Source organism: Rissa tridactyla, chromosome 4, assembly GCF_028500815.1.
Source record: "Rissa tridactyla isolate bRisTri1 chromosome 4, bRisTri1.patW.cur.20221130, whole genome shotgun sequence".
In the NCBI taxonomy this organism is placed as follows: Eukaryota; Metazoa; Chordata; class Aves; order Charadriiformes; family Laridae; genus Rissa; species Rissa tridactyla.
Window position 1 is genome coordinate 11,131,342 of NC_071469.1, and position 274,973 is coordinate 11,406,314.

General features: G+C 42.0%; 2 protein-coding genes across 11 annotated transcripts; both read right to left on the reverse strand.

Annotated features, from left to right (window-relative positions):
- Positions 1–33,451: 33,451 nt before the first annotated feature.
- RASSF10 (Ras association domain family member 10) lies at positions 33,452–36,752 on the reverse strand. The gene has a single exon (XM_054201343.1). It carries the CDS (start codon positions 36,573–36,575, stop codon positions 35,220–35,222), a length of 1,356 nt encoding a protein of 451 aa, XP_054057318.1. The 5' UTR covers positions 36,576–36,752; the 3' UTR covers positions 33,452–35,219.
- A 43,283-nt stretch (positions 36,753–80,035) lies between these two features.
- TEAD1 (TEA domain transcription factor 1) lies at positions 80,036–243,540 on the reverse strand. 10 transcript variants are annotated; one of them, XM_054198059.1, is made up of 15 exons: positions 243,240–243,540; positions 242,493–242,627; positions 187,547–187,800; positions 128,512–128,576; positions 125,690–125,752; positions 125,539–125,601; positions 117,269–117,280; positions 115,939–116,073; positions 115,701–115,747; positions 114,743–114,804; positions 112,589–112,713; positions 100,314–100,487; positions 88,831–88,971; positions 86,890–87,042; positions 80,036–85,903 (listed from the first exon to the last, which is right to left on the reverse strand). In XM_054198059.1, the coding sequence occupies exons 3-15, from the start codon at positions 187,692–187,694 to the stop codon at positions 85,790–85,792; spliced, it is 1,302 nt and encodes a 433-aa protein (XP_054054034.1). In that variant the 5' UTR covers positions 187,695–187,800; positions 242,493–242,627; positions 243,240–243,540; the 3' UTR covers positions 80,036–85,789. The 10 variants fall into 10 exon arrangements, with proteins under 10 accessions (XP_054054034.1, XP_054054035.1, XP_054054036.1 ...); XM_054198060.1 differs by lacking the exon at positions 117,269–117,280; XM_054198061.1 differs by lacking the exon at positions 125,690–125,752 and having other exon boundaries at positions 243,240–243,539.
- Positions 243,541–274,973: the final 31,433 nt, after the last annotated feature.

Genomic DNA, 274,973 nt, shown 5'->3' on the forward strand with positions numbered 1-274,973 from the left:
GTTATGATACACCAAGTTCACTTATAGGTTCTATTAAATCCAATAACTTGCTAAGGGGATCCTCCATGGCTCGAGTCCACTGACAATCACAGCTTTGCCAGAGTGTGATGTTTGTTCAGGAGAAGTTGGAAGGGAACCAAAATCAAGTCTAAAGTTGGGATTTTCTTGATATGGTGAAATATATTCCAGATAAACTAAGATCTACTACATTTTGAGGAGGGGGATAGTTTTGTCTCTAATTCCTGTGGAACAGGAAAAGAAGTTCTCATACCCTTTTGCAATCTGAAGTGTAAATTTCCAGGTATTTGAACACATGCAGTCAAATAAATAGTAACTTTAAACTGTAATTTCATGCATCCTGGATCATCTAGATCATCCTGGAAAAGGGATATAATTTCAAAGACCTACTTAAACAGTGGCAAGCTTTTGAGATACTTTCATGTAATATCTCTAATGTCAACCAAGAAACTCAAGCAAAAATCTTCGTAGAGAAAGAATACAAGGAAGGCCAAAATGTGAAAAACTGGTTGGATGGTAACTGACCTGTGTCTCTAGAGCTCTGTCTTGTGCCAGTGAAAGGCAACTACTAGGAAACTGTGTTTAACAAGAAGCCAAAAATTCTTCTCTAGTTGTGTGTCAGGTTTTTAGGTGGAGTTACACGAACCAGTTTGTCGCTGGCTCCCTACTGTATTCTTCCAACCTTCTCTATAATCCAGGCTATGAATTATAGATTATTTTATAGCCATTGTTTCAAAGAACTGCTTATCCCCAATAACTACCTGCAAGCATGCTGATACTAATTGACTTCTAAAAAAAAAAAGTGCATAGATATGACCTGAAGAAAGCAGACCTTTTGGACTGCTGTCAATCAGGTTACATTAGGTAATATTTCATTGCATTACATCAATTGTTAGGAAGCTTAGGATGACACCATTTCCTAGGGCTTAAATGATTAATTAGAAGCTTGGGTTGAGATATAAAATTAAATATTTGTACTAGTATGGTCAGCTTTAATTTTGCTAACTGAAATGGTAATGGACTGCTGTGTAAGGCCAGACATTCCCACCTCTGGCAAAAGTGGAAAAGCAACTGGTATGCAGCTCTTCAGCAAGAGATAAAACAAAACCTAATTGCTTAAATAATGCTGCAGTTATATTTGCAAAATATTTATAAACCACCAGACTGTTTCCCTTTTCATTTGCATTACAAGATTTAAAGATTTTTGAGTGGACTTTTTGTTCTTCTTATCCCTTTACTTTTATATCTAATACATATTTAAAATGTATTTAATCATCTTTATCACCATTGAAACTTTGATAGAACTGAGTAAATGAAGATGCTGTGAACAAAGCTGCTTTTGACCAGAGTTGTCATTAGCTGTGTTCCCTGGATGTTAACAAAAATAAACTAAATTCGCAGCTAGGCTAAGTATTCCTTTCCAGTTCAGAATTTGAAGACTTTCCTATTGTTGCACAAAAATTTGTAGATAAAAGCACCTCCAAGCTGATTTCTCCCTCCTTTAGTCCTGGGTCTAGCCTGAGTTGGGCCATGGGATCCTGTGGTTATACTCAGTACAGTGTGGCAGTAGCCTCGATTTTTCCAGTATGGAAAGGCAAAGAAAAGCCAAGCAGGGGAAAATCAATGAAGAAACCTTTCATGTTTTATTGAGGCCTATTAAAGGGTGCAAAACACAGGAGCCTTATGTCATTTCCTGGGCGGTTAATTTCTAATGGAAAAAAAAAAAATAATGAAAGTTGGCAGACATGATATTTGAGTTACTTTTACCTATTTTTCATTTGGCCAGCAAGAACTTCTAGATCAAGGAATGTAACTTTCAAAGCAAGTATGTTACTGATTATTTTTTTTTAATATACAAAATGTGATGGTCCTAGTCACAGGTTTTACAGGTGACATATCCAAGCAAAACTTTGGACAAGTTTATAAGCACACTTTTTATGACTACGTAGGGGGAGAGTGGCAGCGAGGAGCTGGACAAAAGAAACAGTTTTTTTTAGAATAAGCAAGTCTGAAGCCACAAAAGTCACAGCTATGCTGGTGAAGTAATAGTTTACCCCCCTGAGGGCATTACCTTATACTGAGTGAGGATTGTGTGCTGCTAATGACTGCTGTAAGAGGAACGTCCTTTATGAGAGGTGGGGCTTGGCAGAGCTCTGAGGCAAAGTCTCTTGTGTTGGGGCCTCTGTTAGACCATTTGCTCTGCATCTCCGGTGGGCTTGCTTTTTCACCCTGCCTAGAGCCCTGATGTTGATAGTGTAATTTGGATGTTGTGTGTCCCACCTCTATGCTTTTGATGCTTGGGGCATTAGAACAAGAAGTTTCTCCCCTACCAATGTGGGCACTGGTGGTGGTGGCGAGTCTTCCAAAATAGCTTTCTATGACACAAACAAAGTTCCTTTTCCCTGCCTAATATTTTAAGTGAAAAACAGCACTAGGTGGGGGTCGGCAGGTATTCTCCCTGTCATACTGAGGAAGGACAGCTTATTCCATTCAGTCTTCCCTCCCCCACAATATCTTTTTTCACAATTACTAGTATTTTTTAGTGCTAAAAGCTACCTTGAGATTCCAGGCAGGTGTAATTCAAATACAATGTTAAATCATGCTAGATTACTTGTTCCATAGTGCACCACTGCACAGTTTAAATAACCACTGAGGTAACATACCAGAAAGTCCACGCTGCAGAAACACTGGTGATTTTTTTCAACTAGTAGTAGTTAATTTGGCTGAACAGTTTTTGCCAGACTGCCCCAGAGAAATTATCATTAACAATTAAAATAACAATACTCATGCTACAAAGACATTTTCAAATATCAAGAAGTTACTTAACTATCAATTATGCTTCATTAAGTGATTCTTGATGAATTCATCAGCTAAATTAAGCTTCATTAAGTGATCCTTGCAGTATCCTTCAGAAATGCTATAATTATTTCTCTTTTAAATACGGGGAAACTGAGGTAGACAATTCAGGTGGTTTGCTAATGGCCGTGTACAGCACTTACTCTATAACCAAAATTGAAGGCTAAGTTCCCAGGGCTTCTCTTCTGGTATTAAAACCACTAGCCCTGATTTGATACCCGTTTTAAAAAATAAATAAATAAATAAAAAATGCAGGTAGGGTGGGGACGGGGACAACAAACTGAGAAAACCCAAACACACACATCCCCCAGGAAAAGCACCCTTCCATCCTGTTTTACAAAATCTTCAATTTGACTGTGCTGGCTACCCAAACAATGCCTGAAAATGATTCCATTTAAATAAATATATTTTAGAAAGAGCTTTGATACCTGATAGAAGCTAAAACAAACTTTAGTTTTTCAGACCAAGTTTTATTAGTGATAGTTTTGCCATGTGTAGGCTCTATGGTATAAGTATGTTTTACAACTGTTTCTTAGGCTGGAAATGCAACATCTTTTCTGTCAGGAACATTTCTGTAAAGTATGCATTTTGCCTGTCCACAATTCAGCACAGTAATGCATCCAATTTATTTAAAGACTTCTAAAACGCCAGTGGCTAGATAAAAGCACCCACCGCAGAACTTGCCTCCACTTTAGTTGAATGACCTGCAGAACTGGTAGTATAAAATAGCTGAGAAATAGCATCCTAAACTTGATTTCCCCTACCACCCCTTTCAGATCCTCAACTCACTGTAAAAAGGTGGCAGGACTGAACTTGTGCAAACAGGCTGATGTCTTTCCGAGTGTGGCTGAGAAGCACAGGGAAAAGGATGAACAGAGTTTCTCTAGCTCTTGCATAACTGCATCAGGCCCATCAGTACATGCTTCCCCCTGTCCCTGGGCAAACTGGGGCAGAGGAGCAAGGCCGTGACTCTCATGGCTCAGCCAACAGTGTTAGTATTGCCTTCTGTACGTGCCTTTGTCTGTCTTCAAGCACAAAGAAAGGTACCCCTTGCTGAGAATGTATTTTAAGAGCATAATTTAACCCATAAATGAAAGCTGATTGTGTCCTTATATAGTGATTAATACTGTTCTCTGGAGCAGGGGGAGGAAGCAGCCCTTCAAAGCCAAGTCATTTCATCTCAAACTTTATTGAAAGTGTATAGGAACGCGATTCTTACTGTCACCTAGTTGTGGTGTCCTCTAAGACGTGACAATTGTAAGCAAGCAGTGCTAGCTCATGGTATGTTGGTGGGTTTCACTGCTGCTGTTTAGTTGGACTCTGTGACAGGCCGCAGTGAGTGCAGAGAACAGGTACCTCAGTACATGTAACAAACTATTATGCATACAACTCTTATACATAAGACAAAACAATACTGTTTAGAAAATAATAATCTATAGGATTATATTATGGCACAGGGCAAGCGGATGAATATGTTAGTTGGAGTTTACTTTACTTTTTGAGTAAGCAAAGACTGTGCTGGTGTTCTTGTTCAGCTAATACGTAACCGACAGTCATGGCTTTGTTTTGAAGAGCAGAAAAACAGTAGTTGATTATTTACTTAAAGCAAACTTTCTTAAACTCTTAATCTGTTGCATATCCGATAATGTAACACATTGCCCTTCTGTAATACATAGGTAGGTTAAACACTGCAACTATCTATAGGTTGTGTCCCTTCCTTTCCTGAGGTAACTCAAATTCTCTTTTGATAGAGTAATAGCTTCCTCTCTAGCATGTCACAAATTAGTTAGCTTTCTTTGCGAACAGTCCACCTCTGAGTATTCTTGCACATGTATATTCCACTGCTTGATGTGACAGGTTTTGTGCCAAATGCCTTGAAACTGGTGATTTATGGAGTAGCCCTTGCAGGGCCAACACGTACAGCCCTCTCTGCCTCCCTGTGAAGGGGCAATGGTGCTCCACCCTTCCCTTTCTCCTCGTGACCAGTGTTGCCTGTTGCTGAAGTTGTTCTTGCTCCAATTGTTTACATGTAAATAACTTGTGCACTTTGTTAATTAATGCAGTTGGTGTAAGGCGGGGGGGGACACCAAAACTCGTTTTCTTCTAAGTGTGAAGGAATTTTATTTTCCTTGGAGCCCTAGGGTGTTTTATTTGATACTCTACAGTGTTAACATCTCCAGATTTCGAACATTGCCCTTCTTGCCAGGGTGTTTTCTTTCAATACTGATGAAGGTAAAGTATATCTAGAAAAGCGTATCACTTAGAAAGAAGCTGTCTGAAAGACAATGAAATATTTGTAGGCTTATAGGCAGGTTGCTGGATTGGTGGAAGGTCTTGATTGCTGAGGCCCTCACAGCAAGATACATGCCCCGTATTTGAAAGATGGCAGATTTGAAAGATAAGGAGAGTCTCATGTGTGCTTACTTGGAGAAGAAGTTTGAAGCCCCTTTCTAATGGGGTGCTTAGGCTGTTAGGTACTGTAGCTCCTAAACAGGCTTTGAGTATAAAAGTTGGTAGTTCCTATGGCTGGTAGATGGAGGGGTGGGAAATCCAATAAATCAACCTACAGGCTCTTAAATGCTGAATCAACAGCTAAGCTTCACACAGCCCCCTCCGCTGTCAGTAGCAGTAAGTTCTTCAAGTACACCTCATGGTGGGGTGATTGGTGTCAATGCAGGACAAGACTGCAGCCACCCCAATGTCTCTCTGTCCCCAGGCCGTGGTCCCTGTGGCCACCCCTACAGCTGTGCCTCCTGTCTTTGGATCCCACCAGGCACATGTATTCTGTTAAGTCATGTGTCTTGAGACTTTTCATCTTCTGTTTCATTCTGTGCTCAAACAGAATCAGTATGGCTGTAAGTTGAGGGAGTTGGATCCTAGGCCTAAGCATCTGTGTAGGGCTTGATGGCCTCAGGTCCGAATAGGTACCTGCTATGGTTCTAACTCTTTTCACTTCTCACTCTATCACATGTCTTTGTTAGTGCTTGATTTCAATGAAGGGAAGGACAAGCTGAAGTACTACAGAAAAACACAGAAATTACTAGTATCCTTCTGCGTGAAGATACTCCAGATGTAACACTTGTACATCAATATTGCCCCTTTGGACCTTGTAAAAAGGCATTTAGCAGACCTCAGGTCCTCTGACTTGTATAGCTAAGAATGAAAACAGTGAATACTAAAGATCTGAGGTGTTTCCTCACATCTGACATCATGCAGTATAATTATTACTGCAGCAAGTAAAAAAGCCAAGATGGATGCAGCTTTCCTATTTGAAAGGAGCAAAATGTTTCCAGACACAAGTAGTAAGGCTTTACACTTTCTTAAGGATTCTGGGATAATGCTCTATGCCCTAGGAAGCATAATGTGCTCCTGGAAAGGCAATGCAAACTTCATCAACAGCCATCAGGACTAAGACAGGAATGCTGAAATCTACAAGGGATGTCAGAATTCTGAAGAAAAAAAAATAGCAAATGGCACTTGTTCAGCCACACTGCTGCATTAGTTGTCTACTATTTTGAAGTAGCTTGAACTGCAGTTTATTAATTGTCTGTATTTCTTTGCTCACTGTGGTTCCACAGCATCTGACACTTGATCTTCAAAGGCTGTTGGATGTCAAACTCTCTGATGTTAGGTGAAATCATACTGCTTTCATCTTTTATATTTCCACCATATACAGGGATCCAAAGATGGTATGGTTTAAATGACATGAGTATGCTTCAACTAGAAGCTGTGGAAGATGTTTCATAAGCTTCAAGAAGAGGATGCTTTGCCTCCAAGAGAAAAAATGAGATTGGTTTGCTTGACCTTTCCGTGTTATCAGAAACCAGACATCTGAATGCTAAAATGAAGTTTCAGTTGGTTTCCCTACCATCCTTTGCTTGAGTCAAGGATGTATCAAATCGATGACGTTGAGCTATATAGCTGTGAACAAATAAGCTGCTAGAGGACTGTGGAGAAAACTTGGCAGAAGTCCTAGTTTCTTTCCACTGTCTATTTCCATTTCTATTTTAGAAGGAATTAAGCAGCTGGTGTTTTCCATCTAACTAAAACTAGGCTTTTACACGTACCTCTACAGTGTAATTTTGACTTTATGAAAAGGGAATAAGTTATGTTGGCATGATTCTGGTTTCTGCTGTTTAAAGCCAGGCTTGCGGGACTAAACTGAATCAAAACAACTTTTATTTAAAATAGCTGCTTGAAAGTCCAGATTATGAAGAGGTATGTGGTGTTATTTAAATGTCTCATAAATACTTGGAGATGTTGCAAGAGCTGGTACAAATGCCCTCAACTCTGACAGGTTGAGTTTGCTCTGTTGGGGACCTTGAAGAGCTGTCAGTCCTTTAAGTCTGACTGGATTGACCTGGGAGTCTGTGAAGATCACCCTTAAAAGAGAAATAAGCAAAAATATATTGTGGTTGAACTCTAAGGATTAATTGTTTCAACAGATCTAGTTACAAACGCAGGTTCCTTCTTCCCCTATTACTTGTGAAGATTGTAGGTCTGAGCAGTTGGAGACTAAGAGTAAAGCCTATATTTTTCTCCTGGATGGGCTGTGGGCATTTTCCATGGCTCATGTATTACAGCTGAGCTGTATTTCTTCCATAATGATTTAAGAAAAAGGTTGGAGGATGTGATGTCGCTTGCACAGAACTGTAACTTACCTAGTCGTCATTGTGTGTTTACGGAAAGGAATTCTTTCAATGCCTTAATTCCTAAGGAGCCGCAAGTAGTAAAGACAGTAATAAATTATGTTTGCTCAAAGTTTACTTTTAGTTGAATGTTTATTGAAAGAAGTAAACTGAAGAGGGATTATCAAGTACTGACTGTTGTGGTCTTAAAAAATGCTAAAAGCAGAAGTGTGTGACCCTTAAAAACCGTGATTGAGAAGAAGAGGAAGGCTTTGCAGCTGGTTACACAGTGAGATGTTGCTCTGTGCCCTCCATTTAAGCATTAGGTGGCCACTTACAAAATAATGTCACTAAGCTTCTGCCCCTGTGATCGTGGAGGCTTTGTTATCTTATTACATGACTTTTAAGGAAACAAAATGCAAAAGAATGTGTGAAAGCCTCCTCAGTGCATCTCTAATGATCTTTTGTAGCTTCACAACTTTTCAAGGACAGGCAGACAAAGGCGTCCCCTCCTGCCATTGTGCCTGCTCTCAGTCAGGAAGCACTGGCCGGGCTGCCACCCTCCGAGAGAGACCTGGGGGTCCCAGCAGGCAAGGGGATGGAGAGGTAACACTCTGGAAAAACTGATTGCCATCCTCTCTGCAGATAGGTGTGCACACCTATGAGTGTGTTGGACACTACCTGTTGTAAACTAGGCTTTGACATCACTGAATCTATTAATTACCTTTAAAAAAACAAACCCCAAACCTATAAAAACTATCTACATGTCTATACTTTAGAATTAAAGGTGTATTGCATATTTGGGGGAGTGGTGTGTGTGTTTATTTATTCCCCCCATAGGCATAGTGTTGATAATATTTTTCACTAGTTTTTAATGAAGGCAGAAAAGTTTTGGTGTCCGTAAAATATCTCACAAAAGCTAGCACTCTGTAGCTTTTGGTCGAGTAGATGGGAGCAGGAAAACGAAAGTGCTTGTCTCGTTGTCTAAACTGAATGAAGTAAAAAAAGTAAGCAGTGAGAGTATGGAAAATGGAAGAGTCTCTAAGCATTTTCATTTTAATAAACCCATGTTAATGATATTAGAAAACATTGAAAATGTTATTATACAGCTAAGGTTACGATTTGATTCTATTAACAGAATAACATGTGCCGAGTAAGAAGACTCAGAACATAATTTTCATCACCTTGTTTGCTTCTTTTTCTTGGAAAATAATTGCCGTTAATTTCAGGAAGGAGTTACCAACTTCAGTTCGTTCTTTCTCACATAAAAAAAAATGTAAGGATTGTTTTGTGGACTTTTGTGGGAAAATATGGCTCTGTCCAGATCCTGCGTTTCCAGTTAAAGATTTCGGAGGCAGTTTTGTCTGCATAAAGCCTGTAGAATTTTGATTGGTATTTAAAGCACAGCTATAAAAAAGAAAGATTCATTCTCCTACTCATGTACAAAGCTTACGTGCTTTGATTTGTTGTCTTTTCTCCAGAATCTGAGCCTTTTGATATTTAATATGTTATTAATTATACTTCTCCAAGTGCAAATAATTTTTTTATACAACTTTTTAATGCAAAAAAGGTAGAAATTAGTTCTAGATAGGTAGTGATTGTTTTAAGTGCCTTGAGTTAATTCTAGTGAAGATAACGTAATCATTTTTGGGGTGTTTTTAAACTGAGAAGGAAGACCAGACCCTGGCCTTAGCTCTAAAGAGGCAAAAAACTTTTCATAACTGCATTTAATGTGTATAGTTCACATGAACAGTAATTATGGATTGTGTCTATAAAAACTCCACCTGTTTATACCTGAGTAGAGAAGCCCCCTCCATCCAAAGCATTCCCGTTCTTCACCTCTTTGAATTAAGTTAAGAACATGCTGTGAGTTGTATTTGATTAGAGACTTGATGTGTAACCTCTGTAACGACTTTGGATTTTTTTTTAAATTACAGTAGAGAAAACCCAGTATGACCTGAAAAATTTTGTAAACTAGACAATCCTTCTCTGCTTCAGTCAGATAAAATAAATTAATATATCCTTCACATCCTAAGATATGAAAAAATTTAAAATAGTTCCGTTTAAAAAAAAAAAAAAACAAACCACAAAACCAACAAACTTTGGCTGTTACTGTAACTTCAAATCTGGCCATTTTAAAACTAAAATATCCTGCTGTAAAGCTTGGCTTGGAGCTGTTGTTTATTACCTGACAGTACAAGTGCAATGTAGCATCAAGACATCGTTGTTATCAGTAGGAACTGGCATAGTTATGGCAACCCAGGCAGGACCTAGCAAACAAATACGCCTGCATTTCTTGTTTTTCCTTTATAGAAAGGTGCTGTGCTTGTTGACTGGGTGGTGTTCATTGTACTAGGAGTGTCAGATAGTGACTGTGTATATCTTAGAAGAAATCATCTCTTCGAGTAGGTTGTTAGTTCATCACCACCATGGTATTCATGTACTGTTAGAATGATAAAAGCTAACCCATCCTCACTCCTACGTACTGCCTTCAGAGTGTTTTGTCTTGCAGCTTCTTAAAAGTTATTGTAAGTACATGCATCTGAGGGGGAGGGGCCACCAAAGGAAACCCATTTTTGGTCTCTTCCAATTCTTCAGCTGGATTTCAGGCAGTCACTGTCTCCTCAGGAAGTAAATGGGATCTGTTCTTATGGAGCGTCTGCAGTCAGTGCAGCCTGAGATGCTGGGCAAAGGACTCTCACGAATAATGTTAGGTACCTCTCTGTCCTGCTGTTTCCAGTAACAAAAAAATGGAGGAAGCATCTGATACTGGCAGAATCTGTTGTGAGGAGAGGAACAGAGAAGAATGATTAGTCATTGTTTTAATGACCTTTGAGCAGGAATGCATTTGGTGTTCAACTGTGAACTGGACCCAAGATGTACTGAGGACAGTCTTGGAGCAGTATATCCATGTGGCATTGTGGATACTAACATACCATAATTTATTCTGAAACACGAATGGTACTGCTGTGAGGTAACTCTTCTAGGTATGTGAGCATGCAAAGGAATAAATCAGAAATTAATCCCCTTTCTTCCAGCTGTCTGAGTGGTTGATGTCAGCTTTTTTTTCCCCAGGAAGTAGGGGAGCAGATGCTGCTGTACCTGCTGTGGCTCTACCTCCACAAGCAAGCATGGGCAGTGGTGGGGTGATTGCCTTCACAGGTTAGCAATGTTGCACTGAGGCAGGTTAAAAGTAGACACACCATGGAAAGAAAAATACAGATCTACTCTTTCCATTATAAAATTCTGCTCCTCTGAAGTTCACTTCCCTTGCTCTTCCTTCAGTGATAGGGCTGTAGGCCCTTACCTGCTGTAGAGCTGTAGGTAGGACATCATGTAGCTGCTCTTTGCAGTGTTACCAAGAAAACTCTCTAAAACATAAAAGCCTTAAAAGACCTGCATGAGACTTTATCCATTTATCTTCATTCTCATGTGTCACTTAAGATGACTGGCTCTAATACTGGTACATCGAGCTTTAAACATTCTCTTAGATAGACTACATGAGGAAATATAAGTATGATAACACCTATTGGTTTATCTTACTATTAATTCAGTTTTTTCTGTCTGACTGAAGTATTTGTGGCAGAGATTTTTTTTCCATCTCATCTAATCCCCACTGATAAATTATGAAGGCTCCTGCTAGTAATCCTTTGTTAGAATTGGAAGAATCTCTGCCAATTCATTATTGATTTGCATGCAAAGATGTGCAACAGCTTCCCTTCAGCGCTTGATTCTCCGAATTATATAATATATATAGTGTGTGTGTGTATGTATATATATTTGCCACCTAGTTACCTGCAGATATGAAGACAATGTAGTATTCTGCTACAGAAATGTTAATTAGTCTGCAGTATGGTGTGTGTGTTGTTTTGTTTTTTTTTAAACTAATGTTTGCTTGCAGATGATCAATTGTGACATGTTGTGACCTTCCTTAGGTAAAGCCAACAAGTACTTCATACTACTGTTTATAAAATCCTCACTGGTCTGTAACAGAAGTGCCATTCATTCTCTTCAGTTCGTCATGGCTAGCCTGACAGTGGAGGGCTTTCACTCCTGTTTGTATGGCCGTCCCTTGTATACAACTGCTAAACAATGGTGCACCAACTGCAGTAAATGATGTGATCCACTTATAGTCTGAGCCACCAACAAATATATCAATTTTAGTAAATATTACACTTAAAATGCCATTCGTTGTGCTAATGAACTCAACGTGTTAGTGAAGTTGCTGCAAACATCAGGCTTATTTCCTAGCTTTTCTTATATACATTAAAGAAGGTTCTTTAATGTGTAAAGAAATGATGCATAAATTATACAGTTAACATTGTTAGTGTCTAAAGTTAGTTTCCTGTTTCACACTGAGGTTTTGATGCATCTCTGTATTCATGTGTGCCATTTAATGCTCTATTGAGCAATATTAAAATACCAAATCATCCAATAATACAAATCATTCAGCAATAACATCTAAAGCCTATTCATGTTTCATTGAAACCAGGTGTTTTCTGGCTTGTTTTTTGTTACAAGTTGCATGTGATGCTTTTGACTTCTACATTACACCTATTGCCGTTTGTATTTGAGTGATACTGAAGGGAACACCCAATTTAGCAAAAGTGGAAGAACAAATTCAGAACAATAGTAATGAAAACAGTCTTTATCTCATTTTCAGTTCTTGAGGTGTTTGCACATGTTTCTTGGTGTTCTTGCTTATTGCCTTCCTCCATGCTCCTACAGATTCATAGGGTTTATTTCATACAGAACCAGTAATATTAAAATATCAAAATCGGCCACTGTTTCTGGGTTTGTTACTATTTCTCAGGAGTCAATCAATAAACAAATGAAAGCTTTATCAACCTTCTTTACAGTTGTTGAAATTCAAAGAGTATTAATATCTACAGAAAAAACTTGTTCTTTGAATATTTAAGCAAAATGCTTGGGACCAGGCTCTGAAAACATCTCACAGCAATTAATGAGTCATGACCTAATTAAATGATTTCCTACTTCATTTCACACAGCCATGACCCTCATGACATCTCCGACTGTGACATATCCATCACTATTTCCATTTAACTTCAGCCAAGAATTTGGGATATTTGTCATAAGGGAATAGCTAAAGGAGACTTTATCTGTGTGATTCTTACCACCACCAAGTCCACTAGTGTCACGTTCCTGGTATGCCTAGAGGTGCTCAATGTAAAGTGGAGCTTTTATAATAATTAGGGCAGCAGAAGAACAATGTATGTACTGTGGTCTTACAAAGACCTCTTTCATTGGACTGTAATATTGTACATTTTGCGATGTCCAAAGGGTTAAAAGTAGCTGTTTTCTACCCCAATAATAAATGAAAAATTTTAACGAGAAATTTCTTATACATCCATTTTAGTGTGAAAGATCTTAAAAAAAAAAAACAAAACAACCAAAAAACCAACAAAAGAAACACAAACAAACAAAAAAACCAAACCACAAACACCCACAAAAAAAACCCAAACCACCACCCCCTTGAAACACTTTGTCAAGCTGGTTTTTTTTTTTGTTTTTCAAATTGAATATTTTTATCAGACTTGAGAAAATTAGCAGGATGAATGTTCAGAATTTGTGTTCGTGCTTTGCATCATGTAACAGGCTTTTTGTTTCTTTTGCATGTAACTTGGCATTCTCTCCCTTATTCATTCCTCTTGTTTTTCCCAGTTTCTTTCGTTACAGTTACAGCTATTTGTCACATTTGTTTATTTCCAGAATCTGCAGGAATTCTAGGCCAAAATGTTATCTATCACTTTTTTTCTTATTGTCAATGTACAAGCATTTATTCCTATATATCCACTTTTCTTATGCTCAAGTTGAAAAGAGGTTTATTGCTTTCTGCTGGATGCTGTAGCGTTAAAGTGCTGCAGTTGAAGGGTATAGGGTTGAATGTTCTCCTGGTGCTCTGGGCATGCTGTGGGGAGAGGCTATGCAGCACTGAATGGCTTCATCTTGGGAGATTTTAGGAGTCTTATGCTGAAATTTGGGGATGCTCTTGGAAAATATTTCCCTGGGTTCTGGTCAGCTGCCTCTTGAATTTTTTTTTTCTTTTTAGGGGCTGACAAGTAACACACCTTAAAAGTAACATTTTTTTTTTCTTAGGGTGTACTGTGTGTCTGATATTTTTCCTTAAACTATGAAACGTTCTCTTCCTACTCCCCACTGTAGACTGTTCGGGACCTGTTTGACTTTCCCTCCGATCACGCAGTTTGAACACTGTGCTATTGTACCAGACTGTCAGCTTTCTTGCAGTGTTTTTCTAGAAGAAAGCCTAAATTATTCCAGTGAAGCTCGTTTTCTGTTTGCAATGATGTTTTGGGTTTTTTTTCTTAATATAGAGCCCTTTAATTGGGAGACCATTGATTTCACATACCTGTTAGTGCTGCAGATGTAAACACCCAGAAGAAAAGTTTTTTTAACTGGCCTGGGAATGATTTTGTGGGAAGACAGTCAGTTCCTGTGTGTGAAGGGGTTCATTCAGTACAAAGAAGAAACTTCTGTTGTTGCTTTTCTATAACCAGAGACTGAGAAATGAGGGAAAACCTATGGATCCAATAAGGAATCTGGGACGCTGTCTGCTAGTCTTAAACTATCTCAACAGACACTCGTATCTATTCTTCATTCTCTTTTCCCTCTTGACAGCTCCCTGCTCACTCAAGAAACTATATTATGATTGGATTCCATTAACTTGCATCCTCTGCTACTTCTCACAAGGTTTGTCTTTTCTCTGCAAGCATCTTAAATAGATGAAAAATATAATTATAAGCAGGAGATATTGCTTGAAAGTGATCTGATGTGAACGGACTTAAAATACTGCACGTCAGTGTGTTTGTGTCAATGACTTCTGAAGTGTTACAAATAAGCGTTTTTGTGACAACAATGTAAATGCAAATAAATACATCCTTCAGGTTCAGTGGAGACCTTATATGCAGAATGCTTTGGTCTTGTCCCTTCAGGATATCCTGCACCTTTTCCCCTGACCTTTTGGTTACACGGCGTTTGTACGGCAAGGCTTGCAAAAACAGGGAGTTGTGCGATGGGGAGCACGGCCGGCTGTACGCGCACAGGCTGCTCTGCATCTCTACGTGGAGGCGAATTCTTCTCCCCTTCTGAAAGGGAGCCTGGTGCATAGGAGTGATTTGAAAGATTTGCTTTATATCTTGGAAGGCCTCGCCTACGATTTGCCTTGTTTTGGTAAAGTAGGTACGTTAAATCTGGATGTGTAATATCTAAAATGCTTTGTAATTAATGCTTAATGATATAATTATATCAAAGCAGTTTGAAAACAAGATAAAATCAAGAACACTATGACAAAACATTGATTTCTAGATGAGTTATTTCATGCTCCTAGTTTCGTAAGCATTTAAAATGGAGCTGGGGGGGCAATTGTCTGTTAACGCTTCAGATCTCTTCTAGAAGTAATCTTTTCAAGCAGGCCTGAACTTCTCTGCTTTTGAACGCTAACTACTGGAAGTTGATCTTCATTATACTGCTCCTGTATTATACAGGTTGTTCTAGGAATTGAATGTCAACTTAGTGTCCTGTGCAAGACATTTCTGTGTGTCTACCTATTTTATTGTAGTAGTTGAAAGGGTGGTTGTCTGTTTAAAATCCTTTCCACTGCTCTTCTATTCAGAATCATCTTGTCCTTCTGCCATGTCAGATGGTAAGATTACAGTTCCCGGCCATTACCAAATGAAAGGTATTCAGACAAGTTGTGGACAGTCACCAAACAGAGGAACAATGAAATATCTGTTCCCTGGGTGGGAGCACAGGGATTGATCCTCTTTCTTTTGTCAACTGGTGGAACACACTAAGCTCTTACAATTCAGATTTTCTGTTTTCTCCTTTGTTACTAATCTTTTAAGTATAGCAAGAAAGAAGCTTGCTTAGAGACTTCATCTACTGACCATGTCATTCTTAGACTGACTAATAAATCTTTTGAGCCTGTTAACATATTTGCTTATGAGCATTAAGGGGAAAAAAAAAAAGTACTAAAAAGTATTTAAAAAAAAAAAACCCAAACCTTCTAATTTCCAGAGTACAAATCTTTGAAAGGAAAGGCACTGAAGCTACTGCAAGAAATTGGGTTATATTGAGAGAGAGACTTACCTTATTCAAAATGTGGTTATTTTTTGGGGTGTATCTTTTTGCATTCTTATGAGCCTGAACCTGTACTCACTAAAAAAAACTGTTTGTTTTTTTTTTTTGCCATTGACTTTAGTGGGAACAGATTAGTACCAGTTAAATATTAGAGCAGTTATGTAGATTCCATGATGTTACTAAACTAAAAGAAGTTCAGTGAGTGAAATATATTTCTGAAGTTTTCAAAAGCTTAAAAAATTAAAAAATCTCAAAATATGTGTATTTTATTATGGTTGTTAAGCAGAGCTAAAGGATAAGCACTAATGGATAATGAATCCATTAGTGGCACTTAAATCCTTCACCAGAATTTTTCAAAACAAAACAACTTGGAGAAAAGAAATGCCATATATTCAAACGAAAGCTTTTCTGTTTTAAGTGGAACACTTTCTTGTCCTGAGCAGTTTTGGGCTTCCTCCTTGCAGTCGTATCACTTAAATAGATTATGGTTAATGTAACACTGAATTTGCACTAATTAGCTGTCTTAATTTTACGTTCAGCAAAGCCTATTGGCACGGAGAATAATCAGCCTGTGCAGTTCAGTGCCCTCAGAGGTGCTCCCAGCAACCTCTAAGTAACCTGAGAGATGCTTTTCTTTTCCCCCTACAGGACCTATATCAGACTTAATGCAATTAACTCTGTGGGCTTGGGGCCCTTGGAGGAGCAGAGCTCCAAGGCTTCTTTAGTGTGCGGGCAAACTTCTTCTGGCACCTCTGCTCTGAGCAAGACTGTGCTTCAGAGGTGGTGTATGAGGCACTGGGGGCTCTTGTGTCTTTCAGTCTATCAGTCTTTAAAATATTACCTGGTTTCATGCTAGGACATCTTAGTTCTAATGTATTTTTATCATCAGAAACCCTCAGTGAGTTAGTGAAGTGCTGTTTCCTTTCAATACAGGAGAACTGAGGCATGAAGAAGGGGCTGCTGAGGTGAGTTGCAGAATCCCGAGCGCAGCTCCTCATGCGGAGTGGAGTGTGTGAGGGGACCCTGCTGATCAGTTGGTGTGCACAGCCCTCCAGAGAGCCATTAGGAAGCATGGAGCGAGGGGGGTGTGTAAAACCACACCTCAGGGCGTGTGAGTGGGAGAGGAGGAGTAGTCCCAGCTTTGAAGTCTCATCCAGAAAGCAGGTTACCCAGGTTTAGGTCCCTCCTTTGCCTAAGGGGATCCAAACCCACTGCTCCCACCTCCTTTCGGAGCTCCTTAATCTTTGTGCTATGGGCTGCTCTTGGGTGGCAGTTACCTCCACCCTTCCTGCTGAAGCTGTGCCCACCAAAGGTCCTTGCAAAAGATCCCTGACCTTTCCCTTCTCCCGTGCCTTCAGCGAGTACCAGCAACTGCCTTATGTACCCGTTCCTTGTTGTAGGCTGACCACATCCCACTGTAATGGAGGTGGTGGTTAAAGTTGGCCTGAGCAAGCAGGGTGCCAGCCTGTGCTTAAAGGCCTCCATGAGGAGATGTGTCATGGCAGCTTGGCACATACACTTTGGAAAAAAACCAAACCAACCAACCTGTTTACTAGCAGCACAATATTGGATGAGGTCCTTCAAGCATCTTTTTTGTCTTGAAAAGGATATGAAACAAATTTAACACCCCCCACCCCGAGTTTCAAAAGATTAAACATTTGTTGGGAAGCACCTATGCAAGCCTTCTGACTTTTGGCATATTTATACGTGTATAGATGTGGCTTTGATTACTGTGTGTTCCTTATTTTTCAAGTGGAACCCTACACTCTGAGGCTAATTAATGCCAGCGTGAGAAGGAAAGGCATCTAGGACTTTGTTGTTCTGATCACAAAGTTAATGTAGGTCTCAATACTGAACGCTTTGGATGGGTCACTGAATGAAAATTGATGCTATTACAATTTGCTAAACCATGACATTTAACTCAGCATTTATACACAATGTCACAGCTCTTCTGGCTGATATTATACACTTGAGCTTTTCATCTGGAGATCTAAGAATGCTATACAAAGAGTAATTTATTCGAACTTGCCTGTGTCCTGAGAAATTTCAAATTGCAGCTTTTTAAGAAATAAAAGTAATAAAGTGTATTTTCTCTAGCAAGTAGTTCGGACATCTAACTTCTATTTTTGTTTGTATTGAAATAATTAAATACACAAGAGAAATACATAGTTAAGGAAAGGTCTTTTGTTCCTTCACAACCATCCTCTTAAAATCAGAAGTTAGCAGTTAATTGTGAAATATTCTGTCTGATTTGTGTTGGCAAGAGCCAAATGTTTTTCATACAAGTTGCATTTAATTCACAACTGAGCCTATGAACATGTACCCCAGCCTTTTCCCCAAGGTTGTGGGGGTGCAGAGTAACACAATAAATTCCTTAATAAAAGGAGTTGTTGTGCCTTCTTGGGCTCTTCTTGCTGTTACTTCTGTATTAAAACTCAGTGATGTTTTGCATAGTCCTCTGAGCACAGCCTGTTTTCATGACTAGAGCTCCTACGTGTATAGCATGGATGCAAATGTTCAAAATGAAAATACGTTTTGATCATAAGATCAAAGTGTGTCTGGCGTAGAGCAACTAAAGGAGCTGGTATGCAAACTCACTGTCACGAACATCTCGCCTAATGGCCAAAGACTGATCCCCTTCCTATGGTCAGGGAGGGGAAAGGCAGGGCTTGTTTTATAGAAAACTGGGTAGGGAAAGGAGAGGCCGCTGCTTCTTCCTTTTTCCTTGGAGCTGAGTTTATTGACATTCTTAAATGTGAAAAAGGGATTTAAAGATTTCTTGGAATTAATTGCTAAAAATGTATTGTGCTAGACTACTGTGAAGAGACTGTAACCCACACAGCCGGCTTGCGCATCCACCTGTTTTTTCAACTCTGCTTTTCATGGGTTGCAAAATAGTGCACAGCAAAGACACTAATTCAAGCTGTGTTAGGTGAAGGAAGGAACCCAGTTCCAGAGTCCAGGATATATCCAGCCACTAGCCCCTTTTGTTTAAACTACATTAATATTTAATTTTCAGCTAGTGTGTTGAAATTGAACTAAGTAAGAATTATAGATTGGTTTTATGGACCATAAATTCTACGACGGATATATCCTAGAGATTGGCTGGGAGTAGTGCCAGTAACAGCACTTTCTTTTTTTAGGTGAATCTTCATGATTGCTTTAAGAGCTGCCACCTTTGTGTCATGTGTTACAGTAAGCCACCATTGTTCATCATAGAAAGAAACGTTCATAATTTTACAGTATAGAAGGGGAAAAAAAATATTTTTTGGCTAATACCATAATCTGAACATTTGGAATCATTAGAAAAGTCAATGATAGTCCTAAGCCATGCATTTCCCAAGATGGTGAATTTGAGAAATGCTCACTAAGACATAATATATCATCCTCGTAGTTTCCTGTGGTTTCTTTCTCAACCCTTGTGGGAATGAAGTTGTGAGACTAAACTGCAGACAGTGCTACTCCAGGTCTGTAGCTCAACTAAGTGCCTGGTAAATTGCTCAGTTACGTAGTTCTGTTCTTGGTTTAACAGCAACAAAGTGGAGCTAAAAAGCATCTGAATGAATAATTAATGTACTCCTATAAATGTGGAATCTCCTAGGGAGCGTCTCTATTCAGAAGAAGAAATATTGGGCCCGATTATTACTATGGGGCTTGTACTGTTGCACTGTGCTTTTCCAAGGCCTTGAATTCCTGAAGAAACATGGAGTTTTGTGTGAGGAGTTCCCCCTCCTACTGCTTACCTTCTCTCAGGAGCTGGCTGCCTGCTTCCTTCCCCCCTGCTCCCAGTCCCCCGAGGTCACTGGCACATGGTGGAGTTTGAGCAAAAGGCATGCTGAGGGGACTGGTGCCTTGTGCTAAGGCCTGAAAAAGCAGGGGGCAAAGGGAGAAAGCAAATATAAGTAGCAGGGAGAGAGCATGCAGATGAACGCAATTGTGTCGAGAAGATGCAGCCACGTGAAGACAGCAGATGTTATCACTGCTGGCATGGATACTGGATGAGCGGATGGAGTTGTTAAGTATAGATTATATCTTGTAGCAATTCTCACGACTCCTAAAACACGTCAAAATTGCCTGCAACACAGTGGATGATTTATATAAGAGATTAATATATTTCGTTTGCCTAATAAGAGACCTTGCCAAGATGCTGCAGCTCCTCTATGTCTTGTTTTGGCTTCCCTATTGAAACAAGATGAGGAGGAGGGTATCTGTCATTGTAACACACTCATGATGAAATGGTTGGCCCCTTCGGCTGCTCCATGCTGGGAAGGGAGACAAAGTCCTTGGGCAAGCTGTGTTGGATGCTAGTTAGCAACAGCTCTCCTTTGTCAGAAAAGCCAGGACTTTTTTCAAGCACTGGAACAATTAGCTGATGAGGTGCCTAATAAGGAAGGAATATTTTGAAACATGTTAAAACTGATGCTGCTGCAAATCCCACTCTGTAGTGGCCTTTTTCCACATCTCTTTCCTTGAATGCTGTCGTGCAGTTGCTTGGGAAGAGAGTAATAAGTGCCCCAGTCAAGCTGTTGGCTACTCCTTGCTTTGTTGCTGTTCAAACACATTTCTTCCCTCATGGCTTTTCTTCAGAGCAATGGGGCTTCTGCTTGCTTCCCAGAAAAAAAAGTTATTTCTCCACTCAACCTCAGTTCTCCTCTCAGCCAGAGGGAATGAAACACAGTCTGGATTTGGGCATGTCTGCAGTATAGTTTCACCTTGAGTTAATTGTTTGCTGTTTAGAAAGGCTAGTCTGGACACTTCCTGAATGTTTGTTTTCAGGCTATAAATGTTTGCAGGTCATGCTGAAGATGAGGATGTATGAATTTTCTGTATATACAAAATTGACTGGACTCCCATATATGAATATGTAGTGATATGTCCTTACCTTTTGCTGACATAAAGTTTTGGCAGTTTTTTCTTCTGTGAAATATATACTGGGCTAAGAGGGGTTTTTTTTGATGATTCTGGCAATCAGGTTTGGCTAGAAGTCCACTCAACAGTAATGACTAAGATTCTTCTCTTCCCTTTGCCAAATGATAGAAAAAAAAAAGGCATATCAATGCCTTACATTTGTGTATAAGTGGATTTCTTCTCTCTATATTGCTTTACCAGCATAAGATTAATGTTAAGGCTTTCTGTAAACATCTGTTCTCATGCAATTTTGCTCCATAAACATCTCAAAACTCTCAATGTAACATATCTTAGGGATCTGTGTGTGCATCTATCTTTCCCACTTTTATCCACTGTAGTAAAGTCAGGACAGGAAGAATGACAGAGGATAAAATGGCACATTATGTGGCTCAAGTTGCGCCAGGGGAGGTTTAGACTGGATATTAGGAAAATATTTTACGCTGAAAGGGTTATTAAGCATTGGAGCAGGCTGCCCAGGGAAGTGGCTGAGTCACCATCCCTGGAGGTATTTAAAAGACGGATAGACATAGTGCTTAGAGATATGGTGTGGTGATGGTTTTTGTCAGAGTTAGGTTGATGGTTGGACTAGATGATCTGAAAGGTCCCTTCCAACCTAGGCAATTCTATGATTCTCCAAAGTCAGATTACTATTCAAGTTCGCTCTATGTGGATGCATCTTTTTTCACAGTCGTGAATATTAAACCCCTTGAAGTTGGTGGAGTTATGGGTTCTAGCTCTTTTGCAGGGTAGGCTTATAACAGAAAATAAATACATAATAATTATTCACTTCCTTGGCCAGTATTTGAAGTGTGAACCTTAGATATGGGTTTGGTCTAGTTTGTATTACAGTTACTGATATATAATTTTTATTCAGTGAAATCATACTTGATTAGTTTATGCCAGTAGGAAAAGACTGGGCAGGACCACAGAACAAGGGCCTGTATCAGCCTGTTCACTATTCTTGGGTCCACTAGCAGCGAATCTGTGAGGTAGTGTCAGGAGCATAGGAACTCAGGCGGTAGCCCCACTTGCACTCTCTGCCCCTCTGTCTGTCAGCAAAGTGGGGCTGTTGCGGGGATCTGTTAGTGATCTCATTTGTTCAAGGTGCCAAAGCAATTCTGTTATCAGCGCTGACACTCTGTAATGTTAATTACAGTAGGTTAAAACCATTGCAATCCTGAATGCGAGATTGCTGTGCTGAGGTTTTTTCCTTGATCAAGGGCATTGATAGGTTTCCAAAGCGAGGGAACCAGGGATCAAGCATTCACGTGCAGCCTTGTTTCTTCTGGCTACCTTTGGATATATCTCATTCTGAGCATCCTGGTGGAGCAGTAGAGCTAAGCTTATGCCTTTAGTAGCGGCAGCTCTTGACTTGGGTTTAATTCTGTGAAAGTAAATCGGATGCGCGAGCGCTTCTTAGAAGTCAGGAGCTGGAACAATTGGTTGTTGGGTTGTTTTTTTTCTGTAAGTTTGACATCTGCTGAGAATCAGCTAAGTCAGGCAGCTGGATTTGTGGAAATCTAGGCTTTCACAACAAATCTTTGCTTATCTTGCTCAGTTACTCTTTGGACCTGGTCAGATCTGGCACTGAGGTGTGTACGTTCAGCAAGGAGAATACTACAGTGTTACAAATGTGAGCTTTTAAAAAAAAAACAGTTCAGTGGGACAGTGCTGACTTAATTCACTTCCTACCCATATATTACCATGACCTAGAAAAGGTGAGCTTAGGAAAGATCCTAAATATTTCCATGCTTGTCCTCAGCCTGTATTTTAATCAGAACTGGATGCAATTCTTCAAAATTGTGCGAAAGTCACCAGTGGCAACTCCAGACAGGTTTCAATGTATGAAATTGCAAAAATTCTCCATGCAAAATTTTTCTCCTGTTCTAAACCAATATGCTTCTCTTCTTGTTAGTTTACAGCTTTAAGTATCAAAGGCATAATGTTTGAATTATGTAGCATGGTTACAGTTTTCAAAAAGAGTCTAAGCAATTTTGAACTGTTTTCACATGTGATTTTCGAAAGCAACAATCTTTTAGAGGACAGGTCTCACTGGTAGTCCAAGACACTTAAACCTGCACCTCTCCGAAAGCGGGACTTGGGCTCTTAAGTTGAGAGGTGGCTTTCGGTGCCTTATCCACACCCTCTTTCCCCTCAGCCAGTCTCGCAAAGGAAGCCCCTGCGGGCACACTCTGGGGTGGAGGTGATGTTTGATTTGAAGTCAATGACTGTCAGTCCTGCCAGACTGGTTGGCTTGTGCTAATCCTTTTTCAGAAACAGGGCCAAGCTTAGGCATGATACTGCAAATGGCGTGATGTTTGCTTAGCATCAAGAAAGATGTCTGAATGCAGTCGCTTGGGGACTACTGTTCTATTATTTTTTGAAATGACTAATTGCTTCAGAGTGGGGGGTATACAGGATAATGCTATTTGCTGAAAAGAAAATTAGGCGTGGGTGTGCCCAAGTGACAAGTGAGCAACAGACTTCTCAAACAGCATTGGAGAATGTCTTCTTGTAGGCTTATATTTGCTTATGGATAGACTGCATTCAGATGTGAATGTATGACACTCGTGAATGTCATGGAAATTTTAACGTTTGTACCTTGGGCTGGAATTTGACCCTTATTACTCCTACTGAAACATGCAATGGATTGTTCAGCTGCGTTTCATACCCTTAAGGATTAAAAAAAAAAAATCCAACTGGAAAAAAAAAAAAAAACAACCAAAAAAACCCCACACAGACAAAAATACATTTTTGGCCAATGTTAATGTACTAAAAGTTCTTTCTATTAGAATGCTGAATGTAGTTGGATCTTTTAGCTTTTGCACTTGTACATGTTTAGGCTCGATTTGCCAGTGAACATAATAATAGATTATTTAATTAAGAGTCATTTAATCTGAAGACTGATTACACGCTGCTTACAAACATTCCACACTGAAATTAACTTAATTTTTCTCCTTAGTAATTTGAATTTGTACTTGTCCTTCATTGACATACTTTTCATCTACTGATGTCTAAATGATATTCATAATTTAAATATGGGATCAGGAAGAAAAATTAAATCAACCTTAGTCATCTTGTGTTTGACTGAGCAGCTTATGAACATGAGTTATAAATTTTTGCAAATGTTATGCTATTGGACAAATTTTTGGGGAACTGTGAGGTACAAAGTGGTACTTTTGAAGCCTCTTTCTTCAATTTGAAATGTATGTTAATATGCAAAGAATTTCTTTATTCCTAGAGAAGTCTTGACTACCTGTCAGCTTTAAAGCAAAAGATAGAAACAAGGCCTTTTTTCACTATGTGATCTCATCTTCTCATGACTGAGCAGGATTTTAGTTGTTTTGTTCAATAATTGACTACATCATGATTAATATGTATAGTTGTATTAATCATGTTCAGTTAATCAACATCTAAATACACTTATTGTACTTGCAGTGGTTTTTAAGAAAGATTTTGCAAGGCTAATCTGTTTTAGCTAATGTCTCTGACTGCTATAAGAGGAGACACAATCCAAAACACAAAGCAGCAGGAAAGGGCATGTGTATGTCACATACTAAATATATATATAATGCCATATGAAACACTGAAAGCAAGTTCCAATTGCACCATTTTCTCATGACTCCCATTCCACAGCAACCTGATCTAGTTGATCCCCTGCTCATTACAGGGCAGGTTGGACTACGTGACCTTTAAATGTCCCTTCTAACCCAAACTATTCTATGATCTTTTTTTTTTTTTTCCATCTAGGAAGTAAATATTCAGGGCCCATTCTTATTAAAGCTCATAATTCAATATCTAGAATACTTGCAGACCTCACCACTAGGTTTGGTGCTTTCTGTTCTCATCTTTGATATTATTGTTTTCATTAGAGATTTGAATAAAAATGGAAATTTCTCAGGTTAAGTATATACTGTGTATCATGGCTACTTTCCCACATACAGGCTTTTGGTGAGGGACCAAATTGTTTGGAACTTGTAGAGCACTAATCACAGTGGGTTCCTAGACAACAGAGCTAGCCATAATGTTAATTTGTATTATATAATAACTAGGGCTTTCATCTAGACAGATCAAAAGATACATGATAAAATATTTGGAGTTGTTCCTTTTAGGCACTAGCGAAAGATATGATCTTTCTAAGTATTGAATATTTGTCTAATAAAGCCTCTTGTAGCAATACAGATCTCCATAGCAGTGCCCTTCAGTAACTTAAAAATACTCCATTTGTGTTTTTTAAAGTAAAGCTGAGAACCTCAGGACTGAGCTTAGTTCAAATGGCTGTACTGGCAATAGTCTGTGTGAAGGAAATAATCTTCTCTTAGGTGCCATAGCCACCGATACTGATTCTGATACTCCTCGTCACCTGAATTTTCCAGCTGTAGGTGATCATAGACTCATAGGGTTGGAAGGGACCTCTGGAGATCATCTAGTCCAACCCCCTGCCAGAGCGGGGTCACCTAGAGCAGGTTGCACAGAAACGCATCCAGGCGGGTTTTGAATGTCTCCAGAGACGGAGACTCCACCACCTCTCTGGGCAGCCTGTGCCAGTGCTCTGCCACCCTCAGAGTAAAGAAGTTCCTCCTCATGTTTAGGTGGAACTTCCTATGCTCAAGTTTGTGCCCATTACCTCTTGGCCTGTCCCGGGGCACCACTGAAAAGAGTGGTGATGGAAAAGGAGAAACATTCACATTGGCAGCCGTGTCCCAGGCAGAACAGCAATAGCTAGAGAGCTCATGTGAGAGGAACCTGGGTAGACTTTGGAGTGTTCCCCACCCCCTGGGTGAACCACCTTTGGCAGTCAGTCTTCCCAAAGTGTTTTGCTTTTGCTGGATTGGCAAATTAAAATACAACAGCTTTGTCTGAACTTTCCCAACCAACTCTCTTCTCCACTGTAACTCATGTGAAAATTAATTTGCTTTTCATTGAGGCATGTTTTAGTGCACTGATTTGGCTGTTTTGAATGAACAATGTGAGTATCCCAATTTCTGATATCGCGTGACAGGTATCTCAAAAGTTAGGCCAAAATTCTGTTTGTGTTTCCGTGGAGCTACTGAAAATTTGTTGGTGTCACTTGAACCAAATTTGAGAACTCTCCAGACTCATAATTTTGAGTAGCGTATAACACCAATGCGTAACAGTAGTACATAGAGAAAAAGATGAATGGTGGAGTTGAGGCCCTAAGTGAACACAAGCATCGTTTTATTATTTTTTTTACTGAGTTACAAAACTATATATTTTCTAAGTATATCTTGCTAACAACATTGAAAACACTTAGTTGGAAAATTTACACATGGACAGATCTTTATAGTATTTGTGGTTCTCCTTGTTCTGGAAAGAAATACAGATATCCAGGAGATGGTGAATAAAACACAGTTCTAGAAATAGCAGCTATTTATGCCACTAACATGTAAATGATTCAAAAATCTTCCTCAAACCGTAAATTCTTAGAGCACAAAATTATAGGCTTGAGACTATTAAGAAAGGTGGTTATGAAATGTAGTAGTCTAGTACAATGCTATACTAATACTCGTTGACCTCCTGTGTTTCTTCAATAGCTTGAATAAGTCTCCACATGTTACCTGGTATACGGCTCCCGTGGCCGTAAGGGGTGGAGATGAATTTATACCTCGTCTTTTGTCTGTACCACATCACAGGCTGGAAGTGTGGGTCTAGCAGAGAGGAAAATGGATTGGGAATTGGGAGAGTTGGCTTCTGTTCCCGTCTTTGTTACTAACCTGCTGTGCACCCAGTTCAAGTCACTGCAGCTCCTACGGCTGTTAACTCGATGATGTCTGGCTTGTCTGTCTGTGCAGTGATCTCAGCAGAGCAAGGGCTACCTCGTCCTGTGTCTTCTGAAAATACATAATATAATAACTTGCTATCTTGTGTGGTCCTATTGCTATACAAATGCTAATAAGAATGATATTACTTAGCTCTAGCTGAAAACGTTGTACAAATTAATCACTGGGTTAACTGGGTACGTCTTCAGGGTTTCTAACTTGTCTCCTTCTACAAGCAGATTCTGATAACCTGGGCAACACAGCAGAGCTTGTGCCCTTTTGCATAGGCTGGTTGTCTGGTTACCCATCATTGAACTACGAAAACGTCCATTCTTCAGTTTTATAAGTAAAAGAAATCCCAGAATACTGGTGTGAAAGCAACTCGGCTGGAATGACTGTGACTTAGCAGTTATAAGCCTTGAGTTGAAAGTGTGTGGCAGACGAGTTCTGAACAGGCAGGTAGGTATCTCTCACCCTTGTTATTTGCAAAGACGAAGCCCAATTGCTAATGACTGGAGGAAAAGAAAAAGGCTTGGAAATTCTGTGGGGAAAAATATTGGAAGGAGGAGCAACGAGAGAGACGTTAATAATGAAATATATTTTCTATAAAGGTAAACTATTCCTTTAGGCATACTAAAGCCATAGGAGTTGATAATTATGGAGGTGGTTTTGAAGGTGAAATGCAGAAAGGAGTGTAAGTACAGGTCCAATTAATATTGTCAAAACATGGTAATTGTGTTCGTTAACTAGATTAAGTGATCTACATGTGAATCACTTCAGTGACACATGGCAAGAGACTTTAAACAACTGAAACTTGAATCTGGCTCAGTTGGCTTGTTTTACACAAACTAGTTTGCAAAACAGAAATGCCATTGCACATGCTTTGCGAGCTGGCTTGTGTAAACTGGAGTGATAGGTCTGGATTTGCTTTTACCTTAAGCTTGCCTGTTAAATTAAGCTAAATACCCTGTTTACTTTGTGCCACTGTTTTTGGCAAATCATGTAGGTAAACACTTGGAGCAACATGACAAGATCCCAGATCGTAAAACGGCAGCTAAGGCTTCTAGGAACGGACTATACTGGGGAGAAACTCTGATGATGTGAGCTATGGATCATCTAAGGAAATGCTCATTCCTCCATATTTACCATTTATAAGTTAAAACAGAAGGAAAAAAACCAACTTGAGAATGACATTTTATCCTCAAATTCTCAGCACTCTAGCCTATTGCAAATTCTGCAGTCACTGGCCTTTACAGCTGAGCTAACAAAACCTCAGGAAAATCACAAGATTCTCTTGCTCTCTCTTTCCTCCTGCTCGCCTGTCTGCAGTGCTGATCCGCTGTGAAGATCCCGTGGCATGGACTCCTGCCCCTGCCAGGCTGCTGTTTGTTAGATGGTTGTAGTGAAACAGCTTGGAGCACAAGATGCGCGGTGGTTATCACAGGCTCTTGAGTTTTCCCCCTTGTTGATTCCTGCTGCCTGCGACTTCCCCATTGTCCAGGCTTCTTGGTGGTTTTCTGTCCTTCCTTGCTCGTTCCCTTCAGCTGCCTCCTCTCCAGTTTGTGTTTCTTGGGCTCGGTTCCGTTCTCTCCTGACACAGTTCCGTTCTCCACGCTCCTGTCCCTGTCCATCCCCAGTTTGTTTAGGCAGTGCAGAAGCAGGAAAGTTTTCCATCCCCACCAGACCAGAAAGCAGCAAGGTCTGTGCTCGTTACTACCCTGACCGGTTTACAGATCACTCTAAGCCAGAATGCCGTTTTCTTACCTAACTGTACACCTGACAGGTAGGGAGCAGGGGATGCCATTTTTAAAAATCCGCACCCTGAAGTCACTAAATGTGTAAAAATTAATTCAAAATAATCAGATGATCAGGTTTTTCTGTTTCACATTGGAATCATCTGCTGAAGATCATTAGTTACCTGTATCAGGGCTAAGAATAAGTAATTTACAATATGCTGACTTCAAACCTGCCTCTTCCTGTATTGGCCTGGGAAACACATTTCTAATCAGCTCATTTCTGTGGATGGGGCACAGCTGTATGTGGTGTTCTCTGTGTTACAGATACAGGACACCTGGAGCTGTGCGTGCTCTATCTTCCTTTGAAGGATGGCAAAATTTGAGTGCCTGACCCTCTATTACCTGGTCAGAGTAATTTATTTTTTTTTTTTTTTTGAGACAAAGCAGGAAAAGTGGGAGATATAGACGTACAAAATGCGCACGGACAGGATTATAGAAAAAGATGATAATCATGGCTTTAAGCTTTTAACCTACTGGTGATTCATGAGTCATCCGGTCACTTCAAAGAGGAAACTTATAGGAGAATTATGGAGAGACCTTATGGTGAGAAAGTGAAGAGCAACTGTGAAAGAAAGGGAAACAGAAAAAAGCTAGAAGTTTGCAGTTGAAAGCAAATAATTTGCTTCTGTGCTAGTGGTAGGAAGAACAAGCACCAACATTTTCAAAAGGTGATCCACATCTCTCTTAATTTCCAAAATCACTTTTCATCTGTTCTTAAAATACGTCTATCAGTTGGAGATTCAGTGGAAGGCAGGAAAAAACCCAACAACTCAACTATTAGGCTACACTGATAATTAAATGCATAAACTAATAGCCTGATTACACGTAAAAAAAAAAAATACACTGTAAGAGATTAAAACAAGGGGATTACGTTAAATTGAAACAGGGATTAAATATTTTTCCTAAAGGCTTTTAACACATTTTCCAAAGACCTGCTTATGAGCACAATTTGACTGATGAAAAGTATTTCTTTTGGAGATAATAGACTAAATAATCACATAATTAAGCCATGCGAAGTGCAGTGCTTGTAAGCCGATGATAGTATGTTTCAGATATGTAAGAGCTCTCTCTATGAGTCACAGGGTTTTTTTTGGTTGAGTTTTGGGGTTTTTTCCCCAGTAAACTCAATAAAATCCCCAAACTGACTGACCTAGCAGGATTGTATTCTGAGATGACTCTGTAGTGGTTTTACTGAGCTATTAAAGGGGAAAGCTGATTTGAAACCATTCAGAAAAAGGAAGCATACACACTTCAACGTTAGGGGAACTGAAGCACAGATGAGTGAAATTGTTAAATGCTTTCATTATAACAGTACCTAGAAGACCTCAAGTAGATTAGGCCTCTTTCTGCCAGATGGTGTACAATCACACAGTAAATATCTTCATCAAAATCTTATGCTCCAAGGGAAACAAGATCCCACTCATTACTCAAGTTATTCTTCAAACCAGGTATAGAAACTGTATCTCCCTACCCCACTGCTCCACAGTAATGTTCCCCCCAGAATATCAGCTGTGGAGATGTGCTCCCTCCTCCTGTGAGCAGTACTTGCCTCAAATTAGGAGAAGGGGAAAATTCAGAAGGTAACTTGGAAACATGTTTGAAGTTTAAAACAAAAAAAAAAAAAAAAAAAAAAAGAGGCAGGCAAGAAGGGAGTTGAGCAATGGTGGCATAAAACGGCTGGTGAGAGTATGTCCTTAATCCGTATGACATGTTACTACATAAAGAACTACAAAAGTACTGCTGAGATTGCCATGTACTACACAAATAATGAGTTTTTGCCAAGACGTAGAAAGAAACTTACTTTCTTCAGGTTTCTTACTAAGTGGGATCCTAAAACTGAATCCACGGAGTCTCACCAATTTGAATGAGACTATTTATGAGATTCAGAGAGGATGCTGATGAGTAGAGGAGGTTGGCAGGAAGGAAGAAGTAAGCTATTGGGAAGGAAATTATTTTTTCATGGAACACCAGTGGGTTTCTGGAACGCTTTCAGAACTGAGGGAAGGGGATTTTAATAAAACTTCCCAAATAAAGCTTAAAGTGTAAACAAACTAATACGTAGGTAGTGTAGAAAGCCTGCAGAAGTTATATTTTAAGGGTGTCTTCTAATGCCCTGGTAGAGTTAGTATTGTACATTCTAAGAAATCAATGGCCGACTCAGTTGTGTTCTTCAGCGTGTGAAAGGGTGTGACAATCCACCCTGCATGGAAGGTTCTGCTCTGATGCATTTACACAAGTAGTGTATTAAATTATGCAAGCAGTATTTTTTAAAATACTATTTGACAATTCTGCTTGAAGATATTTGGCTAACTTGCATATAGAACCAAATTTTGCTTTGAGTTTATTAAGCTTTCCCTTTCTGTTAAGCTTTCAAGTTCATTTAGCAATGTGAGTTTGTATAAAAGAAGTAACGTCCGTGTAGGCTCCCTGCACTTTGCGATGCTCATTTCTTTAAACTTCGTGTGCTAGCTCAGGAGCAATAATATCAAGTGACTTCAAAGGACAACTGCTTCCAACAATCCGCAATGGCTTGTATTTCAACTCAGTAACCAGCATAGCTCACCAGACCTGTTATTTTATTTCAAGGCCTGTGCTGCTCTTTTCATGTATTGAGCTACCGTCCCAGCTCAGTGCAAATGAAAGGGGAAGGGGGAAGCCCAAAGTTGTTGTAGAATTTGCGAGGAAGGGAGGTCTGCATGCATGTCTCTCCAGACATAGGCACAAAGACTATTTTTAAAGTAAACCTGGAAAATATGTTTCACGCAAGCAGTCAATAATAAAGCTTGATGACATGTTTTCCTTCTCTCACACCCACTTACTGGCTTCCCTCCTTCAACTGTATCTTGTCTGAAACCAAGACTGTAGGTGCTTTGGAAAAGGATCTGTCACTGTAAATCAACCAGACTCTGATTTGGCTGGCTACATGCTGCTTTAGAATAAATGGCAATAATTAATAGGTCATTCATTTTGCATGTCAGTGGTGTTCATTACAGTAAATGTATTTGCCTCCCCTCCTCCCTCCCTGTTTAAGGCATCAAATGATATCCCTACAAAGTGCTTATTCAAACTGGCAGATCTCTTACATGTGTTTCGGACTAGAAATATATTGAATTTGACACAGAGCCTTCATTCTGATAATATTGTTTGAATAGTGGGTTTCTGAAACAAGGTCAAGGCTAAAAGCCTGGACTATCTGTCTCATTTTGGGTTTAATATAGGTGAATGTAATTGATGTCAATGAAGCTTCAGCTCCAGCCTTAGCCTTTCACCGGAAACCTTCTCTTTAGACTGTGAGGGGATGTTTACAGTCTGAACTAAGCTTTTGCCAACAAGCAAGTCAGCATTGCTTTGATTTCTCATTTGTACCACCGTACCTTGTCATTGGCATAAGCGTTTGCGTGACAGTGCATTGAGACACATCAGGGACTAGCCTAAGTTAAAGCGCATCAGTTTTTTTCCTGATCTGGTTCACAATCTGGTCCCACAAACTCTTGTATAGGCATGAAAGAAAGTGCCATGTAGGGTCAGCAAAAATGTGGCTGAGGGCAGCAAATAGACAGGACTTGTGTTAGTAGTGCTTTATAATGCTTGTTTAAAAGGTGCCTGAAACTAAGGCCTGATTCAACTCTGATTTTGTCTCCTGGACAAAACTCCCTTTGATTTCTGTAGGTACTGTGTCTAAGAAAGGCCTGGTGGCCTTTGTTCTTGATGGTTCCTTTGAGAAGCAGACAGGGTGTTGAATAAATAGGGCAATGTGGTACTATACATAGATTTATCTTAAATAGTTCATAATTTTGTTAGGTTTTTATTTAATTCATGGCTACCTCTATCTGATTGTCTGGTTTTAGGATGAGACAAAGATTAGACTGGATTTGACTCTGGAAGATAGAAGAGAAAGGTGTTTAAAAAAAATAATAATAAAACAGGTGTTGGTTAGAGCTTCCACCTCTCTCTTGGCAGTGCTGGAAGGTAGACTTCTGTCATGATGTTGGTCGTGGTTTTTCTGCTGCTCTTTTTCTCTTCCATTCTCTCAGAACTGGAAAGAAGATAAAAATCCTGCCCTTCTACCTGTGATTCTGAATCAGCTTTCCTAATCCGTGGTTATGTGCCCAGCAAAACCCCAGAGCCAAATTCCCTGTCAAAGCCAAGCGTCTTTTGGCTTGTCTCTATTATCTAAGTGAGGATATACAAGTCCAGAAGATGGGAAGGGAGGAATACCTGGTCCAATGCAAACAGTTATTTCCTCTTGTATACTAATGTTTTAATAATGGTTTGAGAGAGATGGGGATTGGTGAAGATGTTTGAATTCAGTCTGCATACAGGAACAAAAACTGAGCCCATTGCAATTGTAACTGTTCAAATATCAAATAAATATACTCAGTTTCACCTGCACAGTATAGGAACACATTCAAATATGTGCTCATAGTAAGTCACTGCAGCACCCACCAAAACCTTGAGACTACGGTGCCACCTGTAGTGTTCTCACCCTTGTCCTTATGGGACAGGGGCCAGCAACTCAGCAGTCATGATCTACTGCAGGACACACATCCTATCTAGGGTACCGAGAGGCCAAGAGCAACATGGTGCCCTACAAGTGTGTCCTTCAACAACCTAGAGCAAAAGTGGTTTTGTCCTGGTTTTAAGGCTTTTCCTAGCTGAGGATGAGCAGACAGACTTTGCTTTGCAACTCTGAATTTCTTGGCTTCCTTCACCTCGTGCTTCACAAAATACCTGACGCCTGTATCAATAGTATAATGGTGTATGGCCTGTTGCAGCTTATTTCTATAATGTGCTTGCTTTTTATTTGCTTGGTGTGGCTGATGGGAGAACTTACGTAAAGCAGTTTCAGGTTTATTGCTTACATCAGTCACCGGAGAAGCTATCAACAGGTACTTGCATCACCCACCCATTGCATCCGCACTGGCTAATATAATGCAGGGCAACAACATGACTCTCCCACCCCTCAACTTAATTCTTCAGCTCTACTTCCATATATTTTTAATTGCAGAATGGGGTGAAATTCCTCAGTCTGGACATGTGCCAACACTTCTAAATGCCACTACACTGCCCTTGCAGTGACTACATCTGAGGAACACACACTCTGTAACTTGTACCTGAGGGAGCCCCTTGTGCCACCAAAGTGAGGGGACAATGCTGTCATGAGACAGACTGGAGAGGTCTGACTTGGTGTATCTTTCTACTCACTTTGCAACAGGGTAAATGACACCACAAGAAAACACAACAGCCCAGACCTGTGAAATATATATATGTATTTTTCAATCACACTCAATTGGGAACACTTATTTAGTTTTATTAAGAGTTTTATTAGCTCTAAAAATAGGTTCTTAAATATTTTCCAAGGTTGACTAAAATATGAAAAACAATCATATAATCAGTGTTTAAAATAAACCAGTTTGTTATAACTGAGACTGATTCAGTGGCATAACGTTTATCAAGAATGATAGCATACAGGGAATTGTACAGCCTCAACAAATCCACAGACAGTATTTCTCTGATTGCTTTCAAACTGACCGGTTGCAGAGTCTAGTTGTCTGTTGCCCAACAGAATTCCTACCAGCAAGAACACTGCAAAAGAGTGGAACCCGGTCTTCGGGTGAGAAAGCTGTAAGGTTTTTACAGAAAATAAAGAACTGGTCTATTGGTGTACCCCTCTTTTATACTTTCTTATCGTTAAATGAAAACTTTCATAAATAGCCTTACATAAATAATAATTTCATAAGCTTTAAAAAGTTCACGACGTCAGTTGGACCTGACTAAACATTCTCTGGTCTCTAACTGCTTAAACTGTTTCTGCAATTATTCTGGAATACAAGAATCCTTAATGTCTCTTATTGTAAGAGCAGATCATATCTTTTTGGTAAGAGTTAAGCTGCAGAGGAAGATTTGGCAGTGAAGTGAAATGCATGTTACAGCTGATGCTGTATTTTTTTTTTATTGGTATAACTGAAAAGATTAAGCTGTAGTGCAGGTAGGGCTTGAGTCATGCTTTTATTGTTGTGTCTCTTGGCCTGATATGAACTATATTATTAAAAACAGTAGCTCAAGCTGATTCTGTACTTTGTTTATCTACAGCCAAGCTCAGCCAAATATCAGCTAGCCTAGTGAAAAAATGTAGTTGAAGGCTGTGTACATACAGGCACTGCTAATTACTTTCAATGACTGTCAAATGAACATTGATACTAATATATTTCTTTAGTATGCCTTTAAACAAAGCACTCTTATCTATGCATAAGAAAAAGCACTACGCTGAGCAGAGTTAATACAACATGTTAATCTGTATTTTGATTTAGTCTGTTCTTTTTAAAAAAAAAAAAAAAGTGATTTATCACCCCTTTTCGTTGCCAAAAGGAACTGCAGTACCTTCCAAAAGCTTTCGCCCTGGGAGATGCCGGTGTCAGTTTCAGTAGTATTTACACCTCTTTTCCTCCATAGCTTTTACGCGACCAGCAGCTTTAGTCTCAGTGACTTTTTGCACGTAAAGGCGCCGGGTGTGTTTGTAAATGACAGGCAATATAACCCACCATCTGAATTTGCAACGCTGAAAAACTGTTAAGGAGATAACTGATTTACCCTCCCGAGCCTGCGTCCCGGCGTTTTACTCGCAAAGAGATTATCCGAAGTAGGCTATGCTACAGCGGGGATACCGTGGGGAATCGTAGGATTAAAAGGCCCGGCAAGAAAACCTTCGGAGGGAAGCAGGCGGCAGGATTTAAAAAGAGAGCAATCCCAGACGCGAATGAAACAAAAACACGCTATGGGTTTCTCTTCCTTAGATAAAAGTACCGGCGAGCCAGCCTAAACGCTGCGCGCGGACGACTAGTTAGAACAAGTTTAAACTCAAGAGCTAAAATGAAAATGTTTCCTCTGTGCGACTGCCTCCTGCCCCGGGAGTTCTCCCGCCTGCCCGCGGTCCTACACCTCCCGCTGCCCCGGCGGGCTCGCTCCTCCCGCACCGGCGGGCGACGGGCCGAGGGCGGGGGGCACCGGGCAGACACCGCGCCGCCCGTAGCGCGCCCCGTTTCGCTGCGAGCCGGGCCGGAGCCCGGCCCTCTCCCCCTGGCGCTGCGGGGCCCGGCTGGGCGGGCGGGCGGGCGCTAGACGAGGGACTCGCAGACGGGCACCGAGTCCGAGTCCTGGCTGTGCATGGAGCTCAGCCCCGTGTCCGAGTCCTCGTCGTTGTCGGCGCGGTCCTTGCGCAGCGCCCGCGCCTGCTCCAGCCACCCGGCCGCGCTGCCCCCCGCCGCCGGCCGCCCCCCGCCCGCCGCCCCGCGCGGCTCCGCCGGCACCTCCGCCACGTCCAGGGTGCCCAGCGTCTCCAGCAGGCGCTGCAGCTCCCGCTCCTTGTCCTCCCACGCCCGCTGCGTGTAGTCCAGGTCGGTTTTGATGGCCTCCAGGTCCGTGCTGAGCTTGAGGCCGATGTAGAGGCTGGTGCTCAGCTGGGTCTTCACCCGCTCGTGCTCCAGGTGCAGCTCGCCCTCGCCGCCGCCGCTCAGCTCCGTGGTGTCGCAGTCCGTCTCGGCCAGGCCGGGCCCCGCCGCCAGCTCCAGCTCCTCCCGACGCCGCTTCATCCAGCGTTCGTTGAGCTCCTCCTGGATCTCGGCGGCCAGGTGCTCCAGCAGCTCCTCCTGCTGCGCCCGCTGCTCCTGCAGCTGCAGCACCTCCTCGCACTTCCTGGCGTAGTCCTCCTCGGGGCGGCCGGCGGCGGACTGGGCCGCCCCGCCCGGCTCCCGGCCCGGCTCCGGCTCCCCGCCGCCGGCCCCCACCAGGTAGGTGTCCTGCACGTAGTTGACGCCGTGCCGCTTCATGCGGTCCAGGTGGATCTTGGCCTCGTACCTGTCGATCTCCCGGTCCAGCTCGCGGAGCCGCTGGATCTGCTGCCGGATGGTGTGGTCCTGCGAGAGCACCAGGTGCACCAGCGTCTCCATCCTCTCCGCCGACGAGGCCTCCCGGGCCAGCGGCTGCTGCCGCTTCTTGTTGATCTTGGCCAGCTTGCGGAAGGCTTTCCTCACCACCCGCCGCTGCCGCTCCTGCGTGAGCGCCAGGCTGGCGCGGGCCGCCCCCAGGCCGTGGCCGGGGCGCTCCTTGCTGAGCACCACCCGCGCCTCGGCGCTGCGCGGCCCCGCGTTGGGCAGCGAAGCCTCGCTGCGCACCAGCACGAAGCGCACGTTCTCCTGCTCGTCCCCCCACGCCACCCAGAGCCGCAGGATCTTCGTCTTGTTGGGCAGGATCCGCTCGAAGCCGCGCCACTTCTCCACGATGCAGTAGGAGTGCGGCGGCCCCGACAGCATCCCGCCGCCGGGCTCGGGCAGCGCCGGCCGCTGCCGCCGGTGGTGGCTGTCCTCCAGCAGCACCCGCACCACGTCCGAGCAGGTGGTCCGCCGGGAGAGCCCGGAGATCAGCTTCTCCTCCTGGCAGATCCACACCGAGATCTTCCGCTCCTCGGGCTCCATCGGGGGCGGCTGCGGGCGGGCGGCCGGGGGCCGCCGGCTCAGGGCTGGCCGGGCAGCCGCTCCATGGGGAGTGCTCCGGGGAGGCGCGGCGTCGCCCGCCCGTCCGGCTTCAGCATGGCCGAGATGCCTCCCCGCCCGCGGCACCCCGCCTGTGCGCTGCGCTCCGCCGGCCGCCCCACCCCTTCCTGCCCGGTGCGGCGGTCCCCCGGGAGGGGCCCGGCCCGGCCCGGTGCGGTGCGGAGCCTCCTGCGGCTCCCGCCCGCCGCCCGCGCTCTGGCGGGTCCCCCCACCGCCGCCGCCGGGTTTTCCTCTCCCACCACGTGGGCGCCCCCCGCGGCTCACGCCCCGGCGGCGGCCGCCGGCCCGGAGGCAGCGCCGCCCCGGCAACTCCGCGCCGAAATCCGCCGGCGCGGAAACTTCAAGGCAGGTCCGCCGTCGTCGCCGCGTCCTGCTCTCTGCCCTGCCTCTGCCGCGAAGAAGCGGCGTCGAGGGATCTTCCAAACTGCCGAGGGACAAGAGCGAATCCTCGAGCTTCAAAGCGAAAGCCAGAACTAGTGAGGAATTTCCAGTTTTAGTAAATCATCCGCCTGTAATTAGGAAGTTCATGTTTGTAAAGCAATTCGCAGATGAAATATGCAAAGGACGGGAATGTCTAAGTGTTATTAAAATACTAGCTGAGCCAGATTTTAATGGGAGCTTGCAGTGTACTTTGATGGGAACAGGATTGGTCTCCGAGCGTGGATTAAAATGAGGAGATGTAAAAAATGGTTGTGGCACTGATTTTCATGGTGCGATTGCATCATGGGGGTTCATGGACCTATGCTTTTCTACATGGTTAAAAGGTATTAAAATGGCTAAACGGGCTAAATGCTCTAAAACCTGAAGGCTGATCTGTACCTTCTCCCGGATTTTTAGAGCCAATAAAATTGGCATGCTGTGTGGAGAGGATTTTTGTGTGAATAAGGTTCGTGTCCCAGTCAGTGGAACAGAACGGAGTTACGGTATTGGAGCCTAACTACTGTAATTCTGCTGTTTGAAACAGTGAAGTTAGGGCACACAAAATAGCGAATTAACAATTCTGCAACCTAATGTCCTCCTTTCCCCTAAAGCGCACAGGCTCAGTGTGGGCAGTGCTGCTTTAGCTTTTCCTGTATTTACCTGGAAGGAATAGTCTTGGGGAAGACAGCCTGCCTTCCGCTCTGGCTACGTAAGGCAGCTAATTACTATGGTGATTTCTGCCGTGCAGCCTCCCGTCCCATGAGGAAGTGGGCTGAGGGACCACCGAATGCCAGCATTCCTGGAGCTGAAGATCACGCAGATCATGTGCCTGCTGCTAACGTCCCTTTCCTGTATTATTGTAGGTTAAATGATTCCAAACCAAGGTGGCCACTGCACATTGCAGTGAGTGCACGCAAGGGAGGGGTGCTGGTAACAGGCTGAATTTTGCTTCCTGACCCCAGTCGCCTTACATTAAAGTTGCATATCCCTGTCCAATGGTAAAGTCTGTCACTGCTCAAGTAATTTTGCTCTCCTGATGTGTCAGAAGTGCTAGATTGCTATGCATTCTTTGTATAGAAGGAAGCGTTTGCTGATGGAAGGTTATTCCTGAGGTGTGCAGGCTTTTTGTTCAGTGTGTCGATTATGCCTAAAAGGATCATTCACTCCAGGGCAGAGGAAGGTGGGCCCAGCAATGGTAGTCCTGTAAGAGAACAAAGTGGGCTTGACAAAGGGGGTTGTAAGGACTCTGGGACAAACCTGACAGCTAACACTGCCCCAGAATGATAGGGTGTTGAACAGGAATGGGATGTGCGATTCAGTCTTTGCCTCTGAAAGGACCAAGATAAAAAAAAACCTCCAGGAAAGTAGGAATAGAAAAGCCTTGTTGCTCTTACCAGGCTGACAGAAACTTGGAAATTCTTTGTTGTCTTCTGCAGAATCAGGTGCAGCAGAAGCGTTAATGAGAGAGTGAGAAATTGTCTGACTCCTTTACTGGTGGTTCTTTGCCTTTCCCGTTTAGTTCTGATCTCATTTTATATGTATTTCCTATGGGAATGTCTGATCCTACTTTGTTCTGGCAAAGAACAATACAGGAAGAGCAGGGTATGATGTGGAGAGACATCTTATGCTTCCCACAGGTCAAGCTGCTCCAACTTGTCTGACTGCCTGTATCTATCCAGCACCCAAGCCTGGCTTTGTGCAATGAAATTGGAAGGTGATCGTTCCATCTTTCCTTGACCACATCTCTGTGTATGGAAAACTGGCTCTGCTGCCCCAGCGAAGCCCCCAAGGCAGCATTGCCAGAGAGAGAATGAAGATGTCGGCACTTTGGTTGGAGGCAGTAAGATTAAGATTAAGGAGACAAACACTTGACTTTGGTAGGGTAAGCCTATCAGATGAGTATGTATATAATCTGTGGTTAAAAAGCTGGCATTAGAAATTTACATTGTTAGATCTCAAGCTTAGCCCTCGGGAATTTTGTTTCAGGCTGTCTGCAGACTCAGGAAACTGCCACCAAAGCTTCAAAAGTTTGAGAGTTTAAGTACATAAGCACCTATCTGAAGCAAAGTTTGGGCCCTGCTGTGCTGAATCCCAGAAGACAACTGAATGCATGCAACCCTTTGCCTTTCCTCCAAGGATCTTAAACCATCCTGCAGAGGAAGATAGTGTTGTTATCTCATTTTTACAGATGCTATGGCATAAAGGAGTCAAGTGCCTCGCCTAAGGTTATATAGCGAGGCAGTAGCAGTGTCACAAAGTAAATCAGGTTCCTTCACTCTGGTGCCATTAGTCACTGAACTTGACTGCCTGGTGCTCTGCCTCCTTCATCTCCTTCTTTTAATTATTCCATGAGAAAGGGAGATGAGGAAGTATGCATTAGTTCAACAACTACAGAGGGTGATAAAATGAAAGTGCAAACTCAGCAGATGATATATTCTGCATCTCCATGAGGCAATAGGAGGCAGTGGCATTACAGCCTACTTCAGACATCTACCTGGCGAAGGCAAATCTCCTCCTTCAGTTGACTGTGCCTGCAGACCTGCAAGCCTCAACAGTGACGGGCAGAGAGGCTGTGTCATTCAAATATCAAATTGGAGGGAAGGACAGTTGTTCCTCTCTTCACTCCCTTCCCCACAGAGCAGTGTATATGAGGTCTTCTGCAATTTCTGAAAAGAGTGTATCGCACAATTTAAAGCTTAAAATGTAATAAACATCATCTTCTGTAATCCAGAGGCTGTTTCTGTACTGCTGGATCAATGCACAGCTGTCAGCAGGCTCTGCTTCTGAAGCGCAAACTTCCTTGACAGAATGCTATCCAGAACATCACTGCGTAGCATCTGTTTCTATGATTTGTTTAATTAATTGCAAAAATACAAAGTTGATGATACTCTTAACAGCCGCCTAACCTCTAAAAGGAGATTTATAAGTTTAACATTTTAGGCTGTGTTGAAAAGTCCAAGCCCAGGTAGAGTCTAGTTTATTTTTGCCCACTGCAGAAGAATTACAAGGCCGAGTGTTGGGAAATAAGCTGTATTCTGGCGTTTCACATGAAGTTCATGAAGTTCTTTCTCTTCTCTTTTTTTTTTTTTTTTTTGAGATGTGCTAGTAAATTACCAAGTCTTTTATGATAAGAACAGCATTTCCCATTATAGGGTTGGATAGTGAGGTGTGTCTGTTTCTTTTTTTTGTTTCTTTTTTTTTTGAGCTGAGCTACCAGAATGAAATTGCAGCCGTGATATTTTTAATAAATAAAATGATGCAAAACTTGTGAATACTTTGAATCTAAAACAAATAAATGAAAATGGATTTTCTGCTTCCATAATTCATATACCAGGAAAGTGGAGGAAGTCTCCAAAAACTGTATTTGAGACACAGAATTAATTCCTTTCAAAAGCATTTAAATGGACAAAGTGTAGGGATTCGGATTCAGGGTATTTTTCTGTTTTTCCACAGTGAAGTTGCTTTTACTTTTCAGATCACTCTCAGGACAATTTAGTTATTTTTCCTGAGGTTACAGTTCAAAAGAATACAGTCTAAGTGAGATGAGTAAAGGCAGGCTGCAACTGGTAATCTATTGAGCCATCGCTGTCTGGAGAAGTTACTCTTTGTTGTGATGCTGAACAGCAACACTGCTTTACCGGCTCCACTTCCTATGTTCCAGTTAATCTTATTTTGTGAGGTTTAGCTGTTGGTCACTTATACTTGCTGCTTTCAAACATTTTGCCTCAAGAAACATTGATGAAGTCAATACACAATTTGACTGCTAGCATTGCAGACTTCCGTAACGCTTGCTTGCCTTTACAGATACATGAATAGTGGAAGGTGCTATTGACCTATGGGTCACTCTCTCACGGATGCTTTTTTCTTTTGTACCTAGTTTTTCCTGAAAGTATAAAGCTGAATAACCAAATCATGTTGTGAATAACCAAATCATCCCTAGTTAGCATGCATAGAATGAAGCGTTTGAAAAACTACCTATTAGCAGGAGTATTCAACTTTAGTCAAAATAGTTCGTAGGCTTAGACTTTTATTTGAAAGAAAGTTGTTTAGGTTGTATCTGAACAGCTTTAGACATAAGAGAAAGCTTCTTGCTTTCAGGTTTTCTGTTGAAGCCACTGAAGGATCTGGCACTTTTGATAAAGATGACTTTTAAGGAGAGTAATGAACTCTTGATCTGCTTCTGTAAGCTACAAGCTCTGTGAACGCTTGATCCGTGTCCTTCCATTTCTTGCATCTGATGTGTACTGTCTTGCTTCTGAATGCCCCCTATGCAACCAGTACAGCTGACATATGCAATCTGGAGTAATTCTTTGCTTCACATTGCTGATGATACTTACATGCTTGTGTGATCCATTTGGGAAGACTGTGGTGTGGTCTGTTTGAATAATAGATGCCAGTGCTGGGTTAAGCTGCTTTGACTACTTTATCCAACTTCTTCTTTTTTAATGTGCACACACCCAAACTACAAATGGGTATGTCAGGAGGAAACTGTCTTCCAGTGAAATCAGTGGGGGCTGCATGGGTAAATCCCTTTGCAGTGCTTTGAAAATGCAGGCATGTCTATAGACTACCATTAAAGAAAATTATGATGACGTATATTTATATTACAGTACAGCCTGGAAGTCTTGATGTGCTAGATGTAATGTAAATGCATGGGAAGAGACTATCCCTGCCTCGAAGGCTTAACCAATGTCATGCAGCACGTTAGGGGCACAGCAAAGATCAGCACTAAGAATTCCGATTTCCAACTTCTCATCTTTGAACCGAGCTTTTAACAGCTTGTTTTTGTTTGTTTGTTTATTATGTGCTTACAACTCTTAGGATGAAAAAGAATCCCTCTCCCTTTACACCCTATGTTTCAGATTTTATTTTCTGACTGAATGCTATTTAGCATAAATGAAAAAGAGCAAAAGTAATTGAACAGAGCAGAAAACAACTTTTTCCCATATAATGTACATAATAGATAAACAAAGCTTTGATTCTAACACTAGTATGCTTTGGGGGAGAATATGAGAAAGATCAGACTCAAATGATGGCTATAACCTTCTTACTCCAAAAACATTAAATGTATTTGAAAATGGTTCAGTATTACTCTAATAACTTAGTTTTGGCTTAAATACTTAGTCTTCATTGATCAAAAAAGGAATCAAGAATTAGGTGTAGTGACATTCCTTTCCTCAGCAAACATCCTTAGTGCAAATATGACAATTTTTATTATTTAGCACTTGTAGATTCTTTGCTTAAACAGTTCTCTTATCCCTCGAGAAAATGCTTGAGGCTCTCACAGTGATTGTTTCTTCAGTTTTGACCATTAAGCTCAAAACAGATATACTAGGTCATTCATTATCTTATTGAGATTATCAGGAAGGCTTTTAACTACTTTGGGGCGAAAATATTCTTGCTGACTTTTTTCCCCTACTAACTTGTGAATATCCATTAGAATATACCTTCTCTTCTTCCCAAGTAAGTATGCGCTGTGGCCTCAGTAACACAGATGATACAGGCTTTCCCATATAGACACTCAGATGACCTCTTTTGCAGGTCAGTCGTATACGTATGGAAGGGGCTTGAGCTTCTCGGCCTTAATGGGGGTGATGATTAGTGAAAGGTTCTCCTGTTGTTTTTTCTGTACAGGTCACGTAGAGGAGCTGCTCTCACTCTGGTGGGATTGATGACAAAACTCGTGAGAGGTTTCACTGGCAGTTGGCCCTAGAGTGCTGGTAGTTGGAAACGTTAGTTAGGCATGAAACAAACATCTGTTTTCATGCTGGCAATGTGAGTAATATGGTTCCTCAACATAACTGCCGTGAAGAAAGAGGCCCCTGATCAACCTTGGCATTGCATTTTGGCAAGCATGTCCGACTCGCATGTGCTCACAGGTATACTGTATGCACTACATTTCTGTAAGGCAATTCTTGCAGGTACAAAGAAAGGATTTGAATTTAATTATATATTATTTGAGCTGGAAAACAGTTAGTGACGTACGTTCCTGTCTGTGACTATGAAATGTGTATTCTCATTACCCTACAAACACATTCACTCAGAAATTTGTAAGAATCAAAAGTTTTGTGTGCAAACATAGGCTTTGTCTGTGTATGTGTGTGGATCTCTTTTGTGTTTGGATTTAGTGACATCCTTTTCTCCAGTGAAATACATTGCAGTGAGCTTTCTAAAAGTGTCAGAAACCACCCTGAAGTGAGAGATGATAAAATCAGAGTGTATTATTGCAGTAAGATGCTTTGTCAGATTAGAATGAGGACAAAGGAATTCTCAGTGTTGGAATGAACAGAACTTTCAGTATTTCCAGTACTACCGTGAAGTTTTTTGGTTTTGAAGTCTGTCCTATAAATGTATTTAGCAGGCTATCTGTTTTACCTGTTCTGTTTGTAGGATCAATAGTTGATTTCAACTTTTATAGTACAGACTTATATTCGGATAAGAGTTTAAATATGTAGCTATGAATCCATGTGTAAGAAGTGCAATTTACTTTTCATATATAATGAAATCCTTACTGGATTAAGACTGTGAGATTATTGCATTCTCCAGCCTCATTCTGTCCAGCTGTGGTCTTTCTAACTCTTTGCAGAAAACATTCCCAAAGCCTTGCTTCTGAACTGTTGTATTATTACCGCAAGACATTTGTATCTTTGACCCATTTCTAAACATTTTTATTTTGTATTCTTGGTAGATCATCATAGTACTAGCCTAAGTTGAACAAAGCCTTTGTGAGTAGTTCAAGTGAGTAAATAAAATTCATAGATGAATAAATAAGGATGCTTTACAAATTATTTCAACAAAAGGTAATGCAAAAGGACTTAAAGAGAATATGAAGCTGGATATAGACTGTGTATATTCATGCGGCCCCCGACCCCATTCTGACATTAACAGTGGCAGCTGGATTAGGTCCAGAGGCCAGAAGTCTCTTTAGAAAGAAAGATGATTTCAATGATGCTTTTCTTTCCCTTGAGCAGATATGTCTTGGATGGGTTCCATCAACAGAAAATAAAATGACATGCAATTTAAGCTGGTGGAAAAATTTGAGTGGTAATACGCAATGTGAGAAAGGAACCTCAGTTAAAGTAATGTGGAAAAAGCCCTGGAGTTGCATGCATGCAGCAGGGAAATAGAGTGTGTTATTCTTTGAAGCATGGCTTTCCTGAGAGTCCCAGGAAGACGGTGTGATCTAAGGAAACACTCAGTTTCTCTCAGGATGGCCCAGCACAGGCCTGAAAAGTAACATTGTAGGAGGCACCTGAATTGTTTAGCACTTGTTACATTGCTATAAATTATTTTTTTCTTTATCATTTTCCTCAGTTTAATAAGATAGCATGATCCCTAGCTAATCCATAAGTATTAAATTGTAATGAAAGCAATGGAGAGATGACAACAAGTGCAGTACAAAGAAAATAAGAAAAGAAAAATTCCAGAGATGTCAAGAAAATCAGTTGTATCTGGCAGTTTCTGGAGTTTTGTTTTAAAGGAAGTGACAGCAACATTGATAAAAACAAGAATTGACACAGCACTGTAAAATATAGTGAATGATCCTGGCAGAAGTGGGGACTATCTGGAGCTGGTGTCCGTGTAGTGGCAACCAAGTTTTTAGAAGGCCTAAATCCTTGCAAAACCATGTAGATATTATGTGCAACAAGTGAAAAGACTTGTTAATAATGTGCCTGCCCTTCTGTATAATGCTGTGCTTTTTGCATAAGAGATGTTTCAGGTTAGCTTACAAATTGACAACTGTATTAAAAGTGAGATTGTATCTGCCTCATTTACTTGTCACTCAGGAAAGAATGATACTCCATCCATCATCAGCTCCTTGTGCTGCAGTGGGCCGCTGCATTGTAATTCTCTTGTTATTGTAAAGAGCCTCCAGTCTTATCCTTTACTTTATAAACAATTCTCAGGGAGCCTCATGGGGCTTCTGAGGTGGGTGTAGGTTCTGCTGGCAGCTGATTACTCTGGATGCCTTGCATGCATTTCTACTGAGTGCTTGTAAAGTCCGTTGTCAAAAGCTGACTATTCATTGGGAAAAATAACACCAGCAGGCCACATTTACAGTGTTTCCTGTTGACTGGCCATTAATGACTGAAGAGTCATAATTTTTTAATGATTTACTGTTTCCCAGCTGAAAAGGCTGCTGTTGTAATGGAGCATATGTATTTTACATCTACTAAGGATTTGATACTTATGTATCACTAATTAGTACATATAAGAGTAAATAAAGTTAATTTGGGTCGTTTTTATATGCAGAAAACAAATGAGTCTCTTACTTCTACTAGGAATATTCATCATAAATCAGATTTTTAGTAGCTTAAAGTAAATTAACTTCTTAAAGCTATGCTGACTTACATCAGCCTAAGATTTGGTTCAGACACCCTTTTGAAGCTGTATTACCTACAGTTTCTTGTTCTTGTAATTCATGGCAACCTTTGAATCCTGTGTACTTTGTTTTAGCAAGGAAGCTTAACTTGATTTATCATGATAAAATGCACTTTTAACTCTAAAACTTTGTCAGCTACTTGTTTTTAAGGAGATGGCACTGTATAAACCAATACTATTTGAACTGAAAAAAATCTTAACTACAGATTTTAAATCCCACATTGTTATGACAAGTCCTCTATTCTTTTCAGTCTTTTGTTCCTCCATTTCCTTTCTATCCTGCTTGTACCAGCATCAGTCATTGGTTTTGGCAGTGTTTCTTAACACAGATACGAGGAACGAAAGACAGCCTTTGAGCATGGAAAGTTAAGTGACTTTTCTCCATCTTAGAGTTTTAGCAGTCTTGACAGCTTGAGGTCTGTTTTTCCTAAGGAACTTGTCAGTATTCAATGTACTGCTCATAGATAGAGCTTCAGAGCTGCTTTCTGCTTATATCCCTGTGCTTTGGGTATCCAGTCTCCTAACACCCTTCTTGACCACTGCTGTGCCTCATCTAGCTTCACTGAACCACTCCTACTCTGGATTATGAAAAGTGCTATATAAAAATAACAAAGAAAACCAATCATTTTAAATAAAAAAAAAAAACAAACCACCACTGTGGGTTTGTTGTTTGGTTTTTTTTTTTAAAGAAAAAAAATGAGAAAAAGAGGATAGGAAAGGAAGCCTCACATATTTGGCAGAAACCCTAACATTAGTAGGATAGAAGCAGTGTCAGGAGTGAAAAATAGACCTTACTGAAAACCCCAGGAGAATTATCTTCTCAATGAGTGAAGGCTTGATCCAGAAAGATCTTGGGTTGCTGCCACAGGCTTCAAGGGAGGCTGGAGGTGCCCAGAGCTATATGCACAATCCTCCAATCTTCATAGCCTAGGAGAAGTTCAGGTCTCATCTTTCCCGTATTAGAATACATGCTTACTCATACTGCAGCCCAACTTAGTGATATGAAGCCTTTTGGCTAACAGTTGAAAGGAAGCTGACATCCTATATTGAGGTGTTTGACAGCGAGATTCTTAAAATACAGCAGGCTAAATCCTGAGAGATGTAGCCCACCTGCAGCTCGGTGCCCTGGTATAACACAATGATTGGTGTGATAGAAATAGAAACGTCTCGGTATCCACAGAGCTTTCACCGTCTTTATGAGAGTGGATTTGTATGAAAAATTTTAATCGAAGAACTGAAATGCATGAAATTTTTTGAGTAATTTTCCCAGACTTTCTGTTATATATGGTTTTCTTTATTCATAGGCCTAATTGTGGTTTCCAAATGACGGGTCAGAGGCCTTCAGGTAAGTAGAGCTCTAGAAAGGTGACAGCCAGGGCCAGGGTCCTGTCAGGCTGATTACTGTATAGGCACATAGTTAGAGATGTATACCCTTCAGGAGTGGGTCTAGCTAAAGGTATGCAGGAGAAAGAGAGCAACTACACTTCTGTTTTACAGAGAGAGAAGGAGGATGCAGAAATAGACCAGGTAAGTTTGAAAATGTACTGGCTCTGGACTTCTAAGTCTAACTTATGCCTTTGAAAGCCAGCTCTTCAGTGGTGGACTTGCCTGAGTTGGAGGGTATTGAGCTGGTGGCCCCAGCCCAGGGCACAGAGGGTCAGCTCTGTGCCCTGAAGCCAGAGATGCCATCACCTTCCCTATTTCTGGCCTCACTGCACCACTACCAGCCGTGACTAGCTGGTGCGGGCCAACTAATGATGAAGCAGTGACTTCCACAACCATTCCTTTGGGGATTACTGCCCTTTAGTGGCCTATTTCTACGATGCTGTAGCATCTCCCATAACTGATGTGCTGCAGTTGTCCATCCCGCACCCAGGTGTTTGAAACCTGAGTTTGTTTGATGAGTGGAGGGTGGTGTGGGCAGGATGAAGGATGAATATGGATGTGTAATGGAATTTACTTGAATTCTCTCTAGCGTTATTTGGCTCCTGCCTCTCTTTTCCTTTTCAATCAGTACAGTAGAAAATTCTTTTGAAGGGAGATAATTTTACAAAGTGCTGAGTTCAGTGTTCCAGAGCCTCTGGCATTCAGCAGGAGACTTGCATGCTTTTAATCTATCTCCTGTGTTCCTATATTAAAGGAAATGTTTTCAAAGTGATTCGAGCAAGTTACTTGTGTGAAACCTGTTAACACATAATAGGATATACGCGTGTAACAGTTATTTCACTTTCAAAGTTTGCCCTTAGGAGCAGAAAAGATTTCTCATTGCTAGAAATACTTTTTTTCTTAAAAAAAAAAGAAAAAGAAAAGAAAGGGGTCCTGTATGTGATTTTTCATTCCTGTCTCTCTTCTGCTGGCTTTAATCATGCGAACCTCCCACCAAGGTCAAGGGGAGTTCTGGCTGATTTACAGACTACAGGAACTGGGAAATTGATGCAGAGTTAGCGACTGTCTCCATAGGACTGAGGGGCACAGTGGAGGCAAGAAGCAAATCTTAAACCCAGGAACCTTCTCAATCATTACCTCTTTGCCAGTGTTTCACTCCTTGAGAAGATCCCCACTATTTGAAGGGAGAATTCTTTAAGAGATCCTGCTCACATGATTGCAACATTCTCCTGTCAAAGAGCTGATCTTGTAACCATACGTTTGGGCGGGTGAACGCTCCCATTTCCCAGTGGGTTGGAGAATGCTGAAGTGAGGAAGTCACACAGACAGTTTTGATAGGTTGCCGTCAAGGTGAAAAGTGTATCTTAAGCATGCATGTATGATGTTGCTTCTTACAATTTCAGTTTTGCTAAGAAATGTGATTTCTTCAACATTTTATCTCTACTGAAAATAGATAAAATTTCAGCTATGACAAATTTTAAAACCAGCTGTGGAATGGTATCTATCCATGTGGTGTGTTGTGGCAAACCCAAGCTTATACCTCTTTCACAGAAAGGTTAGCCACCTCCTATTACTGAAGAGCAGCTGACATGCACTGATCAGTTCCCAGGTGAAGCAGCAGTTCACAGCTTCCATGGTCTGCGGTGTCCAAGACAACGCTAGGACCCGCATTTCCAGGTGGGAATGCAGGGCGTGAGTGGGTCAGGGTATGTGGGGAAAGAGCAAAACAGTCTGGGAGTAATGTGGGCAGTATGAATTTTGGGAGGAAAGGATTCCTGGCTTGTAATTATTAGGTGAAATGAGAGGCATGAAGATCTTGGTATGTAGCATGAGGTAAGAAGTCAGAAAACGGAGCACAAAGGGTTTGTCAGTCATAAGTCATAGAGAGTAGAGGATACCCGATGGGACAGTCATGGAGTAGCAGCCTTATTTGTGTCCATAAAAAGTATGGAACACTAGCAGACAACTGGAATGAAAACATGCCATTGTTTGTTTTCGTTCGTCATTACTTCCCATCAGGAGTAATTGAGCAAAATACGTTTCTTTGTGGTGACTCTACTGCTCAGTCCTGCAAAATCTCAAGAGTCGGTGTCTGTTGAGCCAACATCTGTTGTAGACCACATAACTCCAGCCTGATGCTTGAAACCCTGGTCTTTTCTGCTCATTCAGTGAATTTTTGGGGACCAAGTGCCTGAGAACTTCTTAGGTAGCCCTAGCTTTTAGCTAAGACTTTACTGATACTCAGTGCTTATCAGGATATCATTAGTTCTGTATAGTATAAATATGCAGTACTAGGCCAATCTTGAAGCACTGTAAAGTTTGCATCCTCTTTAGAATCATAGAATCATTCAGGTTGGAAAAGACCTTTAAGATAGAGTCCAACCATAAAGTTTAATTCCCTTAAGCTGGTGGAAACCTCTCTAGAGATACAGTAGCGGGGAGCAACAGTGATCAAGTGGGGCAGAGCATGTTTGCTATTCTGCCTTATTCTTCTGTTCTGAGAAACTCCCTCTGCTTCCCTTTACCTGTCTGTACTTAGCAGCGTGCTCCGCTCTGGGCTTGTTTCATGATGGAGCAGGGGAGGCTGAGGTCCGAGGTTTGGCTGTATCAAGAGCAATGTGACAGAGTTGTGTGTGAGAGATGGCCATTCAGGGAATGAACAGTTTGCTGTCTGCTCAGCACAACGTGACACTGTTGCTGTGATTTTGGTGTAATCATAGGAGAAAAGTGAAAGGTCCACAAACAAAAAGAAAAAACAGAACAAAAGAAAAAAAACAAATGGGAGAGGAAGGGATATTGCTAATAACATTCCTGCTTGGGAAATCAGACTATGATCTTTTGCTGAGTGGGGTGTATGCACCGCCATTTTGCATGACTTATTTGACATTTCCAGTTGGATTTGCCCGAATGTATCTCTAGCGATAAAATGTGGCAATGTAACTTACTCGTCCTCCCTCCTAGAAAGAAAAGCCCACTGCTGATTTTCTTATTTCACATTCCATCAGTACGTCTGCTACTGCCCTGCTTTGTGTAGAAGTAATTTTTCTGCAAGTCTTTTTCATCATTAGAGTTCCTTCTAGTTTGAACAGCTGCTCACACTGGTTGGGCTAAGATTTAGGCCAGTGAAGTAATAGGATCTCCTTCCTAAAAGGATATTGAGGGGAAGGATTTCCCCCCTCCTTCCTTCCATGCTGTTTGACCTGGCACCTACGTCCCACCTTGCTCTGCTCTGCATTGTTCAGCTGCTTCTGCAATACACTGATGCACTTGCTGTTGTTTTATCGATATTTTTTTTCTCATTGGCTTACTATGGGTTAAAAATGGGCAGCGATTTGTTCCATTTCAGGGGTCAAAATGAGTTCATGCAGTGTCAGAGAGAACAATGTCACTCCATGGCTTCTAGATGATATCAGCCTCTTGCCGAGCCTGCTCCAAAGCCCAGTGGAGTCACTGGGAGTCTGGTGGTGGCTTGGTCCGATCCATAATCCTCCTTTCACTATGGAATTAACACATCAATTCTTAGGTCTGTGTTTCAAAGTATATTAAATGTTATGAATTGTATATCACAGACTATACTGGAATGGCTCCAAATGTACCTTACTCCCACTCATTTTATAATTGTCTCCCAGCTGGGCCTTGGGCAAGCTCCGAGCACCACAGCAGTGTGGGTGGCATCAGTATGTCTCCTCCTTGTGGCAGTAGGCACCAGCTCTGGTTGCTGCTGTTCTCCATCCCCTTCTAAGACCACTAGCCAACAGGTACCTTCTGTCTTTCTGCTCAGAGGGAATTTCACTAACTTGGTGAAATTGAGGTTGCTAAACTGCTCTCTGTTATATTCCAAAAGTCATGGCAGTCTGGTGAGGTCCCCACTGGCTGGAAAAGGGGAAACATAATCCCCATTTTCAAAAAGGGAAAGAGGGATGAACCAGGGAACTATAGGCCAGTCAGTCTCACCTCCGTGCCTGGTAAGATCATGGAGCAGATCCTCCTGGAGGCGCTGCTGAGACAGAAGAATAACAAAGAGGTGATTGGGTACAATCAACACGGCTTCACCAAGGACAAATCATGCCTGACAAACCTGGTGGCCTTCTATGAGAAGGTCACAACATCAATAGACAAGGGGAGAGCAACTGACGTCATTTACCTGGACCTGAGCAAAGCCTTTGACACTGTCTCGCATGACATCCTGGTCTCCAAGCTGATAAAATATGGGTTTGATGGACTGACAATTCAGTGGATAAAGAACTGGCTTGACAGCTGCACCCAAAGAGTGGCTGTCAATGGGTCCGTGTCCAAGTGGAGGCCAGTGACAAGTGGAGTCCCTCAAGGATCAGTACTGGGACTGGTCTTGTTTAGCATCTTCGTCAGTGACATGGACAGTGGCATAGAGTGTACCCTCAGCAAGTTTGCCAACGACACCAAGCTGTGTGGGGCGGCTGACATGCTGGAGGGAAGAGATGCCATCCAGAGGGACCTTGACAGGCTGGAGAGGTGGGCCCATGCCAACCTCATGAAGTTCAACAAGACCAAGTGCAAGGTCCTCCATCTGGGTCGGGGCAATCCCAAGCACCGATACAGGCTGGGCAGTGACTGGCTTGAGAGCAGCCCTGAAGAAAAGGACTTGGGGGTGCTGGTAGACGAGAGGCTCAACATGAGCCATCAGTGTGCACTAGCAGCCCAGAAAGCCAATCGTATCCTGGGCTGCATCAGGAGAAGTGTGGCCAGCAGGTTGAGGGAGGTGACTCTCCCCCTCTACTCCACTCTCGTGAGACCCCACCTGGAGTACTGCGTCCAATTCTGGAGCCCCTACTACAAGAGAGGTATGAATGTGCTGGAACATGTCCAGAGAAGGGCCATGAGGAGAGCTGGAGCACCTCTCCCATGAGGACAGACTGAGAGAGTTGGGGTTGTTCAGTCCGGAGAAAAGAAGGCTCCGAGGTGACCTTATAGTGGCCTACCAGTATCTTAAGAGGGCCTACAAGAAAGCTGGTGAGGGACTTTTTAGGATGTCAGGTAATGGTAGGACTAGAGGGAATGGATTAAAACTAGAGATGGGATGATTCAGACTGGACAATAGGAAGAAGTTCTTCACCATGAGGGTGGTGAGGCACTGAACAGGTTGCCCAGAGAGGTGGTGGAAGCCCCATCCCTGGAAGTGTTCAAGGCCAGGCTGGATGGGGCTCTGAGCAACCTGGTCTAGTGGGAGGTGTCCCTGCCCACGGCAGGGGGGTTGGTTTAAGGTCCCTTCCAACCCTAATAATTCTATGAAATATATTCCTTGAAGAGGTGAATGGGAACTGCTTTCCCAGGAGACGTGGTACGTGGTGCCCCACAAAGCCTTAACTCAGTCACTGTCCTTCTGATACTGTTGATTTCCTCAGCAGTGTCCGCTGTAGGTTGTTGGATGCACACAGTATCGCATCTCTAATTTCAGATTCCTGACAGAGTTTTGTGTCTCCAGTCTGCAGCTACGTCCCCAGTCTGCTCACGGTCACTAACTGATCCTGCCTGCCCTCGTGGATGCCAGCAGAGCATGAAAGCTGTGATGCCCTGTCGTCTGTGTGGGTCTGTGCTCTCCCACCCTCAGGGACCCTCCCATTTCCACGCAGCTCCAGCGGGCTCTGTCACGACCTGCCACTTCTCTCACCCGCGCAAAGTCCCAAGCGGCTTAAAACGCGCTTGCCGGTCACTGGGCGGGACGGCTCCCGGCGGCTTCCCGCTCCCGCCAGCCTGCAGCCGTGCCCGGGGCTGGGGATGCCCTGCAGGCCACGGCGGTGGCGACCCTTCGCCGGGCCACCGGCTGCTGCCGACGCGCTTCCTGCGCCGCTTCCTGCGCCGCCGCTCCCCGGTCTCTGCTGCCCCCTGCCGGCGCGCGGCGACGGCCGCTGGGGAGCCGTTGGGTGACGGTTGGGATGTGAGGGGGCGCGTGCCGGCCGGGGTCGCCTCATCGCGGTGTCCGAGGGGTGCTGCCTGCCGGGCGGGCAGCGGGCCGGCAGCCACCCGGCCTTGCCCTGGGCTTTCCTGAAGGAAACGCGGCGCTGCTGAAGTGGCCGGCAAGGGCAGTTTTGCGTTGGTCGGGATCTGGGCTCCAGCCAGGAAGCCCTTGGCCGCCCAAGTGCGAGGGAGCCCTGGTCTTCACCAGTGCTTCTGCGCAGTGCTTGCTTTCACTCAGGTAAAAAGCATTCGGTCTCCTCCTTAAAATCAGAGAGCTCCGTTTCAGCCTGTCCAGCCTTAAAAATCTCCTGCATATCTAAATTCCTGCCTGTGGCACCATGGTTTACCTTAGTGTGCGTTTTTGCCTACTTCTGCGTCACCAGAATGCAGGTTGCCCACTTCGCATTCAGCTGAGCTTGGGTAAATCTGAATCTTTACAACAATTACAGGTTGTTCAAAAACAACAGGAAAAATAGTTTCCTGATGTGACATTTTCCCCCCAGAATGCTTTTCTCTAACAGATTCCTGAGGTCTTCTCAGGACAACGGGTCCTTGGTTTCATTTTCAGAGGTTGAGCAAGGTAGAGAATCAGCCAACACACAGGGAAAGAGAAGAATGGACAAGAACGGCTCCTGCTTGTGCTGTGAGGTCGCGGAAGAGCTCCAGAGCCAGTCTCTCATCACAGGGCCCCAACAGGGATCACGCCAGCTTGGGAGGCTCTTTGTTATGGTGGAGTTTTCCTCTGTAACCCAGCCTGGAGAAAGCTATGCTTTGTCTTCAGTGTATCTTCACATTACTGAAAAGAAACCTTTAGCACAAACCGTATCATCTTCTGGCATCAGATAATAGTTTGGTAAGCTAGTACAAGAGTTAACTAAAAAAGCATAGTCTGCACATTTTGATCTGAACTCTTACCTCTTTACCAAAGAAATTTATTTTGAGACCCTGTAAAGATGGGTGACTGGCTACAGGGCTGCATGTATCAAGGAAAGGTCAAGACAGTCATGACAGTACTGGAGCCCAGCTCTGCCAGATCTCAGCACCAGGGTCCACCCACACGCAGCAAATCAGCTGCAGGTTCCCACCGCTCCATGATACACATATCACACGCTGGCAGTGGATAGATTTGCATACATTTTACTGGTAATGAAATTAAATTAAATTAAATGGAATGTAAAAAGAGGAAAACTAATTAAGTGTTGTAAATATGATTGCAAGAGAGAATTCATTTATTAAAGTACTGAGAAGTGAGGCAAATTCTTATTTACAGTAATTTACCTTGTGTTTTGCTGTGAGGATTATAAATTTAGTTGCAGACTGCTCTGATGGTAAGCTGATTCGTATTTAGCAAGGTGTTACCTTTAAATCAAAGTGGGCTCTTGAAATTAGTGAATTACGTATTTAGAGTTAAGGACGTGATCAAATATTTTGACAGCAAATTTTTCTGGTTTTCTGTTCAGCATCAGTGGGAATTTTCTATGTGTTGAAACTGAACTCTATGCTTCTTATTGCTCATTATGGTTAAAGGAAGTGATTTTACTCTCCTAATCAAATCTCTTACTTCTGAAGGTAGCGTGATCATTTCCCTGCATTAGCCATCAAAACTGTTTGTGCCAGGAGCTGGATGATAAGATCCGTCTTGCAGTCAACACCTCATGTTGTGGAAAGGAGGAGTACCTAAAGAGATATTCCTATGGGATGGGCAAAGGGTCCAGAAAGTGTCTTTCACAGTAAAATTTGGACTTAGTGGTTTTTGCAGAAGCAGCCTCCATCAGTTTGGTTTTCTCCTCTCCATCTGCAACCTTAAATATTGACCATAGTAGCTTATTAAGGCCAGAGACGGACTCTAGCTATGGTAGTAATAAACAGCTCTAACAGCAGAACGTCAAGGAACACTATTGTTCCTATTTCTTAGCCCCTTTGACATCTAGCTTAGGGGCAATCATTTTTATATAGCTCCAAGTTCAGTGTCCCTAGGGAGTCCTACGTAAAAGGATTCAAAAGAAGTTTTACGATTTCTCCCTCATGCAGTATATCTATGTTAAACCTGGGTATAGCAAAGTGCTGTTAGGATGCTTCTTAGAAGTATTTAATGGGGAAGCATTAGAAAAATCTTTCTTTTGTTACAGATTTCCACCATTCCTTACTCATTCTTCAGATCAAATACAACTTTCTAAATAACTTTATTTAGAGTCTTAACTCAGAAAATGACATATATTGAGACCTGCAAAGATGTATCAAATGACTTACTGTCTGCAGTCGAAGACTTGTACTCTAGTACCCCTCCCAAATACTCCCAAATACTCAATTTTTTCTCTCACGTTCATTATATATGGTGTACGTTATTTCCTTCAGGCACATAAACTTTCATCTACCTCCAAATCCATCTTATTTTGTGGCAGTATATAACACTTGCCAGTGGACTTATGGTCAAATAAAATTTACTTCTCATATTTCATATGTTGTTGTGGAGAAACACAGAACTTGGCAACTGTTGTAACTATTTAGGTATAGTACTCCACATGGTCATGGAGTGCCCCTTCCTTTAACTGGCCCTTTTACTGCTTGATACTTAATTTTATTTAGTTTTTCAAAATGAGACAGGAGCTAACCATCCCTGCAGTGCTCCATTAGACTCTCACCTCTTGTAAGACTTTGCTGCTGATCTTTATCCTTTGTTTATAGAGCTTCTGCCAATTTTCCATCCTGTGACTGCTTATGTCTGAGGTAGTTTGAGTACAACAGGGAGCTGCTGTAGCAATTGCCTTAAAATCCCCAAAGCAAATGCCTGTTGTACTCATTGCATCCACTAATTTTGCAATCCAGTAGAAGTGAATTTTGTGCAACAAGATTTCTTTGCAAGTGCACATTGTTTATTGCTTAGAGTTGCAGTCTTTGCTAGATGATTTGTAAATTTTGGCTCTAGGTATTGTTGATATTTTACAGGTGTCTGAAGTAATTGCGAGGATTACTGTTGCAGTACTTGCTTCATTCCTTTGTGGCATATACTGCCGTGCTGGTAATTTCTTTAGTGAATGTTCCAGTAACATTCACAGTGATGTACTTCGGGGCTGGTGGCATTTTTAGGAACTGACATTAATGTGAGGTCAGAATTTCATCCCCTGGTGTGTGAGTGTTTATTTCCTGTGTATTTTACAGTATATTTGACCTGAAATAGCTTTGTATTTGAGGCAGAACTCACACACTGTTGTGCCTATGGTCTTATCAGCAGTTCTGATTCACTGGTTTTCTTGGTTACTCTGTTGGGTGTTTTTTCATGACTATTTCACAAATGGTCAGATATAAGCAAAACAAGCTTAATAGACACACAGACAACAAAAATCTCTGCTGTTATTCATGATCCCCCCACTTGGAGAGCTTCGATTATTTAATAGTATTTAGGCTCATGTACTGCTTTTCATCTCAAAGTGCTTTATAAGCATTAACTAATTAATTCCTATTACTGGTAAGCAATCTATTTTTTTTCCTATTCCCAACCCCATCCTCTCTCCACCCACCAAGACATACAGATCAATCTCTAGACCCTTCGCTAGAATTGGAGCTGGAGTGACTAAGCAGTAAAAATATTTGCATCACAGGTTTAGCGATCTGGTCTGCCAAAAAAGCCACTCACCGTTTCCTCGGTATTCAAGGCACAAAGGTTACCAAGACTGAGTATAAGTTACATTGATTCAGTGTCACTAGAGAAAAGTCTGATAAGCACAGCCCTTGAGGGCTGGTTCTTTAATGACAAAGAAGCAAGAGGTTTCAGCATGAGTTTTGGAAGTTACAGCTGCCATTAAGAATGTGCATATTTTAAAATATTGAAAAATATATCAGTCAAGAACATACACAGGGGCATCTTCTAAAAGTCTGGTAGTCTTCTGTTAGATTGATTCATTTGATTGATTAGAGTGTTTGTTTTGGGAAGACTTTGATACTTTGTATGTATTCTGTCCCCATAGCAAATACACCTGTATGAAATACAGATGTGCATCATCTCTTCAGTTCCCTGCATTAGGTGGTACAAAGGCAGAGCTTCCCCTTTCACAGCAGTCACATCTTTTGTTTCAATTCAGTGGCAATTCAATGCAAGTGGCGTTATGACCAGCAGGAGGAGGAAAACTGACTGAGGGCACAGCCTCCAGGTACCAGCTGGGCGTCTTTGGTCTCAGTGTAGTGTTTGTTCATGGGTTCCCATTAAATATAAACATCACACTAGGTAGGAATACCAGCATATAGAACGTAGCAGGATACTAAGAACTGAACAGTGCTACACAGTGTGTGTGTGTGTTTGTGTCTTAAGGCAGATGCGGTTTCATCATGGCTGAATTGATACCACTGCACATCAATGTAGAATTCCCTTTTCTGTTTTTTGGAGGGTTTTTTTGTTTGTTTTGTTGTTGTTGTTGTTTTGGGGGGGTTTGGTGGTGTTTTTTTTTTTTAAAGTAGAAATTCGGCATTGCCAAATTAAACTTGCATAACAAAAACTTCTCCTTCCTTCAAAAAAAGTCAGTTTTGTCATAAAAGAGCTGACTATCCTAAAGGAAAAATATTTCCTATGGGTTTGTTCTGACATTGTATCTTATCAGAGCTGGAGTTGGGGACGCCTGTTTCCTGCTGTCTCTGTTCTTTGTAAGATGACACCATAGCTAGGGATGCCTGTGATGCAGCTGCTTCTGTGCACTGTGAGGAGTCACCTGGGTAGTGTGGGTTAGGGAAGAGAGTGGGAGCACCATTGCTGTGAGGTGCAATGGAAATGTTTCCTAACTGGAATATTTCAGAATTAATTTTTTTTCATACCGGTGCCAAACAAGCTAACTTCTTCACTGTGCCAACTTTTGCCTTAAAATAAAACATTCTTAATGAGGTCTAAAACCCCTTTGAAAACCTCAATTTCATACCCAGGAATGCAGTGATATTTTTGCATGCTATTTCCTGTATGTGAGGAAGTATTTGGGTGTCTAAAATGTGAGCAGCTGGCTGCTGTATTATAGTTATCACCTCTACTGTGCGAGGCCAGAGGTAACTCAGTGTTAATACTGAAATAAATAGGACACACTCCCCTCTCACCTGCCATGCAGTGCTAATATATTAAGTAAATGTTTGACAGTAGCATGATATTATGTCATTTAACCTTCAGGACAGCAGTGAGCAGCGTTTAACCGGTCTTCATGTAAGTCTTGTTACAAAACCTAGCAGTGGCTAGTGTGGCTTTTCCCACTAGAAAGGAGTCAAACACAGCACTGTCAGTTGTGCTCTAGCCATGCCCTCCTGAGGGGCAGCACTTAGCATCCCTATAACATCCAGAGCAGGGCTAAGGTTGAGAGCCTGCTAAAAGGGAAGGAGGAATTTCAGTTGTTCCTTCAGCAGTTTCCTGTATATAGGTGTGAAAAGCCATGAGGGTTGTGATCCTTTTATCCCTTCATTCAAAACTATCAAAGCAAAAGATGCTGAAGAGGCTGTCCAGATTTCAGCGTCATCAGGACCCTTCCAACCATAGATTTCAGCTTCCCATTTAAGCAGATAATCAGACTTCAATATCTTAATTTATCTGAACTAGAGCATCTCTATTAGAAAATGCAACCAATTTTGAATTTAAAATTTGTAATGAGGTAAAAGCCATCATAGGTCTTGGAATAGGTTAGGGTATAGGTTAGGGGCAGACATGCTGGGAAGCAGCTCTGAGGAGAAGGACCTGGGGGTCCTAGTAGACAGCAAATTATCCATGAGCCAGCAGTGTGCCCTTGTCGCCAAGAAGGCCAATGGCATCCTGGGCTGCATAGGGAAGACTGTGGCCAGTAGGTCGAGGGAGGTCATTCTCCCCCTCTACTCTGCACTGGTGAGGCCACAACTGGAGTATTGTGTCCAGTTCTGGGCTCCCCAGTTCAAGAGGGACAGGGAACTACTGGAGCGAGTCCAGCGAAGGGCAACCAAGATGACTATGGGACTGGAGCATCTCCCTTATGAGGAAAGGCTGAAAGAGCTGGGACTCTTTAGCCTGGAGAAGAGAAGGTTGAGGGGGGACCTGATTAATGTTTACAAGTATCTAAAGGGTGGGTTTAAGGAGGACGGAGCCAGGCTCTTTTCAGTGGTTCCCAGTGACAGGACAAGGGGCAATGGGCACAAGCTAGAACATAGGAAGTTCCGTTCAAATACACGGAAAAACTTCTTTACGGTGAGGGTGACAGAGCACTGGAACAGGCTGCCCAGGGAGGTTGTGGAGTCCCCTTCTCTGGAGATTTTCAAGACCCGCCTGGATGCAGCCCTGAGGGATGTGCTTTAGGCAATCCTGCTCTAGCAGGGGAGTTGGACTAGATGATCTCTAGAGGTCCCTTCCAACTCTGAAGATTCCGTGATTCCGTGAATGCTTTTCCCATACTTGTTTTTGAAAAATGTAACATTTCTAATGTGAATATTGTAGGGTTTTGGTTCTCATCAATGTATCTCTTTGTATTTCTTGTTATCTTCATATAAGAAACTAAAGCATTTCTTCTCAGCCCTTTTAGTCATTCTCACAGCTCTCCACCCTCTTGTCTTCAGTATATCAACTGATCTTTCTTCACTTCTTAGCACTTGAACTAGGTACCATACAGTTGCTACAGTAATACCAAATGTAGTAGTAATGTACTCCTAGGCAAGGTTTCTCCATTGCAACGTCAAGGCATTGCATTCACTCTTTTGCCCCACTGTAACAGCTTGTATTTAACTAAGTGCCCATCACACACCAAGTCATTTTCAATTTCATTGCTTCTTAGAATTAAATCTTTAGTCTGTAGCACCAGGAGTCAACCAGTAGGAGTCTTGGGTGGTACAACCATGTTCCAACACCTAATATTGTTAGGTTTAACCCTGAGCCAAATTTGTCTCTGTAATACCTTAGGCATGCTGACTGTAAAGTTTTTGGAAGCTGTGGGTGCAATGCCTCTACAGTCCCAGGCAGGCAAATCACTCATGAACAGGTTACCTGTGCAGAGATGTTCAGATGAGCCAAAAGCCCAAGACAGACACCATCTGACCAGTCTGTCTCTGCACTTTATCCCTGCATCTGTGTGTTCGCAATAGCCACTTTGCTAGATGCCTGGCAAGCCAGAAAATGGAGTATCTGTAAAAGCAGACAGTTGCTATGAAAATGAAAGAAGAATGTGTCCTGTTTGACATTTCAGGTCAGATTTAGGATTTCACGTTAGAGTAAGATAATACCATATGAGATGTATGGCAAACCATACAGTGGGCCATACAGTCATTTTAAACTGAGGGCCCAGCATGTAGAAGTATGCATGTTGTGCTCACTGCTTTGTGCCATCAACTCTCATCATCACTACCTTAGAAAAAAATAGCACTGCATCACAGTCATTAAGCAAGAACTCCTTCTGACGTGTTTTTTACTGTTAATTCCAGGAAGAGAGGAATGACTTGCTAATACATTCTTTCAACGCCCCCACTCGACAAGCAGGAGTCATTTCCATTTTAGAAACAAAGACACTGAGGTAGATAGGCAGGATGCAGCATGTCAAAGGATGTCACCCACTGAAAACCTGCAGCATCTCAGGTTTAGAAACCAGGAATGTCCTTTTAACCTTTTCTTTTTATGTGCTCCCCCAGACAGTTTGTGGAGGGGACGAGGTATTTTACCATGAGGCCCAAATCTGAGGACTTAATTGCACCTAAGCAGACATATGAAATGAATATGCTTAAGCATGTTGCAGAAGAGGTCTGAGTGGGCAGTAGCAGGAGCAGCCGTGGAGTCACATGGGACTGAACATAGTGTTGCACAGACCTTTTATGGTATTTTGGTAGACTTTCTGTTCCCAACTTGACTGATTCCTGTGTGCATAAATAGTGGGAGGACAGAGAGACCTCAGGCATTTGGAGAGTTTAGTAAAATGAATTATTAACTTTTTTTCTTTTTTTAACTTTAGGCATATCTGTATGTGGGTGTTGGGAGTTCTTCATGACTTCTTAACTCCTCTGAAGTTTTATGTCAGTACATTTTGGTCATCTCAGAGAACTTCCCATCTTTCAGTACAGAGAAAAAGGTGAAAAACTTTTCTCTGAAAAAATGTTAAAACACCATCTTGGGTTGGTGCCTTCCTTCATCAAGTCCTGAAGTAATGACAGGGCTCAGTTGAGTTCCCCTCACTGTCCTCCCCTGTATGGTTCAAGGCTTTTCACTGACTCCACTGTATCAGAAATGTTGCTGGAGGTGGGTGGGGAGAACTCTCAGTTCCAGCACTTTGACTGAAGAGCCTCCAAAGAGTTTTCAGAGGATGACAGCTAATAAGCCAAACTTTGAACCTAAATGCAGACGTTTACCACACGGCTCTTGCTGAGTACAGACTCTGGAATTTGGCATTGCTGCCTTGGGCTCTCCAGGATTTCAACAGATGTAGTGCATTGATTTAATGTTTAAAAGGCAACCCTGCTGTGACTTCCACAGCTTGTTTCATCGCTTTAGAAATCAAGCAGTAACATACAAACAATACAACCAATTTTGTGTTATAAACAACATCCAATGTTTAGGGAATTGGGATTAAAATAAAACGTCTTCAAGACTTTTGGCATTCCCCTGTCCTCCATCTGGAGACAATTTTCTTTTTCCAGACTCTTCCTATTTTTCTCTGTTTCTGAATTTTTAGTATTTTCCTTGTAACTTGAAAATATCTTCAATTTGCACTTTTTTTTTAACCGCACACTTACCTTGACAGGGCTTCTTGCTTGCCCCAAATAATTCAGAGCTAATAAAAAGGGTAACTTCACACATATGACAGTACAGTGCTTGTGCAATGAGCACTCCACAGTGCTCACTGTATTGTACAATACTCATATGCAATAAGGCACAGAGCCAACAATAAGATAATTTCTGTGTTAACATCCATGCTTTTGTTTATACATTCTTGGGACCTGATGCTTATACTAGGCTCTCTCAGTTTGTATGTGGTATGGAGAGGAGGTTATCATGCTTCTGAAAACACTTCTAGAAACACAAAAGTGCAGAGATTTGCTAAATCTTTTACCATTTCCTTTCAAGGAGTTGCTTTCAGAAGCATTCAAAGGAATTAGGAGAAATAAATCCAAGTTCCTTTGCCTCTGCCACCGTGTCATTGACATAATTACACCTCCAAAGAAAAATAGTAGAGCTATAAAAAAAAGAGAAAGGCAGATAGGGTAGTAAAAGATCGGACAACCTTCTGTGTTCAGCATGAGGTTTTGTTGAGCATTACATGAGGTTTTTAGCTTAAGAGAAAGACAACTGAGCGGATACGAGATAGACAAGTATAAAAAATCATGCATGGAGTAGAGAACATGACTAGGAAAGCATCATTTACCATTTCTCATAGTTCAAGAAATAGGTGGCAAATCTGAAAGTAGTTAAGAAATACTTCTTCAAACACAATGTGGGTACTCTGTGAGCTGTACTGCCAGAGGGTGTTGTCGATGCCAGAAATTTACCTGGATTTAGACTAGACCCTTTCACAGAAGTAAACTCCACTAAAAGTTATTAAACACAAATGTTACCATCTCTGGTTCTGGAAATTATTACCCTGTGTATCTCTGAAAGCTGGAAGAGTTTTTCAGGGAAAAAGCACTATATGCTTCTTCCATTCTCTTATTCTTCCAGCTGTCATTTAGCACTGTGGAGACAGTCTGTATCCTGGTGTGAAGTCCGGCAATTCTTGTGTTTCTAGTCTAAAACTTAATTTCCTTCAATTTAGCTTCTTTTCTCTTTGTTTTCTGCGGTTTCTATCACTCTTCAGTTTTTCCACCTGTCAAGCCATGTTTTTTGCCTTCTTCGCTTACCTCTGCTATTTTCTACTTTCTTTAGGTCTCCTTCAGAGATTGACTTGTTTGACCTCCAGCAGATCTTTTACCTTGAGACCTAGAAAAGACCTAGAAGAGAGTTTAGCAGCTTGACACCCACCTGCATTTTCTAGTTACCAGTGTTTTGGGAGTCTAAGAATGAAGTACCTCAAAAAGCAGTTGGAGTATTCACTCCCTGAAAAAGTAGATTCGTTTAAGGAGTCTCTATCCAATTACCAAAGAATTGTAATATGCAAGCATTTGGTTGTCACTACTATTTTACTTGTTCAAGTGTTCGTTAGATTTTTATGTCTTTAGCTGAGGGGTGATTTTTAAAAAGCAAAGTGTTGTGACTGCAATATTGGGCACAGTGGGGATCATGAAAAATGCCAGATGGAACAAAATTATTCTGATTTTTGATCCACAAAGAGCCTAACTGTCAGTCATGCTGAGCATCCAGCAGCTCCCATTGAAATCAGTGGCCCCAGGCCAATCCTGCTAGAACTACTTAGTTTAGTTCACTGGATTGACATTACTGCTGAACCTGCCTCGCACCACAGCTGAGCTTTAAGAATACAGAAAGAGATGATAGTGTCAATAAAATAAGGAGATGCAAAGAAGCCCTGGGGAAAGGCAAGAGATTGATGCCCTACTGTTCCTTCCCTTTTCTTTTGAAGTTCTTTTGCATTTTTCATTCAAGTGCTGAGTGCCTTTTCTGTTTACCGCTGCTCTGCTCTGTCAGCTCTATTTTGATTTGGTAGGACCTGGCAGGAAACATAACTGATTTGGAAATATGAATTTGTATCTCAGGTAGCAGTGTGAAGTCATACTTGCTGAATCCTTTGCCTGTTTTGTAGCACATTCTTATGTCAGATTATGGGGCAAAAAAACATTGTGATCATACCTGGTTGTAGTACACTGGAAAGCATAACTGCAAGCAGCGGAGCAGTTCCTAAAAATACACTTAGATTCACACATGAAGTTTATTCAGGGGATTGTTTAGTCCTCTGTTTTGTTTTAGAGTGTTTTTCCACTGGCAGTTCAGTTTTATTCTGAAGCACATCAAAGCTCCAAATCAAAACACACCTGAAATTGAAATAGCAAACTTCAGACCCAAACGTAAGATTATTTGGATGTTCGTATCCATGTCTGAATTTAGCCCACTCTTGAGAACAGTGGATCTGTGATACAGATTCAAAGTCCAAACCTAACGATTTTATTTTAATCTGTCTCTGTATTAAAATAGCAAGTACTGATATGTTTAGAAGAATAAGCATACATAATCTGTTGATGGTGCTCTGTTCCTCTGTCTGCATGAAGGTAAACAGAAGGATCCTTTAAAAGGTTCACAAGCAATAGAGGATACCTAAACTTCAAAGAATAAGGCTGGGATAATAAAGAAGGAAACAAGAAAAATAATAAGGGACCTTAAGACTTTTGTCACTGCGACTTCTGGACATAATTCTATTTTACAGAGGCACTCCCAAGTATTAACAGATTCAGATCCCTGTTAACAGAAATGTAATCATATGCTCACCTGCGAACAGGGAGGGACATAAATCTATAATTCACTTGAAACACATCACGAACAGAATGCTTCCTTTGAAAAATGATCTTTTAGCATAAGGTGGTTTGAATTCTGCCATCTCCATGGTAAGACCCTTATCTGGGATGATACCATAATTCCATGGAAATCTTGCAAAAGCATTAAAGTGGTGGATTACTTTTTCATAATGTTAGATCATGCCTTTCCATATTTAAATTGCTTACAAACATGTTTGAGCTTCTAGCAACACCTTTCAGTCTGGGCCGCAATGCACTTAGGCTTCTGATGTATTAGTCTCCTGTTCTGTGTTGCACAGAATTATGATAGCTGGGAGAAAAGAAAAATGGTAGCAGAAGTAGGAATGGGAAGCTGGAAGTGAGTGCTAGGAGCATTGCAGGTGTTTTCCCATGTGGAGTTTATCAGTCTGCAGGAAGGGCCAAGGCTGTTAATAATGGCTGTGGGTAGTTATTATTGTCAAAGATATGCAATTAAGCTGCTTGGACTTCCCAGCATCTTGGCCCCGTATCTACACGGTATTTGGAGGTCCAAGAAGTTTAATTGCTGCTTTGTACCATACTCACAAATGTCAATTCCATGCCTCCTGCCGTATGGCAGAGCTGTGTGATAGCACACTGTCTGAAGATTTATAAATGCGCTCCCAGCCCAGGTGCGTGTTTTCTGTGTGGTAGAGATGAGGCGGTTGTGGCAGGAGAAAGCTGGCCACCAAAGCGAGCAGATGGGCTTGTCCTTGGAGCAAATCAAGCAATGAAGCCAGGTGGCTGAGAATCCCCAGCTGGCCACCTGTAGCTAGGGATGTCCCGCATGGAGGAGACAAACTTGATGCTGTACCCCCTAAGTTTTCGGAGGCTCATGTGCAGCTCCATACGAGACAAAAGGGAAAACAAATGGGAATCAGCATGATAGCAGGCTAATGTTGTGCCAGGCTGTTTGCTTTGCTTTTTGATGTCACATAACATCAGGAACAATTTCTCCAGGTGGTTAGGCCTTCTTCCAGCTGTCCTTTGAGGGTGTACTGTAGGAGAATAGGATCTTCTGGCAAGTAGTTGCAGCATTTACTGGAATTTCCTAACTGTCCATTTGCAGTTTTTAACTGCCAAACTTGGACAGACTGCTTTGAGTTTGCTTGTACCAATTTGTAGCTTGGTGGCCAAGTTCAGCTTCGTCTCTAGCCAGTGGTTACCCAAGGATAACTGTTCCTTTACCCTTTTGTCAGCCTTCCTCTCCTCCTGGAAAAAGTAGTCTATGCAAACTGTTATTGTCACAATGCTGTTAATGAGCTTTTACTCCAGTGGGGGGCACTGAGAAGGTGTGTTTTCACCTAGCTTTAATAAGTGTGTCTACAGATGAACCACGGATGAGAGGAGATCTATGAGGTATGGCTGCTTAAGCCAATTTACAATACTGATAGTTGGAAGCAGATAAAGAGATGACGTGTTCAGGACTAGTCTTTGTATTATACCAGATTGGATCTTATTTTTCCAAAGCATACAAGCAATTTATGCTACCAGGTAGTTCCTTTTGTGGGAGACATGATGCAGCCTTTTCACTAGATGGACTGTGTTTTGAACATTCAGAACAATTACTCAGGTTTTTTTTGTGACTCTTAGCAAGCTGAAGGTTTCTATATATAATAACAATCCATCCCTCCAGCCTCCAGGAGTGGCTGTTGAAATAGCCAGGCACAAAACCTGAAGGGAGTAAACAAAGAAAAACAAGCTCGCTATACTGTATGCATATATGAGGCCTGAACTCTGCAAGTATTGTGGACTCTTCACACGGTCAAGTAAATGTGCAATCTCCTTTTAAATGCTCTAGCTGTTTTGGTTGCACTGACATCCTATACTTTGGCTGTTGCTCTGGGATGGTGCTTGCTTTGGCTCTCAGCGCTGAGTCTAGAGCTTGGAAGAGGCACTCGCCAATAACCTGGCTGCTGTCCAGCGAAGAAAGGGGGTTGTTTGTGTCTGCCTGCATAGAGTTATTTGTCTCTGTAAATGTGCGCTCTATTCAGTCCTGACAATTCCCACAGTTTTATGATATGGTTCAATATTTAGCCCTGGCCTAACAGCCAGACCTGGAGCATTGTATGAGATGTGTAGAGGTCCTATGATTATAAATATAAAAAGGGATGTTTTCCATTCTCTTGAGTACAGTGAATTAGAAACACCAAAAGGTAAAAGCAAAATTCCTTGAAATTGTTCTTTTAAAAAATTCTATCGTATTATTTTTGGGTGCATGACATGGTTTCTGGCTGGCTGAAGTTGACAATACTGCATTCATCTGTTTTCAGTGAAACCGTGGTAAAGTCAGTCTGCCTTGGCAATGCCTGCAGCTCTGGGCTCCATTACGCACTGATGCATCACAGATTTAGCAGCACAATGTTACTTCACGGTGCTTTCTGCTTGCTGGCTCAGCAAATGGCTTGCACTAACCCGATCACATATCGGCATACAGCTTATGCTCAACGCAAGTGATGCTACTGGATGTGATGGCTTTTGGGGCAGAAAAGCACTAGTACAGGGAGGTGCCTCATGCCTGTTGACGTGGCTGATAAAGCACAACCGCACTTCTAGGGAGTTTGTTAACTGCCTCTGCTAGCAGTGTAATTTGTACCGGGTGCCAGGCAGATGAGAACTGAGGAAGGTGGCCAGCGGGTATGGTGTCTTGTGTAATAAAGATAGCGAGCACTTAAAAACAGGTCTTTCAGCCATGCAGGGAGGTTTTTACTCTCACAAGGGGAGATGGAGAAGCTATTAACCTGCCAGCAGATTCACAGGTTTAAGCCCTGAAGGATCCACAGTGATAATCTAATCTGATTTTCTGTATAATATAAATTGTGGAATTTCCCTGGCTTAATTCCTGCTTTGTGCTCACCCTGTATGTCAACGAGAGCATGTTTATTAGAGAAGTGTCCGATTGCAATTTAAACATCTCCAGCGATGGCAGCTCCCTTGTAGACCTTGACAAACCGTTGTAGGGCGAGGAGCAGGCAGGGGGCAGACAGCGCAGCGTCCGTAGGAAGGAGCTGGGGACGACCGGCTCCTTGCCTCAGCAGTCCCTCCACAGCATCCCCGGGCCGTTTGCCGGGGTTTGGTGCCCGCCCGCCCCTGCAGCAGTGCGGGGAGCCGCCCGGGTGCCCCCGGCGGCCGCAGCCGGAGCGGGGCCGCTGGGTGTCGCTGCGGGGCCGCGGGGGCTGTGCGGCTGCCGTCGCTCCGCTCCCCTCCCGCGCTGCGGCGCGGCAGCCGCGCCGAGCTCCCCGTCACTGCACCGGAGAAGTGCCTGCCGCAAAGGTGTTTTACCCGCTAGAGGGAACACACATGTGAAGCGCTGCAGACAGTTTACATGGTCCGTTTGTTGGGGACAGATTCTGCTCTCCGTTGTTCCGGGAAATTTGGAAATGATCTCTTTGTTTGCCACCTTATCAGAAGCTTTTGATGTGACATTTCTTGCAGTGACGTAATTTTAAATTGAAAGTCCAACCGCTTTTCAGTCTAGATCAGTGGGGTAGTTATCCACCATCCCTATGATATTGGAAAGCATGAGACAAGCTAATACCGTGATGAGGATAGGGACCACAGATTTCCCAGGCTAACTCCATTCATTCCCAGAAGGCTTTTCCAGCTGTGAGTAGCAGTTAAACAAATATTTCTCTAAAAAGACATGCCATGTTCTGGGTGCTGATAATCAGGCTGCAGAGGGAGCTAGTCTCAAGGTAAAACTCTTCAGTACTCCCTTTCCATGTCAGTTGATGTGATCCTTTCAGATTGTTCTCAATGCCACAGAGATAGGACTATTGAAAATCCACTTTTCCCCCAATATATCTTGTGTTGTTCCCCAACATGACTGCTTTTCAGGCCAAGTTTGAAGATTGAGGCTGTTTGTCTGTCTTGTACAACAGAGTGAGTGAAACAGTAGTTTTGAGTGATGGGCCAGTCTGCCAAAGGTATTGGCAGAGCACCGCAAATGTGTGTACCCACACCACAGTACAGGTCCAGAGGGTCTGATGCAGCCTTGGATATATTGGACAGTTGCTGCACAGATGGTTGGTGCTTGCAGAGTAAATATGATGCAGTCAGAACTAGTCAGACTTGCCACACATGCTCGTATTTCTGCATGGAAATACAGCAACTCAGGGATCCACTAAGGACCACAGTGACAAATTAGTTTGAGGATCGTAGAGCCAGCATAGCTCAGCCCTCTGGTGATCTCTGGGCAGCCTGGGTACAGTGGAGATTTGCAGGTGTAAAGGCAGTTATACTCAGAGTGTTCTCAGCACTCATGGTTGTCGCTTTGCCTCTTGCTCCTGCAAGACGGTAGTAGAAACTCACGTTATGTCCCTTGCCTTAGAGTATGGCTGCTCCACAGACCCAGTTTGAAGCAACAGGTTTCCTTCACTAGCTCCTAAAAAACAAAAGGAGCAAAAAGTGAAGAAAGCTGCTCTGAGCTGGGCAGCAATCAAGCTGCTGTCCTATGGGAGGTGGCGGTGGCTGCCAACTCTATGTCCCAATCTGGTTCTACAACCTGTTGTCTGGTCAAGCAGAAATCTGAGGAGGACAGAGTCTGTAGCAACTCACATCCCATTGCAAGAGGAGGCATTTAGTTATCATCTGCCTTTGGTTGCTTGGCCCCTGACTGTGTGTCTGTATATCAAGTGTTTTAAAACTATGTAGATTTGGATTCCTCTTCACCATGGAAACACATAAAATGGCAAGTGAGCAAAGGACTGATAATGCCAGCAATAGGGAATAAGATGCAAAGATTTTGACCCCTATGTCCTCAGCTCGGTGGATGCTGTTAATGCCTGATCAGTCTTCTGTGGTCTATGTGAAATGATTCAGTGTTGTAAGGTCAGCTCCTACCTTGTCGTCCACTCTGCTGCCAGCAGGCAATCGCAAATTGCAGGCAATGCACTGGGATGAGAAACTTGTCTTTATTTCTGAGGCATGTTGAGCTGAAGTGATTTGCCTGTGGTCACACAGGTGGTCAGTGGTAAATATGAGAGTGGATCTCTGTATCTCAGCCCTAGTCTGGTGCTGGAGTTACCAGATTGCGCTCGTCTTATGGCTCTGCACAGGTGAGCACAGCTACAACCTGTGCCAGGGTTTCAAAATCTTCCTCCATGTTTTTCCTGCATGTGCAAGCTGATAGAACCTCTTTTCCATTTTGTCTCAGTCCCATGGCCAGGAAAACATAATTTTGCTTTGTCCTTTTTAATCTCCATTTAAACTTTTGCTTAATAGTTGAAAAAACAATCTGTCACCATTAATTATAATCCTGGTTATCTGATTCTGTGATTCATAGAAAAAAACTATTGAAAACAAAGGTTCTAATAAAAAAGTAAACACTTTTAGAAATAGTTTGTTTCAGGCTGTGATATTACATATATGTGAATAGAAACCCAAATGCAGAGGGCACAAGGAGTTGAAATGGGAATCCATCTCCGTCATGTTTTGACGTTAAACAATGTCTCAGTATGCCCCAGGCTTTGGCTGATGGGTAGGGTTTCAGTAACAGAAAGTCTGCGCAGCACAGCTAGAAGCACTTACGGCACTAGGAATCTGTGGCACCTGGAGGTGGGGGAGAGTGCTGCTGGCACTCAGACTGCTCCCCACCAAAGGGGGAATGCTGTACTGGATCTGCACCACACACTGTACCGAAACAAAGCCTTTCAGCATCTGTGGCAGGAAAGTCACCAATTGCCATATGTCACTCTGCTGTGCATATGTTAAGTGAGCCCAACCAATCGCATTTGCACATTCTCTGTGTGACTTGTTGTCCCACACAATGAGTGCCCTGTTGTCACCAGTGCTAATGCTATGCAATCTGCTTTGCCGTAGTGCAGCAGGCAGCTCGCCTCTTCATATCATAGCACATTTTGCCACATAAGCGTGGCCCCGGTATCGCCGGATGCTTTGCAATCTGTTGCTCTGCCGAGCACAAGCCCTGCTGTCACGTTTGCTGCAGCCGGTTGGGCCACAAAGGAGCAGGCAGGCTGTGGGCAGGGACACGCTCTGCTCAGCAGCCGTCTTGGAGACGAACGGCCCCTGTACCATGCCTGGGCTGCTCAGCAGGAATCAGTCACATAGCAGGAGTGACGGGTGCTGGTGACAAGCGTCACAGCTCTATTGTCCATAACTAATCATTCCCATTCCTTAATGATTTTTATTTGTATTTGCTTCATGCATAACAAGCACATCCCAAACTAAGTCAGTCTGACTTGCACGAAGGGAAGAAATGGGATACTTTCTTAATCTTGAAGCACTTCTTACACAAACAGCATATAGGCAAGGTAGAGTAGTGGCCCAATACTTTACTAAGAAACAGAGCTCACTGCAAGAGTTTCTTCAGCAACTCTTTGTGTACTACCCTTTAATTCAAGTCTAGGAGAGTAGCAGGCTTTCATGCTGCGAGCTTCACTGAAACAAACCTTTGAGTGGCACAGCCTTGCTGAGGATTGCAGGCTGAACTTCTGCTCAGAGGAGCCCCAGGAAAATACATGCTTCTGAAGTATTCACATACCATAAAGGCCTTCTCCATGATACAGTTAATGATGCTAGGGCCACCTGTTGACCAGTGAAGTTGTAATGAAGTATTGAAAAGCTTGTGCCTTCAGATGTACCACCAAAACCTTTTGGAGAATCCTTTTGGAGATTGTAGAATAATGTGTGTATACATGGAACCTAAATTAGGGCTGGGAGGACAGTTTTAATTTAGGCATGCCCGAAGACATGCTTGGTTCCCAGACTGTAGTTCCTTATTGTAGCTTTTCTCACTGCAGAACAGTTGGCCCTCCTGCCTGCGGTGTCTTCTGACATACAACTTGCATAAAGTCAGAAAGAAGCCCTGATTTAGCAATGTGATTTTATAACATTCGCACATCTGTTTCCACTGAGAGCTTTGAAGCCCAGTAAAATGGATGATAGAAAAGAAAAAAGAGACAAAGATAAAAAAACGTGCCTGTAGAAATATGACTAATGCCCAGACCTGTCTGTACTTGTTAAAATGTGCTAGAATGACAATGTTAGCAGCTTGGCCAAACATCAGAAAATCACTACTTCATCTGATGCTATTAGCTGAGTTATTCAGTAAAGGCAGAGCTGGAAAAATAGTGATGCCTCCCTGGGCCTCAGGGTGGAGGGGCAGAGAGATCTCACACGCGTGACTAAGAGATGCTGCTGAGATTCTGGCCCCTTACGCAAGCTGCCCCACACTGCTGCCACCCTGTCTTGAGTGTCCTGGTACCACTGGGCCTGGAAAGCTTTCTGTATGTAACCAGTCAACAATTTGGAAGGTGTGTAACATGAGGGGCCCTTCCTGGGCAGCACTTCAGAAAGAGACAAAAATGCTGTTTTATGTTTCACTTTGTAAGGTTATGTTCAGGCTGCACAAGAAGTGCACCAGCCACCCCAAGAATGAGCTGTGTGCCTGATAATCACTTTCAAATGTCCCGCTTCCCTGAGGGTGGAATTTTTTAACAGAAAGACAAATCCCCGTCAGATTTTATGGTATGACCTGGACAGGTATATTTCTGCAGCGTCGACACCAACAGCAGGATCTGTCTCTTCCGTGTTTATCTATGCCTGTTCAAAGGCACGCCTTTGGGAGGTGAAGGAGTTGGTCTTTGGATTTGTGCCTCATAATTCTCCTAAAATGCTGTGTGCTGCCTTCAGGTTACAGGCCCCGTCATGCCTGCCTTCCAGTGAGGCACAACTCTCCCCTGCCTGCCTGAGAGAGGGGGAGATCTGATGGGTTGTGTTTGTACTAAATCCTGTCTAGCTAAGTGTCGTCCCCTGAGCAAAAAGTGACGCAGAAGAGGGAGTCTGTGATAAAGCCAGAGGTGCTTTATACCACAGCTTTGCGTTTCCTGGAAATGTCTCTAGGAATAAAGGACAGTGCTTTAAACAGCACTTGCTCTAGGCATCTACTTCATTATGTTCTTCATGCAAGGACACACTGAAATTCAGTTCAAAGAGAGAAGGAAAAGCATTTAGCAGTAACCATAGATCAGATTATTTGGTAAGCACAAAAGCCTTTTGAGTAATAACTTTTCTGTGGAGAGTCAGATGGTTTCTATATGCTTAGTTTCCCTTGAACTGTGTAATTCAGTCGAGGTGCCTCACTCATCTTTTAAACAATCTCATGCCACACTGCTCAGCTCCATTCCCAGACTGGCAAAGCCACTGAGTATCTCCTGCAAGGCCAGTATCTGCAGTGTTTGGCCTTAATCTTCTTTGGAGGGATATCAGGATAGTCTGAGTGACTAAAATCCAAGTCAGTCTCCGACAGTGACCTACCTTCAACAGTAGTTGGAAGCAAGGTAAGGAGGTAAATTGGAGATTTAAATTTCTGTTTGTACAACTCCAGTGGTACACAGAGGTCTCCAGGAGAGACAGGGCCTCCGTTATTTTATGTACCATGTGACATAGAGCGTCACATAGGTCAGGCGATAGAGAATTCAGATCCAAGCCAAGAGAATACCTGGTTTGCTGTATTGGCAGTGGTACAAAGAAATACAGAGAAATAAGCAATTCACCTGAAACAGAACTAAAAATTAGAGTGGGTTTTTTTATGTTAAACTTCACTGTCTCAGCAGAAGCCAAGAAGACAATATGTTACGGTAACTGGTACAGTTTTCCTTCTTTTCAGCAGAGCTGAATGTTTAATTGTTTAGCAACTGAAAGTGACAGGTAGGATGCTGCTGGTACAGGGGAGTGCTTTGGAAGAGAATGGAAAAGACAATCTATTACATTTGCCTATACATTAGTAGTTCCCTAAAAATACATACAGACTGAGGTAGTAGATACAAGCTATTCCCAAGTACCAAACTGTGTTGCTGAACCAGACCATAGTGAGAAAAGGGAGGAGGACAAACAGGTATTTTTTTGTAGTAGTTGTTCAGGTGGATCAAATCTTTCCAACCTTGGTGCCTAACTTACGTTGATGGATAAATTTCTACATTATGTATTTAGACTGTGCTAGAGAAGACCGAGAAAACCAAATATCTTTTCAAATCGTGCTCACCTTGTGCTGAGGGTTCCACTCAATATTCTGTTAATTAGGCAGGAAGGGATCAGCTCATCTCCAAAGGAGACTCAGGAGGAGTTGCTGTTCACAGTTATTCATGACGAATGCTGCAGCTGTTCTTTCTGAACACACATCCAGAAAGTAGAAGGGAGATGACCTTCAAGATTTACAACAGATCAAAGGAAGGTCAGTGGCTGGCAGGAATACGGGAGGGGGGAAGAAAGGTGGAAGTTTCTGTTAAAAAACAACAGTGAACTCCTCTGCCTGCAGGTCACCAGCATTTTTAAATTGGTAGTTCTTTTCGCTTGTGCTAATTAATAGTGGCTACAGTGGAAGTGCATATTCTGTCAGCTTAAATTCAGTTAGTCAGGAAGGTAGACTGTGCCTTTTAGGTATTCTTTTAGGGAAAACTCTTCCTATTAGGCACAACGTATTATCTAGGGATCCATCCTTCACTCACTTGAGATCATGGAAAAATTCCTATGTCCCAGCTGGGATCCCGACTATAGTGCATCCAAAAAGATGAAGAACAGAGGCCTATTGCTTTCCAGGCTATCCTAGCATTGAATGCACACATAAACAGAGCCACACTGGACAGATGGGTCATGATTTGTTTGTACTACCTATGTCCTATATATCTCTATGTTTCTTATTTGTCTTCATATATATTTATTAATTCAAAGACCATTTACAATGATTCCCTTTATTTAAACATCCTCTAGATTCTATCTGCTTGTTTGTGCCTCCAGGAAAATCAATCTGTGTAGGGTACTGAACACAACTGTAATAAAGGAGAAAGAAATAAAATAGACAGTGAAATACGATGTGCTCTCTCCAGAAGGGAAAGTAGGAGCCTCAAGCCAAAGTCCAAAGGTTACCTACCGTGGTAATGGTCTTATCTAACCTGATTATACCTAGTACTTGCAGGTAAACAGATTGAGACATGCTGCAGTCATGAAATGACTACAGCAAAGCCCGATGAGACTCACTGCCACCCCATGCTCTACATTAGAACGTGCTGCAGAAGCAAGCACAAGAATCCTTCAAGATCTAGCTGTCATCTTAGAGCCATATCCTTCTCTTGGGCATCCCCAAAGATTTGGGCCGCTTCAGTGTGGGGTCTGAGGAGAAGATTTGGAACATCCATAAGCCTTCCAGGCTCCTGGCTGAGGGTCTGTGTCAGATGTTCAGATCACGAAGTGATACTTTGTGGAAGCACGAAACCCAACTTCATTATCATGTGGAGGCTTAAATCCAGTTATTGTAGGGATTGATACAATCTTGAAATGAAATGGAGTAAGAGTGAATGTTTCTTTTAAAGACATTTTGGGTTGCATCCTGGTTTGTATCTTGGTCAGACTTTCACGCTGTTTTGTTCACTTGCTGGCAGGGAAGTTTCTACTCTTTTGCCTCTTAGCATGGTCTCTCTGTATGCCTGGCATTTCCTATGTGCTGTGGTGCTGTGCACACTCTCAGTACCAAGGCTGTTTCCTGGTTTTTAGCAGAGCTGAGCAGTGCATACTCTGAGCCCAGAGTCCCAGCATCTCATCAGGTACATTTCTAAAGGCCGAACAGCATCTTTGTGTTTAACCTTTGAACAGAAAGCTTAAATATTGTACCGAATTCCTCTTTTTCTATTTGTTAAAGAAACCAGACACACACACACACACACACACCCCTTACATGATTACATGCCTGTTTTGGGGGAACTATGAGGGTAGCAAACCATTCACACTGCACAAATTTCTAAATTATATAGTGTAGGTATCAGTGTCCATAGATCTCCTTTGTAATCGTGACCATCTCTTACGCATAAATACTTGTCTGTCTTGTCAACAGGGAACCAAAAATGAGCTCCAGATGACGTGTTGTTTTTTCAGCCATAAGTGTGTGTTTGGAGAGCTGTTATTCTCGCCACTTCCCTGTTCACCCTGTTTTGCAAACACAAGCACACCGTGCTGCCTCCTACCCCCACACACTCTTCTAGTAAGGAAGAGCTGGGTGCTGGAGACGACAGACCACTTCACAGGTCTATACTGTGCAGCTCTATCTCCATGGCTTTTAACACCTTGCTCCCCTTGACCTCCCATTTGCATCCCTCACAGGGGACCTGTGGGCAGCCCTGATCTTGAACTCTCTACCCCCTCCCAGGTCTTTCTTATCTGTAAATCTGAATCTGTCTACTGCTGCATCTACAGTATTCCGATGCGTCTCACAGGCACACCCAAGAAAGCCTAATGCGTGCAGTAACTTCTGATGTTGGCAACATCACTTGCAACTATCCAGCCATGTGAACACACACAGCTCTGCACCTGTTCTTTCAGTATTTCATGGATTGTTTGATGTTTTTTTCCCCTTCCACCACTCAGTGGTTCCCTACCAGGTTATTGGCTGTATTAATATGAATTCATATTAATGAGCGCACTGTACACTTTCCTTGGTCCAGTCCTCCAGGGTCATTTCTCTTTCTTGGATACTTTTCCATCTGCTTACAGTTGATTAACACTGATGTTTGTCTCTGCTCTTTTATGTGTCTGACCAGAGGTAGTAGAAAAGCCCTCTCCTTTGCAGATCTCTGAAACAGCCTATCTCCTGCTTCATCAGCTTCATCTTCAAATCATGGCTAATCCCCAGGCTAATGCTTCCTTTCCGTTAGTATTCAGGTATCTTCAAGCTAGCTTCCTCCACCGTGCTTGTACCTATTGACTTGGTGTTACAGTTTGCAGGGGTAGTTGCGGCTCCAGTTGCAGCTCCTCTCGAGCTGAGAAACCACACTGGCATAGAGCAGGGCACATGGAGAGTCTGCCTGACCACCCATGGCTGCCCTGTTTATCTTGTCTCAGTGGTTCTTGAGCCCTTAGACTTGCTCTCTCAGAGTGGCCGTTACCTTTGTACCACTTCCAGCGCTGATGCTCTAAATGGCAAGACATTTTGTTTGCATGGAAAAAACCTGCTAGGCTGATACCATAGTTGCATCTGAGTGCTCTCCATGCCCTGTGGTGCCTCACACAGAGTGAAGAGCAATTGTGAGCCTGGTGATCCTAGTCACAAGTAATAGCCTTTGAGAGAAGGGAGCAGTTGGAAAAAAATTCTGCAAAAATGGGTGATCTCAGATCTTGAGACTCCCCATTCATTTTCACTGCCCGCATGACATTGTGTCCTTTTGTTGTCTGGGAGACAGGTGAAAGTGGGCAGGAAAGCCAAAAGGTTTGGAGTTTGCTTGTTGCTGCACCACATTTACCTGCTCTGTTGCGCTTATCCAGAGCCTGTCACTGGAGAGTCTCGGGGCACCTCCCAAACATTACTCATCACCACCTCCCTCAAAACAGGAGATCGTTGGGGGAGATAAGGGAGCACAAACCGTGCTGAGACTAGTGTTCTGTCTCCCACATTATTGCCATAAACTCTGGAGGTGAACTGCACTGTTGGGTTTCCATCCATCATGGTGTTCTGATGATAAAGCTTAGATTAAAACCTATTAAAAACACAATATTGTCACAGTAAAACCAATACAGATATTTTACAATGAAGCCATCAAATTCCCTGTGCTGTGGAATGGTGTAATATGCACGCAATATGGTTGATTCTGGTACTTCATTGCCTGAATGTGTTATATGTGAGTTCAGTTTAAAACTAATAGAAAGGCCAACCATGACGAAGACACAGGTATTCCCCCTCACGCCCTTTAGTTAATATAGAACTGCATCAAAATACACGTGTTCTCATAGAGTACTGAAGGGAACAGTTATAACCTGAATGCTATTCTTGTACGTTTTGCCAAGTATAATGCTCACTAGGAAGTTCAACATCACAGGTGAAGGGATAAGAAAAGACAAGTATCTTGGAGAAAAATAAATTCTCTGATAACACTGTAAAGAACATATGATCTTAGCAGAAAGGAATTTTTTAAAGTCTGGAAAAAATCTTATTCTCTGCCAACAAAAAATAAATTGAGAAGAATCTTTAAAAATGGCTAATAAACTGACATGCTTAGGGCAGCAAAAAACCATCAGTTTGTAGTTTATTAATCTACTGGCAAAGTCAGCTGCACATACAGCTCAGTGCTCTGTTCAAACAGAGAGTATGTCTGAAGGCCGCTGCCATGTGCTGTCTCTGCTGGAGGTCCAGGAAGCAAAGCGTTAAGGTGCATTGCAAAGTAAGCATGAGAAACGTACTAATAATCCCCTCTTTGAACAGTTTAAGTGAGAGGAATGAAAAGGAACACGTACAAAATAATCATGGCTCCTGCACCATTTGCTCTGGTGGCCCCAACCACCATCCTTAGTGGGGCATTGACTTTACCAGAAGCAGGGAAAAGCTATAATGCCAAGGGCTGCAAAACTGCTCCCTGTGTGTGGACATCTTGTAACGGCTGATAAAGATGTTTGGAAGCAGACTTATGAAAAACTTTTTTTTTTTTTTTGCTTTCTGCTTCAATTTAATAACATCAAGGATACCTGTTTATGCTCTTATGTCTAGGATAGAGTGAGGGGCATGGAAAGCAACATTTTTGAAATTCATCAACCTAAGCCTATAATGGACTCCGTGCACGCACCCAAGCCCACACAGATATGGAAGGAAGATGGCCTGAGAAATCACCTGTGCTGGATAAATCGAGACTATTACTTGCACTCAAGTGTCTTTGCTCAGCTGACTGTTTCAGATATTCTTCTGGCTATTGCTCGTGCTCTCTCTCTCTCTCTGTTTTCCAATCAAAACCAAGCTGACAGCTCTTCATCTATCAGGGAGGCTACAGGGTGCCTTGCTGCTGAGACTTTTGGGCTTTATTGATTCTCCACAATGAGGCACACAAGAATGGAGGCCTACAGCAGCCCTTTCCCTTAAGCTTAAAGAGGATATTGAAAGATCTCAAAAGACAATATAGGAGAAAAAAAAAAAAGCAATTCTATTCACTGACCTAGAAGGTGAATGTTTGTCTGTTCTGTTGTGGCCTTTTTCTTAGTCTTAGTTCTCCTTCCCTCTTCTGACAGACTTTGTTGTTGTTGTTGGTCTTCAAATGATCCTTTTCCTCCTTTCTTCCTATTTTCTCCTGTCCTCAGCTTTTCATATTCTTTGAAAAGCAATACATTGCTACTCATTTTTTCACAGTCCCTTGCACTCTGTGCTTATACAATTTTCCTTTTCCCTCCACTCCTAGTACAGTCTCTCTACCCACTCCCTCCTGCCCTTCCAACCTTCACCAAGTTTCTAGTGTCTCCAGCGCAGCTCTAGCTCTCATAAAACAACAGCACTCATATAACAATTTACAACCATTAACCAATTAAGTGTCACACCTCTCTACAAGGTAGGTAATTATTTATGAACATTGCTAAGCTACCGCTGTTTGGTGTAACAGATTGTTCAGCTGTTTCTGCTCAAAGGGCCCCAGACAACAATAGTGAGGCTGCAAAAGGTCAGGGTTGAGATGAACAGCAAGAGCTGTATGGGACAACTATAGACATCTGCTAACACACTGCTTAGCTCCGAACCCTCCATTTACTCTTGGGTTTGTGAGCATTAAATGTATTCTGTGTTTGTCATGTCAAATAGGCTTCATCTTTAAAAAAAAAAAAATCCACAGAAAAGTCCACGGACCGCATAGAGCTCATCATTCTACACTTCATAAAATGGCATGGAGTAACTTGTCTGGCTTCTTCGGTCCCTGCCCATGCTGCCGTGTTCGCGTAAACCAGCCTGCGCTTAGTCAGGGAGAGACCGTTGCTTCTGCTGAATGCAGCTTGTGAATAAACTAATGGTGTGACGTTACATGGGACCTCCCAACCTGAAATGCTGCATGACGTTTTTCCCAAAGGTGGAAGATTTATGGTTTTTAACCTAAATTAATTAAGAAGCAGAACCTTAATTAAGAAGCAGGTTGCTTCTGAAACAGCTAACCCACTTCAAAGGGCTGAAGGCATATACTTAATGGGGAACAAAGAAGAGAAAACAGGGTCAAAACAGGCGATGTCTGTGTGTTGTTCTCAACCCATTCATCCTGCACATGGGGGGTGCTCCGCTGGCATTTTAAAAATGGCGGTGGAACATCTGCCACCCAAAAGGAGAATTGGGGTGGGGGGGCATGTGGTTTATTCAAAAGCCACTGCTCTCCTTTTGAAGCAGAAGATGAGCCAGATGTACTTTTTTTTTTTTCTCTGCCAAGTCCTAGTTGTGTTCCCATTGATTTCGGTTGATCCAGGATATCCTTCTTATTCTCTTTTTTCTTTTTATTTCCTAGATAGGTGGTTTCACTTTGTGAATGCAGCAGGCAAATTGATCCTGTTTCATCCTCTCAGTCATACCAGGTACAGCTGCTAGCTGAAGGGCAAGTGGTTTAAGAAAAACTAGAAATCAGTCTCTTAAAAATACCACTACTTTAGGACCTCAGTTCCACAGAGCTCAGTGTCCTTCTGTAAGAGACACCACAACCTCAGATCACTACTGTGTTCCTCAGTCAGTTCTAGTTGCCAAGTTAGTGATGCATTTTATACCATTCATTATGTAAGATTTTGAGTAGGTGATTCCTGCTTCTGAAATAAAGCAGGATGGGTGTCTTTTCCCATTAAAACAGTATGGTTTAAATGATGTTTCAAAAAAACCCACCACCACTTCTTTAGGAAGACACGCACAAGCTGGGGGTAGTCACCTTTCTTGCTGATAAAATGCCAGAAAGCATATGGACTCTTTGTTGAATGTTCCAGACGTGCCAGTCTTGAGTGCCATCCCTAAAGGTTTTTGTGAATCCTGCTGGATGTCCATGGCACCTTTAGGGAGGTATATGGATACTGCTGCAAGTCTGGCCTTGTGCTGGTTTGGAAATGGCTTTTGAAAGTCACACCCAACATTAAAAAGAGATTGATGTAAGAGATTAAGATAAATGCACAAAACACTTTCATTTTCTTTATTTTCAATCGATACTGTATGAATACAAAGTTTCTAGAAAGCTACAAAAATTCTACCACTTTATCAAGAAGGCATCAAAATGTGTCACTTTGCAAAGACATGAAAACACCTGCAGTAACCGACACAAAAATAGCATTTTTAGAGTGATGAAATAATTGCACTTAACTGTCATGGATATTAAAGTTATCACACATATGTACCGCGAAAGCTAGAATACATTTTTTTTTTTTTTACAAAGCACTTTATAAAAAAATTCTCTGCACACAAAACCTATAATTTTCATATTACTATCATACTAAAGATAAATTCACTTTAAAGCCAACACTTAAAACATTTTAAACAAAAAAAGGTACCAGTACCTACACACAGACAATAACAAATACAAGAATACTGTACTGCCAAGAGGTTTGACTGAAACTCCTTTTGAAAGCTTCTGCAAATACATTAAGAAAACATTGGAGAACATTCACTTTTTTCAGAGCCTTCCCTCCCTGTCTAACCTAGAGGTACTTTATCATCAAAAGGCAAGTTCTACATCAAAAGTTACCAGCAGCAGTACAATATTAAAGTAACCACTGACCATATATGAATATGCTTAAGTCACAAACCCATTTTATACACATTACACAAATAAACATAAAGTGAGAATTCCATTAAGTCATTTACAAATGTGAACAAATGCACATGGCAAAAAAACCCCAAAACGAAACAAAAACCCAACCTGTTTTACATAAAATGTACTGAAGAATTAAAGGCTATTCAGGCTTTCAATGTTATAAAATTCTTTTGTCTTTTTTTTTTTTCAGGCACATATTGTATTTTTTGTCTGCAGTCATGAGCCTGAATCAGAGGCCCATAAAACAAAACATAACAAAAACAAAAACACATATTCTGTAAGGAGGTAACAGGGATCCATCTCCTTTTAGTCAACTGAGTGCATTTAAGATTTAATTTACACACTAAAACTAATTACATGATCTCAGCAAGAATGACCTGAAAAGTTAAAAGATGAAGATGTCCAAAGTGTTTCTTGTAGTTTGACTTACCCAGCCTCAATCTTTTTTAGGGGGCTAAACATCTTGTTATGAAAGATAAAAGGGGGAAAAGAGATCATCCTGAGAAAAGTACAAAACTGGACTCTGTTACCCACATCTGCTGTGTGACCGGGTACGTGTATCAGTATGGGTCAAGTAAAGGGTAGACAAAAGGTTTCTCAGTATGAGTGATTGCGTGATCTGGGAAAACTATAAGGGGAACTCTTTCAGAAAGCGCATGCCCTAGGACTTGCAGTGGAAAAATAAATAGATATGGATTAGTACGTCAAATGTTGTATCTGCCTTGAACTGGCCAGTTACTTAACATTCAACATTAATGTACACCCTTCATTATTTCAAATAGCCTATACTGTGGAGGTTCTAATGGAAGAAGCTACCGCCAGAATTAATGAGCTGTAGCTGCGGTAGAAAGGGAAGGTGAGAAACAGGCATTATATCTGCAATTCCTTCAAAATAGTGGTGCAGTACCTAAATAAAATCATTTTGGAATTCAAGTAAGTAAAACTACATTTGTTAGTAGTAATTTTTAACAGCCCCAAATGGTACCATTATGCTTATTTTAATATTTTAATGAGACAGAAGTGTAGTCTGTCACAAGTGTTGACTAGTACAGCTGAAACGTTTCGTAATAACTGAAAATATATGCTCTACTTGTGGGGCAAAAGTGTCTTTTCCCTACCTCAGTCTCATTGAGTTCAACAGGATTGCTTGTCTTACAGAGGTAAGTGAGATTTAGACCTTGAAGGAATAACAAAAATAATATTTTAGAGACAGGGAACTTGAATTATCACAATATTTACCACACAGTGTCATGATATTTCTATATATAAAAAGTTAATCTTAGTTTTCATCAAATACTTTAAAAATCAAGTTAAAATTGTATTCACAACTATATTATCCCTCTGACAGCTTTTGGTTTTGCTGATATTTGTTCTTTCGAACATTGTTTTCTTAAAATCTAAATGTTGCTCCTCTTCCCATCAGTTTTAGTTCTAGCGTACAGTACGGCCCCCGTTCACAGAAGGTATCAAATACAGACACATTATTAAGAGGAGCTATTTTTTTTTCCAAGACATCATCCGGGAGATAATCAAAAAACAAAACAACCCTGTGTTTTGAATTGTGCTGGCCAGAGTTTCTCTAACAGCACCTTCATCCACAACGCTCACGCTCAACATTTCAATGCTTAAAAACACACAATTGCATTTACCCTAGCTATTGTCTGTTCTCCATTTTCATCTTGTTTTATGCATCTGACTTTCAGGATGCACAACTTTGTAAACAAAATCTTCTGTCTAAGCAAAAAATCTTCACAGATACCGAAATATTATTAGAGGAGAACCATAAAGTCACAGTTGTCCACTGTCTGAAATTCTGCAGTATATGGATCTCATTATGTAGGTGCACGACTGGATGAAGAGAATATAAATGTGGACCATTTTCATTTTCCTATCACAGAAAAATCAGTTGCTGGTTTGCAGTGCTGTCAGAAATGGCAAACAGTAGATGATCTTCAGCAGGTTGATCATTAGCAAAATTACTTTGCTATAAATGGTGCTCTTTTGTGAATGGAGGCCTGTAGATTCAACTTATTCCAATAAACCAAAGGCATTACGGTGATAACTAAATATTTTTGGTCTCTCTACAAATTGTCATTATTATGGCAGCACTTTTCTAAGCTGGAATTTCAAACCAAAGGCACTTTCATGCTAGAGTGCAGAAGAGTTACAATTAATTATTTGGTCATGAAATTTAAAAAGGCAGCATTTATTAATACAATTCACTTTTCACGGAGAACTAAGAATCTGTAACCTTTTCTTTTGGTATAGACATTTAACTGCGTAGTAATGGGATTGACTTGTACAGAAGGTTGGTTTAGACCAAGCAGTCAAAGAGCGTTTCTGTGGGAAAAAATACAGGTATTTTTAAAAATGGAACCAATTAATAAAACAATATATAAAATTTATGTTAAGAGGCTAAAGGTACTTCTAATATAATGCTAAGGCACTGCATATTGTAATGCTTTGGCAGCTCTCAATTAAAAGGTTCCTACAAAAAAGTAACAGTAACAAGATACGTACTTCCAGCTTACAAAAGAGCTCACAGTTTACAGGCAGCCTGTTGGACTACACACCCCACACTGAACAGTTGAAGGATTAAGGCTTTTAAGAATTAACATATACAGGGTATGGACCATTTACAGAAGTGTAAAGAAAAGACGATGGAAGTAGTTTCCCTAATATTACATATGTGAACACCAATAAACATTGTGACTTTTTATACCCTATAGTTATGGCATATGTAGTGTGCCAGATTCCATAAAAAAAAACATGTACCTGGTTTTGCAAATTGACTTACATACTTTATACGCCTCAAAGAGTTTGCTTGTTATTAAAAAAAAAAATAAAATCACCAAAACCACAATTCAAACCCTAAATAAAAGACAACTTTAGAACAAAATAAAACAAAAAAGTAGTTTTTGACTTGTAACACCAAGTGCTTAGAATAAAGGGCTACCGTTAGGCTGTTACAATGCAGTGCTTTTCCTGATGTGAGTATTAGTGTTAAAAATGAGTGTTAAAAGAGACCTTACCATGGACATATTTCTTTGTTCCGTTCACGGAATATAAACCGAAAGATCATCAGCCCTAATATCCACAAGCAGGTAACAGCTAGACATCACAGCAATCATCCACCTACTAGAGTTAGATCAGAGGCAGGCTAAGGAATTCAAGCAGTCTCCCTTCCCCTCGGTGATGTTTGTGTTGTCCTCTAACCTGAGTCCTCACCCGTGTTAAGGATGAATCTCATCTGATGCAGACAACCCACTACCGCATCTAGGCTATATTCTAGTCTAGATAATTCAACAATGGGCAACTGTAACAGAGGGTACTACGCAGAAATATAATATCAAAAAATTAAGACTGGCTTTTTTGAAGACTACAGCACTGTGCCTGGGAGTAAATTCTAGACTTAACTTGTGCATGGGCACACATCAGCAAAGGGCAGGGAGGAGGAACCTGCTAAATGTTAACTTCTCTGATTCAGGACTGCAATAGACCTTCCCAAGAACTTCATGACTGATCTTTAAGGTGGCTTTGTGCTTGGCCAGGCAGCCCTCAGCCTCTCAGGCAACTGTTCCGCGTGAGAACCCGCTGCTGGGCTCAGCAGCTGCTGAAACAACTGTGCTCGAGCAACTGCGGGGCAGTGCTGGGTGCGCAGCAGAAGGAAAGAAACTGAGCAACGCTCTCCAGCGTAGCCAGGAGGAATGAGACTACTTATCTCACGTGTGCGTACCTCAGACAATCACTCACACCCACATCCATGGTTTGAATCCTTACAGTATTAAAATATCTCCAGCTGTACTTCACTTCCTGGAGTCTTCCCTGAATATATCAGAAGGATGAATGCTACCACATCTGGATGCAAAAGGACATCAGACCCCACGTTGTACGTACGTGTTTGTTTCAGATAAACGTCTTCACCAGTTGGAACTGGAGAGACAACTGGGAGAGATCTAAGAGCACCATGATAAAGAGGAAAAGGAGAAAAAAAAAAATCTCCACTTTCCAATCTTCTTTGCCCGATGTTGGTTGTGATTTTCTAGCGCCTCATAGATATTAAAGCTGTTGATCCTTTCAGAGGTGTACGTATTCTTCTTTCAAACACATTAGTGTTTTGCTATCAGTTTACAAATTACTCAGTGCTGTCACAATGTCAGTTGTTTCCGTTCATCTGTTAATTTCAGAGTTGCAAGTTTTTCGCTCAACTTATTAGAAAACGTAGTTGTCCATATAAAATATAACCGCACACACAAGACTACATATAATGTGAGTCTAAATCTTCAGTATTTACCTACTTATTGCAAAATGAGCCATCTTTTTCATTAAATAATCAAATTTTCATATTAGTACAATACAACTTTATACTCTTTTAAAATACACTAGATATGTTAGGGATAAGGGATGATGTTTTCTTTCTCTGCGATACCTGTTTGAAAATTTAATGGATTAGAAGATTAGTTTTAGCGTTGAGAAAAAAATACAAAATTTGCCTAATTTTAGGACCTGTCTGTTTCTATCAGGCATTTCTTAAGGCTATATTTTTCATTTGGTTTCAAACAGAAAAATGCTTTCATTTTAAAAAATAATTTAGTGAATTACATTCGTCCATATCTTCCACCCTAATTAGTTACAAAGATAATTCTATAAAGATTATTAACTTTGTGTACTCATTTACAGTTATAGCTAAAGGTTCATTTCAATTTCACTTGCATTGTAAAACAAGTATCTCATGTTGGAAAAAAACCCAAAATAAATTCTTATAAATGCTGTCAGTTTTTTCCCATGGCAAATGCTCTGTCATACTTTTTTCTATCAGAATTAAAAATAGGCCTCCACAGACAGAGGCGTTAGGTTCTTAAATACAGTCTTCCCAAAGAACTGTGGTTTACAAATTTGAAGAACACTTAGTTTTAGAAATAATTTTTACAACTGTACCAGAATTTCACAGCTACAATTATATATGAACACATTAAAAATGACTTCACTAAAACAGGATTTAGAAAAATGTGGGTGAAAGTTGGGCCAGAGGCACTGCCACTTAGTGTTGAGGTTTACAGTCTGTGTTTTGATAAAGAAGTGAAATGAAGTGTATATATAAATAACTGCTCAGTCCTTTACAAGCCTGTAGATATGGTGCTGTGCTCCATGTTCGCTGTTCGACACTTCAAATACACAGGCCATGCAGAGGAGGGTTTCTTGTGTATCCCTGTTTGTTACAACCTGTTTGAGCGGAAGGAAGAGGCAGACAGTGTATTACAAACTTGGAAACACCGGGCTGGAACAAGAAACGACTGGCTTAGTTGAAGACAATCTTTAGATGCGGTTGTTCGAAACGTGTGTCCTCTCGCTCCCTCTTTGGCAATTTAAACTGGCCTTGGTGACTGCGCTCACGCGCTGTGCTCTGGGGCTGGGCTGTGGGGCTGCAGCCCCAGCGGAGGGCACTGAGATTCATCCCACCCTGGCTGCTTGGCCATGAGCCGCCATCATGGGGGCTTGGCTCAGCCGTCAGCCTGAGTCCCGCTTCAGCCAAGGGAAACCAGTGCACCCGTGTCACCTTGTGTCCGCTGAGTGAGGCTGGACATGGCTCTGTGCTCACAGCCCCACCTCTTCTGCATGCTGCAGCCCTTGCTCCCGCCCGAACCCTATGGCAGCAGCAGCGCACCGCTCTAAGCGCTTGGCTGAGGTGCCGCTGCAAAGCCACAGTGAAAGCAAGCTGGGAAACTGGATGAAACTGGCTCAAAGGCTACTATGTGGACCATTCTTCATGCTTTAGATCACCTGTTGGGTGTACCCATTACTGCATGCTGTCCTGGCCCAAGAACTAATTAACAGCACTGACATTTGCAGCATTATAACTGGCACCTCAGTAAGAACACATCAGATGAATGGGACTGTTCAAAGTTACTGCCTCGGGCTTGCTACAAACACCAAATAGAGACTTGCATTAAAAAAAAAGAGAGAGGTAAGCTGAATTTTTGGAAAGTAACGAAGTTGTTTGTTCACGTTCTCAGCCAGCTTAGCCTTTTCATCCTTAGCGTCTGTAGTGCACAATTCCAAGAGTATTACTCTGAAGTCAAGGGGATGATTTGTTTAGTAAGCAACATGACTAAGGGATTCGGAAACTGGTTCTAAATATTACAAGTCAAGCAAGCCGCACAAAGCCTGAGAGTATTTTATAAATTGAAAAATAAAAAGTGAGTCCATACCAATAAAATTGTAAAATTTTCCAACACACTGTTCATCATGTATTTCTCCGGTAAATGCTTCAGCTTGTGTATGAAGTTGATCATATATTCACACATTGGAGAGCGATTTATTCTATACACGAATCGGCCATTCTCAAACCTTGCATATTCAGTCTAATTAAAAAAAAAAGAGTATTTAGAATAAGAAGAATAAAAGATAATTCAGAAATAGCAAAAAAGTGAATACTAAACCTGAGATTTTTTTCTTCCTTTGTGTACACAGAAAAAAAGAGAAAGTGGCTCACACACACACACGCGCGCGCCTACTTGCTAAATCCCTGCCTGAGCTATGCAGTGCCTTGCTAAAAATTTGAGGGCCCTTAATTATTAAGTTGTAATATCACTACTCGTTCTCTACCCTGTGAATTAAAAAGATGAACAGATGAGGACTACACAAAGGTAAATCCAAGCCAAATAAAAATGAATTAAGCAGAAAACTTTGTGGTAAGATGATTTTAGTTTTGAGGCAACTGTCTGCAAAGGGAAAAGCAAAAATAAGCTTCTACATTTACGTATAAATATACACGTATAAACATAGCTATATTATTGCATGATTTAATAGGCAATTTATGAATTACAGAAAGAGGCAAGACTACAGTCAGAAGAAAACCAGGCTGATTTAGATTGCAGGCCCCCCCCCGGGGCTGAAGGAGGGTAAGGCTGTGACTCTTGATTCCTGCTGCCCAGCTGCCAACTGCTCAGCTCAGGTACGCTCGGTGGCTTGTGGGGCTTTTGGCTTTCTCTGAGCTTGGAATAATGGAAATGATGGAAAACGTTTTTATGGTCACCATGCACAGAAACCATATTTAGTATAAGAAGGACATGAACAGTGACCAAGACATCTATAAAGGCTCAACTGGCCGCTCTAGGCTAAAATTCCTGTATTGCAGATAACAGATGTGGGAGTGGGGGTTAGTACACAGAAGACAAGATAAACAGCTGCAGTAGAATAAACCAGCCAGCTACCTGACCACGCCATACACTTCCATGCTTAGAAAATGTAAAAAATAACTAAAGGCCCTTGCATGTTAAGAAAATATGCAATTTTGTATTCAAAAGCTGCTGGTGTCTGAGGAAAGCATGCCTTTATGTGCATAAGAGAAGACAAAATAAGCATGGGTACAGATGAAACATAGCACACCATCCATGGCTTTAAAATGTTTTAAAAAATATCTAGATGATAGAGGGTAGCTCGTTACTGTAGTATGGTTCCAAGCAGGCTATGTGGCTGGCCAAGTGTTTGGAAATGGGTGCAAAAGCATTTTGCAGCTCTTTTCTGCCAGGTGATGGAGGAGGCAGCACTGAGGGCAGATGCAGGTTCCCCATCGACAGGTGCCACGGGCAGGGTGGAGGAGGGTCTCCAAAGCAACAGGTAACTAGGATTTTACTGAACTGTAGTGTCACCATTTACATGGTGATTTAAAATGAACCCAAACATGTCCGGGATCTTTCAGGAAGGATTAGAGGAAGGAAGGAAGGAAGGAAGGAAGGAAGGAAGGAAGGAAGGATGGATTAGAGGAAGGAAGGAAGGAAGGAAGGAAGGAAGGAAGGAAGGAAGGAAGGAAGGAAGGAAGGAAGGAAGGATGGATGGATTAGAGGAAGGAAGGAAGGAAGGAAGGAAGGAAGGAAGGAAGGATGGATTAGAGGAAGGAAGGAAGAAGGAAGGAAGGAAGGAAGGAAGGAAGGAAGGAAGGAAGGAAGGAAGGAAGGAAGGAAGGAAGGATGGATTAGAGGAAGGATGGATTAGAGGAAGGAAGGAAGGAAGGAAGGATGGATTAGAGGAAGGAAGGAAGGAAGGAAGGATTAGAGGAAGGAAGGAAGGAAAAGGCAGGAGAAAGAAAAGCCTAATTAAAATGAAAGAGAACCAGAGACTGATCCCACACATCCCATCACAACACCCACCTCTACTTTTTCTACTACTTGCTTTCCAAATGAGCAGACTTTGGTGGAACAAGTGATTGTCATGTTTTCTGAGCTCTCGTACTGACTAGTGACTCCGTAAAACGCTCCTGTATCATCTTGAATGTTGCAGTTTAAGTCAGCCTGTTGGGAAAAGGTAATAGATGTTGAAGATTTTCTTTTTCATTTGACAATGTCAGTAGCACAAGCTGTAATTAGCTCACCGTACTTTTCAGAAATAAGAGAGAGGGGGGAGTTTTATAGTGACAACAGTGACAGTGAAAAATGTCTGTCAGGAAAGTACCTGCCTAGTCGTTGCAGTAAAAACCTTAGGGAAGCGGCAATTTCTTCAAACTTTAAACAATAAAAGACAACCCAGTATTTCTCTGGGCTACAGGTGACGTCCTTGTCTGGCAGATAGCTGATGAAGTCCCTGGAGCAAAGGGAATGATCACCTGTGAGGATCCTGGCTCCAGAGCTGGCTTCTCTGGAGGGAACCTGCCCTGTGGCCTCCAGCGCAACCGAGCCATCCCACTCCCCGGGGGCCTTCGTTCACTCACTTTTCCTTTCTTAAAGCAACGAAATCCTCACGGCAAAGGCAGACAGCTGCGCAACATGGGAATCGATCTCTGATAAGACCCTGTCAAGCCATATGGCCCTGATTCAGCAAAATACCGGACTTGGCGGAGCTGTGTGACGCAACCCACAGGCTGCACGCGCGCCGTGCCGACCCCACCAATTCCCTTCAGTATTTCTTTGCAGCCTGAATAACTATCCAGCTGCCTTTGATATCTAGCAACAGAGACTGAGACTTGCAGGATCGAGTGAGGAGCCATGCTACCTTTAATTATTTATAGCCAAATCCAAGTCCTGTGCACAGCGTGATTAATTTGGCTACACAGCAACAGCGCGGGTCACATGCTGAATCTGGCCTCCCCAGCAGCACTGAAGCTGTTCTGCCACTGTGCTCTTTGTCATCACGAATCCGTTTTCAAAAGCCCTCAAATTAAAAGAGCACTAATATGGACACAGGCAGAGTCTAGGGATATCCACAGCTGGATTTGTTGATTCAGGCATTAGTTCTGCTGACATCGTCGGTGCCCAAGGAGAGAGTGGGCAGGGTTTTCTTTTTATGTGGAAACAGCTGATCAGCTACTGCAGCGTAACATCCGAGTCGTCTGAATTTTTAACTTTGAGATGAGCATTTTAGCAGGGAAATGCGCTTTTGCAGCTGTTTCACTTGCAAATCTCGCTCTGCTTGTTTTTATTGCCAATACAGAAATGTAACAACAAACATTTTGACGGATACTTTCCTGTCTACCTTGAGACTTTTTAAAAACTCAGTTTACAGGTGTGTTTATTTACTAGTTAGCGTGGAACATTTATAATCCTGCCTCCACTATAGTTCAGGTCATTTGTAACTGCTATTTAATTTTTAACTAGGCAACAACTCATTAATTCTAGGTAGTGTCTACAGCCCTTATTTGTGGTACAACATTCTGAGGCAATATGCTGATAATAGCACAGACTGAGCTAGTTTGTGGTAGGGAGAAGACACAGGTCTACGATTACTGCAGGCTGGCTTTGGTAAATTAATCAGTGGAGAAGTCTCCTGAGGTTTACACACAGTAACACAAACAGCCCTATAGTCACGTATTTTGCATAACAGAAAGAAATCCTATCGCTATTACACCTTGTTTCTTGCACATGTTTTGCATGAGGTCAGCAGTTAATGTTTCATGTTCACCTAAAGCAGTGTGTTCACAGTGAGCTGTAAGAAATTGTTCCGAGCTAAAAGTAAATAAGCAATTTGCCATCACAGCTGGCTTGCAATCGAAACACGACAAACAGCTAAACATGACAAACTGTAGCACAGCCATCAGCTGTGCCACAGCTGCTCCGCCGGAATTTCTGAAGAATAGGCATTTCTGATACACCAATTGCATCGTTAATAATAATAATAATATTAATAATAATAATAATAATACTTGTAGTAGTAGTACTAATCTCTTAAAAAGCGGTTCTTCCTGCTGCTACCACAATTACGATTTTACTATCAAGACATTTTCTTTATTTTCCTTTCAGATATGGACAAAATATTTAAGAAATCGTAACTAAAATGCTCCTCACAACTTCTTGTTGTCAAAAGGGTCACCCGCACAGACCTTATATTTCAAGCTGCAATAACAACAGAGTTAAAAAAAAAAAGAATAACTTTTTATCTGCTGCCTTCTGATATTGAAGCCCACTGAAAAAAAAAATCTAATTGTTGTATTTACATGCTGACATTTAACCTGGAAAAGTAACACATGTGGCCATCTGGCACCCTGTTGATCACTCCCACAGCTCTTCCAAATCTTGCTGAAATCACCAGAGTCCTGTGTACACAAAAAAATTACGTGCTGGGGCCCTGATGTCTGAATGAGGAATCCTTGAATTTTTCGCTCAAATGGCATGATTTACTCTTATGCAATCACGACATTGTTGCAAAAGTCTCATGATGATAATATAGATTTGAATGATCTTTATTGGCTTCATGTGCTCTTCGATTTTTTCTTTGAGTCTAGGACACAGCAAATGTGTTTTCAAGGAAAAACAGAGTTTTCCTTTTAAACAACAGTTTTCATGTTCAACTAATACGAACTGCTGAGGGCTGAAGCTTTAAGACTCCTCCAAAAAGTGCAACACCGACATAAATATCGTAAGAGTTGGCAACAGCAAATACCCTTAAATGAAAGCTTCACCAAAACCTCTTTTAATACTGAAAGAATTTTGTCTGGTCTCACATACTAAAACAAATCTTGCTTCTCAGTCTGGGTTCAAATTTTTTCACTAGAGACTCAGTCCACGAACACTAGGAAGCAGCGGGTACCATTGCGGAGAGAGGATTGTCATGTCAAGGAAATATTCTGTACCAAGGGTTGAAAGCTTTGTTCCATGCTGAATACTTTTAGAAAAGAAGGAAAGACGATCACTTCTGGTAAAATACAAAACTTTGGTTAAAAAACTGATAGTAAAGGACTTGCTAATCATATTGTTATGGCTTATTTAGGAAGGGGTTTGTCTGAAAACATACATCTGAAAGCAAAATTGTATTTCTTGAACTGACGAAAGCAGGTTCCAATTAATATTCAGGGGATTGTATTACATAGGGATTGTAACCCCTACAAAAGGTTATGAGACGAAGAAAAAAAAAACAAACCAAAAAAGTGTGCTAAAAATGGGCACTGCTGTGGCTGTAAGAGGTGCAGATGTAGCTTTGAGCAGGAATAAGGTGATGCGTTATGCCAGTATTCAGTTTCAGCAGGATCCTTACTACAATATTGATTAGTTTTTGTGTCTACATTTTACAAAGGATGTTGGAAAATTGGAAAGTATTCAGAAAAGAGTTACAAGAATGATTTCAGGTCTGGAAAACATCCTTTGTAGTGAATGACTAATGAAACTCCATCTACTTACTTTTTCCAAGGGAAGTTTTTCCACGACTTTGTCATAGCCTACAAGTTGCTACATGGGGAAGAGTCTTCCGATAGATTAAATCTCGCAGAAAAGGACATTAAAAGACAGAAAGTAAAGCTATGCAAAAGCTAAATGAGAAACAAAGCAGAGGCTGGCAACCCCGATGGCAACAAAACGCCGGCATAATTTTCCAATGGGTGGAATCACCATTACTTGGGGTCTTTTTTAACCAAGCTAAATATCTAACTAACAGGGATGCTCTGGTTCAAGCAGGCTGTTGTCTGGAGGTAGACATTACTTAGTGAGAGTCACTGCCTATATTACAGAAGAGGCAAGGCTAGATAAATATAATAATAGCAAAATGGAAATATAGGAATTTATCTTATTAACCTCAGTTAACCCTCTACTTATAATTTCCTTTTTCAATGATCCCTGTGAAAAAAACCTCGGCAACAGTCAAGCTTCTGGAGCGCTGTGCTTGCAGCCTCTCCTGCTGCAACCAGCTTTGTCTCATTATTTCCTTGGTGTTCTGGCTCCAACGGTTCTCTTGCATTTCAGACTTCGATTGCAAGTCTTCCTGGGCTGTAAACCAGCTTTCCCTCCTGTACAGCTTCTCGTGCAGCTATGCTCTCACCAGGAATTAGGGTTGATGAGCACTATTGTAGCATATACAGATAAATAAAATTTTGAATGAAGGCATGATCGCATGTGATGAACAGGAGACCATTTACTCATTGAATTTTAAAATACAAGATCAATACAATTTAGGAAAAAAAAAAACAACCCGACTTAAAAACACAAATGCAATTTTCCTTTTTTTTTTTTTTCTTTCAAGAGTAAAACTCTAATTTTGATTTATTTCTAAGAGCTGAGATTTGGATTAGCTGAATGCATTTGGAGGCAGGAGAGGCACTCAGCTTTCTGGCACGCTATCTACAGTGGTTGTGTAAGAGCATGATTAACTCATTAATAAAGCATAGCTTGTCAATGGGTAGCACTGAAAATACAACATATTAAGAGTACCAAGTGTCTGACATGCTGCATGGAGAAGCCTCTGCCAGCATGCCAGTGCAGGCACCAAACCGGAGCTGGTTGAAACCAAAATAAAAAGTAAAAATAAATATAAAAAAATTCTTCACATTCACTTGAGAAGAGCTCTCAGGCTCTGTGTTAAAGGCGGGGGGCAGAGGGTAGAGCGCTTGTGTAATAATAACAGCTTTGGCTAGCAAAAAAGCAACTCCAGCAAAAATTGCTGAGAAGAGTCTAAATCCTTCCTGCTGAGTAGAAGGAAAACAGCACCTACTGGAAACAGTGGGATCTGGGGAGGGCCAGAACAATTTACGCTGGCATTCAGTAGTTAACGTTAAGCACATAAGGTCACTTATTAACAACATATAGGTTTTAACAACTGCTGACTGCAGGGAGGTGTGTTACTCATATGACTGCATCATGCCTCCCCTCCTCCTCTCCAAAGAGTGATCAAAGAGCGGAGATTCCAAATTGTGAAGCAATTTTTTCCAACGGGAGCATCTGGGTCGTTGGCACGTTTCGCTGCGTGTTACACTGCAGCTCAGGAATTGCGTCCAGCTCTGCCACATGGTTGGGCTTGTGAGGGACAGGCCAAGCTGCTCCGGCTTCCCAGCTGCTCGGCCCCTTCCACTCATTATCCAGCCTCAAGCGCTAATGCCCTTGCATCAATTTGCGAAGGGGTCCTCCACAAGCACCGCGTGAGCTCCCTGTGCCGAGAGGGTTGTGATGGGGAAAAGAAAATGGATGTCTGCTTTCTTCCATATCTAATTTGTTTTGCATACATTTGCATGCTGGCCATAGACCCGTTCACATTACGGATCCCATTTGCGAGTTGCAGATCATTTGCCAGTCAAAGCTGGCGAGTGTGTATGTGTGCCTGCGCGTGCGTGGAGGGAAATCCAAGATTCTAGATTATGCAATATAAATTACATGTAAAAATAGAAAGAAAAAAAAAAAAAAGGCAGTAGCCACAATTGTGTGTGTGTGAATGAAGGGCACAAAGAATCTTTGCACCTTTTAAGACGGCTGGAGGCACATGAGGATAAATTCAGGAGGGGGTGGGAGGAGACCACAGGCGCAAGCCATTTCTGAACACTGATTACATGGGTAAATTGTTTGTTCCAGTGTATCACAAAGAGAAGGAGCATTATTTTTCATGCCACAGCTGTTTTGAATAAGAATAGGAATAAACTTAACCATCCTCCTCATGTTACTTACCACTAATTATGGCATATATTTACATCTATAAAACAGTGAAATTTTGGGGGACATAATTTAATGCCCCTTTATTGTGTAGATTCCTTTATTTCCATCCCACATTTGAATTTCAAAATTGTTTAGGACTTCAAAGCATCTTTAAAAGCTTGCCCTAATTACAATATGCATTACTTTCTAAAACTCCTAGTTTGCATTGCAGATTCCTGCAAATAGAAGCATTCATTTTAAACATTAATTAATATCATCCATGCATCTTCAGATGAGTTTGGGTCTTTATTTCAGAGTTGCACTGAGCTCTGACTAAGCTTTCCTCAGTTTGAAGAATAGTTCAAGCTACTGCAAACATTTAAAATTACGGCAGTGGATCAGATCAATTTATATTGGGTGATTTTTCCTGTGCCGCTAGTTAGAAAACATCCCTCCTCCTTTCAGATGTATTTGCTTCCCATAACTGTTCCTGTAGCTGCAGAAGTCAGAGTTCAGGCTTGGCGCAGAGCGTTTGGCAGTGTCAGAGACACAAAGTGGCCCATGGCCACGGTATTGCAAGGTGTGATTACACCAGCGCTGAGGATCCCAACAGAGGCACGCACCCACTGCACAATACTGCAGGTTACCTAGAGAAGTCACGCAAAAAGAGAATCCCTGCCTCAGAATTTGCTAGTGGAGGCTGAGGCAAAACGTGAGAGAGAAATATCTAGCTAAACCAGAATAATTTAGTCGAGGCTGCAGCGGACAGATTCGCTTTGCTGAATTAACGTTAAAGGTGCTCCTAGTAGTGAAAAGCAGTTGCCAGATGAAAGCGCTAGACAGGGGCAAGGTACAGAGCCAGCAAAGCAAGCAGGGGCATGAAGGGAGCCAAAATCTTGTGCCTTCCGAGAGCAATTCCCTAGTTGGAGTCAACGGAGATGTATGTGCTCCTAACAGCAGAGTTAAATGAAGGTATTGGAGATGCGGCTGAGAAATGCTGTATTCAAAAGGGAGGTGGTGCGAGTGGGACAGACGTACCGTCACCTCCCTGCAAGAGAAAGGGGAGAGCCCGGGGAGGTAGAGTGCTGGTCAGTCGGCATCGGGAGCCAAGAAGGCAAGGGCAGCTATAACGTTTTAGACAGACATTTTGGGGTAAAGCTGGCGGTGCAATCTATCATTTAACTTGAACTCTTTCAGGAGGTCTAAGTGTATTATTTAGTATTAGAACATTCAAGAATAGCAGTGAGCAGTCAGTGGGGATAGCATTAGAGATCAACACGAGTAGAACTTCAACCAGTAAAAGAAACCAATAGAGGCAACGTGTTGACTTAGCTTTTAGATAGGCTAATCAGAACTTCAAAGACCAGAAAACTTCGGGGCTTTTCTCAAGTGACAAAAACACGAGAGTTGAAGTACAAACTAACCAACAGGTACGTTGATCGTACTCAGATTAAGATTAGATGGCATGAATCATACCTGATTGTTTTACATAGATTGGGTTTATTTTGTTAGTGACTGAGGTAACGAGCAGGATTGTGCACTCAACCTGCACCCAGGGAAAGGTTTCATCTGCAGATATTCTGCAGCCTTGTCTGAATTCCTCGACACCATTCTAGAAGATAACTTTTACATTTAGTTAAGAACCTTTATTTTTGTTTTCGTTTTATATCCTTATAATCTCTGGTTTCATATCATTGTCACACAAATTTCCTGTGCCTTATCTTTAGTGCGTTGTTCCTTATCTATTCATTGTACTGAGCGCACAACATACCAAGTGAAGCTCCTTCTATCTATTACTGTAAAAGCCTGGCTCTGGGGTCACTTCCCTGAAGTCTCTGGTTCCCAGTGACTACCTGGGTAAGAGTCACTGCATTCAAGGTGCAAGACAAGGGCCTGGAAATTGCTTTGCAGGGCTGTAAGGTTGGTTGTTTGAAGTGGTGTAAAAGGAGAACTCTCTTCCTTTTATACCTCCTGCACTGTGAGGTAGGAAGCAGCCCACAAGTGTGATGTCCAGATGTGTCACCAGGACTGAGGCCAGAAGCTCATCCATTCCCAGCATCAGGCTGTATTTCACAGGAGATACAATCTGTATGAATCAATAAACCTCTGCAAAGCAAAGCAACACGTGGTTTTGTACTCCATACCTCTGACGCTTCGCAAAGTCAACTCCACGATTGCCAAAGGTTTTCTTGCAAGATCTGAGAGCTTTCCCTCCCATACTTTTGTAATCAAACCTTATTACCTTTATCACAAGGTAAACCATGCTGCTGAGAAGCCTCAAACAGAAGTAAATGGGAAAGGGCAAGAGAAGTACGCTTTCTGGTTACCAGAGCTAAGCCGCTTTCTGCCGTAGTCATCCTCAGTGTGAGTGCTTGTCTCTGGTCTTCCCATTTCCCACCTTTCCCTTCCACACTACGTTCAATGTCTAAAAAAAATACCCTTTTTGCTGCCTCCAGCAAGACGCCGACTTCTCTTTAAATCTGTTTACAGGCTCACCATCCCTTCTGGCATCAAATCCTCACCTTCGCTTTCAAGCTTCCACATGCCACGACACCCACCTGCTTTCCTTCTCTGGTTTCCCTCCACTCCTTTCACTCACAGTTCCCGTTTTTCTTTTGTTGATTCTCCTTGCAGGGCTTTCTCACCTGTACTTACTTGCCTAACACAAATTCTTATTCCTCTTTTACTCGTGTTACAATCAAATTCCACCAAAATGTGGACTGTCACTGGACACTGATGCCAGCGTGCACTCAGTAGCTTACAGCACTGAGCAAACTATCGACGGTTAAATGATAATGAAGGGAGAAGATGAGAAAGGACGGGAAGGGAAAATGGTTAAATAAAGGGTGAGAGAGCATTGTGAGTAAGCAATGACCTCACAACGTGAACAGAACCTGGGAGTTCAGAATAGGAGGAGGTAGCAGGTGATAAGGAGACAGTGGATACTGATTCAGACATGGATACTTAATTGAAAAGAAAAGGACAAGAATACAAAATGTAATCTATTTTCGTATTAATAAACCTGAAGTTATTAACAGGGTCAAAAAGACTGTCAGCAACTTTTGCCAGCTTGACGCTGGTAATATGTGACTGTTTAGAGCAGATTCTCAACACTTCACATAAAAATGGGAACAAAGTCCTTTTTTTCTGAAGAAATGTCCTATTGGGGTGAAAGAAATTAAGGACAGCGAGCTGGCAGTTTAGGATCCAATTCTCACAACTAATTACACAGCCATCTTCTGTTTTTTCTATACATATTTCTAGCTGAGGGGCACTGGTGTGAAGCTTGTTACTAGAAGGGCATCCACGGTGACTCTTGGTACAGCCAGACACTGCCCCTGGCACCTTCCCTCTGCCTCACTCACTCCATGAGAGAGAAAATCCACTGGCCTATTTCAAGGTCATGGCTCAGGAAGGCATTCTCAACACATTTTTAATGTATAACTGAGAAGGATGTTAGCACTGTATGTTTTTAATCTCTAAGTTAATACAACACAAAATTGTATTAAAAGACCATTACGTTGGAAGGCACAGTGAGGTTAAGAAATGTTGGATTGAAGTTGCCTGCGCATCCTGACTGCTGAACTGCATCTGTCTTCAGCTGCACGACTGCCCACTTGCCCTCTAAGCATCTACACAATATTTCTTTGTCTTCATTATGCAGTGTGGGCAGTCCCTATTTCCTGAACATTACTCAAAACCTGTGCTGAAGGCAGAATTATTAATTTTATAAAGGTTTTCTTCATGGCATTATCTTGATTTTTTATAAACAGCCATGAGTTTGATTTCTCGATGACCACCTGAGGTGAAGGGATGGTATCACCCCCATATTACAGATGGGGAGCTGAGGCAAGAGAGTTAAAGGTGTGCACTGCCTGCAGGAGATCAAGCAGAGAAGGCTGGCACTTGAATTTTCAAAGTCATGAGTGCAACACAGACCTTAATGATCCAAAGAAGATCTCTACTGGCTTTAGATGCATCTTTGAGCATTCAGCATGCCTGAAAATCAGTTTCCACATGGAAAAAAAGCAGAACATACAATACATCAATGACTGTATCACAGATCTCTGCTGCTTCCATGTCTAATATAACGTCTGAGGCTTGTCAATCTCTGTGAGAACTGAGAACAGGCAAGTGAGGTGACGTCCAGTTTCCCAGTGGGTTTTGCAAGTATCTATTATGCAAAGTGGATTGCTGAGATGACAGTCCTCAGTTCACGCCCAAATTTTGCAAGGAAATGTATTTAGTGGTCACAGACCCTTAACCTCCCAGCCCTATTCCTCTGCAGCCAGGTTTCTTCTGCCCTTATGCTTGTCCTGTTCCCACCTCTCACACACCTGTCTCTGCTCTGTGCTTTCATCCCTACATTTCCCTGCAGGCTCCTTATCCCAAATGCTCCCTCTTTCCACTCCCTCCCTCTTTTTGACCCTACGTTCTCAGCTGCCTTCTCCAGGCTGCTGGTGCCCGCTGTGTTTCAGCTCCCAGTTCTCTGCTGCCTCCTGTTCCTGGCCTCTTTGCTCAGCCTGCCCTCAAATGCCTGGTCTACAGCTCCCACGCCCCGTTGTAAGCCCCATGAATTTCTCAACTGATTCCTTCTGCAGCCCAGCACAGCTCCTGCTCAGCGCTTTATCCCTTCTACACCCAGATTTGTGAAAAGAGAGCCTCCCTCATTCCCAGATTCCTGTTCCAAATCTGGTGCCACACAAACTTTTGGCAAGATATGAAGTCTGGGGTATGTAGAAGGTGGAGAGCATTTCAGGTCACATAGATAAACTTTAACTGAAAGCAATAAACACCAGGAAATCTGATCATAAGTGGTGATTCCAGATCAACCTTTTCTCGTTTCACCATCAACCTGTCCACCCTGTAATTAGACCCTGAATATGCCCATTTCACTGATGTTTTAAAAGACAAATTTAAAACGCTTAGATGATAACTGTTGCTATGAAAAGGAGTATACCAAAAAAAAAAAAATACCCCAACAAATTAATGACTAGAAAAAGCTTTAGTGTAAACATAAGGTCCAGCCCTGGAGATTTGATGATCCTTTTGTATGAACCTATAGCATCGCTACAGGTTTTGTATGAACCTATGGCATTGCTAAGATGAGATTTTGTAAATGCAGTAAGAGACACCTGATGGATCAATAAAATTTATCACAACTAGATCAATATACAACATCTCAAGCTTCTGTTCAAATTCTTTTTTCACTCTTGCTCACAACTGATACGAACTGATACAACTTTCGGAGCAGAGTCCCATGGCTGACCAACAAAAAGGCAAAGGGAAAGCAGATGGGCTCTAGCAACCAAAAAATGTTTAAGAAAACCCCTAGAACGCTCCCAGGCTCACAGTTGTGCTGCTGCACACTTTGTTCAAATCTGCTTGGTCCTAACTGTGTAAGTGTGGACTGATTGCAGGACTGATACTTGTACTATTTGCATTTGGCAAGAGTTCAACCTCTGAAACACTAAAAAGCAGTCCCTATTTCTGCGATTCCCCGTTTTTTCTGGAACCACTAGATGGCAGTTCCCCGTTTCCAAACGAGGGCTCTGGTTACCTGTTTGCTCCTGCCCAGCAGCTGTGTCAAGCACAGTTGAGGCAGCATCTGCCTTTGTATGTCACCTACAACACAGACTTCTTGAGGAGCTGTCAACAAGAGTGGCTCTGGGCCAGCGTCCGACCTGAAGGATATACAGCTTTGCACTTTTAAATGACGACAGAAGAAATTTCCACAAGCACCCCAAAGAGTGCTAAATACTAAACACAGGCCTTATCGACAAGAGAGGTTCTCCACGTCATGTCTTACTCACCCAGAATTTTACGAGGAAGAAAGCATTTTGGGGCCCCTTCCCAAACAGTTCCTTTAGACCGCCCTTCTTTTCAGGAAATTTGTCATAAATCTGACGAATGTCCACCGATTCAAGCAACGGGTCGCTGTAAGAATGGTTAGCGTGTCCAATGTGTACGAAGAGGTGTTTATTGTACTGCAAGAAAGAAACAGGAAAATCAGTGCTGTACAAAAAGAACAGAGGTTTATTACGGCACGTGTCTGCGTGTTCTCCTGCAGAGGGTAGCACGCTTTGATGGATTAAATGACTCGCACATTACTCCTGGGACTATGATTTTCTGCAGTATGATTTCCATGAACAACTTAGTGATTGTGTTGTAGCCCCTTGTGAACAAGGGTCAACATCAAAAAACCTGTGTCCCTACTGCAAACCGCAAAACATGGTCATCTTCAAGGGAGTAATTTACACTGAAAGACCCAGCGGCAGCACGATGATAAAGAGCCCTTCGCAGAGCATAATAAGCTGAATATGCTCACGAGGAAAGCCTATTTCTGCCTCTTTAAACCATGCCTTTTAATGTCCCATGTCCTCAGAGCCTGAATTTCTGCTAGTGCCACAGAACCCACACATATACACCTCCTATACATAAACCCCAAACCTGTATTTATAGCATACGCTACTGCCCCTTAAATAAAAGAGGTGGAAGGGATATTCTTTTAACTCCAGCATGACGAGGCCAGTTACTCTGTGTTGCTGTTACTATAAAAGTGGTCCTAATCGTACGTCCTCCAGTATTTCGACCCATGTAATATTAAAGAGCCAAACTTTTACCACTTCCCTCGGGAGCTAGCTCTATAGATGACCATCTCTGCCAAAACACATTCTGCTTCAATTTCCTATTTCTTAACTTCATCCCATTGCACCTCATTATAATCACGGGAATCACCTCACCAACACCTTTCCTGCCTGCAGGAAATCCTTGGCCCAGTGAAGTCCCCAGCAGCCCCCTACTGAGTCCAATATGGTCTCATTAAAGGAGAGTGCCATTTCTCCAAGGCAAGAGCACCTTCCAGCACCTCAAATGAAAGTGGAAGGACAAACCCCAAAGACCCTCCCGTAGTCAATCAGCAGCTCACGGTGTTGTGTGAGCAGGGTGAAGGAGCTCGAGAGTGGCAGGATTAAACACTGGGGTTTTTAACCATGCAGATCACAAAACATTTTGCTAACTCAATTAAAGGAAAGCTGATATGCAGTCAATGAACACTAGAAAGCCCCGTCATATTGAACAGATGCTGTATATAAGGGACAATTCCCAAAAGCTAAGCACAAATAAAATATTTAAAACCCCAAAGCAGACCTCATTTAAGCTATTTTGTTTACAATATACCTGCCGAATGAACAAATTGAAATGACAAATCTAAATTAATTGGACATCCACTCGGAGCCTTCCTTTGGTGTAAGCAGAGTCTTCCCTAGCAGATGTCCAAAACTCTGGGGAAAAGGAAATGGACTGGCTAGATTTCTGCACTTAGGAAATTAAATGGAAATCTATTTAAAAATCATCTAGCACAGTGAAATCTGAATTTAGAATCACAGAACACTCATCTGTGTATGGGGCTAAAAATTAGATACATTCCATGCTTTTTACAGGGTTGTATTTCTTTTTTAATTTAGTGGAAGGAAAAAGGAAAGTGTAACACTTTATTAAGGTGTTTGCACAAGCAAGTCCAAGTCTGAAAGCACCGGTTCCATGGATTTTCCTTGCAGCCCTCTTTCAAAATAATGCCTTCCCAGCTGCTTCTGCGCACAAGTGGAAAAACTGCCCAGCCTTTACTTAGTGCGTGTGGAGCCCAAAAGGGGCAGAGCTGATCCAAAGAGAGCTGTTTCTACCTTGAAGAGGAAAACAGGCATGGCAGAGAAATAACTGGGGGGTGGGGAGCCGAACGCATGTGTGCAGGAGTGAGCGTGGCCGTGAACGTGTGCCAGCTAGCCCTCACCCGACGCTGGTCTAGCTTGCACACTGGTCATTTATACACGATACAGGAAATCGTACTGGTTGGCAACCATGAGGGACTACTGTAACAGGGCCCGTGGTCAGATTTAGCATGTTACTTCATGCAGTAGTGGCAAAAGTGGACTAAGGAGACATTTTTAACATGACAAAACAAACAAAAAATGCAAAATAATATGAGAAAGCACCATGGCTCCAACTTTTGGTTTTCTGACACAGTTGTCACATATTTAGCTTGCAATACTGTGAGTAAATAACTAAAAGTCATGCTGAAAATTTTTTACTTATCTTGCTGCTGACTGAAAAACTTAGATCTCAGAAAAACGTATCCATGCCCATATACCTGGGAACTGCCAGGAACGCAAGAAAGGGAGTCAAGAAACCCGCTCCTGTTGCTTTCCTAAGCTACCAGGGGTGAAGTGCAGGGGGACAGGGCATGGGCTGGGTCACCGAACATGGCTATTGATGGAAGCCTATCTGCGATCAGGCAAACATCTCTGTTTTTCAAGGGGAATGATGAGAAGTCCCCAGTAGCAGCAAGCACTTCTGACCTCTCTGAAAAATTAAACCAAAACATTTCCCTTCCCCCAGCACCCCATAGCCTGCCCAGGTGTGCCCAGCAGTTGTGCTCTCCCTGGGGATGTGAGATGCTGCAAAGCATCTCTCTACTTTTCCTCGTTCAGAGTAAGGGCTTGAAAAAAACATCCCCACCATTAGTGACCAGGTTATTATTTATTTGGGGATTGTTTCCTCTCAGTCTTCTCTGCTGGAGCTGTTCCAGCTTGTACAAATAACCACATTTTTACAGGAACAGAAGTGAGGGCTCAGGTTCTCCTGCACCCAGGAAAGTGTCTTCCCCAAAAGGGCATCCCTCTCCCAGGCCCAAAGGCGGCTGTGGAGTGACGGGAGGGAGAGCTGTGTTTTACAGTTTGGCAACTGCGAATTCCCAAGACAATTCACACACTGTACCTTATTCTGCAGACCAGGAAAATATACAAATTGCTCAGTATCCAAACTTTAGTAAAAGCAAACACATTTATAGGAACACGGAGCATGAAGTCTTAATACTGTTTAAATATGAAAGTAAAGTTAAAGGCAGCTGTAAAGCTACCACAGTTGTCTGCGGAGCTCGCCAAAGGACCAGATGCTGCTGTAGCAAAATTTCCGAGCAAGTACAGTAGGACAGATGGTATGACATCACCTGACAACATTCTTAGGACAGAAATGTTTATTTTGATATTGCAATGTGTGATTATTTTCTCCTTATGTTGCTGCAATTCCTATGCTAAGTACAATCATTACTAACCTAATTAGATATGGCATATTTCTATGAACTAACAAACGATAATATAATATTAAGAGCAGGGTAAATGGATACTGAAATGATCCCTATCGTTTTTATAGAAACATACTCTATGACAGGAGTTTGTGCATAGATAAAAGCACAGCAGCTAAATTTTATGCCTGTATTTTTGAGCCCATTAGTGTCTGAAAAGCTTAAAAACATCCTCATTATATTGAGAATTCACTGTTCTTTTAAAGTGAGTATTCCAGAGTCACTGAAGTACATTAGGTGCTGAGGAATTTACTCATGCTACAGCATTTAACGGATTTGCATCCAGCGTTGAGGTATTAACGTGCTTTAGATGCTGTAAACCATCACAGGTCAAATCCTGTATTTTCCGAGGATAAAAACTACATAAAAATACAAAGAACGTTTTCAGCTCTGTCTTCAGCATCTGCATTACACGACATGCCCTGGAGATGGCTGCCTCTTACTGAGCTCCTTTCCTTAAAAAAATTCTAAGTATCCAAAGAATCCAGTAAAGCCATGAAATATGACTGTTGTCAAATAATACCACGAGAAAAATTATAATCCACTTAGGAATTTAAAAGAACCAAGACAAATTGCCAATGGCAGGGGATGCAAGCATTTAAGCTGGTGCAGAACAAAGACAAATCACCTACATTTGTTTTATCAGCCAGCAAATATATTTCTAACAGCTCCTCACCAATTTTGCGCTTAAATTCTTTCTGGTCCATGAAATGCAGGTCTGCAAATTGCTACAGCTCTCTCTGCCACCTCCCTGTGCTTCCCCACACCTGTGGAGCTAACGCCAAGCCTTGACTAGCCTGTATAGGACCACGTTTTTTATTAAACAGCGGTGGCCAAGATGCAGATGGCAGCGAAGCTGACCCTTTCACGCTGCTGGGGCAGGTGAGCTGGGCACACAGAGCTGCTGACGCACCCGCTCCGTCACTGCTCCTGTCCGCCGGGGCTGCGCAGCCCTGCATAACCACACTGAGCAGCATGTGGAGGGCGAGTAGCTCCCCGGGCCCTGCCGAGGCTGGGTGACATGGATGTGGAGCAAGGCGGAAGGCAGGTTGCCTGAGAGAGGGTCCTCAGCAGCTGCTTCCGCGAGGATGTCCTTGCTCGTGGGCACAGCACTCTGCAAGGGTGCAGCCAGGGGCGCAGCTGTGAGTTAACCTCCCCGTGAATGGCGCTCGCACGCCTGGGAGTCACCCCCGCACCGGTGCAGCTGGTGTAAGCTCCTCTGCAAAGAGCCCTGGCCCCGCAGCGGGACAGCGAGCGAGCGGTGCCTTGCCGGACCTCGCACACCCACAGGACGGCTGAGCAGGACAGGGAGGAGGCAGCCTTGCTAGCTGGGCTGCTCCATGAGACCTGTAGCTTCCTGCAGATTTCAAGCATAACAACCACGAGGGTGAGGCCGTCTGTATCATTACTTGCAGCAACAAATCCCTACAAGAAAATACCATGGGGAGAGGCTGGCAACTTGAACAGCGCGTAGTCTTGTGTGCCCAAACTCCACCATGCAAAGGAGAAGTACATTAAAAAGGCTCTGCTGCAGATCTTCTCTCTTCCTGACATGGAGGGACAGCCTCTTGGCTCTCTTTGGACCGAATATATTCTGTAGTGGAGGTCACAAGGACTATCGCCGCAGCTCAGAGAGACAGGTGAGTGGAAGGCAGGTGGGACAGCCTGAGCTTTGGCTGAAATGAGAGAGAGAAAACAGCACTGCTCAAGTGCCTGGCACCATGCAGTGGTTCCCTCTGTACCTCCACAGACCGGTCCAACCCATCTTTTAAAAATGTACCGCTGCCTGTGCAGCAACTGCGCTTTTGGAGGAAAAAGGAGCCAGGTGGGTGGATTGATTAAAAAACAATCACTAGTGTATCAGCAGTCTACGCACGGCTCTAACCTGCACCCTACCCAGCCTCAGCTGTGCTGTCTCGCTGTATCTTGTAAATCTGATGCTGTTTAATTTCCTGCTGATGTAAGAAAATCACTTTGTCTGCCAACATTTTTCTTATTTCTACCAAAACACTAGTAACTGAATATTTCATTCCTGTTGCTGTTGTCCTCCACTGAAGCAGATTGGCAGTTATATTTATAACGCTTTAATGCTACAACTGGAGTCTGTACCAACTCCTGTTATTAAGGTTTTTAACACTTTCATGTGACGTTTTAATCGAACTTTCCATGCTGGTATGCTATGATACAACTGCATGGTCAACCTAGCCTTTCAAGGACCTCCACCCGTTCAGACTCCTGCCTGGATCTGCTCAGGGATTGGATCAGGAATGTGAAGCAAAGGAGATCTTTGGCTACTTTATGGTTGCAGAAATGGGGAGGTAAGTGACAAGTGAGAGCGGTCCTCAGCCCTGACACATTAACATTTCCCAGCTACTCCCACAGGAGTCCCAGTGTGAAACTGGGACGTGCTGGTTGGGCAAGGTCCTCACACAACATTTTCATCAGCTTTCCTGCAACACTGAAGATGCATACTTCATTTCTGGCCTGTCTGATTTGAGACCCTGCAGTTCCAATTCCAGAAGTGCTGAGTGCTCAGATGGGAAAATTATGCCTGAATATAGGAAGCTCTCAATAACGCTAAGTATTCTGCAAAATCAGGCTCATGACAAATCAAAGTGGACCCTCAAAATCAGTGGCCCATTCATTCTTGTGCACCTGAACTTCTTGGTTTGTCAAATGTGAGTAATAATGCTCCTTCATCTAAAAAATGACTGCACTAATACATCTGTGAAATGCAAATGGGGGAATTATTAATTCCGTTTGGAGGAGAGGTTAGACAGTGCACAGCGAGCAGGGCACGGGGCCACGCATTTCAAAACAGAAGAAAACAAACTACTGAATAGTTGCTTATCAAAGAAGGGCCATCTACATCTACACTGAATGAAGCAGGAACAAATAAACATGTGAGCGTGTAATTAACCGCTGCGTTGTAGAGCAGACGCACGAGGATATTTCCCAACTTCTGAGAGCCTGACTTTGCAGCCCAGCTAAACAATTTTGGGGTGGGGGAAGCTGCAGTGTAACAAGATAGGAAAACGCGGGGCAGAAGCACAGCCAGGCACGAAGCCCCTCAGGGTGAGCATGAGGGCGGATGCTTGGGGTTCAGCACACCGGCGGCGCGGGGGAGATGCACAGCCATAGCCCACCGCACTGATGCCAGCCCAACCCACGCGTCCCCCCACGCCTCCTCCCCGCAGGAGCAGCCCAGCGCTGCGCAAGGCTGTGGGAGGCAGAGGGGCCCCCCACTGTGATGACCCCCCTGATTTTACGGCTCTCCTGGGCCCATCGCAGGGGCTGTGAGCCTGGGCTCTGCTCCAGCTACCCCACAACCTCCCTCACTCGCTCCTTCCCTCCTCCCCGATTCCACATTTCCCTGGTCGGAGCGGGTGCCCTGCGTAACGTGGGGCCCAACCCTGGCTATTTGCAGCACCCGGCCGGTGCGAGTGCGGGCTGGGACGCGGGCAGGGCCCGGCAGAGGGAGCTGCCGTGGCTGCCAGCGCTCCTCTTCAGTTATGCAAAAGCAGCACTTTTAATTTTGCTGGGAAATTTCCGGCAGCCGTGGTGGGTTTTGAGAAACGGGAGAGAATGTGCGTGACGGCAGCAGCGAGCGAGTACAGTCAGGCCCCGGTGGTCTTTCCACCTGTCCTCAGTGTTAGCGTGGGCCAACTTCGAGGAATAAATTGTGCTCAGTCTCTCTACCCACTCCACCGTGTTTTCACCGCACGACACTCCCTTGAAAAGCCCGTGTCCTGACCCTACCACTGGGCTGGGGGAGTTGGCCCAGGCTGCCCACCACATCTCCATGTGGTCCCCCGGGAACGTCTCCAGCCGGGAGGTCTGCTGTGATGCTGCGGTTTCCAGATTGGAGCCTGTGTCAATACTGGACCCCCTTAAAGTGGTTTCTTGGCACTTCTAACTATGGACACCTGAATATGAACATTTTACAGAGTATGACATTCGCTTCCCAGGGCCAGCACGTAGCTTTCTTGCACTGCAAAATAAATGACCCTTCCATTTAGTTAAACATTTTATAGTGTTTACAGGGAACATGGAAAGGATAAACAATGCTTGTAACAATGGATTTTTTCAAAGATGGAGGTCTTCTTTTGAAAAGATCTCATTTATTTTTCATCACTTAGGTGGTTTGATTAACTTTGGTGAATTTTACTGCATTTGGCTAATGATGGCAGGCTGTTTTTATGGCCCTTGAGCAATTGCTTTCACTTTCTGGTTCTCAGGCACAATTCTCCCTGGGCTCACAAAGCCCTTTTACAACAACAATAAAATCTGAATTAAAACATAAAGAATATTTTATTTCTTCACCACTTTTTAAAATACATTTTGAAATTTGGACCTAACACAATCTGACAGTTTGGATAGGTGGATTAATGCTGAAAATGCCCATCAGCCATGTTCTTTATAGCCCTATATAGATATTTTAGATGTAAAGCTGTCTGAAGTGCTTGTAGTCGAAATGAATGCGGCAGCAAGAGTGAGAAACCTCAAAAAAGAAGAGAAGGAAGGGCTTTTTTTGTTGGGTGGTGGCAGGATTTTTTTCCTGATTGGAAAGCAAGCTTGAACATATACATATATATACATATAAATAACATAATTGGAATTATTATCAATTCAGTGTTATAGTCTTCGCATTTTATACCTGCTTGTGTAACAGTCAATAGCTTAGATCCCTTCTAATCTGCTTGCATACTCAGTTTATATTTGTTAGGGAACACAGGATTACTTGGTTTAAGCATTTGTCCTGAAGCACTACAGTAAAAATGGAAAGCCCCCATTAAGGAAAACCTGTCTTGAAACCAACAGATGGGTACATAAACTTGTTTATCTGTTGAGAATATATTTATAGAGGGTAGGCAATAACTAAAGGTAACTAAAATGCTGATGTTTGGACCTGCGAGGGCAGCTTCTATGCACCGTTTAGGAATTGTACTTCAGCACAAAATGCCACAAAAGGAAAATACAGCTTGACATTTGTAAACTGAATTGATTTTCATGTAAAAGGAGGAGTAATTTTACCTATCCTTAACTGCAGAGTCAGTATGCCAAGCTTTTGCAACTGTGCCATCTTATGTCTCCCAGACTATCTTCTGCCATGCAGAGTTGCAGTGAGGGTTGCTTATTGTTTCCTTTCGATAATTTTTTCTTTTGTAAATGGAACAGTTTTGTAGCTAGGCAAGGGAAAAAAGCCAACAGCCCTCCACAAGTGACAGGACTCTATGGAGCATATTTCCGACCCACCAGAATGCCCACTCTAAATTAACATAACTGCCTGGCATTGAGGGGCTTTTGTACTTTTAAACACCAATTGCCATTGGAAGAACCCCAGAAATGTTTAAGGCCTCGCTCCTACAATGAATTCCCTGTGGGTGGACCTTTGTGTCCATGCACAGCCCCATTGAAGTCGCTGGGAGTCACCATGGGCAGACAGACCTCAATTTCTAATTGCTGTGCAGGAATATAGACTGCAAGGGGCCTCCCAGGATCATCGAGTCCTGGCCCCAGGTGCCATGTCAAATAAGCTTTTTTCAATAAATCGGTCTATTTGACCCCACTACTATGAAGCTTTCTGGCCTACTTTTGGGTTGGGAGGGAGGAAGGGTCCTCTTTTTATTTAAATAAAATGTTGGAAACCCATTTGTCAAAATAATACTTTGTCATTTTCTGTAAAATGTCAGAAGCGTAATGAACGTATACCTATCTTTTTTTGGAAGATACATGAGAACTCTTACACAGCTCTTACGTAGCAGTGTATATGTTTATTATTCTGAGGTCAGCAAAGGCACAAAGGCGTACAGGAGATGCTGCAACCACTGCACATGCCTACGCAACTTCATATGCACAGGGTGCAAAACACACATCTTGCCTGGATTGCTGATTTTGTTGTTTAAAAAGTAGTAAAACCCCGTCCTTTCAATGCTGTGCATTTATCTGCAATAAAATGTTGCACCAACATGAAGATGCAGAAACCACAGGCAGAATTCCTGTTTTCTTCAGCATTGCTAAATGGGGCTGGGGGTTGGCTCTCATCTCCAAGGAGGACTTTTGGTGCTTGCTGGAAAAGTCTGTGTGGTGGGATGGGGAAGGCTGGCAGGAGGCAGGGCCCCTCGGAGCCGTCCCTGCAGGCAGGCAGGCGTGCACCAGCGCCTCTGCCCCGTGCCTCCCCAGCAAGCGCCCTTCTGTGTTGGCCCTGGGAACTGGTCACACTGACTTCGGGTTTTTTTCTATGCCCTTGTTTAAGATCCAAATAATCAAATTCACTTAATTTGACCTAAACACTGCTTCCCTTTCTCCTCAGTCCTGTCTCAGTGGTGACATGCTGCCCACAGGGGCTCATCCCTCAGCTCCCGCCTGGCCAGGCCAGGCTGTCCCCACGCAGCCCTGGCACAGGACTGCCCACTGCGCTTACAGTATGCGTGTAAAGAACGACCTAAATTGGGACTAATACATGACTGGGATTAATGCATGACTGGGAATTGACTTTTCTTCATGCCTCAGTTTTGCAATTTTATAGCATGTGAGTAACTTTTTTTTTAAAAACAAGTCTGGGGAGTTTGATGCTCTTTCTTTTCTTAGTAAATCTCCCGCATAAACATGCTGCATTTAAAAGGCAGGTTTCTCGGCAGTATGCTCACGAGTTGGGACAAGCTCTGGTGGGCCTTGCTGCCCCCTCCGGAATTCCAAATAATACTAGTTTACTCCAAAAAAGGCTTTACAGTATTTACAGGGCCGCCCTGGGTAACCATGTTTCTATTCAGGCCTCCGCTCTTTCTCTGCGATGCGAGTGGATGCATTGCATTCCCCCGAGCCTGCACCTGCCTGAAAAACGAGAGCCCCGACACGTCCCCAAGCCGCTGGCCCTCACACTGCGTGAGCACAACCGGCTCTGAGCCCTGCCACCGCAGCAGAGTGGCACCCTCCCCGGCTCCTTCCCCCCCAAAGCACCATCTTCTCATTTTTGGTCTGTCAGTCATGTTGCAAACATATTCACAGCACTCAGCTGGTTTCATGTCGCAGACACCAGCAGCGTGACAGGCAAGCACATGTTATCTGTTCAGAGCACACTGGGTTTGAGGGAGATTTTTCTTAGACGAAAAGACGTAAAAGTTACTTAGTTGCTGAACTCTCTTTCACTCCCTTTTATGTAAAGCCACACAGATATACAGAGGCCCTACACCATATAAGCCAATGGGTTTTGCAAATAGTTTTGCATTATAAAATCCTACAGAAAAAGGATTACTAGGTGGTATATTGGCAAAACAGTAAATCAAAATACACTGAAATGCCATTTCATTGGCATACAGCACAGTAACGCTGAGCATTACATGGCCACATCCTGTTTTCCCGACGACCTCGAGGCATACACATAACATCCTGGTGTGCAGCAATTTGGATATAGCAGAGCCCATAAATTAGCAGGACATGTTACATGGGGTCAGCAAGCCCAGGACTCAGAAAGCTGCGTATCGATAAGGCTGCCTGAAGAGAAAACCTGGACGTTGTGTTTTTGCATTGGAAATCCAAACCACCGCCTGGATGGATTCAGGGCTGGGGACAGAGAAGGCCTTCCAGTCGCGGATTAGTCTGGAGGACACTAAGATGAAGCTTTAGCCCACCAGATCCAGGATTGCCTGGAGAATGTGGGTATCAGGGCTACGGGAAGGCAGAGGGATCCCAGGGAATCCATTCAGTATCTAATCATCAGGTAAGCGCAGAGATAACTGAGATAACTGTACCTGCTACCAAACATTTCCTCCCTCAAAGTTAGTTCAACCTGGCAAAACGTGACATTTAGCAAACCAACGCACTGCCACATATTTAGTATATGAATAGTTGAGATATGGTACATTTTCACTGGGATGTTTCTCCGCCAGGAGCATTCCTCCGTTGTAAGGTTTCTGGGCTATGTCTCCTATCTCCATTATTCAGGGTAAACACTCCCTGGATAACACCCCTGGCCAGAGCCCATAAATGCTATGGTTTCCAGTGCTGAATTATAAAGAGCAAGTGACAGCTTCTCTCTGCTCCAAGCTACTGTATTTTACCAGGAATCTGAACAAGAATGGCCCATCTATATCACCTATTCATGACAGTATTTGCTTTTCAGAAATTATCTCAGTAAAAATTCTCAGGCTCGAGCTGAAAGCAGCTCTTTTGATTTATTTGTGACGCAGTAGAAACAGTGCTAGGCTACTAAGAAATGTTCACGGTAAATATGTGATGATTAATATCAAGGTTGAAGGCTAACTGTAATAAATGAAACATTACAGCGAACTTCATAAACTACCCTTGCAGGTATAGTATGCAGACTAAATATCAAAACAAAACCAAAACCTTCCTAAAAAAAAAAATTAAAAAAAAAATCCAAACCTCAGATTGGACACTAAGACGCAATTAAAGATCAAGGAAGGCTGAATGATTGGTTATTTAGATGAGTAACCTAAATTAAAAAAAAGAAAAAATACAGTTAAATGGCACATGCTTCGGAGGCTGGAAGGAAAAGGGACAATCCTGATACCCAGAGGCTATCCCAAATGTCAGGTATTTGAAATAATATGCATAGTTTCTGTGCAAGTCAAATTTTGTTTCTGTTAGGAAACAGATTAGGCTTTAGCTTAAAGTTTAAGTACTGAATTATTGCCAAAAAACACGATGCAATTTGGTACAAGTGCTGAACTAGGTCAGCAGTGAGACAGGTGCCACAGCAAACCACACCTGCTTTCAGTGAGGCCTCTCACTTCTGCAAATGGGGGAAAAAGAGGGCAAGAAAGCAAAATACAGCACTACAGTGAAAGGAATATGACACTGAGCAGTAGCGAATGCAGAAACACCAGGTGTATTCCATCCATCAGGCTTAACCCTGGAAAGCATCCTCAGAGGATGGGGAACAACAGAGAAAAGCTGAAAATTAGCGGACACGAGGGCAACACTTACTGATTCGGGATCCCTCTGCTGTTCAAGGAAAGCCGAAAACTCCACCAGCCTGAGCTTGGTCGTACCAATCGATCGGCCCTGCCACGCAGGGACTGAGGGAGCTGGAGCTGACGTGGGCTCAAATCCTAAAATAAAGGAACTTCATGAAGTTGATAATTCCTCAGTTCATATTTTCTGAATTAAATATAATCAGGAATTATGCACATAGCCCTTGGATGTTTATATTAATTTTAGCAAATAATTAATTCAGAATGAGTTAAAATTGGAAAAACACAGAAAAATACGTAGAAAAAGAGGTCCCAACCCAGCAAGCTATTAGTGGTGCAAATAAAAGATCTACTTCTTTGTTTCCTTGGGGCTGTAACTCACTGTAGAATTTTTGTTTAAATTATATACTAGATTATAGAGATTTATAGAGACTTCAAGTACACTTACAGCTGACCCTTCCTTGGAAACTGGCAGCAAGACTCACAGGAGATATTACTGCCTTGGGAGTCAAGAGGACTGGCCTCCATTTCTAGCTCCTAATGTGCCACATGTTACAAGTAAATCACCTCTCTCTTTGCCTATTTCTTCTGCCACTCTCAACTCCCCTCTCCTATTTAGAGTATTAGGTTTCCAAGGCAGGGACTGTCTCTTACTATGTATTTGCACATTGGGTCTTTGACTTCTTTTGGAGCTTTTAGGCAGCATTATATTACAGATAATAATAAATAATTACTGTAGAGAGCTGAATCATACCCTAAAAAGAAAAAGAAGGTTTTAAATTGATAATAAAGAGGGAATGACATGATCTAGAGAGAGAAGGGATGTTAACCACCATCTCTAATTCACCTCAAGAGAAAGAATAAATGCTATCTCTTTGCTACTCATCGTGGAAAATAAGATGAGAAGGAAACAAAACAGTAAAGGAAGAAGGGAAAGGCAGCAGCTCGAAGGCAAAACTGCTCTTGGGAGAGACACAGGCACAAGGAAGGCAGGAGAGAGGCACCAAAGGTTAGAAAACAGAGATAATCCTGAACTAGGTTGAGAACAAGGGAGAGATCACAGGTAGTGTGTGTCCACATCCCGTAATGGGAGTGTGGCACCCGACTCCAGCCCTCAAATTTAGGCAATGAAGGTGTGAGGCTTGTATGAAATAGAGAATTACAAACGTGACAGGTTAGACATGAACACGAATTCTAATGAAGCAAAAAATCATGCATGAGTTTTGACTGATTTAGAAATACTACTAATAATACTAATAATCTCATTCTGAGATAAAACATGGAAGAATAAAAGAAGATGATTTAAAATGTTTGCCTTAGAAAATAATGTTGTAAATTAGGAACATCAAAAAAAGGAAATAATCAGGGATGCAAAAAGATAGCCTTAGTTTTAAGTGTTAAATAGCAGCAAGCTAGAAAATCATAAAAATCTGGGTGAGAGTCAGAAAACTGCAGTTCAAGCAGAGTCAGACGCATGGTGTCATTTGGCAAGGGAGGCATAAAGTTATCATCTGCACAGAAATAATGATCTTTCCTGAAATTAGCCATGAAACCAACTTGGTAAAAGGAGTAGGGAAGTAGCCATGGGAAGGGCTACTTTCTGCTCCGATTTGAGCAATGGAAGTCAGACTAAACATTAGGTACTTATCAAAGTGGCACCAGGCAGAGCAGGACCTTCAGGAGGCGAAGAGTTATCAACAACTAGATACACAGAGATGTTTTACACTTAAGGCTAAACATATATGGTTTTCGAAGAGTTTTTAGCTTCAGGTTAAAATAAATTAAGGTATATTCCCGTTACAGATGGAAGCGAGATTTAGGTATTAAAAAAGAAAAATGCATCCTATTAGTAATTTTTCACAAAACATTTCCTTACAATATGGAATGCTGAGTGGAGATCACATAGGCACTCCTTGCATATGTATTAGTGCTTCCTACCTAAAATGTTAAAAATACCCCAAAACACAACCCCCCCCCCCCCAAAACCCCAAACCCAATGATTTTCCCTCATATATAATCAGGTCATAGGACATTGGGACTGGTGTTTGGTTTGGCTACAGGGAACGTTAGATACGGAGCAGTTGTTCTGTTCATCTCAGCAATTAACGCATTGCATTCAGTACACAATTCAAGTCTTTTGAAAGAAGAGTATAAATGGAAGAATTACCTGAAATGGGAGCTGTGACTGATGGCTGTATAGGATAGGCCTGCTGAACGAATGGCTTTACGCTGGAATAGAGAGTTACACAAAATTCATACATAGTAAATTCCACTAGAGTCACAGACTATAAGAAAATACATGGTTAATCACCTTTACCCAGAAACATATCTCTTCCTTGCATAGCACATTTAACAGACAGACAGTAAAGAGGTAACAGAGAGAGAGGGAGATGAGAATTACACCCAACATCTTAAAGTGAGGAGTCCATCTGCACTCAGTCACCCAGCAGGAAACCTGACCCACCCATTGCAAGTATTGCAGCAGACATGCATGGTGATTGCTTTGACTCCCAATAAATCCAGAGGACACCGAACTACAGCCGCACAAAGACTCCCATGGACCTCCAGGGAATAAAGCGGGGAGAAGCCGAAAAATAAGGCTAGGAAACATTGCTCCAGAGACCATCGCGGGGCTGAAAACGTAACACCTGATGGAGGAGCAATTATGGTGCTGTCGCTACCATGGTGCCAAAAGATAGTAACCCCACTGACCACTAATGGGCCTCACACAGTCGTCTCTTGCCCTGCAGGAAAATACCTCCCCCTTGCCTCCAGTATTGCTCATATATTTAAAAGAGGGTGGAAGTATTTGTGCTGGAAACTTATTCACAGGCCAAACTTTACCAGCTGCTTCCTTGGCATTATCATTGCATTTCACCATGCAGTGGGAGAAAAAGGAGTGTGCCAATTAGGTATTCAGCTTCAGCTTTGAGCACTGGGTTCCCTTATAACTTTTTCGAATGTGAGTTCACATCACTGTAAAGGCTCTTCCTTTCCCTACAACTATCTTTTCCTCCTTTTTAGAAAAATTTGCAAGTTCCTGCCTCATTGATATCCTCTGGTGGCAAAGTGCGCAAGCCATCCCGACACCGCATATAGAAGCATATTTTAATTTTCAGACTTACTCTTGTGAGGATCCAGGCTGCCCCGTTTGAATCATACCCGGCCAAAACTGAAAGAGGAAAAACAAACAAACAGACCCACAATTGTTTTCTTTGTTGAAAGATTTTGGTTATTTCTGAAAAAGCATGATTCCTTTTGCAAACACAAACGAAAGCATTAATCCATTCATTCAGCCTTAGTTTTCCACTGAACATTGTTAGAGAATACAGAGGTTTTTTTGGGACTCGGCTAACAACTTACCCCAGGTGCCCCAGGAAATGTAGGACGGGGAATTCCTGGCAGGCCCAGCTTGTTGTGAATAGCAGTAGCTGAGACTATCTGAGCTGATGACATTGCTGCCATGTGCTGGAGTGCTTTGTCCTTTGCTGTCTGATCCTTTAATATGACAATTACAGGAGTCTTAAAACATTTGGCACAACAAATGATGTTAAGTAACTGCAGCTACAAGCACATAACTAAAAACTTAAAAAAGCCACACAGAAAATGCAAAAATAGCAAACCATGCAGGAAAAAAAAAATACAGCACGGAGGCTAACACTCAAACTACCTCAAGGCAAAACCTCCTCTCAGACATGCATGGTAGACCTGAATTCTCACAGTCTGCTCTGCCAACACGCAGGAAGCTCTGGGAGACCAAACTACTGCCCATTTGTTTATCTGGGCAAATTCTGCTGATTTTAAATCAGGCTGGACTAAACATGGTCTGCTGCTAAGGCTCTGCCTGCAGGACAGGGAGCACTGAGATTTGAGCTCTATCATTTAGATCTAAGAGAAGTTTGCCTTTCGTATTACGCTGTAAAATGAGAACACAGAACTGCGACTGACTCGCAAACAATGACAGATTTTTCTTCATGCTTACAGGTTTAGAAATATTTTGGGTTCTGTTTTACAACAAGTATTTAAATAGTTAGATAACAAAAATGTAAATAACATTTTAAACTTCCAATTATGGTATTTTACTGATTTACAGTGTTCCCAAAGAAAACAATCAATCAGCCCTAAAATTTCCGCTGTTTTCAAGCATATGGGAACAAGTTTAGGAAAAGATGGGTTATTATCGATTACTTGTATTACAGCAGCGCTTGGAGTCCTAGACACTGCCAATCACATACGATGACAGAAAGGAAAAGCCTCTTAATGCAACAGAGTTAACTAAGTGGCTATCTTAGGTCAGGTAAAATAAGTAAACAACAGACTGTTACTATCTGGTAAAGTGAGGTTCCTCATCCAGAAGTACTCTATTAATAAGTGCTAATATTTAGGTACGTGACTTAAAATGAAGGAACACAAGCAGTATTAAGCAAGGATGTTTTGGGGTTTTTTTCTAGTTTTATTTTACAAGCAAAGTAGCAAGCATGCTGGGGAGAGGTGCATGCTCTTATATATGATATATGACTTTGCACATATGCTCCCTCTAAAGCTGGTATGTAGTAGTACTATAGGTGAGCAGTTTCTTCCTTTGAATAGCTCCTTTAGAAACAGCAAAGGCTGAAAGTACAGGAAAAGCTAGCCAAAAATTCTGCCAAGCACAGTTAAGGTACATAATACTTGGTTTAGTTAAAATACTTACCATGCTTGTTACCTGGATACAACAACAAACAGTTTATTAAAATGCTTGTGTAGAATAGCAGATTCTTAGTAAAATATGAACAAAATAGTAAGAGACAAAGGAAGAGCAGTTTGCCCAACATTAAATATCAGATTTAAACAAATGCATTATTTTCACCTAGGGACTGATTCATTAAAAGGGATAAAAAAACTGGATTAAAAACCTAACAACAAAACACCGTGGGGAAATAACCCCCGCCCGTCTGTGTGAAAGCTGCAGACACTGAGTGAAGGGGATTGCTGCTGAGCTTGCTCCCTGAGCTGTGCAAGGAGCCCCAGCGGGTGCCCCGGTGGGATGCAGCCGGGAGAGGGGCAGGTGGAGCAGGGGAGCAGCCGCTCCAGCAGCGTCCCCCTCTGCACCTCGCAGGATGCCACCCCCAAGCGCAACCCGCTGCGGTGCCGCCTGCAGCAGCATCAACGCCTGTGGACTCACCTGCGCGGCCTCCCACACAGCAGCGCCAGGCACGGCCTTCTGACTGTCCAAGCCTTAGGACCACCTTTCTGCAGCCAACAGTGCATCTACAGAGCCGCTTCTGGGGGCGGACGGACATGCTGTCCCTCAGTGCGTGAAGAAAACTTGGTCGTTTCTCCAAGTTGTAACTTTCCTGTATAACTACAACCACTTCGATGGGTAAGAGCTGGAAGTCAGCTCTGGCTCTGCCGGCCGCTGGCACTCACCTCTGCCTGCCCCACGGCAGGAAGGTGTGTACAGGAGGGTTGCGCACAGCATGGCTGCCTTTGGATGTCTGCAGACCACTGAGCTAAAAAATGCTTTGGTGGGTGTTAAGAGGTGGCAGTGTCCTGAGATACGTGCAGCTTTCCAGAAAGCTGACCTCTCTACCCTCCTGCGCAGTAAGAAGGGCCCTCCATCATGGGAACATGAAAGTAAGGAGGTGTCCTTAAGCAATGTGGAGGTGCTAGCCCCACCAGACTTTTCTGTTCCTTTTCCCCCCTTTTTTACTTAGGTGAGTTGGCTTGGAAGTGCCACAGCATGCGAGTCTCACCCGCAGTCAGCTGCATCGTAACAAAAAAAAAACATACAGGAGTTCGATATCCTGTGTGTGAAATGCATGATTCAAGAGACACAGGCAACCTCCAAAACTAAGCGAGTACTACTTTTGTGACTACCTTGTTACTCTCCAGAACTGCTGCAGGACTACAGCCTCTTCTCCTGAACCGCCTCCTGGCTGCAACCGGCCACGCCAGTGCCACCACGTGAAGGTGCAGCCAGTGCCTGTGCTCCTGACAAGTTCCCAAACTCAGACTGTTTTCCGCTGCTATGTGGGCCTTACTATTAGGTGGATCTAAACTAAAGGGGAATTTAAAAGTAAAAGCTTTGTTAGGGATATAAAAGTCCATATCTGGGAGTTGCATGAGCGCAGGACAAATTGTGTATCTATGACATAGTTCATCTCGCCTTGCTTTAGCTGTGTAATATCTCCACTCTACGGCAGACAGCTAACCTCCTGCTATTGTTAGCACAGTAAGCACCTACAATGTATTTCTTCCTTACCAGGCATCAAAACCAATGGGAGTGCATTACCTTCTGTAATGTTATCACTGTCCAAGGACTAGAATAGGAGCCTGGACACCCAACTTCTAGATAGCAACAGTTATGGCGGGTAAATCCCACTACAACAGATGAACTGAAGAAAACTTTTTGAAAATTTACCCTTCCGTGAAGACCTTCTGTTCACAGAAAGAGGAACATTTAGACTGTCCTGTGGAGCTGTTGCCTCCATCAGCCATGAGTCTGATGATCCTTAACTTTAGGAACAGCGATAGGGATTTTTGGAGGAAAAAAATATCTTTTGTTTCATGACGTGAGAGGGGGTGTTCCTTTCTTCTTGCCAATTGCTGCTTTTCACCCCAGAATGTTCTACATTTTGTGGTGGCCATTCATCTCATCCTCTTTGACCAATTACATTTTCAGGAGTATGGAGAGAAAGCAAAAACATATAGGATGACAGCTCAGAAATACAGGCCCTGCGATAGGGCCTTGAGGAATTTCAGTGACTTCACAAAGTTTCCCAAGGACGACAAATCTGCCAGCTCCACTGGACACCAACTGACTCAGGCCAACATACATCAACAGGAAGTTTCACCTTTTGTAGGCTTAGAAACCTCTGCATAGTTGGAAGATCAGTTTTTCTCAAACTAATTGTAACTTCACATTCAAACATGAAAGAAATCAAATTCAAAATCAAATACAAATACATAAGAGGTCCTGACTTCCATTGGCAAAAAAGCACCTTCAGCTCCAGGAACATTTTGGAGAGCTGCAAGGTGGTGGCCTATGCTTCTATAATCAGGCAGACTTCATAGTCTTCAAAATCAAAACAGAAAACCACATTTTAAAGCTGTTTATTTAAATTGAAATATTAGCTTGTCTGCCACTTAAAAAAACAAGTATACGTTGGGGTTTTTTTACGCTGTAATGGAGAGCTCTTGTAACCAAGAGGGAATGAGTCTTTCTACCTATCACTGCAACGTGGCCACTTCTGGGATGAAACTTGGTAACTGATTAATAACACACAATGGTATTACATCACAGTTTAGACAGCAAGAGAAGTAATATATCCAATTAAAACGGCAGGGGTAATTTAAACAGGCAGATTACAGTAATTACCCAGGTTGGAATTTGGCCAGGACAAATGGGTTAACACCCCTACTCTAAACAGGAACGTTGTGGGATTTTTAATGACCGCAAATAGTTAAGACTTTGATTTCCTATCTTGTCCAAGACAGAAAGGGTTTGGTTTTGGTCTCGCTTGCGCTGCTGTGCAAAGCTGGAATAAATCTTTTCGGGTCAATGAGGTTTACGCTTACGCAGGTAAAACGAAAGTTTGGCCCAGAGTGCTGCAGGGTCCTGTGCTGTGGTTCGGCAGAGGCTTGGGGGGACAGTATCTCCTACTGAATCATTAAATCCTGCTGGAGCTTAAGGTATTCCTTAGATAGGTCCCATCTGGCCCTGACCTGGCTTGACCCTACTTAATTTATGAGCTCTGATGGGATTGCTGCTGCCCAGGAATGACACTGTAACAGTAAGTAACAGACTGCACTCCTAGACTGCTGCCTTCCCCTCCCCTTATAAAAGTCTTCTGTGCTGTGGTATGTAATTAGTAATGAATGTTACCGAGGTGGATTTAGAGTACGATCAGTGGAAATCTGGTCTAGTTCCACTAAACCCCTAAAATGTCATCACCGAAATGGAGATCAGGATCTGCCTCATGTTTTAGCTGACTGCTTCTGGCTGCAGTTGCAAACACTGCTTTTGGAAGGTGTAAGCGCTAAGAATCTAACGCAAGGAGACTGTATAACTTTTAATGAATCAGGCCCTTGAGGTTTACTTTTCACGCATTAGTTTTGGAACGCAAAATACATAGTTAAATTAGATAATAATAATTCCCCAGTATCATCCAATTATAAATCTTGGTATCTATAAAAGCCCCACATGAAACAAGAGTTCTACATGACAAGCACAAAAGGATTTGTGCTCGACTTTCTTTTAATCCAACATAAACAGAAGAATAATTCAATCAATCAGTTCAAATGAGTTCTACAGCCAAAAAATAAAAACTGTTATCCTAAAATGATAAATGAGGCTTTGAATACCACGTTATCTATGACTTTGTGAAAAAAAAAATAAAATAAATCTAAGACAGTATGAAGAAAAGTAAGCACAATAGAACACAGTATTAATTCAATAAGCCCTAAAACCGGTACGAATATTTAAAATACAAAACTTTTCTTGTAAGGAAAAAAAAAATTTCATAAGAGAAGAAACAACAATCTGCTCACAAAATGGATATTACAGTAACACTAACATAAAATAGATTCCTAATAAGCAATTTTGCAGATGTTATTTCTGCTCAGATCTCGTATTGATTCAAATAACCTTTGCAATAATTAGCTGTAGCTCAAAAAAGATAAACAAATCATGAAAATATACAATTGTTCTGGACAAAAGACAGAGAGCACTTCAGTGTTTCTAGCCCTGATCTCCAATTTGCTTATTATTAGAGAAGACAGGAGTAAATACAAAAGCTGGCTATTTCAGCCAGGCAATAGCTAATGCCAAGAAGAGAATGCGCATTCAAAGCTGTCCCAACTTGCTGCCTAATGAGTAGCAATTAATCCATCTTATTGTATTTCAAAATGCTGAAGACTCCATTCACATCAAAGGGAATTTTTCAAGGCTTTTATCATTGTTCATTTAAAAACTATAGAGCTATCTTTAGCATTTTATAATTGACAAATATATTTTCTTTTTATCCCTCAATGTGGAATGTAGAATAATGGATTTTAAAACATGTAATACGTGTGAACTGTAGGCATTTTAATGTTTCTTTTTGTCTCTGTCTAATTAATCTTGCACTACGAAAAAATATCTGAAATGAAAGTCTAAGATAGATGTATATCCTGCTGTGAAGACCTTTAATCTCTATTTATGCACAACTTCCAATCCATCTTTTCTTCTGAATGGACAGAGGTGACTTTGGCTCCCTGTCAGTGCAAAGGTGGGAAATGCTGCAACCTAACACTATGGACTGGTGTAATTGACATGTAAATACAACATTAGAGGGTAAAAATTCTGCTTTGCCTCCTGCATGAGAGGAAATGTCATGAAGAGGAGCCGCCTTTCTCCAAGGGTCTGTCTCAAGGAAAGCTTTATCTCAACCTCTCTTTCCATTTACATGAGACGAAAGTTCTCTAACTTCAGAAGGATTTTAATAACCTCAGAAAATTAAGATTAAAAGCTTCAAAATAGGAATATTTTCCTGCTGTAAAAAGAATTAAAATGTACAACATCCCTGGAAAGGCTGATGGGACATCCTCTGCTGGTGGTCTTGAAATGCAGCTATAGCATTTACACACAAAACTTCTCTTTCTTGCAGGCTAAAGATCCATCTGTCCATAATGACTGCAGGAACTTATCATCAAAGAAAAGGGACTTTGCTGGACCAAGCAGACTTTATGGCACACAGGTGAGATTTCGATCTATTAGGTAAGCTTCAGTAATACTCTATCAAATGCCATGGTGTAGGTAGCTCTGATATTCTCCATCCTTTTGGATTTTTGCAGAAGATAAACACAGGAAGATTTGCCCAAGTCCTCTCCTCACCATGAGCAGGGTTCAGACCAAGGCGAGACAGAAAGATCATCTCATATTTCAGCTAAAGCAGTGGTGGCACATAGGGAAGGACCAGCTTCTCTGCAATTCCCTGCCCTGTGTATGCATAGGAGGCGCGCAGAGGGGACGTTTGGTGGCAAGAGGAAGAAACATGGGAGATTGAGATGGCCTCAGGTCAGAGCTGACTGAATGCGTTGCTATGGACTAGCATGAAGGATCTCTGCATTAATCCACAGAGTGCTTGCCCCTCATGCCGCAGGTGGGAAACTTGACATCAGATACATGTGGTGTTTCTTTAAGTAGTAACTGCTCCCTGGATGCCACCGATCACAGGTTTTACAGAGTAATTGCAAGCGCCAGCTCATTGTTAAAATGGCGAGAATGGCCCAGATCAGAAGCAGTGCTTCCCTTGGTTATCTTCTTCTTGATCACCCCTTCACCGGTAAATGTGGGCAGCACCCGCTCCAGGAGAACAAGACTCCATCATCTTCCTGAGGAGGTTGATGGGGAAGTCCAGACTGCTGCCAAAATGGCCCCCGTTGAAACAACAGGCACTCGTAGATGCCAAAATTTGTTCACTTTGTCTTCCTTTCACATCAGTGATATCCTTTTCAGTCAGTTTTTAAAGGACACTGGACCGTACAGATAATTCAATACAGGAATAATAAGAAAAACGGGCAGTAGCACTAACAAAAAGTCTGAAGCAGCAAGGTTCCTTCTCAGGTCCCAAATCAGTGGCTTCTCCCACTTCTATGGAGTAATTGCAGCTCCATGGCAGAAAAAGCAAGGGCTCTCTTTCTCATAAAGGCAGCTCCCTTATGGCACCTTCTTGCATCAGAGATTCACCTCTTCCATGTGGGGAGAAAAAGGTCTGTGGGAGGCTGCAACTTCTCTAGAAGAGGCCTGTGCAAGAGGCATGATGTGCCATGGCACCTCGTTTGCTGAGACCAAGAACGGCAAAAAAAGAGGAGGGAGACGGGGAGAGGCTGGCTCCTCTGCCCTTTCTGGGCACCCCTCCGGCTGGGGGCCGTGAAGAAGTCACCAGAGCTGTGTCGGGGCTCCTGGGCAAGCTAAATCCTGGGGACAGGAGGAGCAGCCTGGGACCCACTGGCCGGGGGCCAGCAAACTGCTGTCACCAGTGCACACTCTGTCCCCACCATGTAGTTGTAAGAGAGTGGAAGTAAATGTCCCTGCAGAGCGTCGGGGCCATGGAGGTGGGAGACTCTTCCTGCAGCAATTAATTCCTTGCACTGAAATGGCGGCTCCCTCACTTTCTTCTCAGCTCTGGGGGAACTGCAACCTACTGAGGGGTGGGAAGGGGCAGCAAGGTCTGAAGCCCTTACAAAATAATTTGTTGCCCTGACAGATCTTCCCTTCTTCAGGCAACTCCTTAAAATGAAAAATCCCTCTGGATCTCTATTTACTGTTAATGGCATCTAGGTCAGAGATCTCAAATATTGCTAGTGTTTAGCTAGCTTCTTTCTTCTTTGGGAAGCTTCAATAAAAATCAGGCAGCAGGTGCAGTACTTAAAAATATTTTTTGCTTCGTAAGTGTCTTCATATTTTAAGCTATTTTGGGCATTGAGAAAGGGAAGTATTTTGGAACAGTAAATCCAATATTTTTGTTAGGCTCCCAGGCGTGCATTTTGGTATCTAAGTGATCTTCCTGATTTTTGTAGCCCTGAGCGCTCACCAGTCCTATAAAACTCCCTGAGAGCTGCTGAGCACCTCTGAAAGTAAGGCCACCTATTTACATTACTTAATTTTAGGCATCAAGGATTGACAATTTAAGCTTAAAATGCTACATATCTCTGTATTATAGCACCCTCGGTTAAAAAGCAGTATGTTTAAGTTGTCTTAGTCGTTCTTTACGAAACCCAACTGCTCAGCCAGTGCAGCTAAAAAGCCAGCCACCAACAGCCATACAAGCTTGCCAGCATGCTGCCCACTGCGGACGAAAAACCCAGTGCTTCTCTCAAGGAGGCCTGTTACAAAGCCAGGCTGTTATTCATACGCTGCAGTTCCAGGATCGTGGTAAGCATCCGCAGCGCTCCCCGCTTAGTATTGTGAAATTACTTTCTGAAACATTTTGCTTTTCAGCTAGAACAAAAACGTGATTTGTTCTCGTCTGGGGGAAAAAAAAAAAATAAAAATCGACAAAAAGAAAAAAAAAAGGAGGGAAGTAAAAGATTTACAAGTTCCTTCGCTTTTTATTAAAAAGAAAAAAATCAACAGCAAAAACTGCAAAAAAAACCCTCTTCTACTTTTAAGTAATGTGAAAACAAAACAAAAAGGGTCCCAAGATCTCCGCTGGAAAACTTGAAAAAACAAGCAATCCAAGAAACCCCTATTAAGCATTTTCAAGAGTTTCTTTTTAGCCTGAGAATATATTTTATGGAAACCAGGGAAAACGGGGACATGTACAATTTATCACGTCAGATTAAGCAAACATACTTAATATTCCCTGAACAGGACTCTGACTGAGGCTCTCCAAAGATTAAATGTCAATATTTTACGTTAAAAAATAAAATTTCAGGGAATCTTGTAAATGGTACGTAACTTGAGGTGATACTAGATTGTACTCTAGAAACACCTTATAGTTAGAGCAATCTTGATAAACTGTGCTCTCTGGCACTTGGAATAAACAATCTATTTTAAGTATTCCTGATAGCATTCCAAAAGTACAGACAAAAAACATTTGGGAATGGAAAACAATTACCCCAATTACCCCTCTGGAAAAAGCAAAAAAGAAAAAGCGTCTACACAACTGCATAAAACCCCCGTGTATTTAAATACACTCCTAGCACTCAACTGTTAAAAAAAAAAAAATAAAATAGACTAACGGGTTAAAAATCAGGTTTAGGTGGTGAGCTGTTAAGAAGAGTAGTTCACTTTGCATTTGGACAGTGTTAAAATAACGTTTTTAATGTGGATGCTAGTGCAGAAACCGGAGATTAAACACAAAGAGACGCAGACAGCTACCACATGCAGGAAAACGAGGTTACAGGCACGGCAGCACCAGGCGCTCGCCCATCACCGCGGGGAGGAGGAAGGGACAGGCATAGCAACCACAAGCCCAAAAGCAGAAAAGCGCATACCTTCAGCTTGGAATGAAAATCACGAGATTTCCTTCTGGCAAGAACCTGAATGTGACTAGACACCTGCAGGGTAGGGGAAGGGAGGAAACAAAGGAAAAGCCTGTAACCATGGAGATGAAAAGCCCCCTACAACTGGGCAAGCCAAACGTACCTTAATGGCGGCTTGAATTTCTCGAACTTTCTTTCTTGCTAAGACCTGTATGTGACTAGACACCTACATTGTTCAGGTTTATAGGAAAAAAAAAAAAACAACAAACAAAAGAAAAACAAAAAGCAAATCAAATTTTAAATGTCTATTTTTTTTCTTTAAAAAAAAAAAAAAACTTTTCCGAGGGGAGGAAGTTATTTGCATCTTCAGTAAGCTCTGCTGTTAAAGATACCACATTCCCAGCCAGATACCAAGCTCTTAGCACCGAGGCTTAACAATACAGGTCATCACTGCAGTGACTTGATTAAGGAAAAAAAAAAGGGGAAAAAAAAGTGTAACCCACCAGGTTGTGCATTCAGCTACAAGACAGAAGACACAGTTCACAGTTGGACGCAGCCCACGTGCTTTGGTACCGATCCCATCCGTGGCCAGGCCCTGCGCTCTCGCGCTGGAAGCCCACAGGATTTCTACCCCATCTGCTGGGGATGCAGATGCCCACTCTGACCATTTGCCACTGGGCTTGAGACATAACTTGGCACCGATAAGTTTTATCCATTATTTATTGTGTTCTGCAGCTCCAATGAGGAGCCTCAGGCTGCATTTTGACCCCACTGAAACACTCTTAAATTCTGGAACAGATGATAAAACACTGGCTCAAACAAAGGTCCCGGAACTTGCGTTGGCTTCCTCGGTAACCTCAGCAGCAAGTCTGCCCGCAAAACACTCACGTAAGTGGGGACCAGTAACTTGGCATCAGCTTGAGTGATGTCTAGGTTTGGCCCATTGTCATTATATTTTGGTAAGAAATTTGTGTAAACCCAGTCCTGCTCTAGACCAGTTATCAGTCAGAAGTTGTTGCCTGTGCAGTAAAGGGTCTGAGCCCAGGTTAACATTCCTGTTTACTCAGGAATGTACTGAAATCCATGCCTTTGATGATGAGGGGTCAATAATGCCGCCCAGCATCGTTTGGTAGTGCTCAGCATCCTACAGCCCTCTGTGTGAAGGTTTAAAACCTGCAGTGATGGTAAAAACCGCTAAAGAAAGGTCTCTCATTCTTATTTGACCCGGGGTATACCGTATCAGGTGTTGCACATTTTTCCTAAGTTAGTTACAATTCCTGTCTGGGAAAGAACAAAGTAAAAGAAAAGGAGAAACAAAGCTTGATTTCCTCCCTCTATAAGACTATTCCATGACAATAGTACCAAAAAGCCTGTATTTTTAGTAGGGAAGCAAACAGTAACACATAAATGAGCATAGCTCCTGAAGGCCACCTTCAGAGACTTCTTTGGGAAGCAGCTAAGGAACCAGTTTGCAGTAATTCAGAGTTACACTATTGCTTACTAAGCAATTTTGTAGTCAAACACATAGACTAAGTTTTCACACATGTTCATTTGTTTTGCTTTCAGTGGGATATTAGTGGTGTTAAAGGTTATACAAGAAGCACAATTGTAACGTTTAATTGCTCAGTTGAAACTCAAAAGTAAGGACAATCAAACTTTTCTAAACGCTCAGTCTAAAGTGATTTATGAATCGCTACAGAGGGATGTGCAAGTACAGAGGCAAGAACTTCGCCATCTGTAAGCCTTCACAGCCCTCTTGGATTCACCACAGCACTACCAGCACACGCTGCCCAAGGAGCTAGCCCCAAGGTCTGCGTTTTGACTCCTGATGCAATTTTAAGATCCCAGCATAACCTCCAACTCCTGGAGCTGGCACGGGCATAGCAGGGATAAACTTGGGACTTTGTCTTTTGTTTTAGGTTTCTTTGCCAATCCTGTGTTTGCTCCTTCTCCATGTGCTGCAGTTTCTATCCTTTCTCATGTCTTTTTTCATGCCTTGTACATATGTTTTCTTCCTAATTGACAAAGGACTCCACCCAGGGCAAAATATCACCCAGTCGAAAGTGCTTTAAATCTGAGTGCTGGCAGCAGGCCATCTTTGTGTGTGCTGACTCAGCATCAACTTTCCCTGCATTACAAAACACACGTAGCATGCAAGTGTACGAGCCTCTGCCTTCCCCTTCCTCACACACACGGATGGGGAATCTCCCACTTGACGTTAGAGAAAGTGAGGGGACCCTGCGATTTGTGAAGCATTTTGAAACAGTGCAAGGGTTTAGTAACCACTGCACAGAGCGTGTGCCTTCTGTGAGGCTGCTGATCTCCGTGGATATTATAAATGAAAGGATTTAGTCATATGAGATAAGTTAATGGTTATGTGATAATCATCTGGAAAAGACTTAAGAGTGGTTAGAGGTTTATTCTGACTCTTTGATGAATGAAATCTTACCGTGGTCACAGACCAGGAGCCTGAAGGCTCTTAGGCAAATTTTTTTATTATTTTCTCATCCCGTAGCAAGTATGGCCTGTGAGCTGAGAGCATGATTAGGATCAGCCCTGCCAGATAGTTTTTATTTATTTACCTCTCGTATCCAAGGATCATAACCTCTATTATATAGGCGAATTGGTTGGACTTTTAGAAGTTCCATTATTCACCATCTCAAAATAATTATTATATTCTGTAATTGTCCTTATAGAGAAATGAGGCACAATGCTTTATGATTCTGCTTCAGCTTTTGAATACAGGGGATAATAGCTTCACGTACACATAGGTTAATAAAAAATGCATCCTCAAACCGCCACTGAAATGATGCACAACACAAAAATAACAGAGTTTTAAATATTTTCTAAACAGCATGTATTTAACCTGAACAGTGAAGTCAATACATCATCTCATCAGAGCTGAAGCACAGACAGCCACTGCAGCCAAAAATGCCATGTTTTGTCATTCACTGACATGCATACTTCCCCACTGGGTTATTTTACCTGCTTCCTGGTCCGTGTCTTCCCTGTTCTAAGTTTGATGTATCTGGCTATCAATTCATTCCTACCTGAAACAAAGAAAAATTCATTATAAGGGACAAGCAGCATCACATCCATAAACACCATCAAAATACCACATTTAAACTTATGAGTTCCATGTGTATGAGGCTTAGATTTTCTTACACCTACTCCACTTTTCCTTTGCAAACTCTTTATCAATATTTTTCATTGTTCATCAATATTTCTCTTCCCTGCTAACAGACACTTCGTGTTCCACATGAACTAAGTGCAGAGGGCTATGGGTTCAGTGTTCCTGCTGAAGTCCTGCTGCTGTTTGCAGGCAGAGAGGCAGCTCCCTGGTCAGCAGTACTGCCCAGGATAATCTCTCGATGGACAACCCCCCATCCCAGGGGCCAACACGAGATCTGGGTTCCTCTGGTTTTACTTTTGACTGTGCCAGGTGGCGTTTGCCCTGCCCGTGGCCCACCTGGACCCCATCCGGGAGGAGCAGCTGCTCTTGAGAAGGTCCTGTACCACCCAAGCGCCAATCACCCAGATGTTACGGTTTCGCATCAGCTTTTCTCCAAGTTTTAATTCTACGAGGAACACAGCAAAATCTATCCTTCCTGCCAGAAAGCACTCTGCCACCTCCACTGACAGAAATCACTGTCCTGGTTCAGCTGGTTATCAATCACACCCTTAACTCTATGCACAAGAGCGCATAGAGTTAGCCACCCTGCAGTGCCTAAGTTCCTGCTGCAGTGAGGCTGGTCAACACGGTGGTTTGTTATTTAGAGCTTTATTTCTCTTGGAAATGTATAGTATTTCTAAGTTTCTAAAATGGCTATTTGACTCTTCTTCAGTCACACATTATGCTACCTAATACAAACTAACATTTTCTTTCCAAATAATTTCCTTCCTAAATATTGCTGACATGGAAGATAACAAGTTTTATGTGGTGCCCTATTTATTTTCACTGCATATTATATTACTTCTCCATGAGTTGTAATAACTTAAATATACTTGTTCAACAAGTCCTAAGTTACGGAGTTATTTGCATTCAGCCCGTGTGTAGAAAATGAGAAAACTGATTTAGCAGCAAGCTGAAAACCGGGAGGTTAAGAAAATAACTTGTCATCCACCAAGTCATTTTAAAGTGGATGAGTACATAGCTGGGGAGTGCGCAGAGTTATTGTATCAGCCAGGGACTCAAACTCTTTCAGTTTGTTGTTGTGGGGGAAAGACGGGGAAGTTTTGAAGTAGTATGCCTGCGTCTGAAGGGTATTTTGTTGACTGGAATATTGAACACAGTTAGTCAAACTGGACCTTCATTTTCCCTTTTCCATCTGTCTTCCCCTCTGAACCCTCTTTTACACCCTTTGCTTGAAATGTCTCATGGCTCCTGTCTCTTCCATGGTTTGTTTGCTAAATGGGTACTAGAATGTGAAATATCAACATGCTTCAGAGTAGAGCTGTGTTCTCCCCGATTCCCTTTTTGTTTTGGTCTGGACTGTGTGCCAGGTTCCCCGCAATGCACCACTGTAAGGGCGACGCAAGGTTTGTAGCTCTTCAGCAGGTCTCTTCAGGACAAATTTCAAGAGGTAAATTTTGTGTGAGCAAACAGTTACACAAATGCAGACAAATAAGGGATTGCCATATGCAAAAGGAGCAGCTAGTTACCTAATTTCACGCAAAGACCTTGTCTTTTGGCTGGACAGTAGTTCTGCAACATGTCATGCCCAGGAGATACTTGCCATTTGCAGTGAACAAGAGCCTTTGTGTTCACTGGATGAAACCAGGGAATGCTCAGTCTCTGTCTCCCTCTATTCTCATGTTCTTTCGCATCATCCAAACAGTTCACTTCAACTATGGAGAATTAGTGTTCATAGTGGTGGCTGTCACCCTATGTCCTTGTGCTGTAACAGCAGTTACCTCACTGTGACAGGACTGCAAATTCACTTGCAGGTGTTGGGCATGGACAGAAATGGAGCTGTTCTACTCTTCATTAATATTAGATGGAAAAGTTCTACAGTGGAAATATGTCATACAGTTTGGGAAAAGGAACCGACAGAGAGGTCGAGAGCCTGAGGCCACAGCGACAAGAAGGGAGAGGAAAAGGTATACAACAATGGCACATCATATGAAATGTGCTTAGGACAAGAGTTTTCCAAACCTTCTGCTTGGTACTTTTTATGCCTCTCCCTTTGAAGAGTACAAGGCTTGCAGACAGTAGAGAGCACAAAAATTAAAAACAGGAAGATGCATTTCGCCACTGGCCAATGGGGAGCCCGAAGAAGTGGTAATCTGCAAAAGAAGTCCTCTGAGATCCGGTGAGATTTAGAGACCATCATATTCCTGCAATCACTGGTATGATAGGTGGTATGACCGTTTTCATATTTCTAGACGCACATTTTGATTTGATGGGGCAATGTCCTCCCTCCAGAACGTACCTTCTTTGCATATCTTCAAGTATGTGCATACATTAAGTACCTAGAATAGTTTTTTGGTGCAAAAAGCATTGTCAGGTTGTCCTTATCAGCAGCCGGTGGCTCTGCAAGGTCAATGACTCTGTAAGGCGATGTAAAGGATGCATTGCCACCTCTTGTCCCCCAGTCTGTACTGAAGATGTTTCAGATACACGGTCACAGCACAGGTCACTGCAGCCACCCCTTGCCTGTTGAGGCAGTCCTACATAGCCCTCAGCCATAGCTGAGGAAGGAAGAGTTAAACCTTCACACAGTTTCACAGTTTTCTTCCCAGTCAAGAGAGCTAAAAAACTATTTTTAAAGGAAAGCTCAGATTCCCAGGCAGCCACTTGACAGGAAAAGCAGCTTTATAAAAAACACCAAGCACTGAAAGTCTAGACTGTATTATTCAAAATACCGGCCAAGTGCTGTCTCCATTTGAGCCCCAGTCCATCCATGAAGTGCTTTGGCTTGAATCAAAGCGGGGTTTCTCTAGCCGCTATCTAGCCCGGCAGGGGTATGACTAACAAGATTGTGGTTTTGCAAAGTGATCGCTTCCCCTTATGGTGAAGTCTAGCTGGAGCCTAGCTCAAGAAGAGTCAACAGGGTGGAATAATTTAACTTATAGGAGGAGGAACTCTACAAGGAACCATACAAAGTAGCCAAGGCAACAGCCTTACGTTTCCTTTACAGCCATGTTTTCAACACAGCAAAGAAACATGCACCAGGTTTAGATAGAGCAGAAGATACTGTGGCCTCATGAGGCTCACTACATACCTTCTGCCCAGCCACAACGATCTGAAAGGACATAACTTCTTTTTTGGACTACCAAAAGGCCATAAACATAAACATAATCACTGCCTGACATATACAAGATAGACGTCCCAGACTAAAAGTTTACAGCCTTTATGTTATCTACCAAACACTGGTGCTCTTCTTTACCAACTCTGACAGATACTAACGGAAAAGATCTTATCTCCTGACTCACCAGGGCCCAGAGAGGATTTTAAAGTTAGAAAGGCTGAATAATCCTAAAAACACGCTTTCCTGTTCTTGGGAATGAGCAGAGTCTGAAACAAAAGGAGGCTCATGGAACTTCTTTAATTGGCCATTAGAAACCTTAGGGTGAAAAATGCTCATTAATAAATAGATCTGTTTTTCCCTAAGAAGAGCTCAGCTGTGGAAATACTTTCCATACACGCCCTCCCTCAAGCTCCCTGTCATATATATCTGGGAAATTGCCGGGCAGAAGAGAAGAGGTCAAGTTTATGAACTGTAAATGTTCATCTCCTTCTTCTTGTCACCCGCTATGACAGTCTCCTACTTTGAATGTTTTGGTTCAGGTATCAAAGCGAGGCGTGGGGAGATGCCCAGTCAGATGAAACACCTTCACAGCACAGGAATCTTTTTGCAAGGATCTTGAAAGGATCAGGAGGGGACCACAACAAATATTTTATATAGGCTTCTTCTTGAAGTTTTGTTGGGTTTTTTTCCTTTTAAATTCAGGCTTTATCTGTCATGCCTTTCTGTACTGCCAGTGCAATTGCAAACTGTAATTCTCCCTGGAGTGATGCTGAGAATGAGGCATTTGACACACCAGAACATCTTTTTTAATCATGACAGGAAGTAAAAAGGGGGTTCAGCTAGAAAATGGTGCAGGTGCTGGAAAACCTGTGAGGCTTCATGGGGGTTACAAAGCCTCACTGTGCCCCCCTGGGGGAACAGCTGGGCCCCCAGGGCAGCCCTGCTCCTGCCAACCCACGGGCACAGGCTCCCTCCTCCTTCCCAAACTGCCCCATCCCTGAGAAGCATCACCCTGAACACGGGAGTGTGCGGTGATCCCGGACACCTCACAGGCGGCATGGAGGACTGACATTTTTGCTCTTCTTGTTCAAAATAAGTAGAAGCAGCTGCAAAGTGAGGCGGCTCCCACCCGCCTCTCCCTGGGGGAGGCAGTTGTTGCTCTAACAGAGGGCCCTTGTGCGGGGAAGCCTCCCCCACTAATGTTATTTCCAAAACCAGACTAAAGTAGCTAAGCATCAGCCCCCACAAAGGTCTCCATGAGGCTTCCAGGTGCCACCTTTGGTGCTGAGTGTGGGTTTGGCCCCACTCGCCCAGCAAGGGCAAGGCCCCTGAAGGTGAAAATCACCCCCTGGGATGGGAGGACATAAGCTGCAACCCCTTCAGCAGCCAAAAACGGCACCACCACCTCTGTGCAGGAGCCACCAGGCCACCGCAAGCAGCTCTACCAGGACCTACGTGAGCCATGGACATGCCCCCAGCCATGCCAGGTCCCTTTCCCTGGGTCCTGGCCACAGGCATTGCTGCTCAAAACTGGTCCCCACCAGCAGCGGGGTAGCGAGCCGGTGCATCATGTCCCTGCGGAGCTGCCGGCCACGTGGCAGGCGGGCGTCTTTATTTAGAACATTAATGACACAAATTAAACCTCCGCCCTCCCAGCTCCCAGTAATAGGCACCATCCGAATGCGACAAAAATAGACAAGTGTGGGAAATCAAGCCATTTAGCAATTTGAAAATGAACAGCTAATTTTAAGAAGTTTTCATACTCAGCAAAATAATCCAAGTAATGACCAAGTAGAAAAGCCTATTCTTTTCAGATAATGGCGTCCTATGAATTTCTCCAAATTCTACAAGACTGGCTTGAAATCGGTATTTCACATCCTTAGCGCAAAGTCTGGGAACAGACTTGCACAAACATTTTATCTCCCAGGTCATGCTCATGGCCCTATTTTCAGCACGGCAAAGCTTTCCAGCTGGTTTTGGTAAACGCCTTTTCTGCTCGCCTCTGCTCGAAGCTGCTACGTCAGCCTGGCGATTGCAAAGTGCCACACATGTGACCAGGGGCCAAGTTTGGAGAGCTAGCAGGAATTCTGCTTGATGAGGAACCTGCTGACACTTGCTGCTCCTCAGGGGAGTGCTCTCCTGGGACAGCCCCTGTGAGCAGCACTGAGCCCTTTGTCTCGCTGCTGAGCATGGGCCAGATCCAGATCTCACCCAACGTCACGGGTGTCCATGTGCGGACATTGTCAGTGGGAACAGGCTGGTTGGAACCTTCAGAAGGTTTTTCCACTTTTCCACTCCATTTTGCCGTCAGAATATCCGGCTTTGGGAGAGCTCGCCTAAAATTTGCCAGTGCCGCCTTCTGAAGACACTTTAAAGCTAAATTGGCTAACAAAAAGCCTCTTGTAGATAAAAGAGCTCTGCAAGTCAACAACTGGCTAAGCAGTTTAAACCCCTAAGTAAGGCATCCTCTATTTAAACGTTATAGGCAAATCTAATTTAAGCTTTTAAAAATATTATGGGCAGGTGTTTAAGTCGTCCGCACACTGGGTTTTGCGAGGGCTTCGGGGGGGGCTGGGCGGCGCTTCCCAGGCGGGCAGCATTTTGTTCAGACAAGCTTTCTGCAGAAGGCCACGTGACATAGGCCAAATAAACAGCATCTGGGGATTTTCAATTACAGACCTTCACCCAGCATGCCTGCACTGTAATCTCTACCAGATGAGGCTCAGGCCTCACTATTTTCAATAATTCACACACTGTGTACACATAACATGACAATAAGGGCATTCATGCAACCGCCTGATTCGCACATCAAAGCTCCCAAATGGCCAGCTGTAAGCATGCTTACTGCTGAATAATTCATTCTTTTCACAGGCTTGAAAAAACGCTCAGCGGGAGTTGGCAAGCTTGTGTTCTTTCCTGTGTGGTATGCTAAACTCAAATTTTGAAAGAAGTACAGCCCCACTAAAAAGAGTCAGAGATCCAACTATTTAAATGTGCATTTGCGAGCTTTTGGATGGCTGCTCACAAAAAAAAAAAAAAAAAAAAAGGAAAAAAAAGAAGCGCTATGTTTCCAAGTGGGTAGCGGAGATAAGATGAAATAGCCTACATGTTTTCTGGGGCAGGTGTTTAATAGAAATTAAATGATAAAACTGTTTTTTGGATGGTAAAGTATTTTTTGACACATATTATTCCTCACTAAATATCTTAGATCTACCAGAGGCATAATAATTAACAAGTTCAGCAAACTTGAAATTTCCACATACTTAGCATAAATTTTCTACTCTATGGCAAAGAGGGTTTTAGCTAATACTAACATATATGAAAAAGGCAAACACAGAAACACCAGAATTAATTCTGTAACTCCTATTTACTGTTCTCACAGATACGGGTTGAATACTAATTTCTAGATGATATTTTAACAACTCCAAATTTGCAGCTGTGCCTCTGAACATTTAGCTTGCAACCGGTAAGTGTTCCAGATTTTGAAAATACTTTGGCTTTACACAACAGAAGCATCATTTCTTTAAGAAGAAAGAAAAAAAAAAGGCGGGGAGAAAAAAGAAGGGTCTGCTTCATAATATCAAGTTTTCTTGACTGTCAATCAATGCCAGAACCAGCAGGATCAACTAGTCATGACCTCTCCTTATAGCAAACACATGCTGCTTACCAGCTGTGGACTGTGTTTTTTACACCCTTTTCTCTATCATTCAGAATGGCTTCCTCCTAATCACAATAATCCCAAAAGTGCTAAAACATATCAATCGTCCTTTAAGCCCTGCCTACAAAAGGCCAGCCGTCCAGCCTTTATGGGCTTGTCCAACAGCAGCTGATACTTCATTCAACTACAAATCCAATTTAGCAGTTACAAGAGGTTTAGCATCACTGGAAAAATATTGGTGTTGATCCTGCACTCTTAAGTCAGCAAATATTCCTTTGCCATATTGTTTAGCTTTTTCTGCCATATTTACACTTCTGCTGGATTTCCCTGAATGACTTCAACAACAGCATTTAACCTCTGAACTGGTAATATTTACAGTTGATCAAACAGCGATTTTTAAAATATGTTTACCACAATTACAGAAACATAAGCCTATTTGTATTCCAACTGTTACGACTCTGAAAAAAACCCCAACCAACAACCCTAAAAACAAACACAGTCATTTCATTCAAAACCATAGAGCACACTTTATGTACTAGTTATGCAGGATGTTATTTATTATAGCCCTTTAGGCAAGTTCATGGCAATTCTTTCACTTATGTATTTTTAATTGCCAAGTGAGCCAGTGCAAACACTCCCTTGATCCCCCTCCGCTTTTTTTTTTTCTTTTTCTTTTTTTCCTCTTTAAGCAGCAGTATACGTAATGCCTTAAAGTAAAGATGGGAGACCTCCTCTAGGGAATTTACTATTCCCTAGGCCAAATCTGCAAAACTGTGGGACCACTCAGTTTAGGCAGCCTTCAAATAATGGGAATATAAGGCAGGAGGTAACTCCTCCGGCCCTGTGGCAGAGAATGGGAGCTGCTTTTCACTTGCTTTGTAGTGAAAATAATCAGCCTCAAACCTGCATCAAGCACAGGATTTCCATCTCCCTGCACGGGCACTTGGCGGAGGGCTGGGGCTGCCAAGCTGTCCCCCAGCCGAGGACGCAGGCAGGTCCCCACAGGGAACGGGGTGGGGACAAAAAAATAACCGAGCGTCTTAGACCTGCTGGAGCTTGTTGCTTAACTCTGCGCCGAGTCCTTCAAAAGCCAAGGCTCCGGCTCTGAATTTAGGTAGGGACCACGCACAAAAGCGGCCATCCCAGGACAGGACTGAGAGGAGACAAAGACCCCAGGGTTCCTAAAATGGGTTATAAGGGCTGCTCGAGTGGGGTGTGTGTATGCAGACACACATACACACAAGATTACAATAAGCCACTTAAGTATTATTATACACAAATTAACTGCTTGCAAAGTGTACTGTAACTGGGCTGCCCAAGAGGACAAGGAAAAGAAAAGATCCAAGAAACAAAATAACCGAAATAATCCCTTTGGATGCTAATGACCGAACAATTACAATGACTCATTGAAGTTATATCATAATGATACTTCCAAAGAAAAGAACTTTTTGTGTATTGTATTAAAACCAACAACAATAAAATGATCCCAGATTGAAGCAATACCACAATTTAATTTATACAGCAAAAGGGAAATGACCTAATAGTAGCACGGAAAGACATTCTCCTCATGTCAAGTCTTAACCTTTTGGGTTTTATCCAACCTTTTAGCTTCAGTTGTAAAGAAAACAACAAAAAAGACCCATAGACACATCTGGTTCAAAAGTCTTCATTGACACTAATGCAATGCATTGGATTCTGTTTGGCAGCTCTTCATACTGGGAAATATTCCACATAAGCAATGTTTATTAATTTTCTTCTTCTGAGTTTTTAAAAACACAGACAGAACATATTTCAAAGAGAGAGAGGAGTGATCCAGAGATCTCTCTGAATATTCATTAATTAATATTTTGTCAGTGTCAGTTGTCTCAACAAAGGAAGGTTTAATAATTTGCTTTAAGCCCCATTTAATTAAAATTTAAATGTTACAAAAATACATGGAAATTTTTTGCTCCCTTGTAATTACATTATTTTCTACTTACTATAAACTGTATTTTACTGCAACCAAAAATGCATTTCAAAACAAACAGCAATTTTTAGGCTTTAGAATATACAAAGAAATCCCCATAGGAAAAAAAAAAATCCCCAAACTTGACCTTTGCCATCTCTCTGGATCAGCTACAGATGTTTAGTAGATTATACAAAAACCTAGATGTCCTTAATCTGACATTCTGGTTTCTTTTCCCCTGCTATGATAGGAACTCTTAGTAACATATCTGCAAAGACCCCGTGCGACTCCCGTGTGCATATGGAATTGCTGTGTTGTTTTTCAGCGACATGAGCAGTTCAGAAAGGAGAAGGCTCTTCCCCAGCGCTACTGACAGAAAGTCTGATCGGGACAGGAATCCTTCAAATGCACAGACAATGGGCTGGCTGACCTGTCATGCATGATGGATGAGTTAAGGGGATTAAAACCACTATTTGCATAAGAATAGATAAAAATTAGCAAAATAGAACTTCTCAGTAGGTGGCTTCAGTTCTGTTTGTTCTCTTAGGCAAAATGAAGTTCATTTTTAAAGGAATTACAATTGTTTAAGTAATGCTTATTTGCAGAGGAGAAATTTTGGATGCTGGTTTGCTTTGTATTGTTTATTCTTTAAGAAATCCACTTTAACTATCACTATGACAGTATCATTTTTTCCACATGTTTAATATTAAAACGTTGCAAAACTACAATGTTCTAACCACTTTAAACTGAATGTATATCTTAATGCTTACATGTTTCTAAACTGCATATACCCAAAAAAAGTGTTTTGAGTTCAGAGCGCGATGATCAAAAAGACCAAAAAATTACTTTAAATTGTGTATTGATGCTTCACTGAGGTTCTGAGTACGAGCCTGTGACTCAAGAACTGTAAGAAGCAGATGCTTGAAATACTGCACATTTCTTTTGACTAGATTCATATTGCACACAGTGATGGTACTTAAAAGACTCATAAATGGCTGCCCAAAGTAACATAATGAAAGACTTGCCTCACAGAATAGCATTGTATAAACAATATAACTTTCAAAGAAATCTGTATGAACAAGTCGGTGCACACAAGTAGGCAAACAGATGTAGAAACTCAGAAACATCCATGGACCGTCTCCCCTCACTCCTACAGCGAGCAGCCAAGATTTGTCTGTCAAACAAGAGTTGTAAAAGCAATGGAGGTCCCCCTCTTTCTAAGGCTCACACATCTAATTTGCAGACAGCAAGCAGCCTCCAGAAAACCCAGCACGTTTTTAAAAACATGCCTCTGTACTGCCAAATATGTTTTTGAAGTCCTTGCCCATTTTAATGGTGGACTGCAGTCAAACTGGTGATATATTCCACTACACCCTATAGCAGCATTAATGGAGAGCAAAGCTGAGGCATTAAGGAGGTAAATTTCTTCCGCTGATGACATTACAAATGGGAAAAGCTGTGACATGATTTCTCAACTCAGCATTTACTATAATGAGATTTTAAGAGAGCAGGTCACTTCTCTCGCTCAGTGATGGGGGTTCTGGCCAGATCTCGAGGCTATCTAAAACACAGCCAGGGACGGGGTCCCACCATACAGCTCCTGGGGAGGGGGAGTTTGTCTGCAGGCGAGGGAGGACCCTGCGAGCTGCCTTCATTTTCACCTCCGCAGACCCTGCGCTGGCATTTTGTGCAGCTCTTTGCCCAAACTGTTTATTTAGCTTGTGAATTATTTGGTGTCTGTGTCCCATGCAGTTAAGATGCTTTATTTTCACAGCAGGTGCAAAGAGGTATTTAAATTTGCATTATATCCAGGGTATTTGGACTCAGTTTGTGTTAGATGACAGCTTCTGACAGCAGATGGGCCAAGTGGAGAAAGGTTTGACCAGCATATGAAAGAGCTTGGGATACATCCAACGCTAACCTTGGTTTCCAAGTTATTTCACAAGCACAAAGTAACATTTTGTGGAGATTTTATAGCTAACAATGTCATTCTAGCTACGGTACAATAAATATTTTGCTCCAATCACGAACCCACAAGAGAGACCCACAACATACTTGAGCTACAGGGTAAGTCTTTTCTTGCAAACCCGGTCTCAGAACATGCTTAAAATTGGGGTACTTCCAGATGTGATACGAACCTGTCCAGATCGGTTGCCCATTCCTGCCTCCCTGTTGATCCCATCTGGGTCTCTGAAATTCGAGCTAAAGTGGAGAAGAACGATATCCCTGCACTTCTGAAGGATCCCCAGGACATCAGCCCAAGGGGAGAAAAAGAAATCTTAATGCCATCCTGAACTCAGGTATGAGAACACAACAGGCTGTTAAAGAACGGAAGATACTGCTGCTTATTTTGAAGCTCAGCTACGAGAGACAGCAGTGAAGAGCTGAATAATCAAATCATACTGCACCATAACACATTTTGTTTGAATTTGGAAGTGTTCCTCGTAACATACTCATTTATCAGAATGAAAAATGCCTGCCTGACTCGTCCTGCCCCTCTGCCCCAGGCTCTGCAGCCTCCATCAACTCCAGCAGCCCACAGTATGTCCCAAGCAGTGTAAATACTGTGCTGCTGATTTCATTATCATTGAAAACACCCATTTGTGCCTTTCAAAATCTGGAGGATTATCCTGGAGAATCATAAGGAAATTTTGCTTCCAAATCCAGGAGAGTCCAGAAAATTTGTAATTTTCTTTATAAATTATTTTAGTTAAAGTGGTTGCTTTGAATGATGGAAAGACTCTTTTAAAAATAATCTTTAAGGGGTAGGAAATGCCAGAGAACCAAAAAAAAATTACAGTTATTTATAATATTTTTACCACTTCTTTGTTTCTATAGTAAATCACTACTTTTGCTTCTCAGCTCATGCCTTTACTTTACATAACATTTATCCAAAAAGGGTACATTTGGAAACCTTTCCTTTGTTTGTTTTGGATAAATGAGCAATGGAGTGCAGGCACAGTTTCATGTGTAATTCTTAATCCCACTTTTTTTAGGCCTGATGCAGTAGGAGAGAAACTTTACAGTCAGGTTGTTTTGTGGCTGAGTACCATTGACATGGGACTGGAATAGGAGACCGGGCTTGCAGCACCAGTGCTGCCGTGTTTCCTTTTTGACTCCCTATATTCTCTTCACATTTTTTTCCTCCTATAGAGGTTAGTTCTCTAAAAATTGTGTGAAAAAGTTGCGTGAAAGATCAACCCCACTTTCTATCTGATGAGCCTCCCCTCCATCTCCATGCCAGCACGGCTATCACACCCAACAGCCTCAGCCGCCAGTGCCTTCCAGTCCTGACAGCAACAACAGACATTTCACGAGGAGCAGAAGGACTTTGCTTCTCAGCTCCAGCGTGCCTCGTCAGGGGCTGTGGGCCCAGGGCTGGCATTAGGACAAAGATGGAGGAACACGTCCCATTGCAGTCCCCACAGCTAACACCAGTAGACTCACAACGGGTGCACTGGCAGGAGCTGTGAGTGTGGCAGCCTCATGCAGCAAAGAAGGAAAACTTAAATACACACAGATTTGGAATTGCATTCAACATTTATTAAAGCTACTTAGAGATATCTACCCCTACCAAGCTCTCAGTTTGCTCATGTGACTTTATCATCTGTTTAGTCTAACCTGCTGATATGGTAACCTGCAGTCTCTGGCACTTAAAAGGATTTCATTTTTCTTTTGAACGATAGCTCTTTATGCACTTTTCTCTCCCCTCTTTCAATGTGTTCTCTCTCTCTCCTGTTTCCAAGATAACCCTCCATCCCATATTGGTTCAGCTTTAAAGATCACTGCCGTTCTGCCCAGCCCATACCATACAGACTCTACCCTATGAACACACAGGCTGTCACACACCATGGGAAGGTTATTTTGCAGGCGCTTCTTCCTAATAGGAAGCCCTGAACAAGACTCCTGCATCTTCCTCCTACTTGGCGGTGGCTGGCTGGATGCATCTTGGCACATGGAAAAGTACAGTATCACGTGAGGGAGCAGTTCTGAGCTTCACTGGTGCACAGACGAGACCGACAAATGAAAAAGGGTTTTAAAGTGTTAAATACTGTATAGTTGGTTTCAGTCTTCTTGCACTGGTATGAATTCAGATGAATCTCTTGGCAAAGGGGTACTTCCGATCAGTGGCAATGCAATCAGCATCCCCCTTCCTAATTCACAAGTTTCTGCCTATGCAAGCACAGAAATAGTCATCTGCTGCTGTGCTAAAACACAGGCAGTGTACAAAGTGATATACTGTACCTCGACTTCTGTCAAGCCCACCTGGCACCAAATTTCTTAGTTTTACAAACCTCCAGGCTCTCTACTATATTTTGATCTTTTTGTGGTATATGTATTGGTCATGAAGGCATTTTCACTGAGGCAACTGGCAAATCCATCCTGAACCTGGCAATCACACCAGTATCAACATCTTAGCACACGCTAGGTTTTTGCTATTAAAAGTCATAAAGAAATGGTCATTGGCTCAGCCAAAGAAATTCCACCTAACACCAGGCAGAGCTACAACATATACACAAAGAGATTAAATTCGTGCCGCAGCGACTTATCAAGAGTGCTTGCGGGAGTGACATCCCCATCATCTTTTGTGAGGTGTATATGAATATATTAGTACTCCCCCCTCCAGACACCAAATTGAGCCATAGGCTGATTTCCCGTAAGGACTGGTCGATTTGGTAGCGTTAGGTTAATGGTTGCGTTTGATGATCTTAAGGATCTTTTCCAACCTAAATGACTCTATGATTCTATGACATAAGAACAAGAAGTTAAAATGTACTTACTTGCCTCCGAGGCTCACAAATGTTTATATGAAGCTATTAAAAAGCTGAGATTTAAAACAACACATTCATTTAAAAGAAAATGAAAGGTTGTTTCTGGTATGGCTGATGCAGTTATATGTTTTCTGTTGGGGGAAATTTATAGCCACATTATTGCTGTCAGAGGAGGGTAGTGAGCCACAAGGATTTCCAGATGCCATGTGTGAAGTTTCTCATTTCCCCTACTATACTAAAGTACATTATCACCCAAACGCAAACAAGCTTTAAAAAGTATCTGTCATTAAAACATGTGTGGCCCCCTTGCCTGGACTTAAGAGATTTGGTTTTTTTCTTTTCTTTTCCTTTCTTTTTAAGCCAGATAGGAGACCGTACTGCAGCACTCCCCAGGGGCCTAATACTGATCGTACCGATGTCAACAGTAGTGCTACGGGCTGCATCCCTACTGCACGCTGCTCCCTGGCAGTGAGAAAACCTGGCTCTGCAAACAGTAACATTTCACTTGTAGAAAGTCAGTCAAAGGAGTGGAAGAATTGCGGCCACGACATCTCTCAGAACAGCTATGAACATGAAAAACAGAGATTTAAAAGGACTACAGAAGAGAAAAGGAAAAACATGACCAAGTTCCACCTGTACCTGTAAGTGCAACTTGCTGCACCATCAGACAGCTGAGGGACCTGTCCTGCTGTATGAGCACCAGTGAGCAGCAGGGACAGCTTCCTGCGCAGGAGACCACCCTCACCTCTAGCAGCGTGTTCGCAGAGATGGCAACCCCATGCCAGAAGGATATTCAAAGGCAAAGACCACCTCCAGGACAGCTTCAGCAAGCCTAAAGCAGAACAACCTCCCTTATGACTGTCTGGGATTGCTGTATGCTCAGGCGTGAGGCTTTCCAATGGGAACAGGTGCTAAAGAATGCCTTGCAATTAATGACCTTCCCAACTCTTTCTAGGGGAACAGTAGAAGAATTAAAGCTAGAAAATCTTATGCCAGGGAATGAATTTTCATTCCCAACTGGATTTGATTTTAAAAAAGGAAACAGAATTTATGCAAAGGCCCAGCACAACGGTGCTGAAAAGAAGATAGAGGTGGAATCATCAGAAGGCTGACACTGTACAGTAACCATTGATTTTTTATTTACAGTGAAAGCCACAGTCTCAAAGTAGGTGTTTTGTTAAATGATGTTAACCTGAATCTTTTGTTGAAGATGAAAACTAAATGGGAGATGTTGAATCCAAAGCAGAGCTGCCCATTCTGTCTCACATCTGGAAGCACACCAGCCACAAGGTCTTGAGTGGGAGCAATAAAATCAGTTTTGCTCAAAACTCAGAATGAAACAGAAAATCCATTAAGCAAACAGGGACATGCCAGCATCCCTCACTTCGGCTGGAGAACTTCCCTACTTCTGCACGGCCAGGGGCACAAAGTGGCACCCGTTCTGAGGTACACTTAGCAGAATGAAGGCTGGTGAGAGCACATAGCAACCAAAATGATTGTATGCCAGTTTTATCACATAAGCTTTTGTCCATTATCTGAAGAAACAGTTTCCATGTCTTCAAATCTTTCTTATGGTGCTCCCACAGAAGGTATATACAACACAAGCCTCAGATATCAAAAGGACACTCTTAGAAGCATTAAAGCAAATCCCTGAAACTATGTTTTCTTAATCACATCAGACACTTGGATTGCAGTTATGCTGTAGCATTTTCTGAAAGAAACATAGATCTGAATAACATAAACGGTCCCTCATTGTCCTGTTCCACATTAATACTTGAGAAGAACTGAATCTCTGCTACAGCAACCGCTGCAAATAGCTGAAGACTCAAGGTGCAGAGTGTGCACATTTGATGAAACAGAAAACAGCCAAGGCAATCATTTCCATTAACTTACGACAAGTCAATATGGACAAACACCTTTTCAAATCTATACAGGGCAAAACATTGCCTTGCTGTAGTATCCTGATTGAAGCTGAACCGCCTGAGTCTTCATGGCACTCACTTACTCATCCAGAGTGCCTACCGCACCTGTCAGTGCTTGATACTCCAGTCTTGTTAAAACCCAAGGTAATACATTGAAAACAAAGGTGTCAATACAGTGCTTTCAAAACAATCGCTCTGGCTTCTCCTTCATCTTTTCATTTGCACGAGTTAATTAAAGACTAAAATTAAAATGTAAGCCCATTTCTAAAAGTTTTTAAAATTCAGTAACTCAGATCTTTTCATCCTAGTATTTATTTTCTATTGTAACATCTGCCATTATGGCAGGCTTTTGTTTGCGTCTTTTCCCATTCTTACCTGGACAAAGGGCTCTTTTTTATTCTCCAGATAAAAAAGAAGTGAAGATGTCAGACATTTTTATGTGCACAAGTAAGGTCTTTCAAGAGTGAATATGAGCTAAACCGCAGCTCTAAAAATTAATTCACAAACTTCTATGCCTGAATCATTTGCTGATTCTCTGAGCATTGGGAATACTTTGACTTGTGCGTCTGAGAAAGTGAATCTCCACAGAAATCAGATCTCAGTCCACCTTCTTTCTGTACCTTCCCAAGCAAGACCCCCCCCCAAAGGCTCCTGGCTGCCTGTCAAGAGAGAGGTGTAAATAGCCAGGTATTTGCACAAGAGAGAATGCAGTTGGACTCGTCTATGTCTACCAGGCAGGGACATGGTGGCGTACGTACACATGCTGCACAGGGGAGGCATGGGACCATGCTATGGCAGGATCAAGGTCTCTCACTTGAAAATGCCTTTTCTTCGTCTCTGCCCTCGCTGAAGAGATGCCCACTGTTATCATCTGCCCACAGTCCATCCTGCCAGCATTATCTCTTAAACTGAGAGTTGTCCTCACCTCGCTGCCAACAGTAGGTTTGAACAAGTGCTTCTGCGAGCAGCAGAACCAAGGAGGCCTGGTTTCCTATGGCTCTGGATCCAGACAACGAGCTTTTGCATGGATTCTGGTGCCTCACCTCCCGAGGCCAACACTCAGCCTTTCCCCAGCAAGATGCTCCCAGGGTCTCTCTCCCATCTACCCACTTTCCTGTTTTACATTTCCTAAAGGGCATCACTTCTCTCACAGTTCGGTTAACACTGAGCAAAGGATTTGCAAAAGTGACTGGGGAGAACTGGCAGGCAGACGTTTGTGGACTGCTTTGGAGCTGTGGACAAAAGAAAAGTTTAAAAGAGCGAGTCCAGTTTCACCGTTGTATTCAAATTTGAATTTAAAGCTCAGCTGCTTATGACATTTGAACATGATTGCGAACTGTGGCTGAAGAAATCTTAGCCATTTAGATCCTCTGTCCTTGCAGTAAGCAGTAAAGACCACAGGAAAAGAACAACAGAGACCAAAGCGGATTGAGAAGTTTTCCTCTTCAAACAGATTTTTCTCTTCTAAACTTGTTTCATGGTTGTGCTTGAGCAAAGATAACAGAAACCTGGGATAAAGCTGGAGACATTAGTGGACAAAAATAACAAATTCAAACCCAGTTCCTACATCTGGTGTTTTATACAACTGATGGTGTTCACATACTCAATACACACTTCTTAGTAAACTTGGGTTTAAAATAGTTTAGGATTAAGTAGAAATTATTAATATTTTACAATGCCAAAATGTTTATGGGTGAAGAGATTGAGATAGTAAAACTGTTGACCTTATAACTTTGAATTAATGTTTTTCTGGCTTCGGGAATGAGTAAATTGCACTAAATTATATTAACTATTATAATTTATTCTAATTTGAGAATCTCAAAACCAGTGCAAATTATATAAATTAGGCATACCTAATCCCTATGCTTAAGACCCCTTAAAGTCAATCTTGTTCCTTGGAATTTGAAAGGTTTCATTGAAGTTGTTGTCAGTGGCATTTTAAGGTGCATATATAACAAAGAGCTTGATTTTAAATGGGGGGGGGTAGGTGTGTGATTGCTGTCACAAAATAAAATACACTTCAAAAAATCCTGGTTTGTTTCGTATAAATGTCTGTTTTTCCTAAAATGTGGGAATTAAAACCATCTCGCATTCAATACTAGGCTCAGTAGAAATCATTGTCCCGAAAGTTCAGCGTTGCTTTCTACAACATAAAATCCAATACATCCAATAACAGATTACATTAAATTTGACCTAGCCAGTGGACAGCATTCTTTATCAAGAAATAATACCCTTTTGCACAAAATCAGTATTTTGAAGGATCATGCTCTTAAAGTGACCTATGGAATTATAACACCTTCCATATTCCCAAGAAGATTACACTAAACCAAAGGATGGTATATGCTTACATCCAATAAGGCAGAAATATCGACTGAGCCACGTAGGAACAGGCCTCAAGTATTAAACACCCAACACTGTTTTCAGGAACAAAGAAACTATGCAAAATAATCTAGGAACAGCCTCATCCAAGCGTAGTTCAGTCTGTAAGAACAGAGAAACGGACCCATTTCACAAGAAATGGACACAATTTACAGAAGACTGTCCTTGGTCAAGATTTTCCCCATTTTTCCTTTACCAACCCACTCAACCTGGAATACAAATGCAGGGTTCAGTTCCAAAAAAAATACCAGCATGCTGAAGGCATCTGGAAGAGCAGTAAATTACTAGTAGATTGGAAAGATTGATTTGTGAAGAAGTTACAACGAAGTGGAGACATTGCAATCAGCATGTACACGGTGTAAAGACTGAGTCTCCCAGCAATCTCTGAATGCCCTCAATTCCCACTAGCAGACTGAAATCAGTGGGAGCTCAGGACATTCAACAATTCATAAAAATTAAAGCAGGGCAACGACTGTTTTTATTGTTTGTTCTTGGCAGTACCCTCTAGGAGCTAGACGTTGAAGGAATGCATGATCTATGTTGTGACAACTTTGCAATTTAGAAAGATTTAAGCAAAAGGGATAGAGTAGCAAAAAGGGGTGTAACAAGTGACTAAAGTGATCAAAACTGATGATGGCTGGTGTTCTCTATTAATACAGCAATCTCTGTATTACACGCAGAGACTATTCCGAAAGCAGCTCAACCTACCTGTTATTGACATACTCATTTCCTACAAATCACAGTAAAACTCCTTCTTGCGTGCTTCAGAAGGCTGTAATCTAGAGGACGGTGGGTATTATACGTGGAGAGGTTTGCAGGCCAACTCTGGCACTACACTGCACTCACACGGAGGGAGCGTGCAGCAGGATGTACCCACTGCCGGTGGGAGTGAAAGGGGTTGATAAACGGAGGTGGGGAGAGCAGAGAGCAGCCCAGGGGGCCAGGGGCTGCTTCGTGGGCACAGACAAGAGTGATGCAGTATGTGGGCGTGCAGGAAGACAGCTGAGTTGTATGAAGACAGAAGAGAAGAAGAAATAGGGTTTTTTTGATATGATATGTGAGAATATACACAGAGGGATGATCTTAACAAATATTAAGCAAGAAAATACTTTCCGGATTTAAAACAACCTCCAAAGAATGTCCCATGTCAAGGGACTAAGAATTAAAATGTGCAATGCACTAGAAAATATACCGAGAGGAGGAAACTTCCACCAATTCTTTTTTTTTTTCCAATAGATGTATATTTAATATTTTCTTCCTGTATGACCTAACAATCTACACCTATAACAAAGCTCCAGGTGACAGGCACACCATAAACCATGTGACAGGCCTGCAACACGAATATCCCTGAAGCAGCTCAAACTCAAAAACTCTATGGTACCAGTACTGTTATTTACTTTGACTCACATAATTTAGTTTTAGGTAGTCCTGCTGGGAGGGATGGGAGCTGGGAGTTGGAGTCAATGATCTTTATCGGTCCCTTCCAACTCAAGATACTCTATGACTCTTTTCACAGTCACATTCCTCTAAACCTGAGAGTTTAATAGCCACACCCAGAAGGCACTCCTTACTTATCTTTCTGGTTTTCTTACACAAAACAGAGAGTAAGAAAAGTAGGAGGTGATAAATCACTGGATGATTCCTCTTCAAGAATGGCTGCAGCAAGTTAGTGCTGTATTACTGACACTTTTCTCATTTATCGCACTTTTTCTAACAAATTACATCTTTTATTCAAGCATAGACTCTGCATTTCTTATACACTCGGAATATGCTAAAATACTTCCACAAGTCATTTCCTTTTCTTTGAGGGAAAAATCAAGTGAAATAAGGACCTACTGTAAAAGCAAGGGGCTGTCCTGCCTTTAACTTCCTTCTAACGCTTAACACTAGGCTTAAAATTGTACCATATAAACACATGGAAGCTGAAACAGCACGAGCAGCCCTTCCATCTACTTTGCTTTACACATTAAACCACGATTCAAACAGAGTCCATTAAGGCATCTAAATGTGACTTACCACATGTGTTAATTGGGTGGGGAAAAAAAAGAAAACACAGCCCTCGAATGTGGACATTTATGTATTCCCATTATTCAGACCCTCTTGATGCCACAATCTCCCACTTCTATAGTTTATAAATGTTTGATTTAAAATATAGCCATTTTATCATTTGTACCACATTTACCTCATCTTACCACTGTTCTGACTGGATGAGAAGCTAATGTAGCCTACACTGTCTGGTCAATTATTGCATGGACACCAGGGACCAATTAATGCCATCCATAAAAGCCTGAATCATTCTGTCAATTAACTAGAACTAACTATGTCATCAGATATATTACTGGTGAGCAAGTCTATTTGGTTGCAATATGTCTTGAAGGAGAGCAGTATCAAATGAATCACAATTGACTTGGACAACTGCTAGCATAATTTCAGAAGATGAAAAGACAAATGTGGTAGTTATTAGTGGTCCCCTGAGGAATTACAGCCAAGCAATTGTAATGTGCTAAGACTGTACTAGCAGGTGCCCACAGCACAAATCAGGCAGAGGGTTAAATCAATATTTTCAATTTCTTAGGATCAATCCAGTGTTTGAACAAGATGGAAACTTGTTAGCAATTGGCAGAATGTGTAAATGAAAAGTCAAACTTCTTATTATTTGTTAAAAAGGAATCAGTGCTCTGCATCATGCCCTTGGCACAAGGTAATGCTTTCATGATCCAGTTGCTTGGGCATTCACTAAAAATCTAGCAGTTCTTAAATTTTAATAGAGTGCAAAAGGTTACTTTAATACACGCCGAACATTCAAGATCTTTAAAAATGATTGAAGTGTCAATAGGAAAGTTTTTGAGCTGTGACAGCAGCATAGTTATTAATGATTAGTGCAAGAAGCAGAAGAAACCTTGATCGCTTTAGGAAAGTCTCACCAGGAATGCATCTTGATATCTTTGGTACAACTTCACATTTATTCTGTTTCATGTGGAAGAACCTTACGATTATTAAGTGATTCTTTACCAATTCAACAAGAAAGAAAAAAGTGACCTTACAAACTGATTTCATTTATCACTGCTGGGTTTAAAGATGCCTATAGCAGGACTTAGAGTTGGCATCATATTCTTTAGTTTTGACATGAAGGTATCAAATGCATCCTTACATCTTATTATTGTTTTATAAAAAGAAGTCTCCAGCTATCCTGACAATCGGGTCAGGTTTGGATAAAAACTTAAATTTGAGTTAGGGAAACATACCCTTAAGATGATATCTTAGGGCACAGCCAGACCTCTGGGATTTGGAAGCAGAAAGTTGGCAAGCAACATTATTATACCTGGGAAAACCAGATGATGCTGTTTCCATGACACCTAACTCTTTAAGCCCATTATTTCAAATGGATCAAAAATATGAACACTTTTCATGTTATAAAACTAAAGCAATTTTTATTAGGAAAACAACAGAAAGCCCTGATGGTTAATTAAAAAGCGGAAACACAACAAAACACAGTTTTGAAACACAGATGCCTAAAGAAAGCACCCATGCTTCAAGCATAAATACCTTTCTCTATATGTTTGTCTGGTATAGGAATTCTTTGTACTGTCTTCAGTGTTCGGACTTCAACATATGGGCACAGACAAGCAAAGGGGTAGGTGAAGATCCTCTTTTACAATTGCCAGGGATAGAAATACTGGTTTTAATGTTCTTTGTTGTCTGTTCTTTAATTGTGAAGATAACAATAGTTATAAAGTTGGAAAAATGGTTCATCTGACTGGAGTGCCTTTCATCTAAAGGATCTCAGAGCGCTCTCAGCACCAGAGCAGGGAAATGATCTCTCGCTCAGCATATGGCGAACCTGTGAATTCACTGCTACAGAAAGTTATTAGCAACACCTCTATAGCTGCTGTGTTTTAAATAATAGTTGCAGCCTTCACTGATACAGGCCAAAATAATAAAGAGCACTTGAACTTCAAGAAACTGCAAACCCTTTTAAAGCTTTATATTAGATGCTGCAGATGAAGTAGGAGATATTTCTTCTTTTCACAGGAAAACAAGGGTGCTGAGCCAAATGAAATTTAAAAAAAAAGTCATGAAAGTGGATTTCCCTATTTCAGGGCTGGCCCAGCTAATCTATTATCAATGTCTAATTCACTGCAGCTTTGTCTGATTTGCACAATGCATTTGTCAAGAAGACCTTTTTTTCGATGTACATCTAACACAATATGGGGGGTGCTCCACACCACAGAGCATCGGGTCCAAAGTACACAGATAGGCTAACAGTGTAAGGCAAGTCTGATAAAACCATGGGAATGCAAAACATTGCAGTACTTACTGCTAAATTGGCCCCAATTAATCACAAAAAAATAAGAGAAAGAACTCATTATAGTAATGATATAGTTATTCTTTGAAGAATAATGCAGGGAAGATAAGCCCTTTAATCCAAGATACACAGCCAATAGATTTTTTCTTGCCTAACCCCTCTATCTATGCACCGTGTATCAGTAACGACGTGTGTTTTTGGCTCCCTGTACACACCCCCAGGTGAAAACCATTAGCTGGCTTTACGGAGGATACAGCGTACATGTACCTCCTTGTGTTGGACTGGGGGAGCTCGAAGAACCTACACCTTTAAGAAGCACGGCGAATGAGCACAATCATTTGAAACCAAGGTTCAGCAAATAGGAGACAATAAAATATGGAGTAACTTGAAACCAGCCCACGCACTGCCCAAGAGAAATCTCCAGCTTGTCTCACTCTCAGACACACCCTTGCAGCTCTTCTGGAAAGCTGTGCCCTGTTTGCAAGACAAGGAGCTAATTGATTCAGTCGTCTTCTGTATGCGCAACTATAAAATAAAGTGCATAAAGAACAGTGCGGACATACGGCTCAGCTGACTGCATTAAAAGACTCTGCTGTCTAACAACGCACTGATCACAGAACAAGCGCCGCAATTGTTCCAGCCAGACGCCACGGGACCAAGAATGCATAATTTCAGTACTTGTGTGTCCAACAGTAGGATATATTGGCAGCAGAATAGCAAACCGGCTTTAAGTTCAGCTATTGTTAACCTTTTTCTCTACCATCTATGGAGTTACCCAGACAGTATAGAGGGGGCTGGTCCATCCGCTGCCACCAGCTCACACACCTGCCAGAACGCCTCCTCTCCCTGCACACAGCAACAGATTTTCGTCTTCACAAAGTGGCATTTTTTTTTCCACCGATAAATTATATTCTTTAACTTCCTCTGCAACAACCTTTGAGCTGGGGTTTCCACAGTTGGTCAGAAACCAGAGAAAACAAAGTCAATCTTTTCAGACTGAAACTGATATACCACTCAGTACCTCCACTTGATTTCTTTTGCAGTGTGATTTATTTCACAGACTTTCTGGTTCTGACCCACTAGAACTCACCAGGCTGGAGGGAAACTCTGACACTGGATCTATATGACAATTCCTGGCGGTGTGAGGGAAGGGTCGTTTGCCACAGCAACATAAGGCAAATACCTCTGCTGTACTCGGACCAAGGTGATGGATCTCAGGGCTCTACCATTTCAGCTCTTTAAAAGCAAAATAGGATGAGATGCATTTCAAGCAGAGCAAGGAACGTGCGATCTTTGTATTCGTGTGGCAATCTTTCTGCTAAGCAAAGGCATCAATCAATTCCACAAATGATGAAAGGGTGAAATTTTATGTCAGGGTCCATTCTGCAAACTCTGAATTCAAGCACCGCTCTCAGATCTCAAACATAACAAAACTTGCTATTAATTAAGAACGAGCTATATAAAGCTGGATATTAAAGAAGTCTAAAATCACAAGGCTCATGAAATCCTTGAATGTTATTTATTTTTTCTCCAGAAATGATTATATGAAAAAAATATTTAGCATATATACTTATTTTCTGTATGAAAAAATGGATTGAAAATTCTGAAAATCTAGGAAAAAACATACAGCAGGAAAATAATTCTAAGCATATTTCCACACAGTCATTGAGCTTCTCACATAGGTTCTTTTGGTTTAAACATGGAGTAATTTCACCAAACAGGGCAACAAAGTCGAACTGATGTAAAACTGGGGTCTGTCTGAGAAGAATCAGCTTTAAAGTAGTTACCAGATCCCACATATTTCAGACACATAACTTACAATCCCCACGAATGCAAGTCAGTGGGGATCTGGCAGTTCTCTACCAGGGTATGCAGGAGCTATGATTTTGGTCAAGCTAGAAATTAATTTCCAGGTCTTGGCTAGACAAATCAAGCAAATCAGAATGGTGATAACAAACTAGTGCGCCCATGAACGTCATGCCCTCTGCTTTCTGCCAAAACCAACAAGCAGCAGTATCTGGCCAGGTGTCCCCATGGACTTCAAGATAGGATTTCACCTCAGGCTCTCAGTTGCCTCTGCCGCACAAACGAGCGACTTCTCCTGAAGTCGCCAGCAATGCCATGATTCAATTCAGTCAAATTCTTGCACACGATTAAATTCAGACAAATTCTTTCTGGAATAAAGGCAGGGTTTGAGGATCACATCACAGGAGGAAATATTTACATGTTGCATCTGATTTCGCATTGGTTTAACTTCACTGAATTCAAAGGACTTAGTGACAGTTTGCTCACAAAGAAGTGACCCTGTGTTTTTCCTTTCCTTATCTCCTCGCCCAACCCCCAAGCCCTACACTAACGAAATATAACGACCCATACAGTCGTCCATGCACTTGATAAAAGAACTTGAGTCTGTCTGCTATTAATGCTCTTGTCCTCAACTCTCTTTAGTATTCACTGATCTTTAACATACCTGGAGGCCTGACTCTCCTCCCATCCCCCCATTTTATGACTCTGTAACTTTGTGATGACTCAGAACACCCATAACAAGGCTCCTCCTTCCTGGTCAACCAGCCTTACAGACCGACTTCTTTTCAGCTCCTCTGATCAACATGATCCGTCTTGATCTTGCCACAACATCTTAGTAAGGTTTTCATAGAATAATGAGTCTTGGGGACAGAAAAGGCAGGAAGCAGGATTTCTCTCCAAGGCCAGAGCGTGGCACACCTGCCCTCAACTGCGCCTTAAGAGGGGATGAGGTGACCACCCCTTACCCCTCAGGTGAGCAGCTCCCCTCATCGCAATAACCAGCAAACAGGCCTCCACATTGACACCCAAAAGAACATTTACAAAGAAAATAAAGGCAAGATTCTCAAGTCTGTTGCTACACATAATCTATTATTTCTCAAATTGCTATTATTATTGTTTCCATTATCACCAGTATACCTTCTATCGTGTAAAAAATACACTCAAATAGAAGGATTTAAATATTTTCTTTCCAGAATTGCATGCTGTGAAAAGCAGAATCACAACTCTGCATATTCTTTCTTCAACTAGAATTTCTCTCCCATAGTGCTGTGAAATAAAGAACAGTATTTTACCACAACCTGTTGATGTTTTGCTTGGACGTGGTGCTGCTGTTAGCCAAAATGGAGGACAACAGTAATCCTGACTGATCATCACTCCAGAATAAACACCAGAACCAGGAAAATCATTGCAACTAAATAGCAATACAAAACTAAACGCAATCACTTTGTGATCAAATTTATGTCATACCTTTAATTAGAATAGTCATAAAGATATATCTGATTATTTAGAATTCAAAATGTAGCACGCAAGGTCAAAATGAAACCTAGTGCATCCTAAACTCTGCTTAAAGAAAGAAAAGGAAACCTCTGTAGTATTGAAATCGATAGAGAAGTCACTCATGCTCCCGCGTAACTGATTCTGAACCCTGCGTAGTTCTGTTCAAGCAGATATGCTGAAAGGCACTCAGTATACAAATGCTGGTTAATACTTATTTTACTCACAAGGCAATGTCAGACTGAAAAAAAACGTGTTGCAAATTATTCCATGATGTTGATGGAGATGTTGAATTGCTGCATCATGTTGATGATGTTCTGTAAGACAGATGCGTACAGCCTGGATAATTTAGGCTTAGCATAATAAACTTTACATTTTTATGTTAGATCAGAGTAAATCAGTGAAATCTATTCTAAATCTAAGGCAATGAAGTTGTCTCCCTAGATTTATTAACAGAAATATGTCCAATCGCTTTTGGACTCATGCAGATTTTATGTTTATAGAGAAGAGGTGACTTCTTGCTTAAACTGAACTTTGCATAAGTTAAATCCGTGGGGAAAAAATATCTCTAATTATAGGTGCAATATCATTCACTGAAGAACACAGCTTTCCAAATTTAATTATAAACCCTAAATGTACTTAGCTAATCTGATCAATTGCGAGTCACTAGCAAAGCACATTCTAATTTTCAAGACAGATGAAATTTTGCCACCTCTCAGCTGCTGTGAGAGCCAACGTCAGGTGAAAAGTAAGATAAACCAGACAAGCATGTTTTCCAAGCACCACATTGCAGCAAATTTTTATGACTGTGTTTGCAGAGATGTTCCCTGCAGTTCGTTGATTTGCTAAGGCTGGTTTTATCTTGCTGAGCCTCTGCTGAGCAGCAACCACCCTTTTGAGGAGGCAACAATCCCTTTTTTTGACAGGTCCCATTGTCTCTTCTTGCCCCAGAAATGCAGCAGGCCAGTTCTCAAAAGCCTCTTTATGAATTTATGAGGGGCAAAGCTGAACTTCTACATATAGAAACATAGGTGAAATCTCAAAATAGCTCCTGAGAGGTCCTGCTCCAACCATAATTGCTGAGCTTACCCTAACGGAGCTGGAACAGAGACTGAAGTAAAGTCTTTCTTCAGGCACTTGCTCCAGCAACACGACTTTGCCAACGTTCTCCTGCTGCCGTTGAGCCGGGGAGGCTGTAGTGTCAGCCCAGCTCTGCTGGATCCCTACTGAATAACCAGCCCCTCACAATAGAAAGGCACTCGATGTGTTGTGACTCTGGATCATCAAACCCGTCTGGCTTCCTGTATCTTTTCTGTAATATAAACCCGTTCTCTTTTCTGCAATATCAACCTGTTCTCTTTTCTGCAACAGCAAGTTCTCTCAGATGGAGACCACCTCCTCTTGTGACTGTGCAATGGTTAGCATAATGAAAAATAAAAGCTTAGAGTACTGCAAGACAACCATATTTTCAATGCTCCAGCTAGGTAACAAGCCATCAGACCATGCGATATACAGCATCTCTCTTCACAAGCCTCTGGTAATCTGCTTTAGTTGCACATAGTGTCATTCATATGCATGGGCTTGAGGGTACTCTGGGCAAAAGAGGCAAATTTGAGCCCAAAACAAATGGTTTGCAAATGGTAAGATCAATACTGCAGCCAGTCTACTGTAAATAGAAGGCAAAATTAGCATATACAATAATTGCCAGTTTGTTTGATGGCTGCATTTCCTTTTATTGTAAACATCATCTTAAAAGCTCCTGATGACACAGCAGTTGCAAAATGAACTGCTCTAATCACAGCACACTCTCAGGTTGACACAAAGGCGCTTTTAAAAGGAACTAGTATCGCATTATAATTACATAGCTATAATATTATTTATTATTTGCAATATTTGCAGTTACTTTGAGGTCTCAATTCCATGGTACTGGCTGTTTAAAAACACAGTTTCTCAAAGAGCGTGCTTAGCGCAGAAAATCAGAGACAACAGGTAGATGTAATGGGCAGGGGAAAGGCACAGCAGAGAGGTAAGAATAGCCTGACAGCTGTGCCAAGTAAAGTAACCAGTGTTTTCCTCTTTTTAAATAAATTTTGGCACATGTAGGGACAGGCAAATCAAAGCAATTCAAACACTGCCAGAGCCCTGTTGACATCTATACAGTGTGCTGCTTCTCTATGAAAAAACGAATTTCCTCTAAAACACTCCACAACCTCCAAGGACAGGGAACGTGCCCCAGCATAACCCTCTCTAATCTCTAACAGGCAGAGGAAGTCTGGGCTGCGAGAAAAGCACTGAGAAGTGCGAGGATCCCGAGGAAAGGCAAACAAGTGGGCAATCAGGAGCAGAACAGCAAGGAGACCACTGCTTGTACGAGAAAAAACACTCAAGAGCAATATGGTCCCAGACGCGTGACACGGGGTGCCAGGTCTGGCCAAAGCCCGGCGAGGCCAGCGTCTCACGCCTGAATGAAGGATGGCAAATGTGAGAACAGCTCAAGGGAGTTCTCCTGAATTCAAATGACTTGCAGCTCAACAGTGTCCTGAGCCAGAAGCAGTGCCTCTGGATATAATATGGGATTTTTCTCCTGTCCGTTTGCTTTCTGACCCTATGTAAGCATTTAGATGCTTCTATATCTTACAAAGAGGTTCACAGCTGAACTAGATCTTGTATCGAGAATTTTCACCTTTTGTTTGTTTTGACCGTCTCACCTAAACTTAAAATTACTGCAGAAGAAGCAATGAGCAGCTGCTCCACGTTCACCTTCTCTGTGCAACTCGATCTTACAGACTCAGCCCTATCCTCCTTGAGTCACCTCTTCTGGACTGAGGAGGTGCAGTCCACTGAGTCACTGCTTGTGCTGAAGCTCTTCAGAGGCAAGTTCTTTGATCCTCCTTGTTACCCTCTGAATCTTTTCCAGATCTGTCGCTCTCCTTTTTGAGAGGAGGAACTGAAGTGCACGGCTTTCAGACCCAGCAAACTTCCTCAGTCCTACAGCACCAAGGAAAAGCCAGACTTCTCAAAAAAAAATCCTGGAGTGCTTTGTGCAGTGCTGCCACAAAGATTCTAATTCTACCACCTAGTAAAATGTAAGGCTAAAAATCAAATAATCACTTGCCACTTTTATTTCCTCACATTTTTTCCTTACTTGCAAGTATAGGAACATCAGCATGGACTGGGTTGTTTCAGTTTTTGAAATGTGTAGTCCTCTCACAATATCTTTTGAAGTTTTCTGGACCTCCAGACATCCACAGACCACATGCTGAGTAACACTGCTGTTCAGTGCTTTAACAAACAGCCAAACGGGAGTTAAGGGGACAAAACAAGTTTGACTCAATCTGCCTTCTACAGTACGACTAACTGCTCAGGAATTTTCTGTATATAGTCAAAACCACTTACACATAATCTGACGCTCATTTCCCATGCTATAAATTCACACGTGTACGCTCGAGTGCGGTTCACTGTTTTGGACCTGAGGCATGAGAGAGATTAATGCTTGCTTTGAGGATGCATCTTAATATAGAGGTAAACCCCAGAACCACGGGGTTCATAGCTGAACTAGCTATGAACCCCCAGACAAAGCATGAAGAATATGGCCAAAACTCTGTGAGAGACATCGTGCCTGTGTTTTTAGGGCAAATACTAATAAACACCAACTATTTTCTCATAGTAGCTAACCTAAGTGCAATTTGTTATGACTCACTGAAAACTTGGAACAGCTGTAAGAAATGGTCAGTAAATTTAAGCAAGATGAGAGTCGAGCGGCAATTGTACTGAAACTAAATGTTACAAACCTGAATGATAAATTGCATGAGATGCCTATAATAGAAGGCTTGAAGCTGTTGTTGCAAAGGATCATCCGTGAAGACAGAATCACTGGACAAGAGACAAAGTCAATATCTTCCTATAGATTTAACCATTTTATTGCTTCTAACCAGCCCTGCCTAACTTTGTGGATCGTAAACTGGAAAAATTCTGATTGAAAGAATGAAAATTTCCCATTTGCTTGAATTTATTACTAACTGACATCACAATTCCAGCAATTCATAAATTTCCACACTGGTCAGCAAGCTATGACCTGCAGGGAAAATGTTATGCTGACTTCACTGCAACAGCAATGCTAAAACTGAGAAGACACAGACTTATTGGTACTTTAGCAATGGTGTTTAGATGGATTCAACTAGTGGAAGAACTAGTATGATACTCAAAAGTAAATGTTGGAGTTGTGGAGAAGAAAGTGATTGAGTCCATATGTTGTGGAAAAATACATGGGATAACAGCTCCTTGGGAGAAAGGCTGCAGAGACTAAATACGATACTTACAATCTACATATCTAAAGATTATAAATATTTATTTTATATTATTTAGACTTGTCAGTAGATCTAGAGGAAGCCGCAAAGAAACAGAGTTGTTTATACTGAGAGAAACTCTGGTGAAAGAAAACAATCCAAACAAAATCCCAAAACTCTACCATGGAGGAATATGGCAACATTTTAAGCATTTGATATCATGTAGTCCCTTGGAAACATAAGAACTCTGTTCTGCCTCAATCAGTAGCTCACCTAGTTTAAGACCCTGTTTCTGTCAGTTAAGAGCTTTAGATGTTCCAAATAAGCTTCAAAAACGTCACAGAGTAACTTCCCACAGATATTCCCAGTTTGTAACGTGAGGAATATAAGTTTATATTCCTTATAAAATGTTTATTTCTTCTAACATAATTGCACATTCTTACTATCCACATAAAAATCTGATCTTCCCTTGTATCTTGTGTGCTACAGAGGCATAGTACTGAAGGACCTGCATTTCCCAGAATTACCACTGGATCCTTTTTAAAGAAAATCTGCTTCCTTCCAGCTCTACAGTTCAGCAGCTGAGTCTGAAAGACTGCCCCCAAAATATTTCTGTGCACATGTGACTTGTTTTCAGTAACGACCCAGGTATTTCATTCTGCAGTTCCATTTTGCACCTACAGATCCAGTTTTACTGACTTGGTGGTAATTAAAACCAATACCTACTTCCCCCCCCTTCCCTTTACTTAACTTTGCACATTAAATTCAATGGGATTACTCCTATGGAGCTATTCTGTTCCGTCTGTCCCAGAGGCACAAAAAGAGAAAACGGGTGAAGGTGCTCAGTCATGCCCGAACACCCTTTAGTCCGCCTTCGGAGCACTTCAGGGAGTGGGAAGGAGACTATCAAGCCTTCCCACCCCAGGGAGCCACACAGCATCACTACTGCGGGTGCTTAATTCCAAGTGCACCCTGACAACCATCAAGCCATAAATAGGAATGATATTTCAAATGATAACACAGATGCATGCAGTAACAAAGTAGCCATCCCAAGCGACAATTAATTAAACACCACTACCAGAATTGTCTTTGGGGACTGAGGGACAGAACCATCCTCATGAGCTCCTGGATGTATGCAGGGGAGGCTGGGAGGGGAACTGCAGCCCACTTGCCCCCAGCGAGCCAAATCCCAGAGGTGCCGAGAGCAGGAGCACCCAGCTAAGTCTCCCTTAGCACGCCTGAGCCCAGCCTTCACTGCCGGGCTGTGACCTTTCAGGAAGGTTTATGCATGTTTAATTATAGGCATGTGCCAGAAGAGAGCTCAGCACTGAGTTTCCCCCTTTCTTGCCTAGTTATATTTGCAATACTTAATGTTCCATAATTGATTACATGCAATCTGTACCAGCTGTAGCTACAAGGTACTGCAGATTCACTTTGGATGTAGAGGCAGTAAAATTAGAAACGCTCAGGCCACCAGTGCAATTCATTGAATACATCTGGCAAGACAGAAACAAAGAATTAGTGCACCGGAGACTAACCTTTCAGGAACTAGACAGGTTTACTCTGAGCATTAATTCTGAAAGGAATGAGGTTGTGGTTTCAGTTCAGTCTTTAATAGTCTTCATCATAAAAGCACTACAGATAATACCCCATCATCAGTGATTTCTGATCAGGAGAGTCCAATAAGCAATTTTCCAGCACATACTGGAACTAAGCTACCGCTGTAAGCTGAAAAAAACAAACAAAACAATGCTCCAGTCTACATATATCAACAGAAAACACAGGCAAAACAATTTAAATAGTTCGGCTGTCAAACCATTTGAGGGTCTAGCCACATCTTCCATTAAAATTAGCAGCCAAAACCTCCAGTTCTGCTTTGGAGAGCTCACATTTAGGGTTTTCTTAGCGTGTACAAAACATCATCTTTTATTGTTGCTTAGCAGTGGTGACTCCCTCACTACCAGTCTTGATCCAGAAAAGTAAAAGTATTCCAATTTAATGCAAATTAGTTTTTTATCCATTTTGTTGGAAAAACTGTTGGAAAAAACCAGTTTGAATTAAAATCAGTTCATCAGGAAAGCTCAATTTTACATCCCTTCTTTAAAATTAGCGTATATGGTTATTATTAATTTCAGAATCACACCATGTGCTCTTTCCTACAGTAATTGCTAACTGAAGTCAACAGCAGTACTGTCATCCATTTTAATGGGCTGGGATCACGCCACAAGACACAAAATAAAGACACTTCTTCTTTCAAAATGCTTAGGATCAAAACAAGAAAAACACAAGAGACGCACTGGGAAACCCAGAGGGATGAATGACTAGGAATTTAATTTCTCATTTATTGCTAATATTATTGTTGACTTGCTTGTTAATGTAACGTAGCACTTACATTAAGGGATCTGTGTCAGAGTGACCCACTAATTATGATTTGTATCTGCTGCCAGGATAGGCGGACATAGAAGAGACTGTTTCGGTGGTGTTCAGGAGCTATTTCCCTGTCATTTAGGGGATTTAAAGCTCTTAAGCAGTTACAGGCTTGTTTATTTTTTAATAATTAGAGCTGGCTGAATTGTAAGTCAAAGAAGACAGAGGCAGGATAAGGGGCCTCTGCTTTCTATAGTGCAATCACAGCACAAAGGAGAAAGCAGGAGCTACAGGGCTGCTTTTCCTCCCCTTGCCAGGTGGGGAGGGTGGAAATGCCTCCTAATTTTCTTGGGCAATGCCCCGGCCAGCACAGCTATGTCCCTCTGCAGGTAAAGGCAACTCCTCATCACCAAAGTAAAACGAAGGACAGGATTTCCTAAGCCACAGCTCCCTGTGCGTGTGTGACTGGTGTTTATTCCTCAGGCAGGACTGACCAGACCTCCCTGCTGCACTTTTTCTGTGCAGCTGCGTTAGGCACCGTCACTGGCTGTGTACTCGGCCTCGTGCTCACAAAGCAACCGAAACAGGCTGCTGGAACTGAGCTGCCACGGGAGCACACCCTGGAGCAAGAAGCTCCCTGCTCATAAATACCGTTTTTGCACCATGCTGACACATCATCTTGGCTTCCAGGTTAGCATGGCCAGCGCTGAGCAGCCCTGGCAGCAGATCAAGGGCGGCTGGGGAAGGGGCCGTGGGGGGAGAGGAGGGAGAAACCTCAACTTTGCATAACTAAACTGGACCCAAAATTGGATCTAGTGAAGCCGTAACTATCCAGCAAAAAAAAGCCCTACAGCAGACACACCTTGTCTACAGAACAAGCATCAGGCAGTGGCAAATGCCCTCTTTTGCCAGAACACCCTGCGTTCCCCGCGGAGGGCTCATCAGCACAGCCATACTAGCAAACCTCTCCTAGCGTACGTGAGCCTAAAAGAGACATAGGGATACACCTCCAGCCCAAGCTGTGCAAAGTAACTTCCACCAAATTTATGCTTTATTAGGGGTCACTGATCGTGACTGCACAAGGGGAATACATACTTAGAATCATAGAAATCTTCATGGTTGGAAAGGACCTTTGAGATCATCGAGTCCAACCATACACACACAAAAAAAACCCCTACAATCTCTGCCACTAGAGCATGCCCTGAAGTGCCAAATCTACACATTTCTTAAATACCTCTAGGGATGGTGACTCAACCCCCTCCCTGGGCAGGCTGTTCCACTGCCTGACCACTCTTTCAGTAAAGTAATTCTTCCTAATATCTAATCTAAACCTCCCCTGCAGCAGCTTCAGACCATTTCCTCTGGTCCTGTCATTATTAACCCGGGAGAAGAGGCCAACACCCACCTCTCTCCAGCCTCCTTTCAGGTAGTTGTAGAGGGCAATGAGGTCTCCCCTCAGCCTCCTCTTCTCCAAGCTAAACATGCCCAGCTCCCTCAGCCTCTCCTCATATGACCTGGTCTCCAGACCCCTCACCAGCCTGGTAGCTCTCCTCTGGACACGCTCCAGCACTTCAATGTCCCCCTTGTACAGAGGGGCCCAGAACTGAACACAGTACTCGAGGTGAGGCCTCACCAGTGCCCAGTACAGAGGCACGATCACTTCCCTGCTCCTGCTGGCCACGCTGTTCCTGATACAAGCCAGAATGCTGTTGCCCTTCTTGGCCGCCTGGGCACACTGCTGGCTCCTGTTAAGCTGGCCGTCCACCAGCACCCCCAGGTCCTTTTCTGCCGGGCTGCTTTCCAGCCACTCTTCCCCAAGCCTGTAGCGTTGCTTGGGGTTGTTGTGACCGAAATGCAGGACCCGGCACTTGGCCTTATTGAACCTCATACAGTTGGCCTTGGCCCATCGATCCAGCCTGTCCAGGTCCCTCTGTAGAGCCTTCCTACCCTCAAGCAGATCAACACTCCCACCTAGTTTGGTGTCATCTGCAAACTTACTGAGGGTGCACTCCATCCCCTCATCCAGATCATCGATAAAGATATTAAACAAAACTGGCCCCAAAACTGAGCCCTGAGGGACACCACTGGTGACCGCCCGCCAAGAGGATTTCACCCCATTAATCACAACTCTCTGGGCACGGCCATCCAGCCAGTTTTTAACCCAGCACAGAGTACACTTGTCTATGCCATGATTCGCCAGCTTCTCCAGGAGAATGCTGTGGGGGATGGTGTCAAAGGCCTTACCAAAGTCCAGATAGACAACGTCCACAGCCTTCCCCGCATCCAGAAGGCGGGTCACATGGTCAGAGAAAGCGATCAGGTTGGTTAAGCAGGACCTCCCCTTCCTAAACCCATGCTGGCTGGCCCTGATCTCTTGGCCGCCCTGCACTTGCCGTGAGAGCTCACTCAAGATGATCCTCTCCATGATCTTCCCTGGTACCGAGGTCAGGAAACGTCAACTTGTAAGACAAGGGAAAACCAGCTGCCTGTAATGGCAGGCATGGACAGATGCACAGAGGAGACTGCCCTCATACCAGTTTGGTTTGTTTTTGTCTGGTTGCTTTTCAAAACGGTATACTTACTATTCCACCTAGGAAACTGGTGTCACTTACTGATGAAATTTGTAACCCTTTACTACAGCGAGCATCCATGGACACAAGCATCCAAGCAGAATAGGCTGATTAAAATAGGCAGAACACAATTAAAAATATTTGAGTGGCAACTAAACAACTGCTGCTTTTAATCATGGGACATGTTTGTATTTGTGCAAGTGGGTGTAAAATTCTTCTGTTATTAAGGCAAAGCAGTGGGGAACCAAGCCTGTGGCTCACACTGCGACGGCAATCACGTTATCCTGTCTCCCATCCCTGGCCTCCACTATGTCTATGAGAGCCAATACCAGCAATAAATCAATAACTCTCTACTCTTCACATCTGGGTGTTTGTTTGTTTTTAAATCAGGATCATACAGAAGCCCTCACATATCTATAGCAAACACTGGAAGGAGAACTGGGCAACAGATATTATCCAGGCCCTTGCAAAGCAGACGCAAACCAACAGCGTTTCTTGTCGTTCTTTCCTTAACTGGACCGGTGCTTTATCCACTCCATCTACGACTATTTAGACTGCAGGCTCTTCAGGCCAGGGACCACCTACTGTGTGCATGTTTCTACAGTCTCCGGAACAAGGCTTCCATTTTTGCTCGTTCTCCCTAGGCTAGACCATAATAAATATGATTATTTTAACAATAACACACATTAATAATCGTTAATGCATTGCTTGAATTTTCCTTTGAAATGCAATCTGTGCTCTCCTCTCAGCAGCTTAATCGCTGGCTGAACTTTTCTCAGTTAACTGAAAGTGCCATCGGTAAGATTTTTTCCATTATCAGCACTTTTAATCTTTGAGTAATTTAAAGCAAATACATCTTTCTCTGTGACTGCAAATGAGCCCAACTGTTGGGGGTTTTCTCTGTGGTTTTTTGGTTTTGTTTTTGGGTGTTGGTTTTTTTTACTTTTCTGAACTTTTAAGTTATTTTCTAACAGCAACCTGTCCCGGCAGCAGTAGCGCAGACATGACATAATGCTGGCTGTTAATGGCTACCTAACCCTGACTGTCAGCTCTCCCCATTTCAACGAGTGCTCTCTTGTGCCTACCAAATTCACCGTGCTCCCGGGCTGGGCCAAACTCACAGCCCTGTATAAGACGACCAGCTCCTTTCAAAGTCCATGTCTTCCTGGAGTCAGAAATGGCGCTCTACCTTGTTTAAGCACACCAAGCTGTCTGCTCTTCCACAGGAATCTTCAAGTTCCTGGGGCTGTGGGAGGCCACACCATTCTCAGCTTTCCAGCATGTTGCTGTGGGAGCAGGACCGTGCTGGCAGCACTGAAAAGCATGCGGGGGCATTGGGGGGGCGCCGGGGAACAGCTGCCTGGCGCAGAGCAATCACCTTTCTGGGCAGGCGTCCGCCAGCCAGAAAAATCTGCGTAAATGTTATGAACTTCGCTGGCATGCTGAGGAGAGTCAAACAACGCCACCCTGGCCCTGAAAATAACCTTGCTCCCAGGGCTGCTGGTTGGTGTCCAGCTCCCGCGTGCCTGCGAAAGAGCACAGCGGTGTCACAGGGCTGCCTGGGTCGTGTCCACACACTCCCCCCATGGCTGTGCTTGCAGGGCACGAGGCTCTGCCGTGCCTGTCTGTGCCAGCCATATGCTGGAAGGAGAAAAGTCCAGTCCCCTCAAGGAGAAAAAAATCCAGCATTTCAGCTGGCTGTTTAGGTTCAGCTGGCTATTTAGGTTTTAAGGAACTGTCTTCCTCACATAAAGAACTCCTCTCATCTTACTCCCCATCAAACACAATTATATATTGGAGTGGTACGTATGACAGAGGGACCGAGGGGCCCCATCACGGACCAAAACCCCACTGTGCTAAGCACTGTACAAATACAGAGCATAGAGATGATCCTTTCCCCAAAGAGCTTACATCTAAGCATAAAATGGAAAAATCTCATTATTGACAGATTAACGACAATCTGTCAGAGCAACCATTCCTATTAGGAGTGTCCCGTGCAGAAAAGTAGTACAGGGCCTTTATAATTAGCTAAGGATAGCTAATCTATTGTGAAAATTGAACAGTTAAAATGAAGGACTCACCTCCATGGTAATATTACATTAAAAATGGTCAGTGTGATACAAGCACACAGGAACATTTTAAACAGAACATGCAGACAGGTAACTCCCAGGGCAGAGGCCGATAAGTGGACTTCTTTTGTGAACTTCATAAAAATATGTAACATATATGTCCTTAGAACTGGTGTTTTTAAATAACATCTGTGAATTTTCCTCTTTCAGCCCAGTTTACTGAGTTAGTTTTCATACTAATACTACAAAAATAAATCAGTCACTGACAGGCTATGGGTTGGGTTTTTTTGCATATTAGTGCTACCTTACATATATTTGTGAAAAGAAGATTTTCCTCAAAATAGTACTTCTTTTGCTTGATCACCTATAATTCAGTTATTAAATACTGGCCAAACACGGTGCTAAACTTCCTTAGCCACCTAGCTTTCATAATTACAAGAAGTTAGTACAGAAAAGGTCTTAAGTACTTGTTCTGCATGTACAAATTGCATCCACACACAGGGCTTGCAACAGCCTAAGGACAATTTCACAGTACTTTCGTTCAAGTCTCACAGTTGCTGTCTGCGATGGAGAAGCCTTTTGATATTCAATACAATATTTGACAGTGTCGGCACGCAGACGATACCTAAGTATATGTCAAGAAACACAACTAGAAGGAGCTTGAGGAAAAAAGATATTACATCCTTGTGTGGTGTAAATGAGCACGCACTCGTGCATGCCAGTGAAAATCAATGCTGATTTACACGATGTGAGCATCTGGCTCATTTCCAAGGGTAAGGACTTACCGCCCAAGGGCAAAAAATGGCCTACGACGTTATTTCACATGGGCACATGATTGGAAAATTATTGTTTTCCAATTATTACGGCATTATTACTGGGTAACTCCCACGTGGCTTTGCCCACCCTCAGGATTGTGACCTCAACTTCAAATGAAATTATTCAGACCAGAATTACCTTGGCCATAAAATGTTCAGGCCCCCAGCTAGGGCCCAAAGCACTACTGTTGTACTATCAATGTCTAACCTGAGCACTAGGACTTCTGAACTTTCACACGTTTCTTGTGAACAGTCTTGCTATTTACTTCTGTTACATGATCACCAGGATACACACAGTGTTTAGGTATAATCCCGCAGTCCTGACATTAAAAAACACCACAACCACACAAAATTCAGTTTCAATACTGCATTAAGCCCTTCATTACAGACTCATAAAAGGTGCCTAAAACCAAATGTCTCAGCAGCAAGCAAATGCTTTTGTACTGAAATGCAAAATATATGCATTTTCAGTAGTTCAACAAAAACAAGACAGTTATTCCAAAGTGCTTGCTGATCAATAGGATGAAATGAGTGTGCTAAATATGAGAAGAGCGAGCTTCTGAGCTTTCTGCTTTCTGAAGCTGAAAGCCTATGACAGAACATAAACAGGGCAATTCTACTTCTCTGAAGTTAAGATTTGTCAAATTTTGAAATGACAGCCATTGGTATTTAAAGAAATCTATTTATGGCTTATGTACTGCTTTAAGAAACTTCCAAAGATGAAGGAGAAACTGTTCCAGACTTCATACAGTTAATGTATTATACCAGAAAATGCCTATTTTTGATGTTTCGCATTGACACACACTGATATACATTATGCCATTTGAAAAAATGGCAGCTTTGTCTGTACGTAATAACTACAAGGCGTGGGTAAGAAACAGCTAAAGCATAAAACCCTAAGGACAAAGCTTCATTGTGAGCATTAAATAATTATTACAATGTAAAATTAGTCAGAGTAATATCTCTGTTTTACTTCAAGCGATGTGAGGTCTGATCCAGAGATGAATTCACTGTCAACTCTAGTTACGATGTCATTTCACACTGTATTTTTTGCTTATAATTAAAGGGCAAAATCCATTTTATTTTTTAAACCAACCAGTTTCATATATTAAATCAAATTTCTGATAATAATTAGTTTTAGACTGAAACTTGCCCTAGTTTTATTTGTAAGTGTATCTGAATTTGTTTCTTCTTATGTAAATAGCTCTTTGCCAGAAGGAATTGACTCCACAGGGGGGAAACGGTGAGATTTCTGTCTGTCTTCCCCCAAAAGTGACAAATAGATATTATTAGGAATTTTGAAATTAATAATTTTGAGAGGAAAATAATGTTCTTTAACTACCATTATAATTTTTACACAATAGATGCAACACGGGGTCTTGCAGCTGGCACTATACTTTCAAATAATGCCTACATTTAAATTCAGTCAGCTTCTGTGTTTGCCAAAAGAAACCTGGTACATAAATTCTCCCTGGTAGAGGAGCTGTGGAAATGATTCATAAAAAATGCTGCATTAAACTGAATGTTAGCATTAAGAAACCTGTTACATACCTATTGATTATTATTTATATTGAGTAGCACCCTCCATTTCAAATCCAAGAGCAGAACCTCGCTGTGCTGGATTTTTAGAAAATGAATAAATAAATGAATAAATACACTGCAGCAGGTCCAATTGGCAGGGCCAGCAGGGCTAATTGCCTCCTACTTCTGCCACGGCTATAGAACAAAAGAGCCCACACCGGAAAATAAGGCAAAAAAATCCTGTGGGGGTCTGTCATGTGTGGCCCATCGCCCAAAGCCTCTACTGAAGGGTCTTCCCCTCCTGCAGTACAGGTCTTTTCCTTGAGGAGAGGAAAGACTTTTTTTTTCCTGGAGTGTATGCAGATCCAAACCGACGACAGCTGAAATATATGTCATTCTAATGGGTTCTGTCATAACTGGGCAAAACACAGCAATGTTAGAAAGCATTTATCAAAGATATGACAGGGCTTTCAAATTATGCTGCCTTTCAACTCACTGCTTAATAAAAATGTGCGAAGTGATAGAACACTTTACCTCGTCAACATCACTAGCAGCAATAGAGTTATTTTCTTTGGGAGCAGCTATTCAAAACTAACTTGACTGAACTTCAGAGTCATAATTATAGAAACTACAGTTGAGGGATTTAAAAAAAAAACCCAACACCTGTGTGAAAAAGTAATTACATAAACCTATTATCTTTAAAAAAACATATCAGCTCTACTAAAGTCGCTTGCTTTCCTTTCCCAAGATGAGCAAAAATTCCCTTGTTCACATCAGTCCTTCTGCAGCTCCCCCAGGCAGGGGAGTCTGGCCTGAGCAAGGGCTGCAGCCCGGGCTCCCAACGCCTCTGCCACACTGCTGCCACTTCAAAGAAAACTCAGCTGCGTAGACTTGGATGGTACTCCGTGTTTCTTACATGCTGCCTTAATACAAATAAGAGTAAAAAATATATTACTGTAACTTTTCAAAAGCGTGCTATGAGGATGAGCCCTTATGCCCTCAGCGGTCAAGAGAAGTTTTTGCATTGATTTGAGTGGGGTCAGGAGGATCGGAGAAGCTCACATCTCACTGAAGATACTGATGAGTTTCCACTAACCTCAGCTACGAAAACAAGCCCCCATCTTGTGTCACCCTTCCGGCACACACCAAACATCGCTCAGTTTTTACACATACACAAGAAGCCTCCTTTAAATTTTGGATTTCAATGAAACCAGGAGATCACCAACAGTGTTTAATTTTGATAAGAGTGCAGTTCAGTGAAGTATGCAAGAACATGTCTAGCATTAGTTGCTTGGAAGTTTTCTGGCTGTCTTTTGGAATGTGAAGTGTCCTCAGCTACAACCCAGTACATAGCAGTTATTTGTAAAGCTCTGGTTACTGAGGTGTCACGGCAACTTGCTGTGAGCATCTCTGACAGCCAGGTCCTTTTTAGTTCTTGCCTGTTTATGGATTTAGAGGTCTAGATTTGAGCAATCAGTTTTGTATATTTTGCCTTTTGGGTCTGAATCTGGCTGTTCTCACAAATATTCACTGTGACTTAAAGTGTTAAGAAATATAGCACATAAAAAAATCTGTATATTAAGTTTTTATATATGAAGGACTCCACTGCTTACAAATGCACTTACATTTCCTTACCTAGTAACTTTGTGCATTATGGACATCTTTCCCTCTGCCTGTTTAGTACCAACCTAGAGTCAAGAACCCTAACACCAAATTTCCCTTGCTTAATCTCCAAATGCTTTGCATTTCTCTCATGGCCATTTCACTCCCTGTCCTCTACTTACAGCACAGAAACAGAGCCAAAATCCAAATTCACCTCAGTTTCTGAAATTTTCTTCTCAGGTTCCCCATTCCCTTATTTCTACAGTGGATTTTTTCAGTTTGTTCCTATGTTCCACACCTGACAAAGCAGCCATTCCTGCTTAACCCACCCTGACTTCTTCTGTTCTCCCCTGGGTACCAGCCCCTCCTGTCCCAGGCTCACCACGCTTTTTGTCTCACCTCATCACCGCAGCCTCCACCACAGTCTCAGCCTCCACCACAGTCTTGGTATCTTAGATTACAAATCAAGAGGGCAATGCCGTAAAATAAACTCACCGGTCACATTCCTCTTCCTTGCTGATTTCTCCTAGAGCTCCTAATAAAATCCGTTATGTTAAAACACACACAAAGTGGCCAGGCGCCTACAGACAAGCACGCACACCCCTATTTATCAGGCATTGATATTTCAGGTAGTATATCAGAGCCCTAAACGGAATTTTTAAGTCATATATTAAACAGTTATTCCTTTGGCAAGAAATTAATTTGAGCCTCCATTTTCAAGGAGTTACTGATTTTGTATGGGTTCTCCGGGAATATTCCAACTAAACCATGCACGGCACAGGTGTTCAGCCCCAGCTGCCTGAAGGGACCTCCGGAAGAGCAGCGGCTACCCAGACGACAGGATCGCTGGGCAAACTGTGCTGAGCAGGCTGGGTTTCTCATGCATGCAGCACCCTCACATCCGCAACCCTAATTTGGCGGGAATACCATGACCTCAGTTCAACTTCCCATGGCCACACAGTTTTGCCTGAGAGTGGTCTTATTCAATATGTTCAATACGTCAAATAAAATCCCTGCCAATTTTCAGCACAATGTGAAATCCTGGCTTGTGACATCCCAAAACAGAACAGTAAGAATATATGCAAAAAAATCCTTGTCAGCACTCTCCCGACTGCAGTGGCTATGGGCCAGATTTTTCATGATGCAATTTCCCAGAGGAGCTGGTTTTCAGGCCAGAATCTCACCTCATCTGTGCTGAAGAAACTCTAGTGGAGCTGCATGGGTGAATCTGGCTTTTTATGTGTAACCTGCTATCACGTTTTTGTCCAGAGAATTTTGTTCTGTATTTTAGCATCATTCTTCTTAACAACCTGCAAGACAATTTTCTTCAAAGAAAGCTCTTATTAGGCTTTATATCTATGACCTTAGGTTATCTTTTATAGTTTAATCTACACAAGCTTAGAAATCAAGTTTTGCCTGTGGTAGCCAGCCCATCAATTCATTCGATTGTCCAGTACAACTTCCAATTCTCACAGGCAATTTGACAATTGCGAGTCTTTCACACTGCATGTTATGAAGTCTAGTGCTGCAAAAATAATGAGACCTGGAATTACACATAGCATTGCAAGTCTACTCATTTAACCATGAATTTTCAGGTAATTTAGATGTTTTGATAACAGTCATACTATAGGCCAACCTGTCATATTACTCTTTATCAGAAAAATGTCATGTGCCTGTCTCCTAGCTTGCACACGTGCCGACTCTCAGACTCTCATTGAACCTTCTCTGGTTCACAGGATACATAAGCAAAATACATTCTTCTTAATGGATGGTTTCATACATAGCAGAGCCCTCCAGCCACTAAATAGTGCTCTCAAGTCGTTCACTAAGGTTTGTAATTTATTAATAGGGAATATATAATCTTCCTTGATGGGAAAGACAGAAGAAACCTGGGTCAACTTGTCCCACTAGAGGCACAGAGCCGGACTCTGTTCCTGGTGATTTCTGCCACAAGTGGGCGAGCAGAGGGGTGTCCTGCCTTTCCCCGCAGTCCCGCGTGAGAAAGGCTCCTTGCTCGGCTACCCCAGAGTCAAACGCTGGTGCAGGCTGGAAAGCTACCATCCACGGCCACCCACTCCAACCTTTTGCCGGGGGTTTGGATGTTTATCACCAGGTCCTGACGAGCAGACTGGCCACAGAATGTCTTGGGCACGTCTGCAGCTGAGAAAATAACTTTTTGAGGGCAGAGGTGGTCCACGAGGTGGGAGGGGGCAGCAACTGCAGAAATGGCTGGGGCATGAGTCACTGTGGCAGGGCAGCAAGCCCCCATTCCTGCCGGGAACTGAGGAGGAGGCACCTTGCCTCCGCAGCCGGGACAGGGTGCCCAGGTGCCCCTGGCGGGACCAGGGCTCTGGGCAGCAATGATGCTGCAGGTGGCGGCATCATAAATAACATAAATCATAACACATCATAAAACATATGATTTATGGAATGTGAAGAATTTATGAAACATCATGTGATTATATGAAATCATAAAATAAATTGTAAATAAAAATAAAAAATTAAAAAGGCAGCCACCCAGATCTGGCAGACCAGAGAGTGGTCTGGCCTGGCCACACCCACACAGTGATGCCTTCTGTCCTGCATCACCAGACACAATTTCTCCCCGACTTTCTTCTCCTTCACCTACTGGCTAAATCACCGCATACCCCGGTGGGTGGGAGCGGAGGCAGGCTCCATGTGCATAGCTCAGCGCCCGCCCTAGAAATATGACTTCACAACTGTTTGCACGTCCCAAGTTTAGCAACCTGTAACAATATCTCAAATCCCTCTTACTGCTGTATTTAAAGTTAGCTTTACTTCTTACTGCTTTTAGTTCTGCAGTTAATCTGTAGCTTGGAGCCAGTGAACTCTGAAGCCTTACTATATGCTATAGTACGGGGTTAACCTGCAGTATCTTCTTAAGTTACACGGATGGTTTAATTCAAAGAAAAACAAGCAGGTACAGAAAAGCCAGTCTGAAAGCAGATTGTAAACACTGTGCTGCTTTCAGCAAGTTCAATTCACTTCCAATTCTGATCTGATATTTTTATAGATTTAATGAATCTGTCAGGTTGATACCATGCAATGGGATAAGTGAGCAGTCAGCTTTGTTGTTTAAGATTTGTTTTCACATTTCCTATTAAAAAAAAAAAAACCCAACCAGTTGATGGGAAACATTAAAATGTAAGAATGCAACAGCTTTTTAACATACGGGAGCTTTCATCTGAGCAAGAATTTTCCCTGGAAAAGATTGAGGTGAGCTCACAACTTTCAATCAAAGATCTCTCTATTTCTACAAAAACTTAGTTGAGGTTGGTTAAGGTTATCACGTAATAGGTGAATTTACACAACTTTAGAGACTGGCTTTACTAGAATGAATTATTGATGTCTTACTTTCATAAGTGAATGACTTGCAAAAACCAGCATACAGAACATTTCACTGCTGCAAGCTCTGCAGACTTAATGCATCTCTGAGAAAGCAAGCCAAATTCTTTCTCTGAATTGCATATCAACGAAAACAAGACTGTAAGGAATACAATTACTTTGGAAACAGATAAGTCTTTAAAATGTTAAAAACAATTTCTGTACCTGAATCCCATTGATAATTTACATGGCCTTATAACTGTTTTTCCTGTTTTCAGAAGTTTTTCTTTTCCCTGCTAATTGACAGAAGCTGAACATCTATTTCAATGGAGCTCTGCCAGTTTATACAAGCTGAGGATGTGGCCCATATTTTTAAAAAGGGAGGTCCTTTCCACTGTTTTGCCATCTGCCAAGCTCTAGTTTAAGCTAATTAAATAACGTCAAGTTCTAGCAGGCATTTTCAGGCCATTAGAGTTTTCCATTTCTGGACCCCTACAGGTACCTAGCAAGTCTGGCTTCAGGAGAACTGAGCCATAGATTCAAAAGTGCTGACAATGCTAAACGCCTTTTTAAAAGTTGGAAAACAGCCTGACAGTTTGGACACTCTCTGTGGTTTCCATCTCAAGTGAGTTTGTGTAAGATCTGTGAATGTGAGCAAACAATCTTACCCACTCGGAGTTACTGGGGGATTGCCTTCAAGTATCTGTTTTTTCAACTGCGTCAGTCACCGAGTCGGGTGGCACGAGAAACAAACCTGTGTAATGCCCCGTGGTAGACTGAAGGGTGCAGACAGCTTGCTCCTGATAACCAGTGAGGCTATTTATCACGTTGAATTGTTCCCCCCTTCAGCAGTCCTCCAGTTGCCAACCTTGCCTGCCCTTTGGTCCAGCACCTCCACAAGTTGCTCTGCCCACTGCCTCTTCCCGCCCCGAGCCCTCCGGCTTCCTCCCAGCACCCTGGAGCTGTGGCACCGGCTGTGGGGACCAGCAGCAGCAACCACTCACTTGGAAAAAGAAAAGCATTTTATTTACCATCTACTCTACAGTTACAAATGTAACAAGCATCGCATGTCTCTGAGATACCTAAATGAACAGTTAGTCCATGTAACCATGGATTTCCTATCATTTGTAGCATTTTCCTTCCCTCTCGCTATTCACGTGATAAACCCACTTACGCTACTGGCCTTAAAACAGACTGTAAACAGCCAGAGCAGAGATTGTCTCATCTTGTGTGCACAAGACCTACTACAATGGAGCCTTTATCCTGCCTGCAGACTTTCAGCACTGCTATAATTCAAATACTACTAATAATGACAGTGAACGTGGAATAGTATGGGCGAGACATTAACATGAACAGAGAATAACCCTCTATCAACCAGAAGCTCTACAGGAATAATGGAGTACACCAGCAATACTGGCAGAGTTTGCACGCATGCTGCTTTTTATCCTGAAAGAGCCCAAACCACCTTATCAAATCTCTGGAAAGACTGTTTCAAACACATCATGTTGAATGAAGCCTTTTTATCAAGATGCAGCAGCCCCACATGCCATTTGGGTCTAAAAAGGAGAATGATCTTTGCCAGCTGACACTGTCACTGGAAAAGGGAAGGGAGGCCAGTGCGTACCAGCATGGCTGAAGGACAGGTTCTGGCTTCTGGTCTCCCTAGGATAAAACAAGAATCACCCCAGTCTGAATCAGCCTCTCATCCATTGCACTGACCACTAAGCAAAAACAAAAAAAACCCAAAAGCCCAGCAAACCAAGCATTAGTAAGAAAAATGTCCAGCAAACAAGAAAATGGTACTTCTCACACAGCTTCTCGTGCCAGGCATCCTGGTTTCACGCCAGACATAAATGTCAGATCAAGACACCGGTAAGATTTCACTGTCATTTCAATGACACACCCATACCTTCAAGTAAGCCTCTATAGAAGCGTGTGCATATGCGGACACATCTCTGTATAAACTTCAAACATGATTTAAGTATGTCATCCTACACCAACAAAGTCGTATTAGTACAAATCCATGCCTATTGTAACTGTATGAGTCATATGAGTACATGGCAGATATTTTAGCACCACTTTAATAGCTAATATAAATAAGCCTAAATCTTCAGCATACTTTAATTTATATGACCACAGTAGCTCTTCCCCTTCCCTTCCTAATTAATCTATCACATGGAACCAGAACTCACAGATTTCCCTTGAAAGGATGTTAATGTAAAGGAAAACAAATAGGACTGCAACGTTCAACACAGCTGACCAGGGTACAGTGATGTCCTCTTAATGAAGAAGCTGGAGCTGCCTGAAACTGCCCAGGTTTGGAGGGGGGCAAGCTTCCTCATGGACATGGACGAAGGTCTGTGCCTGGGAGGCTCACGGGCTGGAGAGTGTGTTATGGGCAAGGGAACGCCTGATGGGGAAGGCTGCAAGACGCTGTAGAAAAGGCCCAGAAGTAAAGCAGTATTTTAAAACACACAGTATTCCTGGCAAGTCACATGCTTTAAAACTGGACGTAAATCATCGCAAACTTCAACTTTTGTTTCCACGGAACTTTTTTCACGTTTTTGCTTTCACACACAGGGTCCTGTTCAGCATCTTGCTGCCATGGTGTTTTTCTATCTTGACAATTCACTTCCGTGAGCAGGCATGCAGCCAACTCAAATGAGACTCAACGCAGTGAAAAGCCCTTCAGGTAAACAGTGTGATAAGCTAAACTGCAAAAACGAGACAATGTTTTTGGACTATGAGGCAGTTGCTATGGAGACGGTTGCTAATTAACTGCATTCAGCCAAGAGAACAAAGGGTTTAAGGGCAGACAGGACTCTGTATCTTAGAGTGAGCAATGCATAACGTCTTATGCAATCTGCACATCTATCATATCTGGAATACCTGAGCCTTTGCTTAGGTTGCAAAATACCTCAAGAAATGACAAGAGGGTGGTTTGTTCCTTTAAATTTGAACTAATTTTTAGGTAATTAATGATCTATCAGTATTTAAAAACCAAACAAAATCCATACTTAGAAGTCACAGGTATCATGAATCAATGCATCCAGTCAGGACTATATTCAACATTGAAATGATTTACATTCATTCAGAGTTACTGCTTTCACAGCTAATAAAAATGCCATTGAAAAATCACTTCTAAGACAATATAATGTACCTAATCTATTATTCTCTCTTGCACCTTAAAAATTATTAGCTTACAATGCTTGGAAAGCTTAGCTTAATTAATTCTTCAATGTCTTCCTCAACAAAGTTCTTAGAAATATACCTTGGACCTAAATACTGTTTTTAGATTAAAATGGCCTATTCTGAACAGACATTGAGCTACATTATTTTAAAGGGCTTATATTTTGGGATAGCTATGTATTACGACTCTTTACTATTTCTATAATGCACTGTAGGCCTACAGTACTAGAAAAAACATAGATCTTGCAGAGGCGACATAAATCCCAGAGCACCACAGTTCCAGTTTACAGAGTCCCTGTATATTACTGGGGAAACTGCCCACGTGCACAGCAGTCCCCTGCAAACCCAAGGGCTGGGGCGTTCGCTGAGACCTGACGAGCCTCGCCGGTGGGCAAGAGTTGCACAGGCTGTGCTCGGGCCAGACCAGGCACCTCCGTACGGTATATGGGCAGATCCCAACTCACTTTTCAGGTGAAGGCTTCAAAAGCTGACCTCTTTTCCTAAGCGAAAGCTGAGAAAACCAATGAAGAGCCAGTTGCTCATTAGAAAGCCCCTTCCATTAGAGATGAAAAGCCAACGGATAAAATACATCTGTGCTAACACAAGATTTCTTTAGGTCTGCATAAATAAGGCAACATTTTTCATTTTTAAGTCATTAAATATATGACTTAAATAAAAACAAAACAGTGATTTTATTTTTTTTAATGATTTAGATACTGTTACGAATTAAAGGGTCACAATCAATTTTGAAGTTAAGTCCTTACTGAGGGGAACGGGATGAGTTCACACCTCATATGAGGGTATTACTTCAGCAAAGCTTGCTACACACTGAACAAGAAGGATATTAATTTACTACATGGAGGCTAAGGTTTGGGATTTTTTTGACATTTTAAATTATGAGGCATCTGCAAACAGATCCTAAATCTGAATTGCACATGGATTTTCCGCACCAGCCAATTCAGATTGCCCCTAGACATCCCCTCCAGCATTAATCACTCACCCACGCTACTGTAGTTCGTATTTCTTCTACAGAAACAGAGGTCTGCAAGATTCTTAAACTCTTGCCTAGAAATTAGAAATTATTACTTATGTGGCAAACTAAGTTTTAAACATAAGGGACCCAATTCTGCCTTCAGTTACACTGCCATAAATCTTGAACAACTCCATTAGATTTATAACAGTGTAACTGAGGAGGAAATTGAGCCCAAGATATTTTCTAAATCGGTAATTAAATACCAGAATTTTAGTTTGGCACAGAGTAAAGACCTCTTAGATTACGTCTTTGGATAAGGCTACGTACTTTTTTGTTCCTTGAATAATGATGTTATGAACAAATTAAATCATCTTATTTTCACCAGCCTCTATATTACTCTGTGGAAGGACCACATCATCTCATGGAGCATCAACATGGGGCTAAATACTGCCTCACTTTCCCATCCACTTTCTTTCACTCTTCTCCATACAAATGTTAGATTCTTTAGAGCTGTCCATTATTTGTACATGGTATATAGCACCTCAAGGACCTTTTCTTGTTTGGTTTCAAGGAACTACTATATTAAACAAATGTCTAATAATAATAAAATGGCGTTTAGCCAGCTCCCTTCTTAGAGGTGCAAGCCATCCTGTGGTCACATTATGCAGAGACTGTACTTTTCAGAAGATGCAGCCTGCTCTCCCAGCGCACAGGATGTGGTGCAGGAAACATGGTTTTGCCACAGTAGCCCTAAGCTCCCCAAGGGTCACTGGATAAACTGCGAAAGGGGCCCCATCAGCATTAAAACATAGATGGCACTGTGGGGGAAGAGGGCTCAATTCCCAGCTCTGCTATAAAACTCTTGATGACATCGGACAAGTTATTTAATCTCCCTAGACTTCTTTTCTTCATTGGAGTAAAGGCAGCTTGTAAAACTTCCTGTCTCGTAATTTTAATAGAAGTCTTTTTTTCATGGCTATTTTACCTCATTTTTATCTTTGCTCAGTATTTCCAGTTCTAATGCATCTTTCCTATTATTTACCACTCTGCTAACCTCATATGCCAGAGTCCACACCGTCCCCACCAGCCCTGTGCGTGCCACACTCGCAGGGGTCAGTGGGAGGCTGTAACCTGGGACAACTGCCACCAAACGGGGCTGAGAGAGATCAATAGCCTTTTGGGGCAGCCAGGCCAGGCCAAAGGGTTTTCTGAACTGTCCCCCCTGCTAACGACACTCCTCTGGCACCCCAGCTATAGAGCTCCAATAGTCTTTTTTCACTGCCTCGCAGGATGGAAAATTCTGTGGGTGGCTCCTCCATACACTATCCCTTACAGTAATTCTTCTCAGCACTTTCACAGCCTCTGGTGATTAGACCTCCTATAGCTAAAAATACACCATGCAGTCTAAATATGTAACAGACAATATATGCCTGCATACCTCACCTATCTAAATATATGCCTACATACCTATCTAATAACTACTACGAATATGAATCATAATATTTCTTTGCAGATAGCTCTCACAGTAGGTTGCATTCAGTCGCCAAAGCAAAGAAGCAAAGTCCCAGCCAAGAGGTAGCCAAATCGCTGTGTGTGGAACTCCTTGTTGAGGTCTCTTAAATATGTTTTAATTAGCTGGAAGGGAACACATTATATTCATACGCACATACTTGCATGTATATGTGTGTGCATATATGTGTGTAGCTATTACTTATTTCACCATTAATTGTACTAAAAGGTTTATTGCTGACAGTCTATCTAAGGAAGAACTAAACAAATGAACACTCAATTCTTGTTCAAAGAATTAAATGCTGAAGTTACCAGATCACATGAAGGCACCTGTTAAAATGATTCAAAGACTACTTTCACTATGGAAAATTATTTTACTACTTATCTACAGTTGTCAACAATACCCATAAACAACAGCAAGCCTGCTGCTCCCGACCACCTGGAATTGGAACCATTTGGGTTAACGTTTTCTTTTTCCCAACGTCTAAGAAGACAGCAGTGTCACCTGTTAGTTTAGGGGTAAAACTGATGCTGAATCCAAGTGGGTGAAGATGCTTTTTTCATCTGTGTTCCTTACTCACTCGCATTGTTAGCATGACATAAAAGTCATTTTAAACTATGATTTCTATTTAAGTAATGCTTTTCTTTTCCATGCTAACCAAACACCAGTTGATGTTAAGGTATAAGTAAGCAAAAGTGAAGTGGCTTCAGGCAAATAAGCCTGAAATGTTTTAGCTTTGCCGCAACGATTAGGCACGCTGAAAAAGCATTTTGTTCCTTATCTGCAAACATAGTACAATCTACCTCACCAACTTCCACACAGATTACTGGAATATGCTCCTTAACACCCCCAGGCATATATTCTGTGCTGCTGTCCCCAAAACTATCAGACATCAAGTCTGACACTGTTGCCTACAGACAAACCGACATTCAGCCCAAGCGAATCCCGTCACTGCCTGTTGGGTCCCCTGACTGTCCCCTCCAAGGAGGGCAACCAAACAAGGAACTGGGTTGATGACCTGATCTTTTTTGATGGCTCATACACACGGTAACCTCTGTCAAGCCTACTGCCCCCTTACAAAGGCAGGACAGATTTTGTGCTAACTTTAATTCTGTGCCAAATTCCTAAATTCTATCAGGTTGTGTGGGTGCAAGACAGCCCAGTCTCTGGATTTCTCTTTTTTTTTTTCCTTGTCCCTTTTTTTTTTTTTTAAACAAGACAGAAAGGAGATCTCAATAAAAACATGAAAGCTGCCTATCCAGGAAAATCCTCAGGAGGCTTGACCTAGTTGGAGATGGCTGTTGTAGGAAGGCTGTAATTAAGCAGTTGCGATAGTGACGCTGACTTCTCACACCAGAGAATGTGCATGTTGACCACAGTTTCTATTAACAGCGCTTATTTGAGTCCTCTGTAGGTAAAATTGTAACGGTATTTGACTGACATCCCAGCAGCTCCCACAGTGTGCAATGCTTTCTCAGGGTTTCAGTTTCCTCATGAATTTTGGGATGCATTGTTGTGCCTTTTACAATAGGTCTAACAAGCCATGCTACTTCCCTATCTTTAAAAGAGTATTCATCAGATGGAATTAGCACATTTACATTCATCTCTCTCCTCTTTCCCCAATTCATATTGTTTTTGCTTACAAAAACGTGTCTTTAATCATCCAATGTAAAAATTTTAGTATGCCTAGAACAAAACCAGAAGAGCTTCAGAGGAGCCTTTTTCTATTAGCTAAACCATTACTTCTGCTGAAAATCTGTAAACTGTTAATCCGTTAGTGTCCAATCCCGTAACTATACGGTCAGACTAAAATCATCTGGAAGCCCAGACTCTGAAGCATTTCTCTCTGATGTTCCAGACCAAGTGTCCCACATTAAATTGTTTGTAGGATAGGAAAATATTCATACAATGGTATGACTACAACTTCTCAAGGGCATCACAAAAAAAAATCCTGCATGCATCTGTGAGGAAATCCCTGTAAGACACAGTTAAGATACATATTAATTTTGAATAGCATGGCCCTCAGGGAATTGTGTAAGACTCATGTCACAACAACCACAGCATTTACTCTCCAACAGTTAGCCCGGGCTCGCTCCTGTGAGGTGTGGGGTGGGATATAAGCCTACTTCTCGGGAGACTGCATGTCCCCAGAAAACCAAAGATGCTGTAAAAAGTTCTTTGTGCCACCACTGCTCCTTGTTCCCTGTAGTGTTATCTGTGATCACACCCACACTGGGCAAATCCACTAGGGGAGACGGGGACCATTAGGATGAAGTTTCCCTCCCAACATGGTTCAGATGCCTGGCTTTCACCACTCATCTCACTGGCTCCAGCTCCTCCTGGCTTGAACAGCCGGCTAGGAGTCTCTGATTCCAGCAGCTCTTGGAGGCTGGTGCAAGCCATGGTGATGGTGCTGACTGTGGTGGTGGTGGTGCTGCTGCTGCTGGCGGTTAAAGGGTCAATTTTTGATCAACTTTTTTCTGTTATTGATCATGTAAGATCCTCTCTGCACTGTCCAAGCCTCTCTCTTTATAAAACAACAGTTTCTATGGTTTTTTACCTCTCTGTTTCCCTAAGGATGCCCAGAACAGGGGTGTCTAGCACGAATACAACTCACCTTCCACATCCCCACATAAGCACTTTACTGGGAATGTCGGTCAATGGGCTGCTGCTATGGTTGTGTGAGATAATTCAGCTGGTTTTGGAGCTGGTAAGAAAGGAGACACTTCTACCATAATCTCATACTGGTCTCATGAAGAGGAATCCAAACCTGACAGCCCATCATAACCCCCAAGACCATGTGGGCCTTACTTGTCTAACTCAAGTTGTCCCCAGGTTGTCTGAACCAGAAGGTGTTCACCCTGACATGCTTCTAGGAGGGATCCCAGTTCTGCAAGGAATGAGATCAAATAAATGAGTACATTTGCTTTTATGCTATCTACATGTAGGATTTTCAATTACTTTGAGCTCCCAGTACTGTGCAACCAACTAACACGCTACATCAGCATGATCAAGGCCATTTTAACTACCTCCTAGTGCGACAACCCTATTTCTTAAGGCTGCAAAACTATGCCTTCTGCAATTACAGGATCACAAGTTCATCTTGTGAAATCTGTGCTGGAAGTAAAATGAGCTCATATAAATCATACTAGACAATCACCTAAACATATCCTGCATCTTCTAGTGAGGTTGCATCACTTCAGTGCTCTCATGCTAACATGCGTCATTTCTAAACAAGGGTTTTACTAAAGGAACAATGTCATAAAGGAAAAACATCCTCTTACTCTGTTTAGTATAGCCATTTGAATAGGACCAGTCATTAAATGACTCTTAAGCGGTCAAACGCCTGAACTGAACCTGCCCTTGTAGCTTCTGTTTAGTTCCAGGCAAGCACTAACGGTGCTAGTAACTCCTCCATACAAGGGACTACTCAACACTGAGGACTTGGGCAGCATCCATACAGTCTACTTGACATTATTTCCCACAAACAGGCTATTAACAACTTTCTGCAAGTTCTTCTTAATACGGATGACTGAAGAGAACATGCTTAGCAGAGAGAAGACAAAACCCAAAGTGCTAAAAAGCACTTCCAAAGGATGTCCTGCTCTTTTTGATGCATGACTTTTCAGCAAAACTTTCTAGTATAGCTTCCCATTTCCTTTGGGATACATCATTCTCCTGACCCAATACAGCCAAATGGAGTATGTGATCGCACTGCCATGTATGACCTTGCACAACATTACTCACACTTTCAGATGTGGTGCTTCCCACAGCCTGCTCTCTTCTGTCTGCTCCCCAGGTCAGGGTTGATACCTTATCATGCACAGCTCTCATACAGTCCCACTTAGATTCTTCTTTGAGGATGGCAGCTTATGGGAGAGGGGAAAAAACCAAACATTCTCTGTCTCGAGAAGACTCTGCCACTTTATCCCAAACCATTGACAATTTGCTCTTGAAAGCCCAAATAGAAAGATTAAAGCCTGTTCCCCCACATTCCAGAAATCCTCGACAAGAAGCCCGATACCCTTCACTTCTAATGACAGCAGTGCCTACTGCGCAGCTCACAAAAGCAGCTTGCCCCTTGCAAGCACAGCATGCTGATGTTGCAAGGATATCCCTGGATTGCAAAAATGTTCATAGGCACCTTTGTTCATAATCTGAGTAATTTGAGTAGTAACTTTTGAAACAGACACCGTATCTTTGAACCTTCGTTTTCTTCAGGTTGAACTGATTGCTCAGCACAGGCTTGCAGCCTGCCTTCATGCATGCACTGTGCCATGATGTCATACAGTGAGCAATCACAGCATTGCGAGAATGTTTCTAGACAGATTTGTTTACAATCTAAGAAACCCAAATAGTAGCTTTCAGAATAGGAGTCCTATCTCCAGTGCATTTTGTGTATGTTGCTGTGAGACCAAAAAGAAAAAATAAAAAAATAAATACAAGAGTGTATCTTTGTACAATGATTGCAATAACAGATGAATAAACATGCAACTTGATACTTCACATCTGGTATTTCATCACTCCAAATACCTTATTCGCATTCAAATATATTTAATACTCTGGAAACTTTATAAGGTAGTGATGTCTTTATAGAGGCAGTAACTTGCATGGAACTTTTAAAATTAAAAGCAACAGTAAAAATAATTTGTAACATGTTACTGTATTCTTCATAAAGCTAGTTACCTTGCAGTTTCCTAACAGAAACCCAGAAAGACACCTAATAATAGCAGTTAGCTACAGAACCACGCAAGCCTACAGAATAGGATTTCTTCTGCCGATGTACTAGTTCGAAGTTCAATTTTAATATTCAATTTATATAAGGTGCTTTGGAAACGAAGACTATTATTACTCATCGTGCAAAAATTCTATCATCTGAGTAGAATTTTTTATGAAAGTCTCATTTTTCCTTTACTGTCATGGTAATGAAGGCCAAGAGATTTTATGCATGACCTAATAAACATATACAACGGTTTTGAAAGGCTGCTATGCACCTTCTCACGTTAATTAGTACTCATTCTTCTCTGTAAAACAACTAAACACGCTACAAAACTTCCTTTTAAAACAATCATTAATACACTCTTAAGTAGTTTTCTTGCAGAGATGAATACCTCAAATGCAAGTCACAATGACTAATTTCATTCGTAACTCAAAAGCTGTTTACAGATCTCAAAAATTAAGATCAAACTATTTTCTTGTCTTAAAGGCAAAAGCCACCTTCGCTACCCTGAAGCTAAGTTAGCAATGCTGATAGTAACATGTCTGCAGGCATTATTACACTTGCTAGCAACTTATGCTACTTTGGCATTGTCCCTGGAGTTGCACTAGTTATGTCTCGCTATAGCTAAATTTCAAGAAAAAAAAAAAAAAAAAGATGAAAACATGCACACGGGGCCAAATCCATTCCCGTGGTAACTCCAGTGACTTCAGTGTTACACCAGGGATAAAAGTAGGGCTGCATTTCACAGCAGCTTTCATTCTTGTAATCTTTTCCAAAACACTCTCCCAGGAGCAAAGACAAGCACAGGCAAATATCCTGCCAATAAGTGAGTTCACAGGAATTGCTACGAGTAACTAAACTGTCAGCAGTAAAAGAACAACAATTGGAACAAAGTACAAATACAGGACAGCCAATGCCCTCTAACGGGCTAGAGTTTTACTATGTGCTGGATAAACAAGGACACAGAAATTCATCAGAATTGAGCTCTGAGAGGGGAGACAAATTATAGGGTGTCCCACTTTGTATTAGTGGATGATATTTGTGTTTTATCAATACTCCTTTTGAAGCAGTACAGGTGAAAAAAATTCTTACCAATACTTTGCAAGACAAATGAAAATGGGCCTCAGAGTCAACTCTTTCCTCCATGGGCTACGCTCAACTGCTTCCACAAAGAGTGTGAGCATCAGTTTACAGATGTGTTCCTCTATCCTCCTTCAAGCTTTCGTATTTAATCCCTCCTCACCTTTGTTTTTATTTTATTTACTACTAGTCAATACTGTACTAGGAGCAAAACCAGAACTGTAAGACCATCACAGCCACACAAGCAGAGGCACACAGGAAGGGGGAAAAGAAGTGATGGATAATGCTTTCCTGCACCTTATCACTGGTCCCTTGGCCTTACAGCGCACTCTCTTTCTCTCAAGAATTTACAGACTATGGTTCCTGGAATTTGCCCGTCTGAATCAAAACAAGTGTCTTTGCTTCTTACTCAATCATTTCCCATGAATTTAAAAACAAGAGTTTCATTAAGTTTTTGTTTTGTTTTCTGAGGGTTTCTTCAAGGAGCCATAACCCTGAACTGGTGGCAGGGTCAGCGGCAGCCTGAAATGCTCCTGGTCTCACACAGGTCACAACTTCGTCCTTACAGTCCAAGGATGCCCCAGGGCCAAAAAAACCACCACATCCCCTTCCCCTCCCCAGCCACGGGGCCCTGCAACCCTTTTCTGTGGGGGTAGGACTGAAAGTCTCTTGTTCTCATCCTCCTCTGGTGCTGTAAGCTACTTTTTTGGGAAGGCACGGGGAGAGGGAAAGGCCCTCCCCTTCCCTTCCCTCCTTCATGCATGATCACAGCTGTAGAGGAACAGCTGAAGCGATTCAGGCTGCCCGGAGAGGTCACAGATGTCCCTCAGTACCGCTGGGGCTGCTGCGGCCAATGGGGCTGCTGCTGCCCAGGTGGCACCGCGGGCAGGAGTCCCTTGGCCACCCACCCCGCACGCCCCCCAGAATCCAAGCCCCCCAGCCCTTCTCGAGCGATCCTCCAGGTCCCCCCGAGCCAACCGCCCAGGAGCCTGTACACAGCCCTCCTAGAAATGCCACTTTTAAGGACAATTTTAGACCACCACAAAGAACAGTGAAGAAATTCTGGCTTCTGCTTACATTAATGTCACAAAGCTCTCATTAAATCAAAGGCAGAGACTTAAAATATTTCTTCAAGCAAAATCTCTGCTCTTCTCAAAGTCTCTCTCCAAAGATAAAAAACTACAATTGCTTAACTTAATCCACACGGAGTGATCATTATATTTGCCTCTGTAAAGATCGTATTTGTTCTAGTGCCTATATCTAAAGGTAATTTCAGTTACAAAATGAAATGGTGCTCTCTTGACCTTTTGTCTTACATGGTTCATGAATTACTGACACATTACAATATCCCCCAACACTATGGAAGCTTAGAGATATTGCAGTGTCTCTCTTGTAAGTGAAATAAACTTGGTATGCCACTAAAAGGCATTAAATTATTTTCATTATGCCACACAGAATCTAAAACACTTACACTGTTTTGATTTCAAAATCCTTGGAGAACAATTATGCTCTCAGGGCCATAAGACTCTATTAGAAAGTCCTCAGAAACCTAGCATGGTTTCAATAAATCCTCAAACACTACAAAGCAGTTACTCAGCTTGAAGAATGAAAACATGAGTTCATCCACTGCAAAGGCAGGATGTAAATTCTGCTCCTACAGTACCCTGTACTTCCTAAAACATTTTTTTCTTCCCAAACAGGGCAACGCTTTAAGTCAAGTTTTCAGCATCAAACAGGCATACCTCCTTCTTTGATTGAAAATAAACAGTATTTGATTTAGGGTGAGCATAAATATATGAGATGTGCTTACATGCGTAGGGTATTAGGGTATTACTAGCTAGCAATATTAATCGGCAATCAGACATGCATAAATGGCTTTATATGTATATAATTTAACAAATGTTAACATTCAGGATTAGAGAACCATTAAATTAAATCAGTGATTGTCAAAATGAATGGATAAATATGTTAATTTCTTTAATTTATACAACGGCACAAAGAATGCCTCAAAACACCAAAAATCAGACTTCAGGGGTGATTACTGTGGTTGTAGGGATCCTGATTTAAAAAAATGCAGCCACCCTTATTTTGGCTGATGAGGCTGTTCAAATCTAAGTAGAGCTTTTGAGCATAAATACACAATAAGCTTGTTTGTACATACATGCTTATGTCCTCCTAGAAAGAGCACAACCTTCTAATTAAGCAAATCATCCCCCCTTTCCAAAGGAAAATAACTCCACCGAAATACAATCAAAATAGGCAGAAAGGGGCGAGAAGGAGCAGACAAGAGAAATTATATTCCCCTGCGCAGGGAGAGAAGGGGGGGGGAGAGGGAGAGAAAAAAGCAAACACCCAGGCAGGAAACCGGGGCCCGGCAACTTTCTGCCAAGGGCAGCTGAGATGCTTCATCCCAACTCTCTTTTTCCAGACGCGACGTTTCGCGTGGCCGCCAGGGTCACATGGCAGCTGCGAAGGGAGGCGGGGGGGGACGGGGGGAGCGGGTCCTGCCCGCCCTGACCCCCCCGCCCCGCCGCCGCCAGCAGCAGCAGTGTCCCTGTTTCCATGACCTCAGGCGGGGGGGGCGCGGGGGGGCACAGCTGGTGGCAGCTGCAGCACCATCTGCTCGGGGCTGCGCCCCCGGGCCGGCCGCCACCCCCTCTGCCTCCGGACAGCCCGGCCAGGTAGGGGCAAGGTCGCCTCTAAGTGGCCCCCCCAGGCACAGCGGCAGGAGGAGCCGGGGCGAGAAGTTTGCAAACTGGAAAAGAAAAAGCGAAGGGGAGAGAAAGAGCTCGGAGGAGCGGGAGGAAAGCTAAGGAGCCCCGGACAGTGCATGCAGATGTCAGTATGCCTCGGCGGAGTGGATATTTATGGAATGCTGTCAGCACGTCATCTGATTTATAGCAGTTTGCACGGAGGGAAAGGGAAAGAAAGAAAGAAAAAAAAAAAAAAGAAAAAGAAAGGCACAAAAGCACCCCTAACTTGCCTCTTTCATCGAGAGGCTTCTGAACGCAACAAGGACTTTATCACTTTGCAATTTAATATTGCATGTTCTGCCACATGATCATGCAGACTGTAGTTCCCGTTTCTCTTTCTGCACCATTTATTGAAATATAAAGAAAAATGCTTACTTTTTTTTTTATGTTCAAGGAGTGGCACATTTAAAAGCTTCTGTTAAACATTCCCATTCAGCCACAGCATAGCATTCGTTAAAGACACAATTCTGCATCAATATTGCTTCCCAGTGCCAGCGGGGGACGGACTGGTTCGGAAAGTCCTGGGCAATGCATCAGCCCAGCTGAGCTCCCTCAGCTTCACAGATTTCTTCAAGATTTACTCCGTAAGTACCAAAATCAGAGCCAGGAATTTTGTGTAAAACCAAGCTGGGCTTTACAGTTCTCACTGGGACAATTATTTCCAAAGGCTAAATGTGTACCACTTACCATACATTTTGCCTTCATCTGATAAGATGATTTTCCTCCTCCCACATGGTGGATAGATAGCTAGAGCCTCCTGAAAGCTCTGTTCAATGTCAGGGCTCCAGACACCTTCTGCATCATTGTCAATAGGTTTATCTGCAGAATCACTCATTCTTTCAATATCTTCGGCAGGACTCTCGCTGCCGCTCCAGCTGCTGGGCTCAATGGTGATGGCTGGGGTCTCCAAGCCTAAGCCTGGAGTCTTAAAGGAAATAAACCTACAAAACAAACAAACAACCCCAAAAAGGCATTAAAGACATGGAACTTCAGGCAAACACTTCCTCTTCTTCTGATTCTAAGTTAACAGCAGCTGAACATTAATGGCAATAACACGAGCATGGGAAGCACCCAGGAAAAGTAAAAAATTGGTAACAATTCTACCCAAAATCAGCAGAGGTGGAGCGGTAAGGTTGTCAGATGGGAAACTCTTTACCACATTTTCTGTACATGAAGGCACAGAGCATCAGGTTATTTTTCACAGACGGGCAAAGTGGGTCTTAATACCAGGGAAAACTCAGCAGCACACGACACATTTCATCTGGCTGAAGACTGGCACCCTTAAAATAAGAAGCCAGGCCTTCAGGTGGGGGTAAATCAGCATACTTCCACTGGCTGGAAGGGAAGCACGCCAATTTATGCCACAGCGACCACCAGAGCCTAAAACCACTTAAACATAAAAACAAAAGCCAAAAACTATTGTTCATGTTCATCCGGATGTCAGTGGAGTAAATGGAATTACACTAGCGATGACACAGCTCAATGTGATTAACTGGAAAAGGCTGTAATTTCAGATTTTACCCAAATAAATAATACAATCAGAATCTGAGCTACATACGAACAGAAATCTTTAAAATTACAATACCAGAGAAAGGAATTACAAGAAAAGATATATATACTTTGCCTTTTTAAAAAAGTCTTTGTCACAGAACCATAGCAGAACAAAAATTACAAGCTTCAAGTTGCTGAATCAATTTAATAAGAAATAATTTAATATAGCTGCACCTGCTCACACCACCAGAGCTGCAGATCTGTCAGTGTTCCTTTTATATTTCTGAGAGAAATACAACTCTGCTATAAAGACTTGCTCCAGGCAAAAAAGCTGCTATACCAGACCAAATTCATCTCTGGTGTAATTCTTCGGGAAGTCAGTGAAACAACACCAGGAACAGATTTGGCTCAACATGTCTAGGCATAATGCAGTTTTATTTTGAAAAACGAAGAAGTTTGGTGACTCTAACTGATCTAAGTGGATGGGAGTGTTCAAACATGCATGCATGAGCTGCACAAGCACTTAAAAATCCAGTTAGTTGCCTAAACACTCCAAAAACCCTAAAACTATAACATTTTTATTCTGGTGGGGGAGATGAAAGCAGGCCCTTTCCACACGCAGAAGAGAGGGGCTTCCCCTTCTGCACACCTCCATCCTCACGCTGATATACCTCTCAGTGGGGTCGTAAAATAACAGGTGAAAAGTGGCAGACAGGCACTCACCCCACAGAGAAAGAGGGGAAGGCTGTGTGTCGGAGGCTGTGACAGCTCTGACGAAACACCTTGGGGCAGGAGAACTCCCTGAAAGGAGAAATATTTACAGCAGCCCTGACCCGAAGCAACCAATCAACCAATCATCAGAGATAACCAAAACCTGACAGTCCGGTCCCTGGGAGGCTACGGTGCCTTGCAAAAAAACAGAGCTGAAACTGGGGAAACGGCTCAGTCTCGATAACCAACGTTACCGGTCTGACGTCCAAAGTATGGGGTATTTCCACTTCTCCGGGCTCTAACAGGAGCTCGGAGGGATCGGTGCATGCAAAATGGACTCCCAGGAACTTTATTTTCCTTACTTCCACATCTGTTTCTACAAAGAGGCGTTTCTTAACTTTGCATTGGTTTGAACATTTCAGCACAGTTTATGAAAATGTTAGTGCCTACCCACCAGTAATCTCAAGGCTAATCAGTGTCTCGAACGCCTTTTAATAACTGATAATGAGGGAGCAGATGGATTCACAGGCAACCACACACAAATGATAAGTGAGTGGGAAGTCTGGCCAAATACACCATTTGCTGTCTGGGAAATCCAAAAATTTACAAAATGTTTGAAGTCTCATCACAAAAAGGAAGATGTAAACCTTTGTAAAATAGTGAAACACCATCTTTCATGATTCTCAGAAGGCTGAAGGGCTGATCCAACCCTTGCAAGATTTGAACCTCGTACGCAAGATTTGGCTAAAACATAAACACAGCAATACTAGGAAAAAACTGACAAAAACAATCACGTCCATTTAAGGCTTCAAATACAGGGGGAATTTTAGGTAAACGAGAGGTAATTGAATGTTGACTGGGATAATTAGGGAGGTTTCAGTTTTACTGCCACAGTGCAGGGAAAAATGGCTACTGGAGATTTTATTGGCCTCACATGATTTGAGACCACAGTTTAGCATTTCACCAGAAGACAGCATGGAGTGGGACTGTTTACTGGGTCAGTTCTTCAAAGGTGACTCAGAGAGGAAATCCTTCCCCCCCTCAATCCCAAGCGCGATGGCATGCAACGCACAGCACAGCCATGGGCATCTTTTGCTCAGCACAACCACCCTCTGCTTACAAAATCTGCCACAGTCATAGCCTCAAGTCTTATTATCGTCCTATAAACCAGCCCTTGTTATTACATTATGCTGAAATAATAATTAAAACGCACACAAGGAAAACAGAGAGGCTCTAAAGTAATTAATGTTACTTGATATTCATGTTAGATCTTGCATTGTGTTTACTGGTGAATTTTCACTAATGTGCTATCTCCCTTCCCATTCCTTTTTACCTACTTGGATATCATCTTGAGGCATTAGTAGCTACTATTCCAGCCTCTAAAATGTAAGACAACCAAGTGTTTCTTCCATAACACCTGTACAATAGGGGTGGGGAGTAACCTGCTGGAAAAAAACCCTCTCATGCTAAAGGTTGCTTTTAGTGATTTCCCTTTTGGTGAATGCTGACACTGCAGATCAAGCTACAGGACCAAGAAGCAAAAAACCTTGTATTACAACCACTAAATGGCTCCCTCTTATTTCAGGAAAATAATGAGCTACTCAGTTAATCACTTCCAGCTCAGCTCTACATATCAAAAGGCAATACCACCTCCTTCTTAGCTTGAATTCTAAGGACCCAACTGTGACGAAAAATTTCAGACCTGTTATGCTGGAGCTCAATGTGATTATCAAAAATAATACAAGCTGTCAATAGATGAGCTTTGTTGCATATTTCTAATGAGCTATCTCATGTGAAAAATGTGGATTTACAGTCCAATTTAAATTTATAAAAACCTAAAAGTAAAAATAAACAAAACCCAAGCCTTCTTTATATTAGCAAACCCCGAATCTTACACCACCAGCGTTCAATAGAGGAAGAGTTAATCTCCTGGAGGCAATTAACCCCACCCCAGCCCCCTCCCCAAAAGCAGAGCTTGCACACATGGCAGATCAGGTTGAAGAGTTCTGTATTTGCTTTTTATCATGATAACTTTCAGAGAACCAATTTCATACTTGTACTTTCTGCTCACAAAATTAAAACGCCTCAACACTACTTGGAAAACCAACCAAAAAAAAACCCCCCAAACCAGATTTTGGCTAACCTTTTTGTGCTTTCTAAGATTTCTTTAAGCACAGTGCTGCAGTTTTAGGACATCTCTCTTCAGAGTTTCCCTTTTAACACCCGTCTCTCTCTATTACATATTTCAGGGCAGCTTCCCCTGTGCATAAAGCTCTTTTGAGTTGCAAACCTGAACGTATCTTTCTTGCAGTTGCTTTCTACACTCTCCAGTTAAGTGAATTCTAAGTATATTTGGTTCTCTCATGTAGTTATTAAGACACTTTTTCTATGCATGGCGGAGGTATGTTTGCCCCTCCAACGACACAATGTTACATTCGGCCATGGAGAAACTATTAGGGACAATACTGGATTTTATAAATACATTTTATAGCAAATCCATTCAACACAGCTTCATGAGGTACAAGACACAACTTATTTTCGTTATGTTCACTTGGTAGAGTAACTTGAAAAGTTATTTTACAAACTCAGAGAAACAAGGATAGCTATTGTCAGAGCTGGTCAAGCCAATTAATTTAACTAAAACCAAATGATAGTCTGCAACATCTTATCAAGGGAATGATTTCTTTGCTTGCATAAAACACTCTCTTATGCCTTCACTTTATGAGCAATGCAAACCTGGACTTGCCCAGAAAGTTGCTGCTCACAGACCAACAACTGAGATCAATAGCTCTTCACAGGAGTGTAGGGCAAGTGCAGATTTAAGGCCTTGATATGTTTCATATCCTTCAATACTTGCACAATGAACTAACATGGAAAAATTGTCTTTCAAGAGTCATCAGAGCTGAATCTAATTTTACAACATTCTGCAAAAGTTAAACCATTTCCTCTGTTCAATTACCTTACTTTCTTGAACGTCAGCGTACAGGTGCCGAATGGTGCCTTCACTGAGGTATCACGTGTGTATATATACATAACCACTGGAAGAGGATTAGTATTCTGCAGGTAGTGGTGCAGGAACACGAGAAACACTAAAACCATGCCTTGATTCTGAGAGATGTCCGAGAAAAACAAATTATGTCCCCCTATTCTTCTAAACTGTGTCTGCTTGAAGATATTTGCAGATATTGCAGATATTTTTGAGATAATCTGCAACGGCACCTGCAAGAATTTGCAAGTGAGAAAGCACCAGTGTTTTTATCCACACTGACCTCCTGGCTATGAATGGCTGCAGAAGACTACCAAATAATTCTTACAACAGCCCAATATTTCTAAAACAGCTCTTTCAGAAAAATATTAATTCTTGAGGTAAAGATTTTGAGTGCTGAAGGGGTAAATTACACTTTTAAAAATACATTTTATTTTTAGTTTGTGAACAGCTTCTTAGCTTCAGTCATATAAAAACAATGGGATCAGGAATCCAACAAGCTTTTTATAAACATCAAGACGATAATGAGCAGATTGAGTAAAAACCAACTAATTCTAAATTTGCAGATGGCAAATTTTCTCTCAAGGCTTGAAAAGGTACAGGCCCATGGGATTGTCCTTCTGCTTTGTTCAACAGTGTAAATCCACAGCTGGAGTACTAAGGCTTCAGGAAAGAACTGCTGGAGAGAATCCAGAGGAAGAAAGTTATCAGATCTAGAAAACATGACCTACCAGGAAAGGAATTAGGTTTGTTTAAATTTAGAGAAGACTGATGTGCAAAGATAACCACTTTCAAATAAGGAAAAGGTAACAGCAAAGTAGAGAAGCAGCTCTTGGCCATTTCTACCAAGGATAGGACAAGAAGCAAAGAACTTAAGTTGCAGCAAGAAAAACGTAGGTTGGGCATTTGGAAGACCATTCTGACCATACCAACAGTCACACACCAGAAGCAATCCGTCTGGGGTACTGGGGAACTGATGGGGGGAGAGGTGTTGTCAAGAACAGGTGACACAAGTGTTTCTCAGGAATGATGCAGCTATGCATAGTCCTGTTGGAGGTAGGGGAGCAAACTAGATGATGCCATGAGGCTCAGCAGCCATGACACAATGTAAAACACCCCTACAGAGGGAAACCTGCAGTCGGAGCACATCCTTGACAAGGCATGGGAGAACCCAGATGCCCAAGAGACTTCATAGATATCCTAGTGACCAGACAGCTTGGTCGGCTGCACAGCAGAAATCCAGGGGAAACCAGGGTTCCTACCGCTGATGCTGGTAGAGCTACATGCTTCTTCACTGTGTGGTTTCCTCGCACAGCTGCTACAGTCTGCCACATGAACATCTCTGGCAAAAGCCATCTGTGAAGTAGCTCAAGACAGGCAGGCTGGGGAGGGAGGGCAAACCACGAGGCTGGGGAGAAGAGGGCTCCTTCTCCTGCTGGTGGCTGGTGCTCTCCGTGGGAGTTTTGGGAGATGAGGCTGCCTCACCCCCAGCCACTCTGTTCTCCTTCCAGGTATCTGTCGAACTGTCTGACACCCCGTATCACATTCGGATTTCTCAAGCTCTTTCTGCACCGATTGAAGTAAATATGGAATTGGTGGAAAGCTTGAATTTTACTAGGATTTTATGTTTTCCCCAATAGAAGGGCAGTTTAACTCCCCCGAACAATAAAAACAGTGTTGTTATTGCTATCAGTACAGAATTCTTCTGCAGGTCTCCATGACGGGTCGATTTACTCGTGAAGGAGGAAATCAGCAGGAGAGTCATGGCACCTCCAAGGGCATACAGAAAACGGCTTCTGACTGTCCCTAACAGAGCACCCTTAGAAACAATGCCAGATAGGAGCCTTCTCCCAGCTAAAAGCAGCAAATGGCATTGCTAAGTATTAAAAGGGGTACTTTTGTTAAACTTGATTTTTTCCAATAAAAAACAAGCTAAAGTTTCTACTCTGCCAATATAAGTATCTTTGCAGTGTTTATGCAAATCAAATAATATGCTCAAGCCTTTTAAAACATTACTTTTTTATTTAAAAACAAATTCATACTCTGGATTTTGTAGTTGTGGTGTGTAAGCGTGTATAGGTTTTTCTGATTCTTTGAGGTGTTCAAATGGCGTTACTTTCAGGAAAACACTACATATATATTCAAGCCATTTTATACATAATTTAGTTTTACAAGGAAAGGATATAACACAGTATGAAGAATAAAAATTTAAATCATTTACAGAGCACCCAATGGTAAAATCATTAGCTTAAAATGACTTTATATTGTATTTTTGTTACAAGGTCTACTTATCAGCAATTATTCCCTCTAAGAAGAAAGAGCACCAGGAGAGAGAAGCAGCCCATTTCTAGGATAAAGTATTCCTTTAAAACTCAGCCAGACTAATTCAGCCATTCACTTTTGCCATTGAAATGAAATAAAAAGAGTTTTTCTCCGACTGCATGAACACTTCAGGGAAAAATTCTGATGCTGTGCTTTTTTGGTGATCAAATAGTTGCACGTAATGATGCTTCCATGTACTTTCTATCATTCACACAAATTAGTTCTGTTCTCCTAGGATTAAAGTTACCATTTTCTCGCTTGGGATTCAACCTATTTACTAACTGCAACCTACCTACTTCAGATTTGTCTTTGGGGTCTGTGGAGGAATAACATGATCGGCTCATCTACAGCTACACAGCACCTGCAAAAAGCAGCATGGTGGTTTTTTCTGAAGCAAGCGCGTTATGCAGTGAATGAATTCAGGCATTAACTTTCTTCCCTTCAACTACTGCACTCCACGTAGGCATAAAAGTAGCAGGAAGACAGACAGTGCCATGCCAGTGTGTAAAATACCAAAATCATGTAACTTAACATCAGTAAAGTGATAGTTTCCTTCAAATATAACTGTACCCTGCTCATCTGAGAAGATTTACGTGTGTATTTTCACAGACTGTGAGGAAATTTACCGAACAAAGAATTACTTAGATCTGAAAGAGTAGGCAGCTATAGGCCTAAATGTGAAATTAGGATTATATGAACTATTTCTAAAAAGAAACAATGCATTGAATTGCTCCTTTTTTGCTTATAGAAACAGATTACTCAGCAAAGAGTGGGCTGATGTTAATATATGGGAATTCTTCGCTTTGCAAACAGCTTTCGTCTCTCTGCACTCTTTATGCAACAGAAAAGAGTATTTAGTACCACTCTGAGGGCCTAATTTATTTTTTTTCCCCAAAAGCTGCTTTTGTTGATACGTAATTACTGTTGTAAGGATGCTGAGTCATTGATTCCAACCCAATTTTCTTTTCCATTAGTTTTAATTTCATACAGTTAATAAAATGGTTCATCTTCTCAGTGGGGAAACAACTGGACTCAGACTGTGACCACACCACACTCGCGGGCTCCGTCGGCTTTGTGCTGGCTCACCAGGACGCCTTCTGCGAGCAGCTACAGCTACAAACCATCCACAACATCCAGCTAGTGCCCAGCAATCCAGCGTGCAAAGCGCTTTGTAAGGGGCTACACGTTACTTGTGGTCCACAGTCTGCACTGATTACCAAGTTATCACCGGGTAGGTGAATCTTAACATACCAGTTGTGAATCCCTATCTCATTACGGTCACAGCTGTTTGAGAAACAATTCCTTCCTCATGCGATACTGAAGCAGCCACATTCATCCTAGGTGCTAGCGCTCATTTACGCCCAGCTGGTTTCAATTATAAGGGTGTTCCTGGGATTTAACCCAGCTCAAATACTGCATTGTGGTGGTAACCAACAAAGATTATTCTAAATATGACTTGGCAGTCAGTGGAATGAAGAATAGCGAGCATCGTGTCTGACTTGCTTTTGCTAATTACCAACATGAAGCAAAGGAAAGGATAAAATATTTACCATCTCTCAGAAGGAGAAGCCATTCCTCCTGCAACTGCAGGAGGCGACTGTGCAACAACCCAGCTGCTGTGCTCTGCAGCAGGGAGCCCATCATGCACCTACCGTCACCCAACAGGGATGGCTTGTGAACGGCAACGGCAACATCTATTACCAGTGTAACACCGTGGCGTGCTTACCCCAGCTGTATTCCAGCTGTGACTTTTCTATGGCAAGAGCTGCTATATTGTGAAGTGGGGATTATTAATATTTCACCCATTCGCCAATTATTCTGCTTTTAGAAGAATGCTCTGTGACCGAGGGGGGTCCGCCCACGCTTGGAGACCTCTGCTCCCCGGGCAGGTGAAATGGCTGTAACAAACATTCCCCAACCCCAAGACCTGTAAGTAGAGGCCACAGAGTAGTCCCTCAGGGCAAGGTTTGCAGCCACTGCCTTGCTTGGGGCAAGTTTAAGGAGCGGTTTGGCAGTTCCCCGTAACTCATTCTGCTGCCAACACATGTAAACAGAAAATAAAAACTAGTACATGTAGCTATCAGGACAATGGGCTTTTTTTACATACAAGACTGGAAAAAGAGACAGAAAAATAAATGCAGTTCTTGCTTACATCTAACAACTGCCCATTCCTTGAATGCTTTAAGGGGTTCAGTCTGCACAGAGGCTCTGTGCCTTCCCAGTGACTCCACAAATTATGAATTACAGTATAAAAGCCCAAAGAAAACAGACGCTGGCCCTCCTTCAGCTCCAGTGATGTTCATCTCTCCCTATCCCTCCATACACGTAACTTTGGCATCCGGACCTGGATGCAGACACAAACACGCTGAATGCCTTCGGACGCAGCCACCTTGTGCATCTACTGGTGGTCTTGCCACTGTTTCAGTCCCACCTACCTGCGAGTATGTGAGTGATGGAAACACAGTCAATGGTTTTCCATGAAGATTCTATGATTCTATGGTATGTGCATATACTTCCTTGTAGTTTGTTGTAACTGCCTTCCACAGCATCCCTGAGCATGATTAGTTATTTTTTACCCCAAAAGCCAAACTGGAACTATTAATACCACATACCAAGTACTACAAATACTAGAATTAGGTATGTCCTTGATCTCTGGTGTGTTACTAGGTTCCTGCTGGGACCACATATGATTCATTGCTCATACATATGACAGACCTGGCAGCAAGTCATTCCGTCTAGATGTATCCCTGAAACCATTTGTTCCCCCGATGCCCTAAGCTTCCCCAATTTTATTGGAGTTGCCATGTCACGCAGACATTCGCAAAACCAGATCCAATCCTTCACATTCATAGCTTTCTTATTTTATTCCTGGCATATCACTAACTGGTTTTCTACTCAAATATTAGATTTTTCTCTCTCTTTTATTTTTTTTTAACTTGCTTTCAGGATGAAAGGCTTTTTTCCACAATGGCTGCAAAAACATGAGTGTTCACTCTAACAGCTCTGAGTGAGGTGGGAAAAGGGACAGAAACCCACCTGCCTGAACAACTTTATGTAAGTTCAGTCAGGAAAGGGAAAACCAATGCTATTTAAAGGGTGGTCCAACATCTGACTGGTTCATATGTAACATAAAACTTTCGTCTATATAAAAAATATTTTATATAATGATTTAAGTATTCTGTTAAAAAGGTACAAAAAAGGCACAGTAAAGTAAAAGGTTCATTCATTTACTCAGGTGCATTTGTTTAAACAAGAAATAGCCACAAGATTAACCCTTTCCCTATACCAAGCTGAAAAAGGACCCTTCTTTTATGAAGCAGGAGAAAGGCAAGTTTTGGACTAACAACTGCGACATCCAATTGACCAAAGCCACCTCTGGAATTCAGTGCTGGCACCCTTTATCCTTCAAGCCCACTTGTTCTCTGCTTTGCAGATGTTATACAAACACTCCTTTGCGAGTGCAGACACACGCACGTACCTTCTCAAACGCTCATTGAAAGAGCTAGATTTTAGCTAAAATTCATGTTACAAATTAAGAAACTGGGCCAAACATCATCTATAAGTTCTATCAGAAAAGCTGCTGCAGAAGGTTGTGAACGCCTCACGTTCACCTGAATGTGCTGATTTGGTACCAGTCAAAACCAGGAGAAAACAGTTTTATTTTGCTTTGGTGTTACTACTTGAGCTACCGCCCTGGGCTCTAATTCTGCCAACATAGAGCCATTTTATACATATGAATAATCACTCCAAGTTTAATGAAGCTCCTCACATCTCGATTAGCAATTGTTTTGGCTGGAAAAAGGCCCTGCCTATCAGCCCTGGAGGAGCCTGGAAACCGAAGAGTGATAATACTGGGAGGCTCACTTTGGGAAAGGCTGCTGTGGTTTTCTGCTGATAGGACACAGAATCGCAAGACAAAAAAAAAAGGGGGGGGTGAAATCACAGCACCATGGCCCTCAGCAGGGCTGGGATTTAAACCCAGGTTTCTGGCCTTGTTCTCACCGATTCTAAACAGAAAGAGATTTCAGAAACCAGCATGTGAGATCAGATAGGACTTGGGGTCCACGTCGACTAGTCACAACATGTCTAGTGGCTTGTCTTCATCACAAGCCAACACTGGAAACCCCACCTTATGTTTTTGTGTACAGAGAAAAATCAAAGCAACAATTTTGTTTGCAAGTGCAGTAGCTGTCAAATAAAAATATTTTAACTCATTTTGTTTTCCAACTGCTAGCAGTAGTGTTATGGGCAAATTACCTGCCAAATTAAATTTTAAGTCTGAGTTGTTTATCTATGTAGTACAAAGGAAGCCTCCTATGTAAGGAAATGAGCATTACTAATACAGCACTTCAAACTCCAACTTCTTCCTTCCATCTGACACTTGTCTCCAATGCCTATCCTTCCGCAGGTGGTGAATGCATTGGCATCAGCTTTACTTTGTCAGTATGACTGTCTCATATAGATAATGACAGATCTATAGCTTGTATTTTGTCCATAATGGAAAATTTATTTCTGACATCTCAAACAAGATTCTACTGAGAAGTAAGGATGCTTTTATGCAGCAGGACTTACATCTTCTACAATGGAGTAGAAAACACTCTCCTGCTGAGACACTGAAACAATCCCAAACTGCGGCAATCTTTAATTGCTAAACACAAGTAAAACCTACAACGACTAGCTACAGCATTTTCAAAACTCAATATAATAGTCATGTAGTTATTCTGCACTTCTCTTGCATTTATCGCCTGTTGAGGAAGCAATTTCTGTCTTAAGCTCCGACTTACGTTTCCAGTCTATTTCAACTCCTTGTTCACTGTAGTTTAATCCTGCTTCAGGAGGTGTCAATTTTCCACAAAAATAACTTTGCTGGCAACCATTATGATTGTGAATTCACTGGACGCCGGCAGAGTTAAAGAAGACATGGTGTGGTCCATGCAGCAGAAAACAAACCATATATAGAAACCCAAACAAAAAGTACAAGCCTAGGAACTAATCCTCATAATTCTACTGGACTTTTAAAATCTTGAATTTAGTAGAAATACCGATTTCACAGCATAATGTCATTACTGCCACAGCACCCCTTCCTCCCCTCCGCTCACCGTTCACAGCTTCACGGGCAATCACCACCTGCCTCTCACCCTGCCTGAAGAACGGCTTGACTGTCCAAGACCTTGCTTCTTATTTCCAGCTCTGTCAGTAGGCCCAAGTGTCTCCCACGAGCTGCCCTGATAAAGCTGTGCATGCCTGCTGGTGGGGCAGAGACTGTAACACCAGGATCTCCCTGAGCTGGACGGGTGTGTGGGAGCAGGTCCATGCCTACCTAACCTTAGCAGACCCCCTCCATTTTCCCCCACCTGAGTCACCCTTCTGCCACATTGCAGCTGGAACTGTTTCTTGGAATGGAAGCGTCGGACTCATCCGACCCTGCCTGGAGGTCTGTGCTGGGATTTTCACTGCTGTCTGCTCCCTCATGACTGGGACTATCGTCCCTGCCACATGTGGAAGAGGGGGGTGGGAAATGAGCACAAACAGAAAGCCTTGCAGAAAGGACCCTGTCCAAAGCAATGAGAGAAACCCAGAGTATATTAGAGAAACAGAAAGGAAAGGCATGGACATGTGTTGTCCCCTACTGCTCTTCGCTTGGGACCTTCCACCTCCCCCGTCAGTCTTCCTCTGTTTGGTGGGAGGGACACGAAAGGGAAGCGTACCCTTGCAAGGCTTATTTTAGTTCTCTCTGCATGGGCAATCGCCCCAACAGTTGGGTCACGTTTTCTCCTTTTTCCAGAGCCAGAGCTGCCGCTGTGCCCTCACACATCTGCGTGCTGAAGCCCAAGGCTGCTCTGTCACTCACTCGTGAAGGCCACATGCCTGGCCAGGCTCCCGTGGCCAAAGCGCACCCAGCTCTCCCCCTCAGCGCCTGCTCCTGTCTGGAGAGGCAGCAGCCAGCCAAGGTGCTCACAGAGGATACACAGACACGTCTAAGCTGAAGGACCAGTGCTGTCACCAGGGTGATGTAAACTGCCTACTGTAATTAATTTTACTGTATGTTTTCTCCATAAGACTCTGATCGGGTTCAAGAAGACCTGAAGTGGTTGTGCTGCCCACACGTTGTATGTGCTGCTCCTGAAAAGGCACAAGCACTGCAGCGTCCAGCTCAGTTCTCTGACCAACACAGGCAGAAATTATCTTCCCAAAACAATGCCGTTATTTAGACTGCAAGGTCTCCGAAGGAGACAGAAGGTGGTTTTCTCAGTGTTTTAGTTTTATGGTATAGTTTTACCATCATAATTGGGGTGTTCAGGAGACAGTTTTGTAGTAATATGAAAATATCTTAAATTCTACAGATTCCCGAGGGGAAGGAGAGTATGCAATAAAATTCCAATAATGACAACAGAAAAGTGTCTCTGCCCACAGTGGTCAAGAATACCTCACTAAAACCAGCTAATAGTTGCACTGTCTAATATAAATACAATGCTTTTAACACAAGTGTTATTTAGTATCTGAAGGTTAGACAGTATCAAAATCTGTTTATGAAGAACAATTAATGCTCTTGAATGCACACAGTTCTATACCAAAAGTGTTTTGTGAAGCTCAGAAAAAGACAAATAGACTCAATTATTTATATTTTTAAATTATGTTAAATCACATTTGCTCTTCAAAATTACCTCTGTTTTTCATAATGTTGTCTATACACGAAAGTTCCTTTAACTCAATGGCTGCTTTTGTTGTAGGAAAAACTCGACACTTGTAGCCTGGCTTCTCCAATATGTTTCAAATTAGAGGCTAAGGTTGGTTTCATGTTGATAGCTGAGACTTCAAATTTCACAATTTAATTCGCCCCCACAAAACAACATTAGAATGCTACACTTTTTTCTTTTTAAATTCAATGTTACAGGCTTTCCAATCCTTAAAGGGTAGACCTCTGTTTAAGCTAGAATAATTTCTGGACTTGCACAGTAAGCAAATGTCAAAATCACAAGTCTCTGGGAGATCTGACTATCGATCTATCCAGCGGTGTTTCTACTGAATCTAACACTTCAAGAAAAGTGCCCTTGATTCTTCTCCTACTTAACCATTGGCTCGCTATATGGTTCTTTAAACCTTCCAATGCTTTACCATTTGCCATATCCTCTTTGCTGGGAAGCTCAGTCTGGCTGTGATCCAGTGCCTTCAAAACCAAGCAGGCCTTTTTCTTCTTACTGCCAGTAAAATCCTGGGAAATCCTAGGCAAATGTATTTCATTTGAGTATTTTTTGTTATTATTATTAAATGAATATGAAGAAGGAGGGAGTGACCCAAGCAAAAAAGAATGACCCAGAAAGGGAATGAGCCAGGAAATGACCCAGAGAAAAGAAAGTATTTTGGCTTTCTTCCTCAGGGTAGCAGTTGGTTTCCTCAAATGACATTTTTTAAATTTTATTTGAAAGTATAAAAAAAATGCTGATGAACATTACAATAGAAGTAAGCTTGGCTCTTGGTAGAGAAACATTATGACTTAGAGCCAAGGACATTTATTTTTCACATTTGAACTATTTTTTGAACAGCATTTCCTGGCTCAATGTCACTGCACCACAGATAGATATGATAGCAGATAAGTGTATGAGATTTTAGATCAACAAGAACATTTCTTTTACAATGAATGCATTTGTAGTCAGAGCTCAAAAGTGGTTTATTTCTGCTATGCATGAAAGATGTTGTATTCACGCTGTTTTAATAATACACTTTTCCTTTTAAAACGGAATGTAATTCATATGCTCTGACACTGCAGCTGCAATTCGATAGTTGGATTTACTAACCAGGTGGATTTACAGTAACAAACTCTTCAATTCTCTTTCCCTCTCTAGCTCACCTTTCTGCCACCTTGATTTATTTCTGTTTCACAGCTGCGCCTACCAAATGATTCTTACGCTCACTCCACACTTTTCCACCTCTTCTTGCAGCTGATCCAAACTAAAACACAATTTTTCTGGGAATGTGAAATTAAAGAATTCTCACAGCAAGAATACAATGTCCAGAACTGAAGGAAAAAAACTGCCTGGGAAAAAAAAAATACCTGAAGGCTAGAGGTTCAAATTCAGGAAAGTTAAAAAATTCTCAGTTTAGATTCCACTATCAGTAGTCACTACAGCACACCAATAACTCTCCCACAGATCCTAATTGCTTTAGTTACATATAGTCCCAAGCCCCAAATATCCCACTCTCAAAATTGGTATTGCTGCTGTTAAAACTGGCACCAGAAAACCTTAGTAGCACAAATATGATCCAAAATACAAACCAATCCAAATAAATAATGAAAACCAGATCAAAACAAAGCAGAGAACAAGCAAACACTGGAGACCAACAAAATGAAATTAATAGGTAAAATAATGAAGAAAACTGAGGGAGTCTGCTCTCAGCTCCTTGCCCTGTAAGACCTCTCCACAGCCGTGCAGATGTGAAGGAGACCTGGGTGCAGGCACAGGGCATGCTTGAACTCCGTGGGCTTGTTCAGCCCTGTGCCCCATCCAGCCGAGAGCTTCCTCTCCATAGTGTTCACAGGGACTCAAGAAGACAGAGCCCACTCTGAAATTGTAGCCCTGTGTTTACACGTTAATTACTGAAAAGTTACTTAACTTTGAGCCATATCCTAATGTAACGGGGTCGGGCATTTTTAAGTCTCTTGTAGAGGGAGCTGAAGACAAACCGTCTGGCTTTACTTCTGAGTAGCCCTGTCACTGCATCTTTCTTTATAGGTGCTCTAGACATTACCCGTCAAAGACAGGCTCTGACTGACCAGTAAAATGTGCAAATTCCAATTACAGGGACTCTGCACTTCCAGTGCAGCCCAGCTGCCAACCACGCAGAGATTTGCAGCGATAACAATTACACTTAAAAGCATCACTACACGTTTGAATGCATTTACACATTCTCCTTTTACTTTCTATTTATTATTAATGGCAACTCAACTAATATCAAGACCCCAGCGTGTTCAGCACTGTAGGTGTACAGAAGGACAGCAAGTTCTTGCTCTGAGGATTTTACAGTCTAATTATAAATGACAGCAGATGGAGGGTGAACATTATGAGCTGTTCTGCTTTTCATCAGGAAATTTAACTCAGGTAACAATTTTTAACCAGATAGTAACAATTACACGTAAATCACATACTACAGGCATATCCTACTCAATCTTATACGCTGTGGTGACAGTGGCCAGTTCCAAGATAGATAACCAGGTCCCAGCAGATTTAGGGAGATTTTTAAGGAAGTGAAGTAAAAGGGAAATTTAGCTTCGTTCAAGTAAGTCACACTCACACTTACACCTAAGCGTGTATTTAAATCAAAGTCTATTCACCAAAGAACTTAATACATAAGCCCAACACAAGCATCTGATGGCATTTTGCACTTCCTCACATTTTTAGGTGTCATTCTTAAGTCCACCATTCTGAAGTCCATTAGCTGTCTATATAACTTCATATTAATCCAGATGGGACATCATAAAAGTTACAGCTGACTGTTACAGATCTCCACAAAAAAGGATTTTGAAGCCGTAACTGATAAAGTGGTCCACATGAGGACTATACTGGCCATTTACCAGGAAGCTGTGGTGTTACCTGTTTTATACACGCTCATCCTTGCTGTGGTGGCACAGTCTGCAGACCTGCATAAGAGGCACCAGGCTCTGTGCAGCTGGGTATGACCTGTACGCTGCCATCTGAGGACCCCCTGAACAGCCATCACGTAGGAAAGCACTGGGGACTGACTGGGCTGGAGATAATAATAGTATTTTGGGGAACAGTTCCCATTTAGGGGAACAGAAGCCCAAACATTAGGGAATAGGCTGCGACAATACAGAGGCCCTGCGGCTGTAGATTCAGACGTGGGCCTAAGTGAACAAGGACCCTTGTATCTCCTAGGTTGCAGCTGAGCTTTGCTTCCTAGGTGGCAAACACAGCTCTCATCTCATTGAGATGACTGGAGCAGCATGTCTGCATTCAGCCCTCTTGGAGGCCATACCGCGATACTGAAGAGCACTAGAGACTTATGAGCTGTCCTTTATATATAAAAGGCTAATGTCATGCTGAGACTTCGTCTGCATTTCCTACTGCTTCCTCCAAATCAAGAAGATTTGGACTTTGACTCTGCAGACTGTCGTATAGGACCGGAGGCTCGCAGACCGCTTCCCAGGGCCCTAGGAGGGCCTCTTGCACAGAACTTTGTGCTTGCCCTTGTTTGCAAACAGCAACCAACCCACGAGTGCAGGAGGTGCCAAGCACCACATGATTCACTGAAGCCAACTGGTATCACAGGGGACTCACCACCCCTCAAGGACAAGAACTGAATTTGCTAATGTGAGGTACAGAATCACAGGCGTCACTTCCCGGATTTGACAGAAAATGGATATGTAAAGTTCAGATTCCCACAAGTGCATGCAGCTGTTATAGGAAGCCAGAAGCACCTAGCAAGCTACTGATTACCAGCCATGTCCATGTAGAAGAAGGGTTATTTATTGCACCACACTGTGGGAATGACTACATCAGCTAAGAGTCCTGGGCTTAAGATTCATTTTGTTCCCACTAGTAAATTCACAAACAACTCGTAGAACAGGAGCAAAGGTCTTTATGGCTCCCTAATTTCCAAGGCCTCCCCAGGCTACCTTTGCCCACTTTCCACAGTTAAGACACCTAAGCCTACTCTGACCCTTCCCTATGCAATGAGAGCGCTATATGTCAGATGTTGCCAGGAGAGATTTCTTCCTCCAGAAGCAGAGCTACAACACATCTATGCCAGCTACGGATACTGCAAGGACCAAATTCTTTTTGGTTTTCACTCTCTAACGCTCTCAGATACATGAAGGTTCACACAGGAGGATCTGCGGATCAGCCCAGAAGTCCCTGTCAACATGTGTCCTTCCTCCCACGCTGCAGAATGCAGTGGAGGAGAACCCAGTGTTCATGCACGCTGAAGCGCTCCAGCTTCCCGCGCTCAGCCCACCACAAGCATGGAGGCATTCACACTCAGGCTTCTAGTCTTGAAGCGCAGACGAGGAGTCGAGTTATTGTTCTGGAGTAATAGTACAAACAGGGGATACACTTCACAGCACAAAGGGGTCAGAAAACCATTTCGCTACTGAGAAAAAAAAAAAAAGACGACAACTTACAGCAGAATTGGACAATTAGTCTTTTAGGATTCAGTCTAGTCAAAAATAGCCTTTGTGCCCAGTAGAGGTTCTGCAACCTTCTTTACTCCATAGCCACAAAAAATGATAACTCAGGGAAAAACACATCTTATTTCAGACCTCCCCTATCTATCAAGCAAAGTCCTTGACAGAAGAACTCTTGTCCCAGCCAGACTCACAAGAACAATGTACAGGCACTGCAGAAACTCTGAATGTCTGTGAGTATCCTGATGATCTTCCCTCAGAGAAACCATCACGCATCAGCTAAAGAAGAAATTTGAGAAGGAGACGGATGAAAGTCCAGATTACACTCCTTCCTAGGTATCATGCAGAGAAAAAAAAGTTTAAACCCTTGAAAGATATAATAATAATTTGAATTATAGGTCCCTCCTCCCAGGTAATACCAGGGTTAGACAAGTGATGCAGAAAACAGAAACAGAAGATCTGAGACTGTCTTGAGGCTTTCCTACAGTAAATTTATGGTAAATTCTGAAAAAACCCTCAAGCCATCCTTAAATCTTCTATTCTGTTCTTCAAATGATTTCAAGTATTCTAGCAGGCCAAGGGAGAGGGCAGTGAGTACATGGAGGTTGGTGACACCAAACAAAATTGGCTGCACAGCAAATAAGCTCCAGAAACAGAGGGTGAAATCTCAGACATTTCACTTGTGCACTAGATTTTCTGGGAAGCTCCTGCCTCTGCTGTAACACACAAGCCAGCTTGTGGCAGCCCAGCTCATCACCAGGACTGATCTGGAGGCAGTGTAACTTCACTTTAGCAGCTGTGAGCTAAGAGGGATTTCTCACCAAAACCATAAAGCAGAGCTGCACAGTAGGACCTGGTGATGCAGATTAAGGAAGCCACAAGTGGCTTCTTGTTGCCCTGCACCCTCCACTACATCAGTTAGAAGCTGGCAAAAAACCTTCCCCTCCGGCTTTCACAGGCTTTCAGCGTACTCCAAGTAGGGGAAGGGCACCTTGGCTTGCAGTATCACATGCCTGGCCTCTTCTCTCTTCTCACGCAGGTAATGAGGCTTCTAAAGGACTACCAGTGGCGAGTCAGGGCTAACAGCATAAACTGTATAACAGTGGAAGAATTTGGACATGAGATGTCTGTCGCATTCAGAATCCTGAATGATTCCTTCGAGTTCCAGTGTGAATTCAACAGATGATACAACAGTTCTGAAAAGCAGCCCAAGACACACAATACCCCATATGAATGGCCTTAGTATGGGACACACCTCCACCTAGCCCAGGAAACGGCTATCAAGGCACACAGTGCTGGCAACGCAATAAAGGTTTTCCTTAATATGTGGGCTGATTTCACAGGAATATTAAGGAACAAAGGAAAAACAAATACATACACACATTCATGCACAGCTGGAAAATATGATGAGTTTATTCCTGCAAAGTGAAGAAAGTGTCAGATCTTGTCAGTGACTTCATACTCACTGTGGAGCACAGAATATTTAATTTCTGCATCCTAGTCCAACAAAGTTGCTCTGATTTTCAGGGAGTTTGGCTTTTACAATTGGACAGACGTGATTATGAATGATTTGCATGAGGGACTTTCCCAGGCATGCTTTATAAGCTCACTAAGACTTCTGAAATTGTGTCAGTCTTTTCTGTCTCACAGTAAAACTTTAAGATTTCTTTCCCAGGGACTTGGAACTGTGTGCGCAGTATTTTGCTATTAAGTGAAAACCTTTTCTATAAAAAACATGCCAAAATCAGAGTATCTGTATCCCCGTATCTTCTCCTTTCTCATCTTTCTAGTGTCTTTCTCCCATAGTTTTAATGTTGTAAGTTCTGCAAACAACTATTCTTTGGGCAAAAATTAGGAAATGTTCTTTCCAGGCATTTAGCACTGAATCTTTATCTGTGTCTATGAGCCCACTGAGAGTTTCACATAAATTCCAATTGCTTTTCCACTCCACTCTTTTTTCCATTCTTGAAGATGGCTGTTGCATAAAGGACTGTAGGATTCTATTTTATTTTATTTTTTAATTTTTATTTTTCTGCTATATAAATTATCTATCTGGTACTCTTTTCCTTTCAATGATTTACTTTCCTGTTAAGGAGGGGGAAGGAAAAAGCAAGTTTCAAACATGCAAGTAAACACCTAGATAACTGCAGGAATAGTCCAGTAACTACGCACCACAAGATGGAAATCAGAAATAAAAAGAACAGTATGCAGATAATAAAAACTGTCTCTTGTTAGACACATCAGGAGACTGCTGTGACCTCAGACCTGTGGTCGCAGAAGCCAAAATCAGTTAAAACCTGCAAAGAACATTGCAGATTCTATTTGAGATTTGCACTGCGATCCCCACATTAGAAACTTTGCTATTATTTTCATTCTTGATTGATGTTTGAATGTTTAACTTAATTTTGGCTTTTGCTTTTTTTTTAAATGAACATTAACTAATGATTTCATTACAGTCTTAAGGATGGCTTTGTTTCATGTGCAAAGCAAACATTTAGTGAAGGGTACGATTAAAGCCAAACAAGTAAATGTTTTACAGAGATAGCTTAGAAGCTAAAGCACAACAAAACAAGTAGTTATTTAAATGCTGAAAATCTAGCTTGCACGCATAGATGCCTGTCTTGACTCCCCCATTTTCTTTTTTTTTTTTTGTTTTATGCTTTTGCTTGCAATTTTATTCAAAACCACAAAGAAATATATTGGGAGCAAAGCAATGTTTTCAGCCCCAAAACAAGTTCTGATGCCCAGTTTTTCAAGAGGATGTTGCTAGCAGCGAGCAGGCTAAACACAGTTTACTCAAACTGCCTTCAGCAAGTGCAGCAGAGTGTAAAAAAGGGGTAAGGGGAAAAATCTACATCTTAGACTCTTAGCAACTGCTGAAACAGCAGAGCATACTTTTACCTCAAGTGTTTATGCAATTCACCAGGAAGTAAATAGAAATTACGACCTCTCAAATGGACATTTATGCCAGACATCAAGCTATCAGAGGAGGCAAGATTTCTAATCCACTTCGTAGAGGAGTATGCAGTCGTTGTTCGAGGTGCAAAGCCATGGAGCCAAATTACGGAGAGATGCAGCAGATCTGGACTCTTCTCTGGCTCTTTTGGTCTGCCCCAAAGCAGGGGACGTTTTGCCAGCGCAGCACATCCCACAGCATGGGGTACATCTCCAGAGCCTGGCACTCAGCCCCAGGGAGGGGGCGAGGGGCTGGCAGGGTTTTGCAGCGGGAACGCTCCCGGCACCAGGTGGTGGCTGAGCGCAGGCCAGGTACCAACCCCGAGCCCAGCCATCTGCGCGGTGAAGATACGCCCATTGTGCGGGAGCAGCGACCCGGGCGTGATCTTTCTCTGTAGGAAAACTACCCTCAAGATAAAAGGGTGGTTTTCTGCTAAACAGGGAAAGTAATCACTGGGAGCAAAACCGTACAGAGCTATTGGCAGCGCTTTTAAATCTAGGGGGTTTTCCTCTCTCCTCCAAAAAGCTTCCAAAAATCCTCGCTGTTCCTATGTGTAAGTGATAGTTTATGGAGAGGAGAGAAAACACAGGACAGGCAGTAAATCAGCCTACTAACTGATCCAGAGTCCATTACCAAATGTTTTTCATTACAAGTATGGCTTCACTAATTTCTGCAATGCATTGTAAGCTATTTCTGGAAGCTTTAAAAATGCATGATGTTTCTGCATTTTAATACTTAACAGTATAGTTATTTCAGTTTATTAAACAAAAAAAGGGAGAATCTGCTTAACTGCAACTGGTTTTCATGTCACAAAAGGACTAAGCCAGTGCAAAAGCAGCCAATCAGAACCCTATTTAAGTCCACCATGAAGAAAACCTTTCCAACCTCTTACACCAATTAGGATAATCTGGGTCTTTTGAAGTTAAAATGCCCAAGAATCATATGGAAATCATAAAAAGCACAGTATTTAAAACAGATTCAGAATGCAGATAAAATCATTTTTCCTTCTGAACATTTCCACCAGAGCTGGGGGCACCATCAGCTAACAAATTCTTTGTAAAGCTTATGTCACTTGTACTGTAGTGTTTGCTTTCGGCCAGCAGAGATGAGGGAGGCCGTCTCTGAAAGTAGCTGCTCGTAAAACAATCGAGCACCTGGGAGGCGAAGCTGGGACGCAGGCTGGAGCTGGGCCGGGCAGGCACCGGGGCGAGCGGCAAGTCCAGCCCCAGGCCCTGTACGCAAGCTGCTCCCAACCAGGGGAAAGGAGACCGAACAACTACGCAACGCGATCCACTGGCCAGCTTCTGGAGTCTCAGCCCTGGGACACTTTGGTGGGCTTTGTAGCAACTTCCCTAACTGAGTGGCATCCTTCATGGACATAAACAGAAGGTACAGGCATTGAAATAACACGCTTGAATCTGTGCAGTGAGTTATCTTTAGCTGAAAAGCACTTAAGCCTTGCATTTCTTCTTTATATTGGACTATTTCTGAAGTATCCAAATTTCTTTAAGTGTGCTGCTTCCAAGGAAACTCGGGGCAAGAATTCTGTTTGCTCTGACAATTCAAAAAAAAGACCATGGGCAGGAAAGCGAGGGATGTTTTGCTGGATGCCGAATTGCAGAGCTGGAGGGATGTTTCATTTTCTTTAAATAAAATTCTGATCAACAGTATTTTCCTATGAAATCTGACACAGCAACAAACCTTTGCCAAAACCATAGACCTATATACGGAGAGAGAGAAGGTAATTTTACAATGTTCTTCCAGACCATAACATGGTGTTTTCGGTAATGGGAGAGGTTAAACACACCTTCTTGTGCAATACAAAGCATCGATACAGCCTCCTTATGGAACTAGTTACACACTCCTACTACATGTACGTAAGATGTTGTACAACACGGTTCCCTAGAGGCAAGGGGATGAAGAGGTAAAAAGACTGGGGCGGGGGGGGCACACACACCGCTCAAGAACCTTACATTGGCATTTGAATAAATTGAAAAGTAAGCAAAACTGTTCGTGTTTATACAAGCAACTTGACTGTACTCTAACAGAGGACAAGGGTATGAAACTATGTCCTTATAAAGTAACGCTCATCTTTTACTTATCTAACAAAGAGAAACACAGGAGAGGGTCAGAGGCTGCTGTAAGAAAAATATCCAAGTGTTAAGGCCAGAGAAATGGAAAACAAAGTTTAACAGAAATTGGAGTATTTGCAGATAGAGCACAAAAAAAACGTTAAATGTTGCTTATTTTTCTACAAAAATAAACACTGAATGTTGTTGTCAATGGTATACACACTTCTGTAAGAACCTGATATTTAAACCGTCAGTTTGACAACCGATAAAAATGATATTAAATAAGGATTAGTGTTACAGTTCTAGCACAGCTATAAAAAGAAAATTGGTGGTAATGTTACATATGAATGTGAAACCAGCCTTTCTAACTAATTGTCATGATTTTCAGTTACGTGTTATGAAATTCTCATACAGATTTCGAATTTTCTTTTATGTCTTATGGTAATACTAGAACTATAATTAATATTAATTACAACTTCCATAATTTCACAGTGCCTGAATGGCTTGCTATTCCTAGTATTTGCAGGAAACAAGCCGTGCAGTTCCTGAAACAAATATTATTCCTTATTAGTTTCGCAGCTGAATAATATTCAGGCTGTAACAGAATCCTCCTAGGACCGAAAAGTACTCTTGTGCACACGGATACACGCACAAAAACAACAACTAAAAGCTAAAAGCAAACTTGCCGAGAACTTCTGGGTCAGCTTTTGACATCACCCATAGGAATGAAATCAGACACCAACCAATCCGGCACCATGAGGCTGGCAGCACAAAATAAACAAAAGCTGGGCCCAGGGCTCGACAATGAGGGAGGGAAGTGGAAGAGACTATTGTTCCAAAAGCTTTTAAATGATGTTGCTTTATTTATTTCTTTTGACAATGCCTGAACTGAATCTTTAAAAAGGGAAAGGACCCTCCCCCCCGGGATCTGTTAAAATAGAGCTGGGGGGTTTCTTTTCCCTGTTGCTATTTGTTCTCTTTAACAATGTTTTGCGAGCCCTGTAAAGCGAACAGCACTGTCCCAGCGCGGCGTGTGGGAAGGCAGCCTTCTTCCCAGCATCTCCACAGAGGCTCAGCACCGACACTTGGTGCCAGATTTTCTGAAAAGCTGGGCAGGCTGGGTGCTAAGCTCTTTTCAAAACCCGACCCTTATTTAGGTGCCTTCCAGGAAGCTGAGGTCTTTAGAAATCTGGCACCGAGCGTAGACACTGGGCGCTTCGGGAAGCTGAGGCAAGAACTGCGCGATGAAACCACTTATCTGTGTGCTCTCCCCAGAAGAAAAGTGTCAGCTCTTTTGGTCTTTTTTGCACTGCGCGTTGCTGAACCTGCCCAAGCCGAAACTCCTGCGTGAGACCGCACTTACTCACACGAGCGGGCTGATGAGGACAATACCCCGCGCAGCATCATAGCTGCGGCTAGCGCGCAGCCGATGATTCACTTCTTGGACACTCTAACCTGTCACTGAACTCAAAAGATTTAGGATTAGGCCCAGAGTTCACTAAAAGCACACATGGTGTGTTTTTTCAAAGTTCAGCTCAGCTGAACAAAGCTAGCTGAATGACTTCAATCCTCTCAGTGCTTCCCCAAGGAAAAAAAAAAGCAACATATGTCTGCAGTTTGGGCCGGACTCACTGTCCCTTTCCCATTTCTATCCATGCCGCATAGTCAAGTGTATAGGGACAAGTAAATGCATTCCAGAAGTAAAAGATAAGCGCATGGATCCTGGTAAAGAGTACTACAGGTAAAGAGTATCAGTCATCCTTACACCTTTAATAAAATAGACCTTTTTTACTCTTGCCAAGAAAATTAGTCCTAAGGTGCACACAAATAATTACATATTGTGGAACAGTAAATTATTACAAATGCCATAGAATTCAAGCAGCCCCAAGTCTGGGCCAGATTTTCAAATGTTTTGCAGATGTTTATGGTTTGCTGCAAAACTTTTGTCAAGTTACCCACACAACACAGCATTTACTGAATGATTTTGGCACATGGTAATTCATTTTCGTTGCGCAGGTGTTGCATTCCAGAAATATTTTGTCTTCTTATGGAAGACTGCTGGAATTCTACTTAAAAAAAATCATCATGAAAGAAACCAGATCCTCTCATCTGGGAGGGAAAAAAACGCCCCCCCAAATTCAGTTCACTCGCCTTTTCTTTCTTTTCAGGTAAAAAAAATCCAAAACCTTACAGGTAAAAAATCCATTCAAAATATTTTACAGACATCTGGCATTTTTGCAAAACTCACAAACTGGAAAGCACAGTCCACTACAGGGTGAAGCCTCAGTTGCCTCCGATAAAGATACTGGGGTATCAGTTGCTAATTTTACTTACTGGAAGCTCACGGTTGGTGGGACTAGTAGGGCCTAACCCTCGATTGCAGTGCAGAGTCACAGAAGGAGACTTTGTCCAGCAGGCCCCAGGCAGAGCCGCAGCCGGCGCAGGCAGCGTCAGCATCCCCACGTGCATCCCTCACCGTCCCCCTCAACCCCACCACAAAGGCACCACATGCATCCGCAATGCTCCCTTTTGTCGTGAGCTTTTATTCCACACTGCGTGGGGCAGGAAGCAAAACACAAAACGGGGTTGTGCGGCACATCGGACCTTTCCTTAACTGATAAGTTGCCTGGAGGCGAAGCGAAATGAAACCCTTGGGATTTAACAACTTTCCCTTTTAAGCATATGGAAATTAAACATTAAGCCTAAAAAATTTTCCAGGAGCAGATATGAATCCAGATATAATATCACTTTGTAGATATGGAAAAATACAACCAGCTATCTTAGACTTCCTAGACATGCAAGCCACTAAGTTTTCCTTCAGGGTAGGAAAGCAAAGATGAAAATGCCAAAGGACTGTTAACCTTTAGAGACACATTTTAAGAGATAACATGACTGAACACAGATAAATTGGAATTAAATTTAATCAACCTCCCACTCCCTAGCTACACTATCAGAGGAGAAAAATCTACAATTAGGAAAGAAACAGAAGGAAATTCAGACATCTTAAACTGAGCAAGCTCCCATCTCCACTGTGACACTTCCCTGATGATACTAAATACTGCAATTCCCACATGCTGTATTACAGACTTGCTGTTTTAACAGTCCTCTTATGACTAATCGGTGGAAGGGAATATTTAAATAATGTTTTGGAGTGCATATTATCTAGATTTGGCGGTTGTTCTCTCATTTAGAGCAAAATGAATCTAAATTTACAATTTAAATACTTCGCATCAAATCCTTAAATCACCTTTCTTTTTCTGTGAATGGAGGTGTTAACATCTATGTGGTAGCTATGACCCACTAATTCATGTGCTCCAATATAGTGGCTAAGAATATATAATCCTTTAATCTTTTGTTCTGTGACTCCACCTCCAACTCCCTGGCACTAATTGATGAACACAGACCATGATGCTTCTAATGAGCAAAACATTAAAGTAAGATTGACTGCCACAGTCAGCAATCTGTTGCCAAAAATGTCATGAAACTAAGATACGTGTGAAGTTACCAGCAACAGGAATCTTAATTTTTAAGTGACAGATAAGGAGTGTTCCAGTATAAATATAAAAGCCTGTATATAAAAGAAGTTTAAATATATGTTATTAAAATACAGATCTTTCCATTGAGTGCATTTTTTCTCTTTCTAAATAAAACCATTAAGTTATGATAACCTATACTACCTTTTGTCTTATTCTAAACCTTTTAAAAAATGTTACCGTGATTTTATGTTATATTGAAGCAGTATGTGTGCCATTATTCAATCTGTTAATTTTTCTGGAGAAAAACAAACCATTGTATGGATAGCTTTCACTGCATAGGCATCGAAAACAATTTGTTGAAGCTTTACCCTGTTTTTTTTCCAACAGTATTTTTTTCTGCAACAGTTACATCAACAGTTTTCTTCATTTTCAGCTAGCTCAGTTTATAATTAGTTCATTGTAAGTTAGGAAAACTATTAGGAATTCAGAAAGCAGGAAAGTTAGCTTTCCTCTTTCCATTCATGAATAAAATTGAGATGTGCAATGATAGACTACTTAAGTAGTTCAAAAAACTTGAAGTACTTGGTGTTCAGAAACAATCAGCACAATGCACTAGCTGTAGATTAATATTAGATTTGCGTAACAGATCAGTTTTAAAAGCACATGTTCCAATATAAATTTTTGCCTTGTATGCCAGAACATCAAACAGTTAAACCTCTCAAGCAGTCTTGAAATGTCACTTTTGTGTATTTTAATTGAATTCAAACTACAACATTTGGCTACGCATGAATCACATGAGATTAAAAAGATCTATTATTTCTATTAAGAAATGTGATTCACCATGTTCTAGCATAAGAAGAATGTAAAAATCTAGAACATGAGTAAAAGTATGTAAGCGGTACACATGTATTTAGAGAAAGCAAATTGTGTACAACAAACAGCTCTGATTCACAAATGATATTGACCAATAAAATTAAGCCTTTGTTTCGAAAAGTAACTGGAAAGCAAAAATGCAAAACAAGATTACACTTAATTATTTAAATCAAAGTGCTCTGCTTGTTGATTTAAATTGTGATTAAAATCAGGGATTTAAATTAATCCACTCTGGATTGCATAAACATCACCTTAATAAGAGGGAGCAGGAGCTTCATCACCCAAGAAGTCATTCAGGAAAAGTATTGTGATGGAGCGCAAAGAAAGACTGAGGGAGTTCATTAATGGATATCCCTCGGCTGCCCAAACTCTCCTCTTTCTCCCAGAGAGAGAAAGCAAATGCCTGAGTGGGAGGAAGTGTTTACAGGAGTGTGCATGCATAAAAACATGCACCAGTACTATGAGGTAAAATAATGACAGAAATTTTTCATTAAAAGTAGGATTTCTCTCCTCAAACCTAAATAAAGTAGATTACTCATGCATTCCAATTATTCTTACTTGTTTATTACTGTGGTCCCTAGTATAGTCTGTGTTCATACTTTTCCCCGTTAGCAGGAACATGGAGCATACTCCCTCTTTATCCGATACTGGCATTAGTTAACGTGTCATTTAAATAGAAAGCAATACTACATGTTATACTGAAACGGATTTAGCTCTACACTGAGATACTCACACCCAACTCCTCTTCCAGCTTCTACCAAATCCTGAACTCTACATTTCTTCCTAGATAGCGGGGAGGTGAGTGGCACAAACCAAGCAGTACAAGGTACTGTTGAAGGAGGTCTACTCCAACTTAGCTAAAAGCCCAATGCATTGCCAAGGTGATCAAAATACCAGTATAATGACAATGGGGCATAAACTAAGGTACTTGACAACGCAACCTACAGCATATTTACTCCAACGGCACTTTAATACCTTATATGAGAACATTCTCTCAAGTAATATGATTTCTTTTTCAGCAGAGGTCCAATTACAATTAAAATAAACAAAAGCTGGTAAACCTTTCTTCTTTCTGCTTCGCAGCTTGATTGTGAAGGACAAACTTCTCTGGTTGAGCCCACTTCTAATAGGAACTACTTTTCTTTTTTGATTTTACAAGAAAGTGTTTTACAATCCAGAGAGGATGAGTCATCAGAAAATCCTTGTCTGGTTGCCAAAAACCTGCCCCTCTTCATTATGAACATAAAGATAAAAGCTCTTACAGTACATTAGCTGGCATACGCCTACACAGACAGTACAAATAAATTAATTGTGCCTAGCCTCAAACATCCAAAGAGGTGTAGTAGGAGCTCAGTCCATCTTGTTTCATTAACAAATTAAACTGTAATAGAGCATCAACAATTCTCTTATGTACATAAGCTTGGCTGTTGTACAGAAAGGTTTTGCAGGTATCATGCTTTCTTACGTACGTACATTGTAATTCTTCTAATATTTACATTAGTTTGTATACACTACATAAATGCCAAAGAAAATGGTATATGCTAGAAAAAAAATCATAAGTGTTGGAATAAGCCTGTTGGCCACCCTACAAAATTATTCAGAAACTGCATAGGTTTTTGGAACCCAAGACTGGGGTATTGATGTTTACTGAAAAAGGGAATTTGGGGTATGATACTATTTCACACATGCACAATTTACACTTTGTTTTGCATCTGACAAGGCAGGCAAGTATATTTGGAAGTGCGAGTGAACTCTATCTGGTCTGGTACATTCAGGTTCATTTGAAAACTGCACTATTTGCAAACATCAAGGCTATTTCATAAAAACATATACACACGTGTATTTTATAACTCAGCTGATGAGAATACAGATCAAAAGGAAAGTCACTGTATAAAGTACTCTATATGGACCAGGGGCCAGAATTACTGGAAATAATCAGCATTTACCATCAAACCCCTGCTACAGATGAACTGTTTTCCTTCTGGAATGCTCACAATCTTTAGCATGAGAAAGTTATACACAACCAACTTGAAAAACAAGTTTAACTCTACTTAGCCACAAGCTAAGATTACACCCTCAAACACACCTTTCTAAGATTTCTTATGAGAGGTTTGTTTGTGCAATCCAGTTAAGGGCAATTTGTTAAAATTGCTCTGTGATTTTCTTTATCCTTTAACTGCATAATTTAAGCAACCTGCATTTTATAAGTTCAAAGAATTATTTTTTTTTGTAATTACATATTTCTGTCTGGTTTTACCTCCTGAAAAATGAAAAGTTGCGAAGAAAGAAGACAGAAACAAAAAGACTAGAAGAGACAGATTGAGCTCAATCTATCATAGTAAGCAACTCCTTAATTAATGAGAACAGAGAGTGAGTTAACATAAAATACAAGGGTTCAAAACGATCTGCAGTCTGTGTTACTGCTGCTCTACCTTTTTGGCCTCTAACCTCAAGGCCAGGAAAAGCTACAGCAAAAAGCAAGGTGCTGGCTCCTCCAGAAGCCAAGTATTACCACTGATACCCAAAGGCCAGCAGCTCTTACCTCTCTGAAGCCTCAATGATCCCTGAACAGAGAATTTTACCCTCTGTGTTTTGGACAAGCACGCGGTCAGGCGGTTGTTAAGATCCCTCCCCAGGTGCAGCAGGACATTGCCGCGGTTGTGATGCTCTGGCCAGCTCTCTGCCAGGGCTTCCTTCCAGCTTTGTCCCTCCTTAAGTTTCACTTTGTATCTTCAACCAGAGACAATATTTTTCTTCCCTTCCTACCTTGGGAAAGCACACTTCTGCTACCTGATGTTAGTAGCTGTTATGTAGTATTACGCATGTGGACACAGCCTCAGTGGCTCCCGAACAAGCTCCAAACTAGTTTGCAGAGGCCAGCGTTTCTGTGGAGGGGTAAAGCAGCGTGTCCAAAGACACGGATGTGCACCTTACAGCAGATTGTGGCTCACTACTCCCATTGCACATGTTTGTTTTTTTCCAGAGATTGGTTTTGACAGGCATCGAGGCCAGTGCAGACATACTGGCCCGGACTCGTGACATCACCTGATTAATAAATCCAAGGAAGGTTTGGCAGCTCTGGCTACAGGCAGCCAGCCCGCGGGAGAACGGCAGCCACGCATCAGATAATGCAACACTAACTCACTGCTCTACAGAGTGCTTCAATCAATAGACAACTTTCTCGCGAGCCTGCTGTACTAACCATCAGTTTATATGGCTCCTTCTGTGAGCCCCAAAGGTTCCACCAAAGCAGAGACCAAGCCCGCTTCTGCCTCCCAGCCGGAGGGATGCACGGGGCAGCGAGGACGTTATCCTCATGGCAGCATCGCTGACAGGGAGGTGTCAAAGAGCCCTGGGACTGTGACTTTGCACTCACTGAACGAAAGCCATACTCTGCCCCGGCGGCTCCATGGTGAAACACCCCAGAGCCTCGCTGAGCCCCCTCTGCCCACCAGAGCACAGCCAGGCCACGGCCTCCCAAAATGAGGTCACTACAGGTCCTTTTTTTCCCTTCCTTTATTAGCAGCACCTCATTATTGCAGAATGATGTGAGCGCTTAATTAGTGCTATGGGTTAATCACTCTGCCTGAAGAGTTTCCCTCTCTTTTATGAATAAAGGAAGCCAGCCCAGGTTCCCGTTATCCAGCTACCAGCATTGGCTCTCATAAAGCACCATCTTCGGCTGAAGTCAACCACAGCCATCACACAGATACGTAATGTCTGATGTGTAACTGTAGATACCCTTTCTTTTATGGGGTTAATACTTGCCCTTGGGGATAATTGTGCAGGACTTTAGATGAGAGATTTCCATAAAAGGCAGTAAGAGTCACCCAGCTAAAACCACACATAACTCAAGCTAGTTTACCCCTTTGCATTATTTAAATGTCTCCCTTTAATGTGAATGCATCAATTTAAAGGCACAGTGCTGACAGCGCTCCGGACAGGCAGCTCTTCTCTGGCAACCAAATGTGTCTCTTCAAAATTTAAATTTAGATGGATTTCAAAAATGCGCCTATTCCTAGGCCTCCTGGCTGTCAGAAAACAAAGGCGTAAATCCGCATTTCTCACTGCTGTCAGGGAACTTGCGGTGTCAGATGTACTGCACCCCATCACCTGGGTGCCGGGCAGGGAGGGGGTTGTGCTCTGTCTAAACCAGATGTGGAGACTAGAATCCAACACACTGGCATTTCAAACTGTTGACTGCTGGTGATTCTCCTGACTCCAAGTGAGCACCCGGACACTTTGTGAGTGGACCCAGAGAAGGAGGGGGAACCATTAGGTGCTCCAGCCCTTCCCCTCTCCTTCCCTGTTCCCAGAGTACTGACTCTGGCTCATGCCTTCCTTGCAAGTGCTTCTGCTAAATCAAAATTTACACCAGTACATGCAGGTAACCAGAGACTTTTCCAAATGACTTACAGCTTGGCCTTCCATTTTAAGATTATCTTTTTTTTTTTCAGGTTTATTTCTAGTTTATATTTATACAAAGAACACCAGCAAGGTTCAAGTTACAGCAATTAATGAAATTTAACTACATTAAAAGGGAGAGAGCCTTTTTTAAAACAATTTTGGTTTTAATGTTAAAAACATGCAAACAGTAATAAGAGTGAGGTAGAAATATTTTCATTTGATTGCATGTTTCTTTCTCTGACTACACTTATGAACTTGTTTCCTGGTCAAGGGGAATTTTTGTGGGTAGAAACAATAATTCTGCCATCCACTCAGTCCCCAAGTATCTTGTTTTTGTAAGGCACAAAGGTTTTGTCAGTCAGGTTACCTAGGAGTGAAAGTTATGTCTCATAATCCGTAATTCTATTGCCCATTATACACCATCTGGTGACACAGTCAAAGATAATCTGATTTTTGTCTTTTAAAAACACCGCATAGCTGTATCCTATGGTGCATGCAATATGATAAATTACTTATTTAAATATGGTGTTTCTCTATAGTTTACAAATGCATGGACACTTTCAGTTAACCTGAAAGCAGTTTTGAGCAGGGATTTTTTGCTTGTTACTTCAAACATCTGAGTGCCTAGCTGAGGGTTTTATCTATTGTACAATTACAATTACAATTGTTTTATCAATTGTACAATTGAGCAGCTAGCATCTAATCTAACCGACCTTTAAGAATTCAGAGCTTTGCATCTACAGTGCAATAAATATGACAAAGCTGTTTCATGTCCCAAAAGCAGCAATGTCTTATTGCACTCTTTACTAGGAAGAGCCTGATATAATTTAATTATAGACTACTTGTTCAATGTGATGCAGCAGTTCTCAAGTATTTCAAGTAGATTCTGGGTGTCTACCCATAAAGAGCTCCTTGCAAGATAATGGTCCATCAATATATCTGCACGTTTGCAGCAGATTTGCTTTTGTCACTTTATTTTCAGTCTCCAAAAGTAATCAAAATAGTTAGTGGGTTGCCAAAAGTTGTATCCTCACAAAATAAATCAAAAAAGAGAATCAATCATGCTGGGCAAAAGAAAACTCTTACACAATTAACCTGGTGAAGGGAAATAGGCCGTTTGCTGTTGCTCAACTCCTTTGCCAAACTATTTCAGCAGCCCTTACGGTCTCCAAGGCCAAACCTTCAAACAACAATCTCATCCCCTTCTGATGCACAAGGCACACCCAAAACATTTTCAAGAGGGGTGGAAAGTAGTAAAAGAAGATTTCTGTGATTTGCAGTCAGGTTCTTCTGGGAAGATTACATATTTCTAGGAGACTATAATGTACACGTACATCTGTACCTCTGATACAATCACATAATCAACATTCAAATCTAGATAGCTATTTTTCCATGTGGATTTTTATTACTTTCTCTTCCTGGAATAATTAACCACTTTTGGGATTTTTTTAACTGAAGACGTGAAGACTTAATTTTCACCTGACTTTTCAATGTCAGTTCTGAATAATTGCCATTCTTCTTGCAGGCCAGCTTTAAGTCTTATCACATTGCTGTGTCCTTTTGCACTGGCAGGTTTTGTTCCCACCAGAGCCTCTGGACAAGCCAAAGCCAAAGCACATCCCTACGTTAATCTCATTGAGTGATACACCTGCATCACTCACCAGAAGTTTCCACAGTCTCAGGCTTTGTCTGGGGAGAAGGAGACAGTAGTGCTCCGATGAAAGACAAGAAGAAAGTTTTGTGTTGGGTGATGTCTCACCAACAACCTGGCTCCTGGGACACCAGACCATGCACCTTGGGGAGGCAGAGAACATTTCCGAAACCTGGCGAGTGCAGAGATGGCACACGAGCCCCAGGTGCAAGGTCACAGGTGTTCCATTATGCTGCTGCTCTCTCACATGCATCTGCTGAGCCCTAAAAGCACCAGACCTCATCCACAAAGCACAGAAAGTTTGTCCCATTTCCTCTGCCTTCTAAATCCAATTGTCACATTCTTGGTCCGTTTGACCAGGCTGTCCAGCTGCCTTTGCCTATCAGGTATGTTCTGTTACTAGAATAAAGCATGTAAGTATCTGGCAAGCATTTTCTTCAATGAAGACATGCTATGAACTAGGAAATCATATTTTCAACTCTGCTGCCTGCCAGAAAAGTGCACAAACTTCCAATAGCAAAGAAATGAGGTCATTCTGGTCAACTGCCAAAATCAGCACATTTCCGCTTTGGGTTCTGGATGCTGCACCTCCACGATGTGCGACAAGTTGTGAGAGGGAGGTGCAGTCTCTCAGAAAAGGAAATAAAAAATAAACCAGGGGATGTTATAAAAAAAAAAAAAGCAGGCAGGAGGGAGGAAAAGAGAAACAAAAGAAAAAACCGTGAAGCATCCTGATGTCCCATGACCCTCCCCCTAAAGATCTATTTAACTGGAGTCCAGTACAACCTTTCTAATAAGATGTTGATACCTTATCTTGATATTGGAGAAATGTAAAGCTTCACCCCATTAGAGGAATACAGCTTTTTGTTAGAGGGCTGAACTGGAATTCAGCAGTTCAGAATTAAACCCTGGTCTTGCCACAAGTTCCTGTGGGGCTTGAGCAAGACTTTTAACTTCCCTTGCCTGAGACCCTATCTTGTGCCTGCTCTTGTGTATTTGAAAACTAAGTTTTCCTGAGCTGGGAATATGTCTTTACAGTAGAGCAGAGTCTGGAACAGTGGATTTTGGATGCTCATTTAATAGCATTAAGAGGCCCAAACCGAAACTAACTGCACTAACCGAAATGACAGTAGTAGTAGTAATAAGAATAATAATAGTAATTATCTCAGCCTTTATTTTCAAGCTAATGTCTGCCAAAAAGAGTTAGGAGAAGTTTCTCATTGTGGCAACATATTTATGTGCGTAATTTACAAGCAGCTCATCTGAATAATTTGAATTTTTTATTAAGATTATTTTCTCATTTTCCATTGAGAAGCCTTCTTAGATACTGACTCACATTCAGCCTTGTAGGGAAAAGTGCCAAGCATTTGTTTTTCTTATGTCTCCAGTAGTTATTTGACTCCTGCGTTAAACTCAGCAAAGCCAAAGTTGAATAGGAACAATCTTAATTTAATTATTAAATACATTTCAAACTTCACTGTGATTTTAAAAAGATCTTTCATGTGGGGTAGTGGAAATGTGCCAGGGAAATCTAAAAAACTACATGTAATCCTCTCTCCCCACCCCTTCTTTCTTTCTGCCTCTCTCAAAAGGAGGTTAGGTGAACTCAAATCTAAGGGAGCTAGGGTAAGCCAGTTTCACTTCAGGTTTGCTAGAAAAAAGTTACCAGGGCATCATGCCAAGCCTGCCACTTTTGAGATAAATATGACTTTCTTTCGGGACTGTTTTATGAGGGGCACAGCAAGAGGCTCATATTCTGTGGCAATTCAATTGCAGATTTAGCTATGCAGCAGCTGCCACTGCTTCATTATAAACAACAGTTCGCTCTGAAATTCTCTTAAGAAGTTTACAAAAGGGACAGTGTATTTATCTGACGTCTGTTACAGTGGTGCAGAGATACACAGATGGCCTTTGACTCTCACCTTCTGCATCACACAGAGACAAACCCAGTTCTACAGAAAGGGACAGACCTTAAATTTGCCTGCTTTTTTCCTGATGACACTCCCCTCATCTATTTGACGATCAGAGCCAGCTTACTTTCCTTGGGAGGGTCAGATTGGCAGATGAACTATAGTGAGGAAAGGAAACATGTTAAGTATGAAAACATTCTCATAAGCTCTCACAGGAAAAGGATGTAGCTAACAATAAAGGAGAATACTGCATTTCTCTGCCAAACCTTATCATACAAGATTATGCATTTCCAAAACTTACATTTATACCAGTTAAATATCAGTAGTGCTACAGCTACAGGAAGCATATTCCGAAATACCCTTTCTATATTCCCTATAGTAGGTCAGTTCTGGAGGTTTCTTTCTGAGGTAGCAATAGGCAAACTATCACCACCTCACTTAACTCAGGATAGTACCAGAGTGATGGGAGTTACAAAGTGAACAGCTTCACCGCTGTCTCACCAGTCCCATGAGTGATCCGTCAGGGAATACCTCCAAGAGCCACTAAGGCAAGGCTGTCATAGACCACTTGCAAGCAAGCTTCATTCACCAGATCCTCACCCGTAGTATTGATGGCCTGGCCTCCCGCCAGGCACAAATACTGTTTGCTGCACAGTTGGAAGGCTAATTACTTCAGGTTCGTCCTTCCTCCTCTGGGTTTGCTCCCTGCACTTCTTCAGTTTTGCAAAGCTGGTACAGTAAAGCCAAGGAGCTGATAAAAGTATGGTCTGGGCACGGCTTTGAACTGCTTGCCTTTGCTTGGCTCAGCAGCCATATTATTTGTGGTTTTGCTGAAAAGCTTCAGCTCTGACTGTTCTGGCCAAGTTTCATGGTTTTCCGTACCTTTCTGGGGAGCAATCAGAATGAACTTTTTGATGGACCATCCCTAGCCCAAGCTTTATTCCAAGACCTGCACAAGCCAGCAGAAACCTAATGACCTTTGCTTGCTGCCCTGAGTGCCACCAGGGCAGCCGGTTTTGACTCATTCCTCATTTTGTTCACCTGTGGACACATCTGCCAAACAGGCAGCACAGGTGATTTTTCCTCCACACAGGCTGCTGGAGAGACATTCACAGGCAGCCCTCCGTGTACATTCAGTGTCTAATTGGAGGAGTGGATGCCGAGGTCAACACCTGTACTCAATTTTACAAATGTAAAGGAAAAAAGAAATGCTGCTGGCAGGTCATTCTCAGAAAGGGATCCAGGGGGCTCTGTAACTTGCCTTACCCTCACGGATCTGGAATTGCTGCATGTGATGAAAGCAGTCTATTAACAGTTCATCATAAAACATGCTCAGAGATTTTATGTCCTAAATTATGTATATGATTGTTTTGCCTGTTTGGTGACTGTTAGTGTAGTGGGAAGTCTAAATCACTGTTATTACACCTCTAAGTAAGGATTTTTTAACTATTATTTAAATTAAAAAAAGACAAGTCCTCAGCAAGAATACTTCAAAAAGCTGCAATCATTCTGTGAGCAGCCTTAAATACTGACTTGATATTTCTTCTGGTCCTGGGATACACCGGTTTCAGCATGTTACTTCAGAGGAGAATCAGTTTTTCTGCAAGGACTGAGACCTATGCATCAGTTTCACCGCTTAAAAATGGTTCTTTACATACATTTTCATAATAAAGCACTTTATAACTATTACCCAATTATTGCTTACAGCATTAAGTAACAAGGTATTATTACTCCAATTTTACAGAAGGGAACAAATCATGAAATCTGAAATACTTATTCTGCTTTTGCGTAGGCTTTCTCATATTAATTAATTATGAGACTTAATTACACTCAATCTCACCACTCCAAACCAATTATGGAAAATTGTGTAAAGCAAAGTAGTAGGGAAATCTCTATCTCAGAGACAATCACTTATACTGACAGTACTTTCCACGCAGGTATATAAAAGGACTTTGCAAATACTAACTCACACACCCAATGCAAGGGGATGGATTTTTCTCTGATTTTTCCCCAACTGCCCCTACACCAGTAATCTGAGAAATGAAGTCTCCCAGCTTCCTCACTCAACTCTGCCCCAGAAACCAAATGCAAATCTCTGCCCCCTGACTTGTGCCTTAATCACATGATCACCTTTCTTCCCAGAAGCAGTAAAAAGATCCCCAGGCATGTTAAAAAACCCAGATTAGAAGAGCTCTAATCCAATGACTTTAAACATTGGTTGGTAAGAATTGGGGTATGCTATATTTATATGTCACAAAATATTTTTTAGCTTTCTATTTATTTTGAATCTACAGCAATTTTATTTACTGAAGTTCAGCCCAGAAGGGGAATGGTAAATCCTCTAAAACATCACTTAAAAAGTTTTTGTTCCACTGAAGTATCTATGAACACTTCCGCACCCTATGTTGAAACGTTAGTTCCTGATTTCCCACAGCACTTAGCCACAGGGATTCACAACACGTTTCAATGCCTTCAACAGCAGCAGCATTCCACAGGGAACCATTCTCTTATTTCCAAGCCATGGCTCTTACAAATATGGACTAAGCCAAGGCAAACTGGCCTTTCTATATAAATACCAACTGATCCTCCCATAAAATGCACACATTTGAAATCGGGGAGAAACAAGGGCAATTATCATCTGTGGCAATTTGTCTAAAGAAGGTAAATCTACTTGATTAAAACTGGGGAGAGACATTGAACTGACAAATATTAATCTGAATTTTCTCTAATTTCTTTATCCTGTTTGCCAGTGAGTGAAGGCTGCTCTAAAAGACTCTGTGAATTAAGGTGTAAATGTAGTGCAGGAGACTCCATTCATTTATTACTTTCACTTCTTTGCAGCCAAGATTTCCCCCCAGTCTTCACAGTTATGACATTTTGTGTTCAATCTGGCCTATTCCAGCAGAAGATTCAGTCTGTGCTCCTCGCAATTATGCCTTGTTTGCATCACACCATAACAAGTGCGCTATGAGAGTTTCACGCACTGGAATCTACCAGACAGTATATTTTAAATGGTCTCCAGTTGTCTAAGTCAGCCTCATGGCACGGCAGCAGAATTAAATGTAATGGGATCTGGCAGGCTGCGTTCACAGGACTGTGTTGTAAAAAGGGGGAAAATATACATTAGCATTTTGACTGTTTCTCACAATTTTTCTAAATACAATTAAGTAAAACAAATACCTTCCTGAGCCTGAAAAAACAAAGAGATTGTAGGTGCAGTTAAATCAGGCACCTTTCAAATACACATTCTTCCTTGTTCTGCAAACCTTTCCCTTCTTCCTTGCCCAGCGATACTTCTCTACTTCTGTTAGCCCAGGAAAGGTCAGCTACAGTATAAAACAGGCAGAGATCACCTAGGCATTCAAAAGAGTGACATGCTCAATTTCACGTCTGAATTTGCATACCTAATGGCAGCTTGACCCCCACCCAAGTAAACTCCTAATTTTCCTTATTCAGACAGGAGAGATACCATGCACCTCAATTCAGTCACAGAGGGTAGATGGCCAGGATCCCCCTCTGGAATCCTTCAAAGGCACACAGCTCTCTCCTCTGAATATAGAGAGAACTAAAAACTTTCTTTAGTAAGACTGGCTTACCAAGCACCAAAAATTTAGCAACAAATTAAGTACCCAGTCCTCTTAATTTGGGCCCCATCCTCCAAGATTCAGAACAGACACTTTCCTTGAAGAAGCAAAATATAAATTGCAAGCATAACATTAAGGCAGAAACCTACATCTACCATAGTATTGTTATAACAAATATCAGCACAAATTCTGTGTTAATGACAGTGTCATGTGTTTTCCATGCTTTTAGTACTAACCCCTGAGTTTAATTATTACATTTAGTGTCTAGGGCAGCAGCACTTCCTACCCAGCACGCATCATCAGTCCAGCAATTAATTGCATACCACTGACCTTCATAGAACACCATGGAAATTTTATTACTGTACAACTCAATTGCATTTCGTACAACACTGACTCATAACTATGTCTTATTATAAAAAAATCATGTGCTTACAAAAGGGATAGTTGAGCCAACTGAACTATTTATAATTTGCAAGAATAAAAAAACATTTCACAAGGTTTGCAACATACATACAAAAAACTTTGCAGCCTTAATACAAGACAAATGTTACCAAGATTCACATTATAGACAAATGCGGAATGGAAAATATTCCCTGAAGTCATAATGGCAGGGTTATGCAGTATGCTATTTAAAAGCTATTCACCAACAATGTCCTCTTCCTTTTAGCCAGAACCCTATGGTAGAAATTCAACTGAAGAAAGTCAATTAATTGAAATTGTGGTTCTACAACCGAGGAATTGGATGTGTAAGATAAAGCAGCTGAAGGACAGGACTACACTTCCATGTACTATTCAGTACTAGAAGAGAGGACTAGCAGTCATGGCCTATGTCTTCTACCTTGGCGTTAACCTCTCTGCAAGTTTGCCACTTTGAGGAGGCTACATCCTGCTTCTGTCCTGCCTTAGTCTCTTCTCTCGTTTTTAAGAAAATGCTGCTGCTCAGCACATTTCTTCTAAATTCAAGAGTCTCCTTGCTCCTTTCCAAACCAAAGCGTTCACAAAATAAATAATTATTGCTTGACTACTCTAATTCCAATTTGGCATGCTAATCTAAGAGCTAATGTAAGTCAGGGCAAGAAGACTTTCTCCCTGCATTTAAGGGCTGCGTCCGGGATGAAATAACTTGTCACGCCCAGAATTTCAATGCTAGCTTCCAAGTTCCCAGACTCAAGTGACCCAGCAGGACACAGCCATGAGCCTCCACACTAACACATCTGCAGCAGCTGCAGACTCAGAGAAGGAAAGGGTGCAGCAGGCAGCATGGGCTTTTTGGAAGGTGTACATGTGCACTGAGGAGCCCCAAGAGCTGCTGGTTTGGTAGTTTGCACTGTCCTTGTGCACTTCTGAGTCGTCCTCCAAATTTCTTACTGGAGCCATTAGTAGGCAGCGGGCTGGTGAGGTATATCACCCACCCTCCAAAGTCAAAGCCCAGAGAATATCGAGAGATAACTATGGAGTAAACTGAAGGTCACCACCAAGCTTTCTTGCAAGTCAAATGAGTATGGTATTACACTTATTTTAAAATATCACATCTCCTAAACACCTTGTTCAATTTTCCATAAGCAATGAAAAAGCTTTCTACCATGGCAAATTCCACACATCCGAGGCAATGCACTTAATTCCACCAAAACCCAGTTACAATTCAGTTTACTGTGTCAATTCAGTTTCACACCTTTTTTGGTTAAAGATTTGTAACCCATACTGCCAATGACAATAAGATTATCTAATGAACAAAACTCAGTAACAACACTTCGCTTTGAAGAATTGCCTACACATTGAATGGATGATGTCTCTGAGGCAATTCAGAGCTGTATGATGGTAGTGGTTTTGTTTTGTGGTTTGAGAAGTTCAGGCAAATTTTTCAGTTGATATCAACAATTTATTAATGTATGTTTTCATAGATTCTTCCATTTCTACAATACAGCAGAGGAAACGTGAAGTGAAACTAGCTTCATTGTAATGAAAAAGGGATCTCATAATTTAATTCGGTTTCCTCCCTAATCACAAATGCGCAAAGAGCACGAACTAGGGAAGAAATATGTAAAGTGATGCTACAATGTAGCATGCACAATTTAAAATCTCCTTTCCTGTAGAAGCCTGGCTTACAAATCAGATTGGAGAGTACACACGTTATTAAGATTACTGAAAAATTGTGGGCAGGGCTATGATTTGGAGGCAACAACCCTGCTCTGTTTGAAACAAAATTCAAAATTCCCATTGATTTTGCTGACACCTTGGCTTAGATATTCTTTACGCCTAATCACAGAGCATAATAATATATATATATGCCTGGAATGACTTGCTATACATCTTGATGTAAAAACAAGTTAGAAAATGAGTGCAAAGATGACAGACGAGCCTCCGCTCTCTCAGCCAGGAAAGCTTTTATTGCCATCTCTTCAACACTTTCACTTCTGCCAGAAGTCCCCTCTTCCCGCATGGCCCCTCCAGCTGTCCAAAGTGTCTCCTCCAGACAGTACTGCTGAGCAGGCAGAGCGTGGATTAACAGTATTAGATGTTCTTTCTGTCATTTTGTTTTCAGTAATTTAGAAAATTATTTTTCTTGTTGTGGATTTTTTTTAATCGGGTGAGGGAGATGTTACAGAAAAAATAAGGATCTCCAAGATCAGAACATATCAGAAGCTCGAGAATACTAAACGTGTCTCTTGACCGTGAATATGTACACAAACACACACACAAGCATACAAACACACACACATGCACGCTCACACACATTAAGATTAAAGTCAAGTCTTTTGGAGAAGGCTTACAAAAAAATAAAAAAACATGTTCAACAGGAAGAGTCTGTTTAATGTAGGATTTAAGCAAGGCGCTTTCATTTGCATAGATCACTTACAGCAACAGCAATTCATGAAATTCTCCCATAAAAATCGTGCTCTATTTTGTCTAAAGCGACACATTCCTTGCAGATCACAGTGCCTTTCTCATGCTGTTAATAAGATAATCTGTTACATGAGGCTTACAAATCCATTTAAATTGATTTTAATTAATGAATCAATCACTAGCCACTGATGACTTGGTCTACAGACAGCAAGCAATTCAAAGCCCCAGGCCTCTAATCCCAAACCAAAATCCACATTAGAGCGACAGGACATCTCTCTGATCGATAGTAACACAAAGATGTTCAGTTCATACACACTTTAAATGTGTATGAACTTGATCAAAATGTATCTCCAGATCTTACGCATTACAATTCCCATATTCAGGACTATTCAACTAGGAAAACAATATTAAATCACTTACATTTCTTTGCAAGTGAAATAAATGAAATCAAGCACAACTATAACCTGCTTCTAAATTTTTAGATGCTTATTCCACTTGAAGGTTTTTTTCTTTGTTCTTAAACAATCGGTTGTTTAACATTAATTATTAGAAAATTGCACTTCATATGGTCACAAACACAATCCCTTTTACGTATGCTTTGATCCTGCAAAAATTCACTGCTATTCTCCACTGCTAAAGTGCTTAAATTTTCCCTTAAACAGAAAGCAAGAAAGAAGAAAGATTTCTGTCTCAAAAGCAGCATGCAGAAGCAGCATGAAGAACATCCTTGTTATTTCAGTAAGTTAATTATTGCAATTATTGTTATTACGAGAAGTTAATTACAATGCAGTAAGTTAAATCCACAATAGCTGGTGTGATGCTGATCTGCAATCACTAAAGCACCAGCATCTGGCTCCCCATAGCAGAGGGGACACACCTGAGTGAGGCTTCTTTTCCTATGTATACAAACAGCTGGTGCTGTAGCACAGCATCTGTGAATAAAGCACCACTTAAACTAGCCAAGAGAAAGGAAGAAATGATGCATGCCTCCCCGGGAGCCTCCTTGCTGGATGTAAGCATGTAGCCCTTCTTTCAAAGGCCACTCCTTTTTCTTAGAACGTGACAGAGAAGGAAGGGTGAGACAAGCCAGCTTGCCTCCAAAACAGTCGAGCTGTTTATATAGCTACACTGTGCTAAGCCCAAGCCACTCTGCTCACATGATGCTCTGCACTGCACAAGCTTGACGGCAGAAATCTCTGCTTGTCTAGGACATGGCTCTGTACTGACCTCCCCCGCCTGATGTAGACTTGCCTCCAGAAGCAAAGGAGCAGGTACTCGGGGAAGTTTAGCATTAAAACCTGAGATCTCTACAAACTTCCTGTAGCAGAGGAATTGGTACTGTAAGAATTGCAGTTATGGACCAGTTACCCTGTTTACATTTTTTCTACTGCTATCTGCACCTTCGTGGTTCAATAGAATCATAGAATCATAGAATGTGTTGGGTTAGAAGCGACCTTTAAAGGTCATCTAGTCCAACCCCCCTGCAGTCAGCAGGGACATCTTCAACTAGATCAGGTTGCTCAGAGCCTCATCAAGCCTGGCCTTGAATGTCTCCAGGGATGGGGCCTCCACCACCTCTCTGGGCAACCTGTTCCAGTGCCATAGCATCCCATTAAATATTCTAAGGGAAATCCCAATCCCCCCAGTCAACAAAGCATCTTGCTTGGGTGCTCGCTGCCACACCAGAAGTCCCAGCAACCCACCTCAGGCATGGTTCCATTAAGACGAGACACATCCAGTGGCCTGTCCCTGGATGGACGCTACCAGCCCTACTGTGCAGTTGGCATGGACCATGGGAAAAGTGCCCATGAAAACTGTGCTGATGCAAACCTGTCAACCACAAGAGAAGAGTCTCTTCCTGTCCCTCAATCTCACCCATAACTCAAAACAGTCCCTCAAAGGCTCCTATGTCATTGCGTGAGCAAGGGTTTGACCATCTCCAGGTCTTTCCCACAGGCATGGAGTTGCATGAACAGAGGGAGGAGGTGGCATATGGGTCTCCATATGTAAAGGATCTCAGCATTCAGCTGCCTTCAAGGCGGTCTCAGCTCCCTCCTTTTTCCCCAGCCCCATCCTCTTCCCTACTGCCTGACAAACACAAGACTCAAGAAGTGCCGTGCTGGACACCAGTATGGGATCGCCTATGTCAGCTGTTTGGCTTCAATACTCTGTAGTAGCCATTAGTTACACTGAAGTCAATTTACCAACACCAAACTGCACCAGCTAAGAAATAATCCAACTTGCAGCTTGCTTTATTAAAGCAATTTCACATATTATCTAATACAAAAGGTGTTGTTGCCTAACATGCAATAACCATTCTGCCTGTTTAAATGAAGAGTTCTGTATTTTTCATCAATACTGCATATACAGTTTAACCAATGCTGTCAGAAGTAGCTTTTTAATGCAGTTGTATCACTAATTTATTGCTCTCAATACTTGTGTTCTTCCTAGTTTGTTATGAACAACCAATTTTTTGGAGGGAAGAACAAAAAGAATAATTAAAGAAGGCAGGTTTAGCTTTTATGTGCTGCTAATTAATTAGAGAGTTAAATTAACCAAATAATAAGTACAAGATACCAAACTATCTTTCATTTAAGAAAAACATAGAGAGTTGAATACTTTCCAGGTGTAAACACATTAAGATCAACATTGCACAAAACCTGAATCTGGCCCGGTTAGCTCAAAAAGGTAAATAGTGCATCCTCTTGCACAGATGTCGTAGTGTACAGGCACTCCGTATTTAAAGAGAGATTCTGCAGCCAACAATGCTCCACTGACACAGAGACAATCAATGTGTCCTTGATTATGAGGAGGCAAACAGTTCTCACTACAAAAAAGGAGACTGAAAAACAAATTGTGTTTTTATTTTACAAGTTCCATGTTTGGGTTGGGTCTTTTTCAAGCCCTTTTGGAGCACTGAAACAGAATAAAAATAGTTTGTTGCACAAGCATAAAACAAAGTAACTGCTAAATAAACATTTTAAATTCACTCCTATGTGTTCAGTTCTTGTTCCCATTACTCTACAGGAGTTGGATGGTATCACTAAAATATCGTCCTGTTTTCTGGTAAACTGATTAGATGGGTTTTGTCCAAGAATTGTGCCATAATGTGTTCCCTCTATTTCATATTCTGAATATCACTGTTGGAAAATGTACTGCAGCACAGAATGTAGTATATGCCAATATATCCTGACATTCAAATCAAGACCACAAATTATAAACAGTTTCAGCAAATTGACTTGAGTGCCTTTGTTCCTCAGACATACATCTTCCTATTGCTTACAAAAGCAGCATATACTAACCGCTAACACTGCTATAGCCAGTACTGGGAAAGGAAGTTATTGAAGCCTGGATTTCCTGCTTTCAGTCGTAGCCAAGAACTGTGAGGCTTGTAGTGGTTTCAGGAACTGACTCATCTAATGATTCATGGATAAGATACTGGTTTTAATATATTTCTGATCATAAGACTCAAACTTCAAAAACAGTGATGCTTAATTTTTATTTTAAAGAAAAAAAAGTACATAAATCAAGTAAACAAATATTGTCATGGGACACACTGGCTAATAATTATAAATGTGTTTTACAGTGCACTCTGATTTAAAAAAAACAAACAAAAAAACAGTATGCAAAACTTCCTGGAAATTCATTTCAAGAGAATGTTGACAATGAATGCAAAATCCACTGTCAAAAACCCGAGTACTTTTCTTGCAATCCTGATACAGCTGAAATTCAAGTGGAGGACAGGTGGGACATCAACTGCATTTTTAGGTATACCCCTAGGTACACATGTATCTATGGCTACGTATTAATCAATGAATCCTAGAGCTACTACTGTTAATGCATGTGGTATCTTTGGGTGTGTGTAAAGAGTATCGTGAAAAGACTGGCTGGTAGCGATACAGTTGGGTGTTGGAAACAGGAAAGTTTTGTTTCAGGAGTGACTGGAGCTGCAGAGGTCAGTCTTAAAGCAATGACTAACACTGGATCTTAAGCACTCGCAAACACATGCATTTTGTGCTAATTCAGAATTGAAAACCGGCCATTTTTACGCGTTTAGTTCTTCCAGAGGGAAGCATGCCCTCCAGTGCATCAAAATGCTTTTTGCCCACAACACAAATCTCATCAGTATGCTGTAACTTGAACTGCCAGGCTCTTGCACCTAAAAAATAGCTTGTGAAGGAAGCTTAATTCTGCTAGGCTCATGTATGGAAAAGTACTGGTTTACTTTTTAATTTTTGAACTGCAAGCTGCAGCTACTCACACACTACGTACAGCGTTGAGGGGAGGGAGGGGGATGTTAGCATTTCTATATCTCACCACATGCACAACTAGCACAAAAAAGAAAACAAAATGCATGTTGCTTGGAGGAAGAAAAAAAAAAAGGGGGGGGGGAGGAAAACCCAACCAGCAGTTAAAACAGTTGACAAGAAAAGGCCAAAGTGCGCTCAGTGGCTGGCAGTCATTTTATGGCTATAGTCCTACAGCAGATTTACTTAGATGACGTCAGTGGCTCCAATCCAGCTTTTCTTTGGTAGCATTTACCACTTGCCTCTTGAAGCCTCCACTATGCTACAGAGCAGTAGACCATAATCAAAATTCCCTTTGTGAAATAGAGTTTACCTCAGGGCACAGAGGCATTGCTAGCTGAATTGCAGGCTCTTCACCCTGTACTGCATGCCCAGAAATAAATAACCTACAATACTGTACTTTCCTTAATACAGAAGAACCATTAAAAGCAGCCTGCTACCTAAAAAAGGGTTCTTTAATTTGTTTCCAAAATCTCAGAGGCCAGAATATTAGTTAATTTTCCAAGCAACCAAGAACTATGATAATTCCACTACCCTTTGGACTTCTTTGTATTGTTTTTAGAGATTTTGGAAGATAAAGTTACTTATGGGTCATTGTTTCAAAAAAATATTACTAATGCTAGAGGCTAAAGTGCATTGGTATAGGAAGCTGCATATTTTAAAATTGTCTTTCAAACACGCTTATCTACAACTTGTCAGTAAGCATATAGTAAATACGCCAAGAAGCAGAGCAAGAAATTACTAAGCCTAAATAATAGTCAATTTAAAGAGCAAAATGCACATTATTTGGAGCTATGGATTTCCTATCACAAAACAACAACTGGAACCAATGAAACACCAGTAAAGCCAAGCCAAGCAGATACCAAATCAACTAAAACTTCACAGGCTCTAAAGTTCAACGAAAAATAAGCATCCAAACCCCACAAGCATACGAAAGATGCATCTTATTATACTAAATAAACAGAGATTTGTTAAGTTCTAATGGCCCTATCAGACCAAAGACAACCATATTCATTATGGGCGATAACTAGATACATTTGTGGACTGGAAATTGCCTCTCACAGTTAAGCACTTAGAAATTACTTATAGGGAAGATGCCCACATGCCTCATAGAAAACTGGAAGTCTCAATACTTCTCCTTTCCTGAACTCTCCGCTTACCTGCCCCCCAATCACACCAGAATGAGAGATCACAGGTCTGATCTGCAGTGAGCCAGAAGACAAAAAATGCTATTATCATCCAACTGCATGAGTCACACCATGGACCTGAACTCTAAATTTGAATTTAAAACAGATCTAAAATTTGAGATGACCCCCAGACCAGTTTTAAGTGGACAGACACTAGCATTTCATGTCCCTGTAGAGAAAGTAAAAGCCTCTGTCAGCAGCCTTAGATGCCAAGCCAAGGGCAGGAAATCTTTCTTGTTTTCTGCAGGTGTCCGTGTTGACTCAGGCACAGTGGTGAGGTGGGAGCATCGCCTCTCACTTCACTGCCCATCTGGTTGGCCCCTAGGTGCTTTGCCAGCTCCTGCATTTTTCCATGTGTCCACAGTGGGACATTAAAGAATGGCTGCCGTTCTGGCCTATCATATTACTCTGTTCCAAAGGGACAGGAGAAAAATTTTCTTCTCTTTGAGCTCCTTTCATTACTAAAAAAGTGGTGTCATCAAACAGATTTAGAAGATGACTGTAAATTTATTTGAAATAGAATCTGGACCTTTTATTGGTCATTAAGGATCCTGGACATGAAAGGCATTGTACAAGCACAAGCGGTCCTTTCTTTCCAATAGCCAGGGCAAGGATGGAGTGGAAACAGCATGGTGACTGGGATGGGCAAAAAGACCCAAGAGCAAGACCACATCCATGAGCAGCAGCAGAAGACATAGCATAAGGAGGACCTGGCAAGATGGATAGCAAAAGGAGGGGGGAAAAAAGCCACCATCATCCAAAGGAAGGAGAGCCTAATCAAGCGCTGCCAAAGAGCAAGTAAGCACATACGCGAAGAAAGAGGATGGTCCAGGCAACCAGAGACAGATGCCTGTAAGGAACAGCAAGACAGAGCCTGTAGGGCAGAAGACACAGAGGAATGTGCTGCAAGGTCAGAGAGCAACGCAGACAGATCCAACCCTAAGGACATCACTGCAGCATTGAATGGAAGACTATTTATGGTTTGAGATCTTTTCTGCAACAAAATAGTTACAGCCAAAGAAAGGCGGGGGTAGGGGGAAGATGAAGGAACTTCCATTGAATCTTCAAGTCTTCTACAAGGCTTTCAGTTGATTGTGGTAAAAGCAGAAATAAAAAAATAAAAATCTTCAAAGATCAGCTGACAGCAGATAAAGGGACACAACTGGTTTTAAAGGTTAATTTTTTTAAAAGAATAAAGGTAAAATCAAGGATGTGGAAAATGAAACTGTTTACAGGAGTTCTGCCTTTTATTTTAAACTGTAAACCAGCTTTAGCACAAAAAGTGTGTACACATGATGGTGGTAGATTAAATATGAATAAAATTTCATTTCTCCCATTAATTAATGTCTCCAAACACTATATATTTTAATTGAGATACACGTAACAGAGGCTTTAATCCACTAAACCTTTATGAATTTACTTTTTCTTCCGAAGTCTGTTCTGACATTTTCTCCCCTCAAAACCAAAATGTCATTCCTGAATTATAATCTCCCAACAGAAAGACAACCATGTAAAAAAAACAGTCCAGAACGGCTAATTCCAAAAATAAGCACTATTGTTCACAGCACCATGAGGTGAATGAACGGTGAGAGATTCCACCAAGGGAATAACTGTGATGTCTATAACGTTAAGGAATAATTTGGCACCAAAAATACCCAAGGCCATACTGGTTGGCGATTCAAACATGAAGCATATCAAAACGCTACTGATAAGCTAAATTAACAGATAGCTTATCTGAAGCATATACTAGCCATATGGTGCCACAACTTCTGTGGCCTGTTGCTGGCATAACAATAGGCTACTGCAGTCTTAGACTGGAAGCACTATTTGACAAACTGTCAACAGCATTTTTATTTTTTTGCAGAGCTCTAGGGCAATGGCACACTCGCCTATTTGCATTTTTTTTTAAACAGGTGAACAAAGAGTAAACCAGATGTCAACTTTAGAAATCGAGCTGTCTGGATCAGGAGATTTAACAGAGGCAGGCATACTGCTACAGCTCAAATCTAGACAATGAGCTTTTCTAAAAACACTCTGGCCTAGGGGAGTGGCTATTTAAAACACTTGGCTTCTTTTATTTCAGCACTATGGAAGTGAATTCTGCTCTTAAGTGCCAGCTCAAATGAAGTCATTTTGTTTCACTGGGGCTTTCTTTGCATTTTAGAAATGTAGCACGCACTGTAGTAAAGGAAAAGACAAGTACATAAAAAAAAAAAAAAGATCTGATTCTTTTTGAGCTAGAAGCTGGGTAAAATGGCGGGGGTGTGGAAATTAACAATTTGATCATGTACAAAAAAAATGCAAAAGGATAATTTGAGTGCAAGCTAAATGAAATTTATTTTCTGCTCATTAAAAAAAATATAAAAAAAACAAAACAAAAAAACCACTAGACCAAAACAAAACACTTTTGAAAGCTTTCAAAAGACCTGGTATTTACAACCCCCTCAAGCTCCACGAAGACAAGGTGTGAATACTGACAGATAAGGAGGATTTACAATGGGACTTTACTATGCTACAGCAGCACAATCAGTTAATACCCAAAAAAAAAAATCATAAAAGTTGTCTTCTTCCTTTATTTAAGAAAATTAAACCTTTGTTACTTACATACTATTTGAGGAAAAATCTTTTAATAGCTATACAGTAATCCACTCAATCATTTCAAAAATTGACAAAATAAAAAGTACTGTCAATCAATATATACTAGATCTGTCTATGGTATTCAATTATGAAAATGTGGTTTTAGTTGTGTTCTGTAGGAGTGTGAAAGACATCATGAGAAAAATAGATAACTTTCTGTTCTAATAATCTATTCTGCTTTGATAGGCAGTTATGGGAACATATTTATTTTCTGACTTATACGCAGTTAAGTATGTAGCATTTTTAGATTATCTTTTCAAATTGTTCTTGAACATTCTCAGTTTAAAAAAAAAAAACACACAACAAAAAAACAAAAAAACCTCCTTTCATGTTAAGTTGAGATTGCACTTGAACTCTTTCCAAAAGCCAGAGCTGTACTGAATTATGATAATTAGAAAGCTGTGCGCATAAAAGGCAGCACAGTTGATGCATTTAAAAAAGTTCATGCCAGAGAATATAAGTTCAATATGTTCTCACATAATTAACATTTCCCATCATTAGCAGCAGTTTTCAGTTCATGTATCTGTAAAAACAACAGCACTCGTCATTGTTTTAGATTCCCAGTCAATAGCATTTTAATAGTTTTACACATAGTCCTAAACTTTCCTTCCCTTCCCCCTCCCAGCACACTGAGATTTCACAGTTTACCTTCTGACCTGCTAGCAAATAAACTTGTATTTTGTGCTTATATGCTTCTGCTGCCACACAGGCTATCTCTGATTCGAAAGTTTAGTAAGAGCTAATATGAGCTAGAAATCTAAGAAGGCCATTTGGAAAGGTACAACAGGATGCAGAGGGAGTAATCACGTTGTTCCAGTAAACAATGACTAGAAGACAAAGAACAAAAAGTTGTAGGTGATACCTTCCACTGGACGGGAGCCAAACTCAAAGGTCCTCCCTCTGCCGAACCCAGACACAAGCTGGAGGGACTCAGAAATGGGTTTGCACCCCTAAACCAACCGGGCAAGCGGCTATAAGCCCTTTACACGCTCTGTGGACTTTCATCACCTTCTTGACATATGTACAAAAATTCATATAACAAATAAGGGCATGTAGCACATGATGGGTTACTCTGAGACATTCATAGACTTCCTGTGTAGAATATCTCAAATTAGTTGTGAGAGGCCAGATTTTGACACAGGCTTGTTGCCTTCTTTCTCTTCCCTCCACTTCTTCAATCCCTGTATTTTAAAATTAATATAATTCTGGTGGAACTTTAAGAACCAGATACAGTATAAAAGTTACTGAGTCTGCATCAGCACAGAAAGAAATTCAGGCTTTACCAATAACAAGATAAAACTCTCAGTAATTGCAGTGAGATCAGGATTTCATATAAGAACATGAGAGGTTCAGGGTATTAAATTAGAAAAGATTTTTAGCTGAATTTTATGCAACAAATCTGAGAAGCAGATTTGAAGTTGGTGCTTCAAAAGATTTAAGTCCACAACTTTTCACTCTCTTATGTTTTGGAAATGAGCAATCATTAAAACCAAACACAAAATTATTCCAGGAAATATTATTCCATCCTTGTTCCACTTGCAAAAGTCAAAAGGAGTTTTGTGCAAGAACAGAGCGCGAGATATGGTCATAAAGTGGGAATTTATTGCAGAGGTTTTTCTTCTAAAAATGTGTCTTCAGTGTGGCTTAGAGTCAGTTGGCTTTACAATAAATAATGCCATTAATCCGTTCATATATCACAGGATGCAATTTAAATTATACAATACTTGCATAAACTGCCACAAAACCTCTAACAGCCATTTCTTTCAGGGAGATGATTTACCTCTTGCAGGTTCTAAAATTTTGTTGAGACTCACTTAAATTATTATTTTTTAATAATAGATGACTGTAGTTTAGGAATCTAAAACATTCCTACTTGAGGCAAGCATTAATGGCAAAGTGCTGCGTGGTAACAAAACAGTAATTAAATGTCAAATGCCAGAAACAAGTAACTACAATTTCTCTCATGCAAAAGTTGGTCCCTCTGATGAACTGGGCATTTCAAAATCATGTTTAAAGGGCCAATTTGCACCCTCATTACAGCCAACACAATACAGCAACAGGCCATACAAAGTCGGTGAAATTAAGCTGAATTTAGACCAGATTTTTCAAAAGTCAGCCCTCACCTCAAATTTGCACGTGCTGTGAATAAGGGCACAAATGGAACGAGTGACCAACTTTTAATAGAAATTTGCCTGCTAGTTTTAGACAGATTACAAGCCAAGCAGAACATAAGCCCCGTACAAAAATTTGAAAAAGCACGTGTGTCAAATCTGATACTCTTTTTAATCAAAGACACAGAATAGCACCCATGCCCTTCTTTAGACATCAGATATGATACTAACCATGTACGTAAAACATATGCTGTAAATATCGTAGTATTTGATCCAGCGAATGTTTATTCCTATGAGTCATCCCAGTCACTTTAACCTGAGTAAGGACTGGATCTAGCAAACCTTTTTGTCTTAAATAAACGGAATCACTTCAGAAAGAGAGTTTTTTTAACCATCTCTGGAAAAATATAGCATTAATATTAATGTCATGAAGAAATACCAGATCAAAAGAGTGATGTATGCTTGTGTACATACAGTCAGAAATCCTGCATTAGAAACGTAATGGTTGAAGGTAACCTCACAAACACACACATTCAGAACTGTACACAAGATCTTTGTGTTTTGGAAACAGTCTTAGGCACCTTCCAATAAAATCAGATTACTTCTACAATGTAACCATCCTACTTTATAGATTGAAAACTGACAGCTATATCATAATACAGAACTACATATTTTTACCTTTCCCTTTTTATTAAGTGAAAGACACCAGAATGGCTCTGTAACTCCTGAAATCTTTATTACACTTTTTCCAGTACAATGTCTTAAAAGTTTGCTTACAATATGATCTACAAAGGTAGCTTAAAAAGAAAGAAGGAAGAAATCTTTTCCCCCCCTGCATGTGACTTAACTGAGCTTAACTTTTTCAGGCGTGGACAAACAAAGCCTAAAACCACTTTAACGATATCCAAAACCACTACACCGTCCAGCAACAACAACAACAAAAAAACACTAGTTACAAATTATACCAAACATGTTACACACATGCTCACACGTCTCCACACATCACAATACGCTATCATTTCTCAGCTGGAAACTCACGGCGGGTCTAGTTCATAATTAAGTTTCTGTTGTTCTTTTTTAGCTGTTTAATTAAAACTCCTTTAAGCAGAGGCTGTCTTTACTAAGACTCCTGTCAAATCAAAATTTTTGCTCTGCTTCACTGCTCGCATACATCCCACTCAGCACTGACTAAGAAACTGTAGAGAATATAAAACCGTAATTTGAATCTCAAGAGCTGTTGTTACACTCTCCTGGGTGCAAAGGCTAATAATATTTACTTCACCAAAGCAGCGTATGTAAAATTGATGCTCAAAATACACCTAACGTTTAGCAATAAAGTACTTTCCTAAGGTATTTCTAGATTACTAAGAATAAAAATTGAAATAAATCCTTTGCATCCAGAATTTCTGCTTGGTCAGCTGATAAAAACCTGCAGTAGACAAAATGCAGAATTATCCCTAATGGTATAGAAAATGCCATAAGATCTCATTAAAAATAAGTGCAGCGTGAATACACGTTTTACCCTGAAGGTGAAAAATAAATGCACCGCAAAGAAAGTTTACCTTTAATGAAAATAATTTCCAAGAGTTGATTATAAAAACTTGCAGTTCAAAATGTGACCCAAATATAAAATCTTCAATTTTGTGTTTTAAGAATAGTCACACGTTTAATTCCTGTATTTCTAATCCCAAATAAAGTATGCATAGGTGTGTGTACAAACATACATATACACACATATATATACAAACAAACATGCAAGTTTCCCTCCTGCCCCCAGAAGTAATTTTATATATGGGTCTGTGTCATTTTTGATAGCACCATCTTACCATCAGTACAATCTAATATCCCTGTAATGGTATTCCCCAACTATTTATAGAGACAGAATACATCATACATTACAGACACGCATTCCCAATCTTGGGTTATAAAATGAATCCTACATAATTTTAAATTAAATCCTAATGTAATTATAATCATTTTTGTTTTCATATTCAATTGCAGGTAGCACTTAGTTATTTACATGAATTTTCCTGTAAGAGGCATTCCCACAGAGATTTCCATATTAGATGTACTGCATAATAACTGAACATTCAGCTAGAGAAAACAGTATTTTATCCACACAGCTCCAAACTTTGTCATTGTCTAGTTTAGACATCTCTGTTAAAACTGCTGGCAATATTGCGTTTCTAAACTTCATCAGCACTCAGGGAAAGCAAATATGCTTCTGTTAGACAGGAATACAGCTGTATAGGTACTTTTTTTCCCTGAGGCTCTGCCATTTCAGCTTACATTTCTTACATATACCGTTTTATGTCAGAAAATGCCAGTACAATCTGATGTTTCTTGGCCTCTCTTTCCCAGATGGTGTTCAACAGCGTACAGTTAAAAAATACTGGGAGCCATTTACATTCAGAAAGCGTAGAACAGAACTGCTCCCTAACTTTCCAGCACTTCTGGAGGTCACTTTTCATCTCTTCATATCAAAGGCAGGCACTTGTTTCTAATAAGTTAACAACTCTCCTGAGAAACATGGGTGGCTGGTATTTCATTGTTTCATAAATATTTTTATACTGTAACACCATTCAACTTAAAACAGATTTCAAGAGAAGAAAAATCATGACTAGTATTACGTTCAACTGAGGCAGGAGCGCAAACTTTTTTACTTGGTAAAAATAGAGAGATTCCCCCCCTCTCCCTGATTTATTTGTCCTCGTTGCTTTTGTTTAGTTGTTTGGAAGGGGCCGCTTTGTTTTAATTTTGTTACAAAAGCCGTACTGTATAACTTTTTCCCTCCCCCTTAGAAGTGCACTTCCTTTGAAAACGCTCTTTCTGTGAACAAAGGCTGCCACCGGCCCTCCGCATCAGCACTGTGGACATCTGTAGAATAGATCTCTTTAAAACGTTACGGATAAATTTAAAAAAAAAAAAAAAAAAAAAAAAAAGAAAAAGCAAACCCTATGGTTCCTACCGAAAGGAAGTTTTCCAGGGACAATCTCCTCGGTGTTGTTGTAACTGCGACTTTGTCTTTTTTGGATACAATGTTTCTGCTGACTCCCGAAAATTTTCCACTTGAATGTGCAATTAACCAGCAGCAGCGGCAGCTCTGGAGAAGGAGAAGAAGCAGCGAAAAAGGACATTCCTTCTTTCATCTTTTAAAGGAAAAATAAAAGGGGGGAGGAAAGCAAAACTCGGGGCAGCGCACCGAGCAGAGCTCCGAGGCAGGCCGGGCCGCTCGGCAGCCCGCACCGCCGGGGGATCGCTCCTGAGGGCTGCGAGCGCCTGCAGCCAGCCCGGGGCTGCTCCTAACTTCTTGCTTCCCCGTGGAAAAAAATGTGAAAAATGCCAAGGATCGGTGCGCGCGTGTGTGTGAGAGGGAGCGAGTGTGTGTGTGTGTGTGTGTGTGTGCGCGCCTGTGTGTGCGCGCCCGGCTGCAGAGCAGTGACTCAGGCAACTAAGTGCGAGCAGCGGCGGCGGCGAGGGGGAGCGGAGCGGCGCGGGGCGGGCAGCAGCCGCCTGTTGCAGCTCCGGCCGCGGCCCCGCAGCGGCAGGAACTCCGCGGGAAACAACTTCTCCCCCTGCCGCGGCCCCTCTCCCGCCTGCCCCCGGCACCTGCGGGGGCGCCAGCCCCCCGGGCCGACCCCGGCCGGGACCGACCCCCCGCCCCGCCGCACAAAGCGCCGGCGGCGCGGCGTGCGCGCCCGCGGCCCCCTCTTACCTCCGCGCCGCGGCCCCCCTCCGCGCACCGCCAGCGCGCCGCGCTCCGACAGCAAACTTCGCCCGCCGCCCCCGGGCCGCCCCAGCTATTTATGGCCCCGCGCCTATTTTTAATCCGCCGCTTGGCTATTTATACCGCGGCGGTAGGTTGCCGCGGGCCGGCGGACGGAGCCCTCGGAGGATGAGTTGCTGCCCGGCCGGCGGCGGGGCGGGCCGGGCTCCCGGCCGGGCTGCGCGGCGCCAGCGATGCGAGGAATGCGCGGAATGAGGGGAGGAATGAAATGAACGCGGGAGCGGGGCGGCCGCGGGGCGGAGCGCGGCCCGCCGCCCCCTGCGGCCGCGGGCGGGCGGGGCGGCGGGCGGGGCCTCCGCGCAGCGCTGACCTCATAGGGGAGCCCGCGGGAGGGGGCCCGGCGGGAGCGGAGTGTGGAAGGGGAGCCCGGGGTATCGCGCTGTGCCGCCCCGCCGCGGGGCCACCCGGCTGGCGGGTGGGCATCTGCCGCGCCCCGCAACGGGGGTCCGGCAACGGGGTCTGCAGCGCTTCGCTACGGGCTTGCAACGGGGGTTGCAGTGCTTTGCAAGAGAGTTGCAAAGTGTGGGGTTGCAATTGTGGTCTGCAGTGGGCCACAGGAGCTGGCTGGGCGCTGGTGGATGGGGAGGCTTCTCTGGGGAATCCAGCTTACTCCCACACACATCCAACCCCTGGGTGCACTGCAGCACCCTGTGCAAACCCACCACCACCACCCGCCAGCCCCTAAGAAATGCAGCCTGTGCCCAGAGGGCCACCCGCAGCACCCCAGAGCCCAAGGGAGTCACGGAACAGGGGGTGAGCAGGAAGGCTTTGTATGTGTCACACCCCAAATCAACGCAGATATAGCATGGCCCAGGGGCCACAGTCTTCACCCTGAATCCAGGTCACGACCTTTCTCACAAACCTGGCACCAGCTTCAGATTTCACAATGCAAGTTTTGCACCACTCCAGTTGTGAGCCTAAGTGCCATTAAGACTATCTTTACCCTTCTTGCACTGGTGCAACCCAGCCCCCAGAAATGCTCCATAAGCATTATCATAAGGCATGTCTCCTTCAGTTAACAATCCGCTACCTTATGGAAATAATCACAGGGCAGGCACAGCTGTTGTGCTTGTGAAAATTTGTATTTGCATAAGCAGAATGGATAACTGGACACCTCAGTGCCTGTTTGTGAAATAAATTGCCTATTTTGATGTGCAAACATACTTTTCTATCTACCGTTGAAAGTCTGCCCAGCAGGACTACCACTTTTGGAGATGTCAGGAAAATCACATTACAGCCTCAGAAGAACTACATGTTGATGTCATCAGACAGCATTAACATGCTCACATCACATGTAGCTTCAGGACATGCTGGTGGAATTCACAATAAATGCCCTGTATATTATTTGTGTATGACAGTAAGAAAAGACACTGGGCACATCTCTCTGTGACTACCAGAGACATGATCGTCCTGATGCTTTCCCAGTACCAATCTTGTAAGACAGCCATGCTGATAACAGCCACCATTTTAGCCTGTGACTGACCCAGGAGCCTCTTGAAAGGCTCACTTAAAGCTCATGTTGCAGTTCACACAGAGCCTGCGCCTGGTTTTTACCTTTGTGGCCCAGGCACAGAGTGTGTATGACAGGCAGTGCAAGCAGAAGATGCAATCACATAGATGATACTGACGGAAATCTACTAAAACCCAACCCTACAGAAACAGCATGCAACTAGTAACAATGTCAAACGCAGCTAAAGTTGGAGCAGGTGTTGGTGAAAGGATTGGGAGAATGCAAAAATGTACATATTTTAAGGTATTTTTTTCCCCACACCGTTCCACAGTGGCTGAAAAATTTCTTCCCCAAAGTACACTACAAGGAACCTCTGTGCACGCTCGCTCTCTCCCCCGCTCCCCCTCTCTCTCTCTCTCTCTCATACACACACACACACACAATTTCTTTTCTCTTCCCTTCCTCCTTTCCAAATAGCTCTAGTACTATGGTCTAATAAGTGTCTTAGTGCCTGCACAATCTGTAAAATTCAGTCACTTTGCAGATGCCTGTACAAAAGCCATAGCCTCTTGAGCATACCCAAAATTTACCAACTCTTTTCCAAAGCTGGAACAGAAAAACAGAAAAAAACATTGCCCCTAACCCCTATACCATAGATTTTTTAATCACTAGACCTACACTCACTCCACTATGTTCCCTGCATGCACAGAAATGTGAAATGACTTTAAATGAGTGGGATTTTTTTTTTCCCGTAAGGCTTGCAGAGAAAGTACCAAGAACACTGACTCTAACTTCCATGCCTATGCAGGGCCCAAAAGGTATCATAGCTCTGTATACATGGAGGGAGAATAGCAAATTTTTGGACAACGGATAAGTAGAGTTTGAAAACTTCTTAGCTATAGCAGCTCCACAAGGGAAAACTTTGCAGGATTAGGTTCTCCTAGTAGAAAAGGAAAAAAAGGGTTTATTTCTACACCCATGGTTGTGGATGAACATGAATCAAACTTAAATCAGGTTGTAGCTGTTTGCCCATATCTGCAGACAGGCAGTTCAGTATCTCTTTTGCCATGCAGAACTCTTTCAAGAAGAATAATTAAATTTACCTGATGTCTGTGCATTTTTCTGTTAACTGCGAGCAGCCAGGAAAGCTCACAAAATTCTGATTATTTCTCAGGTTCTGAAACTCTGTACATTAGTGTTCTTCACAGGCAGTGAGGTCTCAAAACAAATGCTGGGGGAGGACTGGAGGTCTTCCATTAGCACAATGGAAAAGTTCATCCACAATCCACAGTTTCCAACTCAAGGCTGAGTCCTGACAACATCTTGCTCACAGGCAACTATACCAATTAAACTATCGAAACTGAGGCCAAGATGAACAGCAAACTAGTATGGTGACTAAATCATGCACTTGCTGAGCATAGGTCTGTGGGCCATGAAGCTCCAGATAAAACCAATAGCCTCTGAACACTGAGGGAGGGAAATTGTGACAAGTATCTAACTTTCTGGCCTCTTGGCTCCTATATGCTGGAGGTTGTCTTGTTATGTTGTGTCACGCCATGTTATGCCATACCATATTGGCAGTCACTTCCAAAAATACATACCTGGAATCCCAATGATTTTCTGACAGAAAAAAAATGTGTACGGGGGAGAGAGGTCTGTGCACTTTAACAGAAGGTGAGGATGAGGAAAGATGACATCAGTATCATCCAGCGTGTTAATCCAGCCACTGTCTTCCTGCAAGCTTCTTTGGAGGCCCTGTAGATGAAGAAGGAAGGTACATTGGAGGAACATTCATACAAGAGCAAGAGAACTTGCTCTGATGAACTGCCTGCCCTGTGTTTATTGATGGATGGCTTCTTCAGGCATACAGGTGTGCTGTGAATTACAAAAGCTGAAGAAAACAAAGGGACATTGGGACAAGCCCAGACAGGGGCATTTCCTGGGGACAAATGCTTATCTCAGCTCAAAAGGAGACATGCAAGTAAGGAATACGGGAAAATATATTGAGAAAGAGAAAGAATGAGATTCAAGAGACAGACACCAACAGAAAGACTTCAGGGAGAGAGACTGGGGAAAGAAAAGAGACACAGAAAAGAGCAGAGAATGGACAGCAAGGGAATTATTTGTGACTATAGAATGAAGGCAGGAATAATAAAAAGAAAGTTAAAAAAGGGGGATAAAAATGGAGAAAGGGAAACCTGCAGAAGAAAAGGAATCAATGGGGCAGAAAGAACAGCTGAAGGGAAATCATCCAGGAGAGCAAGGGAGACTGCAGTTTATGAGAAGAAAACCAGGCAGCAGTAGAAACACGAGATGGCGGTGAGGAAAGGGAACTTGCTTAACAATGAAAGGAGTAAGGTAAGGAAGGATAGAAAGAACAAGCAAAAGAATACACTATTAGAGAATAAAGGTCTGTAGTACTATCGAGTCTTGCATTTGTCTGTAAAATATTTTGAGTGCAAGTACTATTGAGACAGGGACAGAGGCAAATGTGAGCATAGTTAAAGATAAGACGGAGGGTGGATTGTGGTTTACATATAGGAACCACTTTTGTCATCATTAATGATACCATTGATAATAGGGGGCATTAGGGAGCCTAACCGAAGAGTTGTAGTTCTCTTCCCCTTTGCCATTATCTATGTCAGGTACAGGGCACTTAACTTGTATGTTTCACCCCAGCCACCCAAAGACAGATGGTGCTTTTAAGTCTCCAAGAGATGAAATGGTACCCAAAGATACTGGGTTAACAGAATTCCTAGCTTACTCTAGGAATAAGTAAACTCTCATCTGCCTAGAGAGTACTGGCAGATGAAAACAAGATGGACTTTGCAAATTTTAGATACAGAGCCCATTTTGGACTTGGAATGAACCTCAAAGCTCAAAATGCTTGGATTCAGTGTTTTGGTTACAAGCACTGAAAGAAGTTTAAACTTAGTATTTGAATTGCAGTTCAGATTAGGAAAACTGCTAATCTCAGGAAATGCTTAAAAGCAGTACGTAGATTAGGGTTAATCTGTAGTGTGCAAAGAATTAAATACCCAAATCAATGTGTTATTGAACATGCCAACAAAAATACTATGGGGAAGCTGTAATGTAATGGAACAGAGCTCTCCATATTATAAATCTAGCTGCTGAGCTTTGTAAAGCAGCAGACAGTGTAAAGAATGAAAACAAATAACAGTTTAATAATGAATTACAATAATTGAGTCGAGAGGAAGCCAGGACATGAACCACGGCCTCAGAGCCCAACTGAGTTAAAATAGTACAGAGAGTGGAAATATATAATTTCAGACAATTCTGGTTCCTTATTTCTAAAGGTGAACTGAGAGCTTTTTAAAATTACACGACCAGGGTCCAGGGCTGTGTATTTCTCCCATTGATGAAATCACTAACATCAAAATGGTGTGGCTCTTGTCCTGCTTTAGAGCAAACAATGCAAGCACAGCAGCCTATTCCTTCTACTGATAGCAATAATTCTTAGCACCAGTGATTGAAACAAATTACTGTGAAAACCACTTGGGTGGTTGGGCTTTTAAAAAATATTTCGCACTACAAATTTTGTTGTGTTACCATCATTTTCTGCTGGGGGAAAAAAAGGAGAAAAAAATTCCCATTCAGATTCCCAAAGAACCTCTTTTCTTTGATTCATCAAAATTTCAGGTTTCTGAGCACTTCTATGCAAATGGCATATTTTGTTCCCTCCCTTCATTTTGTCCCAAATTTATAATGGTATTTAGATGCTTGAAGTTAGGTATAGGTATTTTTAATCCTCTTCAGTACCTAAGTGCCTAATTTCCTTTGATTTCATTGGCTTTTAGCAATAAAAATAACAATAACATAATAATAAAAGACACCTTATTGTTTCTCTTAACCACCTAAGCACCTTTAGAGACTTCCTTTGGATCATGCTCAAAAACCTACATCCAAGGAATATTTCAAAGCACTTAAAAGCACCATCTGCTGTGAGACTTGTCGTACAAGATCATTCACAAGCATTCATTTCTCTCACCAAAATGACTCCACAGGTAACTTCTACAGGGAGAGGCAGGGGCCAGACTTCCTTCTTTCCAAAATTAATTATTTCTAAGTAGGCCTTTTCCAGTCACCAAAAAGGACATACTGACACCATTCCTGGTGTCAGTTTGTCCCAGCACACCCCTGTGGCAGCTGGGTTGGCTCCCCGCCGCCTGCCTCCACCTCTGAGCTGTGGCATGTCCTTTCACGGGCAGGCCTCACCTTTGTCTCCTGTAACACCGCTGCTTCCAAATCAGCCCGTGGCCACCTTGCCACCACCACAAAGGCAATGGGTCCCACAGACCTGGCTCCCTGCTAGGCCTGGCCCGGGCATCTGTCCACAGCATTTGTATGGAAAGAAGTATGTTGTGGGATGGTAAAGTCATTAACCAACCTGACAGACAAATTTCAAAGAGCAGCAGCAAACATCGGAGTTGTTATGCCATTGTAACACCAAAAATGGAGGACATTTCACTAGAGAAAGTGCCAGGCAGCTTCATCAGAGATAGCAACTCCTTCTGCAATAAAACAAATTCCACTTTCACAATTGATTTTGCTGAGACTGCAAAAGGTGTAAATCAGTGCAGCATTTGGACCTGTCTGCTTATAAACAACTTTGGGCATAAGCACGTACTTGGGTGACATGGAGCTGCATACATTGGCTCCCCCGGCTGCTGCTTCACCTAATCCCTGGAAAGCCACGTGCTAAGGGAGAATTTGCCAGATATCGGGACAGGATACCAAAACCAGTGAACCACGAGTGATAGTGTCTAAAGTGAAAACAAACTGTCCCAGACAAGGGAGAATTGTTTAATGCTCCTTATCAGTACAGAGTCCAAAGTATCATTGGAAGATCTGATAAATACAAAACCTAACTTCGTCTGAAGTGGAAGGGATATCCGGTATATGATCGAGGCAGGTAGGACAGACTGCAACTAGAATATAGTTGCCCTTATTTTACATAGATTTTTCCATTTCTCCATTCATAATGCAGGTAGAACCACACATGGTAAACAGAATTGGGAGAAAACCAAAGTGAAAAAGTCAGAAGTCTGCAGAGGTGTTAAGGGTGATGTTGCTAAAAAAGGAAAATGTCAGAAGAGATACATCCTTTTGTCACATTCTCTTCTATGCCATCTGCATAATGAGACCTGCAAAAAGTACCTGAGTTCCTCTTGCCTCATTATTTTCTCAGTGCATATGCTTCTGCTATAATATAGAAAATGCTTCCAGCCACTTGCAAAGCTCAGGGTTTGTTCAGGACAGAACTGGGAAGCTGAAAGAGCACAGCACTATTTCTGAGGCAATTCAAACCTAGCAGGACTCAGTCTTTCTACTTGTGTAGGGGGAAGCAGGAGAGTAGAAGCAAAGCAAAGGGACTCTTAGAAGAATATATTGCTGTTTCCTGTTAAACTTGACTATTCGGATGTTCAAATGAGTACAAAAGGAAATCTAAAGAGAGGTAATGCATTCCTTACTGTGCCTAATCCTTGAAAGCCAGGCTTACATGACTTTTTGGTAGGAAAATTACAAAGAGTAATTTGCAGTTGGTTGGGTAATGAAAGAAGAAAAAAATTACCTAAAGCTGCTGGGAAATCATAATGGTGTATGGGTATGTAGTTAGACAGACTCAGTTCTTGGGGATGAGAACTACTGAATCAAGTTGCTGGAATGGCCATTACAGAATTTGTAGTAGTAAATATCACCATGTAAATCCCGACCTTTCCTCATCTTTCCCAGGGGGAACCACAAATATTTTTCATCTAGCCAGTATTTAGGAAGGCAATTTTGGAAACAGGAGAAAGAAAAGTCATCTGCAGATATAGGAGCCACTGAGGTTAGCTGGTGCTCTAGTCTATCAGAATAGGATCCCCAACTTTAGTTTTAATATTAGACTGTCTGTTCTCTCACTGCTTTTTCTCTGTGATGTTCCAGTAGTGACAAACAGTAAATGAACCGACAGTGTTACCTACTTGAAATTAAAACAAAGGTTTAATGCTCTTAAAATTCAGAGTTTTGCAGCTTTGCAAGCTCCAGTGGATGGGCTGGCTGCTGTGAAGCTTAATCCTGATTACAAATGCTCTCTTTGTTCTAGCTTTTCTGCTCATATGCTCATGATGCATTACATCCCATAGAGAGGCAGTCCGGACATATTGCCATGGAAATGGGGGACCATCTCAAACAGGTATCCTGCAGGAAGAGCAATGCGTCCCAAAGGTGGGGGAATAGCTGTACAGTCTTAACGAACAGGTTTTGGCAGAAGGAAGACGGGGATGACAGCAAGTCACATCAGTCGGTAAAAGCTCGGGGCTCAGGGCTGTGTGCCACACAGCACACAGGGCAAAGTGGTCTGCCCACAGTGAGTGTCACAGGTAAGTGGGATACATAAGGAACTGTGAATCACAGGTCCTGTAAATGGTCATTAAACAGTTGGGTAGAAGTGTGTCAAACAATGAGGTGATGTAATGGACAAATGCTTATCATAAACATAAAGAGAATCCTGACCTCATTTCACATATGATTTCATCTTAGGTGACCTCACAAGTGCAGTTACTCTACCACCTGCACAGCCTTCTATGTTTTATGTGCTTCTTTTACCCTCTAGATCCTGAAGAAATTAGTTAATTTGTTATTTTTCACAATCAGTCCCAGATGGATGATGTCTGTCAGCATTTCCTGATTTACATAACATTTATCATTTTCAAAGCACTTTATAAACACTAAGCAGTTGATCCTCACACCACCCCTGTGCCCTAAGCATTAGTACTTCCTTTTTACCAACTGAAAATTGTTATGGAAAGTCAAAGCGATCCTCACAGTACCTAAGGTAACAGCAGAACTCAGTACCATCCCATTTTTTAACTGCTCTTCATGCCTCTAGCACATCACACTTTCCTAATGCAAACACATCTACCACACTGCCCTCCGGTAGTTCTTTTTTTCTTTCTTATTTACATATAAAAATCCTCTCCCCAGCTCTGTTAGTTCTTGCAACTTTTTGGTCTCTGGTGCAGTTGAAGAGCCAACCTCCCAATTTGTCTACAAGTCAGCTTCCAAAGTAGTCTAAAAACAAATGAGTACAGCTTTTGTGCCTTAAGATATTGTATCCCAAATGTCTGTTAGGTACAATCATTAGGTTTTAAAAGTAATATTTTTAATTTATTCACTTAATATGAGGTCACAGAGTCATTCGAATTCCTTGTGGGTACAGAACTGAGGTTCACTGAAAATCAGGCCCCAGCTGAGCTTTGGTGATTTTTTAAAGTAAGCAATTAAATGGCTTGTAAAATAGAGGTATTTCAGAACTGACATCAGTAACTGTTGGAAAGAACTGAAACTCTGAACGGCTGTGTTCTTAGCTGCAGTAGAGCATTCAGCAACGTTAAACTCCTTCCAAGCACATACAAAGGGATGTAATTTGATTTATTAATAATAATGGCCTTACATATGTAGTTATAGGCAGGTGAAAGCTTTTGAGTCACTTCTAACTGCTGACGGCAAGTAAAGAAGAAACATTGAGTAGTAGTTAGACAAAATTAGAAGCCTGTAGCCCCTTCCTTGGGCAATGTTTCTTCATTTAACCTTGCCCATACTAGCAAAGAGTAGTGGTACAGGGCTGAATTCTGCTAGTACACCAACACCTGCCAGCCCCTCAGCACAAAAAAGCTCTATGAACTGTCTGCCATTTGGGTTGTACCATTCACACAAAAAATTACCTGAAGAAAAATTCAATGCAAGAAGTTTTGTTTATTATATTGTCTTCTCCTTCCTTCCTTTTTAAAATGTTTTCCCCATACTGGCACAGGTGACCCCAGCATTTTACTGTGCTCCTTGCAGAAGAAAGCAGTGGTCTGTTCCAGCTTTTCTGGGCAAGACATTAGTGGATGTAGTCCTCCAAACCGGGAACTGAAAGGACACATAATCTCTCCATTCCATGAGACCAGAAGCATGGTCACCCGTATACCTTCTCAAACAGGTAAGTGGTCTTCATTAGTTTTGTGGCTTTGGTGTAGCCTGGGTGCAATTTACTTGTTGGCTACATCTGGACTGGAATTAGCCGTTAAGGTATCACTGCATTATAACTCCTGCTCACTCTGTTCTCTTTTGCAATAAAGGAATTAAAGGTTGAAAATGGGCCAGAGGGAACGGGAAAACTAAAGCTGGTTGGAAGAGCTACTTGCTCAGAAGGAGCGTTCATTGACTTTACATTTTATGTCAGTAGGCTAGGCATGCATGCTCCTCCTGACCATGCATTATAGCAAAACAATGGGGAAAATAAACTTGCATGGGATCAAGTTATTTTAGTAAAATATCAATATTAACATCCTACACGTATAAAGTATCGTTCATACCTTTTTGTTCTGTTTTCTCTAGGTGACTGTTGTCTATCCTGTAGGTGTCTCATGAATTCAGACCAGTGGAAAACAGTTAAGTAAAAACTGTTTGTTTGAGACACGGGTTTGTTCTGCTGCCCAGGTTTGAAGAGGGTGAGATGTTTACCTACATTTCATTCCAGCATTGGCTCAGACACACAAGCCAGTTACAGTGGCTTAGCAAGGCAATGCATACCAGCTGAACTATGGCCGCTCAGTTATGTCAGAGCTCTTCATAGCATATATGGGAATCCGACATACAGAATATGAATTAGGCATCCAGGCTGCAGCACTGGGAAGGGACTTTTACTCCTGCCTACATAGTTTTTAACCTCCAAAACCATGAAAGGAGCTATTACAGTGTGGCAGAGGAATGACTGGGTGACACGTGCTGTGCTTCTTCTAAGGCACCACTATTAAGAGCTGATGGCTTATGTTATTGGTGAGGAGGAGAGTTAAACTATTAAAAACCTAATTTACGTCTCTTTCTTCACTGTGTGACTCAAACCAGTTTTGCAATCTGTTACAGGTTAACTAGCCAGGGTTAGGCAGGGTGGGGCCTGCAGCAGATTGAAAAACTGGTTTATTCAATTCACAGAGCAAGAAAACATCCTTAAAAATAGGTATTCTAGAAGAAGACCAGATATCTTCCTGTCAATTATGGCACATCATGCAGCAAAACAGATTTTCAGGCCCCTCAGCTTTCGCTGCTGCATTGAGTGGGAGACACTGTGTGCAAGTCACGTGCAAGCAGAGGCCACGCAGTATTGTGCTGCAGCTGAAGAGCGTGCCTTTCTTTCAGCTTGAGGCTACACTCAGAGGCACACCCTCACCTGCAGCCTCTCTCCTCTCCTCCATAACTCGGTGTGCCAAATGCAGCTGGTTAATAGATCACAGATCAGACCGACCAGCTGCTTCCCGCATATGGGGTCATGGAGGAGGGGAAGCTGCAGGGCCGTGCTGCAAATGTGTGAGATGCAGGCCTGGAGCTGTCTGGAGATCAACAGGTGATTTCAAGTAGGGAAAGAAATGGAAAAGAGCTGTACTGTTTTCAGCAAAAGAGAGAGGGAATGCAATCTGTTGTCTCCTGCAGGGTTTTGCTCTTTTTGAGAGGGTAGGCAGAAATGCAGATGATGAGAGTTGCAGGCTTACCTTGTGGGCTATCTTGTATAGATTCCTCTGGACACGAGACGTACTACACAAGGTGGTGACATAGGTGTATCTGAAAGCTCTCTTTCAATGCTAAACTGAGGAAGATGGAATACACAAAGCATGGGAAAAAATATTAAATTACATCAAAAGTCTACTGTATATGTGTTAAAATATGTGACAGATGGTTTCAGAATTTTGCACCCTCTCTTGTTATCAACGCAGTTCTTTTTATTGCTTCCAGACAATTCAAATTTTGGCACTGTACACCACTATCAGAGAAGAGATGAAGTATATGATCTACTTTTCTTTACACAGCCAATACCAACATTGTCCTAGGGAGTTTTCCTAATCTACAGCCATAGAAAGATCGTCAGAAACTGAGCGCCTCGTTTTCACTTACATTAGTGGGCCCTTCATATTGCTCCAGCAATATAAAAAGGTCCTAAAGTTTAAGTTAAACCTAATGTAAAACTCACTTAGGCAATCCTTTACATTGTCACGGCAGTGCAAATTTGTCCCTACTACAAAAATAACACAGCCATGTTCTGAATCTCTGTTACAATGGTGAAACACCAGCAAAGACCAACTGGGGAGCCAGAGGAGCTTCTTTCACAGGAAGTTTTTGAGATGGTAGGATGTGCATGTGCCAGGGGGTCTGGGAGTATTTGATCCTGCTTCAGCGCAGGGCTAGACTGAACAGTGTGGTGAGTAGGACTAGGGAAGTGATCGTCCCCCTGTACTCGGCACTGGTGGGGCCACTCCTCGAGTAATGTGTCCAGTTTTGGGCCCCTCCCCACAAAAAAGACATTGAGGTGCTGGAGCGGGTCCAGAGAAGGGCAATGAAGCTGGTGAGTGGTCTGGAGAATAAATCTTATGAGGAGCAGCTGAGGGAACTGCGGTTGTTTAGCCCGGAGAAAAGGAGGCTGAGGGGAGACCTTATCGCTCTCTGCAACGACCTGAAAGGAGGTTGTAGCGAGGTGGGGGTCAGTCTCTTCTCCCAAGTAACAGGCGATAGGATAAGAGGAAATGGCCTCACATTGCGCCAGGGGAGGTTTAGATTGGATATTAGGAAAAATTTTTACACTAAAAGGGTTATTAAGCATTGGAACAGGCTGCCCAGGGAAGTGGTTGAGGCACCATCCCTGGAGGTATTTAAAAGACGGGTAGACATAGTGCTTAGAGATATGGTTTGGTGATGGTTTTTGTCAGAGTTAGGTTGATGGTTGGACTAGATGATCTGAAAAGTCCCTTCCAACCTAGGCGATTCTATGATTCTACGATTTTTTTTTAAGCCCTCACAGTTCTGTAGTTCTAAAGGTTTATGTTTTCTAAATAGACAATTTCTTTGTGTGTCAGTCAGTGTGGTCTGGTCTTATCCCCAGAATTTTACTCCATATTTTTGCTAAGGCTATCGGTTTACCCACCATAGTAGTGAAAATTAAAAACTACATTCCTGAAATTCACCCATTTCCTAACAACATACCAAAGAAAACCAAACAGAAAAGGTATCACACATAATTTAGTTAAGATGGCTTCTTTTGTATTTGCTACAGTGTAAACATATATTCCCTTCTTGCTCCCCCGAACTGTCCAGCCCAGATGAATTGTGAACTGTGATTCTAAGGACATCCAACTTTTGTGCTTTTTAAAAATGTAATTAAAACTTCCCCCTTTCATCTACAAATTCCCCAAAACTCCTTCAAGTCCTGCTCTGTCTAGATGTAAGACTGTTTTTTTTTCTCAAAAGATGTACATTTTAAAATAAGGCTGTTACCTTTATTTCTGAGCACAGTAGCCTCCATTTGTCTAATGCTCCTATTTGTTTCACAGCAACAACTGTTGGGAAGGGACCTTCACAATGCCTCTCAGGGAAACTCCAGATTTAACAGCTATAACATCTAGAACCAAAACCAATGTTCATGTAAAGTATTAATCCACAGCTCTCCTGTCCCTTCTCCATGGAAGTGGCCAGTTTCAAACCAAAGCTGTCCAAATTTCCTCATGCTGCCCCACAGAAGAGGCATGGGAATGCCCTCACTGCAACTTACAGTGTGTCAGAGAGCCAGGTAAGTGATCTGGCATGGGTGACAAGAATCACTTCACTGTCATCCCACAGAGCTGCCTCTCAGGGTAACTAGCTGACGTGGTGTTTTGGGTTGCCGTGGCTGGGCTACCTGTGGTACTCAAACAAGCGCTGTCACCCCCTGCAATGTTAGGTACCTCTACAGTGCCAGTGTAGTCCTGCTCCCAAGTTTAAATGATGAAAAAGAAACTTCTGTTTGCATACGTGTTAGTGTCAGCCTTTTGTAGCGTCACATTCATGCTATGGACAACTGTCCCAAAGGAACTGGACTAGAGCTAGCATTTCCCTTCCCTGGAGTCAATGAAGCAGCTCTTGGCTAGAGCTGCGGTCTGGGTGACTGCAGTAACGAGGTTCTGCAGTCCATAATTTTGCACCGTGCATTTCCTCCCTAAGGAGCTGCATGGCTGGTTTATTGAAATCACGTGCAAATAGGTCTTAGTGCATTTCTTAGCAGTTGATATTAGAAAAAACTCAGATAGCCTAATTCCGAAATATGCTTGTGGAACCTGCAGAAATGTGGGCTTTATTTCTGTCTTTGTGACCAGTTGGAGGGCTGACTTAAAACAGATCTTTTAACCCCTTTGTGTTTCAATTCCCCTTACCCGTAGGAGAGGGATGCTCACCCCCTCATGCTACTGCCATGGGCTGAGCACATTCTGGGAGCAAGGCTGGGCAAGTCTGCTACCACTGACCTCCAACACCTGTTCCCTGGACAACTAGAGAGCTTTAGCTCCAATGGCAGCCAAGACAAGACCTTAACCAGCACTCTATTCACTAAACAAACATATCTTTTAATTGTTGTTATGATTGCAGCGGGTTGACAGAAATACCATAAAACTTGATGTTGTAAAAAAGAATAAAAACATTTAATGTTACAAAAAAGTTACTTTGATAATAAGCGCCAAGTTGGCATGACTAAGAGTGTAGCGTCACACACAGCAAAACTACCAATGCTCCTTCCACTCTTCAAGAGGCTTAGGCCACTCTGGTCCCTACACCCCCTCACCACACACCTTCCAGAAGAAATCCTCAACTGACCCTTCTTCCGCTCTCAACTGAAATTACTTTAGTAGCCTGAAAAGTGGCTTTGGGCTGTGCTGCTCAACTCCAGTTCAGAAACTGCACTTGATGAGGCAAAAGACACTTCACTCCTTGCCATGACTTCATGCCCTGGACCACAAAAAAACCTAGCAGTGACATGACTGGCCTCACCCTCTGTCCATGTAATTGCCATATCTGATCATTTGGTGTAAGTCATTTTGTAAGCTGAGATCCTAATTTTTAAAATGCTGCTCTGCAGACCACTCATTAGATTTGATCTGCAGTTATTTCTTACCTTGGGATGATCTTTTATACCCTGGGAAGTATTATGAAAGTTAGCATTTTTCCAGGGCAATAAAATTTGCATTTTAGAAACTTTGGAATAAATATTTAAGAAAAAATATAAATATGTAAGGTAAAGTTTAGTTTATTTTAATTTTTATAACTCCTCTGGATGGCAGGACAGCTGTATTGGCAGCATAACATTTTTTAGACTAGAAATATATAGCCATCTGTTCAGCTCATAACATGTGTTAATAGGTATCTCAAATTTCAATTCAAGAAATAACCATCTTAATAAATAACGTAACAGCAGGAAACTTGGGTTAACTAATGGAGACCTAGACGCAGTAGTACTACATCTGTTTAAGTTAGTCATTACAGAAATATTCAGGTACAAAGTACTTGGCTTAAACAGAACATTTAGCTACAAAGTATTAGAAAACTGCATTTCCTGGAAGTTTGGGACTGAGACTAAGAAAAAGACCTAGCCAAAAGATTTCCAGCTTTATGTTGACACTTGGATGCATTTTACAGAGATGAGAGATCTTCACTAACAATATACCCACCCAAGCTTCATAGATTTCTCCTATGGACTTGGTGTGCCAGAGACGACCCTTTAGATAACTTCAAACCTACCTGGATTTGAAGTTCAGACCACTAACTCTAGAGAAAGAAAAAAGCCCATGCAAAAGACTGAGTTAAGACCACCATTAAATTAATCTCAAATTGTGCAGCCCCTGTAGGACAACATCCTACTTAAGTGGTCTCAGTGGAGATGATGGTCAGCTGCGAATTTAATCTAAAAGGTGAGTTAGTACTGGATGATAGTAACCTATACTTTCATGGGTATGCACGAAGCAAGACAAATTACAAAATAAAGTAAAAGTATGATCTCTTTTTTTTTTCCCTGCTCCAAAAGGCTCTTCTTGCTGCACAGTAACAGGCAGTGTAAAGGTCTGTAACTCTAAGTCTTTTGTTGCCAAGATGAAGAAAATGTCACTCTCAAGCAGATGGTACTGCTGATGCAGAACATCATGGACTTGGAAATTCATTTAAACAGCCCGAAACAAAAGCAAGGGAATGGAAGGGATAGTCTGTTATTATCTTTGAATATTGTAAAGAAGGTTGAGGAAGCACAGCAAAAAAGGAATGCCACTTTATCCAATTAGCTATAGAAAATGTATTTGATTTCCTTAACAAGAACTAGAAGGAAACATAAGCCACCGAAAGAAATCATGGTCAGATCCATGGACTTCTATAGATGAGGATCTCACCTGAATATGGGGAACACCAGACGACACAGTGTCACCACAATTAATGGTCCTTATGTCATCTTCCACTGCAGGGATGCATTCCAGTGCCCCACCAACCAACTGGATGCTGGAGGGGCCTAAGCGCCCTAGTTGATGCTGTTCTTGGTTCAGCCATTAATTTTAGAACTGAGAAGCACAGAGAGAAGTTTATATCTTCCTCTCCCATCTCCAGTCATCTACCAGCTACAGCTCAGCAGGCTGGTGAATTCCAGTCCTTTGTGGCTAGCATGGGGCAGATGTCAGCCTGGAGAAGTTACAAGAATATGACTTTATGATTTCATGAAGTACCTTCACAGGAACTAACTAGGGGGTAACTTATTAATGGAGAAACCATCAAGTTATGAATGAACTGTCAGTTGCTGTGCCAAGTAACTTGCATCAGCAATTACAGTCATAAACATTCTGGGTAAAAGCACACTTAATAGGACCCTTTCACAGGCTGTGCAGTCTCTGTCGCAGGAACAATTTAGTGATTCCTTTGTTTGTGCCAGTTACAGAAGGGCCTGGAAGATCTGTGATCTCTATTGAATTTCTCTGACATGAATTTGCACCCATCTTTGCTATTCATTAGCCACCCCCCTCCCCCAACTTTTTAGCTCTTATAGCTGCAGAGAAAATGCGATTCAAACATAGTTGGAAACAGCAAGATCTTCCTGAGTCTGTGGAGAGCCTAATAAGATGCTTGTGAATATGAACTGCCCTATTCATATTAATCAGTAGCTTCATTGGTCTCGCAGCCATGGAACTGCTAATTTTTCAACAATATACTAAAATTAATTGAATTTTTCATGTGGGCTTTGCCACAGACACACACAGGACACTTCATTTTGTTTCTATACTCTGCTGGAATCTCTCAGCAGCTGTTTCTATCTCAGCCTCTTCCTACAAGCAGAAAGTGTGTGGGATTATGGTACATCACATCCAGTTAGGCAGCTGTATAACTCACCTCTGGCTCAGCCCCTGGCAGTGTGGCCACACTGAAGTTACACCAGTAATCTGGAACCCACACCAAAGTTACATTCCCTGGCACCCACACCATGCCTCTGTATCTTTAAGCTTGCTTATAAATTGGTATTATCACCTGACAAATTGCCAAACCATTTATCTATAAGAGGCAAAATCAACCAGTATGTTGTATTTTTTCATGCACTTCTTATCACTAGGACAACTTGTAAGCATCTGAGGAGCTTTAAACAGTTGCACATTAGAGCATACGAACCTAACAACCTTTCAAAAATGCACAGCCCCAAACACAGAAATAATTCCTACACAAATATCCTTCTATAGTTCAGCAGCGGACACAGAGTTTGAAAACTCTTGCCAACAGAAAGAGGCATGGCATCTGACTGGAAAGAATATCTTCCTATCTTAAATTTAAAATGGAGTAAAAACCCATTATCTTCTATTCTTGACTTTCTCAGATTACATTTTGTATCTGACCCTTGTTAAGAATCATATCGCAAAAAGAAACACTCACCTTAAAGTTTCCTAAGTAAGAAACTAGCTGTTGGTACAATATTTCCTATGTGTTAGTATTCACGGACTTCCAGAATATGATTAAAATATTATGAGCTGCTTTTACGAGAGCTGAAGTCATGTAAGGAGATTTATATAGGCCATTGCAACCTTCCTATCAACTGTAACTTTGCTTAAGGCTACTGTTTATGCTTTCAGAAAATACTGGAGATATCTAAGGTCTAAGGCACCAGAAAAAAGGAAAAAGAGACAAGCATCTGTCATGGTACATAGTAAATGAATCCTTCTGGCAACTTCTGCCCAGCCTTAGATTAATATGGATTTACAATTAACATCATCAGTGAATCAAGCAGTGTTGTAATTGTTTTTGCAGCTATTCCAAAACTTTCTTCTGCACAGACATAACCTAATTCTAACTTAGTGAGACAGAACAGCTTGACACATTTGTTATCTAAAGACCACTTCAGCCAAAGAACATAATGAAAAAGCATGGGAACTTGACTCAGGAGCAAAGGCTCTTCTTTAATACTTGTTCCAAAAATAAAAAAAGCCTCTCCCCCCTACATCTCTCATTATTTCTTATTCTTGAAGCTCTAATTTTGCCCCAAGGACTGCTTCAAAAATACGCTCTCTTTGATAGGATTGCTTAATACTGCTCAGTCAAGTGGGATTAGAGCCTTCTTAGGGAAAGAACATATTTCTTATTAATTTTCTTGACTAATTAGTAAAAATGACTTTGGGAAACCTTAGTTGTAGACGTATCACTCACCTCTTCTTCACAGTAGGGATTAATAACCAGCGTGCACTATTGCTCGATGCCTGAGTGCAGTTGGCAGGCAGTTCTGCCACGCCAGCCCTGGAACCTCATGGAGTAAGGCACTGTGGCTGCAGTCTTCACGCAGCAACTCAGGTCTCATGCATGCCAGGAGCAAATCTGTTATTCTCTCTCACAGGCACACTCTTACCAACTTCATCACTACAGTATATAAGGGCTGCTACAAGGGTGCTCTAACCAAACGTAACCCTGTTCCAGAGTCATTCCTCCAACTAGTCTTTAGGGAGAACTGAGTGAATGCTCTGCTTATGCACCAGCCAAGGGTAGGGAATATACCTGCGCCTCAACTTCTGTAAGTAAAGTGACAGGAAGATGAGCTGGAAAAGATCGGACAAGATGATGGAATCAGTTTCATGTCCTTCTTTTTCCATGCTGTGGCCGGACATAGCGAGTCTTTGCTGAGAATTAATTGGCTAAATATTCCTCTAAAAGCCTGTAAGTTTCTTTCCTTAAACTCTATGAATTTGTAGAGACACACATAGTAAATAAACAGAATGTGGCTGAATCATGCAAACGTCAAAAGCTTACTCCCAGTTTGTTCAGCTATGAAGTTTAAGAAGAAAACAAGGACCATCACTATGTGTGGTACTATGTTTTCACTGTGTATTACACCATCAATACACTAAGGTATTGACACTTGAAACCACTTCCAGTAAGGCTGAGACAAGACAAAATCAAACCCAGGGATCTCAATCTGCAGTCCTCACTAAATCAAAAGCAGGCTTGTTGTTGACATGTATACAAAATAATGACTCAAATCTTAAAAAATCTATGATGTTGACTCACATTTGTGATTTTTTTTTTTAATACACAGGACCGTATTTAGAATTCTTTACATGGGTCCAAGAATATGGCCATTGCATTTCCTACAGTTGATTTGCTGGATTGTTTTTGTAGTCCGGTACATAAAACCGTCAGGGTGTGATGCAGAAAAACAGGCTTTATGAAAAACTATGAGACCAAATTGAAATGAACTTCCCAGCAAAGAGAGAAAGGGGTTTTTCTTGTTCCTCAGCAGCATTGCCCACCGGCTGGGCTCAGCTGGAACGGCCGCACTACAAACAGCCACCTCGGATGTTCAGTTGAGCCATGAGGCCACAAAAGGTCCCTTGACTTCCTTGGAAAGATGTAGCTCTAAGCATTTCTGTCTTTCTGGGCTATCTGTGGATGTCAGGGCAATGCTCAGAGTTAAGAAGAGAATACAGATCCTGCAAGAGGTGTTAATCTTTTTGCTGAGACAGAAAAGTATTCTAGAAAAATCACCATGCTCCAGGGCACATCTTCCACTCTGCAGTTACTGAAGAAAGAAGGATTTCTTCCTTTGCCTGAGTGCCCAGTCATTAGTAACACACTGAAAAGTGGTCTTTTTTTGTGTAGAAACATATGCACCAACCTTGGTAATGCCACGGTAACACGTTGGGAATTGTCATTTACTCATGCCCAACCGGCATCTTTCACTTGCCTTCACAAGTCAATAGATGCAAAAAATAAAATAAAATAAAATAAAATAAAATAAAATAAAATAAAATAAAATAAAATAAACAAGAACACAACAACATCGTTCTAAAAGCACTGCCAGAGGTTCCACTTAGGCAAGAGCAGTTGGGCATTACAGCAGGTAATGAAATACACTTCTCTGTGACAAAATGGGACCTGATCATATGATTTTATTGCTTATTTCTCTTTCCTGAAGAAGTTCTGTCCTCAAAAATGGTCTCCAAGCTTGACAATATTAATAATATTGATTCTGCTTGACAATATTTCAGGTCTTTTGCAAAGATCCCTCGACTAGAGCTGAGCTGTAAAAAAAATCCTATTTCTTCAAAAATGTAGCAGAACATGACGTGTTGTCGTGTCCACCAACTGTGAACATGACTTTTCATTAGCCCTGGGGATTGATTTAATACAGCTGTAACCATGAGGCTTCTGAAAAGCACAATGGGACCTCTGGGACGCTGCAAGCCTCCCTGATGCTTCAAGAGAGGCACTCTATGTCCAGATTTCTCTCTTAGGACCAAAAGCATCACACCAGGCAAAAAGGAATCTGTGACAGCTTCAGAGCAATTTTGGTCCTGAACAGAAGTGCTGGCTCTCGGAAGGTGAGAGTGGAAACCACAGAGAAGATGGGGCCAGGAGTTACTTCCTTTCTTCAACAGCGCACAGCAGTGACAACATCCGTAGAGTGAGCCCAGGGTGGAGTGCCGAGCGTAGATGCTATACATACCCCACACACCCAACAGAAAAGTCACTTCACTTTCATCTTGCTTCACCAGAGCTTCAGAACAACTGTGGGGAGAGAAAGACTGATCCTGTAGGAGAGGCAGCTTTAGGGACATTTCTGGGCAGGCCTTCAAAGCTTGTTTCTTAGGCATATTTCCATGGGTGTCCACGAAGACTAGACTGAATAGTCAGTCATCTTGATCCTTCCCCAAGTCAACACAACAGATCCCAGGGAGAAGGGACTACTTTCCAGATTCTTTTTAGAGCTAATGGTATCTCACAGTTGTTTCATTCCTCACACCCTGGCAGCATGTGTTAGGGAAACAGATGACACTGAGGGCCTCTCTCCCTCTCCATCTCATGACAAGCCTGAAGAGATGGAGAGTCAGACAGTCTGGGGTGGGAGTCAGTAACAGTGATTCTAGGAGATGACCTATCTGCTTCCCTGTGTAGGGCATAAGGAAAGGGAGTAAAGACAGCCCACAAAGCTAACAGTCAATCATGGAGTGCCTCTTCTGCTCCTGGTGGGTACAGTAGCTACCCACCTGTAGTTTGCCTGGACCAGCAAAATAATTCTGAGCATGCTGGGGATGGAGGAACCAGGATCTTACAGATTACACAAGTCTGAGAGATACAGGCATGTGTGCAGTCCACCATCTGTGCTAGCTCCAGGTCTGAAAGGTTCCAATGCAGCATTTTACCTTCCCCTAAAATATCAGAACTAGTCTGAAGAGGCTGCTACATAAAGCCTTTGATAATACACCTGCACAGAGCAAAAGAACATCCCTCAGCACCAGTATTAGAAACACCATACCAAAGGGCTATCCCTGGGAAAACCAGCACCAGTGGAAGTGGGGCATGTTTTGCTCTGTTTGGTTGCACACTCACCATGGATCATGTGAATGGCCCTGAGTTTACTGCTGCCGGAGCACAACTGGCATCTTTGAAGCTTGCTGCTGAACTCCTCTGTACTGAGGAAGTGGGCAGCCCCTGTTGTCATGAGGCTGCTGTGGTGCAGGCTAGCTGTGACACCTTGCAGGCTGTTGGCAGTCCCTGGCTCTCCATGTGTGTATTAGCCGGACTAACAGGGGTTCAGTTGGGAGGGTGATGAAAGGGCAAGGTTTTTGCTGAACATCCTGCAAAACCTGTGAAGAGCTAAATGTTAACAAGTGTGGATATTCATAGGGTTTGGCATGCAAAGATGCTAAAGTGACAACCTAGAGGGCTATGAAGGAAGTCTAGTTCTTCACAATATTTGGGCACCTATATCCTATCTGTATTAACAGGCCTTTGAGGATGTAGGACAGCAGTGCCTAAACTACGGTACTGCATTTCATTTCAGAAGTCACAAGCAGTCTTAACTGAAGAGCAAAACCAATCAAACTCTTCTCAAAATATTTAATTGATAACAACATAACTGGCTGGTTTGTTACTGCAACCAGAAGAAGATCTAAATAATAATAATATGATGATGAACTGATGGTACAAAATAAAATCACAACAGTAATTAAACACAGAATTCTATTTAGCAATGCAGGTTTGATTATTAATCTTGCTGGGTTAACATTTTGGCTAGGAGGCAGTTAAACTTCTGTATTTTGAATTTGGTCTTGTTTCATCATGGAATAAATTTGAAAGTTTTGTAGGTGGTATCTATCAAAAAAAATTCCAGTGTGAAGCATGTAATCAGCATAGGACAAATGTTCTACATTGATGTGCATTTGTGATCACATAAACGATTTTCCTTAAATCAAGACACTTTAATACCCATACATTCTCTATCTAGCCAGTGGGAAGCAGGTCCTGTGGGGTCACTTAGAACACTCTGGGCCATTTCATAGCAAAACAGTTAAACCATATCACAACAAACTGTCACGCTTTAGGAAAAAGCAGCTCTACCTTGGTGTATTCTGAACTACAGACAGGCCTCAAATGGTCTCTACAGATGCCAATTCACCAGTAGCCTGATTCAGATATCCCATCTGTCCAAATGTCTATTGCATTTCTTCAGATCTTTAGGTACATTTAAAAGCATTTTTTGCTGCCTCTCTTCCCCCTCTCACCCTCGTCCTCCAACATCACCTCCTTCAGGATATAATGCCTCCAAATGGTTTTGGGACAGCTTTGGAGTCCCATTTTGGATGCTGTTCTGACTCCCCACAGAAAGAATAGCCCTCTCTCCTCCTCACACAGGAGTGTAGACTCTTAATTTTGTAATGCAAAAGCCCTGAACCAAATCCATCCCTAATGTTAACTTTACTGAAGTCATTTAAATGACTCCAAGAATTGGTTTGTCTCTTGGTTTTAATACCAGAAAAGTGTCTCATCCAGCATAAAAGTAGAAACTGAACACACACTTTGGCATGTTAGACAGCCTCGTCATCACAGCACTGTATTTGCTTTTGAATAGGCTTATTATCCATATCTGTGTTGCTTCTAAATCTGGATATTGCATTTTTTATGCAAAGAAAGAAAATCAGTCTTACTACTTTAGCTAGGGACTGCTGAGACAGCTGAGTTTCAGCATATGTTAATAGTACAACTATCCTCATTTAAAGAGATATTCAAACCTCTAATAAAATTCTTGTTTTTAAAGATTTCCTCTACTAAACTACATGTAACTACCATGTACCATTGCCATCTAGTGGAAAGGTAAGTAAGAACACAGGTTTCCTTCACTTTAATAGCTATCCATGATGATCATTGATGGTTATTTTAGCTAATTTAGAAAACCTCTAGAAAGCATACTGTAAAGTCCATACATCTCTCAATGCCTGCCCTGCTCTAAGGGAAATCGATAGCTTCCTGTTTAATTTATCTTTTGATATGGTAAAAAGAAGCGTTTGACTGCTGTTAGCAATCTTACTGATAGTCTATCTTCTGAAACAGGGGAAACTTAGCATGTTTCCTTATCTTTGATTAAATATAACATTCACTAACTTAATTAAAATACAGCATGTTAGTGGATGTGCTTGGTCAGTAAGGTTGTATTTCAGAGACAACTGCTGTGAAAGGGGAGGTGGTGGTACAGCAAAAATAGAAATAATGCTATAGTAGTGCAGCTTCTCCTTGGCTTGTCTGAAAGAATGAAATTAACACAGCTTTTTGCAATTAAAAGCATATGCAAGTTTTGGGCAGGCTGGCAAATTAAGCATTAAATTAAGGAGCTTCTACACAAAAACTCTGGTCAGCCTAAAAGACTTATTTCTTGTAGCCATTTGTTTAATGAGTTTACATCTGCTGTAACATTCAAAGAAGTCAGCAGAGCTCAAGTGTTTGACAGCTGTTCTTAAAAAACCCAAGGAGGATGCACTTTGCTCATCTTCCTCACAGACTTTAGATAAGGATGAGAAATGTTACAGAGATCCACTGGAAAGCCTCAAAGGCAAAATACATGATATCTAGTTTTACTAGATTCTTGATCATTTACAGTTCACCCTAAAACTCCCACACATTTGTTTCTTAATGTCCCTCATGCTCCGTTAAACCTCACTGCAGCAATGTTCCCATAGGAATGTGGCCACTTGCCAGACTCTCTCATGAACATTTCATTAATCTTCTTGGCTCTCATACAAACTACAAAACATTATTTGTTAGCAATTTAACTGTTTTGCTCCCAAATGTGCCAGAAATGTGATCTTTGCTATGCTTTCATTCAAGAATACATGAGGATAATTATATAGTAAATGAAATGAGATTTTTTACATTTAGCAAGATACAGTGCCAAGAAAGGTAAACTGATTATATCTTGTTTCTGGAATTAATTCTCATGCTATCCTAAAAACCAAATCGTTCTCAAATGTAAAAATCTAACTTACACTTAGCAAAATACAGCTTTAGATACAGTTTTATTTCAGTACATTACACAATGATCTCTGGCTTCTTTAATAATTCTGACCATACCATATAATCTACCTTCTTCAGAGGATAATTTACCAGAAAATACTGACTATTTCTGTTTTCTGGGCGTCTGGCCTGACCCATGTCCAATGATGTTGAGAAAAGACTGTCACTGGCTTTGCAATAAATACAAAGAGTCTGTTAGCATGCAAGGCTTTGAAAGCACACGTGACTTGCTAGTGAAGGAAAATGATTTAGAGAAAACCAGCTTCATCCTCTGCAGAGTAGGGAGGACTTAATTCTAGATATACGAACACAAAACTTCTGTTTCACAAAATGTGAAGCTTCAGAGTGGTATCAGTGGATAAAGCTGTCCTCAGGTGCATATAACACCAATAGTACAGAAGCAAGTTTTATCACCCAATTTCATCTGGGCTTAAAATCCCAACAGTATCACATAGAAAGACATGTAGACGCAACTCGACTTCATGTGAGATGCAGTATTGCAAGTAATAACCTTCATATGTGTCAACTCCATGGGGTTTTTTTGTAACTAATCTATAAGAAGTTCAGTTCTTTCCTCAAATCCCATTTTCACTTTGCAACAATGTGACTGTTTTCAACAATTTGCTTCCATGGCACTGTATGCAAAATGGTATCCATCTGCAACTGAAGGATGAAAGTAGGAGTAAAGAGTGAATAAAGACTGTGGCCATTTAAAAGGACAGGATCAGACGGTTAAAGGGAGCGGAATGAACATACTTATAGGCCTTTGTGTTTTCTCTTCTGACTTCCGTAAGTGCACACAAGACACCAAAACATTTGGGATATATCCAAACTCAGACACTTTTGAGGTTTTCCCAGCACTTTTCTGGCTTAATATTGTTCTGCAATGTAATGGGCAGAGATGTGCAGCCATACTCCCCATATTGTGCAGTTACTAAATTGCAGTCTGTGTGAACAGACATAGATTTGACAAGAACATATTTAAAGCAATGGCCACAGGCTGTTTGCTGAGCCAGAATTTGGATTTTTTTCTCAGAATAATCCTTAGGAGAGAAGAAAAAGGTCTTGCAAATTACGTTGCAGAATGTGCTGGATTGTGGCAAAAAACGATTGATACATGCTCTTTCAATCCTACATTTTAAAATTATAGCAGGGGGATGAGTGGGGAAGTGTTATGAGTGTGTCCATAGCACATGAGTGGTTGATGACAGAAATAAGAAGCTCTGTCAGTTGTTACGTGCAGCAAGATAAAGAAATCATGAGAAGCTTTTAATGTTGCTTGGAGAAAAGGAACAGAAATGACATAGTGCTTAAGACCAGCTGGAAAAAAAATTAGATTTTTGCTGAGACAATAGCATGATCAGCTGTATGATTTTGATTGTTTGGATGTTGGGTTGATCAACTACCTTAACCAGGAAGAACGGACACCTGGAAGATGGAGGTAGGTCATAAGGTATGACCAGATGAAGGGAGGTTTGGGAATTGGGGATTTTTGAAAGGTTTAAGTGGATAGGAAAAATTTGGCCAAATTTCTCTCTTTGGGAGAAAGATCTCAGGAGAGTCAGTCAAGGAGGAAATACCAACGGCGAGGACAAGGCACCCAGGAAAGTATCTGTTGTTCTTAGATGGGGATGGGACAACTGATGCAGCTATTTTAGCACTGGATTGAGAGCACTCATCTGCAGCGTGGCAAGGGTTAAAACCAGTCCAGAGACAGGCACATATGTAATTTGCCATTTGGAATGAGCATTCCCAATTTAGCTTTCAACCGGTGGCAAAGCCTACTAATAGCAGTGAGATGCCAAATATTAATTTAGGCAAAGCTACGCTGCTATATAGTCTTGGAAGCTGTATGATTAGAAGTCAATAGAGTATAACTGACCTAATTTCTTATTTTTATTTCATAACTAAAAGCAACCCAAGGGAACCCTGAGCAGAGACTTGCTCAACCCACACCATAATTGGACTGGCTGATCGAACTAGCTGGTTGGCTAAAATTGTATTCTGATTAAATTGTAAGACTTTTTCTAAATCGCAAAGCTCTCCTCCCTGTCATTCCTGAAAGCTCCATCCGAGAATTACAGTGTAAAGAAAAAGAGACTGCAGACTGTTAGACAGCCTCTGTTGTTTCCTCCAACAAGTTATAAATATAGGATACTTACAGTGCTCTGTACTAGAGAAAGCCAAGATCAAGGCCAAGTGTCACAGTCCTCCCTGAAAATAATTGCAGCATGCAATATAATCCTACATACTCTAGCAATATGTAGTCTAAATAGAAACGAACAGGATAGCACTGGATTGTGTGTGGTGAAATTGTACCAGACCCTGGGAATTTTATGTTAATTAAGTAATGCTGATTAATAGAGAATGCTAAGTTTTAATAAGCTAGTAATAAAAGAGATATGCGTTTAAATAACAGGCGTGTCTTGATTCCCTGGAACAAATCTTCTGATTTTTAATCGGGGGAATTCACCTAGTGGAAAGTTTTGCCTGACTTAAGACAGCAGAAGTTTTCTGTTGGTGTTACTCACTCCGATTTAACTCCCTATCCCAGAGGTCTGCTGGGGTAACTGAGCCATTGGAAAAGAGGTCTTAGAAACAGCAGAAGTTACAAACTTGATACCAAAATTACTGGGTGAGGTTGGGTCATACAAGAGGAGAGAACAGAAGATCACAAGACTTCTGGAGTTAAAGTGTTAAGGTACATTCAAAAGACCCAGCAACACAAGATAGTTCAGCTTATTTCCTGAAAGTGCTCAGAATGCAAGTTATAGGTCTGCTAGGAAAGAGATTACTAAAGATGCTGAGACTGTGCTGCCCCAGCAAGATCCATCCTCTACTTCATGTCAGGGTACAACTGCTTCTTCCCCCTTTTAGCATTACAACTACACATAACTTCCTTAACCACAAGTGAAGGAGAGTCCTGGATCTTTTCTGTTACTGATCACACATGGTAACAGGGACATCCTGCGATTTGATGCAGGTTTTCTTGTACATATATCCCAAAAGGAGACAAAGCTGACTCACAGAAACCTGTCCATTAGTATCCTATCTTCACACCATGCTCTCCACCCTGGTGGATCATACAATACTGTGTAGATCATATAAAGGAGCTCTGTTTAATGGAGGGACATCATTGTAAGCGTAAAACAGGAATATCTAGATAGTTTTGTTAATCTAACCTCAAACAATGTGAGCACAGAAAATCTACTGTGGCTAATGAAAAACGAAAACCAAGGTCTAGTTATCAGCAATGGAATTTCAAAAATTATCACTCAAAACATCCAACAGAGGAATACGTATGTTCCTAAAAAGCACTGTAACTGTTCAAAATATCAGTAGATAAATCTGTGCCCTAAATCTGCTTCCTACAACATTGGTAATTTTCCACAGCAATTTGGAAGAGCGTATTGTAGCAAATTCACTGCCAGACTATCTGTCTTGCATGGGAAGACAACGTCCCTCCAAGACAGAAAAATCTCTGAATCTGGACATGGAGCTCCAGATAAAATAAGCTGAGTCCACTACGTGCCTCTAATTTCTTTGCTTTGATGGAAGTCCTAATGTCACCACTTAGGCAATGAGAAGGTGAGTTAGGGCTTTATCAGGACTAACTGGCGGCAGGCAGAGTTGAAGGCAGATCTTGATTCAGTCCTCTAAGCAACTGTAATTAAACTGTGGGACTGCAGAGTCTGGGAAGTAGAGGTCCAATGCAAGTTTTCATTTCAGAGCCCCTCAAACTAAGCCCCTTTTAAAACCTGCCCGTTTTCCTCCAGCTCTCCTCTTCATGCTACAAGTAAACTCATGGAACCTGCCAAAATAGAAAACTAACTTATTAGTCACAGGACAGTTGGTGGCACACAGAGCATACTCCTGATTAATTTATCAGTCTAGGCTGTTTTATGGCCAGCTGGCCCACCCTCATTGTGTTATATGAGTATGTTGCAAACTATGAAGTGTTCACACAAAGATACATTTCTCCCTCTTCCCCTCACCCTCTGCTTTTATTCTGTGCTTGTTTCTTTAGAGATCTTGGTGGTGTGGGAAGGCTCCACCAAGTATCTGTATCTGCTTCTCATTTGCATGCAGAATCCCTAAGGTGCCATGAAGATAGTTTAGCGTTAAGTTAAGCATTAAGCCTTGGTTTCTGTGAGGGTCAGATAGGGTTAGTTTTGTTTTCTTGTTTTTGTTTTAATGATTTTAGAATTGTGTAAATACAATTAGTATTGCTTCCATTTTGACAAGCTACACTCAGTAGTGGCTCAGATTACCCTCTCCACAATTTATATTTGAGGAGTTTCTTTGAGTTTGGTATTGCTCTATTAAGAGAGGGCACAGTGACCCAATTAGAAATACTGACAGGGATCCTGACCAATTAAATCTTTACATTTTATAGAAAGGAGGGAAGGAGGGAAGGAAGAAAAAGAAAGGAAGCAAGGAAGGAAGGAAGCAAGGAAGGAAATAAAAGTTCCTAGATAGCAAAATTATGAAAATGACAAAAGGAAGTGCCACCCAAGACTGTACTTCTATCAAAAATGTAACCACCACAAACTTGTTTTCCACTCATATGAATCAAGACTAGGACTAATTTCCCGATGTATCAGAATTGTGCACTTCTTTTTTTGTTCTCTTACAGTTTGCAAGGCAAACAAACAAACAAGATTAATTACAATACTTTAGCACTCTGTCAAATAAGGCAGTTCTGTTGCTTACTTTTTCAGTTAGTGCATTCATGGGAATATTTTTTTTGTAGCATTATCTCATAAAAATACACATGTAAGCTTAGCAAAACCCATAAAAATGTATTGTAGACTTCAGCTAATCTAGTATCTTTCATTCGTAAGGAGGATTTGGGTGGAGGCCAAGTTAATTAAAACCAGAATAGAAATGTGTTCTATTCATATGAGTCATATACCTCTGACTCACAATAGAGTCTGTGCAGCTAATGGGTTAATTTGTCCCGATAACATAGAAAAAATGAAGCTAGAGGTTATGACACTGTTTGAACTGCGTGCTGGTTTCAGACAGTAGATGTACAAGGTTTTTATGCAATTAAGAATACAGATCTGCTCTAATGATGTTCTGTCTATTCAAGGGCCGTTACAAACAGTTCAGAAAGACTTGAAGGTACAGAAGGCTTCGAAATCTAGCACTGACACCTTCAATACTCTATTATTGTAACAATACACACATGAAAGTGTTTAAGATATTGTCACATAGAGGAAAGTCTAAATCACATGCATGTAACTTGTAATGCTGGCAGTTTCCTCCTAACCGATGGCCCTGCAGCACTTCAACGGGAAAAACTCCTCCGCAGGCAACCTAACAAACCCACACACTTACTTGCCTCAGCGGCCTGATGCTAAGCACCTACATCTTTACCACAGGAAGCGTGTTAATCTTTTAAGCTAACAGCCTTTGTAACTCCTCTGGTCCCCTTTCCCCTGGGGACTGGCATTCCACACCAGCCTCACTGGTAATTCCCTATCTCCTTGTTTTACACCACAACTTAAAGGCACAGACAGGGTACAGAAAGGGGAACTTGTCTCCTAATCCATACATATCATGATCCTCTATGTAAAGTTAGAGAAGTTCACTTACAGCTTTCCTCCTCCCACATTCCTGCAAGACTGTGAGCCTTTCAAGACAAGGACTGTATCATAGCATGCATTCATGGAACTGCTACTGCAACAAACCCTGTAGGCATGGATATAAACCAAACAGCAATAATAAGCACACCTGAGTTATATCTGCCTAAAACTTAGTGCCAAGGTTGAAAGCAGACAGCAGCATTCTGCTACTCTGCAGTTGATTTAGTTATCTGATCTCCAAGGGCCTCACAAGTGAAGACATAAATTATCCTGTTTTTTCAACCCTCATGCAGGTGAAACTCTTAATGAATACAAGAGTGGACAAGAAGCATATATCTTTTATGAGCTAATTTACAAAGCAGCTATAAGGGATCCTTTGAGGAAAGCAGACCTTAAAAATAATGGGTTTGTGGGTATAATTATATAGAATTGTGCTAGGATGTGAAGGCAATACAACGCAGGCCTCAGTGTAAATGTGACTGAGGCTTCCCACGGTGATCCAAATATTTATCCATTTCTAGGTAAAACAGACTCAAAGAAACCACAAGGACTTTTCTCGCGCATATTTGAAGTTAATTCCGTATTTTGCTGAATTGAGGCTACAGTCCTCAGCACTTTACAAGTTTCAGACTGCACATAGGAATAGAAGTACTCCCCCTTACCTAAGTATTGCCACACAACAAAAGAAAAAAAAAAAGAAAGGAAAATTGCATTTAAAAAAAAAAGATAAAAAAGAAAGTTCTGGTCACAGTGATTTCCCCCCGCACCCCTGCATGTAATTTAATAGCCCTCATCTGTTCATCTAATATAACAGTTATAAATTTGGCATGTGATCCAATGGACTAATCATTCAGAGACATGACTACAGTCAGCACCGTTCATTCCTCCCAGCATCAAAAGCCCTAAGCAGTGGATGGTGCTGATTAGTCACAGCTGAAGACTTTAGAGCTTCAACATGCTAGTTTAGTATTAATTTTCACCTAACTGGAAGAGTGCAAACATCCAGGAGAGGAAGGAATAGTTAAAGCATGTTTTCAGGCTTATTCCCAATAAAATTAAACTGAGCCAAGTAGGAAACAGTCTGTGCAGTCTGCCACAACATGCTTCCCTCAGAAGGGAAGCAGAAGATGCTCTTCCTGGTTTCCCTCCCCAGCCCACGTGAGAGGCATGTCCCCAGGCAGATTTTCTGTGCTGCACACAGAATATAGGCACCAATGCTGCAATCTTGGAAAACCTGTTTGAGTAACACCTATCCCTGAAGCTGCCTAAATTTCACCATTGCTTTTCAATTGAAAAATCCCTAGCATTTTATGCCTGCACTTGTTCAAAGCTGACCCAGTCTCAAGAAGACTGAGCAGTTCTATTTTTAATCTGGCTGGGATCCAAAACTGAGATGTAGCACTGAATCCAGAACTTGCGCTCGGAAAAGGCCCAAGAAACCTCAACTGGCTTTACAGACAAAATACAGTTGTGTCTGCCATTTTCCTGAAACACAGCTTGTAGATGATGTGGTGCTCACCTTCCCATGTGAGCTCACCTAATGGCTACAGAATATGTAGGAAGCAGGGGATGAAACCATTATTTGCTTTGCCTGAGGAAATGCAAACCTAACTCAGGCTGCAGGCTGTGTGTGGTAGAATTACCTTCTCTGGGGGCTGTTTTGACAGCAGAGTCCTGGAAGGGAGGAGCGAGACTGACCAAAGTTCAGCAGGAACTTCGGACCGAAACAGAGGTGATGCTAGTCCTGATTCCTCTTCAAAATGTGTTTTGGTATCTTAGCGCCCTTTGATTGACTGAAATACAGAAGTAGGCCTTACAGGAGGGCTCAGAAGACAGGTTCTTCCCCCAGATCCTCTTCCACCTTTTTAACAACCTAACCACCAGTTATGATCCCTCTTCTGCTCTCTTTCTCTCTGTGTCAGTTAATACGAAATTACTTTATAGACAGAGTTGCAACTTCAGCTTATGAGTCCACAGTGCCCCTCC

Bases quoted from the DNA above. Each gene is read 5' to 3' on its own strand.
- RASSF10 (XM_054201343.1), bottom strand. From the start codon at position 36,575: ATGGAGCCCGAGGAGCGGAAGATCTCGGTGTGGATCTGCCAGGAGGAG.
- TEAD1 (XM_054198059.1), bottom strand. From the start codon at position 187,694: ATGAGTGATTCTGCAGATAAACCTATTGACAATGATGCAGAAGGTGTC. The intron at 114,805-115,700 runs GTAAGTCTGAAA...TCTCTATTCCAG, and splicing joins CAGCCTGGATCCTCACAAGA to CGTAAAGCCATTCGTTCAGC. The intron at 85,904-86,889 runs GTATGGACTCAC...CCGCTCAAACAG, and splicing joins AAAATTTTACAATTTTATTG to GTTGTAACAAACAGGGATAC.